General features: G+C 38.0%; 1 protein-coding gene and 1 non-coding gene across 7 annotated transcripts; both read left to right on the top strand.

Annotated features, from left to right (window-relative positions):
- Positions 1-47,896: 47,896 nt before the first annotated feature.
- LOC145984144 (solute carrier family 41 member 1-like) lies at positions 47,897-262,991 on the top strand. Of its 6 annotated transcripts, none has more exons than XM_083117599.1 (10): positions 47,897-48,003; positions 98,874-98,960; positions 212,713-213,007; positions 214,116-214,295; positions 214,946-215,090; positions 224,288-224,434; positions 227,339-227,695; positions 231,790-231,950; positions 246,518-246,709; positions 250,884-262,991. In XM_083117599.1, exons 2-9 carry the CDS (start codon positions 98,941-98,943, stop codon positions 246,701-246,703), a joined length of 1,491 nt encoding a protein of 496 aa, XP_082973725.1. In that variant the 5' UTR covers positions 47,897-48,003; positions 98,874-98,940; the 3' UTR covers positions 246,704-246,709; positions 250,884-262,991. The 6 variants fall into 6 exon arrangements, with proteins under 6 accessions (XP_082973725.1, XP_082973726.1, XP_082973729.1 ...); XM_083117600.1 differs by lacking the exon at positions 47,897-48,003 and adding an exon at positions 93,387-93,463; XM_083117598.1 differs by lacking the exons at positions 47,897-48,003; positions 98,874-98,960 and adding exons at positions 189,031-189,154; positions 190,370-190,420.
- On the top strand, positions 134,613-134,687 carry TRNAT-UGU (transfer RNA threonine (anticodon UGU)). The gene has a single exon. It is a non-coding gene; the product is annotated as a tRNA-Thr (tRNA).
- Positions 262,992-267,489: the final 4,498 nt, after the last annotated feature.

Here is a 267,489-nt window from a genome sequence, read left to right as displayed (position 1 = left end):
ACTATTTACTTATCATTTAACAGTCAGATTTTTGTACTCTCCAAATTAACGGTGAGATAACAGCAATTGAAATTATATGAACCAGAAATAAATGTATTTCATGTAACTGTAAAATATAGATGTATGCAATGGGAAGTTCTAGTTACCTGAGGTTAAGTTCAAGCTCATTTTCCTGAATCTGTGGATTAATATCGAAGTGGGCTATTATAATTGTTCATATTTTGAAATAATACAAGGCCTGTTCGAAAAGAAACCAAACTATTTTTGTAAAGTAAGATAAAGGTAAGGAAAGTTCCCTGTGCATGCCATGAAATCACATTTAGTGGATGTTGGGGTAGGGCCCCACACATTCTCAATCTCTGCCATTTTAGAGGTGATGTGATCAGCACCATCCTCCAGCTGCACCCCCAGGGTTGCCCCAGGTACCCATTGATTTGAGGCTGGGGTGAGCCCCAGAGCTGATTTATGAGGAGACAAGGCCAGGAATCGAACTTGGGTCTCTCATGTGGCAGTCAGATGCCATACCGACTAGACCACCACAGCTCTATTTGTAAAATTTGTACATAAATTTGTTGAAGAGAACCGACAGTGGTGGTGCCTAGTGGTGCCCTTAGTTATTAACTTGACCCCATTTCAAAAGCTGTTGCTAAGTGCAGTAATGCTGTAGATCGCATCGAGTGCAGGTGTGTTGAGTGCCCACGGTGATTTTCAGTTGCCCTATCATGAACTGGAAGAGCAGTGAGTATGTGTGAAATTAAAGAAAATTTTTACACACACACATGACATGTTACTTGAAGCCTATGGCAAGGAATGTTTCAGTCTAACACAGAGTTTCAAATGAGGTCGAACCTCCATCAGGAATGGATGATGAATGAGTAGATCCCATGTTAAAGTGATGTTGATCATGTTCGACATGTTTGTGCCGCATGGTTCCACTGTGAAGGTAGCATTCTACATTAACGTCATGCTATTATTATGAGTAAAGGTGCAGCACAATTGGCCACAGATTTGGCAGAACAAGTCATGCATGGTTCATCACGATAATGCATGTGCTCATCCCTCACTCGTTGTTTTGGAGTTTTGGGTAAAGCACCAGACACCTATTGTCCCACAACTAGCCTACTCCCCTGATTTGGCACCAGCAGACTTCTTGCTCTTCCCCACGTTGAAATCAACCCTCAAAGGGTTGCCTGACAATAGAAGAGATCAATGAGAATCCGCTACGGGACCTACAGGCTATTCCAAAACTGGAGTTCCAGCAGGCATTCCAGGACTGTAAGAAATGCTGGGAGTGGTGTGTGTGCACAGTGGAAGAGAGTACTTTGAAGGAGACAGGTCCAAATAGCTTGTGAATATTACAATTTTCTCAATTTTTTAAAAGTTTGGTTTCTTTTTGAACAGCCCTTGTATATTAATTTTAAAACTGTAGGGAAGATACTGTAATGAGTTTTACTCAAGCACTTCTTTATTTGTGCAGTAATTCTCTATTGGATATGCACTTTGTCATGACATGTCGTATTGTAACTGCTTGATTGGATTGATTTGTTGTTTTAAGTCCCACTTTATGCACAGTAAGGCTAATTGGGACTGGACCTACAGTTTAAAGTGGGATCCGAACCACTATGTGCCTCTACCGGGAATCGAACCCGGGACCCCTTGATTACAAGGTGGTGATGCTACCACTCCGCCATCGGGGAGGCCTGTAACTGCTTGACGTTGCATAATGTATGTAAAGGAATAATTTATACATACGAATATATAACCATATATTAGACAGGGTTACCATATTTTGTGAAGTGAAAAACAGAACATCTTATTTTTAAAAAGAAAATCACAAAAAAATAATGAATAACTTTGAAATATGTTATCTTCACCTTATCCCTTATCATCTGATAGTTTAATAAATCTTCCCATAAAGAAATCATAAAATATGATTCTGACAGTGTCCAATTTCTCAGTTTTTTGCCCAGTCATATTTAACAAAATATTTAAAAAACAACTGTATTCATTTTCAAGTGTAACTGTAAACTTAAATTTTTGTTTTATTTCTTCTATTGTAACTATAAAAGCACAACAACAAATCATGACAAATAAATGGGGTGCTACACAATCCATGTTCATATAAATGTAGATATGAGTTTGAGTCTGCAATAAGTAGAAAAGGTTTGTGTAGATTTTTCATGTCCACCTATTGGTCACCATCAACGGTGTTTTAGTGCTGATATTAGGGATGATGCCATGACATCTAATGAGCATTTTGTATCTACCTATGCCTATTTTTAACATTTAAATTTTTTTGTGAAGGATTTGCTGAAAACCGATACATTTTTACTGTAAATAGAAAGTCAACCTGGACACCCTTTTAATTATCTAAAAAGAGGACATGTGGTAACCCTAACATTAGAAAAACTGCATTGAAAATTTGAATCCTCTAGTATTTTATTGTTTCTTTGTGTTTTGCACAGTATATAAGTATATATTTGAAAATTTTGTTCTCGGCATTGAAGTGAAAATTTTATCGGTTTGTTGATGTTCAAAGCTATATCTTGTACTTATTATTTGCTCTTTCCATACTATCACAGGATATACATTTGCAACATGTTTATGGAAAAATTTGTAATATGCATAAGTATGTGTGTGTAATTATGTTTAAGGTACAAACATTAGGCCTGGAAAGTTCAACCAGAGTAAAAGTACAGTATTAAATAAAAATATACTTAAGAATTTACTTAAAAATAAAACTTGATTGTGAATTAGAATTCATTTAAATGTTAAACTACTTAAAACTTATAGTATTGTGCATCTGACAGTGTTGTCATACAAAATTTAAGCCCACTATGTACCTGACATTTTGTAGTAGTATAAATTTAGTAATTCACTGTCAATAAGTGGGATTATGCCATTAAACTGTACTTTTGTAATTCAATTGATGGTATGGGAAACTAATATGTCTCATAATTATTTCAAGTTCATCTTCATGTTTTAAGATGGCTCTTGATAAAATTTGCATAACTAGTCAAATATAATAATAGATCTTCTCATAAATGGTGTTACTCATTTAATAACATGTGTTATCACAGAAAATAATTACAGAGCATATATATTATGTAGTGATGCATAATATCTTCATTATTTAAGATAAGGCATGGGTGAAAGTTAAATTTTAAAATGTGTGTTCAAAGTAAGTTAGCAGGTACTTGTATTGTTTACTGTATTATTTAAGAGAGGGGAACCATGGGAGAACGTAAGCATTCAAGCAATACAAATAAATTAACATTTGAAATTTACTATTGTTTATGATGAAACGAATTATATTTTGCCATAATATTAATGTTAAACTGTATACGTGAGTACTCACAAGAAATAATATGTGCAATTACTGCTTTAACAAAATTCAAAAGTTATAATTACCGGAGTAAATAAAAGTATACTTAATAAATTTTGATGAAACAGATTTGTAAGTTATCTTTTCAACTCTCACATATCCACATTGGGCTGTCATGGAATATGCAACTTTATAGCACACTATATTTTGTACCAAAACCAGAGTATTTTTTTTATTTCTTGTACATATGGTTAGAATGAACTTAGAATTGACCAAAATGTCACTTACCATGTTTTACACCAGAACCCTTCAATTAACTTCAACATGAAAAAAAAAAAAAAAAAATAAGAACCCTGTCATTCTTTCTTTTTTAATTTTCCTGTATAACAATGCATGCAGTGGATGTTTGCTTTAGTTGTGCAATTTTTGTAATAGTAATGTTCGTTAAGTAATACAGTAATGATGAAACCATAATTTTGCATGAGATATAATCCACACTGGAATCAAAGCCAAGAGTTCTTTTTAAGTAACCATCCGTAACCGGCGCTAAGTGCCACCTTTTTAAAAATACTGAATTATTTTCCTTACCAGCGCAATAATTGTCGGGAAAGCACTAGGTAACTTATCTACACTACTCCCACAAAAACATAAGAGGCGTTGGTGCCTTTTTTCTGTCAAATCTTTCAGTTGCTTACACACCTCTGAAGTGACCGGCCCCCCTTTGGCGGCACTCAGTACCGCACGCGGGAATGTTTCATATCTTAAATCACAGCATGCCAGCCATGAATTTGGTGGAAATAAGAAGAATAAAACCAGGGTACGTTTTTTTGGAATGCAAATTATTTGTATGAAGAAAACATTGCAGTACTCATACGAAATGTCTGAGTTGTCAAAGTAACGATATTGAAAAGTGACAACATGTGACAACATTCGGTTCCATATATTTGAGTCAATATGTCTTTTCTTACATATACCTCATAAGAGTACGAGAAATAAATTGAGATTTGAATATTTGAAAAAATATTTGCAAGTTTGTTCGAGGTGTGTTTTCTACATTTGATTGCTTTTTCTGCGAGTCAGTAAGATTTTGACAGAGTTGTTTTGGAACAAATAGTTCCTTTCTATGCCCATATAAGTTGTACGATTTCAATTTGATTTGAAAAATACGTTGAAAATTTTTGAAAAAATACATTGAACATTTTTGGAAAATATTTTGATAATTTTGTGAATGGTGAGTTCATTTTGTAGTGCCTTCATTATATGGCGAAGTTTTAATTACTTTTAGAATAATATTTTGGTGCATTTGCTTCAAGAGCCTAAGCTTGTAATTCTATGAGACACTTTCCTTTTCACTTTACTTTTAATAGCTGATAAAAATGTCCGAAATGGACATGTTTGTGTTCATGTATATTTCACCTGATTTCCAGTAAGTGCTAGTGTAATTCAACCTCGATTTGCATCAATAATTCGCATAAAAAACGTTGGTTTTCGTGAGGCGGCACTGAGTGAAGGACGCGGATGACTGAGGGTTAAGGGAACTCCTGTAATCACTAGATTTTCTGAGAATGGAGTGCCAAAACATTGGCAGAATTACTCATACAAGGGCCTTGCAACACCACGAGGTTGTTTCCTTTCTAGTACATGCCAAAGGAAAAATAGAATGGGACATTAAGGAAGGGGTACACATGATTAAAAACCCTAATAACCTCAATGATAATTTATGTGGGAATCTTATTCATCGTGGTACAGTGTCTCTCAAAAGTTTTAGGACAACGACATTTTAAAGTAGGCAACCCAATTTACACAAGGCGTTGGTGGGTTGCGTGTAGAGTTAGGCTCAATTTCAGGGTTGCCACATGCACAATAGATATTTATAAAATACGCGAAATGAATAAAACCAAGTAATATTGTATAAAATTATTAAAAATATCACTATTATATCGCAAGTGACAAAATCCTTTCTGAAAGGAAAAAAAAAAGAGGTTTTCTAGTATTTCATCGCTGATGAGTCTACAGAAAGGAAAAAAGGTGAGAGAAAACGAAAGGTGACAAAGGAGAAGAGAAAGCGAAAGGAGAAGAGGAAAAGTAGAGGAGAGAACAAAGAGAGGATAGACGAGTAGAAGAGATGTAGTGAAGAGAATGAAAAAAAAATTATAGGAGAGATGAGGAAAATGGAGCAAAGAAGAGAGAAGAGGAGACGAGAAGAGGAGTGGAGAGTAAAGTAAAGGAGAGAAAAAGAGAAGAATGAAAAGAAGAGGAGAAGAGTTCAATGGAGTCGGAAATCTAAGACAGGGGCGGAGATACGAGGAGTGGAGATGAGTGGGATGGATATAAGATGTGAGAAAAGTAGGGAAGGCAATATGAGATAAAAGTAGAGCAAGCAGAAGGAGAGGAGAAGAGAAGAACAGAAGGGACTGAAGAGAAGAGGTAGTTGCAGAAAATATCGTCTCAGCGTCAAGAATTGATGCATTGGTCAAATTATCGACATGAAACATTCATTAACATTTTGAAATGTATTGGGGAATGTATTAGATCGGCTCGAAATGCCTTTTGGCTTAGTTCAGAGCAAGGTAAAATCTTCCATGTAAGATCTTTGATTTTACCTGCGATTATACCACTAAAAACATGAATGTAATTTGAATATTTATAAGAATTATCCAATTTTTGTCCACTTCTCAGTTCGTTGAAATGGAGATTTTGTAATTTAATATTTCCCCTCCCCCCATCGTTGATTCCAAACTGAATCATTCCATTTCACAGGGCATGGACAATGAACACAATGGGATAGGTCTAAAATTTTCTGCCACCGGAAGGGTTTGAACCTACGACCATCAGATTGGCACTCCTGAATGGTAAACACTACCCTACAAGCTTTCGCTCCTGAAAGTAAGTAGAAGGAGCTGACCAATGTGAAATGTAGATGCAACTCTCCTCCTACATGTAATGTGCAAACAATACTTGTTTGTAACAAAGAAAACAAAGGTAGTACGACTCGGCGAAAACATTTAATGGAGAATTGCACATGATGAAAACTTTTCATTCGATATTTGCAGAGGTATCCTTGCATTGAACTCGAGTGTGAAAAGGAGTAAAATTGAATTGCCACAAATATAAATAGTTATTTCATTAATATTTGTCAATGTCTTTGAAGCAGTACACAATTATCGTATCATAATTCACGATCTTATACATGAAAATATCCCTTTGAACGTGTGTCAATTCATTTATTTGTTGTTTTTTTTTTATAAATTTTATATGCAGAACAATGTAGCCACTATACACTGCTATTACAAATAATGTGACCATGCTCTTGTTTATAATAAATGGAGAATTAAAAAAAGAACACCTAGTATGGAGGATCGAACCTGGGACCGCTAGCAGCCCAATCAAGAACTCTAACCACTTCACCACGTCCTTACCTTCGATTGAGACAACAATTTTTAAGTATTCTGTCCCTCCAATATTGTAAATGTCGTTGGGTACATGTAGTTGAACTTTTACTTTAATTTTGAATTGCTTTCTTGTAGTATAACAGATATATTCGAGAAATAATTTTCGAAGTAATGAAGAAAAACGAGAATATTGGTAGGTGTGAAAATGCGAGTTATTTCTTCTAACTTATTATTGTGATTATACATTATTAATGGAAAATATCTAGAGGCTTGAACATTGCAGGACAATATTCTTTTCCTGTGATACTGCAACAGACGAAATGCTTGTTTACTGACGCAAGTGTCGTGCTCAGTACAGTCTGATGAAATATAGTTGCTGTTGCGTAAGGTAACACAAAATAATTACACCGTTTGCGAACTACCAAATCTGCGCAACGTTAGATGTAAACAGGCGGAAAAATTTATTCAAAAAATCGCTTCACATTTGACAGTATTAGTCAAAAGAGACTCGTGGGACACTGTGTTAAGGTGCTGGAGTAAATACTTCTTATTTTTCTTCCTCGAAGAACAACAATTTTTAAAGTAGAATAACAGTCGTTCTTCTCTTTCTTTTTTCTTTTAAATTCTTCCACATTCCTTTAATTGGGTTAAAAATAAATAAAAATATTGCTTGCACTTTTGTCATTGACGTAGACCAGGCCCATACGCAGGATTTGTTTGAGGGAGGGGCCAGACCCAAATATATATATATTTATATATATATATATATATATATATATATATATATATATATATATATATATATATATATATATATATATATGAGAAAGAGGGGCTGTTGTGCAAAGGATTATTATTATTATATAAAAGAGAGAGAGAGAAAGACAGATATTACAAAATAGTTCAAATAGTGCGAGCGCCATTGAAAAGTCATGATAATTCTATGTTTAGAAAATAATATATTTATAAATTAAATGTTGCGTACTAGGAATTATTATTACAATAAAGAACATGTCTAATTGTGAGTTAAGAAAAAGCAATAATAAAGAGACATTCTCGCATCACGATTGCAGTTCGAAAAAGTCAGGACAGGGATTGAAAGTAACGCACTGTCTTGACTAAATCGCTGAATCGGACGTCTGGTAGCCTTGCATCAATGATTATAAAACTAAAACTACCCAATATTGCAGCCTGAAAACTTTTGCGCAAGAAACAGATTCATTTACGTAAGAACAAAATTGAAATTTTTACACATTTCTAAAATCGACGATGTTATTTTCGTAGTTACTGATAGGTTCATATTTAAATATTTTTGCAGGGTTCAAGGGAGGCATGGCCCCCATACCCCCCTGGGTACTGGCCTGACGTAGACAGTGGGAGAGAAATTTTGGAGAATCTTTCTATTAAATTTATTATTTACATCCACCTTATGCTCAGATAGGTTTATTGACAATCGTGAACTTTTCATTTAATAGATAATATTTGGTTTTAAACGATGGGAGAATATTTTTCAATTTTCCTTTCGTGCTATTTTGAGAGAGTATATACTTCTACAATAGCAATCACGTTCAGAAATGGTGAGAAAAAAATGACTTGGTTTTCAAAGGCAGACAAGCTTGGTAGCGTAGCTTGTTCGCGTTCAAAGTGACTCACTCACGCTATTCAAGGCCACTTCTTATCGCAAAACACTGTGCGTCGATGCACAGTGTCTGCACCCAGCAAGTTACAAGTGACCAGAGTTGAATTTGATTGAGAATCTGAAGAATGATAGATTTCATCAGAGATGGCTAGGTGGGCACTAGCTCAAAATGCAATAGTTTAAGTCATAATTTCTGACCAACAAAAAATCTTATTGAATAAGTATTGGGATAGTAATACGTGTATCCACTCCTTTTTAACAATGTAAGCTCGAAGACAATCTGTATTTCATTTGTTTATATTGGCAAATTGGTCAACCAGAGTTTATTATAAGGAACTATTTCGTAGATGTTCATGTCACCGTTATAAAATTACAAATAAAGTATATTCAAAAGCTTAGATATACTAACAACGAAGAAATAAATTAAAAAGTTAAATTTGAAATGCATGTGTATAGAGTAATTCTAGAAGTACAGAGCTATATCAGAGTATTGAACTTCTTTTTGCAGGATAATGTTTACAATATTTATGCGACAGAATACTTAAAAATTGTTGTCTCAATCGAAAGTAAGGGCGTGGTTAGAGGTTCGAGGTTCGATCCTCCATACTATGTGTTCTTTTTTTTAATTCTTCTTTTATTATAAACAAGAGCATGGTCACATTATTTGTAATAGCAGTGTATGGTGGCTACATTGTTCTGCATATAGAATTTTTTTTAAAAAAAAAAAGTAAATGAATTGACACACGTTCAAAGGGATATTTTCATGTATAAGATCATGAATTATGATACGATAATTGTGTACTGCTTCAAAGACATTGACAAATATTAATGAAATAACTATTTATATTTGTGGCAATTCAATTTTACCCCTTTTCACACTCGAGTTCAATGCAAGGATACCTCTGCAAATATCGAATGAAAAGTTTTCATCATGTGCAATTCTCCATTAAATGTTTTCGCCGAGTCGTACTACCTTTGTTTTCTTTGTTACAAACAAGTATTGTTTGCACATTACATGTAGGAGGAGAGTTGCATCTACATTTCACATTGGTCAGCTCCTTCTACTTACTTTCAGGAGCGAAAGCTTGTAGGGTAGTGTTTACCATTCAGGAGTGCCAATCTGATGGTCGTAGGTTCAAACCCTTCCGGTGGCAGAAAATTTTAGACCTATCCCATTGTGTTCATTGTCCACGCCCTGTGAAACGGAATGATTCAGTTTGGAATCAACGATGGGGGGAGGGGAAATATTAAATTACAAAATCTCCATTTCAACGAACTGAGAAGTGGACAAAAATTGGATAATTCTTATAAATATTCAAATTACATTCATGTTTTTAGTGGTATAATCGCAGGTAAAATCAAAGATCTTACATGGAAGATTTTACCTTGCTCTGAACTAAGCCAAAAGGCATTTCGAGCCGATCTAATACATTCCCCAATACATTTCAAAATGTTAATGAATGTTTCATGTCGATAATTTGACCAATGCATCAATTCTTGACGCTGAGACGATATTTTCTGCAACTACCTCTTCTCTTCAGTCCCTTCTGTTCTTCTCTTCTCCTCTCCTTCTGCTTGCTCTACTTTTATCTCATATTGCCTTCCCTACTTTTCTCACATCTTATATCCATCCCACTCATCTCCACTCCTCGTATCTCCGCCCCTGTCTTAGATTTCCGACTCCATTGAACTCTTCTCCTCTTCTTTTCATTCTTCTCTTTTTCTCTCCTTTACTTTACTCTCCACTCCCCTCTTCTCGTCTCCTCTTCTCTCTTCTTTGCTCCATTTTCCTCATCTCTCCTATAATTTTTTTTTCATTCTCTTCACTACATCTCTTCTACTCGTCTATCCTCTCTTTGTTCTCTCCTCTACTTTTCCTCTTCTCCTTTCGCTTTCTCTTCTCCTTTGTCACCTTTCGTTTTCTCTCACCTTTTTTCCTTTCTGTAGACTCATCAGCGATGAAATACTAGAAAACCTCTTTTTTTTTTTCCTTTCAGAAAGGATTTTGTCACTTGCGATATAATAGTGATATTTTTAATAATTTTATACAATATTACGTGGTTTTATTCATTTCGCGTATTTTATAAATATCTATTGTGCATGTGGCAACCCTGAAATTGAGCCTAACTCTACACGCAACCCACCAACGCCTTGTGTAAATTGGGTTGCCTACTTTAAAATGTCGTTGTCCTAAAACTTTTGAGAGACACTATACAACACAATCAGATTGAAAAATCTCGCCTCTTTTGATGCCAATTGGAGCAAGCTGGTACTTGCCAACACTGTATGACTGCAATGACATCTTTCTGCAGACACAGTGGCATCGGAACATCTGCTGCTTCTTCCTCTCAGTCTCTGTACCAGCCCTGATCATGATTCTGGGATGGGAGTTGAAAGCTTGGACAGACTTTCAAAATGTCATTTATCATGTTGTTTATTTATTTTGTGTGGTGTTTATCAAAAATGTTGCTGGCATGTGACATAAGAAAATTTTTATTGCCGGAGCCCAGCAGGATCTGCGAGAGGTCATTATTTTTGTAGCACTTAGGTTTCATGAGTTGCTTGTCTGCTAGGCATGTATCACATTATTTTCTATTGATCTAGTTGCTCCTAAATATGATTGAACAACCTAGCCCTTCTCAGACATGTTATCTTGACTGTCTCTCTCTTTTATGGATGTTTCATCAATATCTTCAATAGGAACCCATTTCGTTAAATCACTATAAGCCATAAGTAGGATGCACTGTCTGAAAATGTAGGCCTTTATCTCAAAATGTAAGACAGGCTGTCACCAGTGGCATAGGGTTATAGTACGCTCATACGCCCGGCGTTCCCTGATTTAAAATTTCAAAAATACGTAAATGCTTTAAATATAAAGTAAATCTTGACTAATTTCATATATGTTTGACCTTCATGGCATTATAATAGCTATTTTTCGCGATCTGCTTGCAACACTCCACTAACAATATTCGGTCCAGCATTTTTTTCAATTACTTTCCTGCCTGGACGCCGGGCAGGTTCGGTGTAAATAACTCTATATTCCTTGCTGTCTTTCTGGAGGGAATGCTTGGACAGGCTTGGATCTCTACAGCACATGCGCAAATGCTCTCTCTTATGCCAGCGTATGGAGCAGAGGGCTACGTGATTGGTTCAAGTGACCCTTCCTGCCTTCTGAAGCACACGACAGTGGTAGAATTCCTACCTGGTTCTTCGCGCTCGTGCCACTCGTGCTGTGTGATGCTACAATACGCAATATTGATTGACGTAACTTTACCAATCTCAAATATACCATTTCTTAAGGACCATTTCATTGTATAATTTATTGCACGAACAGCGATGTGCATTAAAAACTAAAAGATCAACACAGTTTTTGTCAAATATCTTGAAGTCCTCGTGGTAGAAGTTCAGCCTGTGCCTGCTCTACCACTTAACCCGCAAAACTATTCTTTTTTTATTATTATTATTTTTTCATTAGTATCTAACTGCTTAAAATTGTGTCAATGGAAATGTTTAGCATTCATTTGAAAAAACTTAACATCGAATGGTCTGTGGACAAAATTATTTTAAAATGTTTATCACCATTCCAAGAGGCAATAAACAGTGGTCTGAATTACTAATTGGCACTGTTACGTCAGTAGAGTGTACAATAGTTGGATCATCCACCCACCTCCGTGTCAGAGTGTTTTGCACAGAGCGCCAAGGCGACAGAGGTCCCTGGTTCGAATCCCGGCGCGAGCACGGGTGTTCTTTTTGAGTGTCCCGTCATCAACTTCATAAATATCATCACTCATATTTGTGATTAACCAAAAGTGGTAGAAAAGCGAAGTAAAATAAACCAAATCAATCAGTAGTTGGATCATCCACAACAATGACGTCTACTGTTGTTCAGAGGCACTTGTGATTCAGGTAGTTTTTCTAATGACTTGCGTCATACTGAAAAGTATAAAACACCAGAGTTCAAAACATTTGTGACATAGTGAGGCATCTAATTTTCTAGCTAAAACATGCATAGATGATGTTTTATTGAAAACCCAACTGACTTCAGGCAAATAATATACCTGTGGCGACTAATTCCATAAGTGAATTATTAAGCAAAAAAGAGCCGACCCTTCCTTCTGACTTGGCGTTCCCACCCGAAATGCCCATGCTATGCCACTGGCTTTCACAGGTAATAATGTATATACACTCCTCACAAAAAGTTAGGAATATTGTTATATTAGGCACAAAAGTTTGGAATATTTTTATATTAGGCTCAAAATGTTTAGAATATTGTCATATTAGGCAATAGGTGATAGGCATGATGGCATATGTTGGTGAAAACACGAGAATATCTTATCAGACAGACAGATGCCATGTGTTGTTGAATTCCAAGGCCTTGCTATCACCTATTGCCTAATTTAACAATATTCCAAGCTTTTTGTGAGGAGTGTTTTACTGGGAAATGTTAGCAAATAACATGAAACTAACACATTTTCAGTTACTTTACAATTACAAGTACATAATTCATCACAGCCAGGGTCCGACTGCGACTGTCAAGAGGGCAGTGGCAATTTTCATCAGTAAGATGCAAGTGTATTTTTAATTGTAATAGAAATTCATAGCAAAATGATTTCAATTTGTCTCGACACTTTTGTGTCTTACTTGAATTGAGAAAAAAAATTCTCAATATTTGGAGTTACTTCTGTATCCTATTAGGCAATTTATTATTATGTTGTTTATTGAGTACAATTACCAATTATTACAGCATATAACGAAAAATGCTAATAACACATGTTAATGCAAAAACATTGTAATAATCGTGCATTGCAATAAATATGACATAATGCTACAGAAAATTATTGTTTTTATAATTGAGACAAGTAATTAACACTTAATATTTTATCAAAGCACTTAACATTATAAGAAGTGTCCTGAGAAAGCATCCAAAAGTTAACGACACTTCCACATAGAACCACCCTCGTTAACTGCAGTCTTGCAGGCTATCAAAGCTCTGGTCCTTAGAGACATGGCCATTATAATCCTCTGTAGGGTCATGTTGTCTTGTGTTTGTCCATACATGTGCTTTGTGCCCCTTTCCAGCCTCAGCTTTAAACCTAGGAATAGATCCACTACCATTTTTGAAACCCTGGTATGGAAGCAGTGGTGTTAGGTTGCTAGTTATGGGGATGCCTGAAGTTCGCATATTTTCTGAGCTTTCAGAAGTCTTGGCGCTAGTATGTGCAGATTTTATCCTTGTAGACAGCACAGTTTTAGTTGCTGGTGAGGAGTCTTACATTTTAGAAATTGAGTGGGAAAGTTTATGAACAGCCATTTTATTTTACTGTTTACGAGTCCTGTCCTTAGTCTTGTTCTAGTTAAGGGGCTATGTGCTGATGTGTCTATAATTTGAAAATCGCACATGAGTAGGCTTACCATATTTTTTTGGGTACAACCCAGGACATGTTCACGATCAACTTGTTACTGCTGAATTTTAGTTTTTTTTTTTTTAACAAAAATGAATTGAAACGTAAAAGCCTTAACATTTTATTGGAACATTAAACTATAAATTGTACCACAAAAAATATTAACATTATTTTCTAAAATCAATCAATTAATTTTCAGATGTTTAATTGAATAATACATTTTCTGATGTTTAGGAAACCTCTCTGTTCTAGTAGACTGTTTAGTAGACTCAGTTGTACTTTTCACTAGACATGACTATCTTCAGAAATGGCTTTTTGTTTTAATTAATAACATCATAAAATTCACATGAAAGTTCTGAATTAATTTTAACATTCAGCAGATGTTTAAAAGTGGATACTGGATATCTACCTCTTTCTGCAGACCAAATATTCCCCATAATTGAAAACACTACTGGAGCCAATGTTTCAGGCAAAGACATAACAAATAACCAAACTCAACCATTTTAGAAATGTTGGCACATGAAATATCAGTCTTTTGAAACACCTTAAAAATTGGTTGCCTTGACCACCAAGACGCTCACGGAAGTACGGAAACGGAACCGCTCGGAAGTCGATATCTCGAAGAAAGAAAAGGTACAATCGATCCTTATAATCGATCGATCCTTGCCAGTCATAAATTCTGGTCGTGAATATTCAATATCGGTAACTATATTCATGTTCAGATTCTGAAAACCCCTGGCAGCACTAAAAAACCAGGACTGTCCGGGCTAATCCCAGATGTATGGTAAGCCTACACATGAGCCTGCAACATTTACCATTTGTAACTTTTCCTCTTTTTGCTCACTTGGTGCAGTATCTAGAGCGACCTCCTCCTGGGCCTCCCCTAGCTATGGTTCTGCATGGGGCAAAATCGAAAGAGGTTTATTCATCACTATATTTGTGATTGGTTGTGAATGATAGGAATAAAAAAGCACTGAGAGCACTTCACATCATCAATGGGAATATCCTTAAAATGCTCAAAATATGAGACATTTGTGATATTTTTCAAATTCCTCTCAACTGTTGGAAATTAATCTGAAATATGAGACATGTCAGGGTAATAAAGAGTTTTGAGTTTAGATTTTAAGACCACTTTATGCACAGATAGGTTAATCGGGACTGGACCTACAGTTTAAGGTGGAATCTGAACTGTTATGTGCCTCCACTGGGTATCAAACATGGAACCTCTTAATTGCAAGGCGACAATGTTACCACTATACCATTGGGGATGCCTCAGGGTAAAAGAGAACATCTGTTAACACAGAAACCACAAGCAGTAGAAATCCTTTAAGTAGTAAAGGTTTTGTGTAATATCATTTTTCATTGTTATTTATATAACTATAACACTTTAATGACCCTTAATCCACTTATATCTGTGTGGTATTATAAATAAAAGGTATGTTTGAGAATAGATTGCTCAGTGTCAACCAAGTAAACCCAGCCTTAGTCTCATATGCTCAACTGCTGTCTTATCATTTACATGCTCAGACATTGTTTGCTCTCATTCCATTTTTATTCTTTCATCTGCAGGAATGAAAACACACCAAACAAATAGACAATATGTCAATATTTGTCTTCTGGGTAATGTACCCAAGGTAAATATAATACTAGTTTAATTTGACAATGTTTCACAATAGCACTGAACTATGAGCAGATGCGCTATGTTCCTTAGATTGCAATGTAAAATTAAGAAGAAAAGTTGTCAGTGAAATAAGAAGTTCTTTATGTGTTCCGTGATTGATCTTGTTTGTCAATTAGTTTTAAAAATATTTGATATTAAAAATTGTTGAAAATATAACTTAATCTAATTCAAGTGGTATCATAATCATCATAGTTCCACATTTTCCATTACATTTTATTTCTCTTTCATCACTTTTCCCGACTCATTACTACAGTCCTTGAGCTAATAATTTTAATTGTATCTTGTCACTCTTCAGGGAAAGGGAACATGTAATATTGTATGTGTGTGTGTGAAAGATATGATTATAAATTTATACTGAATTTTATGGTATTCTTCTTCCAATAATATTACCTCTTACCCAGTCTTACTGCAGCAATTTGGAATGCCCGTTTTTTTCCTCAATTAATTTTGGCTGGCGTGGTGGCTGAACATGGTAAGTGGGTGACACTTGAGCTCTCCACCCAAGTTCTCAGGTTGAAGTTCTATCCTGTGCATTCTTTGCAATTGCCCCTTCATCAGTTCTATCTAATTGTCATTCATACTCATCATCACAATTAGCTAAAAGTAGCAGAAAAGCGATATTAAATGAAGGGCTCTGGTGTAAAACATGGTAAGTGACATTTCTGAGTTCATTAAGAAAAAGGGTTAGAAGCTATACTGTAGATAAATTGTTTTCATGTTGTGTTTACCAATTTCACAAGGCTTCACTGAGTCCTATGCATATTGTATGACATGGCAATTTCACTCGAAAATTGAAGGATGACACATTTTACTTTGTAACTCAAGAATGAGCAAAATGTCAGTTACCATGTTTTACACCCAAACCCTTCAAATAACAAAAATACAATACAAACAATTAATTTTAGCTTCTAGGTGTCAATTTTATTGCTTTTATTGATGGTACAGTAAGGATTAAGATATGCATTAAAAATTCGCTCATAACAATATTTGTCCTCTTATCATTCTGCAGTATACAGTTGAAGATATTGAAATTTTGTTTATGTACTGGTTGAACAGTACTGTCAGTGTGTTCATGTAGGTTGCATGACATGGACAAAGCGTGATGTTAGAAGACACTGACAGGAATGTCTGTCTCAATGCATTCACATGGTTCATTCCATGTCTGAACAGTACATAATTTTACCTTAAAGAACTGCAAAAACCGTGAACTTTCAATAAAAAATATTACCCCTTAATGCTACCACTCATTACCGTCATATCCTTCACCAACAATTTTTTTTCTAAATCCACACCCACCCAACCCAGAGAGAGTAGAAGTACTAAAAGCTGAAGCTAACCCAGATGCAGTTGCAATCTCCAATAGGGACAAATCAGAAAGCAAGTTTCCCATTCTGATCTAGACTTTCGGAAATGATTTATCGACAGAGGCGAAGCGTCTGGTCATCGGGAGATGCGGCGATGACCAAGCAAAATAATAAAAATATTGCATTTTATAAGTCAGAATACTCGCATATTTGTGGGAAATACGCCAAGCGACAGCATGAAACAGCTCGAAATATGCAAGAGATTCGCTAATCTTGGCACATCGAAATGAGGTCCCAGTACTACCCCTCCCACCAAGTTTCCTATTGAAGGCAATGGTGTTCGTCGGCCCAGCTCATTGCAGAATGGTGCGAATCTCTCTGGTCTCTGCCGGTGCCGAGAACAGGCAGACAGGTCCAACGACCTGTACTTTCCCCCACTCTTGAAGGTCTGGGTCATAACAGGCCCTTTTTTTCAGCCCCCGTCCTCATGTTTACAGCCACAGCAGGGTTTGTCTGGAGTCATCAAGATTCTTTCGAGTGTCCAGTGGCGTGCTCAAGGAGGGGTGGTGAGGATCATAATTCTGTTTAGGCTCAATATTCTTTGAAAAGGAAGAAAAGGTAGGAAAACATGGCAAAATGAGGACTTCAGGAATGACTACTAAAAAGTACACGTACCCCCCCCCCCCCCTTCGAAAATCCTGGGCGCACCACTCGAATGTCTGCTATTTCCACTTGTTAAGAGGAAAAGCACACATTGAACGATATGAATCTGCTTCTCATTATCAAAACAACAATTGGCGGCGAACCATAAAGGTTATTGGTACCTTTAAACGCGACAATTTAGGTGTTTGCATTTCAGTTTCCAACATATTTAATAATTCTCGTCGTATGGGAAAGAATTATGTGTCTTTTGTAGTCATAAGGTCTGTGGTATGAGCTTTTACATTGAATTGGCAGTGACTTTGGCGTTTATCGCAGATACATATTGTGCCCCCTCCCCCCCCCCTCTCTCTCTCTCTGTTGAAAGATCGACCCTGACGTTTGGCAAATCTTACGATGACAATGTCACGTTTCGCCACTGTTTATCGACCCTTCGGGATTATCAAACAGTTGAGAAATTTCAAATTATCAAAAAAATTGAACCTGAGGAATACTTAATTCTTGAATAGTAGCACACCATATCGGGAACTGATAATTAAATTAAATGTTAATATTTGCGCTATAAGTTCACATATAGCTGCTTCGGGCAGAAAGAAAAACATGTAGCATTATAGAATTTGCGAAATGTCGGACGTTTTCTGAGTATTTTCCAGAGAAATTCCGAAACTATCAGAAATTGCAGACATTTGGTCTGTAATCCCATCTGGTTTGTGGGATTAATATTTCCTATCCATATGCCCTAGTATACACGTCTAATTTAGAACAAAATAAGTCTGAAGACATTTTTACGAGCAAGTCGCTGCGGATAGAACAGTTAATCTGGTAATTTTACTGAACCAAAGGGGGGAGTAGGGTTGGACCCATTGAACCCCCCCCCCCTTTAAATACGCCCATGGCTGTACCTAATGACGCTCCTCGAGCACTGAAAGTACTATCATTACAAATACAAAACCGAAATCCTTCAGATCTCAGAGCAAGCCAGAAAAAAACATACGCACGAAAGTTTTTTTTTTTCTTTTCAATCTTCGGTGGACAATATGAAGAACCGGCCAAGGTTTATTTTCGTATGCAGTGGTATTAAATGCAGATACATGCGTGTGTTTGTGTGTTTTAGGGTGACATGTCAATTTCTCGTTTATGTGAAAAAGTGAACTTCAAGATTTTCGCATCTACAAAGAAAATCCGAAACACATTTCCATTTCGCCAGCCTCCGTGGCGGAGTAGTTAGTATATCCCAGAGGGCCCGGGTTCGAATCCCCGCCTGGGCACGGGTGTTATTGGTGAGTTTTCCTTCGTCAATTTCATCATCATCTTCGCGATTAGCCAAACGTGGCAGAAATGCAAACCAAATAATCCAACTCAATCAATCCCTTCTCACTCAAATACCTTGTAAATCCAATCCAAACTTTACCAGTATTTACAGCTGAATGTGAAAGCGGGTTCAATACCATGAACCTCACCTTTACTGATTAGAAAAATCCTTTAGAAGTTTTAAACCTACTTTTCCTTTCCTTAGACGCCCAGTGCATTTCTTTCATGCTGAAAAATTTGCAAGAAATTGGATCAAGTCGATGTATCACAGTGCCCTTGACAAGCCAACTGGCAAACCATAGAACCTGCTGTGAGTCTCATTTATCTCGTGCAATCATCTGGCTCATGTAATTTTCTTACAGTTTGACTTTAGAGTTTAACTTAAAATGGCGTTTGTGTTACATTCGATATCAAAATTAGATTTTAAGTAATTAATGTCCAATTCTAGGTATACCTAATACAAGTTAAAAATATGTCCTCCCCCTGTCATAAAATCACAAATTGCACCTTATTTAAATGTCTAAGAATCATTTCATTTCACCTAGGAATGATATCGCGATGAGACAAGTCGAGAATTCTCAAAACCTCATCTCGTCTCCTGTGTGGTGAGGTCCTTCTCGTTCTTGTGTGTGCTTATTGTTGTTTCGGTTTCCACTCAGAAGTTATTAAAACTTATTCTAGATTCACTTCATGCTCAGATAGGCTAATCGGGACTGGTTATACAGTTTCTAGAGGAATCCAAAGGACAGTGCATGTGGGACCCCTTAATTATAAAGCGAGATATCTCATCCTGAACAACGAAATGTTAGTATAAGCAACACGTGCATTGTGTCTCACCACTCAAAGTTTCACAACGTACAATATGTCACGAAAACCAAAACTTTTCTTAATAACGTTTTTCTGATTTACATTTTGTTTCGACGCTGCGAACCGTTGAAATTCAGAATTTTATCGAATAGATGAAACCGTGCATCACATGCCTGCAATTGTCACTAATCTATTAACTTTGCAATTAAAGTAAACAAAATAGACGACTTATTTGAAAAAAATCAATAAGGTATACGCTTGGTATGTTTGGATAAGACACATAGTAATTTAAGTTTATTTTAAGCAATTTCTTCAAATATGATATCAGAGTTTCGAACGAGATCGTCTCGCTTTGATTTTGCAGAGATTTATTTCAGTCTCGTCTCGAAATTTGAGAGGAAAGAGATTTTTTCTTTTCTCAGTACCATCTCTATTTTCAAAAATTTCTTAATATATAGGTTTAAATATAGTTTTCCGAACGCCCTCTTACAAAGTTATGAAAATTATGGGTGAGATACAGGAGTGCATTGTAAGTCTCGTCTCGTTTGTGTAAGTAGTTCGTTTCGAAAAAATTCATTTGAAAAATTCGATAACTCTTCTGATCTTATCTTCCAATCGACGCGACCACTGCTGGTTCTAACGAGTGGGTAATCTCCGACCCTTGATCCTCAAACTCCAAAAGTTTCCGTGTGTGGGAATGTTTGTCTTTTTGTTGCGACCACAATCAATTAATTCTCGTTATTACAGTTTAATATACGTGTAGAATTTCAAATAATAAAACAAGACAGTATTATAAAGCTATATAAAAAAAAACTTTTCATTTTGAAAGACATGCACTAGTGAAATAGAAACCCTCATTATTAATTTAAGTGCAAAATTCAACTTACCCCAGGACCCGATTACTTGTAGTTGAACTCCAGTCTTCTTATTTGCGAGGTGAACTTCCCAATAACAGCTTCATGAAATGGAAAAGTGGGGTTCTTCCGAAGATTACGTAGCAACTCTTTTATAATTGATAGCAGAGCAAGTCCACTTAACCTGTCCTGTCCTTGGGTTGATCTGCATTATGATTTTATTATTTTGAGTGCCGAAAAAGAATGTTCAACAGAAGCTGCAGTGGATGGTATAGTGAGAATGAGTGTTGCCAACTTATATACTTCTGTCAAGGCAACAGTTAGTTTGTTCTTTATCATATTAGGAACTATCTCGTAAATTGGCTTCCCAGTAAAATTGAGATCTTGAGATGCATAGAGAACGGTGAGTTCATTTTTCAGCCTCACAGAATCAGTGTGTGCACCATATTTTTTTTCCAATAGAAACATGAAAGCTCTTAACACTTGTACTTCCTGTTAACCACGGTGTTTTGTCATAATTTGCTTGCGAGAAATGTGTCACATATTCCCGATTTTTGTCTTTGTATATAGAAATAAGTTCAAGCGATGGCACTGGCCTACCTGTATTAACAATTTGCAACTTCTCCTGAAAAGATCTTGTTCCAAAAGGTTTCACCAGCAAATCTTCTATCACATCCATTATCCTTTAACACAGCACTATCACGACAAACACTAACACCTAAATAAATAATAAACACCAAGTACAGCACGAAGCCAACGACAACACGCATTCAGTTTCACGCGCCAAACTTCTGATGTGTTCCTGGCTTAGAATGAAATTCCCTATGAATGATAAAAAAAAATCCCTTTCCGAGCTCCAAATTCCCTGCTATGACAGGTTTTCAAAGTTCGAATCATTACAGGCCCGAGCCAGAAATTTATTTCGGGGTGGGGGTGGAGATGGTACTCATCCCTTATTAGCAGCCACCACATAAAGTTGAAAAAGTGGGGGTAGAAGTTCTAAAGATAAATCTCATAATTACAACGTATTATGCAAGGTGTTTAATCCTGCTAATGATGTAAAATTAATTACCACTATACACTTTTTTAAATTAGATATATGTAGGATTTCGGGGAGGGGGATTTCAGCTCCCCGAGTCCTCCACCTGGCTACGTGCCTGGTGTGTTTGTTCCTTATATGTTTAACCCTAGAACGCGTATGTGGGGTCTCTCAGACCCCACATAGTATATTAAAGTACCTACTGACACAATAAATGCGCATCAGTTCTTAAGTGTTCGTGAGATCTTACATCTGAATGTGTTCTTATAACGTACGAAATTATAGCCCCGTACCAATAACAATTTTTGTGAATTTTGTATCATTACCCCATGTTTCCATACGTGGGGTCGTTCAGACCCCAACAAGAAATAATACATTTTTTTGTAAAATGTTAGGCACTAGTTCTGTCATAGCAATGAATTTTGCTCTCGTTCAACTCTAGCAACGTGCTTTTACAGGTGCTTCATAGATGCGCTAATGCATCAGCTTCACATCTAGTTCATAATATTCGTCTATAAAGCGATATACTCCTATTTGGCTGCATTACTGTAAGAAGAAGAAATGCATATTATTTGTCATGTTTCTTCCGGTATCCCTTTTGCTATACATCACCAATATTATTTACAACTTGTCACCTTTTTTGCTGAAAAATAAGTTATTTTATGTGATATCAATGATACATAGGAAACTTGAATCATGCAGATTAGTGTTAGTGTTGAATGTTGCATCCTATGAGTGTGATTTGGAGCTCTTTTCAAGGTATTTGTTTCAGCCTGTGACAATGAGTTCTAGAAAAAGGAAGAATGAGCGTTCTGTGAATCCAGAAGATGGTAATTTTAGTAAATTTGTCTCTTGAGTGGCTTGCTGAAGAGGGAGTTTTATCCTCTGAAGAAAGTATTCAGGACAGTGATGCAGAAGGATGCTTCGAAAACGCCCAGGACATGTGCTCCGAAATATCGAGTTCAGCTGAAAGTGAATAGACAGTGGTGAGAATGAAACATTTTCTTCGGATTCAGAAGCTGCTACTTCAACTATTTTGACAGGAAGATGGTACAATGTGGTCTTCTGTTCCTAAAACTATTGCACAAACTCGTCAACACAATGTGCTTCACAATGCCCCTGGACCTGCACCAGGAACTATAACTACCACGCCAAAGGACACATCGGAGTATTTTATTACGGAAGAAATGTATGTGATGAAGTATTCCATTGCACAAATCTTGAAGGGAGACGCATCGCTTCACAAAAAGAGAAAACCTGGCAAAATGTTACTACTACTGAGCTAAATGTATTTTTTGGCATTTTATTACTAGAAGGTGTTGAGAAAAACTAGGACGTGGAGACAAGGAAAATATTCCTTGATAAACTTTTAAATCCTATGTACAGTGTCTCTCAAAAGTTTTAGGACAACGACATTTTAAACTAGGCAACCCAATTTACACAAGGCGTTGGTTAGTTGCGTGTAGAGTTAGGCTCTATTTCAGGGTTGCTACATGCACAATAGATATTTATAAAATACGCGAAAGAAATAAAAAACAGTATTATTGTATAAAATTATTAAAAATATCACTATTATATCGCATGTGACAAAATTCTTTCTCAAAGAAAGAAAATAGATTTTCTAGTATTTCATCGCTGATGAGTCTACAGAAATGAAAAGAGGTGAGAGAAAACGAGAGGTGACAAAGGAGAGGAAAAAGAGAAAGCGAAAGGAGAAGAGGAAAAGTAGAGGAGAGAAGAAAGAGAGGATAGACGAGGAGAGGAGATGTAGTGAGGAGAATGGAAAAAGATTCTAGGAGAGATGAGGAAAATGGAGTAAAGAGAAAAGAGAAGGAAAACGAGATGAGAGAAGAGGAGACGAGAAGAGGGAGTGAAGAGTAGAGTAAAGGAGAGAAAAAGAGAAGAACGAAAAGAAGAGGAGAAAAATGCATTGGAGTCGGAAATCTAAGACAGGAGAGGAGATACGAGGAGTGGAGATGAGTGCGATGGAGACAAGAGGGGAGAAATAGAGGGAGGGCGATATGAGATATAGCAGAGGAGAAGGAGGGGAGAGAAGACGGAGAAGGAGAAGAAAAGAACAGAAAGGACTGGAGACGAGAGGAGGGAAGATGTAGTTGCAGAAAATATTTTCTCGGCGTCAAGAATTGATGCATTGATCAACTTTTCGACATGAAACATTCAATAACATTTTAAAATGTATTGGAGAATGTATTAGATCGGTGCGAAATGCCTTTTGGCTTAGTTCAGAGCAAAAATCTTCCATGTAAGATCTTTGATTTTACCTGCGATTATACCACTAAAAGCATGAATGTAATATTTATAAGAATTATCCAATGTTTGTCCACTTCTCGGTTCGTTGAAATGGAGATTTTGTAATTTAATATTTCCCCTCCCCCATCGTTAATTCCAAACAAATTTCCGTTTCACACGGCGTGGACAATGAACACAATGGGATAGGTCTAAAACTTACGAAAATTTTCTGCCACCGGAAGGGTTTGAACCTACGACCATCAGATTGACAGTCCTGAATGGTAAACACTACCCTACAAGCTTTCGCTCCTGAAAGTAAGTAGAAGATGCTGACCAATGTGAAATGTAGATGCAACTCTCCTCCTACATGTAATGTGCAAACAATACTTGTTTGTAACAAAGAAAACGAAGGTAGTACGACTCGGCGAAAACATTTAATGGAGAATTGCACATGATGAGAACTTTCCATTCGATATTTGCGGATGTATCCTTGCATTGAACTCGAGTGGGAAAAGGGGTAAAATTCATATGTCCTGAATTGCACAAATATAAATAATTATTTCATGACTATTTTTCAATGTCTTTGAAGCAGTACACAATTATCGTATCATAATTCACGATCTTATACATGAAAATATCCCTTTGAATGTGTGTCAATTCATTTATTTGTTTATTTTTTATAAATTCCATATGTAGAACAATGTAGCCACCATGCACTGCTATTACAAATAATGTTACCATGCTCTTGTTTATAATAAAAAGAAAATTTAAAAAAAGCCCTCTTAAGGAGGATGATCGAACGTGGGACCACTAGCAACACAATCGAGAACTCTAACCGCTACACCACGCCCTTACCTTCGATTGAAACAACAACTTTTAAGTATTCTGTCCCTCCAATATTGTAAATATCGTTGGGTATCGATGTAGTTGATCTTTTACTTTAATTTTTAATTGCTTTCTTGTAGTATAGCAGATATCTTCGAGAAATAATTTTCGAAGTGATGAAGAAAAACGAGAATATAGGTAGTTGTGAAAATGCGAGTTATTTCTTCTAACTTATTATTGTGATTAGACATTATTATTATTATTATCTAGAGGCTTGAACATTGCAGGTAGTGGTGCCCACGAGACGAGACTTTGGCCTGTCTCGTCTCGTGGAAATGCTGTGAAATGCTGTCTCGTCTCGAAAATATTCGTTTGTCAAAGGGACACATGATCAATCTTGTCTCGTCTCGAATGTTTTAAAGCCTGTCCCGTCTCGTCCCGTGGGCAACACGCAGGACGATATTTTTTTTTCTGCGATACTGCAACAGACGATATGCTTGTTTACTGACGCAAGTCTCGTCTTCAGAACAGTCTTATGAAATTTATTTGCTGTTCCGTAAGGTAACACGAAATAATTACACCGTTTGCGAACTACCAAATCTGCGCAACGTTAGACGTAAACAGGCGGAAAGTTTTATTCATAAAATCACTTCACATTTGACAGTATTAGTCAAGAGAGACTCGTGGGACACTGTGTTAAGGTGCTGGAGTAAATACTTCTTATTTTTCTTCCTCGAAGAACAACAATTAGAGCAACAGTCGTTCCGCTCTTTCTTATTTCTTTTAAATTCTTCCACATTCCTTTAATTGGGTTAAAAATAAATAAAAATATTGCTTGCATTTCTGTCATTGACGTAGACCAGGCTCATATGCAGGATTTCTTTGAAGGAGGGGCCAGACCCAAATATATATATATAAATTAAATGTTGCGTACTAGGAATTATTATTACAATAAATAACATGTCTAATTGTGAGTTAAGAAAAAAACAATAATAAGGAGACATTCTCGCATTACGAACGCAGTTCGAAAAAGTCGGGACAGGGATTGAACTGTCCCTCCAATATTGAACACTCTCCTGACTAAATCGGTGAATCGGACGTCTGCTAGCCTTTCATTATAAAACTAAAACCATCCAATATTGCAGCCTGAATACTTTTGCGCAAGAAACAGATTCATTTATGTAAAAACAAAATTGAAATTTTTACACATTTCTAAAATCAACATTTAAATATTTCAGGGTTCGAGTGGGGCATGGCCCCCATGCCCCTCCTGGGTACTGGCCTGACGTAGACAGTGGGAGAGAAATTTTGGAGAATCTTGCTATTAAATTATTATTTACGTCCACCTTACGCTCAGATAGGTTTATTGACAATCGGGAACTTTTCGTTTAATAGATAATATTTGGTTTTAAACGACTGGAGAACATTGGTCAAATTTCCTTTCGTGCTCTTTTGAGAGAATATATACTTCTACAATAGCAATCGCGTTCGGAAACGGTGAAAAAAATGACTTGGTTTTCAAAGGCAAACCAGCTTGGTAGCGTAGCTTGCTCACGTTCAAAGTGACTCACTCACGCTATTCAAGGTCGCTTCTTATTACAAAACACTGTGCGTCGATGCACAGTGTCTCCACCCAGCAAGTTACAAGTGACCAGAGTCGAATTTTAAAGAGAATCTGAAGAATGATAGATTTCATCAGAGGCAGCTAGGTGGGAACTAGCTCAACATGCAATAGTTTAAGTCATAATTTCTGACCAACAAAAAATCTTATTGAATAAGTATTGGGATAGTAATACGTGTATCCACTCCTTTTTAACAATGTAAGCTCGAAGACAATCTGTATTTCATTTGTTTATATTGGCAAATTGGTCAACCAGAGTTTATTATAAGGAACTATTTATTAGATGTTCATGTCACCGTTATAAAATTACAAATAAAATATATTCACAAGCTTAGATATACTAACAACGAAGAAATAAATTCAGAGTTAAATTTCAAATGCATGTGTATAGAGTAATTCTAGAAGTACACACGTTCAAAGGGATATTTTCATGTATAAGATCGTGAATTATGATACGATAATTGTGTACTGCTTCAAAGACATTGAAAAATAGTCATGAAATAATTATTTATATTTGTGCAATTCAGGACATACGAATTTTACCCCTTTTCCCACTCGAGTTCAATGCAAGGATACATCCGCAAATATCGAATGGAAAGTTCTCATCATGTGCAATTCTCCATTAAATGTTTTCGCCGAGTCGTACTACCTTCGTTTTCTTTGTTACAAACAAGTATTGTTTGCACATTACATGTAGGAGGAGAGTTGCATCTACATTTCACATTGGTCAGCATCTTCTATTTACTTTCAGGAGCGAAAGCTTGTAGGGTAGTGTTTACCATTCAGGACTGTCAATCTGATGGTCGTAGGTTCAAACCCTTCCGGTGGCAGAAAATTTTCGTAAGTTTTAGACCTATCCCATTGTGTTCATTGTCCACGCCGTGTGAAACGGAAATTTGTTTGGAATTAACGATGGGGGAGGGGAAATATTAAATTACAAAATCTCCATTTCAACGAACCGAGAAGTGGACAAACATTGGATAATTCTTATAAATATTACATTCATGCTTTTAGTGGTATAATCGCAGGTAAAATCAAAGATCTTACATGGAAGATTTTTGCTCTGAACTAAGCCAAAAGGCATTTCGCACCGATCTAATACATTCTCCAATACATTTTAAAATGTTATTGAATGTTTCATGTCGAAAAGTTGATCAATGCATCAATTCTTGACGCCGAGAAAATATTTTCTGCAACTACATCTTCCCTCCTCTCGTCTCCAGTCCTTTCTGTTCTTTTCTTCTCCTTCTCCGTCTTCTCTCCCCTCCTTCTCCTCTGCTATATCTCATATCGCCCTCCCTCTATTTCTCCCCTCTTGTCTCCATCGCACTCATCTCCACTCCTCGTATCTCCTCTCCTGTCTTAGATTTCCGACTCCAATGCATTTTTCTCCTCTTCTTTTCGTTCTTCTCTTTTTCTCTCCTTTACTCTACTCTTCACTCCCTCTTCTCGTCTCCTCTTCTCTCATCTCGTTTTCCTTCTCTTTTCTCTTTACTCCATTTTCCTCATCTCTCCTAGAATCTTTTTCCATTCTCCTCACTACATCTCCTCTCCTCGTCTATCCTCTCTTTCTTCTCTCCTCTACTTTTCCTCTTCTCCTTTCGCTTTCTCTTTTTCCTCTCCTTTGTCACCTCTCGTTTTCTCTCACCTCTTTTCATTTCTGTAGACTCATCAGCGATGAAATACTAGAAAATCTATTTTCTTTCTTTGAGAAAGAATTTTGTCACATGCGATATAATAGTGATATTTTTAATAATTTTATACAATAATACTGTTTTTTATTTCTTTCGCGTATTTTATAAATATCTATTGTGCATGTGCCAACCCTGAAATAGAGCCTAACTCTACACGCAACCCATCCACGCCTTGTGGAAATTGGGTTGCCTAGTTTAAAATGTCGTTGTGCTAAAACTTTTGAGAGACACTGTACAAAGCCAGCATATCTGTCAACAGATTTGAATATATACGTAGAATGATTCGCTTTGATGATAGAAGGACAAGAGAAGCTCGCCTATAGTCTGATAAATTGGGTGCTTTTCGCCATGTACCGGATGTACTGATGTACTGAAAACAAGTCATGCCGAACGAGAGTGCAGTGACTGTAGATGAACAACTTCTTCCTTTTCGTGGACGATGTTCGTTCAAACAGTATATGCCAAGTTTATCCTGCCAAGTACAACATAAAAATTTTCTGGCTTTGCGATTCATTGAAGAGCTATGCTGTTGATGGCAGTGTATACATAGGGCGGAAGGAGGCAGAACCTGTATAAATCAATCTGGAACAATCAATTGTGATGGACTTAGTGGAGTCATTGCACAACTCATCGAGAAATGTCACCTTCGATAATTTTTCACCACCATTCCTTTAGCTGAGGAACTCCTTCAGAAAGGGCTAACTTCAGTTGGAACGATGTGTCTCAACAAACCTCAAAAAACAACAGCAATGAAGCCCAATCGTGAACGAGAAGTTTACTCATCATCGTTTGTGTTCAAGGATGACCACACATTAGTAAGTTATGTTCCAAAGATGAATAGGGCTGTTATCTTATTGATAACAGGGAAATTCTCAAAAGAAAAATCCGGAAATAATATGTTATTACAATAAAATAAAAGGCGATGTTGATAAAATAGATCAGATGGTTAGAAATTATTCATGTACGCGGCAAACTCGTCGTTGGTCTTTTGCGCTGTGGATGAACGGAATAGATATAGCCCCACTGAATGCATTCACTCTCTTTGTGGAGCAAAATCCTTATTACTGCAAGGACGTGAAGAAGAGTAGAAGAAAATTTTTTAAGGATTTAGCAATGCAGCTGACATTACCAAACATGGAGAAACTAGCATAAAACCCAAGTCTCCTCAAGTCAACTGTGGAAGCTCTCTTACATTGTGATGTGATTGCTGCACGTTCCGATGACCGCACAGCAACAAAAGGAAAGCGAAAGGGATGTTTTCTTTGTTTCCGTAATAATGACAGAAAGAGTGCAATTGTTTGCAAGAAGTGTAAAAAATGTATGTGTTGAGCATTCTAATGTATTCTGCACTGAATGCAAGTAGAAATTTAAAACTTGCAGCCGTGTGCTAGAGAAAGAAGTGTAGTTTATGCTGATACATTAGAAGAAAACAGCATTTTTTTAGACCTGTGTGTTTCCTGTTGTTGTTGCTATAATGTCCATTGTACGACTGAACATAAGTAAAATATTTTAGAGATAATTACAAATAATTTTTTGTGAATATAGATAGAAATCTAACTTCCAAATGCAGTAATTACGTACTAATGTTGAAAAAAATAACTTAATAGTGCTACTGTAAAGAATGTTGTGAATTCTGCTGCATCTGAAAATAACAAAGGTTAAATATGTTTTTTTTATTATTTTTTGTTTGTTTTTAAGGGAGGTAAATGATAGAATAGATCTGTTACAACTTGGTGTGGATAGTAATAACTGGATTGGGAGTGCGCAAGACAGAAAGAGTTGGAGGTTTTTTGTTGCTTCGGCGATGAACCTTCGGGTTTTGTGATGCCAGAGAGTTAGTTACTTTGTAAAAGTTGTGATAAAATACGTGTGGATATCTCAAAACGACATTAATATGTGATTTCCTTATCTCGTTGTAGACAATACATGTATTTGTAATTACTTTTACTGATATAATTTAATGGGGTCTACGAGACCCCACATATGTAAAGTAGTAAATATTTTTGGGTATGCGTCCTAGGGTTAATTCGTTCATCTTCATCACTATTAATCTAAAGAGGTAGAATAGCAACTTAAATTGACTAAAATATCTATAATTTATTTATATCTTTCCCTTTCAAAAATATTCAGTCCCATGAAAGAAATACTCTCGCTGCTTTTGAAGATTAGAGAGAAGAAACAATCACTATTTTTGTAAATACAAGAATGGGGGGAGTCAGCTTATAGGTGCATTAATTGCTTAAGCTTTGAATTTTAATTTAGTTTGCTTCATCTTCAATATTTAAGCTTTTTCCTTTTGATAAATTTCTGTTCAAGTAACAGACATCAACAAGACAGAAGCAAAATTTACATTTAATGTAAAGTGAAAATTAGCGTAGAATTGGTTTGCCCATGTTATTCATATTTTCCTGTTCTTCGCACCCTACCGGGTATGTTTTCCCTATTTCCCTTACAGAAGGCAATTTGTGAACCCAAAATTCCCGTTACTGAGAAATGTCCCTGCCATAAAAAACATAGCGACGACAAAAGCCTTCGGGAGAGAATTGTGGAGGAGGGTTGTAGGAGGTCAATGGTCGCCAGCGGAGGTAAAGGCAAAGGTTCTGGGGCAAAGCTCTGGGGGTTGAGACCGGGGACTCTCACCAGAAGGAGGTTACCCTGGCCACGGAATCACCGCTCCTGAGAAGCAGTGTGACCTCCCCCTCTTTCCTCCCTCCTCGTCAAGGGTTGTAATGGAAGAGGGTGGGATGACGTCAGGGTGAGATTCCCTAACTTCATTCCACCGGCTGGAGAAAGGTTCCCAGACATTCAGCGGCAACGGTTGGAAGCATTCGCGCGCTGGAAGCAAAGAAATGTATGTATCGAAATTAGTTTGGAAGAATATTGTGAAGAAATGTATATTTAGGAAAAAATAAATATAGCCGGGTCATCTGCGATTACGTAGATGACCCAGAGTATATGCCACTGGTGCACCCCCCTTACGGAAAAGAGAATTTGTCTGGAGCGTGATTTTATGAGAGCAAATTGTATCTGATTCCATCGTTCCATACACATTTTAAACCATTTTCATCTCCTTAAAGATGTTTCCAACAACGCAGGTCAATGAATTAACTAGTAGCAAGCACAATGGTTTGAATTTCTGTGGTAAGATAGATAATGCTTTAAGTTATAAACATATAAATATTTTAATTGAGCGAATTGAAAATAGGTTCTTTTAACAGTAGTACCTTGCGTCGGTCAAACTATCTAAGGGGGATACAGGGGGTACAATTGGATTTGCGGATTACCCCCTTCAAAAATTTTGGGAGCATAATGTACTCCCCCCCCCCCCCGTTCCTGCGCAACTGGCATAAAATATTAATCAGGAACTTTACTTTTCTTTAACTGTAATAGGCAATTAAAAGTGATCACCGTACAATTATTTTTACCAATCACAATTGGATCGAACTCCTTTTTTGTTATTCAATAAATATTCAATTTCGTATCTATTTAACAATAATTTCCGTGCCAGTGCAGTTGTTTTTACACAAATTTTGGAGATCTTAACTGCACGTAAGTTAGATAATGAATACATGCTGTATATATATATATATATATATATATATATATATATATATATAATTTTACCATCTTTTTACCTATTCATAATAATAACAATACAATATTAATTAATTTACATGTATAATTAATATTTTTAAATTTATTATTATTATTATATTTATTATTATTGAGAGACTTGGTCGGACCCTCCCCGAAATGTATTTCTAGATACATGCCTGTAAGCGATAGCAACTGTGAAGTAATATAAATCAATCAAATAAACATTTCTGGTCAATCCATGTCTATTCGCTACCGGTGATTGATCCCACCCAGGGTCGGTCGCCTTAATTGGATACGGGGCCTAGGGAACATAACATAACGAAAATTGCTCATATGAATTTTAAAAATTCGAGATCATCTTTTCAATCTCGGTCATTCAATGTAATCTATGGACATTTTGGTGCAAAATTTACCAATTACCCTCCCTCCCCAAATCGAATTAGACACCTGTCATAATTAAAAATTCTGGATAAATTCTTGCAGAATTGTAAGTCGGTTCCCTAAATGGACGGGTTAAAGTTACAGTGGTGTAAGTCACTTTGTTAAATAGAAAAAAAACTGTCTGACTCGCAGCAGTTTGCTGCGATCTGGTTTCTATGTCTAAGTGTTTTTTTTTTTTAAAGTGACTTACACCACTGTAACTTTAACCCGTCCAAATAATGAACATCTATATTTTGTGTAATGTGAAACTAGTGTAATTTATGACTTCTATTTTCACTTTAAACTCTCTTTATCGGCATTATTTTCTTTATTGTATGCAAAAATTCAACTTTCTTCCCTTCTTTGATGAAAAGTTTACAAGGAGTTCCCCTTAAACTGGAGACGAGGAAATTCTCTTCTCAATGGAAAGAATTAACAATGCACTGACTCTCTCCGGCAACATAGTTGATCTCGGATCAGTTTTGATGAGTCTAAACTTCGAAAAACTTCTCTCAGCACATGCTACAGTAACAGGAATTGTCAACAAAATTCTGAATGCAATGTACGTGTTTGGAAAGGAGTTTGAAAGATGCCGATTCGGCAGTTATTGCTTCTACTGTTTTGTGAGAACGTCTGAAATGGTAACTCATAAGGGGGTGACTTTTAATTCAGAAAAGTGCATGGACAGGGTAGTACAGTCAAAGTTGGGCCAGAGAGGGAATTTGCTGACACTTAAACACAATTAAGTCAGAAAATAATGCTCTTCATGCAGTCACATCTTGCCCTTCAGTCATAGAAACATATATTTTACCATCTATTATTATTATTATTTTACAAATCATAAAATTGAAATTTAGTTGAAAATACTTGGGCATTAATGACAAGGTCAGACTTGAGTCCACTATTTAAATAGAAACTGGATTCGCCTTGCTTACTTTCTATAAACATTTAAAATTGTTTACGAATAGGTCTTTTTCGAATAGTACTTTTTCACGAAGGGGGTTCACAGATATCAGAGACCACTTAATCTGCGCGCCGAAGGTTTCCGTAAAAGAAAGTAATTAAAAATGACGGCGCGTAATAAGTTGTCATAGTTACATCCCGACTTCGGGAAATTATTTCCGAACTTATCTGGATCCCGAACAGTCGAGAACTTCCAAAGGATCGTATTTAATAGTGGCCTCTGAAATTTCTTGAAATAACTTGAGGAGGAAATAGTGTGCAGAATTCGAGATTTTCGCCACTTCGGGAAGTCGGGAAATGGCGATTTTTTTCAGTATCAATTTTTTTCAATGCCCCTATTTATGGCAGTCAACGTTCTCTTATTTTGTTGAACATGGCCGTTAATTGCTGTAACTTACAGCCTGTAAATCACAGAAAACAATGCTATTTGTAATAAAATATCGCTACAATTTCACCATTCGAATTACATGAAGATTTTCCAGATCCCAGGGGGGATGGGAGCAAGTGCCCCTCTCTGGCCCCCCTTGCGTGCGCCTTGGGTGGATGTGATATATGGGAAGGAAACGTGAAGGTTCAATGAGGAGGTAGGGTGTGTGTGTGACGCCGGCCGGACTCTCCGACGGTGCTGGGCTGGCTGCTTCCTTGGACGGGCTGCTTCCCTTTCCTGGGTTCGGCCACGGGACTCAGAATATCTATGGTGGTAGAGCAAATTGGTTGGAACTCTTATCTCAGGGTCGTTTAAGATTTTTAATACCTTTTACACTAATTGCAATACTGAAGTTCTCTTGTAGGTTTACCATTCAGTTTAACCTTTGGAATGAAAGACGAGCTTTTCAAATAACACTTTATTTGTCACTTCGTGGCACATCACAATAATAATAAATAATCAGTCAATTGACAATGTCATTTGATGCTCATTAAAGTTGGTTCATCCCGGAGGCGCCAGACTAAGGTACCTCGCAACTGCACATTCGTCACGGGGATGACGTTCGTGTGAGTGTGAGCAAGAGTTTGCTATACGCATCAATTTGCTCATAAAACCTTTTCGAGCAGGCCTCATCTCCAGGAAGGTATCAACTAAAGCAAGACCGGCACCTACCTACCTGTTGGGTGAGATGGGTCAAGACAAGAACTTATAAAACCTTTTCCTGATTCCCCCAAAATAGGCAGGGGCGGCGCCAGGGGAGCGCGAAGGGGTGCTTGCCAAACCCCTTAATTTTCTTCTGCACCGCCTTCAGCACCCCCTATGCAAAATCTATATTCTACCGAAAACATTACCTCTTGCAGTATGTCATGTCGTTGTCATATTGAGGGCCGAATGTTAGGTACTGAAGTGAGACTGCTGTTATTACGTATTTACAACAGGCAAGCATTGATCCTAGTTTCAAAGAGATTTCGCATTTATTTTCCTGTACTATCGACACTCTATAACGATCAGCGGCCCCTGTCTTTATTTCTTAAGAATTATTTCTTCTTTTGTTTCAAGTAGTCTGTTGGTGTTTCTCGATAAATATATGTAGTTCAATGTCAGTTGTATGTTTTCTTTTGCACTGTTGATACACGGTTTTGTTCTCCGCCTACTTGTTCTTCCTCTTTTCTTCAAGTCGCATTGGAACAAAAATCTCAGTTGCTTTGAAGTATCATCAGGTCGCTCTCGGGGAAATTATTTAACGCGAGTTGTATCTTGACGGTAGTTTCCTTGTTAATTCGTTCTATTTGTTCTAGTAAACGTACGATTTCAGACTTTCTCAAAGACTGTTACGAAGAGGCCAAAGATTCCCGAAGAAATGTTGTAGTTCGTTTTTGGGATAGTGCAGACCAAGGGATTTTAACTAAGAAGTTGTTGTGCACTTAGAGTTTTGTCCTGACACCACAGCATCTGGGCAGACGGAAAATATTGTGTAAAACGAACGCACATGAAAAGAGCTGTAACAAAGCAACGGAACATTTTCAGAAAAGTGAAGCAGTCCAAAAGGAGTGAATTGATAATTACATGAAATTATAACACCATTAAGCCTTGTTTCCATGATATGAAAAACTCAATATGCTGACAAAGGCAGAAATTTATTTTATTATAAAACATAAACTAAACGTAACGTTTGAACCTTCTAGCAAGGTCTTCTTCAGACTCTCCACCAAGTACAAATGTAACAAGGTACAAAACAGGACGATATATATATATATATATATATATATATATATATATATACATACACAAATATTACTCCCCTCCAGACTATTAGAAAGTTGTTCTGGAACATTCTAGCAGAAAAAGGAGGTGACAAAATAATTCTGTTTTGCAGATATGTGGACGATTGTTTTGGCATATGGAAGGGAACGAAGAGGTAGCTCGACATATTTGCCAAAGAAATACAAGATGAAGAAAGAGGGATATTATTGGAACTCGAAATAGAAGAAGAAGACAAGATAAGCTACCTAGATATATTGATGAAAAGGAAGAGGACAAGAAATTGAAACCGCTTGGCAGCAGAAGAAGTGTGCAGCAGGGGTATTCTGCCACAAAAGAAGTGATGTAAGTGAGGTGACAAAAATAAATTTTATAAAGAATATGGAGGACAGAATCAAGAAAATATGCACGAAAGAATGTGAAAAACAAGGCAAAATAAATAGCCTATGAAAACAGCTGGAAAAGAATGGCTATGAGAAGGAGGATAGACTGGACATAAACAGAAGAAGGAAGAAAAGTGGCAGGGGAGAATTGGAAGAGAAAGAAAAAGAGGAAGAGAAAGAAAAAGAGGAAGAGAAAGAAAAAGAGAGGAGGTTTGGAATAAGGAGTATGGGGAAGACCACAGAAAAGATATGCAAAGTGCTTAGGAAAGCGGGCATTAAAACTTACAGGAAGGGAGGGAGAAGCATATTAAGAATAGCGAAGAATGCAAACAAGAAAAAGGAAAACAGAGATGAGGAAGAGGAAGGGATTATCTACGAAGTGAAATGTAAGGAATGTCAAAGTGTGTACATAGAAGAAACGAAAAAGAGACTGAAAGACAGGTTGAAACAACATAGGGATGATGTACGACTTAAGAGAGAAAGAAATGCGATATTTAAACACATGAGAGAAACAGGACATGACATAGAGTGGTATGAGGCTAAGCAGATAGGAAGGGAGAAGAGAATACTAGTGAGAAAATGGAAGAAGGCCAAGGAAATAGAGAAGAAAGGTGAAGAAGACACAATGAACTGGAATAGGGGACTGAAGATAAACAAAGAATGGAAGACGGTGTTAGAAATAGTGGAAAGGACAAGATAGAAAGAGAAGAGAAGAGAAGAAGGAAGAAGAATGAAGGAAATAGAGCGTGAGATAAAGAGTCCAACCACATTCTAGATGGAAGAAAATATGTTTAGCCTTTTAGGTTAAAGTACAGTTGACAAAGGAAAACCAGCTGCTAGAATGTTCCAGAACAACTTTCTAATAGTCTGGAGGGGAGTAATGTTTATCGTCCTGTTTTGTACCTTGTTACATTTGTACTTGGTGCAGAGTCTGAAGAAGACCTTGCTAGAAGGTTCAAACCTTACGTTTAGTTTATGTTTTATAATAAAATAAATTTCTGCCTTGGTCAGCATATTGAGTTTTTCATTACATGAAAGTGACTACATGATTTCGTATTCATTGTGTTACTTTCTTTTTCAAATTGCAGAACTTCAGGTTGCATAATAACGATTTCTTTATTTTACCCAACGCACACAAACGGAACACTCAGAAGTTATTGTCACCTACACAACGTATTTGATTTGATTAATAACTGAATTTTGTACCTCAATTGATTGTGCCTTGGAATCAAGGAATCCCGGTTTCGATATCCGGTGAAGGCACATAGTGGTTTGGATCCTACCTTAAACTGTAGGTCCAGTCCGGATAAGCCTACATGTGAATAAATTGGTTTTAAAACAATGGATGTCAATTTAAAATTGTACATTTCAGTCACGGTCATTTATGATAATTGTTATAAGAGCGTTGCAGGAACATGGTAACTTCAAACTGAAGGATATTTTTAGAGAGACTGAGCAGCAACGCTATTAGGGGGGAAAATATGCTTCGACCCCTCTCCGTGGAAAAATGCCTTGCCTTGCTTGCCTCTGCATGGAAAAAATCATCCAGTCGTCCAAACATACCATTGGTCTCCCTTGAACAAGCTGTTCTTTTCAAATTTCCAAACGTCGTCGTGCTCAAATCAGGCCAAAATGAAGCAAGTCGCTAGGATTCTTAAGTCTCATTACCATATTATCAAGATGCCTTCTAAAAGTTGATTGATCATATCATCTAGGGACTAAAACATGAATGCATATTTCATGTTTTCTATATTTTCAACGTCGCACCCCTAGATGATTAATCCTGGCGCTGCCGCTGAAAATAGGCAATAGTTACGCTGGAGAGTTCAATGAACTAACCGATCTCTAACTACGCACTGGTACTTCTTCTTCTCCGATTTGTCCCTATCACCAGTAAATAAGGCGATTTTGGACACGTGTATTGAAGGAATGCATCAGACAAAATTTGATAACATCCCACGTTAAAATAAACTCTTCCTCCTATTTACAGTTATAAATAGGTCCTTCGCAAGTGTGAACACAAAACTCTTCCTCTTATTCACGGGTGTAAATAGGTCCTTCGCAATATAATTTGAACAAACACAACACAAACGTTCGCCTCACACCAAGGCACAAGGCGAATTTCTACGCACTGATAATGGTTAGGCTGGAGAGTTCCATTTAAACTAACCGATCACTAACCTAACCGTGACCGTAATCCAGATCCCACTTCGCATTAATTCGTTCAGGAGGCCCCAGACTGATATCTTGTGGTGTGTCCCTCCTCGAGCGTCCGCTTGCAGGGGTTCCGCTTTTCATCTTCCTTCTGTCTCTCCATTCTCCTTTGACCGCTTTCCAGTCATATCTTCTTGTGATCCGCAATTTCAGCAATTTCCTTACGTTCTTCCCTTATTCCATGTCATCGGATCCTCCAGTTTGCCTGCAGAACTCTGTTTCAACTCAACATTCTGCGCCCTGCCACCTAGCGGTGGTCTCAGGAACCGTCTGGGGTCGCATACGCTGAATACATCTGCTGCTGCTTTGCGTGATTCGTTTCTCACATTCTTGGCATACATAAAACGATACTACACAAACGTTACACACAATAGCATATTTTAGTATATGTATAGGGTATGGATAGGGGTATAAATGGATTTGTGAGCGGCTGTTTACTTCTTTTATCCGTGTTACTCTTAGGTAGGTAACAGTCAGTGACGGTCCCTCCATGGAACAGAGGGAACAGGCTGTTCCCTCCTACTTACTGCGCTTTTGGGCTATTTAAATTATTTATATTAACATAATAAGAACACTTTTCTCTCGAAATCAACGTTTCCAAAAGTAACACCGAAGAAAATCTTTCACCGTGGCTGGACGTTTGTTGACGTCATCTACCCCCAACGCATCATGGTTCTCACCCCATGCTCTACCATGGTCTCTTAGTATCATGCCCTCTACTGTCTGAAGCCGAGTATTTTCGACCACGCGCGAAGGTAAACGATCCCCACGGCACCACGGAAGCTGAACACTCTAGCTGTTCCCTCAGAGAGATATTGCGGATTCGCTTTTCTTCCCGTTTTTGCTATGTGCTGAAGTTTAATCGCGTCACAAGTGATACATTTGAGTGTAGAAAGTCTATAACTTCCTAATCTCGTTGAGAACTTGCGTCTGACATTCATAACGAACTGGAAAAATCTTCTACAGCCTAAGCGTCTGTTAAATGCCTTGGCTAAACGCTGGGAAATAGCTTCCGAGGGAACAGCTCACATTCACCTGTTCCACCAACCCCAAGACCAAAGTTTCAAGGCATGCAGTGGCAGGACAAGAAGCGAATGTTGCGAGTGTTGTATGATCGACCGGCTGAGGACGAAAGCCTTTAGTTCATTCAACTTTGCAGAACATACAACAAACCAACACATATTCTAACTGAATTAAAAACTAAAACGAAATCATACACAGAGCATTTTCAAACGAGTTACTACAACTCTGTAAATTATTAACTGAATATTCTTCCAGTGGCAAATTATATTGTTGTCCTTGTTTAATCCTGAGAAGGGAGTCTGGAACAGGTCGGGTTTTGTCACATTAACAACTTCTACTAACAGGTGGCTACTCACCGGGAATTTCTTGAATTCCGGGAATTATGCGTGAATTATTGGCTCCGGGAATTGTGCGTGAATTCTGCTTGAAATTTTCTCTGTAGACATGAAAAATTGCAACTTTTTAAAATCCCAATTCCATTGAATTTATACATATTTATTAATGACCTGAAACAAGTTTTTCACAGTTTAGGTTTTATTTTTATTGAGGAAGGTAAATAAAGCTGCGTGGAAAATAAAACAGAATTCTCTCAATCCATTTGCTTTGTTAGTGTTCTTTGAAGAACAATCCATCTGATAGACTGAAGATTATTGCAAGATAAAATATCTTGAAGTTGATTAGGTAAATTTAAAATTCTTATTGAATTAACAATTTTTCGTAGATTACTATTTCCCGTAACATATGTGACTTGTGTTTGTAGATGTATTTATAGTCCCGAGTAGCAGTGGCGTGCCCAGGATTTTTGTAAGGGAGGGGTTACCTATACTTTTTCTCGGTAGTCCGCCCTCATTTTGTCATATTTTCCTACCATTGACGTTCTTTTTTTAGGAATATTGGGCCAAAGGGGGGTATAACCCCTACCAACCCCCCCCCCCCTTGGGTACGCCACTGCCGAGTAGCTATGTCAAATGACAAATGTAAACTCCGCGCCTTAAATTATGTATATGTACCGTCCAAGTGAATTAGAATTATTGGATTCATTGGAATCGCACAAACCATATATTGTTAATATAAGTATTTGTTTGTGTGTATGTGTGTGGGTGGTGAGAGACTGTAAAACCTTAGTTTGAAATAGAGAAAACATCTGCTTGAATTTTTGTAAAGTTCGCTTTGAAAACCGGGAATTATACTTGAATTTTACTATGGTCCTACAGTAGCCACCCTGACTAATCTAGCGAACGTCATGAAAAACTCAACCATCTGTGTGCCATTATTGGGAGAAAGTTTGAATTACAAGAATACTCAACTCTATGAAAAAACGTCAACTTAATCTACGAATAAAGAGATGAAACAGGTCACGACAAAATATTATTTTCTTTCTCTGATGACTCATAAATTTATATTATCAAATTTTTCTTTGTTGCGCATCAACAATTTTATTTTTAATGTTTTCTTTATATTATATCACATTTGCTTTAAAATTATTATTGTCATATAATTTTAACGTGCCTCATGTTTGTCACTTCTGACATTTCAATAAGGGTTGAATTTTACTTGATCTATTGTATTATATTAAGACACCCATGCGATGGGGAGCAAGTGCAGGTGACCTGTTCCCCTGCCTGATTTATCACCGCACGCCACTGGTAACAGTATTTAATACATTTTGCCGTGCTTTTAAGTATAGGCACATTTGAAGATGCAGCTCTGGAATTTCGACTTTACTGTCAAATAACCAGTGTGCGAATTAACGGGGGCGGGGGTCCTCGGGATTTCACGCCCACAAAAAATAACCCCAGCAAAAGAAAAATTGTTTTTATTTCTGCCAAGGGATATTTTGACCCCCCCTAAAAAAATCCCATTTCTTAACTATATAACAAACAAAATTGAATAATCATTCGTGTCCATTAATGGTCCAGTCATCAAAGATTTCCTTTCCGAAAAAATATGCAACCTTGTGGATTAAAGAAGGACACCATTCTTCAATTGACCAAAATCACCACTGTCGTACGCAGAGGGGGCCGATGGGGCTACAGCCGCCTCCGAAATTTTGAGAAAATCAACATTTCAAAATATAGCGAAGAACTCGGGGAAAACCAGAGTGATAAATGCAAACTGGCCTTAAAATGACCGTCGTTTGCAATTTTTGAGACTGGAGTACTTTACTGAGTATGCCCCCCACCCTAGAAAGCAACTATGTGCTATCCACCTTTACAATTCCAGCTCCCCCGAAAAAAAATCCTGCGTGCACCAGTAAACATCACCGAGCCGAGACAACACTGAGAAAACAGTCGAGACAGGCTGTTTTCGACCTTCTTGTCACAGGGCAATGTTACGTTAACAAATGAAATTTGCATTGAAGATAAAATCCAGGTAATTATTGCTATGGATTACCAAAATAATTATATTTACCTCAAGCAGAGGGAGCGAGTTCTTTGAAGGAGGAACCGTATTATATTCTCGCCCTGAGCTTAGAAATTTCTATCTAAGCCTTGCGACAGGTTAAGTTTGCAGCAAGTTTTATGTATTAATCCACGCGAGAACGGGGCTCAGCATCTCCCGTGCCAATCTTGCCTCAACCGTCAAGCTGTTCATGTTACAGGCACCGAGAAAATCGGCAGTAATGCAGCGGAACTATATCCTGCGCGCACGTTTGGGTCTACATGTGTGAAATGTTGGTGCAAACTTAACCTGTCGCGGGGCTGCAGCAAGTTATTTGTTTGGCCAGGTTAAATTTTCTATCTTAAGTTAATTTGTGTTAAATGTGTGGATTTTATAAATCTTATTCTCCAATTCACAAACACTGTTTAAATGCATATTAATATAATTTAATTTATTGCATTTAAGCAATCAATGTGCTAGCTTTCCGTTATTTCGAAAAGTGAACAATCAATGAAAAATAGACAGTTCAACATGTTATTGCATTCAAATAAACATAAACTATTATGTATTTATGATGAATGAATTAAGGTGGGGGTAATGCATTCATGATCTTGAGGTGATGGATATCCTTGTTTAGAGAGGAGGGACAGATAAATTATAGTGTTCAGTAAAGCTAAAAAAATAGTTACTGTTAGTAGACACCCTGTCGTAATTAAATACTTTATAGAGATTATAACATGGTTTGAGGGGACGAATGACATGATTCGGGGCGCGGGGGGACGCATTATGTGATTTAAGGGGTGCACATGACATGATTTGGAGGGGATTGTGCTATTGGCCTTGGGGGGGGGGGGATGGTCACCCCTACCTTGTTCAAGCTAAGACTTGCTTCACGAGACTAAGTGGAAACAGCTTATTAGGTGTGAAGTGTAATGTGATGCAAGGTAACATTTGGAGTATTTTCGTGAAGCCGTGGTGCGAATTACTGCCTCTTCATTTCCTACCCCCGAGAAATACCGTAAAAATTATTTCATCAAAGCAAAGCGTGCTTAATTTGGCATTAAACTGTTCAATGCTGTTGTACGAGGTGGAATATATTCGTTAGATATGCGTAGGCGAATCATTGTCCTGAATAGAGCAAAACATATTTTTTTCCTATCATGGTGTGGGTTCGTGTTCACCTATTTCATTGATTTGGCTTATTTTACTTCGCTTTTCTGCCACTTTTGGCTAAACGCGAGATGAGGATGAGTGCTGATATGATGAAATTGATGAAAGGACACTCAAAGAACATCCATGCCCAGGCCGGGATTCGAACCCTGGACCACTGGTGTCATAGCGCGCTGTGCTAACCTGTTGGATCTTGAAGTTGGCACTGAAGAAAATTAACTTGTGATGTCGACTAGAAAACACAACGTTAGGACCGTGAAACTAGTGCCGTAAAAACCTGCAGTGCAAGCAGGGCGTCCCACAGGGCTCTCTCCAAGTCCTGCAGGGGGGCCCCACACAGCGTTTTTATCTTTTTTGCTCAGAAAGACTGATTTTTTTATTTAAGTCAATTTTATGCACAGGGAGACCAATCAGGACTGCATCTATAGTTTAAAGTTAGATCCGGACCACTATGTGCCCCCACTGGATATCGAACCGGGACCCCTTGATTACCACGACGCCATCGAGGAAAGAACACTTGTTTTTGTACTACAGTTAAATATAGATGAAATTGGAGGAAACGATAATTTACTTCATGTATATTACTTATCACTTATTAAAGTGAAACGGACAGATAGCTCCAAAATAGAATTTCTGTTGTAAAATCTCCCGCATCTTGACTTGTTCTCGTGAAAAGAGAGACGTGAGAAATGCAGGGAAAGGAATCGTGTTTCTTGTGACTGTCTACAACAGTTAAACTGCCGGTTTCAAGGGAAGAATGAAGTTGCCGAGAGTTTTTCGTTCCTTTGTCCTTCGGCGTTTCTTGATTTAGAAAATGAACTTTAGAAGTGTGCTAGCGACTTCGCAGTGAGATACTAAAGGGGCGTTAGTTATGATTTTGTACGCCAAACGTTTGCATTCAGACACTATAAAAAGGAAGATAGCACAAAACTGGAGACAGTGCTGTATTCCCAAAATTTTCAGTTTTCAAGAGAAGCCCATGTTTACATAGCCCGTGTTTACATGAATGTTGGATTATGTTTCCATTATGTGGTTAGCACGCTACTACCCCAGGGGGCCCAGGTTCAAATCCCGGTCTAGACATGGGTGTTCCTGGTGAGTGTCCCGCCATAGGTTTCATCATCATCAAGACTAAGAAATGTAACAAAAAGCGACGCTAAATAACAATTATACAAATGTTTCTATTAAACATACGAAATCCTGTAAGCTCTGCAAAATTTAATGCCATTGCTGATAGAATACTGGTGATGATGATAATTGATTTGGTGTTATAAGTCCACTTTATGCACAGTAAGGCTAATCGGGACTGGACCTACAGTTTAAAGTGGGATCCGAACCACTTGTGCCTCCACCGGGTATCGAACGTGATGATGATAATGATATGTCCATAATTGACATAAAGCTCCTGGACATTACGATCCCGATCACTTCAAATCGGAAGTATTTGACAGTAATATTCTCACCGGGATAATGGCGGATTTACATAAATAAGTACCGCCGTATACCTTCGACTACAGACAGCCAGACTGGACACCATTCACTTCACGACTTCGCTACTTTCATTCTGTAAAACGGCTCTTGTACTCCTTTTCCGTATATATTTAGGGCTTCTTTGATATTCCTCACTTTACCCGCATCTATGGCATCTGCAGAACGCGCATTTTCGAAACTTAAGCCAATAAAAAATTCCTGCGGAATAGTACTTCTCAGCAAAACATATCCTTTTTGAACACTGAGCACAAGCAAACGGAACGGCTAAACGTTGAACTCATTATGAAGCAGTTTTCTGATTCCAAAGCAAGCAAGCGAAAGCTCTAGATTTTTCGAATAATTATTTTGTACTTATTTCATTATTGAATTTTGAGTGTTAGATATGTGTTAAATGTGCATTCATTTCATTAGTTGTTTGATGTAAACTGCATACTTACTCTCTTCAATAAATATCATTCACAACATGTGGACAGATTTTAGTCTACGTTTGAACCTAAACAGGGAGTTAAACCTTATAATCACCGTTCTATATTGAATGTATAATTGTAATATCGTCCTCATAGCGAAAAAAAATACTGTGCTAGTGGCGGGGGGAAAGGGGCGGAAAAAATCGTGACACGCACCTGGGCACCCAACGTTTTATCGATTGATTGCTTTAATTGGTTTATTTTACTTTACTTTTCTGTTATTTTTGGCTAATCGTGAAGATGAGGGTGAGTAGTGATACAGTGAAATTGATGAAGGGACAAAGAACTCCCATGCCCAGGCCTGGATTCGAACCTAAGGCCCTTGGAGTCGTACCTGTGCTGACCAATCCGCCCCGGAGATCGGCCTATAACTGTGACAGTCAGATTTACCGTCATTATTATTATTATCATTATTATTCATGTATGTAGCGGTAAAAAGACGTGTTGATTCAAAGTGTTGAGTGTTTTAATTTGTAAGATTACATATTTGATTTTTGCCAAGCCGACGGGAGGAACGAGACGTTCGCGTGTGTTAAGGGTGAGCACCTGAAGGGTGCGTCCTTTTTCAAAATCCAAATAAAACGAAGGACATGGTTTTTCGATACACAGTCTTACCGCGATCCTTGTAGCGAGAGCAGCTCCGTGCTACCTCTCCATATACAGTTTTGCCGCGATTCTTGGAACGAGAGCACCTTCGTGCTACCTTTCGTGTACAGTGGACTTTGTTGTGTTGTGCGAACACCAGTATGTGTGATAGGCAGTAAGTCTACACGAGTGCGCCTACCTCAACCGCTGGGGGAAGTTGAAGCGAAACCGTGTTTCCGTGATTACCTTACGCCATTTATAATTTTTGAGAAACGAGGAACACCGGAAACTATGGCGGGCTAGAGGAAGAAGAGAGATGAGGGCGTTACGTCGATTCGCCCGATGTCAGACGAGACTACGCCGATGATGCCTACCCGCCACGGAGAGAGAGAGAGAAAGATGAGCCACGCCGACGATGCCTACCCGTCACGGAGAGAGAGAGGGACGACGAGCCACGCCGATGACGCCTACCAGCCGCGACAGAGAGACGTAGAGAGAGATGTTGACGCCCCGACGACGCCGACGACGCCTACCAGCCGCGACAGAGAGATGTAGAGAGAGATGTTGACGCCCCGACGACGCCGACGACGCCTACAACGACCGCTCAGATGCGACGTCCGAACCGCGCCATACCACGGAGATCCACCGATCCCGAGAGGAAGAGGAGCCGGGGAACTAGGTGTTTGAACCCTTTTCGCATCTTCATCGTCGCGACCAAGGAAACCTTTCGCGTGGATACTATGTGTTTTCAATCGCCCATAAAGACGCCAGGATGCACCCCGGAAGCTGAGAGATGGTAAAGTATTCATCTGTGTGAACCTTAACACGTGACGGCCCGATTGATTTAGAGAACGCCCTTGAAATTCGTCGACATTTTGAAAACGCCCACTCAACTCGAACTTCATACCAAACTCCCGTCGCGCTTGTCATTTGTAATCTATTCGTCTCAGGTCAATTTTTCTTATTCCTTGTGATATTTTTTTATGATCTTAAATTCATTGTTGTTTGTGCTCCTTTGTATTTGTTTAAAGTGCGTACTATTAGAGTAAAGCGCCGCCCGCTTAATTGCATATTCTACTTGAGGTTTGTTCATTTTTATGTGTCAGCGCTGTGTCGCTGCTAGCTATGTCAGGTCGCATATGTGATTATTTGTTAAAGTATTTGCCTGGTAATATGAATTGCTCGTCGCGGCGAAGTGTTTAAGTCCCGCCTGCTAGAGAGTATATGTTTGCGCCACTCAACGGAGGTTACTTGTTATGTTTGGAACCACGTGAGATCCTGTAAAAGGAAAACGTCCGCCCACGTGAATGTAATTGCCGTTGAGACGCCTTTGTTTATACTGGTCAAGTAATGTATTGTCACCGCGCCGACTAGTTTCTTTTTTAAAAACAAAAGGTGAACTTAAGTATGGGCTGGCTAGGATTTAAGTAGCACTGGAGCAAAATCACAAATGACCTGATTAGACAAAAAGTAAGATAAAATTAATTGAGAATGCAATAATTAGGGCTTGTCGTCATAAAACCTGTACATGTCATGTATAATTTCTTGTGTCGATGACCCCATGAGGATTGAATCTGAGAGAGAATGTGAGAGTGCAAGTGTGGGGACCTGTAATAATTCCATTTTTGTTGGTTATGAATAGAATATACTTTTTATTTTCATGTTAATTTTGGGCTATATCATTTTCGTATGCATGTCGCTACCCGTGATTTTCAGGTATGCAGCTAGCCGCTTCCCGGCTACAGGTAAAGAGGTGGTAATTTGAAAGTACATATGTCTTTGTTTTTATTCGATATGGCTTATTACTATGCACTGTTGGTCACCGGTTCCTACACACGAACTTAACCTGGACCGTAACGCTATTTCGCTTGTCCGAGGGAGATTTTGCCGCCTCTATCTAGGTAGTGGTAGCATTTGTTTTCCCGGGCAAGGGAGGGCGTAACATACATAACATTTTAGTTACGTGCGTGAATCCGGGACTAACTTTCCTACAGATTCTGCAGGAGCGTTTGTGCTCATGTATCGAGTTCTTCATTTCGAGTGGTTCATGACTGGCAAGCTGTTATCTCTCGCTCTTCCTCTTGGGTTTGTACTTTTGGTATTTTACATCGCTTCTCTGCCACTTATCGCGACCACGAGGATGAACAATGATTAGATGAAGTTGATGAAGGAACACTTACAAAGAACACCCATGCTCAGACCGAAACTCGCACCCAGGAGATCTAATGTCGATGTCGACCAATTAACGCGCTCTGTCACCGGGCAGTCACCTTACTTAGATGTAGGTTTTCTATACTCTTACACATTTTTACTTTCTTGCCACCCACCACAACATCACATTATTTAGACACAACTTCGTGAAAAGTAGATTATATATACACCTCCCCAAGAACTTGAAATGGGAATAAAACTTTTAATTCACACTATTTGATCTTAAAATTGTTCATATTTGAATTTGTGCTCTCAAGCCACGATGGAACTGAACATTTACAGTACGGGCACGTAGTAGACTTCCCAGTTTTACGTTTCGGCGTGCAAGTAACATAGTTTATCGCCGACATGGAATAAGAATATGAGGCGGTTCTATTATATTTTTCTCGTTATGCAGGTGACCTCCGTGGCGGAGTGGTTAGCACACCGCGCTACGACGCCAGAGGTCCCGGTTTCGAATCCCGGCCTGGCCATGGGTGTTTTGTGTGTCCCTTCATCAATTTCATCATATCATCACCCCTCCTCATTTTCGCGATTAGCCAAAAGTGGCAGAAATGCGAAGTAAAATGAACCAGATCAATCAATCGTACCTAATTATGCAAATGACAATTTCGTTCTGGCGTAAATTCGATTTTTTCATTTGTTTTGACAGTTTAATTTTTATGTGTCGAAAGATGATGACAAATTTTGTTGCAGTATCTTGGAAGAACTCTGGTCTAATCTTACAACGATGTACTCAAAACACTTATTTGTATCACGTTGATAACATTTATTGTGAAGCTGTGTCTTTGAGAGTTGTCGCAAAAAGCGCGTTTCTGTTTTGCATGATTATGAAATAAGCATCTGATTTACTAATGCAGCCGAATAACCGTATAATATTCCGCACGCATGCATAGATCGAACAAGTGACAGATTTAGACTCTGAGCGCATGGCCAGTCCTTGCGGAGTTCTTACGTAAGCTTTTAATAGTTGAAGTCGATTTGTCGTGGAGTTCGTGTGCGTGTGTTTGTATGTGAAGAGAGTGGACAGTGCGTGACCTTGCTTACGGATGTGGAAAAGATTTACGAAAAGTGGAGAATTTGCACGAGGAGTTCACGTGTGCAGGTTAGTTGCAAGATTTATTTTGAAACATTTAAATCAAATTATAACTTAGTTTTGCTATGAACTTTTAGAGGACAGTGGAAAGAGACTGAAGTTTCCGTTTGTCCAGCGATCAAATCTGTTTCTCAGACCGATAAATTGCTGTGAATACCATTATCATATCTGGTAAAGTCCCGAGAAGTAGCCCATAAAAAGACACATGCATGTTAGAGGCTGTTTACATGCAACAGCGTTCTAGTCTGTAATGTATTATCATTAGTTATGAGCAGAAGTGTGGTAGACCAGCCACAGGCTGAACTTTGCCAATGTATAAAGAATTTCTAATTCTAATTCTAAACGCCAACCTTTCTTCCGTGTAGTGCATCCCGGAAACTGCATGCTTGAAAGACAATGAGGTTCTTGCGCTTGGACCCACAACCAGTATGAGGGCCGGGGATAACATCACTAGGAGGGATATTAGTACTTTTCATTTATATAACGAGATTTACACCAAACAAAATATTTAAACTAGGAGGTACACTTTTATGCAATATCAGTTTTTAATTTTAAATATTTTTACCAAGTATCTCATTTTTCAATTTTGTGATCCTTTCAAAGCATTTTCCTCAGTGGAGGCACCTTTGCAGAAGAAGGCTAGCTGAGCCCTTTTCCCTAAATCCGGACCTGGCCAGCATAATCCTTTCTGAAAGGTTTGTGTTCTGTATCCTCTCTATTCCTGTGCATGTGATTGCCCCATCATCCATTTCACCTAATCACCATTCATCCTCATCGTCGCGATTAGACAAAAGTGATGGAGTGTGGGGTACCGAGTGGAACTTTCTCCAGTCTCGCCTCTAATTATAGAGGAAGCATGTCTCGTTCTTAGTTTCGTCTCAACAATTCTCGAGGGATCTTGCTTCATTCTCGATTTTTAAAACGGTGGTTTCGGTCTTGGTGTCGTCTCGGTATCATTCCTATTATGGTGGTTAGTATAGCCAGATATTTCGAAACCATCGATGTTGGGAAGGCAACAGCGTATTCATAATTAATTAATTTACCATTCTTGCTTATCGTTACAATGAACCTAGAGAGGTAGGAAAAAAAAACTACCTATTTAAATTAATCGCCTTAGTAGCGTTGCGCGTTGAGTTCTGAACCCACGATCTCGCCATCAACGATCCCAGGTTCGAGTCCTGCTACGAGAATAGATGTTACTTTCTGAGCATCATTTAAATTGATTATCGTCATATTCACGATTAGTCCAAATATCAACCTCTCTTACAAGTAGTGCACCCCGGTAAACTGCATTTCTGCGGGCTAACAAGGCTCTGGCGTCTGGACCTACATATAATCTTCTGTAGGACCGTGTGTTTTCCTGTGTTTTGCCCTGATATGTGCTGAGTGCCCTTTAACCTGATAAGGAGATTTTAGTCCCTAGAGAGAAGTGTCAACTTTTGCTATGGTAACGATTAACCTAAAAACAGAAAAGTGACGTAAAATCGGCATTCTAATTGTTAGTATCAATGTGGACAAGTTTTAGTCTGCTTTATAATCTAAACAGGGAGTTTTAAAACATTATATCACCGTTCTGTATTGAATGCATAATTATAATACCGTCTTCATAGATCAAAAACTAGTGGCTGGGCTAATGGAAAGGCAGAGGGCGATCGTGTTCGTGACACGCACCTGGGCACCCATCGCTTTATTGATTGATTGAATTGGTTAATTTTACTTCGCATTTCTGCCAGTTTTGGCTAATCGAGAAGATGAGAATGAGTGATGATATGGTGAAATTGATGAAGCAACACTCACAAAAACACCCATGCCGATACTGGGATTCGAACTCAAGACTCGTAGCTGGGCTGACCACTCCGACACTGAGGTCGTCTGCCCACAACATGAGTGTTTAATGAAAAAAAGTAACATAACTAACAATCCAAAATGCAGCCGCCCTCACCATGGGCGTGCCCAGGAAAGAAATTCACCCCCCCCACACACATTTGATTTTAATTTTTGTAATTTATCGTCGGCTTCCTTCCAATTTTGGTTAATTGCGACGATGAGAATGAGCAATGTTTGGGGTTTGACTATTTTATTAATTCGAACAACAATTATATACACTGTATATATGTATATATAACATAGTGACTTTATCAAACTGGCAAGATTCAACATATGCTATTTTCTCAGATATCTAAGGTGTTTGTATAGAAGAACGGATCATCTAAGTTCCCTTCCTCCATTATAGACAGGAGTGGGTGGTGACAGCTTAACGTGTACTGTTGCTTTCATCAATTTCTGACTCAAAAATTTACTTTTAAAAAATGTTAATTCGTTTGTTGGTTAATTCTACTTTTCATTTGTCTGTATGGAGATCTTGAAAGAAAGAGGAATGCAGGTGCGACTTCCGATCGGGCAATGTCATTGCTGAGTCATGAAAAAGGGAGAGACATTGGTCGGGAGGAATCGTGGTTGATCAGGAAGTTGCGTTTGGGAAGTGAGGAGAGAAGGTGGTGAGAGGGGTCTCCTTTTTGTCCACGTTGTGGGTCCGCATGGTCACGTTAAACTAAATGAAATATTGGTCAAAAGGAAAGCGAGGGTCTTTGCAGAGTTATATCCCTGGACTACCAATAAGGTAGTTCAACATGGTGGTATACTCTGTCTCAGTCATCTCTGGAGCAAACGAACGAAAACAAGTCTGCTCAAGTAGTGACGCGAGAAGGCTCCACCATTGAACGCGTGAGAGGGAACGGAAGGGTCTTTAGCGCCTTTTCTTTCTTTTAACGCCTAATGCAGAACGATTCCATTCTATACCTCGAGCAAGAGTTAATATATATAAGGTAGTTCAACAATGTGTATATATATATTGTTGACTTGTAAGTAAGAGGAAACAATATATAGGAATGAGACCAAGAACGAGACAGACGTTTAGTGCCTCCTCGATTGTGTAATCAATAGGTCTCGGGTTCGATCACCGTTGGAGGCAAATTGCACGGTGCTGGTTCGAATTCCACTAAACTGTAGCTCCAGCTCTGGTTTTTCTATCCATGCATAAAATTGACTCAAAACCAATGAGTCAGATAATTCTAAGATGTTTGGATTAAGCCCACTTCAAACCACTGCGTCGGGGAGGCCCGACAGGCATTTGCGTCTCGAGAAGAGACCGAGTACGAGGTAGGCATCCTCGTTCAAGAAAAGAGACGAGACGTCTCGTCTCGATGCTATCTCTATTAATAACTTGCGGTTTCCTCCGCTCTCCAGATATTAACTCCCAGGCTAACGCTAGGCTGTTACAACTTATCAGAAATGACGTTTGTTCATATGGACTTTAATACAAAAATGATTGCAATGTTTTCAAGGTTGATTGCAAGCAGTTGTTTATTTATAGTTACATATCTCGGCCATATGTTGTTTTTTTAGTCAGGAAGTGGGGTTTCGTAATTAGTATAAAGTTATGATGAACTTACAAAAAGAAAATAATAAATATGTTTAACACATCCGGTCGTCGGATTGTGTGAACTGTGATATTGCAATATCAAAAATGTTCAGTTTTGCTAGTAAAGTTAAGACTAAATTATGTTCCTAAATAGGTAAAAACTGGCACGTACTGAAGTTTAGAGTGGTGGGAGTTGATGGAAATTCTGGGAGACTGAAATTATGATACTCGTTGCACACATGAAAGCAGTGATTTATCCACATACCCCAAACACACCCTAACACCCCTAAATTTACACTTACACCCCTAAGTATGAACTTACACCCCTAGATACAAGTTTCTGGATAAAATACCTCATTCTCCAAGGTACTTAAATGTCAATATCTCTTCCAAGACTGTATTATTGCAGGCAATAGAGTATGGACCTACAGCCTGTATTATCCACTGTGTGGTTTGTGTCTACGTTAATCCTTTTATCCATTTCTTATAATCACGCTTCATCCTCATCGTTTAGCTAAATGCGGAAGAAAAGTGACTTCAATTAAAATCAAACAATCAATCTAACCTTTGACTGTGGTTTATAGATATGAATGAGTGCACCTTTGCAGGAATTTTTTAGATCAACACAGCCCTGCATTTTGGGAAAAAAAATCGGATGATTTAACCAATAGGTGATTCTGAAAGTATTTTGAATGCTGATCATGAAAATGACATCCATTTTTTTCCATCACACCAGGATATTTCACAATTTCACAATCAAAATTATCATATTCGCCACTCCATTACACCTATGTCAGGATTTTCCACTAGATCACGATATTTCTACACGTCACAGTTCAATCAACCCACCATATTATAACATTGAGTTTTGGACATTTTGTGAAGGAAATTTTCATGAGGGATTTCGAAAATGGAACTTACGTAATCAAAGTTTACAACTTTTAGACCAATGTGTCTTGTGAAGATAGAAGGTGGATTAAATGCTTTCTATTTTATGTGCAATTATAGTTCAAATTTGGAGCATTTGTATTATAGAAAACCAATATTTTACCACCATCTAAACAGAGCCATCTATTGAGGAAATGATGGAACTACACATATTATTGTGAAATTAAGACAGTTAATACATTGCTTTTTTTTCTTTTTTATCAGCATGCTAAAATTATTCAGACACAACAGACATCTGCGAGTCATCCAAACCCATGCTGACTGGTGATATGATGCCAGTGGCTTTCCGGGGTGATTCGTAGGATTATAACCATTCTGTATCCTAGCTTTCCCTTTAAAATTCAAATACATACAAATGAAATTCGGATATGTGAAAATATGGTAATATGTAGGAGCAGCCATTAAAGAAAGAAGTCATAACTCTCTACCATATCACTCAAATCTATGTACCTTGAGCAAGACATGCAACTCATTCATGATGGTTTACTCTCAATTTATCTTAATTGCCTTAACAAAAATCTATGAAGGGGACATATAAGAATGAAAGTACATTCAGTCGAGAAAGGAATCCTGATTATAATTTTGGATTTTCTCACTTGCGCAGAAAGTACTGTACTCTACCAATTACCAGGCCAAGACATGATGAATGCTTACGTGTGTTCCTTCATAAACTTCAAAGTTAACATTATATCCATGGCCATTACTGCCACTAAACTCTAATTTTGTTTCGTTTTCGAGGGGAAGGATCTCGATATCTGGTTTAATCTCGAAATAATAAATAAAAAATAAAGTTATTAAAGCAAACTGAAAACATAAGGTTTAATTCATTAATTAGGTTAAGTTTACTTTGATTTTCTGCCTCTTTTGGCTAATTGCGAAATGAGTGATGATATGATGCAAATTGATGAAGGGGAACTTGCAACATCCATACCCAGACCTGGATTCGAATCCGGCACCCTTGGCGTCGGAGCACGCTGACATAACCACTCCGGCATAGAAGTCGGCTGAAAACATAGAGGTACGGTTTTGCACATTAAGCAACATAGAAACTATCTGTAAATAATCAGATTTGCCCTTGGTATGTCTGAATTAAGAAACATAGTAAAATAATTTTGACAGAGGTAAAATATTTATATATTTCTTAGATTCTTATTTACTAATGCCTCGATTAAGACGAGACTATCAAAAAATAAATGTGCACCTTATCTCGATTTTACAGACGTAGGCCTATGTCTCGTTCTCGGTCTCGTCTCGATAAGTCTCGAAGCGTTTTTATTGTCGCCGCATCGACTTTTCAACGATAAATTCGACGCAATTCCTGTTGTTCATTATCATTTCATTCAGTGCCAAATCAATAATGTGTTCAACTGTATCTTTACAAGTAATGAAGTGTCCACTTTTCAAGACACTAATTAACATGAGCATTAACTTTTATAGAATTTTAGAAATGAAATCAATTAAATAATTTGTGAAATACGAACATCCTTAATGTATTGAGGCGAAAATAGGTATTATTATGAGTGCACACACGCGCGCGCACACACACACACACACACACACACACACCAATACACGCGGACACACACAAGTTTCAATTTTCAAATATGTTTATTCTCCAACAAAGTATTCCTTAGAATTTGATATACTGGAGATCATACAATAAATATGTAATGCTTTTCAGTTTATTTCTAATATATGATGCACTCACTCCTTGGATCGAGAAGTAAAAACAGTCTAATAAAATCTTAGGGGGGATTTGAGGCCAGCGAGGTCAAATGTATTCACAAAGTATGAGATAAATACTTACAAAATTATGCATTCTAATAAAATTTAATTTTTGAATGATCATAAATATCTCCCCTGCTCAATTGATTGGTTGATTTGGATTATTTTACTTCGCTTTTCTGCCACTTTCGAGGATGAGGATGAGTGATGATATAATGAGATTGACGAAGGGACATTCACAAAGAACATCATGCCCAGGCCGGGATTCGAATCTGGGACCCCCGGCGTTGTAATGCACCGTGCTAACCACTTATTATTATTATTTTTTAAAAAAAACCTAAGCTGTAGTTTTCGCCATTATCTATTATGTCTCAGTTTTCACATATGTCAGTTTTTCTCACTTCTCTACTTTTCTAATTTTTTTCGGACTTACTCAAACATCCATGTCTCACCCGGGATTCGAACCTGGGACCCCTGGCGTCGTAGCGTGCTGTGATAACCACTCCGGCATGGAGATCGGCTTGGTATTCGTTCATTTGCTTCTCAGAGTAAATGTAAGATTTCATTACGGAAACGTTAATAACACCTAAATAACGTAATACTATTATCTCAATTCGGGCCTCCCCGATGGCGCAGTGTTAGCGTCGTCGCCTTGTAATCAAGGGGTCCCGGGTTCGATACCCGGTGGATGCACATATTGGTTCGGATCCCACTTTAAACTGTAGGTCAAGTCCCGATTAGCCTTACTCTGCATAAAGTGGACTTAAAACACCAAATCAACCAATCAATCAATCAATTCAAACACCATAGAAAATAATCGCCCAGTGCGACAATGAGAAAACCAGGGGTAGCCAGTTGAAAAGCAAGTGAGGTTCCGCGAGATGAACCGAATGTAGTGGTCGTTATGATGTCACTTTCTCTTCTGGGCCTTGATTAGCCTAGAATTTTGAGTTTTGCAATGGCGTGTGCAATTATGAATTTTTGTTGCATGGGAGCTAGTTGGAATAATAACTCAACAGGATGCAAGGACGCGTGCTGGATAAATATCACCCACAAGGAAAAATATTTCTTCAGTCCCAATTACCATTGTTATAATATTTATTAAACTAATTTTATTAAGTTTGAACATTTTTATTGTATTATGGAATTGAAAAAACGAGATAAGAAGAACATGTTGAAATTCCAAAGTAAAACGTATGAGCGTGCGTATACGGGTGAAATATACCCAAGCAGTGTTCCTATGGCCCTGTGAGCGGAATTAACGAAGTCTCACAACTGATTTAAGGCTCCGACATTCGGAAGTGTACAGTGGAAAGGTAATGAAAAGTGTGGCCTCAGGAAATAATATATTTCCAAATGGCCTGAGTAATGTCTACCCATATGTGCGCCCGTAAGAGTTAAAGTAATTCAATAAACTTCACTTAAAATTTATAAATTCTACATTATTATTACTAATTATCATTATCATTGTGGCCTCGGATGGTTGTAATAATCAGTACTTTCCTCTCCCATTTGCTGTGAAAGTTCTTGAATTTGTTTCGTCACTGAGTCTCGGATTTTCCCTGTTGATCCATCAACATGAAGGCAATCCAGAGTTCGTTTGATAAGTAGCAAACTTTGATTTAGGCAGTGAGGGGTAAAAAACACAATGGAAGTTGACGCGTTCATCCAAAAATGATGCTTGACATTTTTGGCCCTTAAAGTATGCTAAATGAAGATTAGTTTAGTTTTTATGATTATTATTACAAGTTGTGCAGTTAATTGAATTACTTTGTACTAGTACAACTTAACCTTAATCCATTTATTCAAGAGGATGAGGATTTTTTTTGACGTGATCTTCATAGGGGGAAAAAATCTCAGGTTCATGGTTACAAAGATATTTTTTTTATTGACGGAAAATTCTTGGTCTGTACACGGACAGGTCATTGAACCAGAAAAAATCATATCAGGAGGTCAGAGATAAGATTACAATATATGCAGAACTAAAATTGAGGAGGAACTTGAAACTGTACCCTCAAGCGAAATCAATGATCACCAGCAAAAAGCGAGTGGAGAGGCGGTGACCCTCTACATAGGATACATCAAACTAAATAGAAACCATCAGAATCACATTTGTGAACGCAATATTACCCAAGCTCATTCATATTGCTACTATCTGCCTCCCACTCTATAATTTACGTCCTTTCTCACCTAACTAAGGTAATGCGAATAATGTGTACAACTCGAGATTTGCACTGCATCGGAAAATGGAGAATTTTTTCAATCCCGAACGTCAGAATTATTAATATTTCCTTCCCATTCCCTTCCCGACCAAATTTTTTACGTCCCACACACCCCTTGTTAGGGAAGTCAACATGATTCTAATATCTCTTGTGAAAACGTTCTCTTGTTATTTTGTTGGACGGCAGTTAATTACTGTAACTGACAGCCTGTAAATAGCAGAAAACAATATTCTTTGTAACAAAATATCGCTACAATTTCTCCATTCGAACTACATGAATATTTCCCAGACATCTCAAGGGGGGGGGGGGGGAGGGAAAAGTGGCCCTGCGGGCACATTGTACAAGTGTTAATAGCATTAGTAGATTTTTTTGCGAAATAGGAGTAGTTTCTACGTTATTTGTGTTAACAATTATTACAGAAAGGGATAAGCTTGAAAATTCATTTCCTTATGCGAAACCCACACAGACATTGGAAATATTTGACCTAGAATGCTCTCGCTTTGTGTCTGTAAGTTAACATTATTGTCATGTAACTAACATGCTCCGGGTTCGATTTTCGGTGTAGACTTATTTAAATGTCTGATAAATCTAGACCCTATTAATGTATTTGTGCCAATTTTTTTTATTATTTTACTGAAAAAGTTTGCTCGAACAATTTTTGGTTATTGAAGTATGAGGTGTTCAAAGCACAAGTGGCGTAACTCCACTTTTCATGAAAATTGAGTTAGATAGAACTGTGAAGTATCAACAGTTCAGTGCTAGAAGCAAGTATCTCCTAAGTTTCAAATTCTTGCTCATAGAGGAACCATTATGTTTGTGCTCCAATAGCTGAACATAGTATTCTGTATTAAGCTATTTAAAAATGCCCTTTTCTCAAAACTGTCTTCAATGGACTTACGCCACTTGAACCCCTGAACCCCTCATCAATACTTTTTATGATACTTAATAAGTCATTTTGCCCGCTAAATCCGCCAATGTATAAACGATATATATTACTATAAACAGGAACCAAGCTGACTATTAGAGATTAGAATATTATTTTGCAAAAAAAAAAAAAAAAAGTGCAGGTCCTGGAGTAGATGGTCATTATTGTATGTCGTTATCGTAATTGCTCCTATTGCCATGATAAACTGAACGATCAAATATGCGGAGAAAAGTGAATAATAATAATGGTTATTATAATAAAACGATTATCTCAAAGGGCCTCGGGCTGGCGTACGTGGTTAGCACAGCGCGTTACAAAGTCATGGGTCCAGGGTTCGAATCCTGACCTGGGCATTAGTATTCTTTGCTAGTGTCCCTTCATACATTTCATATCATCGCTCTTCCTCATCGTCGCGATTAGCGAAAAGTGGCAGAAAATCGGCGTAAAATAACCATATGAATCAATCAATGGGTCTCGGGTTCGATCACCTTTTGACGCACATTGCACAGTGGTGCGGATTCAAATCTAAACTGTAGGTCCCGTTCCAATTGGCCTTTCATGAGCATAAAGTAGGCTCAAACTTTAAACAATATTCTCAAGCTTGTAAAACTTGGTGATCATGCACAGCATTTGAGTCTTCAAAGACGTGAGTCGACAGCTGAGCGAGGTCAGCAATAGCGACATTTCTGCGAAACAACACTTAGTTATTTAGTTAAAACTAAATTAAGCTTTGTCCTCTGCTGTTTCTTTGTCTGTCTTTGCATTCTGAAGAAGGATCTAAGCTAACCTCCCTGATGAATCAATAGGAGGCGGAAGGGGGAAAGGGGGTTAATTTTTTAAAGTTACGTCACACATACTGCTTTCAGTGTTTCTGTAGATCAGTCCCTTACCCAGGATTCTTTAGTGGAGGGGAAGATCCTTTTAGTACCAATCGTGCGGGGAATAAGCGCCAAAAACACTTCACTTCTGATACTAGCACCAAACTTTCGTGGTGGGCTAAATACATATCAAAGAGTATAAATCAGCCGGGAGACAACCTTAGAAATAATTACGTCACACAGTGACGTCATCAAAATGGTCGCTCAGCAGATACTTCAAAGTTGAATATCGTAGAAACTACTGAATGGATTTTAATGAAAGAGGGCCCATTTTAAAGCACAATGTTTTATCTGAAAGAAAGTTTGTTACGCATTTTGATTAAAGTTTGAATTATGAGATTTTTTCTCATATTTCTTGTAATTTCCTGTCCCATCCACTTCCCAAATGTCATATCCATACAATAAGGTTACTACATATAAGGTTGCTTAAGTAGTTTCTGAAATTAAACTATAAGTTTTGCTGTATGCTTGCATGTTGTTCTTTGTGAGTGTCCTTTCATCAACTTCATCATCATCACTCATCTTCGCGATTAGCCAAAAGTGGCAGAAAAGCTAAGTAATAATAAAATAAACCAAATTAATCAATCAATATCAGATATAGAAAGGAAGACTTCAGTATGAATGCTATAATTTGTTTCTGAGAGTTTGGAAAATGAACGTCTCCCTGGAACCACGTAATGACATAGCTTGCCACTTCGAAGGAGACATACGCTACTTGGGTTACGAAATGAGGAGGTGTGAAGCAAGGAAGAGCAGCTTCGGTTGCTTCCAATTGAGCAATCCCTTCGAACCGAACCCTTCTCCCTTCATTGATTGCTTCCGACGACCTTGATATCGCTTCTCCTTTGACTGAATAACTGATGAAGTCGTTCACCTAGCTCTTCACTTACGTCATCTCGAGAAACCCCGCGGTTGCATAACCACTCACTCTTTGCTGAAGCTATTTAAATAAATTAGTCAAAAGTTTGTTCAAGTCAGCCTCATGCTCAGATAGGCTAATCGAGAATGGACCTCTGCAGTTTAAAGTGTTATCCGAACCATTGCCTCCATGGGGAATCGAACCACCGGAATCCCAAGGTGACGAGCCGGCTTCCGTGGTGGAGTGGTTAGCATAGCGCGCTAGGACGCCAGGGGTCCTGGGTGCGAATCCCGGCCTGGGCATGGGCGTTCTTTCTGAGTGTCCCTTTACCAATTTCATCATATCATCACTCATCCTCATCTTTGTGATTAGACAAAAGTGGCAGAAAAGCGAAGTAAAATAAACCAAATCAATAAACAATGAAGGATACAAGCCGACGGAACGACTACTATGGCAATGGGATAACCCTCACTCTAAATTAGCATGCTCATTTTATTGCTACAAAGAAGTTCTGTTCGAGTTTGTTTTAGCTCCACTTTTTGATGAGATGGGCTAATCGGGACTGCACCTGCAGTTTTTGGATCCCAACTCAGGACACGTTGATTACAAGACGACGGCAATACAATTACGTCTTGTTGCTACAAGGAAAGGAATAAGCAAACATATACGTTAAATTCAGTGGCGTATTAGTGGCTTCTCGCGGTAAGCAGATGACGCTTTTCAGCTCTCACCTGCTAGGACCATTGAAGGTTTATTTGTTTTGGGAGTGATCATTTAACTTAAGACGTCAAAGGGGAGTTTTCCTTTACTCTTAGGTTTGTCGACGATCAATTAGTTTTAGTCATCTCGGGGACGGGTGATGCCTTAATTTTAGATGCCAATGGAGAATGTTCCCCCTTTTTGATGACTCTAGAGGACTCCCTCCACTCATTGGCGTAGCCAGGCATGAGCTCACTGGCTCAGGCCCCTGGCAAAGTTTTGACAAATTATCCAGAAATAATTATCAATGCATTGAGAATGTTTGCAATAGATTTGTGGCCCATACAGTGGTCATGAAACACATGCATTCATTATTTAGGTTCAAATTTGAATTCGGGAATAGGGAAAGAATAACGGGAGTAGCTAACTAATTTGACGAATGAGTCCGTAAGAAAGCTAAATGCATACCATAGTAAGGGGCTTAATTTTGAGCGATCAAAAATTATAATTCAAAATATATCGAATTGTATTAATGGTTAGAAGCAGTATTATACAAATATAGTAGCCAAATGTATTGATATGCATAGCGACAGGTACATTACCAGTACTTATTTCAATCAACCACACTAACTTTTTTTTATCGAAGATTGGGTTCCTCTCGAAAAAAAATACCTGGTTAAGTCATTATCTCCGCCCTCCCTCTTGATCTGACCACATGCGACATGCCTTTTCCTACTTGCACAAGTAGACAAGGTAAGAATTGAAATTCTTCAGTGGAAAAAGAGACTGTTGCCATCGAATCCATTGTGACGGATATGCTGGAGCATGTGTGGCGTGAGTGGGAATATTGCTTGGTAAAATCTGTGTGACATGAAGAATGTCTGTGAAATAAACACGAAAGTATTTCAATCACTCATTCTGGAGACAGAAATTTTACGTGAATACGACCACCGACAGTGACACCTTTCTCATTTTATAATAGCGGTGGATGTTTGTGGACATCCTGTATATTTGCTGTAAATTTAAAATTCATTAGTTTGGCCTCTGTTTCTTTATTTAAACATGTGTTGTAATTTTGACGTTTCATATGTTATCAGTATTTGTAATTTTTGGCCTTTAAGTGGGTGTATGTTTATATATATATATTGATGAGACTGTCCGTTTCCCCAAGGACTGAGTCTTTTATTCATAATTACAAACGACACTTATGTATCATTCTTGCAGTTTTGTCTCCTTCGTTACTACCGGGTTGCACACCTCTATCAGGAAGACGAACCCGGTAGTTTCGAAGGAATTTCCTTGTTTAGATGTTGTTTGTTTGAATGGGTCAGCGTACTGTACAGAGAGATTGATGTATTTTATGATTTGTGAGGTTCACCCATTTTCCTTCGTCAATATATATATATATATATATATATATATATATATATATATATATATATATATAATATGCACATGTGTGTTATACATACAACATACATACATATACAGGGTGATTCAGTAAAAGCGTGCAAAAACTAAACAGGAAATAGGTGATGCACCACTGGACAGCTGAAGATAGGGAACCTAGGTTCGGAGAAGGCAAATATAGATGAATTTTTGTTTGTGTATGCATTTTAAGCAGCGCTTGAAGTGGAAATTGCCAGCGGGGGGATGTTTGGTCGAGTCTTGGGGCTGGCTTGGTGAGGGGAAGGGGATGCTCCTATGGTTTTACATGGTAACATTGCGACAGCTGGAGGATGCTTTGCGAAAAATTTACTACCTGGGGGATACCATTCTCCCCCACATACCCCCTCACTTCTACCACTGATTTTATGAAAACATACTTTCTGAGAAACTTAAGCCCAAAATATTTTTGAGCCAATAAGATCACACTCTTGAACACTGCACTCAGATGATTCAGAATGGCAAACTTTTCTTTCAAGCCAAGACTGTCGGTATTTGTAGCATTTGTTTCAACAGTTTCTTTGACACCAAACAACGGGACAGCAAACAATCACAAGACAAATCATTTGTTTTCAAATTTTGTTTATCAATTTGATATCCTATACTAAAAATTGGGCTGTAATACTTCTAAAACTTATTGAGTTCTTTACTGGATGTTAAGTGTAGACATTTCAGGTCCACGGCTTAGCGAGTTAGTCTCGATGAGTGGATTGTTATTCTCGTCTCGATTTCATATCTGCTCGAGATCAAACTAATTTCGACACAAGTACTTTGCAACCCCCCGGGGGCTTACTATTAGTAAGCACAGTCCCTACCAAAAGTTTAAGACCACCAACATTTTTCATATAAATGAATCCTGACCTAAACTTTTTGGTACAAATATGGAGTGAAATTGTATGGAAGTAATAAAGTGTGTGAGGCATATATTGCCGAAAAAATATTGGTATACGTCTTCTAGTTATTGCGATACGAATGTTGAATATCAAATTTCTTAACTGAAAAATCCAGCATTTTGAAGTGCAGATGAATGTGTATACATGTAACCGACGTCGTTATGACAGTACTGAATTTTTTCCAGTATTGTGGAACATGAACGAAGGTTTTGGCGCAAAAAAAAAAATCCAAAAAATTTCTCGTGTTTTATATTTTTTTCTAAAATTCGCAAAATTAAAAAAAATCAGCGAAAACTGAGAGGTCTTCAGATAACAATATCTTCCTCAGCGACTGCGCTGGAGTGAACAAATTTTATCAATCATTAGTTGAAATGTTTATCAATAGATGGCGCATAAAGACATATCTCGAGTAGCAGCATTGTACAAGTCGAAACCTGTTTTCCTTACGCTTGAAACAGGCTGTTTGAATCGCAAGCTAATAATAATGGGGAAAAAATCTGTGCCCGTGGCCGTGAAATGGCAAATAATTGGTATGCACAGATGCAATAGGTCTCATAGAAAAACTGCAGTCGCATTGAATGTGAGTAAAACCTGCGTGGCGAACACAATAAACAAATTCAAGCAGCAAGGTACAGTGCTTGATAAACCACGCTGCGGCCGCCCCAGGGTAGTCTGTACGCGAGGACCGGATTATCGCGAGAGTGGCAAAGAATAACCGTAACGTAAAACCCCTCTTCCAGCGATAATGAGGGAGTTTGAAGATTCCACTAGTAAAAGGGTCTCAAAGATGACCATTTCGCGTCGTCTGGGGTAATGTGGACTTGCGTAGTAGAGGAGCGTTTCCTCTCAAAAAGCCATTGTTCAACAATGTACAGAAGAGAAATCGTGTGCAGTGGTGCAAAAATAAAAGAAACTGGTCCATGGAACATTGGAGTAAGGTCCTTTTCAGTGATGAATCGAGATTCGTGCTGTACAGCTCCCGAAAAGTGAGAGTTTGGAGAACAGCAACCGAGAAACTTCTCCCCGAATGTTTCGTCCAAGCTATTCAGGGTGGGGGTCAATCATTCATGATCTGGGGATGCATGTCTGCTGCAGGGACTGGGATTTTGAGATTCATTCCTGGCTCCATATATTCACGAGAATACATCGAAACAATGAAAGATAACATGCTCCCGTCCGCCCAGAAGCTCCACAACGGGCACTTCGTCTTTCAGCAGGACAACGCGACTTGCCACACGTCAGCAGCAACAATGGCTTGGATTCAAGCGAGGAAAATCCCATTGTTGCCTTGGCCAGCACGAAATCCGGACCTGAATCCTATAGAAAACTATGGAATACCATTGGTCTTCGAGTAGCCAGACGCCAGCCAAGGAATGTCCAGGAACTTCGTGAACAGATCTCCGAAGTATGGAATGAGATTACGCCCCAAGAATACCAGAAATTGGTCCGCAGCATGAGAAAACGTGTGCAAATGTGCTTGAAACTTAAAGGTGGACCTATTGACTATTACAATTTCACACTTCATTCATCTAATTTCAGGAGAAATGTTTGTTTCCAAGTATGTTTTCAAAGTTCAGATTTAATGATTTTACAAATGGACATTTCCACTCAATTTTTTTTACAACAATTTTAAAAACTACACCCTGGAAAAATGACCCCTGCAAGTTCTCGCGTTTCTCTGCTGCGTCCAGTTTAAGGGAGAAACGAGACTTCCAAAGTTGCGAGGCTAGCGTTGCGCTGAAAACACGCCGCCGCCATGTTAATACGTCACGCCTTAGAGAGAGCTCGTTTGTCGTCTGCTTCGAGCGTCCAGTTCCGGATGGGTAGCCCACGGTGAACGAACACGTGCAGCAGTTTTACAAATCTGTACCGATTTAAATAATGGAAGAAGGAGCGATAGGAGAAAGGAAAGCTATGCCTTGTAATGATCATTCTTCTATGAAATATCAGTGCTGCTCACGTGCAAAATAAATGAAAGAGTTCAGCTGCGTGTGTGTTCTCAGGCTATGCGAAAAATATTGCTTATAAAATTGGTTGCTGACCAGACACTCAAAAATATTTTTTAAACTTATATTTATCGAAATTTACCGTAACCTATGTAGTGCAAAATAAGAATTTTCACATTCTTCACTTTATTTATAAAGCCTATTTTACTTTCTTTTCCATAAAGCAATTACAGTTTGTGTTCCATTTCTGTTGCGCAAATTATGATCAAATATTTTTGGTGCAGATAAGAGAAAATACACCGAGAAGATTTCATTAGATGCACAGTACATATCTATACTTAGTTTATGTATAATTATTACAAGGAAATAATATTTATAACCAAGGGCGTATTTAAGGGGGATTCAACGGGTCCAACCCCCCCCCCCTCTTTTTTTTGGTTCAATAAAATTGCCCGAGTTACCTCTTCTATCCGCTTGTTCATAAAAATTACTTCGGGCTTATTTCATTCTCTTAAATTAGAGACGAATAGGACGGGATACGGATGGGAAGGAAATTTCGTAATTCCACACACCAGATGGGACTGCAGACCAATGTCTGCAATTTCCTGATAGTTTCGTAATTTCTACGATAAGAAACTTCATTGAGACTGTCAAATCAGTAATTTTTCCCCCCTTGAGTCATCTTAAAGATATTTGGTTTTTAAAAACGCAGTGACACAAGATGAACAGAAAAGTATCAATACTAGCGTGACTTCGTGACTACATACTAAAGGTCTGCACGGGCCTAAATTGTAAGGCCCGAGTCCGGCCCGGCCCGAGGAAAAGAAACCCGAACCCGACCCGAGTCCGATAATAGGTAAACATGAGCCCGGCCCGAGCCCGAAAACATAATTAAAATTACTTTCCAATTCAGCATTTGAAAAAAAAATGCGCACTGTTGTACTTCGTTAACTAGCTGTTATAAAAAAATGTATTCTCATTCTTGAAATAAACCATAATTTCAATAATTAAAAATTATTTTTCGATGACAATATTCGCTAACAAAATAGCCACGAGGCCCGGGCCCGACCCGAGCCCGAGAAGTTCTGGTTATTTATGGCCCGAGTCCGGCCCGCGGGCCGGGCCGGGCCTAGGCCCGAGGGCCTGGCCCGAGCCCGTGCAGACCTCTACTACATACACACAACTTTGTCGGGTCCAGTACCCCCTGCTCCCCAACAAGCTTCCAGCCAGCTGTGTCCTAGATTTTCACTTACGAAATAAAGCAACCCTAATCATACCAAAAGTTGATCCATCCCCCCTACCCCGTGAACTATATATAGGCCCATGTGTATAACAATATCCCATACTGAAATGGTACGATATATTTTGAATTTTGTACTGCGAAAAAAGCCACCTCATCTCGTTACCCCGAAACGCATTAATTGGTTGGTTCACAACTTCACCACTAAGGATCCTATAGAGACGAGACATGGCAGCCTTGGTCTCGTTCTCGTTGAGAGTTGTAAATGTCTGTCTTGTGTTTATTTGTAAATGTCTCAGTGACAGTCTCGTCTCAATTTATAAACATCCGTCTCGGTTTAGAAGGGCAATTCTCGTTCTCGTCTCAAGTCTCGAAAAATATAGAATTAACAACGTATGCAAAGACATATCATTATAAATACAAAAAAAAACTTTCTTAATATATATATATATATATATATATATATATATATTTTTACTTCTCGTTTCGACGGTACGAGCCCTCGAAAACTGAATATTATCCTGCTTTTATATGCAAACCAAACTGCAGATTCAGAATTACCAGGAATGAACTGCCGTTGTAATTATTATACCCAAAATTCATGATTTATCTGAGGAATTCGCATGTTCCAGGTTTGACTCTCGACCTGGACATGATTGTTTCCTTGTGAGTGACATTTCATTGAACTGGAAATTGTTACATGGGAGGATGTTTGCTCGAGACTTTGGGAACAGCTAAGGGGATGCTTTTATTGTTAATGTTAGTTTTGCTCACGAGACGAGACATTTTCCGTCTCGTCTCATAAAAGGAGATGGGACAAGTGAATGTTTTCGAAATGAGATGGGACAGAAGAAAAAGTTCGTCTCGTATCGTGGCAGGATGGGTGATACTTGGCCACCTGTGCTATATCTGAAATTTTCTCAATAAATAAATAAATAAATAGATTGTACTGGTAGTATGTGTGTGTGGTGGGGGTGTACTCCTGCACCCCGACTTCGAATACTCTTCTAGTCATTCATCTTCATTGGAGCGATTAGCCAAAAGTGGGAAGAAATGTGATGTTAGAGAAGATACATACTAAATTAACCATGCGTTCTCATCGTTGCGGTTAAACAAAGTGAACGGAAAAGCGACGTAAAAGTAGGCTAAATACAAAAAATTGCAATAAATATATATTAACTGAAGAAAACTGTCATTTACTGCAGGAAATTAAAAAACACCGTACTTTTTTATACCGTATGACCTCTTATATTGCATAAATTGGCGTATAAACCAGTGTTCTAAAAGTATTATCTTAAAATTTGTGAAGTAAATATTATGACGAAAATAATTGTAATTCCAGAAAAGGCATTCCTATAACATTAAGTTCTTGCTAGTCAGAACCAAACTACGTATTTGCAATGAGCAAGGCTGTTCACGTGTTCAGCCATACAAGGTTTGCTTTGTCACCCTAATGGGAAAACCCTCTACCGAGTGGCTGAATTATAGTAAATACTGCTATACTGCTAGGGCATAATTCATCTCCAAGAAATGGAGCACAGATTTTTGCACTGGAAGTTGCAAGATACTTGTTTTACACAATAACAAGTGAGTTTGCCGTCGCTTCCGCGGCTCATGCTACGTTGACGGGACGAGCAGAAGCTCTGCCTGCACGCATTTCTATGTGATGACGTCAGAGGACCTCTTGTCTGTGGAGAGGACGTTTTCAAATCCGTGACGTAGGAGGTGAATTTCAGCGGTGTTTGAAGGCGTGTTTCTCGAGAACCGAAACAAATATCGCCGAGATATTTTGCACATCTCATGTTTGTGTCATTATCTGTAAAATGAATGGATTTAAAACGTTTTTCATGTCAAAGTGGAAATGTCCATTGTACCTTTACTTGGATCTATTAGTTATAAGTGCATTAATATGCCCTTACACTTTCTTGATCTTGATGTACCTTTCAATAACATTACATAATAATTCCAATTTTGTATTAAAGTGTTACTTCATGAAAAGTAGTCGCATAAGTACTTTTTCTGTTTGTCTGAAAAACACATGACAAGGTGGTCTTAAACTTTTGGTAGGGACTGTACGTGGAGTGTCGCCCACGGGGCCCCGAACTGGTTAACGGCTCCAAAGGCGGAAGAAGATGGATAGTCATCTCAACGGCGGCGGAGGCGGAAAACCCAGAGGAGTAACACCTCTCTAAGAAAAACCTTGGTCTATCTGGCTCCGGATGGTAGCAACTCGTAAGGGCCCCTAGCTAGAGTAACGGCGAAGACCCCCAACGGCAGATGCGGCGGAGAAGGAGTCCTTCGGTATGGCGCACATGGCGGAAGGGGCACTACATTCCCAAGTAGTTAAAATTGGGAAAACCTCTGTCTAGTGGCAAGGAGGGATCCTCAGAAGACTAAGGGAGAAAACCCCCGACAGAAAACCAGCCATGGCCTTGATGCTGAAAGGACTAAACAACCAAAAGGCCCTCTGTCGCTGGGCTAATCACCCGCATAGGGGTAGATGATAATTCAGAAAAGAAATGACAGATCTCACAAAGACGACAATGCAAGAATAAGGAAACGAGAATCGGAACCTGGAATATCAATGGAATGGAAAGATACAAAATAAAAATACTTGGAATAAGCGAAGTAAAGAAGAAAGTAAGTGGGGAAAAAATGTTTGAAGGAAGAAATGTATTGAGATACTCAGGAGTACCAGTTGGAAACAGAGCAAAAGAGGAAGTTGAAATCATAGTAACAGAATAAATAGACAAGAGTAATCAGCTGGGATCGAGTAAATTCAAGAATAATAACTCTGGACATAGACTTAAAAGAAAATATTACACTGATTCAAGTACAATATACGCACCAACCGAAGATGCTTATGTGAGAGACAAGGAAGAATTCTGCACAGAATTACAATGAAAAGTGGAAAAAGCAGAAAGAGGAGAAAGAAAAGTTATAATTATGGGTGACTTAAATGGAAGAGTGGGAAATGATGACTTGAGTGGATTCGGAACAATAGGAAAGTATGGAGGAGAAATTATTAAAAACTGAAATGGACAGAGAATCATATATTTTTGCATTGAGAACTCAATGCTGATAGGAAACTCCTTCTACAAGCATAAAACAATACATCAAGGAACGTTTGAAGGCGAGGGAAGAAATTCCTAAAGCATCATAGATTATATAATATACCCACAACAAATAAGACAACATATCCGAGACATAAGAGGAGCAGAACTTGGAACCGACCACAGGCTGCCGGTATCAGAAACACGGTTTTACACGGGGATGAAGAAGGAAAATAAAAAGACATATTACAAAATAAAAACAGAAGAGTTGAAGAAAAAAATAGAAAAAACAAGAATATCAGAATAAAGTATGAGAACGACTAAACCAAGAAACATTTGAAGATGAATATATAGAGGAAATGAGGCAAAAAATCAAAGATATAATACTCAAGTCAGCGGAAGAGATATGTGGGAAGAAAAGAGTAAATACAAGAAGAAAAAGAACCAGATGGTGGAATGAAGAGGTGAAAAAGGCAGTACAGGAGAAGAAAAGAGCATGGAAGAAATATAGTAATACAAGTAGAGATGAAGACCAGTTAGATTATCTAGAAAAAAGAAACACAGCTAAAAGAATAGTGAGAGAAGCAAAGAGGAAAACATGGGAAGAATTTGGAGAAGAAATGGAATCACAATACGAAGAGAATAAGAAAGTATTTTGGTGTATAATAAAAGGAATAAGAGAAAAAGGTGGAAGAAGAGTAAGAAGTGTAAGAAACAAAGCAAATATTCTGGAAACGCGGTTCCTTCGAGAAAACCAAACTCCCGTGAGGAAACGAGGCTGATGTGACCGCACAGTGGAGCATGCTATAGATAGTCCTATGCGTCTCGAGAATGTTCATTGAAAAATACAGATGTTACAATTAAAACCAGCATGTTTCGAAGAAACCAGATGAAGTTATATATTAACATGAGTTTTATTGCAAGTATTGAAACCAAATTGAAAAATATAATAAGGTTAACAAAATCTTTTGGAACCATTCTATCGTTCCATTAATTCATCGAAGTTAAATTAAAGACACATACCAAATACCAATTAGACTTAACGAACTCTACCTTACATGAATAACGCTAGTGTACGTGCAGTGTATCAGATCGGCGTGCTACCCAGAACTCGAGTGCTTCAGCCTTCCTGTTAGCTCTTGAACACTCGAGCTCGTCTTGTGCAGCACCAATCAGATCACGCCTGACGTCATCTCTACTTCTTATATTTAACCCTAGAGTTCGTTAGTGTACACATCATCTTGAAAGACCCGTTTACATAACAAAGTGGTCTTAACCTCCCCCACTCGGGGGTAATTTACAAAAATTACACCTTAGTTATGATACCATTCTAATTTAAGTATGTTCTGGGTAGCCAGCGCCGTTATTCCAATAAATCTGGTGTTGTGTGTCGCGACATAAAGCTAGGCGTACAGACCCCATCTGAAATATACAAAATCGAGAACAGTATCTTCGTAACTTGCATGAACACCCTGTATAACATTTATAAATCAAACATATGTATATTATTTTGATTACTTTTCACATATAAAAATAATTAGTATACAAATTATTTACAAATGTATGTGTCGACACATCATTAATGGATTTGCAACATTGTTTTTAGATTTTTAGATTACGTAATCTTTAACCTTCGTTCAGTAACACATTTCCGGAAAGGATTTCAAAAGTCTGACCTTGAGTCAGTTAGGCAGGTACAACTTGAAATAAAGACATGCCTAGACAGCAGACTTCTACAAGTAACAAATGGTTACACAGATAAGACGCAACACAAGGAGTTCTGACACGTGTTTTGGGTAGCACGTCGATAAGAAAAAATCTGGGGAGTTCTAATCGTGAAGTCGAGACAGATACCTTTTCAATTGACTAACATGAGCTCGACGAACTTTCCTGGAGTCCTTTACATTTTCTACTAAAGCACTATTACCCCCTAGAAATTTTATTATCTGATAAGGTCCAGCATATTTCATACTCAATGATTTCGTTATATTTGTGCTAGACTAGAGATTTTATGCGTCTCTACTAAAACTACGTCACCTACGGAAAATCTTATGTCTGCAAATTTTTTTTATACATTTTGTCTCGCTTATGCCACATTTTAACCATATTTTCAATGGCAAGTTCCCATTTATTTATTAAATCTTGTTTTTCAAGATGTTCATCCGACAAGATAAATTGCCACTTAACTTCTAGAGGAGAGTACAACTTCCTACCCAAAAATAATTCTGCCGGAGACATCTTTAAGGTTTCATGATATACTGAATTGATACTAAAGACAATTTCTTGTAAAACACTTGGCCATTTGTCTTGTCTGTTGTGTATATAAGTTCGCATGGAACTTTTAATAGTAGATATGTATCTTTCACTCAAGTTTGCCGCCGCATGGTATGGCGAAATTGTAATATGACGAATTCCCATGGAGTATAAATATGAGGTGAAATATTGACTTTTAAAATAAGCTGCATTATCAGTTACACATTCATAAGGTACTCCTAGTAACATAAATGTTTTATGTAGTAATTTGACACACATTTTAGAACTAATCTTAGCCATTGCGTGACATACACAAAACCTAGTAGCGGCGTCTACCATTATTAATATAAACTTATTTCCACCAGACATTGGTAACGGACTTATTACGTCCATAAAAATACGTTGCAAGGGTAGTTTTATGATTTCTGACATCAAAGCATTAGACGCAGGTACATTTCTTTTCTTTGCCTTTTGGCAAACATCACAACTACTTACAAATCGTTGAATGTGATTTTTCATACCTTCCCACGTAAATCTAGACTGTATTTTCTTGAGTGTTTTTACCCAATAACAATGGGATCCACCAATTACATTCGAGTGAAAATAATCGATTATCGAATTTTGTAAATGTTCTGGCACACATATTTTAAACGTTTGATTTATTGCACGAGTTTTCTTGTACAAAATATTATTAACTAACTTATAATCTGGAACCAATTCTTTATTATTTATTTTATCTATGATTCGGGACAATACTTTATCTTTTTTCTGTTCCAAATCAAATGATAAAGAGAATAATGGATGAAAATACATTCCCAAATTAACATGTTGCAATTCTTCAAGTTCCAAATTTTCGGTATCAAATTCTTGACTGTTGTAAATGCGTGAGAGAAAATCGGCAATAACATTAGCTGTGGAGGAAATGTGTGAGATTTCAAACTGATATTCGGAAAGCTTTTCTAAATATCTAGAATACAATGGATATTTCTTAGCTCTTCTTATCATCCATGTAACACTGAGAGAATCCATCTGAACCGTAAATGGTCTTAATTTTAAATAGAAACCAAATTTCTCGATAGCTAACATTAAACCAATTAATTCTATTTCATATATAGTTCTTGATTTATGTTTCTCTTTCAACCGTTTGGAATGAAAATAAACAGGTTTTAGTTGACCCTGTTCATTTTCCTGCAACAATGTGCATCCGAACCCCTTTAAGCTTCCATCCACTTGTACTGTGAAGGGTTTATTTAGGTCAGGTAGTTTCAGAACTACAAAATCTTCAAAACGTTGCTTTAGTTTGTCGAAGGCAGACTGTTGAGCCTGTCCCCACTGAAATTTAACTCCTTTAACCTTTAAATCATACAAAGGTGCCATTATTTCATGAAAATTTGGAATATATCGGCTGAAGTATGAGAGAAACCCACAAAGTCTATTTAAACCTCTCATATTTTCAGGAGGTGGAAGTTTATGTATGGCGGTTATTCTATCTGGGTCCATGCATAATTTTCCTGATTTAACAATGAATCCCAAATATTGAATTTCTAATTTCATGAACTGACTTTTAGTAGGGGAGATGGTGACCCCCCATTGCTTAAATCTGTCGAATACAATTCGAAGGTGTCTCAAATGTGTCTCTTTATCTGGGCTAAACACAATTACATCATCTGCATAGAATTCCAAAATTTTACCTTTTAAGTCACCCAAAATTTTATACATAATTCGGGCTAAGCTACTAGGGCCAATTTTAAGACCAAATGGGATCCTAGTGTACTGGTAAAATCCCGAGGAGGTCCCGAAGGCAGTCAGTGCTTTCGAATCCTCAGTTAATTTAATGTGATGAAAAGCCCTTTTTATGTCTAGCACACTATAAGCATTTCCTTGGCTAATTGACATCAAACTTTCCTCTAATACCGTGTTAGGAAAGGCATCAAATAGTATATGTTTATTAACTTCAGAGTAGTTACAAACAAGCCTACTTTTATTGTTTTTACCTTTCACTATGAAGCAAGGTGAACAATAGTTACTTTGGCACTCTTCTATAATTCCCTTTTCTAATAAATCTTGAACAATTGATTCAATTTCTAATCTTTTCTCACGAGTTACTGGATATGGAGTTATTCTAACGGGAGTTGTATCTTTTAACTTTATATGATATTCATAATCCCTTATACATCCTATATCATTATCAGTAAGTACGTCAGAAAATTCCTTTTTCAGCTTACCTAGTTCTTGCTCATAATAACCTATATTTGCAGTCTGCATTCCCAGATGTGTCCCTTGATGTCTTCTAGGCCTGCCAAAGTGTTCTCGGGTTCCTGGTCTGCTTCTTTTCCGGACTCCAACTTGTTCCCGGCGGTCGTCGTATCCACTTGCTTGACGAATCGTTTGCCCATTTGAATATTGAGGAGTAGAAACACTTTCCTGAAATATTGTACATCCTTTAAGTAAACTATCACCATTCCACTTAATTGGCACAATCTTATTGCTGCTTTTTAACTGCACTACACCATCACTTAACTTTATATTCATTCCAGTTCGAATTTGAAATTTTAGGCCAAGTACTAAGTCTACAGGTAAGTTTTTAGCAATGTACATATCAACTGGCCACGACATTTCATTAATTTGAACTCCAACTGTCACTCTCTTATTAAGATGTAAACTGGAAGAATTACCCACGGTAACTTTGATATCTACCTCATGCTCGTGAAAATTTCTTTTATCTTTAATTAATTGCCAAATACTGTCTTTAATAATGTTCTCAGAGCAACCTGTATCAATACAAGCCAACACTGGTACCTTTTCCACAGAACAGTCAATAAAAACAGCTTGCATCTCCTGTTTATTTATAGTTTTCGAAAGATCTCTCTTCATTATATACCTAAGCCTGTCTTTTAAGGGGACAATTTGATTCTTTATGATTAAAGTTTGTACAAAATCGGCATTGCATAGGAACTTTGTCTTTAGGCAAGGAGAAGGAAACAAGTTTTTCCTGTCTTTTTTCCGCATAAAATTCACTTGCAATAACATGATGTTTTTGCATTTTTTTAGACTCGATTTGAATGTTTCAAGAGAGTCAGGAACTTCACTCATTATAAGAAATTTCTCGGAATATCTAGGCAACAGTCTTTCGACCAACAAGGCACAAAATTCCGCATCTGTCCACGCAACTTGCAAAACTCGGGCTCTTCTTAATCTAGTTTCTAAAAATTCTACTGGGTCTTCCCAATTATCCTGCCTGCGTAATACATAGTTCGTAATGAGCTTCTCACGTCCCAACGACGTCACATGAGTATCTAGTACTTTCCTTACAAGTTCTCGCCACATGCTGTTCTTCGATATACAAGTCAACCATAAACTATACAATCTTTGTCCCACTTTATTTAACACTGACAACATGATTTCTCTCAAAGGAAACAAACCCCTTTCTACAATTTTCTCAATTGCTAGCAAAAATTGAAATATATTATCCGAAGATTCGGATACCACGGGCGGAACATCAGCAATAGCTTGAACTAACGTATTCTGTGCAATATGACTAGTTAACTTGCTTACACACCATCAGGAAAAATAACACTATTGTTACTTCTTTCATTAATATTAAGCCTAGCTTCTTCGTCTGAATCAGAGAACTGTATTAAATTGTGACGAGGACGTCTATTTACCCAGGAAGTCCTTATAGGAACCCTATTACTAGGTTGCACCTCTACATTTCTTTGGTCGAGTACATTAATAGGATTATTCTCATTACCTTCAGATCGCTGGTCTCTGTTACGAGTTGAAGAAAAAGGCTCACGATATTGCGTGAGATCCGAGTCTCCCACCTGATCTAAGGTTAATAAAGAATTCACACCATCCATTTTCTTTATATTGCAAATAGTGTATCTGTAATTAGAAACATACGTTAATACTAAATTCTAATTTTCATATCTCCCCCCTTCTGTTCCATAACCAATTAAATTTTCCTTTTCTTTTACGATGAACAGATTGAATACTGGCATTTTTCAATGTAACGAGCAGAGCAAACCGACAGCTGGTATGTAAGGTCAAATGAACATGCCTCTGAAAACACACGATCAACCATGCTCTCTCTCTCTGTGTTGAAAACATGGAAAGAATACTTTGAAAGTAAATTTGAAAACGATGGCATAGGAACAGCGGACGGGAGGATTGGAAAACACAATAGACAAAGAACAGGAAGTAGTAGAAGAAGAATACAAGAGCAGGATAAGGAAGTGGATGAGAATGAGATAGGAGAGCTAGTAAAGGAAATTGAAATAGGAAAAGTATATGAAGCAGTGAAAAGAGTAAGAAATGGAAAGGCAGCAGGAATAGATGGAATAGCTCTAGAATATATTAAATATGGAGGAAATACACGCTTGGAGACAATGACTAAACTGTATCAGAAGATCTAGAGAGAAGAGAAATTACCAGTAGAATGGGAAGAGAACATTATTATACCACTATATAAGAGAGGAAACTCAACCAACTGTGAGAACTATCGTGCAATATGTCTATCCACCGTGTCACTTAAGGTGAACTCAAGAATATTGGAAGTAAGGCTAAGAAAACAGATAGAAAAGAATATGGAAGAAGAACAGGCTGCTTTTCGTTCTGTAAGACAAACACAAGATCACGTATATTCCATCCGAACAATATGTCATAAATACTTAGAAAAAGGAAAAAAGATGAACGTAGCATTTTTAGATCTAAAGACTGCTTTTGACTATGTAGACAGAGAAGAAATATGGGCAATATTAGAGAAAAGAAAAATTCCAGGAAAACTCATTGGAGTAATAAAATCAACATATGAAAGTGTAGAAGGAATAAATAGTAAGATTGGATGGAAAGATGTCAGACACATTTAAGTTGGAGAAAGGAGCGAAACAGGGAGATAGCTTGAGCCCGCTACTCTTTATAGAATTTATGGATGAAGTTCTAAAGATATGCAAAAGAAGCACAGCAAGAACAAAAGTTGGTAATTGGAATATGAGACCGATACATTGCCAAGCATTGGTATATGCACATGACATAATACTAATAGCAGATACAGACAATTACAGAATGGGCAGAAGTGCTAAAGGCTAGAATAATGACTGTAAACGCAAATAAGAGCAAAGTGATGCAAATAGGAAGAACTAAAGAGGTAATAGAAAGATTACACATAATATGCGATGGAATAGAACTGGAGCAGACAGAAATATATGAGTACCTGGGAACAATCGTAAACCAGGCAGGAAGAATAGAAGAGGAAGTGATGAATAGGGTAAGAAAATCTAACAATGCATCCTACCAACAAAACCAGACCATTTTTACAAAAAGGGAAATAAACACTAAAACTAAACTACAAGTGTATAAGTCAGTAGTGGAACCAATTCTACTATACGGAAGTGAAAGCTGGCCAGTAAGAGGAAAAGAAGTAAGACAAATAACGACAGTTGAGATGAAATGCTTCCAGGAATTGTTGGTAAGACGATAGAGTACGTAATGAAAGAATCAGAGAAGAATTAAATCAGAAGCCAATAGAAGATAAACTGACACAAAGACAATTAAAATGGTTCGGACATGGACGAAGATAGAAAAGCAAAACAATTTATGGAAGCTAGAACAGAGGAAAGGAAAACAAGAGGTAAACCCCGGAAGGCATTGGAAAAACAAATAGAAGAAATAGGACAAAAGAAAGGAAAAGGAATAAGAGAATTGAAGAGGATAGCAAAGGAACGGGAGAGATGGAAGGAGTGGATAGAGGCAACCCCGACGCTATGAGGCAAAAGGGGAAAGAGGAAGAAAAAGAAGTACTTTGCAATTACAAAGTGGATGGCGTGGGAGGTTGTTGTGTGTTTATTTTAAATCAAATGTATTTACCTAACAGCGACCAAATATTATTTTATCGCTGACATGACACTGTTGACATATATCATGTTTATCTTTATCTTTTTTGACACATCAGCATACGTGATTAAATTTGATTGCAATTATGACTGAAATGATATTACAGAGATTCTTTTAACACCTGTGTCGTATATATTTATATCGCCCAATCACGTAGTGTGCTGTAAACATTATAGAGGAAGGCTTACTCATTTCAGAGATGCTGTTTTTAGGCACAATCTTACATGGGATTCTGACTATTGGCGGGTGCTCAGAAAAATTTAACAAAGATCGACTTAGAATGGTTAATTACTATATATTTATATTTTACATAGCCTTTCGTTCCTCATTCATTCATCTAAACATAAATAGAATGTAATTTTCTAAATTAAAGAGACATTACACATATGCTCACTTATAAATTGTTAGATGATATTAGAAACAATATAACACAATAACCTGCAAGGGGGGGGGGGGGGGTTGAGACTTTTGGGGGAGATTAATTCCCTTCAAATAATATAAAATTCAACATTTATATATTTTTCCAAAATATATGTAAAAATTTACCTTAAATGCACCATATTTAACCCATTAGATGAAGAAAAGAAAGTGTTTAAGGGTATTATCGAAGGGTGTGTGTGGGGTGGGGGGAGAAATATACAACTCTTACATATTTGGCCTATTTGACACGTGGGTTCTAGGGAGGGGGAATTCTGAATTAAACGTTGGGGGGGACGGTATCCAATTCTAGGTCTTTGATTATGGCGGGTATTTTAGTTACAGGGGGATCGAGCATTAAATTGAGGGGGTTATCCAATTCTTGTGTATTGCTATTGTCTTAGACTGTTGCGGAAATTCTGGTGTGAAGACTGAGATTTAATTTCTTGGAGGAGGCAATATCCACTCTTCAATATCAACAGTAAGTCTAAAATTGGCATGGAATTTCTTTTGGTAAGATTTGACGATTTAGTATTAAATTTAAAGGGGGAGATAGGAAGCTCTTGATAAAGTGTTAAATCTTAGATTGTCAAGGGATTTCTGTAGTGGAGAGAGAGTTCGAACATTAAAATTTGGAGACTGTATTTAGCGATAGGGTATCCACATGTTTTAAACCCCGAACGTGCCAAAAGAGAAGCTGGAAAATCTAAATATCTCAGGATCCTAAGAAAGTATTGACACCCCATTAAATTAATATTCTTGAAAGCCTGCAAAGAAATGGATGTAAAAATTTTCTTGCTCGCTTCGTTCGCAATCACTTATTGCCAGAAAGCGTGTTACTGAGGTGAGTGTGAATTTTTATACTTTAGCTGCATTACAAGACAAGCAATATTTTCGACATTCATTAATAACATCACTTCTTAAAATGTAATGCTTAGTGTTGGTATACTGCTTAATTTAAAGCAGGTGCATCATTTGGAACAAAATATATCGAAACCGCATTTCTAACTTCTTGTCACAGTAAAATTTTACTTGAACAAGTTAAATTTGCACTGTAATTTTTGTTATGGGTTACTAAAATAATTACATTTACCCCAAGAAAACGGGGAGAGGGGAGCTCTTTGAAAGAGGAAAAGTATTATATTGTCGCCCTGAGCTTAAGAATTTCTAGCTATGGTTCTGTACTGTTTCGTGAAGCAATAATTGAATCGGTCATACGGCTGGAGCATGTTCTTTGGTTTGGTTCCTTCCAAGGTTGAATTTTCTAACTTTGTCTTGAGTTGTGTAACAATTTGTGTTAAATACTCAAATTGTGAGTTTTATAAACCCAGTCACAAACACTATTTATATGCATATTTACATAATTTAATTTACTACACTTAACCAATTAATGTGCTAGCTTTAAGTTTTCCGAAAATCGAACAATTAAAATTTGGACAATTTAACGTGGTATTTAATTCAAGTAGACATCAATTATTACGTATTCACCCAAACTATTTTGTGGAGATTATGATGAACGATTTTGGGGGTGGTCTTGAGTGATGAGCACCCCTGTTTAGGGAGGAGGTGTAGATCTAGTTTAGTGTTCAGTAAAGCTAAGAAAAAGTTACTTTCGGTTGAGGGCGCGAATGATATGATTTGAGGGGGACGCATGACATGATTTTGGGGGGATGCGCCATTGGCCTTGGGAGGGATGGGCACCCCTGATAACCTGAGCTATTAAATATTGTGAACAGAGAAGGTTATCTTGTAAGAGGAATGCAGATGCGACTTCCGATCGGGCAATGTCATTGCTGAGTCATGAAAAAGGGAGAGACATTGGCCGGGAGGAATCGTGACTGATCAGGAAGTTGCATTTGGGAAGTGAGGAGAGAAGGTGGTGCCAGGAGAGAAGTGAAATAAGGTAAGTGAGAGGGGTCTCCTTCTTGCCCACGTTTGGGGTCCGCATGGTCACGGTGTTACAATAAAAGAAATACTGGCCAAAAGGAAAGCGAGTGTCTCTACAGAGTTATATTCCCGGACTGCCAATAAGGCAGTTCAATAATATATATTCTTGTTAACTAAGGCAGCAACCTAGGCATGTTCCGATAGAATGTAACTGATAGCACTGCGAGAGTCTTCGACAAAAATGTTCATCTTCAGCTGTCAACTTATTTGGCTCCCGGACAACTCGATGAACATTGCACCCCGCCCCCTTCCTCATGTACTATATCCAACAAACCGTGAAGATAGCAGCCGGAGGCGAGAATGGTATTTACCTCCTCTACGGCAAATCCCATTTTGAGATGATCAGCCATATTAATCACAACAATGATTTCCTCGTATGTTCATTGAGATAAATAATAATTAGATAACACTTTCCCAACACAACATCAATTCCTCACAATGAATCTAAACAAGATAAGAAATTGCAATCATGTTTCCAAGAACTGGATTTGGGATTATCACTGAGATCACTCACGATACCCGTTAGGCGTGACTCATTTGCTCGATTTATAATATTAGTATGTTTTCACATACAAAAAGTATTTATTTTATTCTAGCAATTGCATTTACTTGCACTGGCCCACAGTGCACGAACTGAATATCGATGAGTCGTGTCCCTTAAATCTTGCTACAGGATACGTAAATCGCCCTTTGTCGATTTGTGAACAAGTATAAGAAGAAACAATATCCCACTCAATCAGTTGTCTTACAACGTTGGTAAAAAAAATAATTCGAAGCAAGGGCCTTAAATTTTGCATATTTGCGATAACAACAAAGAAAGAAGCAAACTCGATTTGCATACATTATTTGGTCTCCAATATCCAAATCATAAGAAAACAGTGTAGAAAGAATGCAGAAAAGGTTTCTAAGGTACCTGTTTTACAAAAATTATATGTATCCAAGACAAAATAACGTTAATTATAGTAGTCTGCTTAAAATATTTTAGTTTAAGAGTCCTAGTAATGGGAGGAAAGTATTAACATCTTTATTCAGTGGGCGAGGTTCAGCATATGCTGTTCTTCCACCTAATCTTCTATCAAACACGACTTAATGTAAGAAAAAATAATCTGCACAATATAAATATTCTGACTTCTAAGATTTAAAAAAAATCAGAAATATATAAACTCACGATTAAATAGAATTTGTTATAGTTACAATACATTTGCCATTAACCAACAAGTAATCGTTAGATTTTTCATTTCATAAATATTAAAGAATAAAGACTCATACTCTGAATAAGAAGAAGAAAATGCGAAATGCTGGTAGAATATGGATTGATAATTTCTACGTTAGTACATGTATTTATTTCCTACGCTACATTTATAGTGCGTAAATGACTTACAAACATCTTGCCTACTCTCCGTGACAAAAATATTGAGCCCTCTGTTTGAGTGCTTGTAAAATTGTACTCCGTGGGTGGAAAAAAGTCAAATATACCTCCTTGGAAAGCTTCAAGTATCTATTTTTTAATAAGTGTCATATAAAAATTATTCTTCGTTGCATTTTCGTATTATAATGAAAAATTCACTAAAAAGTGTAGTTTCTTCTTCCAGTTTGAAAGAACGGGGAACTTAACATCATACAGTTCATAATCCACAATTTATATAATATTGAGATTCTTTGTACGTGAGGATGGATTGTTTTTGCATCTCTGAGGAAGAAGTCAAATGCAGATCTTCACTAGATGCTTCAAAAATTGAAATTTTAGGCAAACGTGCAATCTTGAAATGCGTAATTGCAAATTTAATTAAATTGTAAAAAGCCGTTTATATGACACATTTGATCCAAATCCAGAAGTTAAACATGTCTATCTCAAGTATGACCACAGATATAAATTTTTATTGACCGCTCCTAATATGGTAAACGCGAAGATGACGTATGGCGACATGCAGCCAATCTCAGACTCCGCGGGCTGCAGGTAACTTGCACAGTGTTGCCGCTTCGCTGCAGCTACACGGTTTACGCTCCGGGAATACTGGAAGTGCGTTCCGTTGGTCCGATCCAAAACATTGTGGCAGTGTAAAATAATGAATAAACAATTTATCATATTATAAATGAAATACATTTTTTTTGTATACTTTAGTTCTTGTTATATTTTCTAGTTTTTATCCAATCTTTATACGAACGTCATTTTATGTCGCTCATTTAAAAAGAGTAAGTGCAACGATAAGCTTGATTTGATGAAGGCAATGAAATAGCTTACCAAATATTCGAACCCCTGACTGCTGGCTTCGCAGTCTCCTCTGTATTAAAAAAATAAAGTGCCTGCGATGTACAAAGGAAAACAGCAAGAAAAAGTGCATGTAAGGGATCTTATGTATGTGTGCGAGTTCAGGCTATATGGTAGGAACACAAGAGTGATAAAAGAAAATCTGCATTCGTCAATTACAGCATCTGAACAATGCTTCTCTGTGCACAACAATTCGCTTTGTAACCAAAACTTTCGGCTTACTTTCCTTCTCAAAGCTGCTGGCTGAACGCAAAGTTTAAAGGGCTGTCTGCGGCGTGTGGCAACGAAGCGCACTTCGTCGTAGCAACGAGACGAAAAACGCGCGAACCGGTTGCCAAGACAAACAATTCTGTCTGTCGTTTTCAATTCGCAGAATATGAAAAGATAAGCCATAAAAATTTGAATTTTATTCCGTGCTCATTATTTAGATATGCTTTGCATCGCCATTGGGCTGACCATTACCAAGATTGCAACACTGTTATTTAAACATTAATATTGGCTGTTCCACAAATGATAGCAACATTATATATGGCCGAGATATTTACACATAAACAAGCTTCAATCACAAGAAATTTCATATTTACGACTGGTTTTCAAGAAGCTACGCACGGTTGAATTGACTTACATAAAACACACACGAAAAAACTACACTTTTATGAACATTTTTGTTTGAATAGTGAACAGACAGAGCTAAAATCAATTTGTGTTGCTTTTTTTCTAAAAGTAGACACTTGTAGCTTTCCAATGAGGTATATTTGACTCTTTTCCTCCCACGGAGTACAATTTTACAAGCATGTAAACAGAGGGCTCAATATTTTTGTCACGGATAGTAAATGTGTGTACAGTCTTAGAAAAAAATACCTGGGCCACGGGACGTAGAATTTCGTAACGTCTTAAAGCCTGTTGTTTATGCAACCCAAATAACAAAATATTCGCTTAAGTTTGCCTGGTGATTCTGAGTTCTCGGGAAGGATTGAGCTTTGATAGCATGAGTCACATGACTCGTGCTCCAGCCACAACAAACAGCTGGGTGCTACGAGGCCTCCAGAAGAAAATTTCAGGAACTGATTTCTTGACAAGAGCTACTCGTAAGGAAATACTATTCTTTCGAGTGATATTAGAGTCATTGTCAAGAAGGTTCGCTGAAATAAAGGTTCTCATCACAGACCACATGCCACACGTTAATTGTTTGAGTCCAGTTCATGCACTGGACCTACAGATTAAAATGGGATCCGAACCAAATGCCCCTCTATTTGGTATTGAATTCGGAAGCCTTTCATTGCATGGCGAAGACGTTACCACTACGACATCAGAGAGACAATGGAACCCCTTGAGAAAGAGATAAGCAAAAATTGCTACGTGACAAACCATATTTGCCCGTAAATTTTAAAAATAAGACAATATTTTGTACTGACAGTTTCGAACCGTGGGAGAGGCATATATTTTTTTGTACCATCGTCCATTTCACGAGTTTATAATTCTTCCTCACCGACACGATTAACGCGAGTGAAGTAAAATAACTGAAACAGAAATAAAAGGAAAAAGCGAAATAAATTTTATTCATAATATTCTGCAGTCACTTGAGTTGTATTCACGGGATGCTATCTTTAAAGAAAGCCGTGGTCTCTTCCTTGTCTTTTTTGCTTTCTTTGTGCTCTTGCTTCCCCCGTCACGATTGGTCTAAAACTAATTAATGCGACGTTAATTAAACAATCCAAACAACGAAACAATGCACAATCAACTGCACAAAACAACATTCCAAATGTTTTCGAATCGGAAAACAATTGAGATGCTGTAAAATGACTTAAGATGCAGTAATAAAGTGGGAATTCGGTACCGTATAGAATTAAATCGGTAGAGATGTTCGATTTGATTTGATGTTTGTTATTTAGATTTGCTATTCTTTCACTTTTGGCAAATAGCGACGATGAAGATGAGTGATGCTATGATGAAATTGATGAAGGGACACTTACCAAGGACACCCACGCCCAAGTCGAGATTCTAACCAGGGACCCATGGCATCGTAGCGCGCTGTGCTAACCACTCCTCCATGGAGTGGACATTATAGCATATTTTGTGTGCTCAATTGGGATCAATCAATGGAATGAATAGGCATATTATATGATTAATAAATTCATATCATAATACCACGTCATATTATTCGGCACGAAGTAACATCAGAGACATTCAATCTTGCATTTTTGCCTTTCAACTAATTCTTTGAATTCAGGTTAATCACAACAATAAGATAAATTATGAAGCAAATGATAGTGAATGTGGGATATTATTACGAATTACCTGACAGAAACAACATTAAGCAGGCTCGGTGGTCAAGCTCATTAAGTGATTGACATTCGATATCGTCTCCAAAGTTCCCGGGTTTGAGTACCGTCCTTGTCGGGGGTGTTTGACTATTTCGTCATCAATTTCATGTAATGGTCACTCGTCCTTATCGTCGCGATCATCGAACAGGGAATAAAAATTATAAAAATAAATACGATGGAAGAGTACTTATTTCATCTCTCACGAAATCTCCTACAAAACCGGAATATATAAAATACATGTATATTCATTCACATACATTTTCGATTTCTATATTTAACTAATCGAGACCGAGAACGGGAGAGCAATTTTCAATTCGACAAACCGAGAGACGGAGAAACTGTCAAGTCTCGTTTCTTCTTGGCACCTCCGTAATCGAGTTGTTCTGTTTGTCATTGGCTTTGTATTGGCAATTATTGCCAGTATTCTTCCCCTGCAGGTAAACCATAACGATGAATTATGATGAAATGAAGCAGATAAAAGGGCAAGAACAAGAAAGTCATGCCTGTTCGGGACTCCAACCCAGAACCTTGTGTAACGAGATTTGAAATTCTGGAGAAGGCGTCCGTGTTTCGCTTGGTTTTCTCTTTCCTCTACTTCTCTTATATTATCATACATGTATAATAAAAATGGATCTGATACGATATGTTGCGATTCATAATTGTGCTGGTTAGATGCTACAGATGTGAACTCCAAACTGCAATATATTATTCCCTTGTGTTTCGTATGTGGTTGAACATGAAATTTTCTTACACTGTGACAATTTCTTTCTTAGTTTTGGTTTGGTGCACAGATATGCTAATCTGGACTCGACCTTCAGTTTAAAGTGGGATACTAACCACTATGTGCATCCACCGTGTATCAAACCCGGGATCCACTGATTACAAGGCGACGACGTTATCACTACGCCATCGAGGAGGCCCCATGACAAAATGTTATTCACTCGATCTCTACCATAATTTATTTCAGCATTTACATTTTCGATTTCTTCTTCTTTTTTCCTTTTGTTAACTACTCTTATACAACTCTTTTTGCGTCTTCGAATTTCTTCTTGTTTCAAGAAAAAATAATACATGCAGGCTGTATAAAAATCCCCCGTTCAAATAGATAAAACGTTCACTCTCGAGAACTAATTTACATGTTTATCACTAAAGTAACCATTAGGAAGGAAACTATTGAAATGGTAACTGATATAACTGCAGATGAAACAATACTTACAGCCACTAACGAAATATCTATTCTTGTGTAGCCTCACAGACAAGTATATGGTGAGTCATTCACTCTTGCTGACTACGGGCGAAGGTCACTGAACTAAAGGGTGGTGGCAAGCAAGCAGGCTTCTGCTCTACCAAAGACGAGGTCACGTGTTCCAGTTATCAATGGCGTACGAAATAAAGAGGAACACAGCTATCTGCCGTATGTTTTGGTCCCGTCATTGCACTTTATCGTCGTGGCCTTGAAGTTCCCTCAGGGCACTCCTACGTAAAGGCTTCTCAGCTAGAAGGATATCTTCCCCATTGAGTGGAGGAAAAGTGGGTGCGTATAGAGGTCCTTCAACTTTCGTATTATTTTTCATTTCAGAACCCGTGCTGTATCGTCGACTTAATTCAATCTATCCGATGTAGGTTTTAGGTTCTGTTTCTGTTCGGTTATTTCACGTTGTCTTCCTCCTTATGTTATTCGCGACGAAGGTTCTGGATTCGATAATCTGGACAATAACGGGATTGTGTTAGTTGCTTGATTTGGTGTCTTAAGTCCACTTTATGTCCTGTTAGGCTAATCGTGAATGGACCTATAATTTAAAGGGGGATCCGAACCACTATGTTCCTCCACCGAGTATCGAACCCGGGATCCCTTAATTACAAGGCGCCCACGATCCCACTGCGCCATCGGGGATTGTGTTCGAAACGAATGAATCAAATTTGAGTGATATGATGTGCAACCATTGGAAGACTATTGAAAGAAAAGCTATGGGAACCTGCCAGTTTTTCTACTGCAGACAGGAAACCATAAACATGGAAGAGAAGCTTATATTCTATGAAACCTGACGCTATGTGCTCGAATACTGGCTAAATATAATCCATAGAGGCATAGCAACGTTAAACAACCTCTTATATGATACATATAGGTTTAAAAAGGTCAAAATACAAAGATTGTGTGCTGATGGCGTAGTGGTAAGGCCTTGTAATCAAGGGGTCTGGGGTACGATACCAGGTGATCGCACATAGTGGTTCGGATCCCACTTTAAACTGTATGCACTTCAGATTAGTCTATCTGTGCCGGTGACTCAGTCGGTAACGCGTCTGACTACCATGCTATAGGTCCCGGGTTCGATTCCCGGCCGGTTCAAGCCCGGGAACTTTTCTAACGTTGGAAGCGGCCCCAGCGCCCACCCAGCGTCGAATGACATGGGTACCTGGGGGAAACCCTGGTGGTAAAGGCGGTCAGGGGCGTGATGCTGATCACATCACCCCCACTCACGAACGAATCAAGAAAGTGTGGGGCGGCGTGATGCTGATCACATCACCCCCACTCACGAACGAATCAAGAAAGTGTGGGGCGGCGTGATGCTGATCACATCACCCCCACTCACGAACGAATCAAGAAAGTGTGGGGCGTTACCCCCACACCCCCTATACGCCTTCATGGCGTAGCGCCAAGCACAGGTGAGAACTTTACCTTTTTTTTTTTTGCATACAGTGGACTTACAACAAAATTTCAACTTGCGATAAAGATTATGATAAGGTATTAAAGAATTGGGTCTAACACATTTTTTTATTGTTTACCAATGACATTATTAACTAATATTCTTAATTTCAGTTTCAAGATGAAATCGGCTACGAAATAAAAGGAGTGGGTTCATATTTCTGTTACGAAATTCCACTTTTGTAGTAGACCTGTGCCACACTAAGTTGTGACAATAAACAAATCTGAGACACTTTCAAAGTATTAAATTGCTATCTACGTATTTGGGAAAAATCTTTCAATATAATACTTTTTTTGGACGCGTCAAATCATAGTATTTAATTCCTGTTTTAGCAGCTTTAAGAAACCTGATTTTTGGGGGGAAGGGGTTACAAATGCCCTTTCTGCTCCCGTCAAGTTACGCCTATGACAAACAGGAATTCAAAGTAAAAGACTGTCCCGACTAAATCGGGAGACACGTCTGATAGATTTACAATTGGGAAAATCATAATTAAGCGTGTAGTTGAAAACAACCTATTTTCATATATTGCATGCAGCTCTACTTTTTCTGCAATGTGGATCAAGAACTGGGGACGTGGAGAAGCACAACACTCCACTTAACCAATAGTCACGTGACCCTCTTTGCTTTCCTGTCATGTTGACCTTCGCGTGGAACACATTTCTCGGTGTTAAGACAGGCAAAATCACCCGATCATCGAAGGGTGCAATATGTGTTGCCTACCCTCCTGCATTACTTGCTCCTATTAAAGCCTTATGGGGAAGAACTTTTTTCCATGACTGTACGTGTATATACATAAAATATGCTCTCATATTTTATTTTTTATGTTGTGTGTATGTATGTATGTATGCATGTATGTATATAGTATATATGGAGTGGGGGTGGGTGTGGGTGTGTGTGTGTCCGCAAATAACGTGTATAAACAAAACACAGCCTGCACCAGTGTAATTGGAGGTTTTAATCCTCTGTAGAAATGCAACACAAAAAAAAAACAAAAAAAAAAAAATAATTGTTGCCAAAAATGAAGTGGATATAATGTTACGCTAAACATTTCCTTTTATGGACAGAAAGTCGCCAATGTGGTTAACGTGATATTTAGCGTTTCTACAGAACTCAACACTTCTTACGTGTATGTAGCAAAACATACCATGAAAATCAGAAATTTGCAGCCTAAGATTTTTTTAAAGTCTTGTCTCATTTTTTATGTTAGGTTATCCGTTCCCATGGCCGTTAATATCGACATCAAGGGACAAAATGTCACACGCGTTTCTCATTGCAGGTTATGTAATATAAATTATGCAAAAATCGAACAATATTTTGACAATATATATATATATATATATATATATATATATATATATATATATTGCAATTAATGGGTATGTTAGTCCGAGACAGTTATGTGTTGATTAATTTGGGAACTCTCTCACTCAAATTGTGTAGGGGGTATGGGGGTATAAGACGCTAATAGGAATAAGTATGAATTGAGAACATTTTTGTCATTTCAATTCTGAGCACAGCTCGTCTTTGATACCAAAAAATTCAAATCCTTGTAGGTTAGTCGGGGGCCTTTATGCAAGACAGTCATGGAGCGTCAAGGAAAGTGAAGAAATTGCTGCAGGTCCCAGCAGAATTGTTATCGTAGTGGGGCATCATTCAAATGGGCCAAGCGAGTCTCAGTACGCAGGACGTGGCTTCGTGCCAACTGGAATTGGAAGGGGGAAGGAGTGTGTTGATGAGAACGAGGTGCCCGCTTAGTCACAATGCAAATCACATCTTCAGAAGTTGACCCACACGTGATTCACAGAAGAAAAACATATTGGCGTGTGGAGGAAGCACAGCAAAGCGAGAAGTACATATCTGCATGTTGCTAATGTGTTTTCAAGGTTGGTCTTTCCTTACGCGGAAATGGAAAAATTGACTCAAGTAGATCCCAAGAAAATTATGTGCACTTGGCAATTCATTTGGCCACTGTAAGTGTGGCAGTCGAGTGAAACGCTTCGTTTAACTAACCAGTTGTGGGAGCCGTGAAGTGTCATTGGATGGTATTAGCACTAAGGTGTTAGAAATATGGTGCAAATTACGGACTTGACTGGAAAGCTACTGTTATGTAATTCTACACTGCCGTTGAATGGATGAATGCAGTTAAATTCCGCCGTCTCCGTGGCGGAGTAGTAATCACATCGCGCTACGATGCCAGGGGTACCGGGTTCGAATCCCAGCCTTGGCATGGATGTTTGTGAGTGTCCATTCATCAATTTCATCATATCGTCACTCACCTCCATCTTCGCAATTAGCCAAAAGTGGGAGAAAAGCGAAGTAAAATAAAGAAAATCCATCAATCAATCAAGAATTCAAATTGCGGTTATACAGGGTCTTCCCAATGGCGCAGTGGTTACGTCGTCGCCTTGCAATCAAGGGGTCCCGGGTTCGACACCCGGTGGAGGCACATAGTGATTCGGATCCCACTTTAAACTGTAGGCCCAGTCCCGATTAGCCTTACTGTGCATAAAGTGGACTTAAAACACCAAATCAATCAATCAAATTCCGGTTATACTTGTATGAAGCACTTTCAAAGATTGGTTTTTCTATGTTGTGTATAACTATCGTTAAGTAGTAATACATGAAGATCAATTAAATCGAATGGTAGGGTTATGCCCAGAAAGGGCGAGGTTTGTATCTGTCCTCCATTGCCTTATGAAAGATAAAATAATTTACTTTGGAACGTGAAGATCTTACGTCTTTTTAGTTCATTTTATGCACTAACAGGCTAATTGGATTTGTATCTACAGTTTACTTTTGGATTCGAACAGCTGAAAGCCCGTCAGTGGCAAATTGTATTGATTGCTCGATTTGGTCCCATTAGGTTCCGTGGTTGAGTCCTGTTCAGTGTTTCTCTTGTGATTATTCTTCCACTATTTCAACTAATCATCATTCATCCTCATTTTCGCGACGAACTTACAAAGGTAGAAAGTCGATATTAAGTAACCAAAGTACATAAATACAAAAATTCAGTACCGAATCATCGAAATGTCCCTATGTATAATATAAACACACCCGCGCACCTCCCTCCCCCTCACATATATATAAAAAAACATGTAGGGCATCCTCGATGGCGCAGTGGTAGCGTCGTCGCCTTGTAATCAAGAAGTCCCGGGTTCGATACCCGGTGGAGGCACAAGTGGTTCGGATCCCACTTTAAACTGTAGGTCCAGTCCCGATTAGCCTTACTGTGCATAAAGTGGACTTAAAAACAACAGTGGTAGCGTCGTCGCCTTGTAATCAAGAAGTCCCGGGTTCGATACCCGTTGAAGGCACATAGTTGTTCGGATCCCACTTTAAACTGTAGGGCCACTCCCGATTAACCTTAATGTGTATAAAGTGGACTTAAAACCTCAACCAACTAAATATAAGACATAAATAGAAATTTTAAAGTATGTACCATCCGTACAATGTTTTGACTTTGATCTTACTTACATTACCCTCACTAAGGATTAAAACAAAGCTTGATTATTTAAATAATTACCAAATGTTCTCCGGCATTGCTTCGATGAACTTGAAAAATTATTGTTGGACAATGAAATATGTGACAAGAATACTTTAAATGTCCTACAATATTCATGAATTAAAATGAAATTGCACAATTTTTGTCAATATTTTTCTCGTAGAATACCTGAAAGAATTATGTCCTTTCTTTCTTTGAAGGTAAAAGTTTCCTTCCAAGGATAACCTTGAAGTTAAGCACACATTTTTATTTGTGTTAATTAGAATGTTCCAATTAATCGGCGTAAAACGGCATGACATGCAACAGCTCAACCTGGTAGCAACGATAACATTCATTTCAGACTAATAAGACTGGCGACTGGGACCAAACCAATGCAGTTTGCATTATATTAACTTTCAAAAGAACGGAGAAGCCGGTTTGGTGGCAGAGAGGTCGACCTCCCTCCGTGGTTAGCACAGTGTGCTAGGGGTTCGAATCCTGTGTAAGACATGGATGTTTGTGTTTGTCTTGAATGAGAAAATAGAATTAAGTAAAAGTTGAAGAAAAAAAGAGAATGATGGGGGAAACTACCGCTATGGGTGTTTTCCTTAAAAACAAACAAAATAAAAAAAAACGTATTAAGTGGCAGACATTCGATCTCGCCAAGTTTTGAGGTTCGAGTCCTGCCCGAGGATGGTTCTTTGTGATTCTCCCTTCATCAATTTCATCTAACCATTATCATTCATCAAAGGTAGCCAAATATGATTACAAAAATACAAACAAGCTGGTGGGTGAAAAGAGATTCTTAAGTAGATATAAGAACAATCCGGAAATTTTCATAATTTGCAGGGCTTTATTGTTTAATAATTATTGTCCGGATAAATTTGTACGTACCATCTTCTAGGAGAAATTTGAGGAAATTTTCACATTTTGTAGATAGATGTGTGACAGTTCCGAAGTATCAATACATTGGAAACCTGAAATATCGCAATGGAAGTTTTCAATATATCGATATTTTGAAATTGGCAATATCGATACTGGTTCTGCCATTTTGATATAACTTGCATCTGCAATGCCGACTTCTTCGTTTCTTTATCTTCAACAAAATTTTTCGACTGTACATCATTTAATTTTTCCTTGTAACTTCTTCAGGATCTTTTAAGGAGGAACTAACGGCAATTTTGCAGTAACGTTTCGATAATAGATGGCTGCACCGTTTGCCATGTTGCCAAATCTACGCGTGAATCAATGGTAGGTACTATTTGTCTATAAAGTTTATGCTTGGTTGATGGTGGCGTTGCAAGAAAAACTTCAAATATTAAACATTTGAAGGTCATCTGTATGACTGAACACATCAATACCACCTCAAGTTTTTTGAAACTAAGATATTCTCTTTCTCGGGGTTTCGTCCCAATAATGTATAGCAGAAAGATTTACATGGGTGGCAGGAAGTTAAAATTATACACGTCGCACGTGATGAAACAATCGAAACAACTTACATTATAAGTAAATACTCACATAGCTACCAGTAGGAGCTTTAGGTGAGTGGCGTCGACCTTCTTGGCGGAGTGGTTAGCACAGCGCGCTGCAACGCCAAAGGTTCCGGGTTCGAGTCCCGGGTAAAACATGCGTATTTGTGTTTGTCCAAAAGTGATAGACTGAGAATACTGTAAAAATTGAAAAGTGTAAAAGTTGAAAAAGTGTGAAAAAAAATAAAAAAGAAGTGGTCAGTGTTACGGCTTCACGTTCTGAAGGATGCGTGTTCAAGCCCGGTCGAAGATTTTTTTTTTTAATTTCTAGTTACCAATGATGCTCCAACATGTGTATGTTCGAATCCGAATTTTGACAGTGTAACTTTTTTAAAAAAAATCTTGTGTAACTATGCATATTCTCGAATACATGGAATGTGGGAAGTGCATACGACATGCATTTTCAATCCATGATTTGACCCGCTAATTTCTAAAAACGTCTTACATTTCTTCTTCTTCACAAAATCATTTTACACTTGGTGACCAAACATGGAGCTGTTAGACCATACCTATTCAGCGTTACTGTAAATTACATACCTCTACATTTTAAACTAATGTGGCTGGTTGTAGCTATGTAATTTTTCACAGAATATGTGTGTTCCTGGAAACCCTGGCACGCATCGCTTCACGACAGGATATAACGTCTCAAATGCAATCAAATGTTGTGTTGGGTTGCCAATATTCAGGCGGCAAAACGGACTTTTTTGAACGACTGTAGCGCCGAAATGACGCATCAACGAGAAAAATTTTACTGGGAAAAGTTGTTTGTTTCGATGTCCGCTATACGTTTCTGTGGTCCGTGGGTGCCATTAAGATGTCACCCTGTATATATTAAGTTGAACATATACACGGAGAAACATATATATCAGATTGTTAATTGTTAAACTTCATTTAGCAAACGAATTCAGTTTTCTTCGAAAACCTTATGGAAAACACTTACATATTTTATTTCTGATTCTTTCCTCTTCCCAGTAATTTTATTGTTTTGCCATTTTACGCCTCTTTTTCCAAGCCTACCTTATTTCGACGATAACTATGAATGATGAAGTGATGAAATAGATGATTCAACATTCCAGAAGAATAGTCCACGTCTTACTACCAAAGTGAGGGCCGCCAATAGTATCGCTGCACATCGTGTTAATCACAAAATTACGTAATATGCATAAGTTCAATCAACAGTGTAGATGAAGGACGGTCAGAAAAATTAAAGGCACATTACATTTATAAGCAAAGGTTTTTTTAAATATATATTAGAGAGAGTGTCATATTGTTTTCTGAAAACGTTCTCTTGCACAGTGGTGATTTTTTGTTTTCAAAAATAATTTTGGTTTATTGCTCTCAAAATATAAGCAATGTAAATTGACCTCCCTGATTTGCTGAGCCCTTACCCCCGTTTGCTAGTCCTTATACCTGCCATTAATTCTTAAGGTTATTGAGTTCCTATTGTTTTGTTTATTCCCTATTAAAAGTCTGTCACGATTTCGCCGTTAGTTGTGGTAAATAATGTATTTGTAGGTTCTGTGAGATATTTAAATTGTTTTGGACTGTTCTTCAACTTCTTCCAACCAACATGCACCGGCTAGAGAAGAAGAGTGAGCGGCAATAACAGATAACAGAGTTTATCAACTCATTTATATAAAAGAAGGGGAAAAAAACTGCCAATTATTTACACATTGCCGTAAAGTCACATAGGGTATATGGAGGTAGGTTGAACACATTCTTCCTATCGGCTGTAGTGGAGATATGATGTGATCAATACCATACTCCTGTTGCCTTTGCCCCTACAACAGCATTTTATGTGTTGTAGATGTAGATCAATAAAGATTAAAATTTATGCCTCAGCAAGGCATTAAACCGATAAAACCACCATAACTTTAAATTTGCTTAGAATTAACCAAATTATTTGCAGATAAGCACAGTATGCAAATGTCCAACGTTGGACTAAAAATTTTGTGGTCACCCTATTAATTCTGCCGTTGATTTGTTGTTTTAAGTTCACTTTATGCACAGTAAGGCTATTCGGGACTGGACCTACAGTTTAAAGTGGGATCCGAACCACTTGTGCCTTCACCGGGTATCGAACCCGGGACCCCTTGATTGCAAGGCGACAACACTACCACTGCGCCATCGGGGAGGCCCTAATATTATTAATTCTGCCAGATGAGAAGATAGCGAAAAACAGTCGTTTTATAAACTGCAGAAATAATCAAGTTTCTTGCTCGTGCTGCATGCTTGCAATGGAATGATATTGAAGGTTGCATCGTAAAATTCTCAAGGTTAGGAGAGAAAAGCTCATTCCGAAGCCGGAAGACAAAACAGGCTAACGCAGACCTTTTAACACCGCGCTAACTTCAAGTTCTTCACGGCAATTCAGGGAAATCCTGTTGGAGCATTGAGGTAAGGTGGATTAAATATGTAATTTTTAATTTGGAACTAGATTGACCGAGATTTTCTGTGAATAGTAGAGCGGTGCTACGATGGTGGCTGTATGGTCAGTCTCCGAATGTGCACAACTCTTTAATTGGAAAATATAAACGTCGCTCTGTGAAAGTATTGGTGACTTATTACAATTAATTGGTTAATTGGTTAATTTGGTGTTTTAAGTCCACTTTATGCACTGTAAGGCTAATCGGGACTGGACCTACAGTTTAAAGTGGAATCCGAACCACTATGTGCCTCCACCGGGTATCGAACCCGGGACCCCTTGATTACAAGGCGACGACGCTACCACTGCGCCATCGGGGAGGCCCTCTTTAACTTATTACAATTAGTATTAGGTAAGAATTTACAATACAGGAAGGATCTCCAATTTCTTTCCTACTTCTTATACTCACTAAATATCGAGTCTTGATGACGTATCTGCAGTTAAGATTTGGGGGTGACGTGTAGAAATTGTACATTCACGTATACAAGTTGTAAAATAATATTCTTAATTACCGCGATCATTCTCCATACACAAACATGGGAACCATGTTTGATGATATGAACAAGTGACGTTCTCGAGCGTTCATTTGAGGAAAATGGCGTCTTGCGTGAGGGAGAAAACATTGCTTGCCGCTATAGTGCTACAAAACTAACACATCTTTAATGTATGTGCTCGCAATTGGCCCGCAAACCATTCTCGCATATCCCCAAGAACCATTTTCGGTAAGGTTAGGTTAGGTTAGGTTAGGCAAGCATAGTAAAAATTTCGTTCGTAAAACAATGCACATATAGCTCCAAAAAAAAAAATAAGCGAAAACCACTTCATTCGGCTCATTTTCCAATTTCCAGACGTGACCCCCACAATTTAACTTCAGATTCATGATTACGAGGCCAACATTACTTAGTTTAACGAATATAAAAAAAGATTGGAGATCCTTCCGGTATTGTAAATTCGCTCCTAATATTATTGTAAGTTTACAAAGAAATAGACTATTTTTTTTCCTTCTCGCTTCGCTCACAATTCAACCATTTCTGTAAAAGTCATTAAGTTATACTTGTTGCTTAAAAACATATATTGCAGTTTGTTCGTAATGATATGAGATGCAAGGTACTAGTGATGGCTAAAAGAATGTGCAGGGCGTTTGGATGAATTGTTATGAAGGTATGTACTGCACCTGCATTAAGAGACACAATAATAGTCTCAGTGTTAATTAATAATTACCGTATTTGCTGGCGTATAAGAAGCACTTTTTCTCTTTAAAAATAAGTCTGAAAAACAGGGCGCGTATTATACGACAATACTCAGGAGAAAGTTTGTGAATGGGTCAAAGCTTCATGGGATGCTTTGAAAACTAAGACAGTGGTTAAATTATTTTAAGTGTGACATTGGTAATACACTGGATGGTACAGAGCAATTTGTTGTTTGAGGACACAGATTCTGATTTAGAAGAGGTTTCAATTGACCCGTGGCTGAGTGGTTAGCACATCGCGCTAAGACGCCAGGAGTCCCGGGTTCAAATCCTGGCCTGGGCATGGATGTTCCTGAGTATCCATTCATCAATTTCATCATGTCACACTGATCCCCATCTTCGCAAATTAGCTAAAAGTGGCACAAAGGCGGAGTAATATAAAGCAAATCAATCAATCTTCATAGCTCTGGAGATTAATGTCCGGGTAGATTTTGACGAAGAAAATTAAAATGTGTTCACTGCTGGTTGGATTAGGTAAGTTATTTATTGATTGATTGATTGATTTAGTTTATTTTACTTCGCGTTTTGTGCTTCTTGGCTAATTTGCGAAGATGGGGATGAGTGATGAAATGATGAAATTGATGAATGGACATTCACAAACAACCAAGCCCGACCGGGATTCGAACCCGGGACCCTAGGCGTCGCAGCGCGATGTGCTAACCACTTTTTTTTTTTTGTAAAGGAAAGCCCCAATGCGGAAGCTTCCCCCATCACACTTCATTCACTCATATCATTTCATTCATATTTCAATTTCAGGACTTTTCAGGACAGACAATCACAAACATCCATGTCCGAGCCAGGATTCGAATCCGGGACCCCCGGCGTCGTAGCGCGATGTGCTAACCACTCCGCCACGGGGGCCGACAACCACTCGGCCACAGGGTCGGGCATAAGTTATTTATTGAAAGTTGACCTACATGTTACTTTATATTTCATATAGTGTAAATTAATTATAATATTCAGCGATAAAGCTTTTTCCTTTAAAAAATATACAAAAAAAGTTACATGCGCCGGCAAATACGGTATTTACAAATATAATACGTCATTGAGGTGTACTATGATACTTAAAGCAGATCTGCTTGATTTTTCCAATGTTGTTGTATTAGAAATATAAATATATTACGAGTATTATATTAACTATCCCTTGTATGCGGTAATAATTGTAGCCCTACTCAATATACTGCATAGTAACGCACTGTTATTACCAAATGGAACAGAGAAAAAATAATGCCAAATGCACTTAAGAAACTCTTGTACTTTTGTTGTAGAACTACACTTGAGACAAAATTAATATCATTTTTTCTTTCTCCTTGGTATGGGTGCGTCGGAAGTTGTTTTGTTCTCGAATATTATACACAACTGTAAGTTAGGAGAATATAATTTGCCCCTAGCGGGTAGGAGGAGGGGATGAATTCGGTGGAGGGGCACGAAAATATATTCTCGCATCGGGCGCAGAATTCTTCAGATACGGCTCCAGTGAATAGCCAGAGTTCCTTGGCTAAAATCCAAGGTAAAACATTGAGGTTTCTCCGTTATTGCATCTTCGCTTGTTCAATCGTTACAGTCTACTCTCATTGCCCCATTAATCTAGACAGGTGGGAAAAAAGAAGAAAGAAAAAGCTAATAACACACACTTACTTGGGTTGTGTTCAATTCACAACTCAAAAAGATGTACAGTAATATAATGATGTTTGACGTAGTTACTTGTGGAGATCCCATGACTTCGTTAAATAATGTAAACCGATTAAATTACACAGTATTAGATATCGCGTTTCATGAAGTATGGGAAATAGCTCCATTCTCTTGCAAATAGGCTTAGTAGTGTTGAAAATTTGACTTCTGTGTTTACATTCTTTTGGTGACTAATGCATAATATTTCGGCACTAAATCTGAAAACACAGAGTTAGATGCAAAAACTAGTGTATACAAGAAGCCAACATTTCGATTTTTTAGGATACCACACAACACGAAATAAATTTGGCAAATTTGCACTTATTTAAAATATTCTTTTATTTTTGTAATTAAACGATTTTGTAAGGAAAATCTTTAAATAACCCTTAGAAACCTGTTGATGTAACTCGCTCCATTGTTTGATAGTGGGGGACTGAAATTGTGATTGGTGTTGCGTAACAATAAGGCTTGGATGCTTATCCAAGTTGTTGTCTTTTATTCAATTTCATCTGGCATTTATATACATACACTCGTAGTCGTTATTGGGCTAGTGATAAAACTTATTACCCAAATAAATGTAAAAGAAAGAACCCATTGTCCAATTAATTGTAAACTTAAAAATTCATTGTTTTCACATCAAAAAGAGTCATGTAACGCAATATACAAATTTATCAAAATAAGGATCTGAATTGCATTGATCCTAATATGACGACATAGTACATTCAGTTATGTCCAAACTAAAAATTACAGTTGCATTTTGCTTCTTGCAACAGCTAATTTCGAACACTGGCAGTGAGTATAAGATAAGAGGTATCTCTTAGGGAGCTTCTACTTCAGTGTGAATCCTTTCATATGTTTCTGCCTGTTTTAAAAATGAAGAGTATGTCATAGTTCCTGGAAGCGAGCTACTTTTGTGTCTAAGCTCCAAGCTCCGTAATGGAGCTGCCGTTCTTATTTAAAACACGAATAAACAAATGTAAGCATCCACACTGAGGTCGCGCAGTTCTACGCAAAATCATTTTTTAAAGATTTCTTTCTGCGTGTTTTGAAAATGTGTATTGTGTTTCCACGCGCTAATTAAGTATTAAGCGCTATAAACTTTCCCCACGTCTTCTTCTAACGGAAGCAGGATAACAGTCATGAATGTTATCCACCTTCACATAACCTTGTGTGCTTAGAATTATCATCGATACTACCACTTCCTGATATGTATATATGACTGATTATACACACATATATACAGGGTGATCCGTTTGAGATGTCAGAGAAAGAAACCGTTATGTACAAGAGGTTAATATACGTATCTCTGAGCAGTTTGCTGTAATGTAAGCAGAAAGGATGTAAGTTTCGAATGAGTGGAGGTTTACAGACTTCAGCCACGTGACGCCGCTAGGGTGCATGTAACACTCGAAAAATTCGCATACCATACGACACACTGTGCGTGCTGTTGTGGCGAGGACACCATCTTTGTCTAGCACCACACGGCAAAGTATGTAAACTTCTTCTCATTCGAAACTTACATCCTTTCTGCTTATATTGCAACAAAGTGCTCAGAGATACTTCCATTAACCTCCTATATATAACGGTTTACTTTTCTGACATCTCAAATGGATCACCCTGTATAATCATTAATCAGTTACCAACATGGGTAACTCACGATGATGGAAACCCTGGGCCTCCAGAAACATACATCCTGACCTGATAATATAGGGTGTACACAAAATAATATCGGAGTTTCAATTGTATGTAATTTCTCTTATCTACATTATAGCTACAATAATAAACCATACACGAGATGAAAGAGTAAGTCTTCAAGTTTATGTAACACCTACTACACGTACTCAATGTGGACACCTGACTCGTCTGATACCTTTGGTAGTCCCGCACTCTTCCCTTTACACAGGAAACCCATCTTCTGGAAATGTGTATACCACCTCCTAATGTTGTCGCCCGATGGGGAATCACTTTCAAGTTCACGTATGAACGCCAGCTGAACTGTAACAACTGAATTGCCTGTCGTAATCTCAGAAAGATTTCTGCTAAGGAGACGCCATCTTGAACACTGGCGCTTGACGCACTGGGGTGAGGGAACAATTTTTAGTGTTAACAAACAACATTTCCACAGTTGCTCTTTCATTACAGTTAAGCAACAATTATTTTGTGCACACCCTGTACTGTAATTGCAATCCTGAGTAGCATGAAATGAACTTTAAATGAAATTTTCCTGAAATGTAAATACATACTTGCATACAAAATATAACGTTGTAACAGCTCAAGGAAAGAAACACTGGAAGAACTTTACTGCCATTATCACTGTTCAATGATGATTGATGGCTCTTCCACTTCTTAGATTGTGTTTTCATGTGGAAAGTGTTATCAACATAGTATGTAGCTATATCATTACTAATGCATATTCTGTTGGAAGTGAAAGTACAGCAGTTCTCCATTACTTTTTGTTTCAGGGGATTATTCAGTCGGTAAATCGACTCACAAGTTTCTGAAACCAGTTATATCACCAAAACCTTTTGAATGTCGGCGCTTTGTCCCAGGTTAGTGCCAAAAGTTTCATGTACATTTGTAATGCTAAGTAAAAGTTGCATTTCTGCATTGAAGATAGTTTAATCAATAACCATTGAAGGTCGAGAGCTTGCATATAAAAATAGGAAGGAAACCGGAATTTTGTCAATGGAAATTCATAACATTCGTCCTAATTGGCAATTAGTAGCATTTAACTAGTGCTTTAGCGTGCATCAAATATAAAGGTCTATTATGTGATGCATACAAGTTTGTGTTTTTCTTTTCGTCTAATTCATTGTCGTTGTTAATAAAATATATTATCATATGCATGTTCTTGGTACTACAGTGCTGTACACAGGGGTTAACTTTATCTTTGGTTCTCTAAATTCTGTTATTGATGCTCTTCCGTTTTGTGATAGACAAAACCCGCATATCTCGTATTATAACTCTTTCTTTTTGCCGTGTAACGCATCGTGGGTTTCGGCTTATTTCCTTTAGACTGGATCCTTTAAAATGCTTTGTTACGCCAGGGGGTACCGTCATCTCTTCCTTGGTCCGTCACGCCACAATACGATCACTGGTCGAAAGGATGCGACATCTTGCATCCGTCTGCAGTGCGAAACTCTGTTTTATGTACTGAAGGTTACGTAACGTGAGCAACCACGATTACTCAACTGCGATATCCCAGGTGATTTAACGCGCAACTGACTAACGAGAAACTAGAATTTCCGCTTTGTTAATGAGTACCTCTTCCCAGATAAAGTTTCACCGGAATCAATAGCAGAAAATAGTGAACTACAGACACCTTTTTTATGTCAATAGTGAACTGAAAGAATAACATTGAAACGAAATATATAAGAATACATATTTATAAAGGACTAAAGGGTAAAGACTAGGTAGTCACATATTTTTTATATTGAGATAAGATGAGTATTGGACTCTAATCATAGAAAACATACACTTCAGTATACAGATGAAAAAATAAAAATAAATTTAAAATCACAGTTCAAATGAGCGACTATAATGAGAATTTTGAGGAAAGTGGTGACGGAATATAAAATTTACACCCTTTTATATTAAAGCAGCTTCCTTGTGATAGAGTTTACGGACATTTTCAGCATTCTTTTTCTTCTGAACCTCTAAAATGAAAAATATATGGTGATAAGAAGAAAGCTGCGAAAAGTAATTATACAATTTTATACAATCACAATTCAGCGCACTAAAGATGTGGTTTAATTGACATAACTATTTCCTCAGTCAAATAGGGGTTCTATTTGACCTATTTAATCTAATCATCACCACTATTAACCTAGATATCCAGAAAAGCGACGTAAAGTAACAAAAACTATATTAAAAATTGACCTGTGAAATCAGATACATACATTTATAATTATCAACATTGGAAACTTAATGAAGCCATTTCAACTGCTCTTATTTTTGACTGCATTCACGTACGGTATTATTACATATAAATGTGTAAACTCAATATGGAGCTTTGTTGTGTTGTTGCACGAGGGGTTATTTTTTGAGAAAAACATAGACTTTATAATTTGGTTCTAATTATTTATTATTGCCAGTTGTGTTCAGGGCTAACGGGGGCTTTTCAAGTTTGCGTAGCCTATATCTAAATTGTGTTTGAGTCGTTAACCAATAATGTTCTCATCTTGTGCACCACGTGTAAAAGAAATAAACAAATATACACATGTAAATTGTGTTTTACGGTGGAATTGGAAAAAAACCTGATTTTACTTCCAACATTTAAGATAATTTTCCTTCAGCCTTGAAATCAGTTAGTGTAAAGTATGTTTCTTTCATAGAAATAGCAAAGAAATTTTGCAATGCAATTTTAAGAAAACAGCTTTTATTTGGGCAAGTATTAAAGTGCCTTTGAGGCGCTTGTATAATAGGATCATTGGCTATTACCCAAGTAAATTCCATTTTGGAATGATGTTTGAGGTTCCATGATACATTGTGCAAAACGAGAAGATTGGTGCTTCTGCTTTTGAAGACAACCATTTGAGAAAATTGCCAATGTAAGCAGCTGGTAAGTGTATTGTTCTGCATTTTTGACGCAATTGGACTTTCAAGAATATGTTCGAACGAGGTAAAAGCAACGTGCAAGCTGACATTAGTCTCCATGGCCATATCTAGACCAGCGATTGTCCAAGTGCCAACGTTATGTTTTATCAATAAACCAAAAAAGACAAACAAATTCATGTTGAGATAAACTTGGTTGCAATTGTTTGAAGAGAGGATCGGTCGCATTGTAAGGAGCAAAGCTAGAGTTCCTTTTACTTGTCTCCACAATACAAATTCAAACATGAACTCCTTTTCAATGGGAGGGAACTGTATGCGGCTCAAGTGCAGAAGCGATGAGAGGGAGTCTCCTAAAACAGTAGGATCCGAGAATTGTATACCTACAGCTTGATTGTTGACAGAAGGTATTTATGAGTGTATTTAGACTTTTTATCTCGAACAAGAAAGCAGATATAGCTATGGGTTTGTGTTGCGCATGACACAGAAAGCGGTGCACTTTCCTTCAGTGTACTGGTGTTTCAACAAGGCAAGAGGACTTTAAACAACCAGGAGTTGTTTACGGTGAGTACTCTGATGCGAGTGTCCTAGATACTACTCATAACTTCATGTTCATGGTCAGACTTTTGACAAATGTTTAAAATCTTATCCAGAAAACAACATTTAAATATCCTGTTCCATCACCTTCGTGTTACATGTTCCTCAAATACTGAAACCAATCGACCCTTGCTGACAATCAAGTTGATCAGATGTTAGATTTTAATGTGCAAAAAGCTTACGTGATTCAGTGACATACGTTTCTTTACGGCTTCTAAATTATGTACCTTGTCTAATACAATTTTTATCCATTTATTCACTAGCGCGGCGAAGAATTTCTTAGGTTAGAAAGGATATAACCTAAGGGAAGTTGTGTTATTTTCTTGCTAATCAACGCCATTTTATTACAGTTCTTTGCCTATTTGTAAAACTGGACCAATGGAGCAGACACAGCTCTACAATAACTGAAGAACCACCAAATTATTTATGAAAACAGTTCGCATGAAAATTGACTTACCTTGCATAGCACAGAAATGTAACTTACATATAAACAAATATCCGTAGCACGAATCAGGCTGCCCAGTGTTGTAACTATCGCGATCTGCGAACCACTTGACTTTAGCACTTTAGGCTACTCACTTCGTCCATTAAGTTCTACGAAAGCTGCATCCCCTTGCAGTTCCGAACAGCGTTGCTAACGATTGGAAAGGAAATATTCACTTTTAATTTGTTAAGTGTGCTCTGTGTTCATTCAGTAATTTGAAGTTATACTGAAACCTTATTTACCGTGCTGTGTTACATGCTGTGCACATATTTATTTAACAATTTTTGCACTTCCATCGCTACGTTGATTGGAAACTCGCCTTCTTCAACGAAATTATGTTTTAAGAGACCAAGATGAAGATGGTGGGAGAGCTCAAGAGTCATGCTAATTAGGTAAGTATGACAAACGTCGGACTGTGCGTGCCAATGCCAATCAGGCACTACTGACTGGAAAAAAAGAGTTAGTTCTATGAAAGTTCAGACCTGCCGTGCTTCATTCACGAAAGTTATCCCTCCTTCCCGCTTGCATAAGCCAGTAAACGAGCAATAAGCAGAGTTATTTTGTTTACTGGTAAATTTCTACTCTATGCCGTCCTTCCTTGTTGTGCTACACAGGTGAATTTTATAAATAGTGTGCATTTTGATCTCTGATTGATTTAAGTGTCGCAAGAGAGTCTATGGTAAAATGAATATTGTAAGACAGTTAATCTGTGATATACATGAGCCTCAAAGTTTTGACACTGTTATTACTCTACTGCTTTTATACATTAACGTTCTTGGTGAGGATAGGCGTTGGTGGATATTATAACGGCCCTCCTTCGACCAAGCTTTCCTAAAAAGAAATTAATGAACTGTGGATAATAAATTGCAAATTTACTAGTAAAACAGAAATCAAGGCTCCCTCTTAAAATTCATTTGCACTCCATTATATTTATATCAATAAATTGTTAGTGTTTGCAGAACCAAATATCATCCCAAATATGTCTGCTATCTGGTATATATATATTTTAGATACAACATTGAAAATTTCCCTGTTCCTTATTGCAAATAGTTTCACAAAGTAGAATGATAATCAATTAGTTTCACAAATGCCTGCAGAAGAGTTACACGTTATCTGGTTTTGGGCTTCCTTTTGTTTTCCGTTAATCGATTTATTATGCGTATAAAGTTATTACTCGGATGAATTGAATTAGCCGTTCATCATAAATTAAATATCGAATAACATTTTAGTTGTTATATAGTAAAGAATTTTAATTGCTTCATTGCTGCTCAATCTGCGATACATTTTTTTTGGTTTCTTACATATTTACAGGTAGCCGGTAACGGCCAGGGACAAGAGTATCTAGCAAGTATGGGTGTATAGATATTCTGTTCAACAGATTGGTCTAAATGGCGAATTAGTTTATAGATGAAGAGGTAGATAACATAGACGAAAAATTGACATGCTTGAATTTGCAAGAAAATTGTTTACTTTTCTATTTACTGACTGGAAAACTCACAGGGCATTGCATTATTGTCAATAAACTTACATTTTACAAGCATTGAACATAGCCTAATTCCACCATGTACACAAACATATAATTTGTCAGTAAACTGATAACTGATTGATAATGTTACTCCAACATTTTTTTTATTATATCTCCATTCAAGGTTATGTATAAGTGTTCTGGGACATAACCTCAATAGCTCTGGTCTCCAGGTTAAATTTTTTTGAATATGGTTCCTGCTGTGGCCAAGCACGCATTAATATTTTACTGAAAACTTTCTTGATATAACTCATGCTTGGCATGTATACATACACGCTAACAGAGCAGCATTTTTCGATGCTGTTTAAGTTATCCATAATTCCACTAGATGATGTGCTTTAGTTGCTATGTAAGACTTTGCTCTGAGTTAAAAGCAATATTTAAAGAATTGGCATGTACGAAGCAGATAGTTTCTAATGATATGTCAAAAATAATCTAGTTATAGTGGATGTTTGAATGGAATTTGCTGGTTGATCGTCATCGTTGCTGCCATTTGCAATGTGTTGAAGAGGAAGTACACTACTTATAAGTACCGAAATCACTCCGTCCCAGAAATCAATAGAATGCAAATGCAATTTACTCACTATCGGTGTGTTTGCACATCTGAATGATTGAGGGAAAAAATTAAATAATGTATCTTCTCCAGAAGATGAAGCCCTTGATCTCGGGTGTCAAAGTACAGAATATTAACCACTGGATAAACAGATTACTAATGCATTATAGAAATCCATTATTGATCAAATTACAGATTTAGAGAATTCAAATACAATTAATACTTGTTTGCACATCGAAATATATGTGGGGCGTACAGTATTTATTTACACTTTATTCCTCTGCAGATTCAGGACACTTACTGGTCTGTAGACAGGACTATCGTTTTCACATAAGCCAAGGGTGTATTTAGGGTTGGTTGAAGTTGCAAACTGGGCAAATAACTAACCGCAGCACACGCGAATGTTGAGATGAGAAGCATTTGCACACATAACAACACCATCATAATTTAAGAATATAGCTTGCTAGATGTAGAAAAAAAGCACACTCTTAAGCAGTGATATGAGTTTTTGTAATTTTTCTCAAATAATTAAATGCCTAGTAATGCCTTTCATGACATTCATTCAACGAGACCTAAAATGCAAATGACACTCAATTTACATCATGTAAATTGAGTGTCACTTGCATTTTAGGTCTCGTTGAACTGCTGTCACATGAATCAACTTGTAATATGGCTTTATTAAAATTAGTGAGCACTCCAGAGATCAAAGGCCTCGTCTCGGTATCATTATATCTGCTGTGATTTGTTAATGGTGATGCGAAAAAAAATAAGAACAATTAAACGAACTGGTTTTTTTTTTTTTTTTTTTTTCTTTCTTTCATCATTCAGGATCTACAGATATCGGGCGAATACTTTAACGCCACACCCTTGAAACTTTCCTGGATTCGTCACCGACAAGCCCTCTGGCGCTGAATGTCCTGAATGCGTATCATCACCGTAAAGGGACTTGTGAGTGAACAGTCTAAGGATACATGTTTAGAAAAATATTTTCAAGCCTGTGAGGCGTGCACAAAGGCAAGACGGGGTTTGCATTGTTTGGGATGATTTTTCCAAGGTTCTCATAGATAATTCCATGTGTTTAATTTCTCCTACAATCTCTGTGAAAGGGTCAAGTGTTCAGATGCCTACATGCACAGTTTCTCATTCTCCTCCACGTTTTCATGTTTCTCATTAATGGGTTGCATACTGTTGCTCCTATGATTCCAGTTTTCCCCTCTCATTAAATTTGAATATTTGTATTGAGTTCACTTTATGAACAGATAGGCTAATCGGGACTGGACAAACAGTTTAAAGTGGGAACCGAATCACTATGTGCCTCCACCGGGTATCGAACCTGGGACCCGTTGATTACAGGGCGACAACATTACCACCACGCCATCGGGAAGGCCCAATTACCTTATTATAGTTGTTCATTTGCATTATATTATATGCAACGGCGTTTCATGGCTCGAACGGTTATCGTTCCTTCCCCCTACTTATTTCTATTTCATCCGCGTTCTTCTACATTTCAATCGATCAGGAAAATCAACGCCTTCTGTTGAAATTAGTATTCATTTACAATATCATTGACCAAAAGTGATCCTCAAATTACTTTCGTATAGCCCGACAGAGTTATCAACTCTACAAAAGTTCTGATATTTGTGCCATTTATCTTACTCGTGGATGAATGACGAAAGTATTTTAACAGCGGTTAAATAAGTATATTTGCATTACAGACTGCGTTATTGAAGTGTTTTGTTACTCCCTTCTGGTAAGAAATGAAGTTAAGTATTGATAAACACATTGTTTGCGTGCTTACGAACAATGCCAGGGGATATATATGCTATGTGCTACGTTGTAATACAGGGTAATTCAAATTGAATGGTGCAACTTTACAGAGTTATTATGACGTTACTATTTATGATAGAAAATCAGACATGGCATCAATATAAAGAAAAAATCTGGAAGTGTTATTCCCACTTAGCGGGCTTATTCTGCTTAGCCGACGCTCCACCAGGATCGCCAGTGTCGCAAAATGGCTAATGACCCGTAGAAGGCGTATTGTGTGTTGGAGCTATCGAGAACTGATTCAATCACAATGGTGCAAAAACATTTCGGCATGAGTTTCGGTAGTAATGCATATGTTTCACCCTTCCGAAAGATTTGCCAAAGTTACAACTGCGAATTGTTAGTGCCTTCGAAACCGTTGACAACGACTTGCTGTCTCCTGCATAGCAAGTACTTGATTATCGTTTGGACCTTTTCCGCGTTACACGTGGTTCCCATGGCGAATCTTTATAATGTGAGTCATGTGAGTAAAACTTCCGGAGTTCTTCTTTATATTGATGATTTGTCTGATTTTCTATCATAAACAGTAACGTCATAATAACTGTGTACAGTTGCACCATTTATTTTTTAATTACCCTGTACATTAGGGAAGGTCGGGTACATATAAGGGTCCCTTCTGCTAATTTACTTTACGTTATTTTCAAGTATTACGCTATTTTGCAACTACTGACACAAGTGAAATTGACGGGCATTAACAATTCTTAGAGTAATATTAGTCAGTTGTATTCTGTAAGAAATGTTTTACTGAAACTCGTTGGGCTGTGAAAATTAGCAGAATTAAACATGTTCTACAAGTTCGGCATATACATTTGCACCTGAAATATGTGTTTCAAATATGTTTAGGAAGTGGGAACCAATAACGTGATAAGATTTACATATTTTAGTAGTTGTGAGTTTTCATAGTGTTTAATAAAAGTGTAGATTGAAGTTGGCCGCTGCCTTTGGTTGAAGAGGAAGGCACACACACTCCAGACAAAATTTGTATTTTTATTTATATATTTTTTTTACTTGGATTATTTATATCTGTTCCGCAAGTTGTTGTTTGCACGTGGATATTCAAAAGAGGGTTATACTAGAAAATAATGCAACATTTGCTCAAAGCAACGCGATGACTTTCTCTGACTCGTGGAAAATCACTACTACAGTGCGTTCGTTTTGGCTCTGGATCGAGATAGCGCGTGAAGAACTTTTAGCAACTCTTATAACACAGAACACAGGTCAGTAGTCGTTATACAATATGAATATAATTATCTACATGCTAAAGATAGGTTCGTAAATAAGCGAGACGTCACGAGACGAAAATGCCGGCATCTGAGCCATGTTACACCATGTCACGCGCTATCTCAGCCCAGAGCCTGTATAATGAAGCCATATATCTCCCAGAACTGCTTTGTTTCCCTTGCTCTTTTTGGTGTCGTAGCCAATTTCGCTAACCGCTCTGCCACAGAAGCTAGTTAACGATCTCTTTAATGAAATGAGATACAATGCAATTTACATACACCTTATGCCTTTAAAATACCTATAAACAGATTTAAAAATTGTCCTCTACGGGTAGAAACGCCCCAAAATAGTTTCTGTTCCTACTTTTTAAAAATATAAATATAAAAATTTTAGTACTGCAATGAATCTTCTAAATTGAAATACAAGAGCATAATCCCACCTCGGTGGCCGAGTGCTTTGAGTGGTCGACTCATGATCTCACTGCAGGTTTCAGGTTTGAATTCTTGTAGACTTCCTTGGCGAGTGTCTCTTCACCAACTTCATCTAATCATACTTTATCTGCATCGTCTCAATTTACCCAGAGACATGAAATACTCAGTAAAGTAGTGTATCCTGTGCTATGCAGTCAGATAGTAGTGTTCCTACGAATTTCGTAGGAAGTATATAGCTTTCTTTTTGCCAGTGAGTGCCACATTAAATCTTCTTTACACGCACACGATTGTTTTTCTGTAAACATTTGCCAAATAATTACTCTAACCCCATTAATCTCCTCTCGGCATTGTCACTCGCCATCAATAATCAGGTATTACTTACCCTCCGTATGTTTGAATATGCAAAATTTCTCCTAAACAAGTAGTGTAATTGGGCCGGTTCTACGCCGTACTTGGTACGAGCCCTTCTTTTTTTTGGATTTAACCTCAGTGTTAGCATATTTTGACGATTTTTTTGTTGATTTTATAGCGTTTGACGACTTTTCAGTGCAATTTTCACCACATCTCATTTTTTTTCCCACTCGTACTTGGTACGAATGCCACGATCTTACGTGATATAACTTAACCTATCTTTTTTTTTCTTACGATTTTTTATTTTTTTTTACGATCTTACGTGATATAACTTAACCTATTTTTTTTTTCTTACGATTTTTTAATTTTTTTTACGATCCTAAGTGATATAACTTAACCTATCTTTTTTTTCTTACGATTTTTTAATTTTTTTTACGATCCTAAGTGATATAACTTAACCTATCATTTTTTTTTTTATTTACGCACCGAACTAACCTACATTGGATTCTGTTTGTTTTAATATTTCAGTATTTTAAGGTTCTTTAACCTAAAATGTGTTGGATGTTGATTGGTACGAGCCCTTTTTTTTTTATGGATTTAACCTCAGTGGTAGCATATTTTGACGATTTTTTTGTTGATTTTATAGCGTTTGACGATTTTTCAGTGCAATTTTCACCGCATCTAATTTTTTTCCCACTCGTACTTGGTACGAATGCCACGATCTTACGTGATATAACTTAACCTATTTTTTTTTTCTTACGATTTTTTAATTTTTTTACGATCCTAAGTGATATAACTTAACCTATCATTTTTTTTTTTTTAATTACGCACCGAACTAACCTACATTGGATTCTGTTTGTTTTAATATTTCAGTATTTTAAGGTTCTTTAACCTAAAATGTGTTGGATGTTGATTTTTTTTAGTATGTGGCAATTTTTTTTTTACGAATTTTTTAAAACTGTTCCGTCACCCTCTCGTTCTTCACGTCGTGGACGAAGGACTTCTCGGCGACCAGGATGACGCTGCACACGGTGTCCTCGGGCAAGGCTTCGTGGAACTCGCAGACGATCTTGATGTTGGTGCGATCGTTGACCACCACCTGCTTCCTCTTCGTCGTGTTGATGACGAACATCGGCCTGCGGATTTTGAATTCGCTGGGAGTGTAGTACACGTCCACGCTTCCCTCGGTCACGCGCTTGTAAGCCGTGTAAGCTTCGTAAAGTTTGAGGTAATCGTCTTTGGTCATGTCGAGGTTGTAATTCTCGCGCGGGAACACTTCGTTCCTACCGTTCTTGAGATAAACGTTCTTGATCTTGCAGTCGTCGAACTTGCTGGAATCTTTTTCCTGGTTGTTATCGCGCCCGGTTTGAAAGAGCACTACGACGAAATCTGGCATGTCGAACTGTATGTTGTTGAACTGAGTCGTCACGTCGAATTCCATGTGACTTCCCGACGCCAACTTCTGCACGCACTGGTAACCGTGAAAGTGAATCGGCACCTGCGGACTCTTCAAGATCTCCGCTTTGTACTTGAGGGCGTAGTTTGTTTCGTATTCCACGATCGGCATTCTCAATTCCATGCTCCGGATGACGCACTTGGCTGCTTCGGGTAATGTGTTGACTATCGGCGTGCCGTCGGCGTTCAAGTTGGTGTATCGCATCAGTGCGTCGTTGTCGTTGGCCGCTCTTCGAAACGTGACGCGCAATCCTCCCTTCCACATGATCTCTTTGTAGTCGGAGAAGAATCCCGGTAGCAGACGCATGGGAAAGAGCACCGTGTGACTTCTCGTCGATATTTTCGTTCCCGCTTCGAATCCTCCCGCCTGGTAGTATGCTGCGTCCGTTTTGGATAATTTCAATGTTCCCACTGCCGTCGACGTGATGCCTGGATAATCGATTCTGTCGATGACGGTGTTGTGTTTCCTCACCTCCACCTGCGAGAACAGGTGAGGCACGAAGTTGTCCACGAGTTTCAAATTTGCATTGGGCGGAAATGCTTCTCCGCTTTCCTTTTTCACCACGTCGAATTGAAGGTAGAGGTCCGCTCTGTGAGGATGAACAAATCCGTCCCCTACGTCCACGTCGTATTCGATCTCCCTGTTCGCTTCGTTGAGATTAGCGAACGTGCGACGGTTGGGAGGGAAAGATTGCAATTCGTAACTTTCGATTTGCTCCATTTTTACTATGTATGGTTATTTATTATACGTTGATCTCCACGATGGCCGTCGTAGTGGCACCTGCGAAATCCACCACGTCTCCTTTCTCGTTCGTCACCACCAACTCTATGTCGTCTATGCGGTTGCGGCATACTGGAAAATAGATCGGCGAAGAGGGTGTGTAGATGATCGGTTCCATGAATTCGGAACTGGGTTTGAATGTGGCGATGATTCCCGTCTGCTTGTGACTTCCCAGCAACTCCCCGTCCGAGGATTTCGTGATCATGCCTTCCGCCACGTTGCAGTGAACGTTCAGAGTCTCTATGGCCAGAAATTTAGGAATGTTTGCTGCCGTGTGCTTGATGCCAGCTTCGAGTTTGGTGTCGTTCTCGAAACCTAAAAGTTCTCCCATGGTGCCCAGGTTTATGGTCTCCGTCGCCGATACGATTTCCACTCTGTGCGTGACCGAATTTTGAGAAAAGTACGTGCCTTTGGGTAACTGAGCTTGCAAAGTGGAAAGATTGTATTGGCCTGGCGTGACGACGATGTGTTCGCTTCCGACGCTAATTTTGTTGTTGTGCTGCGTGACGTTAGGTATGAGGTACATGCTGTAGAATGCACGCAGAGCTACGGATTTAGGATAGACGATGTCGTCGTGCAGCGTGAGTTTCAGGATCGAAGATTCGCTCGTGAGATGGAACACGCCCATCGTGTTTAAGATTCCACAATGCTTTCTGAAAATGTTCCACCGACGGGTTATTTATTTTAGACATGTATGCGAGAACAGAAAGGCAAAGGTGGCCACAGTTAACATCGGTGAAACCCTGGATGCGTTTGTCATTGTAGTAGAGGTTGGCAACACTGAGATACTTCACCAACCTGGCAGGTGGTGTGCCACCGAACGAATCGAAAACAAATGCATTGTTATCGTTAATTTTGAGGTAGCATATCCAATGTGTACCAGGATTTTTGTAACTGTCCAGGTTGACCACGCCATACTCCTTTTTCTTCACAGCAGAGGGTAGAGAATCGGACATGAAAACACCCCTGAAGTTTTTTATTCCCAACAGTTCGATTAGAGATTCAATATCGAAGTTGGACAGGGCTTCTTCTTTTTTTTATATTTTTTCAAAGCATCGAGGTTGCTTTTTTGCTTTTTGGTTATACCTTTCCCCTTCTTCTCCATAGCCAGATTGTGACGTTTTTGTTCTTCCAGTTCCGCCTTGTTCTTCTTCGAGTCGATGACGGTTTTCGCGATGGCGGCGCTTCCGCCGGCCAAACTTCCAACGGCCCCCAATGCTGCCAGGATGGCCGGGATGCTGAATATGAAACCTCCGATTTTTTGCTGTTTCCGCGAACGCTGCAAGCGTCTCAATTGAGGTGTGCTGAGAAGTAATTTCATTCCGTGTCCTTTCGTCAAGCAAGAACGTTTCTTCTCGCGTTGTTTCTTGGTGAGTAACCCATCGAGGGCACCTAGATTTTTCAGATTGGAGTATGGTATCTGGTACACGACACCCTTAGGCTTCATGTTGATGCCCTATATGTTATCTTCACGATATGTTATTTATATATATGTTCTGAGATTTTTTTTGTTTTGTGTAATTTTTTTCGGTATGTTATTTATATATAAATGTTCTGAGATTTTTTTTGTTGCGTGTAATTTTTTTTTCAAGGATATACTCCGCGCAGAGTCCTTACACAAATTCTATTACGTGCTTTGTTTTCTTACCAAGAAGTTCCTTTGTACCCTTGTACACGATTTGAGTTTTGTTCTCGATTAAAATAGCTAGCTTCTCGTCGGATAACATGTTAGCGTATCGATCTGGTAAAAATAGACTGTATTGTGCGTTGAGCAACAAACGCGCCTTGGGACCATACTGGGTAGAAACAATTGAACCGGAAGTTATCGTGTAAGGTTTGTCCACTTCCAATTCCTGAATTTTTACATACTCTACTGACAAATTTAGCATTTGTTTTAATGCTTGGAGGTCACTCATTTTTTCAGTCGTCATATTGAAGAGAAATTTTCAGTGTGTGTGTTAGAGAAATTTAATTTTTTTTTCACAATGTGTGTTATTTATATATACACTGAAGATTATTTTTTTTTCACGATGTGTGTTATTTTATATATATTTTTTTTCACGAGATTTTTGTATCGAAGATTTTTTTTGTCTGTGTTAGAGGAAGAAAGTTTGTGCTTCGGAAAATGCGATGATGTGCGTGATGATATCTTCCGTCTCTTGTTTCGACTTATGCCAATCATCTGTGAATCGTCTTCTCCCCTGCCTCGCCTCATGCAGTTCATCTAACCTATTGTTTAATTTTTCCCCTGCGGCCGAAAAAAGAGTGTCGAGATCGTCGCACCTCATGCCGCTAATTTCCCGAAGATAATCCTTGACAGCTATTTCACAAGGGATGCGAAATTCCGGCGTTGATCTCGCTATGATCAAAAATTTTCTTATATCCTCACAATCTCCGTTTACTACATGTTTGAATATTTTACACAGTAGTTCGTGTGGCAAGTCGGTTATACCAGACATGATGTTTTTTTTTTACTGTATGTTATTTATATACCCCACCCAAGTTTTTGTTTCGTGTTCATGGCGATGGTGGTGCCCAGTGCTGCAACTCTTTCTCCCAGCGAAGCGTCTCTGCTAACGAATCTTTCGAAAGCTGCGTGCTCTAACTTTCTGTCTGCTTCGTGACGTGCATCCAGATCGGTGCGAGTGGTGTTGTAGGCGATGTCGTGATCTTTGCATGCGGCGTCCAACGGATTCACACCCTTGTCTCCTCTCTCCAATCTTTTCTCGAGTTTGGTACCCGGTCCGCAGTACTGGTAGCCGGGTAAATGCATCTCGAAAGGTAACTTGTTGATGATGTCGTTCACGAGTCCCTTTCCTTCGACCATGTTCCAGAATCTCGGAGGCAGCGTGTTGATAATTTTAATGAGGTAACCTATGCCCTTGTCGTCGTTCACGATGAAGTTGGAAAGTTTGGCGCTGATCATGTCCACAATTCCTACCTTCTCGTTGTAGAAATTACGATTGCCTGCATTCTCCTCTCCTGCAATAACCAACAATCGGTCTATGAGCTTGCGCACGTCGTCCACCCAAACGAACTCTTTGGGTAGGGTGTTGTAGAGTTTGACGCCGCTGCCTGTTTTGACCTGGTTCCATATCGGCTTGATGAGATTTCTGTACTTCTCGCCGCTGCTCGATTTCACCCTATTCTGCGAGGCGTCGTTGTTCTGGTACAAGGCATCCGTCATGATCAAAATTTCCTTGTAACTCTGGTAATCTTCGTCGGTGTAATCTTTCGGCTGCTTTTTGGCAACGAGTTCCCACAGTCCCACCGTACCCGGATACCTGTTCCAACTATCCTTCTCGCCTAAATTAACTTTAATGTCGTTGCCTTCGAAGGTCACCTTCGATTTTCCAATCTTCCAAATCACACCGCCGCCCTCGTTGCTCTCCATGCTCGGATACAATCCGAACACTTCATCCTTGTCGAATTTCCCCGTGCTTAGGTAGTCTCGTGCCAAAGGTCCCAACTCGATCTTATCCGAAGACGTGCTACCTATGGCTCGACGTCGTGCCGGTACGTCCCTTAGTTCGAACGGCGTCGAAGGAATGCTCGATATAGGCGTGGGTACGGTGTAACTTTTAGCTGCAAGTGGTACGAGTTCGTTGATCAAATTTTTATTTTGTTCCGTGACGCCTTTAATTTCTTTACCTAGATCGCTGATGGCGTCGATCACAGGTTGATCTTGACGTTTCTTCTCTTCGTAGAATCCGCGATTCTCGGATTTCCAACCTTTGAAGCGTTTCGCGAGGTAATCGCGAAGCTTGAGATTTTCGTCTTCGATTTTTCGTTTCGACATAACGTTATTTATACACGTCGTTTCTCACAACGTTGCAACGTTTAGAAAGTCGTTGATTTTGTTTCTGTATTTTCCGTCGTTGGGTTTTCTCGTCATGTCGATCGTCGCGAATCCGAAATCGTCACTGTTCCAACAGTGGGAGCAGCAGCATTCCGAAAATTGATTGTAGTTCATGTCTCCGCTTACGTAGTCATCGTACGCGTGCTTGAGGTTGGTGTGATCTTGACGAAACAAACATATGAAATTAGCGTTGTCGCGTACTAACTGTTTTGGAATTTTGGAAAACGTTTGAGCTAGGAAGAAGCAATCTATTCCTTTGTGACGACCTTGCGTGAAAAAGTTGCGAATTTCATTTTGATTTTCCAGGATGACATCGTCGAACACAACGACTGAATTTTCACGACAATCGTCGAGTGGCTTTATTTCCGAAGCGAACGTTGCAATGTCCAGACCATCGTACAGTTTCATCAGTTGCTGGTATTTGGATTGCTCCAAACTTTTCGAGAACACGTACAGGTGCCTATTCTTCCAATCTAACCAATTCGGTGCGAGGAGAAAATTGTCCACGAGCAGTGTCGTTTTCCCACACCCCGAAGGACCTACGATTAGACAGCGGATGCTGTCGGGAAGCAACTCGCCGTTCCTTTTTTTTCGATTTTCCGAATCAGGTAGACGTTTCACGACATTCCACGCACTCATAGAATCACTTCGTTTGAATCGATCCAACTCGTGTCCGGAAGTCCCAGCCATTTCACCAAAAGTTTGTCGCCTCTCTTACGCAAAACTTTTTCGATAAGGTACGTGTCGGGGTATTTAGTTTTAGAGAGTTCCTCCTCGTAGAAGCGCCCCAATAAAATTTCACCGCCACTGTCCTTTATTATATACGTGTGACGGTTTCCGGGTAGAACTTGAACCACGGTAAAAAGTTCCGTGCTCCAGTTTCTTGTGAAACCCCTGTCGAACGTTCGCTTCAATTTACTGACCCTCACCTGATCTCCAATTTTATATTTAGGTTTTTTTGTCGTGGGCGTGTACTTTGGACAGTAAATGCTGGAAATTAATCGCTGCTCGTCGGACTTGGTAACGTCAGCTGGCTTCATGCCTATCGTTCTGTGTACCGTGTGATTATAGGTATCGACGAGTTCCGGCAGAATATCAACCCACTTGTAGCTTCCCTGAAGCGTGAAGCGTGACCACATGCGCGATTTCAGAGTGCGATTAAATCTTTCCACGATGCTGGCTTTGATGTGACTGAAAGTCGAATAATGTCGAATGTCATGTTTTTGAATAAACTTTTGGAATACGGCATTGTAAAATTCTTTACCGTTGTCTGTTTGCAAAAACCGTGGTCGTCTGCCGCCGCTTTCGCGAAAAATTGTCTTGAATGCTTCCGTGACGCACGTCCCCGTTTTCGCCTTCAAAGGTAGAGCCCATGCGAATTTCGAAAATGTGTCTATGACTGTGAGGAGGTACTTGTTGCCCTTGTTCAATTTATGTACGTTTTTTAGATTGCCGCTGCTCATCTCCACGAGGTCACTTTGCCAGAGGTCATCGATGCCCTTGGTTACCACCGCCAAACGTTCGTAGTTGCGGCGTGCAGGTTTATGCAATTCTTGGACGATGGCTTGCCTAGACATTTTTTTAGAGATTACGTTTGAAGAGAAGCACCAGCGTGATGGGATTCAAAGAGGGTGGCACCTCGCCTGTGTTTTGAACGATCAGCTTATCGCCGGCACTTACGTCGAAAACGGTAAGATCTTCGTCTTCGTGTATTTCATATACGTTGCGCGTTTCGTTCCAACGTGCCAGAGGAATGTTTCCTGCTTTCTGAACACCACGATTCGATATTAAGGTCATGGTGGGAACGCTAGCTTTTCTGCCGTGAGACCAGTACGAAAATTCGTTTATCTGAATCGTGCCATCGAGGAGAAACTTGTAGTACGGATGATAAGGATGCAACATGTACAGTTTGTTACCTTCGACGAACGTGGAGATTCTCTGTTGATTGGGTACGCTGTTGATTTCGATGGCTTGCAGAGAATGCAGTTTAGCGAATTTAGTATCGACGCTAACGAGGTTGCTGTGAAGCTGTCCCAGTGTATTTTGTACGGGCAACAAATGCTCGACTATGGTATCCGTTACGGTAGAAAATGACGGTTTGATTTTCACTTCCACGTTCAACTGCTTGTAGTTTTCGTTAAGTTCTTGTAACTTGGCACCGAAAGAGGCCAGCGTCGATTCCTGCGTGGATTCCAGCACTCCAACTTGATCCCTGATGTTGACGACAATACTCTGAAGGTTCTCGACTTGATTCAATTTCGAGCTCTTCTCGGTAAGATCGCTCACGATGCTTCGCATCTCGGTAAACTGCGTGTGAAGGTCTGCGACGCTCTGCGAAGTGGGCAGCGTTGACACCAGCGAAGCAAGTTCGTCTCGAATCTGTTCCACGTTCGCCGTTTCCGTTTCCAATCGTTTCAGCATACGTGATATGCTCCATTTTAAAGCGTGTAATTCTTTGGAGGTGGGGAGATTGGCCACCCTACTCTCGAGATCGCTCAACGAACTTTTGATGTTGCTCGATTCGGATAGTGCCGTCACCGCCGTTTTCAATTTTTCCAAATCTTCGCTCGAAGGCACGCTCGTCCGTAACGATTCCAAGTCACCCTGTATGTTGTCCAGCACGTGATGAAAATGAGCAAGATTGGATTCGACGTTCAAATTTTCTAAATATTCGATCTTCTGCTGAACCGTGCTCAACGTGTCTTGAAAGCTCGTTAACGCGTTCGCTTCAGCGTGAATATTTTTAATTTCTTCGTTGATCAACTCCAGAGACGCCTGAAGCGTAGCGATGGTGGTTTGAATGTGTTCGAAATCTTGATAAGCCTCCAATTGAATTTTTATGTTCGCGACGCTTTTGCCGATGACCTGCAGTTCGTCTGACGATGGTAGGTTCGTCATGGTATCTTCCAAAGTTTGTAACTTGGATTTAATTTCTTCCAACGTGCTGGTGAATTCTTCTTGTAATTTGGAAACGACGACGTGCAAGCGTTCTACATCGATATCCTTCACGACGGTTTGAAGTTCAGAGAAATTCTTTTCGATTGCGGAAGTTCGTTCTTCGATTTCGAGTTTCAATTTTTCCAAATCTTCATTTTTCGATTGAAATTGCTGTAATTTGGCCAAATCATTTTGAAGCGAATCCACGCTCAATTGTATATTTTGAACGCTGTCGTAAGAAGGTACGTCGACATAATTTTTTATGAGCGTTTTCAGTTCGGAATCGATTTTCAGAATGGGGTCGAGACATTGCGTTTGGAGCGTAGCGATCTCGGACTCTAAACTTTTGTTTAAGGTCTCCTGCAAAGCGATCAAATCGCTCCTCAACTTTTTAATTCGGACGTCCAACATAAGAATCTCTTCTGCGTGGTCTACACGCTTGGTGTGGCCGAAAATATCGTTAGGCATTTTGGTTAACGGTTATTTATAATAGGATAGACGATTCGTAATTCTACGAAGAGAGGAACGAGTTTGTCGTAATCTCCTAGGAGTTCCACGTATAAACAATCTCCTGCAGAAACATCGTACGTAATGCTAGAAAGCATCTTGTCGTGCTTGATTCGAAAAATGTTCTTGCCGGCAGATATTTTGATTTCGCCTGCGTTCTCCGGATTCACGGTGATCCGAAGTTTCCCGTCGATCGGAATTTCGTAAAAATGTAAATTGTTATTGAAGACGTAAAAGGTTTTACCCACGTCCTCATCCAATTTTGTCCAAATGCTGTTGAGGTGAATGATCAACAGACCGTTGAGTTTAGTTAACACGGAAGGTAGAAATTCATGATCTGTCGTGCGGTGTACAGTTTCCATTATTTGCTTTCGGAAACCAAAGAGATTCATTGTCCTTGCTAGTTATTTATTGTGTATGTGAGACAGTTAAAGTTGTTTTTTTTTATTTAAGTTATAGTTATTTAAGTTTATTTTTTTTCATTTGCATTGCCTACAATTTTTACTAATTTCTAAACAATAGTGTCCCCAAGGCAACGTGTGGATTCCACAAGACAAAATACATCTTTTATCGTCATTCGGATCTAATGCTACTTTCCTAACTTTGTTTGTGGTAAGCACGTGGTCTACGCTTTGTATCCTTGTCTCCAAACGTAGAATCCTCGACTGTGAATAGAGGCAATTGATGTAATCCTCGAACACAAGCTTGTTTTTCACGGTATTTTTACCAACACCTTTGGCTTTTTTGGTGATGCTGGTTTCTGTTTTCACCACATACATTTTGGAACGTAAGCCGGCGAACTCCAGAATGATTTCTCCGTTGCATTCATCCTTCATTTTACCAAGCACTTTTTTATTGCGAGAAGGGAGATCAAATCTGTTTGGTTGAGGGAAGGAAGATGTGTCGAAATGATCAATCATTTTCGGTTGTTTCAAATTGTTGTAGAGGTCAGATGTCTGTACGGAATAAATAAAACTGTCCGTGTCCGTGTACAAAAGTGTTATATTTTCATTATAGAAGGGTTTCATGACATTATAATGAAATTCAAACATATGCAGTTTAGATAAATCCAAAACCGTCGCCCCCACGTAGATTGGTTTCTTGAACTTGATTATTTTTTTATCCATCACAAACAGGGTCAGGTTTTCATCATATATATTTCGTGATTTGAATGTCGGCGATGCTATCAATTTTCTACATTTATTTGAATCGAGAACTAATCGCACGTCCACGTGCTTCCTGACGTTCTCCATTGTTTTTCCGTAAACAGCATTATTCATGAGTTTAAAAAAATCTTTATCTAAATCTGACGTGGCGCGTGTTCTATGATACGTATTTTTTTCAATGTAAGGTTTTAACCACTCGGAATGTTTGAATTTCATTATTCTTCTCACATTTACTACTTGAACTCCCTTCTCAATTAAGAATTGAAGATTTTTGTAATGGAGAACGTATCTCTCTTTCCTATCCAATGTTAACAGAAGCTTACATTGATTTGAATCAGGAGAACATTTTAGTTCGGGTGCAGGAGGTAGATCTTTGAAGTAATCGTGTAGATGGTCGGGGAATTCGAGGTCCACCTCTATAAACAAGCCAAATTCACAGTCGTTGAAATTATTAATGTTAATGGAAGTGGTATCCACCCATTCGAACCCGCCGTAAGGAAGTTTTTGTATCATAGCATGTCCGTATAAATTATTTGCATCCACATAAAATATGTATTTCGATTGTTCGTTAGGATCGTATTCTTCTGTCATGTGAACGTTATTTGCTTTTGCATGTCTCTGTACGCATTGCACCATTCCACCTCGTATCCCTCTCTCGATAAAATATAACATGTCCACGTCCGGTATCAATTCGAGTTTTATTTTTGTCTGTAATAACATGGCAGACCACGCTAAGCCCGAGAGACCGTAAAAATATGCAGGATCTAATTTGTAAATATTCGCCGACGTTTTCCTGAATGCTTGAAAAACATCCGCGAGTATTGTCACGTCCAGTTTTAAGTAGGCATCGTGATAATCGCCGAGTGTCCTACATCCTAATTTGTCCCACATCCGTTGCGCGTGTTCGTATTCATCGTCCGTGATTCCTTTCTCTCTCAGTCGACTGTAAAATTCTTTTTGAGGTGGGAGGGTGTCGTCGTTAAATTTAGAATTATCACTGACATATTCGTAAGGATAAATACCTTTACGTCTAATCATTTCTATGTCTACGGTGGGAAAATTAGCTCTCGTTATTCTAAATTGTTCAGCCGAAAGTTTGCTTGCAAGAGCGTCCAAGCTCGCAGATAAAAATCTGTAAGAATCTAAAAATCTCATCTCCACAGTTTCGTTTGTTCCCGGAATCAATACTCGCTTGCTGACACTGATGTACCTTTCTTCATTCTCTGCTAGAATATTTACTTTTTGTCTATCATATCCAAGATTCCGTATTAAGAGATGGAAGTCGTAACCGCTGCCATTATGAAGGTATATGGGGACAAACGTAGGTTTTTGGATCTTTAGATTACACGTGTTACAGATTCCACCGATGTAGTTTCCGGTGAAGTGATTATGGTGAAATACTTTCCGGTTCTCGTCGGTGAAACGTTGATCGCACACCAGACACGTTTCAATGTTATTGTGAGATTGAAGTTCATCGCTGGATAATGGAAGCATTGGTTTCGATTCGCGTAAGAGGCTGCCAATGGTCTCAACCTCTTCAACCATCTTTTCAAAAAAATGTTTGATTACGTCTGGTCCTCGGTAAACATACGGTTCATCTATCCTATCCTGTCGCACGACAACATATCCGAAACTCGAGGCTTCGTGCAACTGATACGGTGTTGTGGAAGAAAGTTCGGGATCTGGTTCGCAGTACGACAACGGTTTGAGAAAAGACTCAAAATCAGCAATGATGATTGCGGGATGTTCTAACAATGCCTTGTGCATTTTGAATTCTTCGACCTCTTTTGATTTCGGCATCAACATGCGAGTCGGTCTGTTGTCACCGCAATAAATTTTATGTTCGGCCAGTTTCTCGATAGCAATTTGACGACTATGAAGATTTTGATGATCACGTCGGTCACGATCGTCGAACGTGGTTAGGCATCTCGGGCAAACTTCGATGCAATGTTCATGCTTGGTTGTTTGGCTTCCTAGTAATCGAGACATTGAACGAATTAGCGTGTAGTGATGAACACTGTCGTTTGAAATTAGAAGAAGATTTATTACACAAGCATCGTCATCGTCGATATCGCTTATCCTGACGGGATGCACGAGATATTTATCTGACGTGAAGGAATATACATTAATAGCGATGCGTTTTCCTGCACGATTTTCGAACTTTGTTATATCCGACAATGTCACCGGGTATTCAATGTCAGACATTACACTTTGAAAGTCGGTCTCGTATTGTTTGTAATTAGAAACCCGTTCTGGATGATTTGACCAATGAACAGGATGCAGTGCAGCCAATATACACCAAAGGAAACACTTGTTATCGCTGTTCTGTATATTTAACACAGCCCTCTTGTGTTGAATGTTCGGTGGAAGAGGAACGTAGCTGGAAGCGCGAAGAGGCGAGAATTGGTTCACGTAAACGGTTAACGTGTGAGGACTTCCACACAGAGACCATCCCGACCCTTTAGCCTCGAAATCGTCGTGTTTCTTAACCAGCTCGTTGGAAACTTTATAATAGAAGTTGTCCAAATTTTCGACGTCAGCAAAATAAAGTGTCTGGTTTTTTGTACGATGATAAAAAATACTCGTTGTGCCATCAACTTTCTCGTATTCAGAAAACAGAACAACGTATACTTTTATAGAGTTGTTTTCAAGTTTATATTTCAAAATATTTAGTACAGATGTTTTCGTTTCGTTCAAGAAACTTAGAATGTCACGGCCTGGTTCTGACTTAATTGAAAAATTCTGGAGTTGGTCGTTAAATGCAGATCTAATTGGTTTGCATTCATTAGATAATTTAATTTGCTTGGAAGTGGAAGCTTCCGTTTCTGAATTATCGATTTTCCTTTTCGATGCTTGTCCGGTCGATGGTTTGCAAATTTTGAGGTGTTTACTTAAATTTGTGATGCTAATCATCTTTCCGCATCGAGCACAAGGCTTAGAAGGTAACGAACGATTAATTCTCGAACCTGTTTCGCTACATCTTGCCCTGTGCTTGCTAATATTAGTTTTAGATATTAATTTTTCGCAAGTAACACATTCGATCAAACTGGTGGATTCCATTATGCTTTCTCCAAAATCACAGAAATCAAAAAGTCTAGTATATAGCGATACAATTTTCAGGTATGTTATTTATATAGAATTTCTTGGGTGCGAATACAAAACTGAAAAATTCAATGTACTGTGAATACAATTTTCAAGTATGTTATTTATATAGAATTTCTTGGGGTGAATACAAAAACTCAAAAATTCGATGTACTGTGAATACAATTTTCAAGTGTGTTATTTATATAGAATTTCTTGGGGTGAATACAAAACTCAAAAAATTCAATCTACTGTAAATACAATTTTCAAGTATGTTATTTATATAGAATTTCTCGGGGTGATTACAAAAATCAAAATTCAACTTAACGTAAATATAATTTCCAGGTATGTTATTTTATATAGAATTTCTCGGGGTGATTGCAAAAAATCAAAATTCAACTTAACGTAAATACAATTTTCAAGTATGTTATTTATATAGAATTTCTCGGGGTGAATACAAAACTCAAAATCCGAGACAGTTCAGTTTTAATGTGTTCATATTTGAAAAAAAAAATTTTAAAAAAATGCAAAATACCCCGACAACGTTTCAGCTACTAGGACCTCATTACCATGAGCCTAATCCTAGTAAGCCACATACACACCTGTTCTTCGTATCGCATATGCTAGTAAGTCAGATGACATCATGGGAGAATCACATTTCCCCCAATGATCCCACCACAACAAACGTCGCACATGCTAGAAGAAACAGGATCAGGATATTTTATGCTAAATTTACGGCTGCCTGTATGCAGTTATAGGCAAATCATTAAAAGAGCGCTCTAATATATAATGATTTCTCCTACCATGTACCCTAACATACAATTTAACATAAGAAGTAAAATTTCGATTCGTCTATATATACCCAACAAAACTCAGAAACTGTCATACGCGAGAGCTATATATTTTGCAACAACTATAATTACCCAACACTAGCAACAAGAACAAAAAAAATATATCAATTACTTGTATAATATTAATTAGTAACTTTAGATAATATTAATTATTAGTTTTCAGTTGTAATTAATTTTAAAAAACAATTAATAACATGTTAGGTGATGATAACCAAGTGCAAAAAGCTTTCCTTTTTTTTTTACACACAAACAAAGCACCACTTAGTTCACAAAACCTCTAACAGATGGCAGATAGTTACATGGTTCTAGTTAGGATGATGATTTTTGGGTTGTTGGATTGGGGTTGAAGAAGGCTATTTGTTGTAATGACCACAGTTTTGTTTTTTTTTGTTTTTTTTTCTGTTCTCTTACGAGAATTAATATAGGTTTTCATAGACCCTCCAATTCATGACTTAGGAAAAATCTGTTTGCGGATTCATCACGTACACCTATACGTGAGAAAAAGTATGAATAGAACCTATGCTCGGAAATCCAAAATGGCGACCGGAAGTGGGGTTATCTTGGAAACGGTAAGTCTTAGGAAAAATCTGTTTGCGGATTCATCACGTACGCCTATACGTAAGTAAAATGTGAATAGAACCTATGCTCGGAAATCCAAAATGGCGACCGGAAGTGGGGTTATCTTGGAAACGGTAAGACTTAGGAAAAATCTGTTTGGTGATTCATCATGTACACCTATACGTGAGAAAAACTAAGAATATAACCTATGATCGGAAATCCAAAATGGCGACCGGAAGTGGGGTTATCTTGGAAACGGTAAGACTTAGGAAAAATCTGTTTGAGGATTCATCACGTACGCCTATAAGTAAGTAAAATATGAATAGAACCTATGTTCGGAAATCCAAAATGGCGACCGGAAGTGAGATTATCTTGGAAACGGTAAGACTTAGGAAAAATCTGTTTGGTGATTCATCATGTACACCTATACGTGAGAAAAAGTATGAATAGAACCTATGTTCGGAAATCAAAAATGGCGACCGGAAGTGAGGTTATCTTGGAAACGGTAAGACTTAGGAAAAATCTGTTTGCGGATTCATCACGTACACCTATACGTGAGAAAAAGAATGAATAGAACCTATGTTCGGAAATCCAAAATGGCGACCGGAAGTGAGGTTATCTTGGAAACGGTAAGACTTAGGAAAAATCTGTTTGCGGATTCATCATGTACGCCTATATGTGAGTAAAATATGAATAGAACCTGTGGTCGGAAATCCAAAATGGCGACCGGAAGTGAGGTTATCTTGGAAACGGTAAGACTTAGCAAGAATCTGTTTGGTGATTCATCATGTACACCTATACGTGAGAAAAAGTATGAATAGAACCTATGCTCGGAAATCCAAAATGGCGACCGGAAGTGGGATTATCTTGGAAACGGTAAGACTTAGCAAGAATCTGTTTGCGGATTCATCATGTACGCCTATATGTGAGTAAAATATGAATAGAACCTGTGCTCGGAAATTCAAAATGGCGACCGGAAGTGGGGTTATCTTGGAAACGGTAAGACTTAGGAAAAATCTGTTTGCGAATTCGACGACTGCAAGATCAAGAATGTTTATCTCAAGAATGGACGCAACGAAGTGTTCCCGCGCGAGAATTACAACCTCGACATGACAAAAGATGATTATCTCAAACTTTACGAAGCTTACACGGCTTACAAGCGAATTCAAAATCCGCAGGCCGATGTTCGTCATCAACACGACGAAGAGGAAGCAGGTGGTGGTCAACGATCGCACCAACATCAAGATCGTCTGCGAGTTCCACGAAGCCTTGCCCGAGGACACCGTGTGCAGCGTCATCCTGGTCGCCGAGAAGTCCTTCGTCCACGACGTGAAGAACGAGAGGGTGACGGAACAGTTTTAAAAAATTCGTAAAAAAAAAATTGCCACATACTAAAAAAAATCAACATCCAACACATTTTAGGTTAAAGAACCTTAAAATACTGAAATATTAAAACAAACAGAATCCAATGTAGGTTAGTTCGGTGCGTAAATAAAAAAAAAAAATGATAGGTTAAGTTATATCACTTAGGATCGTAAAAAAATTAAAAAATCGTAAGAAAAAAAAAAATAGGTTAAGTTATATCACGTAAGATCGTGGCATTCGTACCAAGTACGAGTGGGAAAAAAATTAGATGCGGTGAAAATTGCACTGAAAAATCGTCAAACGCTATAAAATCAACAAAAAAATCGTCAAAATATGCTACCACTGAGGTTAAATCCATAAAAAAAAAAGGGCTCGTACCAATCAACATCCAACACATTTTAGGTTAAAGAACCTTAAAATACTGAAATATTAAAACAAACAGAATCCAATGTAGGTTAGTTCGGTGCGTAAATAAAAAAAAAATGATAGGTTAAGTTATATCACTTAGGATCGTAAAAAAAATTAAAAAATCGTAAGAAAAAAAAGATAGGTTAAGTTATATCACTTAGGATCGTAAAAAAATTAAAAAATCGTAAGAAAAAAAAAATAGGTTAAGTTATATCACGTAAGATCGTAAAAAAAATTAAAAAATCGTAAGAAAAAAAAAGATAGGTTAAGTTATATCACGTAAGATCGTGGCATTCGTACCAAGTACGAGTGGGAAAAAAAATGAGATGTGGTGAAAATTGCACTGAAAAGTCGTCAAACGCTATAAAATCAACAAAAAAATCGTCAAAATATGCTAACACTGAGGTTAAATCCAAAAAAAAGAAGGGCTCGTACCAAGTACGGCGTAGAACCGGCCCAATTACACTACTTAAACAGAATTTGGTTTTGGGCTAAATTTTCCAACACTTAACACATTGGTTGCACCAAACCTCGAACCAGATAATAGTCTGGGATAGAAAATATTATTGGTATCGCCTTATTTTAGAAGAATTTTCCTCGTTTTTATGATAAAAAGGTTTGTTTTCATTGCTACAGTGCCATTCGATACTCAATGAAGTTGAAGGTCTACTCATCCTTCACTTTTCCACTAATAGTATGTTATCAGGAAGTAAAGCAGTGAACTTCAAGAATATTTTGGAAGAACTGAATTTATTAATTAAGAAATTAAACAATACGTCCTTGAATACCTCCACTAATACTCTTTAACATCAGATTTCACATATTCCCTTTCAAACCCTGAAACACAGATAAAGGAAATATTTTGATGTCTGCCTATCACACTGAAAGAAAGATCATGATCGACCTGATTAGCAATAGCAGAACATATAAAAATACGAAAATTCAAAGATCATGAAAAGGTATATGGTTTAATTGGGTATTTATTGATTCTCGCGTTTTCCATTGCAGCAATTGTTCTGCGATATATTAAAAAGTTGCCGTTCTGTATCATTTAGCGTAACTGACTATAAAACAGATATTGTGAGTTGAAATGTAAGATATGCCATAGATGTTTTGTTTTTGTTTTATGAACTATTTCATTAATTCATAATGCATTTTCACTGTAACGAATGACTTTCAAAGGAAGGAAAGCAGCATAGAATAACTAAAATACAAAATTGCTCACGAAAATAAGGAGGGCAGGCATTATTATACATGCCAGACTTCAAATCATTTTGGGCCTCTCCGATGGCGCAGTGGTAGCGTCGCCTTGTAATCAAGGGGTCCCGGGTTCGATACTCGGTGGAGGCACATGGGGATGGATGGATGCAGACTGTGTACGTGTTAGAGCCGCGGTGGTTCATTCGGCAGAACGCATTGCTGCCACGCGTGCAGGAGACCCGAGTTCCTGATTTCCGATGAAAATTTTTCACCAATATGGAGCAACCCTGGTGGAGTAAAGCGGCTGGAGATTGGTGCTTATCACGTCCACAAAGGACAAGATTTTTAATATGTGGCGTCCTACCTCCATACCTCAACAATCCTTCACTGCATGTTACAATATGTGCAGGTGTTAGCTTTATCTTTTCCCATATGCATGTATGAAGGTCGCCCAATTGCAAGTGCCTTCCCGATGGCGTAGTGGTAGCATCGTCGCCTTGTAATCAAGGGGTCCCAGGTTTGATACCCGGTGGAGGTACATAGTGGTTCGGATCCCACTTTAAACTGTAGGTCCAGTCCCGATTAGCCTTACTGTGCATAAAGTGGACTTAAAACACCAACTCAACAGCAAGTGAGATTTTAGTTCTTTTTCCAGGCATGGTTCATAGGTTCGAAAATGTGAACATGCAGGAGTAATAGTTAGGGACATTGAATTTTCGCGATGCGCGAAATCGCGAAATGTGAAAAAAAGATTCAATTTTGAACATTCTGCACGTAACTACACCCCCAATGATGAAATATGCATGAGTTTTACTCGCGAAGTAATGCGAAATGTGTACTTTTCCACGAAATGAACGCTTTTTCGCGAAATAACCGTGAAATATCATCAAATTAAGTAGAAAACACGCAAAAACCGGCAATCGAGGTTGCGCGCGCAAACTGTCGATTTGTAACGAAACGTTTGCCTAAAGTTTCCTACCACTAGCAGCTGAAGAACGTTTTATCTTCGATCACATCAGGAAGACTCTGCAAATTGGGATTTCCCATGCACATAATCTCAGTTCGAAAACTTCGTTCCCTGTCAAGCTGCATTCCTTTCTTCCCCCGAATGTCTACTCAACTTCCAGTTTCATTGAACTTGCTAGCTGTAGCAGCGATAAGATTAGTCGGTTCCCGCACATCAAGGGAAACAATGGTGTCATTGGTGTTCAGTCATGAATGAATTTTGTTTGTCATCATGTGATTTTTAACATGTGTTTGTGTATGTGCAGTAGTGATTATTTTATTTGTTGGACAGCAAGGATATCCTTTAAATACATACAATGAATAAATCACTTGAGATATGCAATTTAGAAATGAAGTGATTTTGTGTTGATGTTTTCTTTTTCGTTGGACAGCTAAGTACTTGTGCATGTGTACAGTGTATAAAAATGAAGTAGTTTATCAATTTATAGCTCTTTTGTATGTTGTTTCCTCTCATAATGAAAAAGTGTGTGCAATTTTTTTTTCACCGCTGGTATATACCGCTGATCTAACATTTTATTTACCGCTCTCCTCAGTTTTTATTTACCATAAATTTGTGTCCCTAGTAATAGTTCATGGGTTACATATCCGCTTTGTCGGTTCAAGTAAGTGTCCCAGTGCGTCACTAGATTGTGGGTACCCTGAGCGAGGAACGTCCATGGTTGGCTGCGGAACCAGCTTTCAACGGCGTCCCGGACCTCAGGATTGTTGGCGAATCGGCCGCTTTTTAGAGCTTTTTCAGTAGTCCAAAATGTGGTAGTCGCAGGGCGACAGGTCGGGGAAATAAGGAGAGTGTCCGAGGATCTCCCGGCGGAAGCGCTCTGCAAATCTTGACACACTCTTGCCACTGCACCATCTAAACTCTGTGCATCGTGACATACACTCATTTGAATACGACCTTCATACGACGATAAATTTCGGCTCCATCAACATCTTCGGCCGTCAAAAATTGAATAACTGCTTGCCGGGCCTGCTTGGACGAATCCATGTAACGACCGTACATAAGCCCGGCGACAGTTTAAGTTTGCAGCAAATTTTATGCATTAATCCCCGCGAGAACGGCACTCAGAATCTTCCGTGCCAGTCTCGCCTCAACCACCGAGCTGTTTATGTCGCAGACAATGAGAAAATAGGCAGTATTGCAGCGAAACTATATTCTGCGCGCACGTTTGGTTCTATATATGCGAGAAGTTGCTGCAAACTTAACCTGTCGCGGGCTTAGTCAACTTGCTCCAGAACTTGTACGTACACAGCACTAGCACTTGCAGACGATAACAACTTTCGTCCTGGAATTCCTCGTTAATGACTCACGTCATGACGTCACAGCTATACATCCAGGGACTCTATTCCGTCCGGACATTCTACGCCATCTACGACGCAAACTCAAAGTTCGTGTACTTCAACAACGACGCTAGTGCGCAGTTAGAGAATCGGTTAGTTCATTGAACATCCAGCCTAACTATTGGCTATTTTGGAAGGAGCAGGAATGGGTTTAAGTCCTTGCCTTGAGTCATTCTGAGCCAACGGGTGGATAGGTACCACGGCTTCCCCTGAGCTGATACACTTCCGGAGATGAGGCCTGCTCGACAAAAGGTTTATAAAAGAATCTTACTTTCACTTGGGCGACCCTTATATGTACAGTATGCATATAGCAATGGACTGTGGCTTGAAATGAAGGTCATTTGCACAAAGGCATTGTAGCATAACACTGCCATTCTTAATTAGCGACCAACAGGAACTAGGCCGTGACCTACTTCACTGCAAATGAAATTTAACGTAAGCACTTTAATGTAAAATTCTTGATTAAGTAAATACAATTAATTGTTCCAAACACTGCAACAGCATACGAGTTATGAAAGAAGGTTTTTGTATCAGTTGGGAGATCAATATTCAGACATAACATTAGCTACTTAATCGAACATGTTAGACGGTTAGACCTTGTTCATCTCCGATCTGTAATTTATGAACACGTTTGTGGGTTGCCTAAACTCTGTGCCAGAGCGACGCTTTTCAGGATAATAAATCGATGCCTCCGAAGTTGCAGCTCTCCAAATCCTATTTTCATGAGTCGGTGACCGAGCGCGTTGAACGCTGGAGTCACGCTTCCGTCACCGACGGTCCCGGGTTCGAGTCTTGTCGTGTGCATGAGTATTCATCCTCTGTGAGCCTACCTTCATAAATTCCATCTAATTATCATTCATTTACTTCATTAGCCTAAAGAGGCAGACAATCGACGTAAAATATGAAATATATCAAAGTATGTACTATTTTTTTGACTGGAACGCGCGAACATTAATTTGAAATTACCATACGCACAGAAAAGACAGCATCGACCTCTCTGTTCATCTTCCAACTGTGTAAACAGGCCTTAGGTGACCGACTCGTATATTAGATTGATTGATTGAGTTGGTGTTTTAAGTCCACTTTATGCACAGTAAGGCTAATCGGGACTTGGCCTACAGTTTTAAAGTGGGATCCGAACCACTATGTGCCTCCACCTAGTATCGAACCCGAGCCCCCGCTGCAGGGTGTAAGGAGTGGGGTGACCTTCTGGTAAGACACCCAGAAGTCAACCTCACTTCCCCGTTGTACATCCGGTAGCTGCTTCTTGCAACGAGGCTCTGGCGACTGGATCCACGGCCAGGATAATTTATCTGTGGAATTCTGTTGTTATGTGTTTGTCCTTGTGTGTGCTGATGACTGCTTCTTTACGGCCTCAGCTTTTAATAGGTAAGGATAATTTAATCATCGAGACAGTATAGTTTTAGTTCTGTTTAAAAATAGAGTTAGGAAGTTTTTAAGAGACCTATTTTATTTCCTATTAGAGGCCTGTCCTCAATTCTGTTTTAGTTCAGGGGCTTATCCCGCTTTGTTTCAAGGGCAAGAATACCCTCCGTTCTGATATGCCAATAATGCATTCGACAACGTTGCAGTTGGTCGTCATGAAAATCCGTGGCTTTCCAAATGCGCTTCCATTGTGTGGTTGTCCATTTCCTTCTATAGTCCTATCATCGTTCCTATTCGTCATTAACCAAATGTTCGACCAACCAAAGAAATAACGAACGAAACATTATTTCATATTCCAATCAAGTAACAGGGGTCCCGGATTCGAATCCCGGCCATGACATGGATATTTGTGAGTGTCCATTCATCAATTTCATCATATTATCACTCGTCTCCATCTTCGCAAATTAGCCGAAAGTGGCACAAAACGAAGTAAAATAAAGCAAATCAATCAATCAGTCAATCCAATCAAGTAAAAATAAAAATTGAATTTCAAATAAATGGTCAGAATAACGACAAGCTAGTATCAGCATCACTACAATTCAGTCATATACAAAACGCTCACTAGACAAAGGTGACGTTGAAACTTGCATGTGTGGTTGTGTACATAGCCTATATGTTTAATTAGGTCATTTATGCCTCCTAAATCAGTGGCGATGAGAATAAACGGCGAATTCATGAATAAAATTATGACACGTACAAACGCAATGGCACTTGCCTTCCTTATCCCAGGATTTGAACCTGGGACCCTTGTAGGGATGGTACCAAGGTCAAGACGGGCTTCTAAGAAAGGCGACGACGAGACGAGACCCTTCGAAACGAGATGAGCCGGAGAACAAGAGAAACCTCTGTAAAATGAAGACGAGACCGACACTTAGAATTCGAGACTCTCGGTCTTGTTCGAAACTTTGTACCTGATTATTGATAGCTAAGTCACATATTTTGTTTATAGTATTGCAAAGGTAAGCCATTGGTGGCAATGCTGCGTGATTGCCTTTATATTCAGCATCAATCCACGTTTTTCTAGTGGTAGTAGCGTCGAAATGAGGCCTTAAACAAAATACACGTTAATAAGAAAAGTTGTTTGCTTCTTGAACTCCATACTATGAACATTTGTGTAGTAACACGCTGTATATGTCATCCTATATATTTCTAGTATGTAGACAAGACCGAGATACTCTATGTGGTCAGAAGTATCCGGACACCCACCTGAAAATAAAGTACAAGTTTGGGCAACCCTCCATCGGGAACACTGGCAATCAATACGGTGTTGCCCCACCCTTAGCCTTGATGACAGTGTTCACTCTCACAGGCATACCTTCAATCAGATGCCGGAAGGTTTCCTGAGGAATGACAGTCCATTTCTCACAGTGCGCCAAAATGAGAAGAGGTATTGATGTGGATCGGTGTGGGCTAGCAGGAAGTCGGCATTCCAAAACATCCCAGAGATGTTCTATGGGGTTCAAATCAGGACTCTGCGCAGGCCAGTCCATTAGTGGGACGTTGTTGTCGTCAAACCACTCACCAACAAGCCATGCAGTATGGACGGGTGCTCGGTCGTGTTGAAAGACATAATGGTCACCCCCGAACTGGTCTTCGACGGCAGGCAGCTGAAAGCTGTTAAAATGTCAACGTAAGCTTGTGCCGTGACATTGCCATGTAAAGCAACAAGGGGGCCAAGCCCCCTCCAGGAGAAACATGACTACATTGTAACCCTACCACCTCCGAATTTCACTGTCGGCACTATAAAGGCTGGTAGATGTCGTTCACCAGGCATTTGCCACACCCATACCCTACCATCGGATCGCCACATTGTGTACTGTAATTCATCACTCCAAACAACGGTTTTCCACTGTTCTATGGTCCAGTTTAGACGCTCCTTGCACCACACGAGGCAGCGTTTGGCATTTGTCTGTGTGATGTTTGACGTATGGGCAGCTTTTCGGCCATGGAAACCAAGTTGCCGCACCTTGTGCCAAACAGTAATGGTGCTTGGAGTAGATCCTGATGCAGTTCGGAATTCCTGTGGCGATGGATGATTGACGATAATGTTGTACGACCCTCTTCAACACTCGATGGTCTCTGGAGGTGAACATGGGAGGTTGGCCTGCACGCTTTTGGGTTGTACATATCCCTTCACTATAACATTGGAAACATTGGACAAAGGGATGTTTAGGAGGGTGGAAATCTCACACACAGACTTCCTACACAAGTGGCACCCAACCAACTGACCACGTTGAAAGTCTGTGAGTTCCTCAGACTATCCCATACTTCTGTCTCACACTGCCTGCAGACTACTGAGTTCGCTGACTATGTGTTCCACGCGGTAGATAGCAGTACTGTGTCGCCCTCTATGATAAACACACGTTTCGCGGTGTGTCCGGATACTTTTGATCACATAGAGTATGTCCGATACGAGATCGAGGTTTGCCCTCCGAGATCGAGACGTGAACGAGACATTTTTTTCAATTCGAGGCAAGATCGAGAACATTCTTCCAACTTTAAACAAAACCGAGACATTGCCAAGTCTCGTCTCGTCTCCTCTCTATATCATCCCTAGATACCTGGCTTCGTAGCGTGAATGGCTAACCACTCTGCCATAGAAGCTGGCAGAAAAAGAGAGCAGTGGATCATTCGCATACACATGTTAATCTTTTTAAAAGTAAGTAATTTTCCAAACACTTCGAATTCTTCCCGAGTACGCCACTGCTTATTCGTAAAATGTCTATTTAATTGTACGGCAGGAAATTTGCATTCGGTATGCCTCCTTACTTATAACACAAAAACATTCTTGACTAATTGACCTTTATGATACTGTGCCAGTACTACCCAAGTTTCTATTTATTTACATGTTGCCAAAGCCACGCATCAAGTTTACGATAAATTCAACTAAACGCCAAACTAACGTAGATAATAGTTCAGTGATTTGTTAGTTACAGTATATTGTACTGTCACGGACACTTCTGGGTTATAACAATTCCGTTAACTTTCAATGGAATCGTTAAAACACAGAAATGTCCATGACTGTACACAGGCACGTATCCAGAGGGGGGGCTTAGGGGGCTCGAGCCCCCCCGAAAGTTTTAGGTTTACACTAGATAAAATGAGGTTTTTGGTTTCTTGTGGTGTGAAATAAAATAATGTGACAATAATTTAAGAAGATAAATAATTATCGAGGCAAGACGGAGAATGTTCCGTAACTCTGTTATTGATAATAGCACGTATCCAAGATGGGGCACAAGGGGCTCCACCCTCTCCCCAGGAAATTTTTCAGTTTATGTTAGATAAAATTAGCTTTCTGGCTTCTTGAATAATGTGAAAATAATGTAAGGAGAGAAATAATTATCGAGGCAAGACGGAGCATTTTTTATACCACTGTTATTGTTAATAGCACATATCCAAGGTGGGGATGAGATGGCTCGAGGCCCCCCCCCCCACCTAAGGAAATTTTTAAATTTACACTAGATAAAATTAGATTTTTGGCGTCTTGAACAATGTGAAGATAATAAATTTATAAACCTGAGAGAAATAATTATCGAGACAAGAAGGAGAGTGTTCTATAACCTTATTATTGTCAATAGCACATATCCAAGGTGGAAATCAGGAGGCACGAGCCCCCCTTCAGGATTTTTTTCTGTTTACACTAGATAAAATTAGGATTTTGGCTTCTTGAATAATGTGATGATAATTTGGGAGAAATAATTATCGAGACAAGACGGAGAATGTTTTATAACCCTGTTATTGTTAATAGCACGTAAATGTCTACATAGTACATGTCCTGTGTATATCAAATCGTAAGGTGTTGCCTGTATAGTGAACAAGCACAGAAAATATAGGAGAGAGAAGAAAACTGAAGAGCATTCCCACCGGTTGAGGAATTTTTTTTTCTGTGGTCAACAAGAGCTACTACTTCGAGGTGACAATGACAGTGGCCCAATAAGGGAGATTTCACACCGTGTTGCCTGAAGATTAGGTTTGTGCGGCCTTTTGTGTCGCTATGGTGTGAAACGTTGCTGCTGATTGGCCCATTCCAATCGACATGTATCGCGTGTCCCTTCGGTCTGAAACCTTCCTAAGACTTGAAAATCCAAGTCACAAGGATGGAAAATTAGGGCCTTGTTAAGGTTAGTTGTGAAGGCAGGCAGACGACAGTACCATAAAGGATCATGTCCAAACCTGCAGGAAGAACGCATCTTACTTCAATCTCCAATACTGAATGATAAAAACTTGTGGTGAGTTGATTTTAAAAAATGTGTCAGAGATAAAGAGAGGCGTGCCCAGGATTTTCGGAAGGTAGAGGGGTTACGCATACTATTTTTGGTGGTCAGTCCTGATTTTGCCATTTAAAAAATAAAAGGAATACTGGGTAAATTGGGGTTATGACCTCACCAACCCTCCCTTGGGCAGGTCACTGGAGATAAATGAGTAAGCATTTGATCATACTGGGAGACAAAACATTAGATGTGTTGGGAACGGAAGCGTTTTCATTGTGTATTAATTGTTTCGTGATCCAGCCGTATTCGAGAAGACTTCCTTTGTTTCGTGCCAATATATGACAACACAGCGGAAGCTGTGACAGGCATTTTTGATCACTTGTGAGTGCTAAGGCCTGAATTTGAACAATTTGGTGGGTTTCGGCTTTTATAAGAGCTGCAAACATGGAAGGACAAGACACGTTAGTGTGGGGCCTCCCCCATGGCGCAGTGGTAGCGTCATTGCCTTGTAAGCAAGGGGTCCCGGGTTCGATACCCGGTGGAGGCACAAGTGGTTCGGATCCCACTTTAAACTGTAGGTCCAGTCCCGATTAGCCTTACTGTGCATAAAGTGGACTTAAAACACCAACTCAAACCAAGACACGTTAGTGGTGTTCAGGCTCGTCCAGTTCGCAGCCCACAATTTGAATCTCGCGTTGTCGAGTGGATTGTTCATCCCGTGCATGTGTAAAAGCTTCGTAAAAACACTCAAAGGCACCATAGATGTTTTTTATGCCTGATGAGAAGAAATGGACAAACACTCATACTGAGATGGTTCCGGCACACAATGTTAATGCATGGAAACAGAGGAGTCAAGTGGTAATAAAATGTTCCGATTTCACGTTCTGATTAAAATGACAGCCTTACAGTGGCGACGATTTAAGGGATAGTTGCTCCCCATTTTTTATTTTCTTGCCTCAACATTATAGCCTCTTAATGTTAAGCCTTGTCTACCAAGAGAAAGTAAACTTTCCTTGCAACGCCCTCCGCAACTCCCCCCCCCCCCCCCGCCGTTTTGGAACCCAATTGCCACCACTGGTCTTGAACATACAATTGTGAGGTTCTTACTATACCCCTTAAAAATGGTGTTGAGCCCCTCCCGAAAGGAATTCCTGGATACGTGCCTGACTGTACACGTAGTCTACACATATAAACCCACGAAAAGTTTCGGTTCTAATTTCCTGAAGGCACACCCCCCCCCTTTTTGCCACTTCTTGCCCCCTCACTATGACCTCTTAAATGTGAAAATTTAAGCAATTCTGATGACGAAATTAGTTCATGGGGCTGTCAAAACGTTTGATACATCTATACAGCAGAGAAATTGTATCTAATACCGATACACAGTAGCAGCAATTGGGTGCCAAATCTGGGGCGGGGAGGGGGGAGGACAGTTTCATTTTACTTGGTAGACTAGGTTTAGCATTAATTGGAATCTTCCGCTTTTGAACTTTCCAAACGTATTTTCTTCTTATGTTCATTTTCCAAGTCTTTAGTAAATTGCTTAAAAATATGAACGAAATAAACTACTCAGTTTATATAAGTTGGTTTTCTTCGTGCATTTTCACAAACCACATAGTTACACTACAGTGGAACCACAAGCAAAAGGACCTGCGCAGAACCGCGTGGCGTGTGCATCGTACACGCACGTGTAGGGGAGGGGAGGGGGCAGAGTGGAGCAGGCTTCCTTATGGCGCGAGTTAAATGGATGTAGGGGAAGATGCGCGAAGGCTTCTGGCCGAAGGTTCTTTGTTTGTCGTCGCTCTATACCATATTTACATTTCATTCTGCCGCAATTTTCTTCTCTTGTGAACATTTCTCGAAGTAGTCAAACCTTGGAGAAATGTGTGGAAATGTCTGTATGACAGTGAAGCAGGTTTGGGGATGCTTCCAGTAATTATCCATTATTGGTGGATGGGATTCCATTTTCGCCCTACTTGGAGCACTGATAACTAGATTTTATTTGTTTGACTTTTTTTTATCCAGTGTACAGTCAGCGGCAATAAAAATGGGACACCTAGATCCTGAAATACTCGCTTCTCTACAATGCGTTGTGTGTGTTGCCTACTTTACGGCGGTGGTAGAAGTTGCCATTGAAAATTTGCTATTAAAATCCACTTATCGCCGTAGAGTTAGACAACTCACATAACTCCTTGCAGGGAAGCGAGCATTTCAGGATCTAGGTGTCCTATTTTTATTGTCGGTGACTGTACAAAGAAAGTGTTATTTGTGGTATGTTTCAGAAATACCTTAATTTTTATTTCAACTGCTGCATACTATGTCAATTCAGGAATTTCATGAGGATGGATTTAACTGAAGGGGATTATGGCTTCTTTTTAGTAGAATGTACTGTACAGTGTGGCCATAAAATCTGGAACTAATGGGAGAACTGATGAACAGCACATTTCCTTGATGTGAAACGTGCTCTAGTCTGAACACACCTTCTCAGACGAATCAACACGTTTACTTGAATTCTCAAAATGTGTCGATCCATAAGAGCCGTTGCAGTAGCAATCCTTTCCAGGAAATGGTCCAGATCCCGGATTTTCACAGCATACACCTTAGATTACAAAACCCCCTATATGGCGAAGTCGATGGGGTTGAAGTCAGGTGACCTTGCTGCCCATTCCAATCCAACGTTCGGGAAACACGTCATCCAGCCAGTCGTCAGTGTCATAGCTCACATGTAATCAGAATAAAATAACGTCATTGGTTTCAGACTTTATGAAAACCCAGTATATTGCCAAGTTTTCGTGTATCTGATTGATGGATTGATTTGGTGTTTTAAGTCCACTTTATGCACTTGTGCCTCCACCAGGTATCGAACCCGGAACCCCTTGATTACAAGGTGACGACGCTACAACTGCGCCATCGGGGAGGCCCGTGTATCTGATGAAAGCTTCTCTTTTTAAATGGAGTTGGGTCGCAACTACCACTACCCCTCCTACACCACTCATGCCACTTACATTTACAAACTTTATTGGAAGCAAAATCGGATGAAACACAGCGTTGACACTCTTTGAAGCAGAAGAGAGCGTTATTTGGAGACGGATCACTGGTTAATAGTAAAGCTGAATCGAATTTTAAAAGCTTGAAAAGTTGAGGTCAGGCTCGAAGTTCTCAAACACTCATTAAAACCCTCGAATGTTCTTGGGAAACTTTAAGCTTAGTTGTCCCCAATCTTCACTCCATATATTAAGGGTCTGGATTTTCCTGTCAAATATTTTATCCCTGATTACAGTAAAAGCCATGGTTTGATAATGAATGTCATAATCTAATAAAAATAAGAAATCAGGCTAGACTTAGGTGGTTAAATAACTCTGATGATACAAATCTAAACAATTATAATAGAATAAAGCGAGAAGTTAACCGCACGTTTAGAACTAAAAAAAGAGATTACTTGAAAAGCAAAATTAACGAAATTGAATCAAACAGCAAAAATAAAAATATCAGAGATTTATATAAAGGTGTAAATGAGTTTAGAAAGGGGTGGAAACCTAAGTAAACTTGATAAAAGATAAAGACTGTGATTTTCTAGCTGACCCAAGCGATATTCTAAATAGATGGAAGAACTACTTCAATGACCTTTTAAATGTCCATGTAGGAGATAAATCATAAGTAAATGAAGTACACACAGCAGAACCTTTAGTTCCAGAACCTAACTTGACTGAAGTTAAAGATGCTATTAAAAGGCTAAAGAATAACAAAGCACCTGGCATTGATTTAATACCAGCTGAGTTAATTAAATATGGTGGAAATTCATTAATATGTCAAATTCATAAATTAATTTGTTTAATATGGAATAAAGAAGAAATCCCTCAACAGTGGAAACAATCCATAATTGTTCCTGTGTTTTAAAAAGGTGATAAAATGAACTGCAATAATTAAATTACCGTGGAATTTCTCTACTCTCAACAACATATAAAATATTATCTAACATTCTTTTAACAAGACTAACCCCATATGCTAATGAAATTATAGGTGTTTAGATAATTATCAATGTGGATTTAAACGTAACAGATCAACTACAGATCAAATTTTTCACATCAGACAGACACTTGAAAAAAAGTGGGAATATAATCAAAATGTCCATCAGCTATTCATTGATTTCAAAAAAGCATATGATTCGGTCAAAAGAGATAAATTATATAATATATTAGTAGAGTTTGGAATACCTAAGAAGCTTGTTAGTATGATAAAAATATGCACCAGTGAAACACAGTAAAATTCGTGTGGGTATTAATATGTCTGACAAATTTACAATTCATGATAGGTTAAAACAAGGAGATGCATTATCTCCATTGCTCTTTAATTTTGCCTTAGAATATGCTGTTAGGAAGGTAAAAGAAACTAAAGAAGGACTAAAATTAAATGGTGTGACTCAGTTGTTAGCATATGCAGATGATGTAGACTTACTGGGGGATGATGAGAATACAATTAAGAATAATGCTAAAATATTTTTCAAAACTGCTAAAGAGTTAGGTTTGGAAGTTAACAAAGAGAAAACTAAATACATGCTTACAGGCCGAAACCAAGTGTTAGGTAATATTCCAAATCTAATTATTGATAACAACTCGTTTGAACCAGTTACCAAGTTCAAACACTTAGGAGTAATATTAACAAATGAAAATTATATTAAAGAGGAAATAAAAAGTAGGCTTAATTCAGGAAATGCGTGTTACTTCTCTCTTCATAAACTTTTGTCTTCTCGTTTAATATCTAAGAAACTAAAAGTTAAAATATACAAAACAGTAATTTTGCCTGTAGTATTATATGGATGAAAGAGGAACATAAATTGAGAGTATTTGAAAATAAGATCCTTAGGAAAATATTTGGACCTAAAAGGGATGAGGAGACAGGTGAGTGGAGAAGGTTACATAATTTAGAACTACATAATTTGTATTCATGTCCAGATATTATTAGAATGATTAAATCAAGAAGACTTAGGTGGACAGGCCATGTGGCACGAATGGGAGAGGAAAGAGGAGTTCACAGGATTCTTGTTGGGAAACCTGATGATAAGAGACCTGTAGGAAGGCCAAGACGAAGATGGAGGGACAACGTTGAGATGGACCTAAGGGAAATCGGTAGGGATGGAAAAGAGTATATAGATCTTGTTCAAGATAGGGAAAGATGGAAGGCCTGTGTTGCTGCAGCCATGAACCTTCGGGTTTAAGAAGGCTAGAGAGTTAGTTAGTTAGTTGATTACAGTAAAGATAGAAGTAATCATCATAGGATTTAGTCTTATACTTTTGATTTGTTAGAATATTTAATACCTACAACCGGTTGCCTACTAGAATTCAATACTATCTCTGTGCTTATTTTTTTCTCTCTCATCTATAAATTAATCATAAATGCATAGCCGTGACGACCTCCGTGGAGGAGTGGATATATAGCGCGGTACGCGGTCACCCTTCAATCAAAATTGGCAGAAAAGCGAAGTAAAATAAACCAAATCAATAGACCAACAATAAAGCATTGTCATAAGGATTTGTATTGCCGGTCTGCCTACCCTTAAAAAGTGCTCCTGTAGTGGGAAATCCACACGAATATATATAGACACACACACATACAAACACATATGCGTGTGTGTTGGGGTGGAGTGTTTGTCTTCTGTTAATTGGCATCATCGAGGTCCTCTTAGGCTATAGTACAAAATTAGGTAGGCTATACCAAAAATTGTATTTGTATTTTGAATTCTACTTTGAATCCATATTTTCTTCACATGTGTACTAGGTAAATTAAAAAATACTATTTCCTTTGGAAAGTGCATTAACAGTCAGCCAAACGCATTCAATGGACTGAAGTGTTATCTTAACGTTCTTTTGAAGTTTTGAGAAATGCTTGAATACGGTAGCTTACCATAACAACATTGAAAATGCAATCCCATTAAAAGAAACATAAAGATTGTGCAAGGAATGTTAACTGAACCAGAAAGAACTGGTTGCATCACGAGGATTGTGAGAAAATGCCATTTTCCAAGATTTCGAGAACAATTCCTGATTACCAACAATTTTTTCGCCTTGTTAGATCTTGTTGCTACAAGTAGTAAGAGAATTACTATTGTGAATAATACATCTTAAACATTTGCATTCCATTGTAAACAAAACTTATCAAACCGTGCTCTATCACATTATACAAGAATTTTGTTCATACATAGTCGACATAAGAGTGTATTTTTCAAAATAGTATATTATTGAAAGAATAGAGACTATGAAAATGAGATTTTGTAGTTTTAGAAGCTTTGAAAATTTAAAGTTTTCCAACTTAATTTACCATGACTTTCGATCTTGGAACTCTGTTAGATAGTTTTACATACTAATAATATGCCACTGTACACCTCAACAGTGGCGTCAACTTTTGAAAAACATTGAGTGAGCTGAACTCGGAGTAGCTTCTTTTGTTCCTTATCCAGAAAATGCAGGCTTTTACGTTTAAAAACTTTTTCAGGCAATTTCAGAGAGGAATACATGAATATTGCCTTTTTTTAGTCAGAAATGATGAAAAATCTGTCGATGTTCATCAATTTTAGTGCTTATTTAGTATTTTTCGGTACTTTCCGGTAATGTTTTGCCTGCCTATTTTGAAAGGTTTTGGTACCTATCGAACCTCATCCTGGATATAAGCTCTTGTCCTCTCTTACTTTCTTAATAACGATGTGACCACAGACAGCGTAGAACACTGAAAAGTATCATATTGGAGATGTAACAAGTTTATTTAAATATTTTGATAACACTCAGCCACTGAGAACTCTTTAAGTGTATTATGATGAAACATTTTGTTTTCTTAAGCGCGGGAACTTTATTTCTAAATAAATATAATAACACTCAAATTATTGGGTGGGCTTAGCCCCAAGAGCACATGTAAGTTGGCGCCTTTGCATCTCACAATTAACTGTTAGTGTATTTCCTATAGGAAAATACATAATTCAGAATCCCCTCATGGTTGAACCTGAGGTCCGGACCACATTTTATGAATCGATCTCGAAAAAGATCAATACGAATATGTGTGCCAAGTGCCATTGAAGCGTCTCTCTCTCTCTCTCTCTCTCTCTCTCTCTGTGTGTGTGTGTGGTGTGTTTGTATTCACATTTTGGCCATTTTTGACATTTGTGTGGACTGCATATTTTGAGCTTATGATAAGCAACTCATAAAGTTCTTATGTCATCAGTTGCATTATAATTCTTAAAAAAAAACAAAAAAACTTTGAAGTATCTATATTGCGTTGTTTAAGAAGAGCAAGTCATCAATGTTGTGAAACCAGTACCAGCCGTAAATTTCGTACGATATTAGCTGAAATTCGGAGAGGAGTTAATTTTCGCATATGACTAGAGAAGGGTACTCCTGCATTTGAGTACAATCAGGGTGAAAGTTTCAAAATGGCGTATGAACTGATTTATCCTATCTTAATGTAGGAAACTTCGAGTTTTTGCTTTAAGTCCACTTTTTTTAATAGATAGGCTAATCGGGACTATGTGCCTCCACCAGAAATCAAGCCCGGGACCCCTTGATTACAAGGCAACGTCATTACCACTACGCCATCGGGGAGACCCAAATATAGGGAAATAAACTTGCAGTTATGTGGCCGTTTTCTCAGTAGTAAGCATCGTGTCGCCTCGATCTGGTGACGCATGTGAAGTGAATTATTTTTTAGAGACTGGAGGTGCCCTTGTCGCTTTGGCCTAAAAACTGCCTAAAAAAACAAGACTACTGTTAATAAACTTTTAAAATATAATGCCTAGTTAAGGAGGAGAAGGGGACAAAGTCGATAATATTTTGCCTTCTATTACTGCCGTAGATATTGGGTTTTTACGCTGAAATTCTTATAGCAGCTTACCTCCTTGGTCAGTTGATCTTGTGTTCCATTTGACACAAATCGATTCACACTTCTCAAGATGGCGTACGAAAAAAAAAACACTTTTCTTCACCATGCAACGACCATAGTCTACATTTTCGTAGAAAAGGAAACGAAAATCCAAGCTGTTTTAAGGCACCACTCGAGTTACAAGTTTCTAATAAGAAATTTGTATGCTTGGTTTAGGACGGGCATAGGGTTTAAATTAGGCAAAGTTCCCAATTTGTGGCTACGATAACTGTAGCAACATTAGAAGTTTTGAGCTGTCATACAACGACTAGATAACTCGGACAGCTGATCTGGTATTGTATTTGAGCTTTTGCGGACGAAAATATTTTTTTTCCTACGTTACAGGCATTTCAAATTCTGTTGAAATTTTCAAACCTCTGTTTGGTCTACATTATTAAGTAAAACAAATACGTGTTTCGAAGCAATTAAGCGTTAATTTTGTAATGGAAGTTTAAAAGGAAAAAAAACTATAGCAAGTTAATGGGGAGGAACAGATGGCAAAAGTGGAGCGGTAAGTCAACCACGTTCTGACCACATCAACTGTCCCATAATTATATCTATTGATCTTAAAAGTTTACAGTAGCCATGTTCTTCGAAGGGCTGTTCTGGAAATCAGAAAGGCAATTCAGGTGTTCTGATACTACCGTACTTTATATCCTTTTCATTTTCATCGACAGGTTCCTTTCCAAATACTTGCATTCTATTTTTGTGATTTGACAGCAGAAGATTTAGAAATAAATCTTGGGTAGGCTCTTAATTTGTTGTTGTTATTGTTGTTGAGTTTGTTTGCAAGTCCAATTTATGTACAAAAAGGCTCATAGCGACTGAACCTACAGTTTAAAATGTGAACCGAACCCCTACGTGCCTCCACTGGGTATCGAATCCGGAACCCCTTGATTGAATGATTTGGTCTGTTTTACTTCGCTTTTCAGCCACTTTTAGCTAATTGCGAAGATGAAGATGAGTAATGATATGATGAAATTGATGAAGGGACACTTAAAAAAACACCAATGCCCAGGCCGGGATTCGAATTCGGGACCACTGGCGTCGTAGCACGGTGTGCTAACCACTCCGTCACGTAGGTGGGCGGTATTTCTTGATTACAAGAGGAAAACATTATCACTACGCCTTCAGAGAGATCTTGTTTCTAATTTGTATTATTTAATAATCTACTATTTGATAACGATTGTTTCATAAAATGTTAATATTTCTTTCAAAATATGAATTCTACAATGAAAATCTAGGAATATTTCAAGAACGATGATTTTTCAAACAGACCTGTGTAATGATGATGATAACGACGATGATAATGATGAAGAGCCGCGGCAGTTCAGTCGGTAGAATGGGAATTTTCTGTTATGGTCCCAGCATAAACGGCTCTGGGACTGACCTGGTCTCTCAGCAATCTCATTAATGGACATCTGGGACCTCCATTAGCTGTAAACGCGATCGGAGCTCGGTGATGACCACATCACCTTAACTATAACTCCCACATACATTCGCGGCATGGAGAAATTCACAGGGGAGAACTTTATCATTTAGCAAATATAATAGTAGTGGTAATTGTTTTTTTAAAAAATCTAATTTATAAATATGACAAGAACTTGGCCCAACCTATTTTCAACCAGCAAATTAGAATGATAAAATAGGTTCGTATACCTAACATGTAATCTGCAGGTGTCTGTAAACTATGAGAGCATGGCTTGATATATATGTTAATAATTTATACCATAAGTCTCCATTCTGAATATCTGTTTGCACTTCTGAGTTCACAATCTACTGTACATTACATTAACTACAGTTATTTTATTTCACACATTGGATGGCCGCAAATGCAGCCCAAACTTATTTGAAGATCCACCTCCCAAGATCTATGAATAAAAGGAAACACCTGTCACGCATCATGAGTCAGTAGCCCGTGCACATAGCGAAGTTCCGCTCACTGAGTCACGCCGGCTCTGAGCCACAAAGATGAAAATGAATAGTGTTTGTGGATTTCGCTGGTAAAGCTTTGAGCTCATAGATCTTTCCTGACGCATGATATTTAGTTTTTTCGTGGGTTATGATTCGTCATCTATGGAAACCATCCGGACTGCTGTGGCTGAGAAAGCATTCAACGTACACTTTAGACCAGACCCTGCGCATTGCACCGTTCCACGTTCTCCATTCCGGCCAGAGCAGAGATGATGTGATCAGCACCACGCTTCGGCCGCCAGGGTCGCCCTCCTCCCCTCCCAGATACCGATTGAGAGACCTTGGATCCGACAGAGATCTTCGAATGTGAGGTGAATGGGAAGAAAACCTACCTGAGGTCTACTACCACGGGAATCGAACCTGAGACTCCCTTGTTATAGTCATATGAGCTACAATCTTCCTACCGAGTGGACTAGCGTAGCTCTATCCTAGACTAGTGGAGATAGATCAATTAAAACGTAGAATTCGATTAGTCAACTCTATCCTAGGCATGCAAATTGATATACAGACATATCGAAATACGTGTAAATCGATTACAATGCTGAAATATCGATATAAAGAAAAAGAAAATGCTTCATAAAAATAAAATATTTTGACAATATGAGGGAAGGTTAAATTTAAGTCAACTTTTGCGCAGACAGGCTAATCGAATCTGTATTTACAGTTTGAATCACGACCATAGGAAATCAAAATCAGGAGTCTTCCGTGTAGTAATTTTAGTTTTTCTAAAATTGAACTGTGATCAAAATCCTTGGTTTACAAGATTTTAGAACCTGTTATTTTATTACACACAGAAACTGATTTCAGCTCTTTTATCTATGCAAATAGCCGGCCCCCGTGGCGGAGTGGTTAGCACATCGCGCTATGACGACAGGGGTTCCAGGTTCGAATCGCTGCCTGGGCATGGATGTTTCTGAGTGTCCATTCATCAATTTCATCATGTCATCACTCATCCCCATCTTCGCAAATTAGCCAAACGTGGCACAAAAGGCAAAGTAAAATAAAGCAAATCAATCTTTCTATGCAAATAGTCAATAGTATACCGACGCGATACAATATGTAAACAAGGCTCTTTGTCAAGATATACGTATGATTGGATATAGATAATGCTGTTTCCTCTCTTGTGTGAAGAGTATGAAAACCATTTTTCAATTATGTATGTACTGAATGTATGTGTGTGTGTACTTCAAGGTTTGGGAATTATAAGTTTCATAAACGCTCCCTGAAATAGTAGCAACCTTACACAGACTACTATATATCTACGGTAGTCTGGTCATTTTGTGGGGAGGTACTACATTGGAAGTGTCCCTTCGTCAGTTATCTTCATGTTCCATTTAGTCTTTCACTTCGGTGGATTTCAGTCGCGAGGCCATGACCATGCACTCTAACCAGTGGCTGGCTGGCTCCATCAGTCTTGGCTTAGCCTCGCTGGAGATTTGCCAACTCGAACAGCATCTTGCTCTCTTGTCTCACATGTAAAAATATAGCACCAACATTTTCTTGTTAGTACGGGGGAACAGGGAACAATCTTCCACGAGGACAAATAAAAAGATTTCAAAAATGTCACTTTAAGAAGTCACATTTAAGCTCTTTAAGTACTGGCTCAGTTTGCGATTATCTTGCAATGCTCATAGTGCACCAGACAAACGTGTACATTGTGCAGTGCAATTTTACGTGTACTTCTGCGTTTCTCTTGATAGTCCTACGATGAACGAGTGCGTTCAGTAGTCAACTCACGATATCGCCAGCGCAGGCGGTCTAGGCAGGTCTAGGTCTTTGTGTCTTCCCTTTCAACTATACCACATAGCTATTCATCATTCAACCTCATCGTTTAGATAGAGATCTCTGCGTCTTTGCTTATAGTCATTTGAACTTGTCCATAACTGTGTGCCTGGAAAATTAAATATTTGACTTCGTATCATTCTTCGTATTTCCAAACTAAGTAGCAGGTGCAGAGAATGACAGAAGAAAGTCAGACACAAAATGCTCCAGGCACAACCCTGAAAGTTGAGAGGCAGCTGGAGTTCGGTGCTGATCAGAACACATCCACTAATGGCAGATATTGTACTTCTACATCCTCCCATGTGCTTTCAAGACTGTTGCAATGTGCAGTAGGTAGATTTGCAAGGATTCGATGGATGTCAGCATGTCTTAGATATTCGATTGATTGATTGATTTGGAGTTTTAAGTCCACTTTATACCCTGTAAGGCTAATCGGGACTGGACCTACAGTTTAAAGTTGGATCCTAACCACTATGTGCATCCACCGTGTATCGAACCCGGAACCCCTTAGATATTCGAGTTGACACAAGGTATGCCAACCATCTCGTTCCATGCCAACGTGATAGACTTGCCAAGCCATACCAATCATTTTAACAATTTGTGATATAACGTTTCGAAACGAATACATGCGTGGAAACTTCTTTAATGATTTAAGATTAGAGTTACCAGATGTCCCCCTTTCCCGGATATGTCCTACATTTTAGCCTTATGTCCGGCGTCCGGGAGGAATTTGAAAAAAAAATCATAAATGTCCTACATTTTGAGCACCACATAATTTGAATTAAGAAAACAAGTGTTTCAATCGAACAAAGAGAAATGATGCAAGTTACAAATCTATTGACTGCACTCCCAAACTCATTAGTGACATTTTTGATTTAGTCATTTCTCTAAAAGAAAAAGAAAGGGGGACCTGCTAGATCGAAGACGGATGCAATTAATGAACAAAGTTTGGCGCCCCATTCTGTTGATGTCACTGTTGGATGCCTGAGCTCAATTTCTTGCTTTGGGGTTTATACTAATAACAATTATGGAACCTACAAGGTGTTTCCCATTCTTAGTCAATATATTCATTGTAAAGCAAGGGGTGTGCAGAACAAAGTTATTGAACAAAAAACACCCCAAATAAAACTTCTGGAGCCATTTCAAGTTATGCTAATTGCTGGATATTTGTTTGCCATTCCAGGTCATAACTCAAATGTTGAGATAGTACTTTCACTAATATCAGCTCAACGGACTCATGAGAGAAATACATTTTTAAGAGTTTAAAGGTTTGGAACCAGTTCAGTATAATTTCAAAGAGTTTGATTGTTCAGAGTTTCATAAGTATATTTTGACTAAACATGAAATGTTGAGAAAAAAATATTCCTCTGAGAAGTACGATTTAAAACATGTGTAGTAAGAAGTGTATTGCTTGTTTGAAAATTTTGCACTTAAGAAATCATATTTTTTAAAACTGAAAATGTTTCAATTTAACATTACTTTCTAACGTGTTCTAGAAATGTGTATTACTTACTGAGAATTTTTGTGTCCTAAACTTAAGATAGTTCAGAGCATGTTGTTCTAATAAAGTGATGTAGAGTTATACGAGTAGTCGGTTATTCTGAAAAATATTTTAACAAATTTGAAATACGTAGGCTTTTTATTGATTTGATTTATTTTACTTCGCTTTTATTCCACTTTGGGCTAATCGTGAAGAAATACGCAGGATATAGCATACAGTATTAAATTAATATTTGAATCAGATTTCATTATAAAAATTATATTGTAGTTTTCGTAATTTTATAAGTAACCAAAAACTAATGTTTTATTAAATTATTACTTTTGTGGGCATCTCACACCATAGAAGGTCATATTTATTTCTTAGCGCTAAGTTACTAAAATGTTGTATTTTTACTATTAATTTTTTGACTCAAATTAGCGGACAGACAGGTTAATGAAGATGTTCAATAGTTCATTACACAACAACTTCGTGCTTCTTTCGGTCCACGAAATTTCACTTTGTATCTGATTAAATTTCCGAATAATACATTAAGTGTACGATCCTTGACACGAACTAGTCAACGGGTCCCCAATCGAAAATATTTTGCCGACATTGAAAATGCAGTAATAATAATCGTAATAATAGTAATTGTAACAAAACGATATCAAGAGCAAAGGTAAGATATCATTAAGATACCTAAGATATCATATCTTTAAACAAGTACTTGCCATCACCCTTCTGAAGTCGGTAGACATAGGTGCCTATGGCAATGTGCCCCCATGTGTAACCATTATCATCGCTGTGAGGCATATTGTGACAGTGCACGTTATTTACGACGTCAAATTTTGTTCTTCTTGGTCAATTACTTAGAATAGATGCCCTTCTCAATATTATATATTATCTATCTTTCGAGTTAATCGTCCTCATCGCTATGATGGACATGAGATGCAGGACTGTGAAAAGCAGTGACATAAATTCAATTACAAACACAAGTAAGGAGTCAACCATCAATAATGTGCATTTTTCTTATTTAGTGTTGCTTTTTTGCCACTTTTTTTTGTTTAATTGCGACGATAAGATGAATGGTGAATGGACATTCACAAAGAACACCCATACCCAGGCAGGATTCGAACTCTGGGACCCCGATGGCGAGACTGAAAGTCGACTAACGAGCTTGGCTACCGAGCCGATACCTACAATGGTGTCGAGTTCACAGATTATCATGGGAATGCCGGTCAAGGTATGCATATTTGTGTGAATAACCTTCCGTCTTGCTCCCTTTAACTGCCCTTGACACTTTTCAACTACCGGTAGAAGTACCCTCATGATGTGAGATAATTGACAAACTAACAAACACAAGCGATTGTTGTTTCCAGACCTATCCCAAGTGATCATGCATTAATGGTTGTCGAGTCAACAAGGTCCACATCCTAAACACATGTTTCAAATTAGTGTTTTGAATTAGCAATACTTTGTAATTAAGGTGTCTCGGATTCGAGACCTCTCCCAGTCGTCCTTCCTGTGTAGAATTATACAACCATTTAGATCAAATATTTCGTATCAAGTAGAACTGAAATACCTTCTTAGAGCCTCGATAGTTCCTTCGGTATCACATCTGACTGCAAGGCGGGAGACCCGCGTTCGGTTCCCGGATTGAGTGATTTCAGGCGGTGATTTTCCCAGCATCGTCCCTGCATAAAGCGAATCTAGTGCTCACCCAGAAATGGTGAACCAGAGTATGATTCCGATCACATCACCTCCACAAATGACAGAGACTGTGAATGTGTGGGGTCCTCCTACCTTCACATCCATCTATGCCTTCATGGAATGTTATAGTGCGCTGGTGTAACAAGAAAATGTGACTGCTTTTGCACGGTAATTGATTACAAAACTCTTTTCCAAATTATCTCTTTTGTCACTGGTTAAAACTGATCCATCATTCAATGGTCGTGATATAATTAATTATGCGGTTTCAACAAGTGCTCTAAGAGAACCTTTGTTCTTAAAACTTATATATGTATGTATGTACACACACACACACACACACACACACACACACACATATACATATATATATATATATATATATATATATATATATATATATATATATATATATATATATATATATATATATATATATATATATATATATGCACATATACATCCCTCACAAACGATTTCTCCATTTTAGAAAGACAGGAAAGATGAAATGAGCAAAAAGAATATAAAAAAACACCAGTGCCGGTAATAAAGTCCATGGACTGTAATTTATGTACAGGAAACCGAGTGACGTGTTTTCCGAGTTAATGACTTACAGAGTAGAGAAGCTACTGCAATAGCGTTACGAAGCAAGGACAAGAATATGGCCATCGAGATTAACTCAAGACATCCACGAGACACATCCTGATCGTGACTTCTAACTTTAGATACCCATTCACTTCCTATACACGTATAGTCACATATTTATGAGTACTACAATCAGCAAATTGTCCGGAGCCATTTTCAGTATTATATGTACACACACACAGACTCTACCGACTGGCGTGCATGTTTCATTTCTCGAACCTCACACTGTGGAAATCCTAATCGTGGCGATGAGGATAAATGATGATTAGACGAAATTAATGGACACCCGCAAAGGAACACTCGTGTCCATAGAACGGAGGCGGCGACATTTGGCGATCGTAGCTGGTACCCCTCCCCCCCCCCCCCCGGAAGAAGAAAAAACTGTTTAATTCTTCTCCCCATCTCCCTTACTTTCATAATTTTCTTCCAACTTTTTTCTAGGTTTCGATCTTCTTTTATCAGTTTTAGCTTTTCTGTTCGTTCATGTTTACTTCCGCTTTCTATTTTTATCCTTCCATTTCTGTCTTCTGTTGTTTATCTTCTTTCTGTGTGTGTTATTGTGTGTTCTTCTCACTTCCGTGTGTCTCTTTCTTTCTGTTCCTGCTTCTAATTCTCTTACTTTCCTCATTCTCTATCGCTTAGGCCCTTTTTTCTGTCTCCCGTAAAACGTTTTCTTCCTTTGAAGACACAACTTTTCGATCTTCACCCTCCTCCGTGGTAAATTTTCCCCGTGCGTCCATTGTGGTGATACATACAGTTTGCTTAATAAGGTACGTGTACCAAATAAGACCCGGCTCATAATAAGCCGCCGTCTCTTTCCTTCGTCCTGAAGTTATCATTGGAATTGTCCGGACAGTTTCTGGTAATTCTGTGAGCCTATGGCACCTGGAGATCCGGGCAGTAGCAAAATCCAATGTCAGTCGCATATAAGCTAGTGTGCAGCCAATTACCGGCTGCACGAGGAAGAAAAATTTATCCAGTTCTTATTTGCAAAGTTTTCTGATTTAAAAAAAAGTCTGAGAATGAATGAATTAAAATTTTGTGGTGCTTTCCACACATGGCCATTTTGCACCCTTCAATGAATGAAGCTGGGAAACCAAACGATCTGATAAAAAATATTCAACAAGGGTTAAAGAGAGCCATGTCAGGCAATCCTAACCAAACAGAGAGTAATTCTACTGTAGTTTAACTAGTAGTGAAATGAGAATACTAAAAGAGAGCTGCTGACATGAGACTTTGCAACAATTGCAAAAAAAATATGTTCGTGAAAAATGTTTGGGTTTAACAAGAAAATACAAACTTCCGAAACTTCATGTCCCTCATGTGAAATGGGGGCCTCCCCGATGGCGCAGTGGTAGCGTCGACGCCTTGTAATCAAGGGGTCCCGGGTTCGATACTTGGTGGAGGCACATAGTGGTTCGGATCCCACTTTAAACTGTAGGTCCAGTCCCGATTAACCTTACTGTGCATAAAGTGGACTTAAAACACCAACTCATTCAATCAATCAACTCATGTGAAATGGGAACAGTACCTTACATTGCATTCACGTAAAGGAGTAAGCAATTCTTTTTCGATAAAAGACAAACTTTAAAATTTCCTGAGTTGTTTCACACCAATCTACGTTTCTGTTAGTTAAAATAGAATGTGCTTTTTGTTTTCAAGTCTGGGTATATTGTATTATTTGCAAGTTCTTCTTTTTCATTAAATTGGAAACCGTAGACCTTATTGGGCATCAGATATGGGTCTTATTTGGAACAGGTGTTCCTAAAAATGTCCATGTGAAGGTGTTCGCAAAATAATTTAATTCAGCTAAGCTATTTACGTTATACAAATTTAAGTGTTTGCACTTTATTTCCAAAACATTGGGGTATATTTTACCTCATTTCCCAATTTCTATCTCGCTCAGAAAAATTACAAGAAATTACCAAAAATTAGGCGGGCCGTATTTGGTACATGAACCGTATTTTCTCTTCTTGCAGCGAGCTTGGTTTGTGTGTGTGTGGGAAAGGGGGGGGGTTGTTATTTGATTCGGTACTGAGGATTGCAATCTGGTATTCGTCTCGAATAAATCTCGATGAGTAGTGTCTTGTTAATGTATTTTGTTGGGTTTTTTTGCCAATAACTACAAACGAGACAGATACGAGATCGAGCTTAGACTCGGTATTGTAGGCTACCTATCAATCATCGATGAAGCTTCAGGACTGTTTATATGTTGTTCTATAAAGAATAAGAATATAAAAATATCTTTAAATGTATTCTACCATATCTAATACATGATATGTTGTGATGAATCATGTTCTCGTTCACTTTCCTATTTATTATTTGTAAATCGAACCTCTTAAAAACGGATATCAGAAGTTCTTAAAGTTAGTACAAATTATTGTTCCACAGAGTTCAAAACCTTTAATTCAAATATTAATTTGAATTTATTTGCTACTGCTGCTGGAAGGAAGTAATATACTATAAAGAATATAAGGAAATCCTGTACGCATTTACTATTGTTGAGCAAACAAACATAGCATGTATATGTTAAGGTTAACAATATTCTGTGTGCATATACTTAAATGCAGTTGAATTATCAACTGAGTTTCGGTTCATTTCGTTTTTCCAAAACTTTTTACGAACCTCTTTTCTAATATTCAAATATTAATAACCTAGTCTATTGGATTAATTCATTTTGTTTATTCACTTCGCTTTTCTGCCTCTTTTGACTAGTCGAGAAGATGAGGACGAGTGATGATGTGATAAAATTGATGAAGGGACACTCACAAAGAACGCCCATACCCAGGCCGGGATTCGAACCCGGGACCCCTGGTGCTGTAGCCTCCGCCAAGAAGGCCGGCCCCTGTCTCTTGGAATAAAATGGAATATTTATCAATAGTATTTGTAGCGAGGTGACTATTATTGCAAAATTCATTGGAGGTCTTAATCCAATAATAATAATAATAATACTTTCTGTTTGATTTTAATATCTCGTCTTGGTGTAGAAGAACTGAGTTTAATTCGTCAGTTTGAGTTATGAACTTTAGAAGCGTTACGTGTAAGTACGCTGAGGATTTCTTGACATTAATGTTGCTGTCAAAGCCTGTTAACCAATCTACCAGCTACCCATGATTTCAAACTGTATTCTCGTCGTCGTCTTGCAATCAAGGGGTCCCGAGTTCGATACTCGGTTAAGGCACATCGTACAGTGGTTCAGATCGCACTTTAAACTGTAAGGCCAGTCCCGATTAACCTTTCTGTGCATAAAGTGGACTTGAAACAACAATTCATTCAAAAACTGTATTCTGCAGTCATAAATTAATTATTATTTTGACACTAATTGCATTATAATTTTGCACACTATCTTAAATGGATTTCAATAGGTAAATTACACATTGAACAAAGGATGATGAAGATCAATTCTTATTATTATTGAAAAAAATATTATACTGTTGGGATAAATTTCAAAATTCCGCCTTAAACCATCATCAAATGATTCAACAACAGACACAGCAAAGCATGATTTCTATTAAAATATGCATTAACGCGAATTGTGAATCATTAATTCATTACAATGAACTACTGCGACTCATTGGCTCTTTTAGATCGATAAGTACCGCCTCTGGTGGCAGAAAGCTGTACTTCTTAGACAGCGAAGCGAGGCAGATACGAGAAACCTTATCAGTACCGTAAAAAAGAAAGGGAAAAAAAAAAAGGAAGTATCAATAGGAAACGAAGGCGGGTGGATTTATCTCATAATGAAGGTCATTCATGAGTGCATATGTGTGTTTACGTTGTGAGTAAGCGAATGTAGTTTTCCTTAAAATAGCGCCTTTCCGTTGGTCTAAAAGGAAACTGTAATGCTCAGAAGTGCCTGCAGATATAAGAACAACACTTGTGCGGCCTAGCCAACAAGATAAACCAGGTGAACTGTTCGAGGAAAAAAATGCTGACTTGGTTATTTTACGTCGGATGTGACCAGTGCCCATGGGAACCAATTATAATGACAATGAAACTAGTGGCATGCAAAAATGGAAGAAAAGCGATGTAAAATAAGACAAATATAAAATACAACTTCTCTCGCTTCTTATTATTAGCAGTATTTGAAGGTTTAAAACAAAAATGTTTAGAACAACTTAATACAAAGTTTAGATACACGCTTCTGCTTCATAAAATATGCTAAGCGTTTCAAGCACAATATTTTAATATATTTTTGTTTGCTTCAATTTTTCAAGCCACCGAAGGTTCTATTCTTTGGGCATGGATTTTCCTCTGCGGATATCCCTTTTATCTAATCATCATTTATTCTAATCGTTGCGATTAACGTCAAGAGGCAGAAAAGCGACAATAAGAAAAAAATAACACATTTCAATTCAATATATTGTACGTACCTATTGCCAATGTAATTTTTTTCATTTACGACAAATATGGTTTCCGAGACATGATTTGTAATGGTTCTGTGTTACGTCTTGTTTTCTTAAAAATAAATTTATGAAAATTTTACCCATGTAAGTGTAATATAAAAATTAACATTCTTGTTGGTTTGTTAATTGAGATATTCATTATACATATAACCACGGTTCATTTTCTAGATATTTGTTTTTACACTCTTTTATTTAAAATAGCTTCTTGATTTAAACTGTTTTATACATAAAAACTTTTTTTTACATAGTTTTAAAATAAATTGCGATATTTGTTACTATTGTTTTAGGGTGTTGATGGATTAAAGTGACCCACCGTGAGATTGTGTGTGCTGACAATCTTGGTTTAACAAAATGTGAACAGTTGGGTAACTACCTTCTACTCGGGATCCACATTGAATTTTTCTTATTTTACATCGCTTTTCTGTTCCTTTCGGCGAATCGTGACGATGATAATGAATGAATAGTCGATTAAATCAAGGGCGTAGCCAGGATTTTTTCGGGTGAGGCCCATTTGTCGTGGGAAATTGTTAGTGGAATAGTGGAAAATAGTACTGAAATAGCAACTTGTAATGTATCTGTCACTATGTATATCAGTTGCGACTACTGTATTGATAAAATATTTATTTGGCCAACATATAAAATAATATTTACGATTACAAAATATATGTAAAACATGGTAAAATTCGCAAGAAGCACTAAAAATCAAGTAGGTTCTATGCTAAGTTTGCATTATTTCCGAGCTTAGTACGAATTGAAATGCATCTAGAATATCGCTTTATCCACTTATAAGCAATTTCGTACAACGGTTATCCTTATCAGAGTTATCGTGATTTCGAAAAGCAAGGTCTACACCTGTAGTGTACACTATACAACATTTAAGGCTGATTTGTTATATTCGCTTTGATTACATGAAAATAAGCAAGACCCAATCAACAACAGTTAATGAATTTTTCGAATTTATCTTCCCAACATCTATAGAAAACGACCATTTTCCCCGGTAACAATCGCATTGTAATTTGGCAAAATTTAGGGAGTGTCCCGGCAATCGCATGCCTAGATACGCCAATGGATGGAATTGATGAAGGGACGCTCACAAAGAAATACTCATGACCACACAAGAAGTCGAACCCTGTAACTTTGTTGCTGAGACTAAGTCGACCACTAACTCGCTTTCTACAAAATTGATGTGAGTAATATGCTGAACTGTTTTTTTTTGTTTGTTTGTTTTCTTTCATATACTTCAATTGTATTTTGACTTAGCACCATGAAAGGGTGTAAGGGATGGCCCTTCTGGAAAGCAGCCAAATATCAACCTGTCTTCCAGGTAGTACACCCTAGATTGCATTTTGTAGACTAACGAGGATCTGGCGCTTTGGCCTTCAGCCAGGATAATCCTCGGTAATTCTGTTGTAACGTCCATGTGTTTGTGATTGTCCCTTCATCATATTTCATTTTATCACTATTCATTCTCGACTTCGGAATTAGCCAAAAGTGGCAGAAAGGCGAAGTAAAAGAATCAATCAATTAATCAATCTAATTCCTTACCTTTATATTCACTTTTACATAATGAACAACACAAACATATTACATGTCTTACCCAGGATTCGAACCCGGCACCCGTGGCGTCGTAGCGTGCAGTTCTGACGACATGTAGACAACCAAGCTATCGGATCCAACCCCATGGATACTGCATCTCTGAATGGAAACGGAATAATCTCCAGACAAAACGTCTTGATATTGTTCTTCTCGTTTAAAGTAAAAAGGGGGATGAGAAGAATAGGAAAAAATCGTAGGTTAATGTCGACGAGATCCTCGTGACGTTGAAATTACGTAAGCTGAACAGCTGAAGATTAACTCTTGCGTTGTTCACGTGCAAGGCAGGAGGAGCCAGCGAGTGTCGTGACGTCGAATTGGAAGCTGCTGAACACATGTTGTGGCTCCTAGCATATTTGACGTTAAAACTGCTACCAAACTGTGAGTTTGAAAGAGTTTATGAGCTCTGAGCACAACTTCAGTTTGGATTTTAACCAATGCGGTGTACTTTAGAATACTATAATCGGGGAAGGAGAGTGTTAGGTTTTGCTAGTAATCAAAACCCATGTGGTAGACGAGAGAGTGTTAACTGGTCGACTTTCGATCTCGCCAACGAAGTTGCCGGGTTTGATTCTAGGCATGGGCATTAAATGAAACTGATTCAGGGTTGTTGCATTTAAGCCAGCGCTCGAAGTGGTGGCGAACAAGTGGGGATGCTATCCCCACAATTACGAAAATTTGTGTAAAGCTGCCCCAGCTAGAATAATTTGAGCGGGCATCTCCCCACCTTCTTCATAGTCTCCATGTTGAACCATACAAGCATGCTTTACCTATCCCCAAAGTTGTCCAATCATCCCCACCTATGAATTTGCACTACGAACATTGTTTTAAGCGAATCTTAAAGAGCGAAAATTTCTACAAATAAATACATTTATTATTGAAATATAAATCATTTATGTATTTTTATTCTTTGTTCTCAGTTTTGCATATCGGATGTACAAAATATATATAAATATTAAATCATGGATCAGGCAAGTCGGAACCTAAAATTTTACACATTTTGAATGCAACACTTGAATTAATAACAAAATTGACTCCAATATTTAAACTTGCTGTTATATTAGGAACTTCCTTGTTTGGATCACGTAATGACAATGTGAATATCAAAATACATTTTTCTTTGAGGATATGGCGCACCAAATATATTCGTAGCTTTTAATTGGTCCACCAACACCAGAAAATCTGGTTCCTACATGGTTTCGTAGCGCTTTACGATAACCACTCGTCGTGGCGGAGCGTTAGCACAGCAAGCTACGACTCCAGGCTCTCGGGCTTGAATCCCGGTTTGACCATGAGTGTTCTTTGTGACTGTCCCTTCATCATATCATTACTCATTCTCATCGTCTTGATTAACCAAAAGTGGCAAAAAAGCGACGCTTAATAAGAAGAATCTAAACAACTCAACCGTAAATCTGGATTTCTGAATACCTGTTTGTTCAGACCAACGTTCTACATTGTGGATTGTTTGGTTTATTTGATTTGGTTTATTTTACTTCGCTTTTTTGCCACTTTTGGCTAATCGCGATGTGGATTGTTTTATTACATTTTACCCTTATTAGCCCTCCATAACGGTGTTGTATTACTTAACAATGAAATGAGTACATGCTCTCAGTTCCATCATAGAAGTATTGTAGATATTTGCACTGGTGATGAGAATGACAGGAAAATGTAGTTCCTTGCTTTGAAATCTTAAAATAAATAATCCTCGACAGGGATACAATCACTCTAGTTTATTTCCTAGCAAGTACGATTATTAGATATTTAGAAACCAACAAGTAACTATGTGAATTATAACTATTAACAACCATATATGCATTGAGAATGAAACACCCGACATTATCACACCCTGCGTGCTTGATGCTAGATGCTCGATTGTTTGACTGTTTCTATTCTTAGAACTGAATTTGTTACATCACTTACAACATTTGTGACTGAGCACGTAATATCTTGGACTTTGAGACTCTCCCATGGAAAGTCAAATTTGGAGGTATCTTTTGTAAACGATATACTGGATAACAAAATAGATAGTGAGTTATCAGTTCTTGAGTAAAATGTAAGTATTTAAGTACTTCATAAGAACGCATCAATAATGAATCATTCAAGAAAATGAGATAATATTAATCAATGAACTGACACAGCATAGTAATCTAGAAATTTAATTACAAACAGTATCCACTTTCCGTAATAATTTGAAGATATAGCCTTATATCTTAGTGATAGTTTCCATTTGCGCAGATCTTTCGCAAACACAATAACACATTCTTATGCCTTTGAAATCACGAAATAACGCGAATTTGACCTATTACGCGATTTCTGTAGTTTTCCCCCGAATTTAAATACATTTAACACTTTAAAAAAAGGAAAATAGCCTGAAAATCAAACATTCATAATTAGGCTACACGAGTTTTAAGTCATTTTTGCTAACAATACAATCAAAACACATTCAAAGATTTAAAAAGGGGTGCTTCGTTCACCTGCGCGATTCCTAAGGTAAATTTACAAGGGTAAAGGGAAAAGGTCAGTATGGACCTCTTTTCCTTGTGTGCATTTTTTTATCAGTGTGGTGAGAAGATGCCTTGAAATGCAGTGAGAGTGGATAGTAATTTTTGAGTTCAAGAAAGATGGCCTTTATTCTAGTCATCCTAATATCCTTATGTGTAAATATTGCACTTGTCGAGTTACGTGGCAACCTAATGATTCTGCATATATATTTTCTTTCAGTGATATGTAACGCCATACCTAGAAAAAGGAAACGAATTTTTTGTACAGACATATTTGAACAGCTTGTTTATCGCAAATGAAACGTCGAAAGATGGAAGTAAGTTGCTTGACATTCAAAGCTTTGTGAAGGAAGACATCTCACTTAAGAAGCTAAAGAATCCGAATGTTTCTAACGTATTTAATTTTGCATATTAACATAATGCATTTTTATGAATTAGCTACGAAGAAAGCAGAATTTGCAAGTAGACATGCAGCACAAAAGTTGAAAATAGCATAAAGCATTATATCATTTTGGAAGTCATGATATTTTCTTCAGCAGCCATTTGCGTGCTACATTACGTGCTACATCAGAAATGAGTTGAAAATAACAAAGCATCGGTTATTACCGTCCCGCTATTTCTTAAAAGCTACCTACCAAATAGGTAAGAGAATAAATTATTCGGTGTTTTTCCTTGGTGAACTTTCCAGTCAAGTAAATATTCCTCGATCATTTTATTTTTTTAAAAAAATGAAAAGAGGTTTAGAATTGTCGACATACCTGATAGTAAAGTTCAATGTTGCCATTACAGTTATATCTGCCATAGGCGTAACTTGGCGGGGGCAAGAACAAGTTAATAATACTTTTGTTAACTTCCTGAGACCTGAGGAGCTAAGTAATAAATAATAATATTTGTGATTTCGCAAATGTAATAGTTATTCAGCAAGTAATCTTGGACACTATTTTTATGCGATGAAAATTTTTTGACTCTGCCCTCCCCAAAATTTAAACCTCAAGTTCGTACCTGCCCCCCTCCCCAAAAGTTAAGTCCCAAGTTACGCCCACGATATCTGCAACCTTGATTTGTCTAAATCTATCGTGTTACTAAAATTATGCACTCGTCAGGAGAGTTAAAAAACACATTGAACACATAATTTTAGTGTATTTGAGGAGAGAAGTGTGGTAAAAGAAAGGCGTGTGTTTTGACAAAAAGAAAAAAACACCGAAAAGTGAAAGGATCGCCGATTTTGGGCAATAATAACACCCAAAACTCGAGATACTTGGCAACAAAAGAAGCATAACACGTTGGATTTGCTCGTGCATTCCTCCCTTACACCGAAAGTTCGTATTTTCAACATCATTTCCATGAACATTAGAAGATGCATCAAAGATATTGGGTCTCTGAATTATGTTGAAGATGAAGACTAGCAAGGCTCTGTTGTTTGGACTCATAGCCAATATAATCCTCATGTTATGTTTTTCCTATATGTTTCTGATTGTCCCTTCATCCGTCTTATATTATCACCACTCATCCTCATCTTCGCAATTAGCCAAAAGTGGAAGAAACGTGAAGTTAGATAAAACAAATCAATCAATCAATCAAAATATACCTTCATTGTTAATGCCTAATGGTAATCATAGCGTTTCAAGTACATGCAATAGTAGTGTAAGCAGGGTGGTATTTGTAGGGTAGGGGGATTTCCCCCTCTGGGTAAGCTACTTGTGTCCCCTCTGCTTGAAAAATTTTATCCATGAGGGAAATGTTATATGGCATAAAGTCATTATCTCATACTGTCCCTAGACAGTCAGTAGAATTCCTCCCTCCCTTGGACATTTCTTCAATACCACACTGAGTGTAAGTTATCACGCGGAAAGCTTTTGAAGAATCACTTAATGAAAAAGTGATGTAAGTACGTCCAGGGAATTATTACGTGCAGGCACTATTTTAGTTTACCGTCTGTAGCCGCCTGTATGATAACGATAACGGTTAGCAAAAATCTTATCAGTTACAAATTTGTTAAATTTATTCTGTCTGATGAAGTTATTTGAAGTGAAAGATAAGGACTACTCGATGATTTTTTTCCCATTATTACCACAGTTCTGTCAGTTTTGCATAGTGCGCGCACACGCAGAAACAAAAGAAAGACAAACAAAATGGAAGCACTTTAGCGTCTTATTTTGCACTGAATACTTTTAAGAACATAGAAGAACTAAACCTAACTAACTAACTAACTCTCTAGCTTTCTTAAACCCGAAGGTTCATGGCTGCAGCAACACAGGCCTTCCATCTGTCCCTATCCTGAGCAAGATCTATACACTCATTTCCATCCCTACCAATTTCCTTTAGGTCCATCTCAACATTATCCCTCCATCTTCGTCTTGGTCTTCCTACTGGTCTCTTATCATCAGGTTTCCCAACAAGAATCCTGTGAACTCTTCTTTCCTCTCCCATTCGTGCCACATGGCCTGCCCACCTAAGTCTTCTTGATTTAATCATTCTAATAATATCTGGACATGAATACAAATGATGTAATACTAAATTATGTAACCTTCCCCCCTCACCTGTCTCCTCATCCCTTTTATGCCCAAATATTTTCCTAAGGATCTTATTATCAAATACTCTCAATTTATGTTCCTCTTTCAATGTAAGGGACTAGTTTCACATCCATATAATATTACAGGCAAAATTACTGTCTTATATATTTTAACTTAGTTTCTTAGATATTAAACGAAACGACAAAAGTTTATGAAGAGAAAAGTAACATGCATTTCCTAAATTAAGCCTGCTATTTATTTCCTCTTTAATATCATTTTCATTTGTTAGTATTACTCCTAAGTACTTGAATTTGGAAACTGGTTCAAACGAGTTGTTATCAATAATTAGAGAGTTAAATCTAACTGGAATGAAAAAAAGTACTGAACTTATTCACTTTTCAGTTATTCATAGAACGCTCTGCACCGACACATATCAAGCAGATGTCTTTCCTTGACAGATATGGGTTTGTTTTATGCGTTGGTTAAGTTCACAATGTTTACTGGCGGTATATATATCCAGATCTTCGCTGCTTCTTTTCCATACTGTGAAATGTCCAAGGTACAGAATAACGAGGCTAAGAGTGTTGAATATACAATTAATTATGTTCTACTCGCTACTTTTGAGGATAATTTCCCAGGAACTAGTTATCCTTCCATTCACATACATTTTATTAAACGCTTCCTGCCCTTATTAAGCTATTTTTCCGCAGAAGACATCAAGGATACTGCACTACAGTCAGCAGTATTGCATTCTGTTACAACGTTGTTCTTCCAAACAGTTGAGTAGCACAAAATGTGTTGTCATGTGTATAGCAAAGTTGAAACTAATATCACTGTCGCACTCATCATGCTTAACACAGCGTTGTTCCGTTTTTACATTATTTTTGATAAAAACGTTGGTTACAGCTTTGTGCGTGTGACTGGTTGAATTGTTCAATAGAGTCATGAAGTCCATTGCCAATGTCCTTTTCAGGATATCACACAATCGAAAATCCATGAAAAATGTCCGAAGTAGCTTCACGGAAATGTCATTGAAAATTACAAAGTGTATTCACGCTTCACCTTTAGTGTTTCTAGAAATCTTAGGTGGAATGCACCCAAATCTTGTTGGTTGTTATGCATTTCAGAAATGAGATCTTGTTGCTAAAAATTAACTAGCTAATAGCACAGATAAACGTATTGTAATACGTATACCTGTGCTAATAATTAACAGCTTGTTGTAGCCAGGAGTGCAAACGGACGGGTTTATTTTTTTGGAGAAGGGGAGTGCATATCCAACATTGAATATAACGAACGTCTTAGACTTTTACGGGAATTCTGGTGAGGGGATTGAGAATTAATTTGGGGGGTTATCCGCTCTTCAATATCAACAGTAAGTCTAAAATTGGCATGAAAATTTTGGTGGGGAGGATTGAGTATTGTATTTGGGGAGGGAAGATATGTAACTCTTAATTGGTAAATCTTAGCTAGGATTTCTGTAATGGGGGGGGGGGGGTCGAACATTAAGTTTGGGTAGACCGATATAAAATTCCTGTTTAGCATTGGGAAGTCGTGTAATCAAGGGTATTTTAATCTGAGTTGGGCAGGGGACTGGCATTTCGTGTTATAACCATCCTTTGTTCCTTCACTTCTAGAAGAGATGTCGGATACATAAAAAGGGAATAAAGTACTACTAAATAAGAAGTACATGGAAATCCACCAGGAAGTGGGGAGAGGTTATTTCAAGTTCCATGGAAAAAGTTTAAAAAAAATGTTTACTTCATCACTCTCGATTGAATTGATTTGTTGTTTTAAGTCCACTTTATGCACAGAAAGGCTAATCGGGACTGGACTTACAGTTTAATGTGGGATCCGAACCACATGTGCCTCCACAGGGTATCGAACCCGGGATCCCTTGATTACAAGGCGACGACGCCACCACTGCGCCATCGGCGGGCCTCATCGTCACTCTCGAGTATATAATTTTGCTGTAGATATTCGTCAGGGGCAACCTGCATCCTGTAGTCTATGCATGCACAGTAGATCTCAGTGGTGACAATTTTACCTTCATGTGATTGAAATATATGAAATATACTTTGACGTCTCTCCAAGAAAACGCATTAACTAAAATGACGCATTCATTGTACAGCTTCACGTTCGGACAGGTAACAACACTTTCCTCTAGCATCGTGGTAACCAGTCTCACACTAGAATACGATCAACACAAAATACACTTGTTTGCATTTTTGCACCCTTGAAACTTGTAAAAAAGGCTGGAGATAGCAGATGAACGAACCCCTTCTTTTTAAGAAATTGCAAGACGCTGACTATCGTATCGTACATCATTTAGTTCTTGAAACGTTTCAGGGATACAACAATCTGAAAACGTGGAATTTCGTTGTTTTTAGTGGATAATTGATTTATTGAATTTGTGTCTAAAGTCCACTTTATGCACAGTAAGGCTAATCGGGACTGGACCTATAGTTTAAAGTGGGATCCGAACCACTATGTGCCTACACAGGATATCGAACCCAGAACCCCTTGATTGCAAGGCGCTACCACTTCGCCATCGTGGAGGTCCTTTTTTGTGTATGACTTGTTCGATGACATCCAAATCTCACGTAACTTGATAATTTCTTCTAATGTGCCAAACAATGATGTGCTTTGCAGAGGCAGTCCAATTCATTTTTTTTACTTTTATTGTTCTTTCATTTTTACACGTTAGCAAGTTATTGGTCTTGTGTAATTGTAAAATGTAATTTACACGAGGCAGGTAAAAAGGTGGGTGTTGGAATGATTACACACTTAATGTTCAAGACTGACCTTTAATATTTATTTCAAGTAGATTTTATGAATGCTCTAGACACATATTTTTAAGAAATGATAACCCAAAGGAATCGGAGACGCATATGTTCTTTAGCCTGCTCAACTCAGGATGATTGCCTATGCCGACTGACATCCTTATCATTTACCTGATATTTTATCACCTTTCTACGCGATTTCGGGGTGATGTATACGATTTCTCGTTTTCAGCGCTGAACGTCCAAAAGGAGAAACAGTTGGGGGATTTCTTTAAACGAATTTAGGGGGGAATTCGTCCACGATCTTGAGGGTGGTGGGGCCGGGCCCCGTGGCAGGTGTGGTTTTCACATCGCGCTACGACGCCAGGGGTCCCGGGTTCGAATCCCGGCCTGGGCATGGATGTTTGTGAGTGTCCATTCATCAATTTCAAAAGTGGCACAAGAAGCAAAGTAAAATAAAGCAAATTAATCAATCAATAATCAATAAACCTGGACATGTGTCCCTGCCACAGTGTACCCTCTTGCCACCTTTTCTCAGTTTAGCCAAGAGTGCATCCTCAAATTTGATGTATCTCTGCCCCCACACAAAGAATCATGATGTAGAGGAAAGTCATCAAAACTGACATAGGGCTCCTAAACCGACACACCACTATTTCACAGCCGAGAACAGAGTAAATCTATTCTTTAGGCTTTCAAGGTAATGTGCGACCAGTGAAACGAGCGCTGCTGGCGGTTTTCTTTTTGCAGGAAGAGATTTTTATTTTTGGGTGATTTCAATACTTTTGGTTGTCTCTGCATAACACTATATTATTCATACTGGAAGGATGAGTAAATTTTTACAGTTTTATCAGGTCATTCTAGATACGTAGAATAACGATTCTGAACATGTATTTCTTTCAGTTGTGAAGATGTGGTGTTTGTAAATTTTTGAGGTTATTGTGTCGTTCCCTAAACCGACATACGTCAATAATTGGGTTCCCTAAACCGTTGCGCGAGATGAAGATATCCTAGATGCTGAATGTATTTTGGCGAAGGACTTTATTCTAAAGATGCCAGTGGTGAAGAATGAATAATGTGTATCAAGTGCAATCTTTGGGCTCATGTTCAATGTGCAGGTGCAGAACATGACCTATACGTCTGTGTCTTCTGTAAATGACATGCCATTGAGGGCTCAATAGTCCAAAGAAATTGCATTTGTTTTATGATGATTAAAGGAATTGCTTTATTCTCTAATAGAAACCATTTACATATATTTGTTTGTGTTGCTTTGTAATTTAATCTCTTATTGAAACAGGTATGTAGGATTAGGAACCCATTTCCTCAGATGATATAATTGTACCTTTTGTGATAAAACTATTTTGTGAAACAAAATGTTGTTGTAATAGATCTTGTTACACAGCTTATGTTTGGGCATGGAATTGATGTACACATTGATGTATTCCACATCGGAAAGTTCCTTTCCTACTCCGAGTTAAGAGTAAAAAACAAGATGGTATGTCGGTTTTGCTGACTTTCCTCTACCATCTCGAACAATAATGTTTATGACAGGAAATCGGTAGAACGTTGGGGGCACATACAAGGAATTCAAGTGTGCTACGGACGGCGGAAATTTTTCTTTCCCCGTATGAAACTTCGGTTTCCATTCTCTATAGTACGTAAGCTAATTAGAAATCGAGTTTCTACACTAATGTACGTGTCTTTTCTTTCTTTTTTTAATGTGATCGCTTTTGCACAAGAAATGAATGTGAATAAAAGATGCAATAATATTAATATTACATAGCCTAAATATGCCGAAAGCGGAAGGCTCTGTGCGGTAGCACTCGTCTCACACCCCTAACGGGCCTCCTTGGTGGCGTAGAAGCAACGTAGTCACCATTGTAATTAAGGGGTCCCGGGTTCGATACCCATTGGAGGCACATAGTGGTTCGGTCTAGTCCTAATTAGCCTATATGCGCATAGCTGTGCAGTGCAGTACCTTGCACTGAGAAGTGGCAAGTCTAGCAATGATAGATCAGTCAATCTTACAACTTTCATAAGTTTTAACCGCAATAGGCACTATCTTATCGAAGTCGTAGTTTGTATCATATGCGACGTTCGATTTCACTCTTCACTTTGCTTTTTTCATCTTTCGATGCAGCTGTGCATACTGGAAGGAGCTTCCCCAGCTGCCTTCACTGATCGACCGGATGAGTACGTAAGGACGGTGAAAGGCGGGCAGAAGATTTTCTTTCTGTTTCAATTCCCCCTCTACGGTTAAAATGGTTCAAAGGCCGTGGTTTAGAGGATTATTTTCCTACATTCCATTCAACTTTGCGTTTTTGTGGTAAGGGGTGCCCAACCCCCCAAGGCCAATGACGCATCCCCCCCAAATCATGTCATGCGTGCCCCCAAATCATATCATTGGCGCCCTCAAACCATATCGCAATCCCCACAAAGTATTTAATTACGACAGCGTGTCTACCGAAAGTAACTTTTTTCTTAGCTTTACTGAACAGAGGTGCCCATCACTCAAGACCGCCCCTAAAATCGTTCATCATAATCCCCCCCCCCCCCAAAATATAGTTTGGATGAATACATAATAATTGAAATCTATTTGAATAAAATACATTCCATATTGTATAATTGTTCGATTTTCGAAAAAAACTTAAAGCTAGCACATTATAATAATAAAATAAGCCGTGACTCTACAGCCCGTAAGGGTCTTGGCTATCTCCCGACTGCCAGTCTCCCTCCCACCTAGAGGTGTGGAGTTCTTCAACCGGTAATGGGGTGACGTGGGGTCAACACGTCGGAACCCCAGCCGTTCGTTATGGGAGATTTTTATGGCCGGGTTATGATATCCTCACCCGTAGCTCTCCAATTTCCTCACGAAGGTGGGTTGCCACCGGTCCTATACACAGGCTGAGAACCCAGAGACTGAACCCAGGAGGAATCGAACCCATGCCGTTCCCCAGTTCGAGTCCAAATCACAGCACCTTAGACCGCACGGTCACGGAGGAGGACAAAGCTAGGACATTGATTGGTTAAATGTAGTAAATTCAATTATGTAAATATGCCTATAAATAGTGCTTGTGAGTGGGTTTATAAAACTTACAAAACTGAATATTTAACACAAATTGTTACACAACTTAAGATAAAGATAGAGAAATCAACCTTGGCAAACCAAATAACATGCTCCAGCCGTATGACCGATTCAATATTGTTTCACAAGACATTACAGAACCCTTGCTAGAAATTCTTAACCTCAGGGCGAAAATATAAGACCGGTAGCGTGCCCAAAGGGGGTTAGTGAGGGGTTATAACGCCCCCCTTCGGCTCAGTATTCCTAAAAAGAAGAACGTCAAAGGTAGGAAAGAATGGCGAAATAATGGTTGACTACCAGAAAAAGCGTACATAACCCCTCCCTTTCGAAAATCCTGAGCACGCCACTGTATAATACGGTTCCTCTTGCAAAGAACTCACCCCTCCCCCCCTCGGTTTCTTAGGGTAAATATAATTATTTTACTAACCCATAGCAATAATTACGTGGATTTTATATTCAGTGCAAATTTAACTTGTTAAAGTAAAACTTTGACAAGAAGTTAGAAATGCGGATTCGATATACAGGGTGCTCGGAAATTCCCCTTACAAACTCCTAGGGCAAGTAGAGGGGACTGAGTAGACAATATTTGGAATAGGAACCCATGTCCGGAAACGTACCGTTTCCATGCTACAACCATGACAATGTGTTGGATGTGCCTGTGTTGGTATGCAACCGGGTAGGCAGTACTTGATGTCAGAAGATCACCTGATGGCACGTGACGTCTACAAATTGTTGTGTTTCACTGTCGACACAGGTGTGGTGTTGATCAATGAATAGTACGTATATTTTTTGTTCCCTTGGAATTGTCACCAAATAATTTTGTTTGTATTATGGACTGAGTCACACGTCATTCACTTCTGTACCTTACGTAACACCTCATTTGACATGGTTGTAATAAATGATTACACTTTAGGTCATCAGGTGATCTTCTGACGTCATGTACTGCCTACCCGGTTGCATACCAACACAGGCACATCCCACACATTGTCATGGTTGTAGCAAGAAAACGGTACGTTTCCGGACATGGGTTCCTATTCCAAATATTGTCTACTCAGTCCCCTCTACTTGCCCTAGAAGTTTGTAAGGGGAATTTCCGAGCACCCTGTAGTTTTGTTCTAAATGATGCACCTGCTTTAAATTAAGCAGTATACCAACATTAAGCGTTATATTTGAAGAAGTTATGTTATTAATTATTATCGAGAATATTGCTTATGTCTTGTAATGCAGCTATAGTATAAAACTTCACATTCACTTCAGTATAGCGCCACACACGCATTCTCGCACCACACCATTGCGAGCGAAGCGAACAAGAAAAATGTTTACATCCATTTCTTTGCAGGCTTTCAAGAATATTAATTTAATGGGGTGTCAATACTTTCTTGATTCCGAGATATTTGGTCTTTTCCAGCTTCTCTTTTAGCACGTTCGGGTTCGAAAACGTGTGGAAACCATATCGCTAAATATAGTCCCCAAAATTTAATGTTCTAACTCCCTCTCCAGGTTGCTCACGAGACTTTGGTCTGTCTCGTCTCGTCTCGTGTCTCGTTTCGAAAATATTCGTTTGTCCCGTCTCGTGTCTCGTCTCGTCTCGTTTTGTCTCGTTCCGTCTCGTTTTGTCTCGTCTCGTCTCGTAAAAGTAATGCAGGATATTATGCCAACAAAGTTATAACTGGGAGACATCACAAAATATTATTCTCGAAAATGGGTTAAACCTGTAATCACTTTGCTCACTGTAGCTATAGTGAGAATAAATATGATTCCTTAATCATAAGAACATGAGTATATCAAATAAAGTTTGTTGATTATCAATAGCTAGATAATGTATAGAATCTGCTTGCTTTTCTAGCTCCCATCCGCTCTTTATCCATCGTACACGCAGGGAGCTTTCAGACAGAAGGAACACGCGACAGGCTACAAGCCACACGGGGGTTTACACTGAAGTGACATGCGACAGGATCCCCTTCCGTTCCGTCTATGATAAAAGTATTCACCGCACGGGGAGTACCAACAGATCGAGGCGATTCTACGCTCGATTTTAAGAAAACGACCCAATTTGATCGACACGGAAGCGACAAGAGACACGTGGTGCTTCGGTTCGGAAGGTTACGTTTACTGAGGGTTCGTATCCAAGCGAAACATCTTGCTTGTCGCTTCTCTCCTGTGGCTTGTTTAATGTGACAAGCGACGCGGAAGTATCACACTGAAGCAACGAACGACAGGGACACTTTAGTTTATAAGCAAACATTCATCGCGCATGCGCGGATAACAACCCTCGCGACTATACACGGTATTCAGAAAACGGCCTAAGCAGAACAACAAGCAAGCGACAAGCGAGACTTGCAGCTTCGGTTCGAAGAGTTTCCTGTGAGGAGGATTTCTTCGCACCAAAGTTACAGGTGACAAGCGACACGAGTCGCTTGGAAGCGAATTTTCAGTAGTCAATGCAACCTTGCGAACAGAAGGCACACGAAAAGCTGCACGTCTCTCTTGTCGCCTCGGTCCGTTGTTCACGGATGCGGGGTGAATGTTTTCCTTTCAGACTGAAGAGGATTGTGTCGCTTATCGCTTGCGTGTGAATTATACGTGTCGCTTGTCGCTTCGGTGTGAAATTTCCACAAGATAGCTTTCACGTTGAAGCGACAGGCTACAAGCGACACAGGGTTTTCGCACCAAAGCAACAAGCAACACGCTCCATTAGGGAGATTTCAGACCGGAGCGACAAGCAACACGCAACACATGTTGCTTTGGAACGAGCCAATCGACAGCAACGTTTCACAGCGTAGGAGCATGGCAGGCCGGACAAACCTGCGTTCGATTGGTGAAATCCTGAAGCGACACGTGTGATGTCTTCGATGTGAAATCTCCCTTAGTCTATAAGCAAGCTTTCACTGTGAATTCACTACCAACAGACAGAGGCGACACAATGCACGCTATTAAAAAACGGCCCAGTCCGAACTACACGCAAGCGACAAGGCAACACGTGCCGCTTGCCGGTCTAGTCGCTTCCGTTCGAAGGTTGCATTTATTACTGTGGGTTCATTTCCAAGCGACACTTGTTGCTGTTGCATGTCGCTTATTACCCCTATGACTTCAGGAAATTTTATGTTCGTTACGTCAAAGCAGAGTATCTATAAGTGCACTCTGCTAGGCGGGAGACCTGGGTTCGATTCCCGGAGTGGGTGAATAAAAGTCGGAATTATTCCGCATTGTCCCCGCTTAAAGCAGCTCCGGGGCTGAACAGCCTCATATCAGTGGGTGCATGGAGGCAATCCTGGAGGGCAAAACCGGTGATGCTGATCACTTTGCCTCCAAAATGACCTTTCCCCCACATCACGTAAATGTGCCTTCATGCCACAGTGTTATATGCACTTGGAACTTCACCTTTACCTAGGTTTGTGCGAAATCTTTGGAGTTTGTAACCAGCACTCGAGGCTGCTGTGGATTTTGAGAAGAGGGTCGCAATTGAAAGAAGGGTCTGTTTGGGCGAGAAATTTTATGACTATTGTCGCCAGTATAGCTGGAACAGGGCCGTAGTAAACAATGGCAGTGACTTCCTCCGGATCGTTTTGCGCAAGGATGAATGGAAGAGAGCTCTTGGGGTAGCAGATAGTTGCCATATTTAAGGTATTCTGAGGAAATTTCAATAGGAAGATACAGGGATTTTGTAAGTTCACGAGGCTAAAGTCTGGGCAAATTCGTTACGGACAACGTGTGACGAATTAGGATTTTTCGAGGGGGAGTCTTACAGATCTTTATTCATGTAATACTAGAAGGTGTTTTGGGTTTCCAAAGAAAATGCTTTATTCCGAATAAATAAATATTTGCAATTGATTAGTTGTTTTGTTTATATTTTTTTCGAGACTTTCGAGACGAGACGAGACTTTTCAGGAGCCGTTTCGTCCCGTCTCGAATTTTAAAAAGCCTGTCCCGTCTCGTGGGCAACACTACTCCACTACAGAAATCCCTTGAAAATCTAAGATTTTACACTTTATCAATAGCTTCCTATCTCCCCCATTAAATTTAATACTCAATCGTCAATCTTACCACCAACATCTCCATGCCAATTTTAGACTTACTGTTGATATTGAAGAGTGGATATTGCCTCCTCGAAAAAATTAATTCTCAGTCTCCACACCAGATTTTCCGCAACAGTCCAAGACAATAGTGATACACAAGAATTCGATAACCCCCCTAATTTAATGTTCAATCCCCCTCTAACTAAAATATCTTTCATAATTTAAGACCTAGAGTTAGATACTGTCTCCCCACGTATAATTCAGAATCCTCCCTAGAACCCACGTGTCAATTAAGGCCTAGTATGTAAGAGTTGGATATCCCCTCCCCCTTTCGATAATACCCTACACTTTCTTTTCTTCATCTAATGGATTTAATATGGTGCATTTAAGGTGTAACATTTTTACATATATTTTAAAAAGTATGTAAATGTTGAATTTTATAATATTTGAGGGGAAAAATCCCCCAAAAAATCTCGATGGCGCAGCCTGCGCCATTATCCCCCCTTGTGGGCACACCAGATTTGTGATAAAGCATTATATGTACGGACACAAAATACTTGAAATGTTACGACTTTCTGAATTTTTCCCAGTACAGAAGGTATACTCGAAAGGATAGCAATTAAAATGTAAAATATTAAATAACCTACCAAATTATATGTAGAAAATATGACAAGGTTAAAAAACATATTGAAAAAACTATTATTAAATAAGGAATATTATAGCGTTAGTGAATACTTAAATTGTAAATTATAGAAAATTTGTAATTATATTTTTTGTTTAAACTATACTGAACCCTCCAAATACAAATGCATATGGTTTATATGGAGTAATACATTCAAATTCAAATAATAAGTAAATAACGAACAATGTATATATATATCTCGTTTTAGTAGTATTTGTTTTGATACTCTAATTTCTTGTCTGCGATTCCGGGTGCCAGTGCAGTTGGATGAACATAACAAAAAAATAATATTATTGTAGAAATTATACAAAACTTTTGTTATCAGTTTTCGCCCTTCCAATGAACGGAAAGGGGGGGGGGGAGAATGTGATGTGCAATATACCAATATCTGGCACATGCATTAGAATAAATGAAATGCAGGTTTCACCAAATTATCATTTCAAATGAAATCGCTAAAACCTTTTCCGTCGGTCTTTGGTTCGATTGGTGGTGGGAGCTCCAAAATTTCTGTGTCGATCCTGCATCACGAGAACAATTGAGGAGCTGACTCAGAAATCCAGAAAACAGCGACAATGGGACTTGATGCGCTGACCATTCGTTCGTCCAATGAAAAGTTACGCCTTGGCGGGGCTGGCCTTTCAGGAGCTGTTGATCCGCGGAGTTTACTTTTAATTGTATTTTTAGTTATCGTCGCTGCAGCCTGTGTTTGCCCGTAGGAGGGGATGCACACTGCTTTAAACCACTAATCATGAAGGTTATAATTTTAATTATAACATAACATATTTGTAACATTAAAACATATTTGTAAATACATCGTCTTGACTTGATTTAACTTTCGTTATTTAGCGTCGATTTTATGCCATTTTTAGCTAAACGCGACGATGAGGATGAGTGAGGATATGATGAATTTGAATTTGAATTTTTGGGTGCGTCAGCACTTAAAGGCTATTTTACACCCGTCATGTTATACGGGATCCAGCTCCTTATCTTACCTAATTAAATGTAATGTTGTTACTAAAATATGAAAACGTTCCGACTTTGGTTAAAAGCTGAGGCTGTAAAGGTACACTCAACACACATATGGACAAAACACAGACGCCAGAGCGTCGTTAGTCTGCAAAATGCAGTCCAGGGTGCACTACGTAGAAGTGAGGTTTACAATTGGAAGGATCACCCCTTACACCCCTGATGATATGATGAAATTAATGAAGGAACCCTCATAAACAACACCCGTGCCCAGGCCAGGATTCGAACCCGAGACCCCGGACATCGTAGGACTTTGTGCTAACCACTCCACCACGAAGGTTGGCTATAAATAAATCGTCCATCCTGCACCAAGTGCCGAGTTCACTACACGTGCCTGTAGATGTGTTCCGTGAATCCCTTGAAAACATTCTCTTGCATTTCATATAAATATATATATATACACGACAGAACATAAGCACATTTTGCAATGAGTTTAATTGATATACTGACTTTCAGATTAGTGAGTCATAAACTATTCTCCTGAATTAGACCTATTCTTATAAGCTGGTATCAATGGCAAATCAAATTCCTAAATAAACCTGGCTCGATTCATGCGACTATGGAAATGCAATATGTCTCTATTCTTTCATTTCCTCTTTTCCTTTTAACATGTTTATATGTGCATGTTTAATGAGAGAGAAGAGATGGAGAGAGAAAGAGAACAATCTTCTTTAAAAAACTCAATATGCGCTGATCACATGTTCGGCATTCGATGTCCCACTGAAACTGAAAATTTCCATTTCACACGTTCAATTAACTATGTTCTTTTATCACATTGAGTTGCTTGCATTGCACATATCGGTTCCTGGTATCGGCTAGCAACAGAGATAAAGCTGAAGCATTTGTTTTGCAATGGACTGTGCGTGCGTGTGTGCTGGTAACAGTTCTCGAAATGAGTAAATACTCTCTACGTTGATACGAGTGTTCGAGTTGAAGTGAGATAAACCACATAATTTCTCACTTCAATGTTCTTATTCCCAAACATGAGCGTCGCCAGTAATTTTTGTTGGAGAAAGGATCATGTCATTGATACAAAGATGGTGAGTTTGGTTTATTTTACTTCGCCTTATTGCCACTTTTGGCTGATCGCGAAGATGAGGATGTGTGATGATATGATGAAACTGATGAAGGGACGCTCACAAACAACACCCATTCCCTATCCGGGATTCGAACCCGGGACTCCCGGCGTTGTATGCGCGGTGCTATCCACTCCGCCACCGAGACCGGTTCGGGCCTCCCACATGGCGCAGTGGTAGCGTCATTGCCTTGTAATCGAGGGGTCCCGGGTTCGATACCCGGTGGAGGCACAAGTGGTTCGGATCCCACTTTAAACTGTAGGTCCAGTCCCGATTAGCCAAACTGTGCATAAAGTGAACTTAAAACACCAACTCAAACCAAACCGAGACCGGTTCATTGATACAAAATTGATTGACGTTATAATGATATAATAAACAATAGCCGACCTCCGTGGCGAAGTGGTTAGCACAGCGCGCTATGACGCTAGGGGTCCCGGATTCGAATCCTGGCGTGGGAATGGGAGTTCTTCGTGAGTGTCCCTTCGCCAATTTCATAATATCATCACTCGTCCTCATCTTCTCGATTAGCCAAAGGTGGTAGAAAAGCGAAGTAAATAAACCAAATCAACTATAATAGACAATAACAATTATTGTAAATAATTTACAGAAAGAGTCAACTGACCACTCTGACTGACGCTGTTCCTCCGCGACACGTTTTTATGTTTTTACTTAAAAGTTGATTCCCAACACATGAGAAAAGATTTAGCCCTTTCGATAGTATACCGTAATACCAATCTATGTTTTTGTTTGTTTCTTTTGATTTTTTTTTAAGAAGTTCATTTCATGCACAGATAGGCTAATCGGGACTGGACGTACAGTTTAAAGTGGGATCCGAACCGCTTTAATGTGGGTGCAATGTGGCTCCACCGGGTATCGAACCTGGGACAACCATGTTTTTATAATTTGTACTACCAGATAATAAATTATGTAAGGAATCTGGATTCAGACTACACTGAAAACTATCCGAACTCTGTGAAGCAAGGCCGAACTTAGCGGCAGAGAATCGAGTGGGCGAAGCGAAGCAGTACACGCTGCTGCAATGGCTGGTAACTGCAGTCGCTTTCCCCCTTCCACGCAATCCCCTTCCCTCCTTAGTGGAGCCGTCTCGCGTCACTACTTGCGCAGACACTTGTTTTCGTTCGCTTGCTCCAGAGATACCCGGGACAGAGTATAGCTATATACTCTCATATATTTACTCAAAACTTTATGAACCTTAAACTACAGAAGTAACTACTTTCAAAAGTGGATTGTCAGAGTGCTTGGACAAAGAGCGGTTGGAAGTCAAGGATCATAGGTTCGAATCCTGAGTAAGGCATGCATATTTTATCATGTCTTGTTACATAAATTTATCCATCATGTTACTAATATTCTTCTTCATTTTCGATATTAACCTAGTGCCATGCTCGAAGTGAGGAGGGAGGGGGGGATGTCATCCGCCCAGCTGGATAATTTGAGTAAGCATTCCCCGCCAGCTTCACTGTCAGTTACTAATCAGTTTTTTTAAGATCTTGAAATCTCGAAATAAACTGTCTTAGATATTGTTACTATCAACATAAATACAACACTGTGTCGGTACCGGCCCCCGTGGCGGAATGGTTAGCACATCGCTCTACGACGCCGGGTTCAAATCCCGGCCTGGGCATGGATGTTTGTGAGTGTCCATTCATAAATTTCATCATATCATCACTCATCCCATCTTCGCAAATTAGCCAAAAGTAGTACAAAAAGCGAAGTAAAATAAATAAAATCAACCAACACTATGTCGGTGCGTGGTTATTTTGTTTGCTTGTTCTGCTACAAGGAGAATATTCAATTTTACACATTGAAAGTGATAGAAAGTGTGGTAAAATCAATGTTCGAGTTGAGGGAGAATGCGGGGGTGATTTCCCCCCAGCTAGGGAAATTTACAAAAGGCTGACTCATTATCACCATGTTTAACATAGGAGCATCCCACCCACTTAGCTTCAAGGTTCCAGCACACATTGCAGTTACAAGCAGTTACAAGTAACAGTTACTTTTTTAGCAACGCTAACTGAAATTGGTGCGTTATTTTTTAAATTAGTAACTGTGACCACAACTCAGTTACTTTGATAGGCAAGCCTAACGGAATTAACAGATACTTTAGCTTTTCAAAAATGTAAGCATTTTTTTTCCTCTCAGCATTTGCCATGGTATCAAACCAAATGCTCTCCGGAAAGAATAGTTACACAGGGGGGGGGGGGGGAACAAAAAAAAACAACAGATAGTGCCAGGTCGGGAGGGAGCGTCAAAGAGGTCGGTCGACCCTGCCTCTACCCCCTTGGAAATTGGTATTATTAGTTTTAAATTTTAAAAAAAATGAATAAACTTATTATGTCGATAGACACTGACAGAAATAAATATAATAATCCCTTGCGCAACAGCCCTGAAGGGCCTTGGCTTACCTACCGACTGCCGGTCTCCCTCCCACGCTTTCCTTCGTCACCTCTAAGCGTGGAGATCTTCAACCAGTATTGGAATAGTCGGGGGGGGGGGGGGGTCAGCCCGACGTATCCCCAGCCGTTATAGTAGGTTTCCGGGACCGGATTACGCTTACTCATTCGAAGCTCCCCAATTTCCTCACGATGGTGGGTTACCACAGGCCCTATACGTAGGCCGAATAAATTCCGACCAGAGCCGGATTTAAACCTAGGCCGTCCCGCAGCGAACGATCTCAAGACGAGTGAACGCCTTAACCCGCTCGGCTACGGAAAAGGAAATAAAGTTCAGTTAATTAACATTCTAGCAGAATTTCAAAAATTTTGCCTTGAATATATGGAACTAGGTTCACGACAATCACGATAAACAGAATATACGACTTAGGCCTATTTGAAAAATCAACAAGATATCCGCTTGGTATGTCTGGTACATAGAAACGTAAATTTATTTCAAGCAAATTCTATGATTCCTAAGTTTCGAACGCAATAGCTTGTAGTTTGATTTCTTAAACTAAATTTTATTTTATTCCATTGTTTCACACACATTTTAAACAATATGCACCTCCTTAAAATGTTTCCAAGAGCACAAATCAAGTTAATTAACCAGTACCACAATATAGTTTACAGTGGTTTGTATTTTGAGAAGAAAGAAGGTTTGTAAAGAACGTAGATGTTTTTTGTGAGCTATTGCAGCAGCAACTTGCATCTATCTAATTATTAGAGGGTGTACAAGGGATTGATTCTACGGATTTAGGGGGTACAGTACCTCTCGAAAAACTTTTGTGGTACAATGTGCCCCTGTACATGGACGTCCGCAGGTTTTTCTTCCAGGAAGGAGCAAGCAAAGGTTCTTTTTTTCAGGAGGGGCAAAGGAGGCTTATTTATCACCATAATAGTGATACCTCCTCAAAAACACTGCTTCAGTCTAAAGTTATCATGTTCCTTCAACGCCCTTATAATAATTAACATAAATTACTGTGACTGAAATGAAATTGTGTGTGAAATATATACTTTTTAGGTGGACATTCATTTTCCAGGGGTGGGGGGGGGGGGGCTTCCCGATATCGCAGTGGTAGCGTCGTCGCCTTGTAATCAAGGGGTCCCGGGTGTCATACCCGTTGGAGGCACATAGTGGTTCGGTTTCCACTTTAAACTGTAAGTCCAGTCCCAATTAGCCTTACTGTGCACTTGAAACACCAACGCAATCAATCAATCAATCACATTCCAGGGAGCTCGTGGCTTCCCCTTGTCCCTCTTCCGGACGTCCCTCGATCCTGGACCCTGTCATGTTTATTTCAGTCATTTTACTGCTCTGAATCAATGTGCAGCAGTCAAACTGTGGCATTCAGTTTCAGGCCCACTTGACAAGATCTTTGAGCCATTCTTCGGTGTTTGAGCCTCACCTGTCCTGACAGACATCCCGCTTGTCATGGGAGAGTTCACCCCTTCAAACAAATCCTTTTCGGAATTTCAGGATTTTGGAGAAAATCTAGGCTCGGCGATAGAATTGTCGTCAGCAGATAGTCATCCAGAAAAGAAATGTCTTTTAGCATCGTGATTCGCCCACATAAACCCGTTCAACAGGTAAAGAATTGTTCTGTTCTGCAAATGTGTGGTGGCTGATTTTGATTGATTGATTGAGCTGATGTTTTAAGTCCACTTTATGCACAGTAAGGCTAATCGAGACTGAACTTACAGTTTAAAGTGGAATCCGAACCACTATATGCCTCCACCGGGGTATCGAACACGGGACCCTTGATTACAAGGTGACGACGCTACTACTGCGCCATCGGGGAGGCATATGTGGCTGATTTTTTTACCTCTCTATGCAAAGTTAAACATTTTCCAACTTCATGTATTTCGATATCTGCATATAGGCCTATCTAAGATGTTCGGAATAAAGTACTTAAGTCAAAACTGCAATTTTACTGCCGACAGTTATTTAATGTTTATTCTTTTAATAGCAAACATTCCAGACATGTGTTAGACCATCACTGCTTAGAATATTTACACACGTCCAACATACGAGTAATACACGTCCACGGTTGTCCGGTCACTGCACTAGTCGACCTAGTCAAGGTAGTTAGCACAGCGCCACAGGTTCCGGGTTCGAATCCCGGTTAAGACATGGATGTTTATGTTTGTCTGTCCTGAATGAAAAAGTAGAGAATTGAGTTTAATTGATAAGATGTTGAAGTGGGGAAAACTGCCGCTTAGGTGTTTCCCTTCTATTTGAAAATAAAATAAATAATAATAAAAAAAAGTCAATAGGGCGTCTGACTGCTCCGCAGGAGACCCGGGTTCAATTTCCGAGGTAGGTGATCTCTCAGTAGGAATTTTCCAATCATGTGCTCACATAAACCGTCTCTGAAGTTCACCTAGTCTCTAATACAATTGGTACCTGCGGGAAACCTGGAAGTTAAAGGAAGCTGGAGCATGGTGCCAATCACAACCCCTCCACATTGACCGGGTTCCTTACGCACTTTTATTTATATGATTTACCTGACTTGCTGTCAGAAATTCGTATATATTATAGGCATTTTAAGGTATTTTAATGTTTTCATAACAACGGCAAATTTTCCCTAAATGTACTAAAGAGCGAACAAGTTGAGTGTTGGAGTATCCAGTCGTGTTTACAATGTTAAGTCCGGTCAGGCTATTTATCCTGCTGATTTGCGTTTCTTTGACTTTCCAGCCTTTCTATTCCTTTTACCTTACTTACATGCGGGATGGTTGGCCAGAAAAAGAATTATTGTAGGTTTCACTATTCACCAGAATTTATTATATTTTATTTGCAGCTATCTAGATTGACGACGAGAATATTTTGAAAACATATTAATTAAAGAATACCAAAGCGATCCACAGCAGTTCAAGTTCATTCTTGATAATTTTTATTATTACATGAAATACAGAGTATTATACATTATTATTGTAATAATTATTAATGAGAAGCATTTTTAAGGATAGAGGAGAATGTATAACTAAATTATGAAAAGAGCATTACTTGTTGATTGATTGATTTTGTTGTTTTAAGTCAAGTTTATGTACAGAAAGGCTAATCGGGACTGGACCTACATTTTAAAGTGGGACGAATCACTGTGCCATGTGCCTCCAAGCATTACTTGTGAAACAGGTAAAGTTATAACCTATGCTCAACTATACAACTAAACGTCGTTAACTATGGCACAGTAATTCTATCCAGTGGCGGCTCGTGGTTAAGAATGTTGGTGGTTGCAGCAAATATATATATATATATAATATATTTCTATAAATTTCATTTGTATATATTTATAATGTAATTATATGTATTTATAATTTTATATGTGAGTGACACGTGGCACTTTCGAGGAGTACAATTAATAATCATCATACAAAATTTGAAGTTTCCATTTATTCGGCAGCAATATTGTGCAAAATTGTGTGTTTTGTGATTACATAAGAAGTACTTTAATGTTCGGATCCCACTTTAAACTGCTTGTCCAGTCTCGATTAGTCTTTCTGTGCATAAAGTGGATTTAAAAAACAACAAATCAAATCAAATTGTTACAAGTTTCAAGCATAATTTAAATTAGTTTAAGATTCTCCCCAAAATAAAATATTTCTCTTTGCTTAACGTGGACATTTTGTCTGTTGCTCTACTACACAGGACAGTGAGAACTTGGCTGCTGCTCTCTCACGGTGTCTGAATGAATTAGCAATCAAGGGTTTGTTGTTGGTCCGTCCCCTTCTTCTCTCGCCCGTCGAGGGATCCGAAACGGGTCGCCTGACTTTGCTGTGTTGTAAACCCATTGCAACGACCAAGCCGACTGAAGCAGGGGATAGAAAGAACAGCGTTGAACCTCGCTCCAATAGAGATCAGGCAGTTGCTCCGGCTTTGCAACGTGTACCTTGATTGATTGATGTAGTTTATTTTACTTCGCGTTTTGTGCCTCTTGGCTAATTTGCGAAGATGGGGATGAGTGATGAAATGATGAAATTGATGAATAGACATTCACAAACAACCAAGCCCGACCGGGATTCGAAGCCGGGACCCTTGGCGTAGCAGCGCGATGTGCTAACCACTCGGTCACAGGGTCGGGCACAACGCGTACCTGAAGGTCTACTCATACACTGTGAAATCTCGCTTGTTGCCTCCTTTTTTAACAGATCATAATGGAATTTGCTTTATGAAGCAATGAAGGGAAAAATTGTTTGTTTATGTTCAATATATTTAATAGGTAAACAAATGAAAAAATATTTACAAACAAAAAGTATGACATTTTTGTTGTAAATAATCCGGTCGTTGTGAACACTGCAACAATATCAGAAACCGCCCCTGATTCTATCCATTGTAAATTCAGTTTTGAACGGAGTGTGAATTATCAAGTTTTACTCGAGAACAGCTCATTTAGCTATACACTTCATATGAAGCGTGGGCGTCGACAAGGGAGAGTCAAACCGGTCCATCGACCACCCCTGGAAATTGGCATCGTTTGTTTCAAGTTTCAACGAAAGCAGAGAGCTTTTTATTTTTATAATTAATAACAGAAATAAAGTTCAGTAAGTTTAGATCGTAAAAATTCACTGTAAAGTACAGAATATGTTTTCAAATTTTACAATTTAATCAAAAAAATGAATAAGTTAAGCGTTGCTCACGAGACGAGGCAAGGGAATATTTTCGAGACGAAACACGATACGAGACGGCATTTTCACGAGACGAAACAAAACAGACCGAAGTCTGTCAAACGTCACAGCTTTTTCTTGAACGAGGTGTATAAATGGTAATAAGAAAATAGAATAACAAAGCATTTCAATTCATTAACTATGAAATGTAAAGACAAAAAAAATAGTTGCATTGGATCTGATGGATCAAGTAGAAAATTCTTCTCAAGACTATAATGATGATGATGATGATGATGATGATAATAATAATAATAATAATAATGTACCAGTAATTATAATTAATTTGGAATAATTTGGATTCACTTTTAGTAGTTTAAATGGTTATCATTGTATAATAATCAAAATAACAATTATTATAATAATTATTTCTACTGTTCAAGTTTAATCTACGTCCTGACTCCTGCCTACAAAATTTCTGGCGACGCCCAAACAAAAAGGCAGGGTATATATTTGTCGGTTCTCCTCTGTGGCCGTGCGGTCTAATCGGGTTCGAATGGGTTCAGTCTCTGGGTTTTCGGCTTGTGTATGGGACCGGTGGCTGGCAACCCACCATCCTGAGGAAATTGGGGAGCTACGAGTGAGTAGCGTAACCCGGTCTCGGCAATCTCCTACAACGGCTGGGGGTTCGACGTGCTGACTACACGTCACCCCATTATTGGTTGAAGATCTCCACAGCTCTAGGTACGATTGTAGGAGGGAGACTGGCAGTCGGGAGATCGGCCTTGGCCCTTCAAGGGCTGTTGAGCCACGGATTATTATTATATATATTTGGCGTGTTCAGCACAAAATTGTGCCGAATTGAAAACGCGAATTTTGACCAAAAAAAAAAAAAATGCTGAATATTGATCATGCTTTGAAATTTTCGAGTCGGATATTACAACATTACAGAAATGTTTATTTGAAAGAAAAAAAAAGGTCTCGTTTCTTTCAGGTTTGGATAATCGCGATGCACAGAAATATGCTTGAGACGTGTTCAACTCATCAGCAAGAGAGTGGTGCGCAGTTTTTCAAGGATAAATGCTCACTACAAAATCTGTAGAAATGCGATACATTGTATTACACGATTGACGTCATCTTCTCGGATGCGTAACTTTAACGAGTTTGGAGAGTAAAAATGCTGACGTATTTCTCGAAAACTCTTTTATTCGAAGAACGCTTCTTTGCGAGAATCATCTGCTGACGCACTCCCTATTGGAGCTCCTTCAAGTCCTGGGCCAGCCCACGCACATGGACTGGGAGATTTCGATTGGTCTTGACATAGTGAGACGTCTGCTGGAGATTGCGTAGCTTTGCGTCATTGTGCGAAGTCGATTCATCGTCAGTTCGACTTACTCGCATTTGTCGGGTATGAGAAATTTACATGTCGCTGCGCGTCCATAAGTTTTCTTGGTTTGGAAATGATCCCAGTCCGTTTCCATGGGTTGCATCATAAGAGTAAGGATAGGCAGCGCCTTTTTCAACCTCCTCAACCCCCTTACGAGCCCGATTTTTGGTATAAAGACTAATAACAATAAAACAAACACAGAACAAGAGGCCTCCGATGGTGCAATGGTAGCGTCGTCGCCTTGTAAACAAGGGGTCCCGGGTTTGATTCCCGGTGGAGGCACATAGTGGTTCGGATCCCACTTTAAACTGTAGGTCCAGTCGCGATTAGCCATACTGTGCATAAAGCGGACCTAATCGATTAAGATGGTTGATTGGTTTTACTTCGCTTTACTGCCACTTTTCAGTAATCGCGAAGATGAAGATGAGTGATGACATCATGAAATAGGTTAAGGGACACTCACGAAGAACACCCATGCCATGCCGAGATTCGAGCCCGGAACCTCTGAGCGCGCTGTGCTAACCACTCCAACGCGGAGGCCGGCTCGATGAAGATGTATATCTATTTAGAAAAAACTGTTGGTCGGTCCACTCTCAATTAGACTGTGTACAAAAACCTGCTAATTTTCCGTCTGGGAATGTGACGTCATTTGAAGGGGTGTAAAGGGTAAATTTCAATGTTAGGTTCTTGGAAGTATACAGAAATAAAACGTGTCATTGTTTTAAAAACCACTCAAAAACAGAAGTCTTTTTACAACCATAGAGGTAGCTACTTATACTGGTAAATTGGCGATGTCTTTAAATTAATGAATAGACATGTCTTACGAATCTATTTTAACATCTGTAGCTACCTCTCACAACAAAATATTTACTTCTGTATTTGTTTTTTTATGTAAACAACTAGATTGAGAGTGAAAAGTTATCCTTCTTATAAAATAAAAAATTGCTCATGATGACATTATTACTTGCCGTTGCAATGTTATTATATTATATTCTGTCCTCTTCCCGACGCCCATGGGTATTTTGAAAGCAAAGTGCCATTTTTAACAATATCGGCATACACCATAAGCTGCTTAGATGAAAACTATCACATTTTAGTTAAAATTATCAAGCTTGATCGATTTATTTGGTTTATTTTGCTTCGCTTTTCTGTCACTTTTGGCTAATCGCGAAGATGAGGATGAGTGATGGTGATACTGAGGAAGGGACACTCACAAAGACCATCCATGCCGAGGACGTGATTCGAACCTGGGACCCCTGCCATCATAGCGTGGTGTGATAACCACTTCGCCTTGGAGGTTGGCTGTTGGATGGTAAAACGAGGAAAGTCGTGTATTAAAGGTGCCAATTTTTTGTAAAAGAAAAATAATAGTGTATATTTTGCGTTTCCTAACTAGTAGACATACATGCGCGCGCGCGCGCGCACACACACACACACACACACACACACACACCCACACACACACACACACACAGAGGATTTATCAAGGAATTATCTACGCAAGATACTTCCCACACTCCTCTTCAGTAATTTGAGACGTAGGTAATTTTTAAGGCCGAATCACATGAAACTGGATTTTCAGAAGGACTGCCCTAGTTGCCGCTGAACTGGCTACATGGCTGAAAATGATGGCTGCCAGGCTGGCTGCCAGGCTGCCTCCTAGACAGGTTTTGACGACTAGACCGTGTTCTAATTGCAACTTGCTTTCTCTGTTAGATTGTGTAGAACAGCCAATCAGAGCGAAAGTTTGGGCACGTTAAGATAATCTGTGAATTTGGAATGGGAAAGTTTTTTTCTGTGGTTTCCGATATTGGTCGTTTTTGTTCGCTTCTCGATGATAGAAATAGTAGCACAGATGATGTGCTTTCGTGTTCATTAATATTTAGGAATTTATACAAAACAATGAGATTTGTACATTACAGATGCAAGTAGCCTATAATGAAAATCCTTATTATGTCTGTACAGAAACACACACGCACACATACGCACAAGTACACAACTACAAAACCTGTAATTGTGGCTATGGCTAATGTTTTCTGAAATAGAGGTTGTTCATTAGGGCATAGTGATATGAACAAAGGGAAAAATTCCGAAACGAATGGGGTCTTAATTTTTTACATCTAATCAGGGCAGATCACCACAAAAATATATTTGCGCTCAGACAACATCTTCTGTTGGTGCAAACCGTAAATGCCAACAATAACAACGATTAAGAGGGTAACGGTTCACGCAGACTTCACCTTCGGCGCCCTAGGTTCGCCACATCGAGTAAGTTGTGTGTCTCAGTGAATAAGGAAAGACATCTGGTACCGTTCATCAAAAGGAAGGAAGCAGTGGTCCAAAACCAGCAGGAAAAAATATAAAAATATCAGTGGCGTAGCGTTATAGTACGCCCGTACGCCCGGCGTTCCCAGATTTAAAATTTCAAAAATGCTTAAATGCTGTGATTATAAAATAAAACGTGACTAATTTCATATATGTTTGACCTTCATGGCATTATAATGGCTATTTTTCGCGATCCGCTTGCAACGCTCCACTCTCAACACTCGTTCTAGCATTTCTTTTCAATGCCTTTCCCGGCCGGACGCCGAGCAGGTTCGGCGTACGGGACTCCTATATTCCTTGCTGCCTTTATGGAGGGAAAGCTTCCATTTCTACAGCACGCGCGTAAATGGGCTCTCTTACGCTGGCGTACGAGAGGTCTACCGTGATTGGTTCATGTGACCCTTCCTGCCTTCTGAAGCAGACGACAGCGGTAGCATTCCTACCCGATTCTTCGCTCTCATGCAACTCGTGTTGTGTGATGCTACAATACGCAATATTGACTGACGTACCTTTACCAATCTCAAATATACTGCTTCTTAATGGCCACTGCATTGTATAATTTATCGCACGAACAGCGATGTGCATTAGAAACTAAAAGATCAACACAGTTTTTGTCAAATAAGTTGGTGAAGTCATCGTGATAGATATTCAGCCTGTTGCTGCTCTACCACTTAACCCGCAAAAATATTATTTTTTAATTGATTTTTTTTTGTTATTATCTAACTACTTAATATTGTGTGAATGGAAATGTTTAGCATTCATTTGAAAACTCTTAACATCGAATGGTCTCTGGACAAAATTATTTTAAAATGTTTATCAGCATTCTCAAGATGTAATAAACAGTGGTCTGAATTACTAATCGGCACTGTTACGTCAGTAGAGTGTACGATATTTGGATCATCCACTCTGCTTTTCACAGTGCGCCGAGACGACAGAGGTCCCTGGTTCGAATCCCGGCGTGAGCACGGGTGTTCTTTGTCAGTGTCCCTTCATCAATATCATCACTCATATTCATATTCGCAATTAACCAAAAGTGGTAGAAAAGCGAAGTAAAATAAACCAAATCAATCAGTAGTTGGATCGCCCACAACAATGACATCTACTGTTGTGCAGAGGCGCTTGTGATTCAGGTAGTTTTTTAATGACTTGCGTCATGCAGAAAGATATAAAAAAGCTATAGAACACCAGAGTTCAAAACATCTGTGGCATAGTGAGGCATCTAATTTTCTAGCTAAAACATGCAATGATGATGTTTTATTGAAAGCCCAGCTTACTTCAGGCAAATAATACCTGTGGCGACTAATACCATAAGTAAATTATTAAGCAAGAAAGGGCCGACTCTTCCTTCGGACTTGGCGTTCCTCTCTGTAGCCTTTTAAAATGACTCCCCTTTCTACTGAAACGGTTTTATCCTCTAGAGTCCCAATTCTCGTAGCTTAACTTCCCCAAAATTCTCTCAGTTTCTCATGGATTTTCTTCAGAAGCTGTCGAATTCTTCTGTTGCTGACTCTGGAAATGGATTCTCTCGCCCACAATTTCTTGTTATCTTCTATCACAAGCTCTGTCACGTCACTAAACGAAACGGCGGCTCTCGACCTCAGACGACTATGTCTATGTTGAAGGTAACGCCTCATCACCTCTGCTTCCCTCGGAAGATGAGAGTTTCTTAATGGTGATGAATCGCCCAAGAATGGACATTGAATTTTGATTTTATTTTTAAGTCCGGTTTATGCAATGATAGGACCTGTAATTTAACTTGAATGCGAACCACTATGTGCCTCCACAGCGCACCCAAGACTGGGATTTCGTAATTACAATTACCCTTTTATTTGGGGGGGGGGGGGGCAAAACCTTGATGAAAGTTCAGTCAGGAAAGGAAAACCTCAGTTTGACTCACTGTTATAGTTTCATTTCATTGCACTGATGGATATATGTATATACATTACGTATATACATACATACATGTGTGTGTGTATACGGGGTGTTTCAGAGCGACCCAGGCACTACCTTTTTCTCGGAACGGGTGATCCTATCAAGTTGAAACAAAAAATTGCACCACTAAGTTGAGCCCAAAGAATCCATAGAAAGTATTTGCAACAGCCTGAAAGCCACCCTTTGTGGTTTTAGTGGGGCGCACATGCCCCGTTCGTGCGATTTTCAAATGGGAAGTAGTGTTGCCCACGGGACGAGACGGGACAGGCTTCTAAAAATTCGAGACGAGACGAGATTGACCATGTGTCATAAGACAAACGAATATTTTCGAGACGAGACAGCATTTTCACTAGACTCCACGAGACGAGACAGGCCAAAGTCTCGTCTCGTGGGCAACACTAATGGGAAGGGTATGTTTGGAATGCAGATTCGGAAAGGCGGGGAAAAAATACGATTGTCATATGAAACATTTGTCTGTACCACCTACCGTTTTCCGTGTAGAAAATGGTTTTGCGAAAAAAAGGAAGGTGAGCCAAATCGAGTATACCAAGCTTAACAATTAAGATAAGTGCAGCACCATAGCAGTTTCGGAAAGTGCAGGACACAAGCTTTCCAATGATGTGCCACATGATGACTGCGGGACTAAAAAAGGATGAAACCGCGAGACCCAAAAATGGGGGTTTTAAGTTAGGGAAGATCTCCAAAATTTCAAATGGCAAGGGGGGTCGAGTAATACCTCGTTTTAAAGGTCACAGAAAACGTGAAAAAGGATGCGATCATGATTTTGTAATCCACTGACCGGTTTCAAAATGGCGACCAAAACAATTCCGACCCCTGAAGTTGGGGTCTGTGGCGTTTTAGGTTCGGGAATTAATGTAGCATCCCCAAAGAGCACATTCTCCGCCGGAAGTGAAATATTCTTCCACTTTTTCTTGCTTTCCAACCGTTCTATAAGGAAGCCTGTTCCACTCTGCCACTACCCTCCACAAGGGAGTACGTTGCACAGGAGTCGAAGGTCTGCGCAGGCTCTTTTGCCTTTGGTTCAACTATGGCTATGTTGATACATTAGAGTGTGCAGGTATAAATGTAAGTAAAGCACTACACGAGTTCTCCCCCTCCCCCCTCCTTTCACTTCCGATTTTCCTCTTACTACTTTCGTCTTTCCTGTCTTCTTTTCCTCTTTGCCTTCTCGTGACTTCTTATTTATCTCTATGTTTCTTTCTCAGCTTGTCTTACCCTCCCCCCATCTATCTCTTTACATTCTTCAAATATATCTCTGAACTGATTTTCTTGTCCACATATTTATCTCTGTTTCTCTATCATGTCTTCTTTCGTCCCTAACATATCTCTGTGAAATATATGTGAATTGCGTTTAAGTTTGTCTTACATCACATTTTGTTCTTCAAGAGTAAACAATGCAAGGCTCATGCTGTATTGTTATATGATAATGCTGATAGTGTGGTTGATGGACAATGCTGAAGGCGAAGAATTAAATGATTTTGTTCATAATTCAAATGTATGTACCTGAATATGTAGTTTTATCATGTTATGAGCTTGTAACGAAAACTGGTCGAGGGTTAATCATCACTTTTCCTAGCTTACAAGGTCATTATTTTTACTGGCAAATGTATGGGAATGTTTTGATTAAAATTAATGTCTTATTAGCAAAATTACAGGGGTCCCCTATACATAGTTTATGCCATAAATTTTAGTCCAAGTTGTCAGATAGCAAGTTAAACTACTTTTTATACCTTTGCCAAATTCAAAATATCGCATTTTCCCTATTCTGTCACCGTTTTCAAAGGATTTTCCCCAAAGGAGGTTCCTCTGCAGATGAAAACACACCAGGACTACAGTCCCGTCCTTATCGTACCCACATAATTTTGCGCCTCTCATAAAACATATACCTCGGCTTCAGTCTACTAAGACTGTGGTTTCAATCACAAAATTGCTCATTAGATCTTAACTTAATTTTTTTTAATTTTAAGAGCCTGGCCATTCCTGTTCGCTTGCGAATAACACAGATAAGAAATTTGAAAGAAATATTAATATCTTTCATTATATAGCGTGCGTGTTCGGACCCACCGAAAATCACTCTATTGTAAGAATTCCAGCTTCCGTGGCACAAACGTTCTCTGTTTCCCTCCCCCCTTTATTTTCCTTCTCTGTGGTTCAGACTAATTTACATGTAAACATGATTTCGTACAGCAGGTTCGAAACAACTACACGTAATTTATTCATTTCCAATGTGTGATCAATTTATTCTGGACATCATAGTTGTAACAAAACTAGGCTAACGAATAAAATGCCTGAGTCTTAATAGAAAGTAATTTGCTGGAGAACGAAGCGAGATAGTCCAATTACATAGGAAATATACCCGCCGTAGTTGCTTGAAACTTTCGTAGGCTGAAAATACTTTTTTTAAAGAGAATAATATTGTTTAATATCGGTAATAAAATTTCTAAGTGGGAGTATTAGGAGGGGTAATTGCCCCCTGTGCGCACGCCTATGAAATAGCCATAAAGAATTTGCCAAGCAATACTTGTGCGTCCGACTGGCGGGAACGTAACACTATGTTGTCCAGGGCTATTCACTTGGATTCGTGATAATAAAAAAAGCGTCAGTGGAGCAGAAGATAACGGCTACTCCAAAGTACATGTAAATTAAATTAGGCCTACATATATAAAATATGAAAACTCGCCTGATAGTCAACTTCCGACGAGGGATTTGGTTCCCCCTTGCCCCTTCTATTCTATGCCCGTATCTAGTTAGAATGAATGCAGTTAGTTAGAATGCAGGACATTGCATTGAGTTTTTTCTTGCAGTATGTTAATTGGCCAGTGTACCATATGGTAGTACATTGCTCTTTGTTATCGCATGATCTCTTTTCACTAGATATCTGAAATTTGTTCGGAGAATAATTGAAAGTTAAACGTATCTATGAATGTCTCATACTAGCATACTGGTCGACCGGAAGTGCGTATCGATAGTCTTCTGCAGTCGGTTCTTAGCGCAGAAGCGAACGGCGCACCGATTTTCTGTCCAGCATGCCACATGCAGCCAGAGGCATAGCTCGCGTTTCTTTGTAGCTCCGATATATAAAATGTTATTTAATCATATTTTAACTTATGATTTAAATTATTCCTGCTTATAAAGGTAAGTGTATTTATAGTCGTTTTACATGTAGTGCAAAATTATAAGTGGTGTTTAGTTCAAAATGTCAAATTATTTTTAGTTCTATTATGCACCTTGGAAGTATTCCAGCCAAGGTTCTAGAAGACGAAATTGTATGCAAGGTTACAAAAGGAACTCATTCTTTATTTAAGACTTGATACTTACGGTTGATGTCCGTTCAAAGGTTGTACTGTCCTTATAACGTTGACGTGAATAACTTATTCAGTTTCTTTCGCGAAATATAAAAGTGAGTGCATTCGTTCATAACCTAGCTTTCCATACCGAGAGATTCTGTTAGTGCTTCAAAACTGGAGAGGCTTAAAAGGTAAGACATGGTGATATATCACTGCATGCATATTTACTGCTCTATATTTCCAATCTCTGGTTCATATGATTTTGACGTAACAGCCAATTTCCCTTGTAAAAGAAAATCGATCGAAGCCGCCGTGATGCCGACCAGCGCTTGTCGCTCGCACGTAGTTGGGTAACACGAAGGCGGGGAGAATAAACGTCTGTATAGTTGTTTAGAAATCATGAGGCAGGCATGCGTGTTTATCTGGATTACAGTGGATTTCTCAAGTTAACATGTATAAATGTGTATTTGAAAGTTCTATGTTAACAGAATTTATTTTTTCCGGTAGTTATCTTTCCCTCCCCCAGTTTTATTGACCTATGAAACGTAATTTTTGTTTATTTACTACGCTAAAATGTGTGATCGTTGCTTCATTACATTAAATGTGTTCGTAAGCATTTAAATTATTTTAGATCTTCTGCAATGCAATCTTATTTAAATATTTAAAGTCAGAAATTGCATTTTTTTGGTTAAATACTTGCACCGAATTTGTAGTGGCAATATACTAGTTCTGTGTTTGACTATAATTTGGATTCGATCGTGTGTTCATGTGATTACTGATTGGCCAGGCGGGAACATGAAAGAACGCTCAATGAAGTGGCGTTCATTCAAATAAATGACGGACTTAAAAGAACACATTATGCGTACGGAATGTAATAAAATTTCCGTGCTTGTAACACATGGAACGGCATTGTCAATTGCAATGATTGTTTTACAAGAAAATCGGGAGTCAAGTTCGATTGTTGTCTTGAACTACTCTATCTTCAGAGCTAAAGAGGATTTTTTTTTATTTGTATTCCTTTAAGCATGTGGATTTATGTTATGTTTTTTTTCTATTTTTGAAGCTCCATGTTCATGGTGACTTCCATGTTGAAAGACTTTCCAGGAAATATGGAGTAAGTTTAAAGTATTTTTTTTAGATAGTTATGCTAGTCTACAGCTTCACTTCTTATTAATGTAACTAATTGATTTTGCCTTAAATTTCATATATTCAAAGGCTTCATTACTGGTATACTAAAATATTTAGTGTAAGTAGCAGCACTAACATCAGAAGGATATCAGTTGTTCAGCATTACTTGAGCTTTTTGACATGCAAACCTAACCATATAAATATATACCGATGACATCCGTAAGCATGTCAGCATTATTTTGTATTATTACAAAATATTTTGTTGTGCGCTTAAACAGAATAATTACCGGCCCAAGTTCCTTTTGTTTTATTGCGATTTCATCATGCTACGCATGCAATTTTTACATGGTTCGATTTCGATGGACGTCTGTTAACACATACTGTGGAGTTAAACGATTACTTAAGGTTTTGTTCAATATATGCTTTCGTGGGTAGGTTCCTTTAGCATTAAAATAAAGTCCCTAAATGCATTCAGTAAATTTCTCGTATCGGACAAACGGATTTCTTCAAATTTACAGGAGAAATTACTTACCGAATGCAGTTTCTTTAGACTTGTGGAAGTGTTTTCTCGCATTGTTCATTGAATTTTGCCGGTAAATCATCTATTTTTCGATATAAGTGTGTGACCAATGCATGAAAGCTCTTGCATCCATTTACTTCCAGGTGGATGTACCCTGTGTGTGATGACGTAATCCCGGTCAGTGTTTCCAAACACGTGTTTTTGTAACTGAAGAAGGTACGTTTCAGCAAATGGTTTGTGGGGCTATGTGTCAATGGTTCATGGGGCTATGCAAGAATGGTGTGTGGGGCTACGCATATTTTTTTCGAAACCAATTTTTAACTATTGTAACCTATAGTGACCCTACCTAACCTAACCTTACCGGAAATGGTTCGTGGGGCTATGTATGAATGGTTCATGGGGCTACATAGGTATTTTTGTGTACAGAGGGGTGGAAACACTGCATGCCGAGTACGGTAGTGAAACTGTGACCGCCATTTTGCGTGTTACTGAAGGCCAAAATAAACTAAGAAAACTTACTCGATATGTCACAAACAGAGCTTATTTCTGTGAAATAAGTGCAATGCCACCTTCAGCAATGTTTCTCAATGCAGAATGCGTAAGTACGAATATTCAAATTAAATGAACTAGCAAATTTCAGCCATTTGTCCGATACGAGAAATTTACTATGCATTCTACTAGGGTTCCGATTTACTTCTACATTCATTCCCATGCTTCTACGAAATTTACTGTCACTTGTCGACTGAGAATATCTTGTCCATGAGAAGTGCGTAAGGTAATTTTCAAGTTGTTTTTTTCAATATAAGAAACTTTAAAAAGTCCAAACGGTGCTCATTACTTTAAGGAAGGTTCAAATTTCGTGTGACAATGATTTCCAAAATGTCTACGATAAATAGTCTTTGTGCTAGGAGAAATCATAAAACAATCAGAGCAATTACCGAATGAGAACTAATAGTTTGTGTTTAAAAAATATATACAACTGTACATGATTTAGAGGTAATGGTTCTAAATGTTCAATGATTTTTGCAAGTTTTATGAGAGTATTAGGAACTACTTTAAAATATTGGAAATGATTGTGGGATTAGCTTGGAGGAACTAATTAGCTCAGTTAAAAGCTTCACGTAGTATTAATTACTGGAGAAATTATGGCTTGATATGTACCTTGCACAAGCAGGTGTTCTTGGATTCCAGTCTACTCTGGCACTAGGTTTTTGAGATTTTCACGTGAGACTCGAAATGGGTTTCATGTTAGAGATCAGATATTACATGATCCGGTATTTAAAAGATTTATTTAGGTAAGAGTTCAGATTGTTTTATCATTTTTTGAAAACTTCATACTAGAAAGACTGATCATTGCAGAATTGCAGGTATGATTGTTGCAGTCAATTTGAGCCTTAGTGAAAGTAATTACTGCTGTTTGGAGTTCCAAAAAGTGCAATTTATCGATGAAAGAAAAACAACTTAATTGCCTTATACAAGCATCCACGCTTCCCATTGACGAGGCATTTTTCATTTGTAGAATGAAGAAAAAGCATCGTAGGATATTGGAAATATTTGTGCAAGTAAATTTGAAGCTTTCTGATAGTAATTAGCACTGTTTTGCAATTCTGAAAAGTCCTATTTATTGCTGAAAAGATGTAAAAGGTACATTAGGCAAATATCCCCACTTCCCATCAACAAGGCATTCCACGAACTACTGCTGACAGTCAAATGGGTGTTGAGCTTCAGATCATCACCAACATGAAGAGATGTTGAAAGCATTTAGGGACATTATTGGGATACTAAAAGCCCTAAACATGAACCACCTAACCTAAGTACAAATTCCTTCATATGATACATGTGACCTAGGTGGCAGCAGCATTCTGTAACCGAGACGATAGTAAACGAATGGCTGGTTTCGAGAGAATAATCATATGTGTGTATACGGAAGTGAAAAACCATTCTCAAGCAAACCTGCATTAAGTAATTGCTAAAACTCCAAGTATGTGTTAACAGACACAAATAGAAATCGAACTATGAAAAAAATGTCTGTGTACCATGAAAAACTTGGAATTAAACAATCAGAACTTGGGTCTTTTTTAATGCTGCCTAACAATTAAAGCTTTATCGACAAAATATCCCTTCAATCCCCCCCATGTGTGAAGTAGATGGCAGAAGCATGTATCTGACAGTAAATGAATGGCTGTTTGCAAACAAAGAATCATATAGAAGTATACGGAAGGATAAAATTGTTCTCCACAAAACATGCAGTAAGTAATCACTAAGTTTCTGGAGTATGTTAAGACATACTTAGAAATTTAACCATGTAAAGATTGCCAATGCACCATGATAAATTGATAAATTAAACAATTGGAACTTGGGAATATACCATAATATTTTTTTAATTTTTATTAGCTCTTATGATTAAATTTCCATAAGTATCACTTGTCACCATCCAAACCAACTTAATGCGGAGTACTGGAACATTTTCCACCTAGAATAAATACACTGTGTACAATCACGATAGTCAGATAATTTACAGGCAGTAAGATATTTTGTGTTTTGTCACTCTTAACACTATTATGGACTATAGATATAACTTCTGCAGTTTGAGGTGTCTCAGCAAATCTAGACTTAACCTCCTCCCTTTCTCCCTCCAATTTTTCACTTCATAGCAGAATATGGGTAATTAAAACTGGAAATGAAGTTCAGTGCCAGACCATTTGATGGAAACTACTTTCTATACTACTTATAAAGTATTTGATATTAACATATACATGTGATATTTCAAATCTATAAGGTCTGGGAAGTGAGACTAGCTGTAACTAAACTTGAGTATCAGATATTAAATTCTTTCATTGTTAGATGGTTCAGGTTTAGGATCCTTATCATTGCAATAACATTCCAAACTTCCACCAACACCTGATCACGAAATTTCTGGTCTCTAGCGTGATTCCCCTTTGAGCCTCATATTCAAATCTGCTGGAACTCGTGTGTTGGAGATGACAAAACAAGTGTGGATTCTCACATAATCTAATTTTCAAATCATAATTTCTCAAGTAAAGAATACTTCGTGGCAGTGGTGGCCAGCAGTAATTATGATGGGTAGTTCCAACGTGACCAAGAAATCGAAGAAAAAATATTGCAATGCCCACCCTGCCCCCTCCTTGAGGTTGTGCCACTGGCCAAGATGTTTATTCTCATTTAATAACATGGAAAACATCGTGTGTTTAAATAATAATGCACTAATCCGATTCATCTTCACTCACTAACCTATCTTTATACACTACAGGACACTTCCCTAAAAACACAACAATTACAAGAGGAAGGGAAAAGCAAATCCTCTCACCTTCTCCTCCCCCATGCACACGTATTCCAACTGGATGTCTAATATATCCTAGACATTTGTTGTAAAAAGGAAATTGTCGAAATTCCAAAGGAAACTCTCATCACCATTTAACTTTGGGAAAATACTTCGCTTCTCCAAAAGTAGGCAGAAAAATATAGTACCTTTCTCACGAATTACTTCCCCAATGGGTCTTTCAAATCTGTGTTATTTAGCGACTTATCTCTGAAGGTGGCAACTGTGTCAAACACTGCGAAAGTTCCATCACCGTGCCAGGCGAAAATGGGCACAGCTGGTGTCTTATGGGCTAACCCCACCCCCTGCCACTTTGTTCCCGTCTCATGGTGGAAATGTTCCTCGCTGAGACTTCTTCAACCCTCTGCACAACTGTCAACTTGGTTAGGCCAGCAGTTGGGCAGCGTGGACCGCTGCCTCGCGAGGGTACGAAACCGCTGGCAATGCAGTGAGGAGGTTGGGGCGGTCGTCACATCAGCTTGACTGATTGCAAGATTTGAAACTCCTTGTTTGTAAACTATCAACGTATTCATTTAACAATACTTGGGCAAAGTATGCGTTTCTACTGAGGGTAGTGCCATGGCACGGCAGCTCTACCCCTTGAGCTGCCACTTCTTTGTGGAGTTTTTAACTGTGATAATTGGTTGCTCCAAACTTTGACATTTACTTCTTACTTCCACAATCATATTGAGCATTTACCAATATTCACATAGAACTTGCAAACATTTATTAAACTTTTGGAATCATTACCTTTGTGTTGATAGATTCATTGTTCAGGACCAAACTTCTAATTTCTGGATGCTCTTCATTATACATGCACTTGTTCTTCAAATCCGGTATGGATAAATGCACATATTAAAGACATGAATACTTAGTGCATTTTTCTTTCCTGTATATTTCCACATGGTCATACTTCTCTTTTTGGACAATTTTGCACAAGGATTTTGAGGTTAAGGAAAATTTATGAAAATGATAAGGCAACCAAACCTTTTAATATGCTCAACTAAGATTCTTCAGATTAAAAACAAAAAGTTTAAGCACATGAGGTGGAAGTAAGTGCAGAAATAATAAGTCATTGCAAAGGCTGGACCCTCCGATATTGTTTTAAGTATTCAGCATATTCTCGTTGAATGTGCCAATTTTGCTTTTCTCAGGCAGACTTTTAGGGAGAATTCACACCAAAGAAACACGCGACACGAGTGTTTCACACTGAAGAGACAAGATGCACACGGCAAGGGACACTGGTTTCTTTGCTCAGTTTGTATGATGATACCGATATAATTGCATTAATCAGTTTAATAGTCACCCGAAAATAACGTAACAAGAGACATTGTGACATGTAAATTGCATTGTAAAATTTGTGCAAGTTATTGAAACTTGGGAGAGGCATGTTGTGCATGAGAAAACTGAGAAATAATATGCACTGACCTCAAAGTGTATATGCTAGACTTTTCAAGCCTGAATAAAGCGAATACAAGTCAATGCCCTTAGCCGAATTTAAGATTTTATGCATGAATTAACATGCACCTATGAAATTAAATATTGATAAATAAATTCTAGCATAATCATAAGAGTAATAATAGTTTGATTACGTGTGTAGGATTGTTGACAAATATAAAAATATGGAAGACAAAGTGGTAACGTCGTCTCCTTGTAATTAAGTGATCCTGGGTTCGATAACCCGGGAGGCACCGGGCAGATCCAGTTCTGATTAGTCTATTTATGCATAAAATGGACTTAAAAAATGAAAACTCACAACTCAAATATGATATTAGGATTATGATAGTTGTCAACCAGTTTCAGCAGAACATTTCGGTGCTCAGTATAGTTGATACGAGGGCACGACATCGAGTCGCGGCCCGGTGGTTGAAAAACAATGCACTAGAGTACTTTACCATGTTGACTAATATATTTTGGACTAAAGTGCCTCATAAGCTGACTTTTTCACAAATAAAAGCAGTCAGGTAAATGGCCAAAACACTGCCTCTTTTCACGATGTTGAAGGCAAATTACAGCCGATGGATAACTTCATCAAAAAACTTGATAAAGCGAAATGAACGTTGTGTTTAAATCTTAAAACATTGTACATATCGATACTTTATTATATCAACAAATTAGAGGTTCAAACATAATGCCAGTTGGGCTCTCAACAAACTGAAGCAACGTGATGCACGGTATTGAGAAAACTGCACAGTCCAAGAGGCACGTGACACGTGCATCTTGCAGTGTCTCTTCGATTCGAAAGGTTGCATTGATTGCTGAGTGTTGGCTTCCAAGTGACACGTGTTGCATGTTGTGTGTCGTGTGTTTCTTCGGTGTGAATTCTCCCTTATTCTTACAAACTGTTTGTCATCCCTGTTGGAAGACAGTGCTTTTATTGAAGAGCTGGTCTCTTCAACTGTCTGTGAGGAAGTTTTTGGAAAATTCTTACTTTTTAATGTGTTTGCCCCTTTAAAACCTTGCACTTTTAGCTTTTACCAAGGGCCTTTTTACACCTCTTTGTTTTAACATTTTCAGTAAGAATTTTAGATAAGGGGATATTTATACATGTACATTGAAGGGTTCAAAATGGCCTGATGTGCCGATGCAGACAACAATTTTAATTCATTCATTTATCCGACAGACCAAGGCAGCAAGATGAATGCTATTGTGAGAACAGGCCAGTGTGAGTGACATGCAAGTGGTGCATGCAGCTTATTGTGTTACTCCAGTAAGAAAGGTTGCATTTATTTCTGAAGGTTCATTTTCAAGTGACGAGTATAACTTTTTTTTTCTGTCTTTCTTTCTTCAACAAGCACCTTTCTAATACTGGGCACTGTCAACTAATATTGTACATTTTGTTCATGAAATATTTTTTTAATTTGTGTGATACTATCCAGCAGGAAATAAATGCTAATTCATTGAAAGTGGCATTTGGTACTGATGTACAGCCTTATGTATATACAACCAAAGTGCCCTGAAGGTATGATGGATTGCATACCTCACAGGGTTAATTCTTACAGAGCAGAAATGGGAAATGTGGTTTCACTTCCTGTTACTGATCTGTAAACAACTGCTTGCACTTGCAGTACAGACACTCAAAAGTTATCTTGAGCAGTATATTTTAGAATTTGTAACCATCTGTCTTTATAGTGTTGTCAAACTCGCTTTTATTTGTCCCATCTAGTTTGCTGTATTTTTTGACACTTTGCACCCGCATGTCTAGTTGGTTGCAAAGTGCAACACTGAGTCATCTGCTTGGTTGATTTGGTGTCTGCATCATTTGCACTATGTTCTGGAGTGGTGTAGGCAGGCACATCACCTGATAATGTTCGCACGAGCAAGCAAACACCCATACGTTACATATACATTAAAGGCGCACACACGTATTTATTCGCAAAAACCTTTTGTTTTATGTTCGAGTATATGGACACAATTGACTTTAACATTCGATAATTTTTCTAGGTAGTTGGTAACACTGACTCCCACAGTGTTCAACGGAGCATGTTGAACACAATTGCTGTGCCAGCTAAGGGGCTGGTGGCCACTATACCCCGAAGATGTTCACTTCGCTGTGCGAACAGTGTGCACCCTGATGCAAGCGGCAATACTTCTTACATTCAGCACCAGAGTGATATCTTACCATGCTTTTATGATTTATGCAAGTGTGTGTAAAGGGCCATTCAGCATTTTTTAAATGCACTTTGCACTTGGACATCGGCATCATAATAAGACTTTTTCATACCATGAAAGTAACTCGCAAACTTAAATTGCAAAGGAACATGTCTCTTTTATTTCTGTATTAATTGTTAAAGAGGTAAGCAACATTCTGAATTTACCTTGTTTTAATTGATGTTGTAAGTCACTTTATGCAGAAAGGCTAATCGGGACTGGACCTACAGTTTAAAGTGGGGTCCAAACCACTATGTTCCTCCACCAGGTATCGAATCCGGGACCCCTTGATTGCACTATGTCTTCCAGGAAGCACTGCTCTGAATTTACCGATGGTAGGGAACGACTGACGTGCTTTCAATTCTGAGTTCAGTATGTATTAACATGGGGTCCCTGCAATAAAAAGCATATTGTGGGGTATGGTAGCCTTACGCTGTACATTATTCAGATTGCATGCTGCACGGATTATTATGCTTATTTATTTTGGAATAGCCATTGCTAATTATAAATAACTTAATTGAATTTAAAATCTTGTATTATTTCGATTTAGCGTGAATGTTTTGGGAAAATCGTTGAAAATTAATTGAACTATTATTCTCACTTTTCAACTGAATATTTACATTTTGTAGCAAGGAGGAAAGGACTAATTTAAATATTGTTTTTTAAAGTGAAGCTGGGATTATCTTTTTCAAAAGCATTTACTGTTCACTTTATGTAGAGAACTTAGAAGTTCGTAGATAGACTTAATTTAATAAATTTGTCATGTGGTGGCAGATTGGATTTTGATAAAAACTGGTAACTGGAAGGCCTTGCAAGACGAAGCTCGCTTATCTTCGGCGAATGCTTTGCACTGTCTCCAGATACATGTTACGCTGTCACTGTTGCCAACTTTTAGATTCTAAACTGGTCAAGGAGGGCTTAAAATGTACATCACTGACTGAGTTGATGTTTTAAGGTGAAGAGATACATTTACGCACCAGTTGTGCATTTATTTCAGTATCGCCCGAATGGGCACTGCTACTAAAAAAAACCCTGAGCGTATCCAAGATTATGAATTTCTCTCCATGTTGCAAGTGCAAACATTTTGTTATGTTTATTATTAAGCTGGGCACTATGTTTGAAAAATATGATGAATAATAATTTTTGGAATCCCATGTATTCCTTAATGGGGAATCAACTTCAACATCAAGTTACAGCTAATCAAATGGAAGTTTCGATTTTTCCACTGGTGAAATTCATCTTGAAACTGCCCTCTTCCCATTGACATCTCTTTCTATTCCATCGGAAGTTTTATATTCACAATAACAATATCACGGCACGTGCAAAATGTATAATTATGACGGAAGGTGGTCTATGTGGGTTGGAACCTGAGATGGCATCATAGTGGGGCATGGGGGGTGGGTGTCCCAGTTCACAGCCGAACGATTGATTGATTTAGTTTATTTTACTTCGCGTTTTGTGCCTCTTGGCTAATTTGTGAAGATGGGGATGAGTGATGAAATTGATGAATGGACATTCGCAAACAACAAAGCCCGAGCGGGATACGAACCCGGGACCCTTGGCATCGCAGCTCGATGTGCTAACCACTCGGCCACAAGGTCCGGCTAGAGTGCACGAAAGATCCAGATCTGGCTCCAAGAGAGCTAAGTTGGCACACTGCCATGGATTGAAGGGCTTGGGAAGACTCCCATGGAAATTGTATCACATTACCTTAAGTCCACTTTATGTACAGCAAGGCAAATCAGGATTGGACCTACCGTTTAACCTTTTGCCGCCCAAGGCCCTTTTCACATGTAAGCCTCTCTGTCCCGAGCAGATTTTGAGCAAAATGCAGAGTTTCAATTAAATGAGTGTAGATCGGAGGCTAATTGCTCTAGAGAGATGAGTGATATACCGTTGTACGCGGAATGAACCAGAGATTTAGACTATATGAAATATTTTGCAAATTCGGCGTATATGTGGCGAGGGGGAGGGGCTAACTCTCAAAATTCCAAAATTTGGGGGGAAAAAATTTGTTCCCCCACCCTCCCCTCAAGCAAAAAGTACATGACAGTGTCGGCATGCATATGGAAATGATCGCTAACATGTAAGGAACACAAAAATATTTGCATTATTATCATATGACCAATGTAACTTGAGTTATACCCCCAAAAGGAATTCTTGTCACGCCACTGATTCAAGCTTCAAAATGCAGTTACATTGAAATGACTATAGCTCAGAAACTAAATGCCCTGGAGATATGAAAGATATACCGTTGTACGCAGAATGAATCACAGATTCAGACGATATATAATTTATGCACATTCGGCGTACATATGGAGGGGGAAAGGGGGAAATCCCCTCAAAAATACTTTTCTTTAAAAAAATGGTGTTTCCCCCCCGAAAAAAATGTCAAAATGCAAAATTGCTTTAGAACAACAAAGCTGGTCTTCCTTTGTCGGCAAAAATTTGACATTGAAAAGAGCCGCAAAAGAGAAGTGCCTTTTCCCCTCCATTTTCATGAAGACAAAAAAAATGCAAAAAACCACATGTGTTAGGAACAATATAAAAAAATAAAATCGAAATTCTAGCCAAAAATAGAAAAAGTTATAACGTAAAAACTACGACCTTGACACAGCGTCTCGATCGAGATGCTTGGGACAGTGAGGGTTACATTTGGGTATCTCGTTCGAGACGCTTGGGTGGCAAAAGGTTAAAGTGTGATCCGAACCATTATGTGCCTCCACTGGAAAATGTTAACCATGTTTATCAATTCGATTGATTGATTTGCTGCTTTAAGTCCACATTATGCACAGTAAGGCTAATCTGGACTGGACCTACAGTTTAAAGTGGAATCTGAACCACTATGTGCCTCCGCCAGGTATCAAACCCAGGACCCCTTGATTACAAGGCAAGGATGCTACCACTGTGCCATTGAGGAGGCCAGCATTTATCAATTTGAAATTGCAGCCATTTATTCCTTGTTGTTGCTAGTTATCTAGTTTGACAGACCGCATTGATAGTAATATGATGCAAAATATAATTGTTAGCTTGTATCTTGATACGGGTGCATTTCGACAATGTAAAAATGAATCAGAGAAGATTTAAGATTTCAAGACCAGAAAAGTGACATAAAGTGAACAAGACACACGAACCTATTTCAAGACCTTCAAAACAAATTTGGGAAATTTGTGGTAGTCTCTTTGATGTTATAATGAAACTACTTTGAGAAGTTACAAAATATTAGGCATACTACAGTGTAGTAGCAACATATCACGAGGCCTTGGGTGAGATTAGAATGCAAGGTCCCATCTGTTCATTAAGTTTGAAATATCAATGTGAATCAATGCACAGTTCTCAAGGAAACGTCAGCAAATTATCATATTTATATAATAATAATAAAATAATATTTATATAATATTATAATAAAATATAATAAATTATATTTAATAGTACGCGACAGAAATTACACTTGGCAGAGCTACAGTAACATGCTGCTGGGATTTTCATTAACTAAAGCAGTAGTAATAGTATGTTTTTTAAGATGTTCTTTAGGCAGTAAGACACAACTGAAATGTCCTTAAATATGCTAAACTTTTTTTATTTTTAAAAGATCAGAAATACAAACTAAGAATCTAAGCTAAGTTAGCCAAATATCAGCTGCCACATTTATTTACAGTTTATTGATAATGGCACTATTTACAATCTAACATGATTAGTATTTTGTATATTATTCTATTTAAAAAAAATGTGCAATTTTTGCTTATAAAAGTTATTGAATTTTAAACTAGGGAAATGTAAGTGGTTTTTTTTTTTCAGATAACATATTACATTTACTTTCGTATGAGCTTCACCCCATCAGTAAATATATTCTGTTTTCTTTATTTCCTTTCTTAGAGCCTAATAAACACCATTAAATGATTAAGAGTTATATGTATTTTCACAAAAAGTGATTCTGATATCTACAAATTTGTGTACATTATTCTGTAATTTTATTTAAAGTGATTTTAATTAGTGATTTTTTAAAATAGAACTCCGCAATTTAAATCTTTATTTAAATCAAACCACCTTGCTTAACAGAAAGCTGGCTTCTGGGCAGTGAATGGCACTTTTACTTAACAACATTAGATTGTGCCCTTTCACGTTCAAAAGTGAGATTACAGAGTCTGCTAAATTTGGGCTGAATCATACCATTCTATAATGCCTTCCTGGAGTTTTTCCTAAGTTTCAATTTTGAGAAATATAGTTCTTTTTTCCTGGTTGTTACTTGAAGAGTAAGAAACAAGCAGAAGGCTGTACAGGATACAGAGAACACTGGAAGCTAGTGTAGAGTTTTCTAGGAGATGAAACTTGGCCAAAGCACACTATTTCAGATTTAAGCAGTGGCATGGCGTGGATTTTTAAAAGTGTTACCGGTTATCAGTAGGACATTTAAGGGAGACTTGGGCGCCTCCCCACCTCATGCCCCCCCCCCCCCCAATGTCTTCCAAGTAGTTCATATAATATTAATCTGGTACGTATGCAATTCAATACTAGATTTTGGTAAAATTATTAATCAGAAAAAAAATGTTGACATAAGGACTAAAGTGAAATCGCAAACATTGGTTGTTGACACAATAATACATAATTTGATACTTACAGAAACATCGAAGGCTACTTATAGAGCAGATCAATCTGACTTTGAAAATAGTTATATGATGCTGGGATCCCGGGTTCGAAACCTAGCTTGGGAATGGGCGTTTGTGATGTCTATTCATCAATTTAATCATATCATTACTCATCCCCATCTTCGCAAATTAGCCAAAAGTGGCACAAGCGAAGCAAAATCAATCAAATCAAATCAAAAAACTTCTATGATGCTGTCATAAAGAGAAGTTTTTCATTTGAATTTGAATTTTTGGGTGCGTCATGGTCATGGTCCATGTTATCCACATCTGAATTCGAGACTTTTTTTCACCCGAAAATAGAGTACATGGCCAACAAAAGAGTTTCGACAACTGCACACATCCACATAACCACGGAGAGTCGTTATACCACGAAACTTTGAAATGTCGGTCATATCCAGCAGACGACTTGGTTTTTAAATTGTTCAAAATAGGCTTTGGCCTCCCTTTCGCCACAATTTCGATTTTTTCTGCAAAATAACGAACCGAAAGATTGCTTCAAAATATCTTCTATCACACGATTACACACACTGTCCAGATAGGATGAACCTGCCACCTCGGAACTTGGAGCAAGCTTCATTAATTAATTGACAATGCCCGAAAACAAAATAAAGACAAAAGACACCAGTCACAAAACTCCCACAAACCGTTGTTTACTTTTGTAATACGTGAAGCACCCTCCTTGCCCCCTCCCCTGTCAGCATCGGCCCTTCCCCAATATTTCCTTCGGAACCTGAAAGAAGTCCAGTTCTACTAATGTTGCCATCTTAGTTCTTTTGAAACCAGATTTGCCCAAATCGCGAAACTTTTAGTTTCAAATAAGACGTATGTAGAGTAGATGTAGTCTTCATCTGTTTCCTAACTACTCCCACTCCCATGTTTCGCTAAATCCACTGAAATCTCATTTCTGACACCACTACTATTTTGTATATTTTACGTCCTTTGCTACGTTTAAGGCTTTCGCTTTATAGGATAATAGTGACGATGAGGATGCATGGTAAATTATTGAAATAAAATTATTATTTCTTTGTGTATGTAATTATTAATTTTTATAATCATGTAAGTAAAATAATAACAACGAACATTGAAATAACCATTTCTTGCTGTGGATTCGAACCTGCGACACCTGACACTTCAGAGCGTGCTACGATAACAATCGGGAAATTATGCTTGTAAGTATTGTTTTCACCCAAAAACAGTTCTACCACCTCAAAAACATTGCTTCAATCCGAAATTATTGCATTCCTGCGAAAACGTATGTCAATCTCAATCAGTATTATCAACAATTATCACAAATTCCTGTAACCGAAATAATATTATATGTGTGAAATATAGAATTTTAGGTTGACATTTTTAGAAGGACAGCGGACCCCTTGACCATACCCATCCCTCTCCTCTCCTTCTCGCCCATGATGTCGAAGGAGGACAAAGAGGACTTTCATAATCGCTGATATTTAGTGTAAATACAAAATATCACTTGGAAGTTTGCTTTTGCCCCAGTGTGATTTGTTTTTTTTTAAATTTTGATTTGGCGATTTATGTCCACTTCATGAACAGTAATGCTAATCGAGACAGTTTAAAGTTGGATCCGAACCACTTGTGCCTCCACCTGGTATCGAACCTGGAATCCCTTGATTATAAAGCGGCGACGCTACCACTGCGCCATGGTTCCCTAGTGTGACTGGACACCTTCAGTGTAAGATAGACCCGATTAGGCGACTTAGCTCTTTTCTGTCCATTGAATATGGCAACACTGGTATGTTTCCGGTAAGGATCACCGGCAACGGTGCCGGCTAAACAGAAATGCCAAAAACCCGCCTCCTCCTCCCGCGGTCAGTCTTTGCCGCAACGCGAAGTCTTCCTTGCGTGGGCTCAGGGCCCTTTCCTCATGTTGCCTGTGGAGGGTACCGGATAAGTTCTCCTCTTGGCTTTTGCCGGTGTCAGAAAAAATGTCAGTCTGCAATGTTTACTTTACGACAATATTACCAGTTTATGTACGTAATAATATTTTAAGACGGGTTCTTCAATTCTTTATCTTTTGGTGTTACCTGCGGTAACAGCGGCTACATGCACGCCACGCCTCTGGATTTAAGCACATTCCTGAAACGTAGAACTTGATCAGGGAATTCGGAAGATATATCATCTTTGTGTCAGTTACAGAGGGCAATGCTGCATCTGAAGTTGTAGAAAGGCAGGGAGAACTGCTAATATTATCCATTCCCTTCTTCCGTTAAAAACAACTGAAGTGTTTAAATGCCCCATACCTTGCTCCATGGCAGTTGAGGTGCCTTATCATTAACATTTTAAAATCTGGTAGACTATGCAAGGTCACGAGTTAGAAGAAAAGCCAAGACAAAGCATTTTTATTCAAGAAAATGATAAATGTATAAAATTGTCCTAGCAAGAGAAGGAGAATTATTTTGACTTTTTCGGTGTCCCTTAGGCTTAGAGCTCCCACCCGCCTCTGATTTGACGTATTTGTTCAGATTATAATGCTAAACTAGAATATAAAGCCAGATAAAAACAAAAGCTTTTAATTTTATTGATCACAAAAATTAGCCTTTTCTATTTTTCTCTTCAATTTATTCCTTTTTTCGTATCAACCTCATGGGATGCGAGGCCAAGGGTGGTCGCCCACTTTGCCCACCCCTTGCTACGCCAATGGTTATACAACCTCAAGGCACCTGCGCCTAGCAAAAATTCAAATATTTCCATTTGTAATGGAATATAATGGCCGTTGGCAACACTGACAGTAGTGCTCACGTCTAACTGCAAGAACTACATAGTCTCACGGGCACCTGGGTAAAGAGAAAAACCTGGCAGGCATAGAGGCCTGTGCACAGCTGTGGCGTGAAGCTCGCTTGTGCGATGTCAAACACCTGGGCTTGACATGCGTGTTGCATATTATTGTAGGTGCACCTCCTTGCACCAGGTCTTGTGCAGGCCTCTGCTTGTAGCCCTGTGACAAAGAAATCTTCATGCTAAAGTTCTGGAAAATTTGACATTTGTCACTGAAGTTGTGCATGTTAATGGAGAGTTGACAGTATTTTGTTTTCTCAATATCTGATTTTAATGTTTTGTCACTCTCCTAAGGCTATGGAATGTACAAGTGTTACGGAAGTTAATTTATTACAATCCAAACCTTTGGAAGAGCCAATAAAATGCACTTTCGCATTTGGTTCATATGCTTTCTGTCTTAGCCATTGCATAACATTACAGGCATCTGAAGAAAGTAAAAGTTGCCCTTCCTATGCACAACATTTCTAAAAATGTTTGTCATAATTCCTGTACCAATATAACTACAGGTGCCAACTATCTTGCCAAATAATTCAACCCAGCTTGGAAAAATGTGTTTGGTCAAATTCTTCCGATTTGGAACCCATCTTGTTCATGCCAAAATGAATGAGACTGCATTCAGGTCCATCACCAATAAAGTTTCCGGTTGATGTAGATACTGGCAGCTTGATTCTATGAGGAATTGACCACATGGCTGGAGGCTGAGTGGGTATTTAATTCCTTTCTTTTTGGTTTTTAACCAGCATATTTACACTTACAAAAATAACACATGGCTGTCGTTCATCCAATTGGGGGGGGGGGGGAGGGGGCTGAGTAGGTCATTCTCCTCAGGATTACCATAGCTATTTAATATGTTGCATTAACTTTCAAACATTGAGAAATTTTGTGTATCCTCAAACCTACAATTCTGGCCTTGATTTAGAAATTTCCATCATCACTGCTGCTCCTTATCAGTAATGCAGTCCTACATGACCACTGTTTAAACAATTTAAGCCAATCATGAACTTTTACCTTGAGTGCAATGAGGAGGTTTTATCATGAACACTTAACACTCAATAAATGCAATGGAACTCTTTCTTTGTTCGGTCTCTCCTACCCAATCTTTTGACATTTTGCATTATATCAACTGTATCACATATGCTTCCTTTAAGTATTCAGCTATATGTGGATAGATTACTTAAGAATAAATATATGCTGTGTATACTGAAAAATCAAAATTGGTCCACACCTAGACGTAACCAAAAACCAATGTTATTTTCAGAATCAGGGCACTGATCTACATTAGAACAGATTATTTTATTTTTTGCTGCAGAACTATTGTTGACATCCTTTATTTCATCCAACACACAGTTTGGTACTTTACTCTATTTCAGAACATAACTTTTATTATGGCCATAACTTTGTTTGCCTACTCCTGCATCCACTTGTTGAATTTGCCAGGATACAGACTAGCACTGGCATCACACATTGTTTCAAGCATCTCTGCAGTGCTTGCATGGTTTACATATTCAGTCATTGTATTTCTTTGTAATATTCTTAGTTGTATTTCTTTGTAATATTCTTAGGTTAGATTTGGTGCTCTTAGTTTTCCATGCAGAAACTAATTTCACTCTCGTATATAGTTTAACAAACGGGTTAAGTTAGATAATTTAGGTTGCTTTATTTCCAGTTTCCTTCCCTTTAGGCATTTATGTTTTAAGTGTAGCATTGCAATTAACAAGCACAATAGCTTCCACAAACTATTTTTTTGGGAAATGCAGATATTTAACTTTTATTCAGAAAGCAATTGACACTTATAAGTGTATGTAACTGAAGGGAATAAAGTTAAATTGCTTAGTTTTGTTTAAATTATTATTATTTTCTTTTATATAGCAAAGTATCACACAGATCTGAAACTATTGTGTAGCCAGATCAGTGGCTTGTGGTCAGAATTATATTTTAAAAGCCTGACTGCATACTATTTTTTGTAGCATTTAAACATTACAATTTGAATTTTTCAATTGTTGGCAGGAAGGGGGGGGGGGGGGTCAATGCTTAGGAAAAGTTAAAAATCTTATGAACATAGTCTTCAAGGTTTTAAAGTAGATTAGGGCTTAAAACAGTATACACAGCCTTCTAAATATTAGCTACTGAAAAATGTTTCCTGTTTTAGGGAAGAGGAATCATGCCAGGGTAGATTGTTTGTAAATTGAATGTATATTTTCTCTATTGCTTGTAGATATTTTGTTAATTCAAGGGTGTGTTGAAGGCAATTTCCAATTATTGAAAAACACTGATGGCTTAAATCAATATTTCATTGAAAGTAGTTATCTCTCTCAATGTTGTTTCAAAACGACTTACAAATTCCTGTCCTTCCAGTAAATTAGTGGAAGTGAGCAAATGTAAACAGTAAATGAGCAACATATATTTTTTTTACTTTCAAATTGAAAAGTTCTGGCAAAATACTTGGTGTCTCAAGTTCAAATCACATTGAAAATTTAGATTTGTGGTGGTTGTCAAGCTTTGTGAATATGATGCTACAAGGGCAAATCGAAAAGTCTTGGCTCCAATTTTTTTCTGCCAGAATAATAAACATGCAGGGAAATCAAAATATAGGAAATGTTCTATGTACGTTGTACTATTTTTCCACATAGTCACCACAGCGGTTCAGGCATTTGTCCCATCGCACCACTAGTTTGGAGATGCCGCTGTTGTAGAATTTGGACAGTTGATCATGGAACCACTGCCAGATAGCAGTATTTGCTTTGTTGTAAATGAGCCTTCGTTCTACCAGGTTACGCCAAGAATTCATGAACGATATACAACGAAAACATAGCCTGCGTGGATGCAATGGTGAAAGGTGATCGGTGTGTGCATCTGAAGGACATTTTCTGAAGTGGATGAGGATGCCCAGACCGCTCATTGACATGAAGGTCTTCTGCCATTTTCGGACTTACAACACTACCACCGCACACTTCTCAAAGTGAGACACTTGTCCCCATACATCGGCTTCAGTTCCCTATGGATCTCGATGGGTGTTCATCCCTTGCTCCGTAGAAAATGAATAACACTTCGCTGCTCATACAACGTGAACGTGTTGAGTACCACAGCCATCTTTGCTAACTGACAGCATCACCGTGCTGTGGAGCAACTGGGAGTTAATGCTGGACTGTTCCAAGAAAAACATATTGCGTTGAATGTATATCTCGGTTTCTCAATCACACTGATATTTCAGCTGAAAAAAATAGAGGCAAGGACTTTTCAATTTGCCCTCATACTTTAAATGAAAGTAGCATGGTCTTCCAGTAGAGTGAAATGATTCAGTTTAGTTCTTGCAGATATGTAACGTACTCTATGTGATCAGAAGTATCCGGACACCCACCTGAAAATGAAGTACAAGTTTGGGCTGCCTTCCATCAGGAACACTGGCAGTCAATATGGTGTTAGCCTTGATGACAGCCTTCACTCTTGCAGGCATACTTTCAATCAGGTGTGGAAGGTTTCCTTGTTAATGGCAGCCCATTCCTCATGGAGTGCCGAAATGAGAAGAATAATTGATGTGGGTAGCATGAAGTCGGCGTTCCAAAACATCCCAGATATGTTCTATGGGATTCAAATCAAGCCTGTGTGCAGACCATTCCATTAGTGGGACATTGTTGTCAAACCACAAGCCCTGCAGTATGGATGACTGCTTGGTCATGTTGAAAGACACAATGGCCATCCCCGAACTGTCTTCAATGGTAGGCAGCATGAAAGCTGTTAACATGTCAATGTAAGCTTGTGCTGTGACATTGTCATGTTAAGCAAAGAGGACCAACCCCTCCAGCCACCCCTGAATTTCACTGTCTGCACTATACAGGCTGGTAGATGTCGTTCACCAGGCATTCACCACACCCACACCCTACCATCGGATCGCCACGTTGTGTACTGTGATTCATCACTCCACACAATGGTTTTCCACTGTTCTGTGGTCCAGTTTCGATGCTCCAAATGCAAGGCAGCATTTGCCTGTGTGATGTTTGGCTTATGGGCTGCTGCTCAGCCATGGAAACCTAGTTCTCGCACCGAACATTTGTGGTTCTTGGAGATCCTGATGCAGTTTGGAATTCCTGTGTGATGTTGGTGATGGATGATTGATGATTACACTGTATGACCCTCTTTAACACTCAATGGTTTCTGGAGGTCAACATGAGAGGTTGGCCTGCATGCTTTTGGGTTGTACACGTCCCTTCATGTGGACATGCACACAGTGGACCTAGGGATGTTTAGGAGGGTGGAAATCTCACGCACAGACTTCTTGTACAAATGTCACCCAACCACCTGACCACGTCCGGGAGTTCCTGAGACCATCCCATACTGCTGTCTTGTGTTGTCTGCAGACTACAGAGAGCGCTGACCATGTGTTCCATGCGGTAGATGGCAGTACTATGTCACCCTCGATGATAAACACACGTTTCGCTATGTGGCCGGATACTTTTGATCACATAGAGTATGTTTGAATTTCACTCTTAACTGATCTCCCTGTCTGGCAATATTAATTCTTCACTTGATTGTACTAACATAATCATTATCTTTGTAGCAGCTTGAAATGCATGAAAATATACAAGTTCCATTGAAGTGTAGACTGTGGCATCAGTGTTTTGGCTGTTGGCAAGCTGGCCATATGTCGGAATAGTAGACTGTCTGTGAATCAAGCATGCACATTTTCCATAACTAGCTTATAGAGTGATTTATTTAGCACATGGTACTTTTACACCCTGGAATCTTGTTTCAAATTGCCTTTGAACTTCATGTGCTGATTGAGTTAACACACCTGAATCATAAATGAATACACGCTGTGCAGTAGAAAACATTTGCTGAGCCATAACACGGTTTGAAAAATACACTAGAAAAATCTGGTAAGCAAATCACTTTTTAAAAACATTTATGGAAATTGTTTGTTTGCTTCGACACTCTTAAGAGGCCAAAAAATGGCAGAGAGTGTCTCACTTACCGATAGCGCAAACACTGATGCATCAGTTTACACTTCAATGGATTGCTCTGTATTTTCCCATTCATTTAACTGTGACACTTACAGTATATTTATAATATGGTTGAATTCAAAGCTTTCTATGATCAGTTTTGTTGAAAAAATTTAAATGTTTTGTATAGTATGGTATACACTACAGGTTGCATTGTTACCAATATATTACATGAGGATTTTAACTTCAGGCATTAATCTCATCCTCACACCTGTTGAACTCTTGATTATCTTGTGATCATGCACTGAGCCAAATCTGGATTTTGAACTATATATGCAACTACATATATTTTAAACTTACAAAGCTGGAGAGATACATTCAACTGAAATGAAATATGCACCAGAATCTAACTTGGTGTGAAATTATTTTGATGAAATATTTAGTTTACAAACCTCATTTCTGTGGTATTACCTGAAATCTCAACCATTTGAAATTTGCATTGTTTCAAATACAATTTTATATCTCAGAAACTAATGACAATAAATCTATAAATGATACCTCATTTCATCCAGCATAAGCACTACTGTAAGGACATGCTCATGTTAGTTACACATGGTATATTAAGTAGAAGTTTTTTTTTTTTAAAAAAAAGGACCCCCCCCCCAAATTGGACTTTGGTCCAATCTCCTCTGTTGCTCAAGAAAGCAATAACCATGTTGTCAGCTGTGAAGATAGTGGCCAGGGGACTCCCAAGGAGTACTGCACCTGGATTTTCTCACGAAACATGTAAAATCAACACAGAATATCATGAAAGGCTCCTTGAAAGCTCAGTGAAGACTGCCATCAGGACAAAGATGGAAAAGTCACAAGCAACGGTGTCATTTCTGCAGGATAACACCTGTCCACACATGGCTGCTCAAACCTTGGCAACAATCCAGAAACTTAAATAGAACCTTGTTCCACATCCTCCATACAGTCTGGACCTTTCACCATCTATCAGCTCTGTGGTCCCCTTAAAGAACATCTGAGCAGCCAAAAAGTTTTGGCACTGATATGTCATGTGTGCTGTTCAGTGCCAACCAAAGGACTTTTTCCTGAGTGGCATCTGCAAGCTTCCTTAGCACTGGCTCAAGTGTATTAGCAGGGAAAGAATTTTGAAAATTAGCTACTTTGATTTCAATAAAGAAATTACATGTATGGATCTATTTACTCATAACTAATATTTGGCCAAGCCTTGTACATAAACCAATATTTCTGGACCATTACCCAACAACAAAGTCCCAGTGTTATCAAGGATATAGAGTGATACTACTACATCAAAGCAAGTTTGTTCTCTGGCATGAAGTAGTGGACCCATGTCTCATCCGTTGTCATGATACACATGAAAGAAAGCATCACCTTCCTGTTTGAACCACAACAAAAATGTTTGTGCCACTTGTATGTATGTAATCTTGTGTTAATCCAGCAACAATTGTGGTACCCACTGGGTACACACTTTTGTATATCCAAGGTGCTTTCTGATGTTCTGTATGCCAGCCAACTCATGTACAGTTATTTGTCTCCTCTCCTGAATAAGTTTGTCGACACGTTCAATGTTCTCCTCCCTTCTGTTGACCTTGATTTGATAGCTGAATATAATATGCGTTTGCTGTGCCTACAAAAAGAAATTTCCCTTAAAATATTTTCCATCCTTGACGAGAAAGTGATAGTGTGCAATGTTAAAAATTGCACATTTAAAGGTCTAGGCCTCTCCCCACCCCTTTTCTATTGCATCATATTACCACAAGAACAATCAAATTACAAATGGCACATTTCAAAACTCATTGATGGTCAGAACCTTATCTAAGCCACAGTTTGTCTCCACAGAAACCTTTACAATATTAAAGGTCCCTGTGACAGATGGTATTGTTGCCATCCAAAATGATCTTTTCTTATTTCCTTATATGACTTTTGATATCTTCATGAGTTAGCAGAGATGTAAACTTTTGCTGGGCCACAAAGCCACAGTTGTGGACCTACCTTTGAAGCCACATATTAACAAATTAACCTGCTTATTATTTGTAATGGTACATCTGTGTCTATGTCAAGGTTTAGTTGAGGGCAAGACAGAGTGCTTGGACTGCCGCCTGTGCGTGAAGCGATTCAGTATTTGCATAAATCAAAAATGAATATTCAGATTTTCACCATTTATGTTGCATTTTTGCACAGGTTGATGTTAAGGTTCATGACTTGTTCTCACTATGTGCTTTATTATTACCAGGAAATTAACGCAGGTAATGTTTGACATTTTGATGGTACAAAATCACTTATTTTTTTATAAAAATACAATACATGTAAACGGAAGTGTCAAGCCTATCACTTAATAAAGGATTGAAATTTCTCTTCCAGGTTCTTCAAAAGCACAGGGAATGTGCGATCCCCAGCCTCCATAAAGTGTAAATATCTGAACATCAAAATGATCACACAGCCTGACAACACTACAGCTGAAGAGGCTGTAGAGCTTACATTGGTGGATGAACCAGAGAATGGCCGTTTGCCTGATGTCGTCGTCGAAAGCAAAATGTTGGAAGAACCACATGAAATTAAAGAAACCTATTTCACTATTGCTCTCCAGGTTTCAATCCCTTTCCTGATAGCAGGATTGGGAATGGTTGGAGCAGGACTTGTTTTGCATATTGTACATGTAAGTTTAAAAAGGCTGCACACTTGTTAGTATGTTGTTTTTGAGAAGTATCACTACAAACGGTAAAAAAAAGAAGCTTTGAGATTAAATATAGAATGGTTGAAAAGACCTTTTGTATCAGTCTTTTTCATGTAAAATTTAACCCCCTCCCTTTTACTTCATGACAGTTTGATAACTTACCAAATATTTATTTAAAGTTAGAGGATGTTTTCCCTAGTTAAGAGTACTTTAAAATAGTTTTTCTTTTTGAGTGCATGTATGTGCATGGTATGCATGCAAAATATGCAGAGCTGTGAACAAAATATATGTAAGAACTTTCTAGGAATCTTAAGAGGGTTTGGTTGCTTTTCTGGAAGTTTTTATCCAAAACTAAAATTACAGCAATTTCTGCTTAAAATATTAGCTTTGTTGATAGTTTTCAGATATCCTGTCATATGGAATTAACTGACACTTAAAAACTGACTTTATTTGTTGTTAAATTTCCTTTAATTCATAGGATAACAACAATAAATATCATTGTCTTTCTATTGTGGTTATTTTACCTCACTTTTTACCTTTTCAGTTAATCATGGTGAGGAGGATGAATAATGAACCAGTGATGGGAAAAACACTTGTGGCTTAATCAGGATTTGACCCAGGGACCTATGGCTTCAAAGCACATTACTGAGCATTCTGTATGGAGACTGGCTAATACAAATCATGAAAATATATATTTGCCACACTATTTTAGTCAAAGATATTTGTCATGATTAACATGAATTGCAGTAGGTATCTGCTTCTATAAGTATGTGTAAATTCTTTTAGTGGGAAACTATGAATGACAAATAATGTGAATAAATTGTATACTTAGTCCTGTTTTGTTGCAGTTTTCTTATATTTTGAGTAATCGAACTAAGTTCTGATTTTGCAATGAAGGGAGCAAAGATTTCATTTTCTGTAGAAGTTTATTTTTAATTCAGGCTTAGCTTGATATTTTTTAAATATTTTCTTTGACGATGTCCTTATCCAATATTTCATTGCTGCATGAGTTTTTTCCTCTTCCTGTTCATTGTTAGAATGAACTTTTTAGTAAATCCACTTTTTAGTGTTTTTTCATTATTTCTTTCAGGAATGGCCAGTTTTCAAAAAAGTTTCTGAAATGATGATTTTAGTTCCAGCATTATTAGGTCTTAAAGGCAATTTGGAAATGACATTGGCATCTCGACTTTCAACTCAGGCAAACTTAGGCCATATGGACACACCTAAAGATCAGTGGAGCATGATAGTTGGAAATCTTACATTAATCCAGGTATATATTTTTCAAAGTAACTTGAACATATGACTATCGATCATGTAAAGAAAAAATCAATATGCATTACACAATACGAAATTGTTTTTCATGATGTGAAGTAGAAATTTTAGCGTGCCTTGAGTGTCCTTAGCAATGTAAATTTTCTTCATTGATTGTTTGGCAGATTTGTAGTTTGAATACAGAATGTTAGTTGCCACCTGTTAATTTATTTTTGAATTGTCAAAACATGATTTGAAGCTTGAAACTCATTGGATATTTTTCCACATATATTAAAGTTGGATATTCAAAGTCCAAGTTAGAGAGCAATATTACAATATTACAGTTCCATCTTCATTTTTTAGCATAAAATATTAGTGGTGACAATTAAAATAATGGTGTCATGATTGACTTCCTTGTAATTATCATAAATGACATCAGCAGTAAAAGTGAGTGCTAAGTATATGTATAATTATTGTAAAGACATTTAGAAATTGTAGCTTTCCTGGTGACATGATTCAAACAAGTGTTCTCGGGTTACCAGCCAGGTTAAATAAATGTTAGCTTCCAATGTTTTGAGCACACACATTTCTCTCATCTTATGGGAATGATTCTCTGTTCAAGTAAAGACATTTGTAACCATATTGATATTCAATTTTCTTTTTTCTTAGTGTCAAGCCATTGTTGTTGGTTTCTTGGGATCTATCTTTGCCATTGTCATGGGCGTCATAATGGACCAAAATATGGTGCTAGACCATGCTTTTCTAGTCTGTGCAAGTAGTCTCGTTACAGCTTCTTTAGCTAGTTTTGTTCTTGGTAAGTGCTGTGTAAATATTGATGTTAATAGTGTAAATATTAAGTGGTATTAACAGCCCATTTCAAGATAAAATACTTTTCTTGTCTATATATAAGCCTATGTACAATAATATAAGCATTAAAATATACATTACACTTTTCTATGTACAGTAATTGGCACTTTTTTCAAACTATAAGGCCATGGAGGCCATAATGCTCCATGTTCTTAAATGCCTGAACATTTAAGCAAGATCAATAATCAAGAGACTAGGCAAGGAAACTGATGCAATAGTGACCACTCCTATAGACCTCAACACTAACCTTCCATAAAATATGGCTTCCACAAAGATGTTGCTCTTTCTCTCACTCTCTTCCACCCTTTCCCCTCCAGTGCAATTATCCTTCGTGCTCATTGTTACTAGAATTTGTTGAGGTTACACTCTGTATGTGCACAAGCATAGTCTGTAATGAGCAACATTGTGAACAGTGAAGGGATGAATTCCTAGTTGCCAGTTTGCCTGATGAAAGTTTGCCCGGAGAAGAAAAACCTCATTTTATGTCACGGTTTTAGTGTCATGCATTGATGAGTACATATATAGATACATACATACATACATATATACTATATAATATGCAGAGGCACCATAACGAATAAATAAATTGTCTGAAATTTGCCACTCTCCTTTTCCTCCAAACAATTGTGTTCATACGTTTAAGACCAAAATGTTGAGCAGCAAGAGTCTGAAGTGCTTAGTAGTCATAATTTCTCTGGTAATTATTTACAATTCATAACAAAAACAATAAAACTGCGAGTGAAGCGAGCAAGAACATTTTTAAATCCAAATATTTGCAAACTGAACAATATTGATTTAATGTGGCACCAAAAATTTGATGGGGTGTCATGGCATTCCCTTTTGGAGTTTTTTCATTTAGATTGTTTGGCACCCAGGGCCAACTTCCCCTAGCTATGACTCTTAACTTGACAAGACTGTAAGAAAAGCAGATATTGCGAATGAAGCGAGCAAGAAAACGTAACTTATTTTGATTTGTATAAAATTTGATATGAGAGGGGGAGGGGTAATTTCCCCTTTGTACTCCCCTGCAGCTGCTCTTGGCCGTCTGGAAGAAATAATGCAAGAAAGACGTGAGAACTAATTCCATCTTGAGTATCCTTTTGTCCTGCTACTCATAGATTCTACTAGTCTTGCTTTCTTTTACCTCAATGTTTGGCCCCCCCTGCCTCCTTGAATTGATTTCCGTCCAAGGTTGGGGAGGGGCATTGCCCATTGCACCCTGTGGTTGCGCCAATGCACCCCCTTCCCCTGCAGTTGCTTTGAACTTCAATTGGCTTGAAATACTTGATTTTCTTTAATATTTTTTAGAGTATAATATCGTTTAATAGCAGCAATAAATTCCTCTACACTAAATGTCTAGGTGAAAGTATAATGATGTAGGGACATGGACATCTGGAGGGGGAGGGCAAGAATGGCCACACCTCCCCCTTAGAAATTGAACGTCAACCTAAAAGTATATATTTCACATGTATAATTTGATTTTAGTCATAGTAATTTACATTAATGTGATAATTTCAAATTCAAATGGTGTTTTTTGAGTGGGCAACACTATTATTGGGGTAATATACCCCTTGCTTATCCCTCTGTGGAAAACGTCTGCGGACATCCATGATTTGTTGGGGGGGGCAATTGCCCCCCACCCCTTGCCCCCTCGTTCGCGCGCCTATGCTTGTGGTGTCAGTTCAATAATAATATTTTGACATTAGACTTTTTATAGCAACCATAACAATTTGTAACACAAGAATGAAAGCCTTTAATAATAATAATTTTATTCAATAAGCAATAACCTGACCTACTTGTTGTAACAAGTTTTTGCTTTCCTATGTCTGACTGAAATGAACACAATTAAAAAAATAGATTTCATCGTTTTATTAAGTTAGTATTTAAAAAAATAAGTTCTGAATGCTTGTGATTAAAAATAACTTCCTTATATCTATATGGAGATCAATATTCGTAAAAAAATGTTTATATATGAGTAGGGCCTGGGACTTTAGGTCCTATAAAGCTGTAAAATATGTATGTAATTATGTCATATAAATTGGAAAATATGTCAGAAAAATGCAGAAATATTCCCTGTAAAGCCAAAAATATGCACAACATTACTCTCGAATTTATCCCATACCCAATAGAGTAGAGTAGGGGCTGTAATGTACCTAATGTTATTTTTACTTTTGACTGATTTTTGTGAAAAGCAAAATAGGCAAGGAAATGAGAACGAAACTTCTTTACTTCCCATGCAGCAATGAGAGAGAACATTTTGCCTCAATAATGTTTGCATGGCTATCAATTGTGGGCAGGATAAAAATGTGTGGTATTATATTGTTCTGTACTAAGAAAAGACTGCATCTTTCTTCCTCCGTAATTTCCATATCCTGCCATCGACAATATGAACTATCCATTGGGCTAAAGCTATGAAGAAAAAAGATATGAAATAACCGATTATGTGTGAGAGAATTACAAAATTATACAGAAATGTCTTATTACAACAAAATTGAAGAAATATGTTGTAAAAATGCAAATTTGGTGAAATGTGTCAAAATATGCTTTGTCAAGTTTGTCTATTTCAGCTGATTTTTCGGGGTGTAAGGGGTACCTTCCACATAGGCACCCAAAAGTCAACCTCACTTCCACATAGTACACCCTGGACTGAAGACTAACGAGGCTCTGGCGACTGGCACTATGGCCAGTATAATTTTGTATGTGTTGTTCTGTTTCTTGTCCTTTTGTGTGCTGAGTGCCCGTTTACAGCCTCATCTTTTAAGTCAGAAGATTTTAAGATTTTTAGTTATGCAACGTTCGAGTTGTTATTTGTAATGATAAGGGGCTGGCCCCCGTATAATGTGACGGGTGCAAAATAGCCTTAAGTGCTGATGCACCCAAAATTTTAATTTCGGCTGATTTTCATCAGATATGTAAAGATCTCACCCCAATAATAGATTCAAAGCTAATTGAAAAATGTTATAACTAGAGTGGGGATCAATATGCACTAAAAAAGTGGAAAATATGCATGCATCTATGCACTAAAAACAAGTAAAATATGCATTCAAATATGCAAATTATGCACTAAAGGAAAAATATTGGCACAAAAAAAATCCTCGAAATACATTTATTTTTTAAAGTACTACACACACATAGTGACCATTGAAGGTAAAGACGAAGTAACAACAGATTCCATGTCAAGTAAGGTTGCAAAATCTTGTATTAAATTGAATTTACTATTTCCAGTTGTTAAACACAATATAACTAAAATAGTTAAGTGGTTTTGAATTTATGTAAATTGTAGTGCACTACAACATATCTCTCTAAATTGGTTAGTGAAATTTTTCCATTTATCAGTTAGTATATCCTTGTATGAAGAAAAGGTGCGCTCCACACTACAACTTGTCACTGGACAATATTTCAATGTAGCTACCATATTTACTCACGTATAATGTGCACTTTTTTCCAAAATTTTTGCCCCCAAAAACTGTAGTGCGTATTATGCACGGAATAATTCACAGCCAACATGAAACCGTACAGGGTAATTCCATAATTTTGGGACACTTGCATTGATTTTTCATGTTTACGGAACCCTATCATGTTAAATATTGTTGTAAAGCTTGAATCCTGCAGTTTCTGAATATGGAAACAGTATTCCATACAAGATAACAACACTAATGTGAAATGCAGTTGAAATAAGGTAATCAAAAAATGAAGAAACTTTCTGATTTTTATGGTACTTTGGATGAACGAAAACATAAGGAAAAAGATAATAAAAATAAAAATGTATTACTGGCCAAATAATATGACACACATGGAGTGTGTAAATTCCTTAATGGAAGAAATCTTGTGCTGCTAACTGCTATTTGGATGGTATAAATGTTAAATTAGTCACGGAAAGAAAAAGTATATATTTTGAAAAAGAAGGAATAAGCAATTGAATAGGTATGATGTCATTCACTCTTGATCAGCATAGCAAAAGCTTTACAACCTACAACAAAGAAAGCCATTTCTTGAAACTGGATTGTACTGCACATTATATATGAGATATAATTTTTTGTCACTTTTACCGATCCAAAACCAGAGTGCGCATTATACACGCACACACACTATACATGCATAAATACGGTATGTCCTCTTCACTTGTTTTTTGTTTATCAAGTACAGTTTCTATTGTTTACTGTTTGCAGATCTTGTTAGAATTTCTTAGGTGGATGGCAGTCTTCGTGTGCTGAACTACTTGATATTTTTTGTCACATGGTATCTGAAACAATAAAAAATATTTTAATAACTTCTGGATTCACACTGTTGCGGTTCACTAAAAACAAAGAGACCAAGTTGAGTATAAAAAAGAAAAAAAATATTATACTTACTTCCTTACAGCATACTCTGCAGAAAATCGCTCTCCCGTCCGTTTGTAAAGTAGGCTCTCCTATAATCCACTGTTTCAGTAAAACAATCTTCGATGATTTTTCCTTCGGCATCTTCACACAATGCAAACTACACTAATTCAACAGAGTATAGACTGTTTACAAGCATGGGATAATAATCCTTTTTCGAGCAAGGCCTCATCTCCAGGAAGCTATCAACTCGCGGCAAACCACGGCAGCTAGCGACCTGTTAAGTGAGATGAGTCAAGGCAAAATGGATAATAAACCTTTTCCTGCTCCCACAAAAATAGGCAATAATTAGGCTGGAGAGTTCAATGAACTAACTGATCTCTAACTACGCATTGGTAATGATCCAACTATACTGTTTAGGAACAGTTGACAGTTGAATTTTCTTGATGTTAGTGTGCAAAGTACCATTTCCTTGACTTCTATATCCGTTGTTCCCCATTTTCTTTGATGTTTATGCGATCTTACTTTGTTTCCCTGGCCGTGGCATGCGGTGAGTGTTGTGCAGTATGGCCGCAGTGCCTATTTCGTTCACTGCGGGGTTGTGGTGTCCTTTAAGTTCCTTTCAGAACTTTGTTGTTAGTCTCTTAATGACATCTTCTATCTTGTCAATTTCTAGATTTTCCTGGATTTGCTGATTGGTTGTGTATCTATCGTGGCCGCTGATAACTCTTGTAGCTTTGTTCTGAATTATCTGGAATTTTGCCATGAAGGTTTTTGCTGCATGATGCCAGGCTGGAATGGCATAGAGTAACGCAGGTCGTATCATCATTTTGTAAATCCCTATCCTTGTTTCCAGTGATAGCTGCAAGTTTCTGAATATGGCGTATAGTCCTCCTATTCGCTGATTTCCCTTATGATGCATTTCCTCTATGTGGATTTTGAACGTAAGTGCGCTGTCGAGCGTCAGTCCTAAATATTTTGCCTTCCTGGCATTTATTTCTTGTCCAAAGAGTTTCAATGTTTGTTGCTCTTGTCTTCTCCTAGCAAAGATGACTATGCTTTTTGTTGCGTTGGTTTTTATTCTCCACTTCGTTGTCCAGTGTTCGAATTCATCTAGCTGTCTTCTCAATGTTGCGTAACAGAACTTTAGTTGTCATCTGGATGCAAAGAACGTGAGTCGTTCGCGAAGAGCGCTGGGAAGCATCCTGGAACTATCGGAATATCTGCTGTATACAGGGCGTACAGTATATGAGCCAGGGTGGAGCTTTGGGGGACTCCTGCGTTGATGTTTCTGGCTAGGGCTGTAGCTCCTTGAAATGTCGAGATGAATGATCTTCCTCTGAGGTAACTTGCTAGGAGATGGATGTATGTGTCCTGGATTGGCATCTGGAATAACTTTCTAATTAGCCCTGTTATCCAGACTCTATCAAATGCACTTTCTACATCCAAGAAGACTCCGAGAGAGTAGTTCTTCCTGTTGAACTTTGTTGTTAGTTGGTCCACCACTCTTGCTAGTTGTCCTATGTGCAGCTCTGAACCCAAATTGGAAGTTGGGTAAGATGTTAGCTTCTTCCACTTGCTTCTGGATTCTCTTCAGTATTATTCTTTCCATGGCCTTGCTCAGATGTGATAATAGGCTTATCGGCCTATAGCTTTTTGGTGTCCTTGGATTCAAAATCTCAGTTGCCTTATATAGGCCAAAGAAGAAGGGTGGGGAAAGGGGGTGCATGTGTTCTGTGTCATTGCTAGGTATGCGCGAGGGAGGGGGGACCGTCCATCCTGCAGCGCATAAACAGAGGTTTTCGAACACCTGTGCTTGAAAATTTTACTCTCAGACACACTCCAGACAAAACATTAACCAAGTAAACAAATTAATTTAAAAAAAACTATCAATTTAATGATTTTTTTCACGTAATATGCATTTATATGCACTTATGCAGTAAATATGCACGAACACCTTAAATATGCATTTATATGCACTTTAAAACCCCCTTACTTCGGTTCGTAATGCTCTGAAATAACTTTAGAACCCAGTTGCATATTAATAAGAGGACCGGAATAAAATATGCAAAATCCGCACTCTAGTTATAACATAAAGTTCCGGGCCTTATATATGAGCAGTTTTTCAGCTTCACATACACACAGAGGCTCTATTTATTACAGCATTCCAAGCAGAATGCAATTCACAAAAAAAAGGTAAAGGTAAAGTGTTCCCCTGTGCTGAGCACCACGCCATGAAGGCGTATAGGGGGTGTGGGGGTAACGCCCCACACTTTCTTGATCCGGTCGTGAGTGGGGGTGATGTGATCAGCATCACGCCCCTGACCGTCTTTACCCCCCAGGGTTTCCCCCAGGTACCCATGTTATTCGACGCTGGGTAGGCGCCGGGGCTGCTTCCACCGTTAGAAAAGTTCCCGGATTTGAACCGGCCAGGGATCGAACCCGGGACCTTTAGCATGGTAGTCAGACGCATTACCGACTGAGCCACCGTGGCCACAAGCCTCTCTCAATACAAGGCTGTCTTACATAAACTATCGAAATTGCATACAATGGCAATATTAGATTTTTGGGATTCATTAAGCAATTTATACATAAAATAGGGATGGCCTCTTTTTTTCGAAAAATTGAAAATCTAAAAATAATTTTTTCGAAAATGAAAAGTGGAAGTAATATTTTTTTTCGAAACAAAAAACCAAAAAACTATTTTTTTTTGAAAAACTCTTCTTTTTGAAAAACAATTTTTTGGAAAAGGCCATCCATAGTTTAAATATTTATCTTCAAGATAACAATTACGGGCCTCCGTGGTGGAGTGGTTAGGAAATCACGCTACGACACCAGGGGTCCCAGGTACAAATCCTGGCCTGGACATGGGTGTTTTTGAGTACTTTTCCATCAATTTCATCATATCACTCATCTCCATCTTCACAAATAAGCCAAAAGTGACACAAGACACAAAGTAAAATAAAGCAAATTAATGAACACACAATTATGACCTTGTAACTTTGTTGTATTTTTCTTTAACTTGACATGTTTGTAAAGAATGATTTCAAATGTACACAGGGCTTACATTTTTTAGTTTTCAACTGATATCTAGCTCTTATGGATTCAAAATAGTTATAATTTCGAACCAGAAGAACACATATTTGCAATATCAACAATAAAATAATTTGCTTTCGTCGAAGTCACGCATATCATAAATACGAAAGTTAATTAAATTAAAAATACATTATTAGGTCCACCATAAAAAATATTATAACTTTTAAAATGCACATTACAGATTTATGAAAGAAATTTTTATAAAAACTAAACTGTTCCAAATAATTGATATGATTCAGATCAAATTACATATTCCCTAAGCGTAATACATTTTTGACGTTGCTTGTAAGGCATGGTAACTTAAAGCAGCCTTAAATGCGCATACCCAATTAAAAATCAAACTAATTTCTATGTGACTACAGTTATTTATATCTAGTAGATACAACTTGTAGATACCACAACTTTCAACATGTCTAGCTCTGTCATCTCTTGACGAAACTAAACACTTCGAGTATGATTGGACTTCATGATGCACATTGTAACTCCAAAATGACCAAAATGTCACTTACCATGCTTTACACCCGAGCCCTTCAATTATACTTTACATTTATGTACTAAACAATAACAAAATGACAGAAGTATTCTCAACTGTAGACAATTTGTCAGGTTGGTAAAATTGATAATTCAGTTAGTGATGCACACTGTCAACTAATAATGATATAGTACCAGTTCATGTACTCATCCATACCTAATATTAATTTAGTTCCAGCCATCAGCTATACACATGTCAGATTGGTATTTTTGGAGTACATTTAAATAATGCACTTGATTTCCCAAACTGGTAGCTTCATTTAACACTGCATGCACGTTTTATTATTGTTCAGCTCTCGTATCACATCAATGTTGAGAATTTCATGTAAGATATTATATTGGAAATATTTGTGGGATGCAATTGAATGACACATTTTGATCTCAATATTTTCACCACTTGGTTTCAATCTGTTGGATAACGAAATTAATTACTTTTAAACTTTTTTTTTTTTGCTCCACAAGAAACAAATTTAATTAATAAGAAGTCTGTATTAGAAGTCTTTGCAGAACATTTTTTTTTCCCACGTGTACTGAAAACTTTTCCAGACAAATATTACTATGCAGTTCACCATATACGATGGTCGATGGACCGGTATGTGTGGTAGAGTGAAGTCACTTAGCTGCGTCAGCCAGTTTGAATCACTTGTATGAAGCTGCTTCTACGAAAGACATCCACGAGGAATTCTGGCAATGTTGCTAGTCTCTCCCATAGTGTTTCTCTTTCTCAGCATGTGTTGCCATCGATCATCGTATGTGGCAACATTGATAGGCCAGGTAAAAATTATTTGTGTTGAAATACTCTGTACTGCTTGACTTCATGTACCATTTGCTATACTGTGCTCTGTGGACTGAATTGAATTAGAATTAACAATTTTTGAAGTGTCTCACATTCAATTTAACAGAAATTTGCTTAAATATAAACATTCCGTTGTGCAGTGGTGTATTCTTCCATGTTAACTGGTTTACCGGTGGTAATCCAACTTTTTTCACATGTATGGAAATTTCCAAAAAAAAATTAAGGTTGTCGGACTTGTTTTTGTTTTATTTTCTAATTATTATCTAATAAATATATACAATAAATAAGAATTGTTGTGTTAAACCAGGTCAAATGTTCAGAATGTACCACTGCCATTGTGCATGCTTTACAGTGCTTGTACAGTGAACATCTCTATTTACAGTTCTTTATTTTCCTTACAAGGCCTCATCACAGCTGCTGTTATTGTTTTTTCAAGACGTTTTAACATCAATCCAGATAATGTAGCAACTCCAATAGCTGCAAGTTTGGGTGATGTGACTTCTCTTGCATTACTTTCTTGGATTTCTACGATTCTCTATGATGCAATAGGTCAGTATGTAAGTCATAAATGATTTGGTTTTCATTGCACCTGACTAACTCTATTTTGATTGCTATCAATACAAACTTTGTAGTTCTCACTTTGTGAATTGATAGGCACGTAGGTTTATTATGTAGATCTTCACACTATTTGTAAACATATTGATAACAATTTTCAATATCAGTTTCTTTTTGGCTTCCTGTATTGGAGATGTCATGTTAAGGCCAGGATTTCTGTTCAGGAGAAGCCCAGCTTTTGGCAACAAAAAACAGTCTGTTGGAAAATCATTAGGGGGAAACTGTATTGAAATAATGATATTGAATGCCCTTAATCATTATGTATGGGTATATTGTGATTACTGCATAAATTATATATTACTTTTGTAGAAAATTTGATTTTCCTGGTGTTTTGACGGAATATGTGTAGTGTAAAATGTTTCAAAATTTGCAAGAAACACCAAAAATCACATACATTTACTAGGGCTGAGACGATGCTGATGCATGACTTTTCACCGATACCAGCTGATACTTTTTCTGCATTTTGATTGTTGGTGGGGTCTTCAAAAATGTCTCACGACATATTCGCAAAGTCTAATTTTCCTGCAAGTTGTGTAAAATTTGAAGTTTGCGGTGAGTTTACATCATTATTATGTGAAAATGTATTTTGCAATTAATATTCTGATGTAATTTATGAGTATTTTAAAAGCAAAACTGGCGAATTTGTGCTAATAATTGGAGTGGAATCCTCACCTACTAATATTAATCAGTATTTTGAATAACTTGTAATTGTTACAATATTCAAGCATTGGGAAATGGGTAAAAAAAATAGTAAAAGTATTGGTATGGTAAGTGGTATGAGCTCATTTCTAAAATTTACATTATTTCATGACTTACTACATGTGAAAAATAGGTTTAGCATGTTGTATTCACTTATAGGTAGAGGCACATATTTTTGTTAAATAAAAAAGCAAAATTTCATTACAAAAAGTCAATTTCGGGTTCAAAGGTGGTAAATAAAATGAAATTTCGCTGTTAAAGTGGAGAAAAAGCTGTATATAAAATGACATTTTGGTTTTAAACATGTGAATATAATCCTAAATTTGATTTAAAAACTGCACTATTACACAAAATAAACATATCCCTTGTAATAGCACATTAAATCATTACCAGAATATTAAGTTTTGTCCTGTATAAAGGAGTCCATTTTTGCTTCTCAAATGTTTGTAACAAAATTAATCAATTTTCCATGAATTGCATAACTCTCAGGATAATTCAGACTTCAGAAAGTGTCGCGTCTGTATATAAATGGCAAATTTCATGTTTAAGAGCCTATTTTGCATTTTGCAGTTCATTTTGCATCATTTCGTGACACCTCACACCTTTCAGAAACATGAAAAATTAACATTACAATGTGTTATTTCACATTTCGTGTTTTCGTCAAAAACTAAATATGCATGCCTCTACTTATAGGCAATTTATAAACAAATATTTATGCTACTTTTTAAATTCAGCACCTCAATCTATAAAATCTACTTTTGTTTCTACAGAGATTTTGTTGTAATTTGGTAAAATTTCGAGAGGGATGCCCAGTGTTCAGTGTTCACATGCCTGGCTATGCCACTAACATCAATCATGGTGATAAAAAGCATTAATAATTTAAGATATATCTGAATTCTGATTTCACCATGGTATTGTGCTTGTTTTAGTGTCCTTGGTCCCAGGTTTGATCATCTAGGGACCCCAAGTTTTCAGTGTGTACTCATGCTGAGGACAGATGGAAAGCTGCTTGAAAGAAATTGTAGCTCTTAAAGCTGTTTCGCCATGGAGTAGTTAAGTAATGTACACGTGTGTGGAAAAAAAAATGCATAAGCTGTTAATTGCTGGGAATTCCTGATAGTATTGCAATTTCACACTATTGTCTTTTAATTGGGGATAATTGATTCATATACTATATTAAACTGTAGATATCAGTCCATGCAGTGGACCTGGCAATTTTTTTTTCACTGTCATTCGTCATTTCTTTTCACAGGGAAGCTTTATTAGAAACAGAATACAATGTCATAACAAAATACAATCTTTTGGCTATTTTTCCACAGTCACCACCGACATTGATACATTTGTCATACCGTGAAATCAATTTCAAGAAGCCCTCCTGGTAAAAATCTGTGCCCAGTGATTTAAGGAAGTTCTTCACAGCCTGTTGCTTCAGAAGTGACATCCCGATAGTGCTGACTTCAACGCAGGAAAAAGGTGGAAGTCTGATGGGGCAAGGTCGGGGATGTAGGCTGGGTGATTCAATCTCCCATTCCATATGACGAATGTGTTCTGCAGTGATGCTTGCTGTGTGGGGTCTTTGCATTGTCGTCCTAGAACAAAACTCCTCGGATTCAAGAGCTCTGGTCTCTTGTGTCGAATGGCGGACTTCAGTTTGCTTAGTGTGTGGCAATAGCGTGCTGCATTGACGGTCCCTGTAGTGAGGTAATTAAAGAAAATGACAGTTTGCTCGTACAGCATCAAGTAGCCATACTGGTTTGCTCATACAGCATCAAGTAGCCATACTGGTTTGCACTGGAATGAGCTCGGGCTGCTTATCTATATTCTTTGACACACTGCACATGTGCCATTGCTCCTCTTCTCTCGCTTATCCCATCGTGAATTCAGGAAAGATTGTATTTTGTTATGGCAATGTGTTTTCTCACTTTGTAATACAGCTTCCCTCTGAAAAAATGACTAAACTTACTTTCGGAATGTGCCTCGTACATGAATTCTGCAGATTCATCTAAATAGGCACATAATGTAAAGTTGTATGCCTTATAAGATTGCAGTAAATAATTTTGCCAGAGGATTGTTTCTGTTGCTGTTTGTTTTTCTTTTTTCTCACCCCCTATACATATATTTTTTTAAAAATATTTTCAGATAAAAGGGATTGGTTGGCTCCATTGATTATATCAGGCTACGTTCTTGTCACTCCGCTTTGGGTATGGATTGCAAAAAAGAATAAACATACTAGGGATGTGCTATATAATGGATGGGTCCCAATAATAGCAGCAATGATCATCAGCAGCATTGGTGGTCTGATTTTGGATAAGATGGTTTTGAAATTTTCTAAGATAGCTGTATTTCAACCTGTTGTCAATGGTGTTGGTGGCAACCTGGTTGCAGTACAAGCAAGCAGGCTTGGGACAGCTCTCCACAGGGATGGTGAATTGGGTACCTTACCAAATGAAGAAACATTGATATGGATCAGCCCAATAGCTGCATTCTTTGGAAAAGGTAAGGCACAGCTTATTGGATATTTCACTTACTACAACAAAAATATGTCATGTTCACTCTTTCCCTGCCAGTGTAAACGTAAGGGATTTGGATTATTTTTAACCAGTCAACTGTTGTTGAGATAAAATAAAGTTTGAGACAATTTTTTTAAACCTTGTACAATTTGTTTGTAATTAATTAAATCTACAACACTTGGCATGAAATTACCTAGCCATGCTTATTTGTATTTATTCTTTGTTACTAGATATTTAAAAAAGGTAAAGTGCTCCCCTGTGCATAGCACCACGCCATGAAGGCATATAGGGGGTGTGGGGGTACCGTCCCACACTTTCTTGATCCGGTCGTGAGTGAGGGTGATGTGATCAGCATCACGCCCCTGACCGCCTTTACCCCTCAGGGTTTCCCCCAGGTACCCATGTTATTCGATGCTGGGTGGGCGCCGGGGCCGCTTCCATCGTTAGAAAAGTTCCCGGATTTGAACCGGCCGGGGATCGAACCCGGGACCTTTAGCATAGTCTCTATTATATATATATATATATATATATATAATATTTCTCCACACTAGGCTTTAGCAATCTTGACATGATCTGTGAACTCTGTTAACTCTAAGCGCACACTAAAGCACACTAGGTGGTAAGTCTTGATGAAGATGTAACTCCTGTTGAACTCCTTTAATTTCTGTTGATCCTCTGGGAAATAACACTGTTCATATTCCACAGATGTCCTTTTAATATTCTTTTAGAATTTATGCACTAATTATTAGACCTTATGCAACTTGCGAGATAAGTATTTTTCCTTCTGAACAGACATGTAGTAAGATAAGCTTCTTCCCCTCAGGCTTGATGCAAGGCAGTTAGCAACAAGTTACAATCCTCCTTCAAAAAATCATAAAATCTTCTTACTAATGACATTAAACTTTATTAGTGAAGATCTGGCACTACCATCCAATATGCTTGTACCAAATTGTTAACTTGCAATTGCAAGATCACGATCATGTGGATCTTACCGGTATGAACGCCTGGGCCAGTATGCCTAACAAACCTCAACCATTACTCTCAAAGCAACTGTTGGTACTCCCCCACCCCCCTTGCTTCCTGTAAACACATGGCAATACATTTTTAAGTTTACAGAAGGGTGAGTCAACTTTTGTAGGTGTGTTTCAGGGGTTCATATCCAGGACAGTGGTGGATGGTGGTCTGAGTCTATGGGTGTGCACCTAAAGTCTCCCATCCAGAAGAAGTGTTGTCACCCCCACCCAATTCTACTAATTGTATTGACAATCCAAGTTATGATGCACCTTTCACTGAATAATGAGACAGTAGCAGAGTTATATTTCATGAAAATTTATAAAAATAAGTTTTATTACAAATTCAAAATGCCCCAGTGATTTCGTTAATCGATCACGAGAAAAGATATGTTGTTTGGTTCCTTTCATGACTTGTAGAAAATTCAGCATTCGATGACCTGAGAGTCACTTGCAAAGCTATACTGATAAACTACTATGGTTTGTAAGGGATAATATTATCACCTTATTTTGTGTAATTACCCAAGTTGAATGCCACATAAACATTTCATCGTACACTTAAGTTACTTACCATCTTTTATGTACTTATTCACTGTAGTCATAGTTATGAGGATCCTCAAAACCCTAATCAAATGCAACTAGTTCTTGCCAGCACCTTTACAAAAATTATCTCAAATCAGTGACACACAGTATAAGTTACAGATTCTCATGTGCACTGAATAATGAATTGGATTGACTGTTCTATGACAAAAATACAAGATTAAACTGATTATTTAAAATTTTCATTGAACTTCCAAATACAAGTCAGTGTGTCTAAATGACACAAATTCCTATGACATTATGAATGTGTTTAATTCAAAATGCTGATATTTTTTAAGTAACTTTTACATACACGTATTTTTCTAGCACCTGTATCAATGTATTCCACCCATCGCATCTGGCCTTGCATTGTTGAATACACTTGTCACTTCATGCTACGAATGAGCCAAAGCTCTATGCTAGCTGCAACCTGTTGATCCCACTCTTCAAAAAACAGACTGAAGCAATAATCTCTGTTCTTTTTTCAGTGTTGACTGCAAAACATTAAACTACTACTTGTTTCTTGAGCAGAGTTTTTGTCCTTGTTTTAAAGCATTCTTCTTCCCTCGCAGATCCACCCAAAACTTGTTGTCAAATATATTATTTCTTTAAACTAAGCAAAGGTAGCAATGAAACATTTTATTTACAACTCTGGTTTTGCTGTCAACTGTTTCCCCCTCCCCTTTCTTTCCTGCCCTTTCCTCATTCAAAGCTAGGCACCAAATGCTTGCAGATTTCAAAAAAAATTGTCAGAATTCATTTGTAGCATGGTTCGAAGGTTGGAAGCATTTAGGAAGACTAGGGGGTGGCCACACGTGATACTAGTCTGTGTTTTTACATAGTGTATTTGCAAATTGACATGTCCTGATACATGCAAAACCCTTGATCAGTCTATATGCTTGCAAAATTGTTTTTATGAGTCTACGTTCCTCAATCATTGTTTACTTTATTTTTTTTATTAGTTCTGTATAGTGCTCCATATACAACCTTTGTCAGAAAAGTTCCAGGACTGAGCTCGTAAAAAATAATTGATTCAACTCTGGAACTAATGGTCCTAGGTTTTGTCAAAATAGTCCCCTCGGCTATCTATACAGAGCTGCCACAGTTTCTGGAGGTCATGGAAGCAAGCAGGGAAAGCTTCATCTAGGATGCTTCTCAGCACATGTCACAAAACCGTTTGGATTTCTACCAATATCTTCATGACGCTTTCCTTTCTGTGGTGTTTGCACACAGGGAGACAAAAAATAATCACAACGGTAACTGGTCGGGTAAATATGGGGGATGTGGTAGAGCAGAGATACGGTGCTTGGACTGATAAAGCAGTATGTGGCCTTGCATTGTCGTGCAATAAGAACCACTGCCCAGATGCCCACAAATCAGAATGGTGCCGCAGAACTGCTTGACGCAAATGTTTCAGGACCTCAATATAAAGGTTTTTGTTTATCGTTTGTCCTTCAGGCAGATATTTATGGTGCACCAAACCTTTAGCATGAAAAAATGAGATCAACATTGTCTTTGGATCATGTTGCACTGAATCTCTGCCCTTCCGAAACCTTTTGTGCCATTCAAAGATAAGACTTCTCGATAATGCCTTGTCACCAAATGTTTGCTGTATCATATTCCATGTTTCACTAGGGGTTTCCCAGCTTAACACAAAACTTAATGTTAACTCTCTGCTCGGAATGCACATCCATCACGACACTTGTGTAACTTCCAACTAAATGCGCCAACAAGCCAAACAGTGGGATGCTAAGCACAGCCCTGCCACCTAGTGTGTTTACATGGAAACACTTCAGGGCCATTTCTATTCAGAACACACATCAGGTGACTGAATAACACTCATTTCTTGTGTTTGAATATCACAGGTAAAGAATAAAAAATCAGTCCTGGAACTTTTCTGACAAAGGTTGTACTTAATCATGGCTTAAATAATAAATATACGTAGAAGAGATACAGTATTTTATTTAACAGTTAGGAAAATAAATCATCAAATTGAATGTAATCAATAAAACAATTTAAAATGCAAGAGCAAAGTTCCAAAAACTAAAAATAGTGATGCTATTTTTTTTTAACAAAGTGTATCTTGTATTATGTGTATATGTTGACCATCCATAAGTCAGAGGAAATTAAACTTTTGGGTAAATCAACCTGAGCGGAGAAGTCGTTAAAAAATCAGGGAATTTAATTTTATATTGAAAAAACTTTAAAAACTGGGGAAATATTTTTTATACTTGCCAAGAATAGTGAAAACTTTTTTCCTCCAATCAGCTCCTTGGTTAGGTATTTTGACTTTTTTTGTTGATTTGTTTTTGACATTGCTCATTTGATTCATATGTGTAACATGGAACAGTTTGTTGTGAGTAAATGAGTGAGAACCCTTGTGCAAGTAATTTAAGTGTACGATCAGATGTTCTTGTAGTAGGAAATAACATTGTTCTTTTTGTTTTTTTAGTTCTGTTTATTTTAATTCAAAATTCTCAATTTACTACAGCATCACATTCTCGGACTGCACGTGTTCTAATGCTGATGGTGATACCTGGACACATCACATTTATTTATACAATCAAAGGCACAATTGGCTATGTGACAGATGACCAAATTTCCTATTCGTTTCTGTTCGTTATAGTTTACCTGATAGCAGCAGTATTACAGGTAAGTTGCATGAGTGGGTACTGTTGCTAATTTATTTCAGATTGTGGTTAGTATGAATGCTTTTCTGATTGTTGTATCAATTTCATGTCTATCTTTCATTGTTATGATAAACCCTGGGAAGTAAATCAGTGATGTAAAATAATTAGGGCTGAGCCGATACACACCGGTATCAGTAAGTATCAGTTGATATTTGTTCACCGATACTGGCCAATACCATTGTTTTTGAGTTGCTAGAAGCACGGCCAAAACGAAAATAAGTTCCCTTTCAAAGGTTCATTCAGCTTTTCCAACTTACCTTTGGTTTTGAAAAAAAAATAGTTGTGCATTTGTTAATTAATCTTGTTCTCAAGTTTCCGTGAACAGCAAGTACGTGACACAAACATCCTTTTGCAGATAAGACTCACAGTCAAGTATCTTGCAAATCAAGGGTAACTTGAAATTATCCCCATAGGATTTCCTTCAACCAGATGCAGTCTTGTGTAACAATAATCCCAATGAGGTTCCGGTAGCTAACAAGGCACCTGGTGTATTGTGGACATCTCTCTGTCTTTAGAGACCTCCCGCAGTCAATACAGTCATTGCCCACGTGAGTGGTGGACGTGTCTGAGACATAGTACATAGCATATTCCTGGAAATTCAAATACCTGGGCTAAACCCACTTTTCTTTTCCAACTTTATGACTTTTGTTGGTCCAGACCTGGATAACTGGGGTTCAACAGGCATGTTTTGGTGGCACAGGGAATGTGACAAGGGATTAATTTTCTTTCAATGACAGTTGATGGCACTTACTTTCTGGAAAGTGTAGTGATGTGTTTGGATTTCCTTCCACGCCAAGCGATAGAACATTGCATTTTTTAGAAATAATTTTCCGAAAGTATATTATATCGAAAGCAGTCACGTTGGAATATCACTGTACTAAAGTTGATCGCCTGATATAGAAGCAAGAGACTGATAAGTTTTCTTTCTCTCCTTAAATTTAGTTTACTATTTATATATAAGGTGAAAAGAGAGAGATTGGTTTCACATTTCAGCTTTACTGTTAGTTTAGTTTTAGATGTTGTGTAAATCGCCAATTTTTATTCTTGTATTCACGGATGATTTAATGTTAGTTTGGGAAGAGTGATCCCTTACTTTTAGATGAGATTGAAGAGGCATGAACTCATTTTTCAACATTGCGGGAGAGGGGGGGGGGGGGGCGATGACTAAGATTGCCTCACTCTTAGCTGCACTTAATATTTCTCGCATATTTGAAACATCGAATCAATTGTCACTTATCTAAAAAAAATTGCTGTAAAGTTGAGATGCATCATTGTAAGAGAGCATCGTTTGGTGGGTTAATTTATTCATTGCCACTTGTCAGATGTGCATACATATAAAATGTAATAATAAAAATTACACACACACATACCGTATTTACTCATGTATAATGCGCACTTTTTTCCAAAATTTTTGCCCCCAAAAACTGTAGTGCGTATTATGCATGGAATAATTCACAGCCAACATGAAACCGTACAGGGTAATTCCATAATTTTGGGACACTTGCATTGATTTTTCATGTTTATGGAACCCTATCATGTTATATATCGTTGTAAAGCTTGAATCCTGCAGTTTCTGAATATGGAAACAGTATTCCATACGAGATAACAACACTAATGTGAAATGCAGTTGAAATAAGGTAATCAAAAAATGAAGAAACTTTCTGATTTTTATGGTACTTTGGATGAACGAAAACATAAGGAAAAAGATAATAAAAATAAAAATGTATTACTGGCCAAATAATATGACACACATGGAGTGTGTAAATTCCTTAATGGAAGAAATCTTGTGCTGCTAACTGCTATTTGGAAGGTCCTGAATGTGCCTCGTATAAATGTTAAATTAGTCACGGAAAGAAAAAGTATATATTTTGAAAAATAAGGAATAAGCAATTGAATACGTATGATGTCATTCACTCTTGATCAGCATAGCAAGAGCTTTACAACCTTCAACTAAGAAAGCCTTTCTTGAAACTGGATTGTACTGCGCATTATACCGCGTGAGGCACCTAAAAGTACCACCTGAAATTGCGAAGAAACCAGAAACAGTAGCGATGTGAGGTTTGCGGGAAACAATAATATCAAATGGGGCTCGTAAATCGGAGGTATGGGGTGGGTCCAAAAATATCGACAAATAGGGCATCTGGAGCAGTCATATTTTTTTAAATAGAACGATATACAATAACATGCATAATATAAAAGAGCACACGTAGAGAAACACAACGCCGTTGGTCTCATGCATCTACTGCACACAGGAACAAAGAGATGGCCATGTGAAAATATGTAAACAAACAAGTGGCCCACTTGACCGTCAGTACCACGGCATGTAAGACTTCTCAGGTGCCTGACAGAACTGCCTTTACGCAGAGCAAGTTTTGATAGCAGGTCCACGAGATCGTGTTAGTTCATAGCAAGCAGTCATAGTGGTAAGAGCGAAGATTATGGTGTTCACAAACAGAAAAAGCGGACATGAACCTGATTTATGGGGAATGCCGAAAGAATGCCTCAGAAGCCTACTGTGTGTACGCAGAGAGATATCCGGACAGACGACAGCCATCTCGACGTCTGTTTGGTAAGTTATTTATTAAATTAAGAGACACCGGAAGTGTAACACCACGAGCACGTGTGCGGAACAAGCCAACTACAGGTGAGGCAGGTGCAACAAATATTCTCGCCGCTGTTGCTTTGAATCCGCACGTTAGCTCCTGTGAAATTGCCAGGGATGCTGGGATGAGTCAGCGAAGTGTATTGCGCATTCTGCACACACACAAGTTTCACCCATATCATATCTCCCTCCATCATGAACTTCACGGGAATGATTTTGTGGACAGTGTTCGGTTTTGCACATGGTTGTTACGACACGACACACCCGATTTGTTACGTATCCTCTTCACTGACGAGGCAACTTTTACCAATCATGGAAATGTCAACCTAAGGAACATGCACTATTGGTCGGTGACAAATCCACATTGGCTTCGCCAAGTGGAACGCCAGCACCCATGGAGTGTGAACGTGTGGTGTGGTATAGTGGGTGAACATCTCATTGGCCCTTTTTTTTATACAAGGGACACTGAATGCTGACCGATACATACAGTTTTTACAACATGAACTGCCTGTACTATTGGAGGACATACCACTTCAGACAAGGAGGGACATGTGGTACCAACATGACGGGTGCCCAGCTCACAGTGCAAGACGTGCTACTTCTAATCTGTGTGCTACAGCATGTGTGGAAAATACATTTCCAAATCGTTGGATTGGACGTGGAGGGCCTGTCAAATGGCCGGCTCGTTCCCCAGATTTAACACAGACTTTTCCTGTGGGGAAAGCTGAAGGACATTGTCTACCGGGATGTGCCAACAACACCAGAGGATATGCAACACCGCATTACTGCGGCCTGTAGGGACATTCCCTACGAGATGATACATTCTGTGCAACGATCTTTGCGTGGGCGCCTCGTTGCCTGTATTGCAGCTGACGGCCACCACTTTGAACACACACTTTGACAGGTTTTCGCTTCTTACGCAGTGGTTCTTCGACATACTGTCATGGTCATTTTCATTATGCTGTAACACTGTCAAATACATGGTGCTGACGATGTCTACTGTATTTTTTCTTCTTCCTCTTCATCTTGTCCAATGGCTTCCGACATCTCATACTTGTACATGCCGTGGTACTGACGGTCAAGTGGGCCACTTGTTAGTTTGTTTACATATTTTCACATGGCCATATCTTCGTTCCTATGTGCAGTAGATGCCTGAGACCAACGGCGTTGTGTTTCTCTGCGAGTGCTCTTTTATATTATGCATGTTATTGTATATCGTTCCATTTAAAAAAATATGACTTTGCTCCAGATGCCCCATTTGTCGATATTTTTCGACCCACCCCATACCTCCGATTTACGAGCCCCATTTGATATTATTGTTTCCCGCAAACCTCACATTGCTACTGTTTCTGGTTTCTTCACTATTTCAGGTGGTACTTTTAGGTGCCTCACGCGGTATACGAGATATAATTTTTTGTCGCTTTTACCCATCCAAAACCAGAGTGCGCATTATAGGTGCACTATACATGCGTAAATACGGTATATAATTATTTTTTAATTTTATTTGAAATTAAAATTATACAATTATCAGTATCAGTGAGAGTATCGGCATCGGTTCAAAGTGGTATTGGCTCAGCCCTAAAAATAACTGAAATATAAGAGTACAGTGATAGTAATTTTTTACATGATACGTCAGCTACATTTTATTTGTCCTTTCAAAACCTAATTAAAATAAAAATCTCAATCTAAGCCTCAAGTCAGGTTAAGTTTGCACCAGGTTTTCGCATATGTAGATCCAAACGTGCGCACAGAATATAGTTCCGCTGAGACTGGTTTCATTCCGACACAACTACACACTTGCAACAAAACAGTTATTTAATATGTAATATACTGACAAAATGACTCATCCATTAGCAGGTATGGACTTGATCGGTTGCAGTCACTGTGCAGACAAACTTGAATCTGCAGATTTGCCAACTGGGCAGTTGGTAGTGCTGAAGGAACACAAAAGCTCAAGAGTGAGTCGAGTGAGACTGAATACGTTGCAAAGCACGTGGAATCAGTGATATCAGTGTTGCACATCCCACTATTATAACCCTATTTTTGTCGTGATTCATTGCTATTCGTGCTGTACAGCGGCGAGAATGGCTGAATCGAGATCTCCTGTTCAGTGCTCGGCTTTGCCAGTGTGTTATTTTGAGCATTATCCGAAGGAAAAAGCTCTTCAAAGTTAAACAAGTTGTTTTAAATACATATTCCTCCTTATGGCAACAAGACCAAAATAAAACAGGGCATGATGTGATTTGCTGTCAATGAGCGCATGAACTGTCTCTAATGTTGAATGATTTGCAGTTGAGCTTAGGAGTAGAAAACGATAGTTTGTTGTTTGACTGCGAAAGAATCTCCGAAATGGACAGACCAACATTTGGCTCCTGGTTTAGTGAAGTGATTCATAAATTGAATCCAAACAGAGAATTCACTACATTGTATATATCACCAATAACAAATCATGCTTTTTTGGTAGTATTAACTTGAAGGGCATGTATCTTATAGTAATGTATGTATTGCAAACCAACAACCAAGATTTTCATTTTTTTTTCTTTCTAAACGAGAAAAAATAACTCGTTCAATTCAAGAGGGACCTGTCATTTACTTTTACCTTTGTTTTTTTTTTTCTTTTGCGTGTGCTCGACACATACACATGCCCTCATGTTTCAAAGATATTTCGCGATTTATATTAAGTAGGGATCACATTTATTACATAATCTATGCACAGAAAGTACTTTAAAAATTGTATGGTTCAGGAGACAAAAAGAAGCAAAAATGCATTCTGTTTGATATGCATGTACAGGTTTTGATATGTTAAGGGGTTGCCAATACTGCCGATTCTCTAATTGTCTGCGATACGAAGAGCTAGGTGGTTCAGGCAAGACTGGCACGGATTATTCTGAGCTCCGTTCTCACGTGGATTAATACATAAAACTGCAAACTTAACCTGAAGTGGAGCTTAGAGTAAAATATAATTGTTACATTAATAAGTGAACATGGGAAAATTTTATTAACCTTTACAAACTTAGGCTCATTTTTTAGATAGATTTTCATTGTGTGAATCTGGTAAAGAATAATACATAATAATTTAGTGCGACTGTACTTTTATTTTTATAGTTATTGTTAGTGGACTCCTTTTTTCATGTGACATCCTACTTTTCCACTTTCCATATACTATGTCATCATCTGATATTTTGATGAAACTTGATCACATGGTTTTTCCAAGAAAATACAGTGAAAGTTTGATTTTGTTTTTGAGGGGACCAAGAGAAATAACTTAAAATGTGGGTAAATGTAAAATCCGGGAAATTTTCTAGCAGTTTGCTCTATTGGACTATGAAGACTTAATGTATAATGCCAGAAAATGTAAAAACAGGGAACGTCAAATCGGGGTTTCACTGTATGCGCAAATAAACCTTCTACAAGGGCAGTGTGTCAGAATTTATTCAAGCTTGAAGCACAAGAAGCAGTAGGCCAAAAAGGTTTTTCTTTAACTCAACTTTTATAATCAGGACTGCACTTAATTTAAAGTGGGATACAAGCTGCTGTTACCATTAAGGAATGGGAAGCTGTAGGCATGCAAGTTTTTACATGTGAAGTGATCACCCTTCCCTGCCCCAGGCAGGTAATCTTTTACATAGTTGTGTGATATTAGTTCTTTGTGAGTACACATAAAGTAACAAGGTGGATCTGCTGTGAGTACCCATGCCTGGAAAATTAGTATTTAAAGGCTAATTCACTATTGAATAATACAAACTGTTTACTTCCCCTTTCAATCAATAAGATAGCAATTTGAGCTGCCCTCTGTGACCGAGTGGTTATCTTAATGCAACATAAAGCCAGAAGCAATTCTACAGAGGTAAAAGAGTGAAACTGAAGCATCAGGTGAAACGAGGGCTGGCTCGGTTGCTCAGTTGATAGATCAATGACATGGTATGCCAGAGACACAGGTTTGCATTCTGGTCAAGCTTGCAGTGTTTACTTAATTTTCTGCAGTTTTGAACCCTGTTTAGAGCATGGACATGTCATTGTGTTTGGTCCAGTCATCACTTTTCATCATTCATCTCCATTGTCACAATTAATCCAAGAGGCAGAAAAGCAATGTAAAATAACCTAAACATGCATAGAAAGATTTATACTTCAATATGTGTAAATTGGTATGTGGAAAATTTTGAGTTACGTTAACCTTAAAGCTATTCATTTAACCACCATTATCATCATCCTTCGCAGTTTCCTGCCTCGGGCTGGGTCGGCATAGAAGTCAAGCCTCTCCATTTTTTTCCTGGTCTTCCACCACTCCTCTCTTTTCACGGTGTTCCAATCTTGTCCTCTTCTCCTGACACTCTCTGCTATAGACTCTTTCCACAGACATCTTGGCCTTATTCACACTCCTTGTGCATGGCAAGCTCTTACTGGTAGTCTTTCTGCATTCATCCTCTATCCTGTTCTGAAGCTTCACCACACCCACTGTCTGTCGGATCTCCTCATTCCTTATTCTATCCCTTCTAGTCTTCCCCAATATACTCCTTAAAAATTTCATCTCCACTGCCTGCATCTTTCTTTTGTCTCTCTGTCATTGTCTAAGTCTCTGCGCCATACGTAATTATTGGCACATAGTATGTGTTATATACCGTATTTACTCATGTATAATGCGCACTTTTTTCCAAAATTTTTGCCCCCAAAAACTGTGGTGCGTATTATGCACGGAATAATTCAGACAGCCAACATGAAACTGTACAGGGTCATTCCATGATTTTGGGACACTTGCACTGATTTTTCATGTTATATATCGTTGTAAAGCTTGAATCCTGCAGTTTCTGAATATGGAAACAGTATTCCATTCAAGATATCAAAACTAATGTGAAATGCAGTTGAAATAAGTTCATCACAAATAGAAGAAACGTTCTGATTTTTATGGTACTTTGGATGAAAGAAAACATAAGGAAAAATATAATAAAAATTAAAATGTATTACTGGCAAAATAATATGACACACATGGAGTGTGTAAATTCCTTAATGGAAGAAATCTTGTGCTGCTAACTGCTATTTGGAAGGTCCTGAATGTGCCTCGTATAAATGGTACATTAGTCACGGAAAGAAAAAGTACATATTTTGAAAAAGGAGGAATGAGCAATTGAATAGGTATGACGTCATTCACTCTTGATCAGCGTAGCAACAGATTTACAACCTACAACTAAGAAAGCCATTTCTTGAAACTGGATTGTACTGCGCATTATATGAGATAATTTTTTGTCACTTTTACCCATCCAAAACCAGAATGCACATTATACGCGCACTATGCACACGTAAATACGGTAAGTCATTTAGGTTGGATTTACTTCCATGATGGTATAACAATTTATATCATTAACTTACCCAAATCAGTACTACCAACAATGCCATTACATTGCTTGTCAGGCAGTTTGTAGATAAAACTTTTTGCATGTTTTAATGAATTAATACATGTACTTCCGTTAGAACCAGTGAAAACTTTATCGGTGGATTTTTGTAACAAAATATACTGCAAGAACAGTGCTACAAGTTCCATCTTACCTGTCAAGAGTGCCAAGGAAACAAAACATTACATGTGAAAAGCAATTTTTTTACATTCATCTATTGCTTGTTCCTTTTGGTAAGAACTTGTTTTGTCTAGCACATGGTGCAAGATATTTTAGTGAATTACCGTATTTACGTGTGTATAATGCGCACTTTTTTCTAAAATTTTTGCCCTTCAAAACTGTGGTGCGTATTATGCACGGAATAATTCGGACAGCCAAAATGAAATCACGCATTTTTTTTCACTATGTCACTTCGTATAACATGTATATATCTACAGATTGCCTTTCTTTAGCAATAATAATTTTAAAAAATAACTTTTTAATGCGAAATGGCAGTTTTCCATGAGTTGTCACTTAGTAATGGAAAGTTTTGCGACATCGAGAAAAGCAGCACCCGTTCTGGCTGCATTCAAGCACGCGCCTCCCGTCACACGGGAGACGTATCAAGCGGTATTTTTTGCGGGAGAAATAACTTCCACAAAAATTGTTTTCGCCTTAGACATGGTCATGAACAGAGATCGGGCGAAAAATACTTTTTTGCACTCATTCCCTTCAGAAGCACTCTACCGCTCGCAAGTGGGTCTGATCTAAAAATAAACACCAGACCACGCTTCAGTTATATCCAATAGCACTTGACCTCTGCCCTCCCCTCCCCCAAGCGTACCAATGTTACCCGCAGCCGACGGCTGCTACCCAACATGCCAGGCTTGTTTTGCCATTGTGATTTCGTTTTCTCTTGGATACATGAGAAGAGATCGAATATGCTTGGATGTTATTTTAAATCGACTTTGTAGCGTACAACTTCCGGTAATCGCTTTCATTCAAAACGTATTCTTTGTTCCCTGTAACACTTCATAAAGAAGTGAAACTGTTATAGATAATCAAAGCCACATAGGCCAACTAAAGATCGTCAACACTCTTAATGCATTTTCATCCAGGTTTCCGCAAAAGTTCACTTCGATCTTACTTGCATCATAACTCCCGTTTACCACTTTCTACATTTTCATGACTGTGCCGATGTCCTAATATTTGCCAAAAGTGTTCCGTTGGCAGAGTGACTTCTCCCTCTTTTCTTCTCAGCAAACGTTTAGGGGGGGGGGGGGCAATGCCGATTGTCTTCTTGCTCGTGTGTGCACACAGGCTGATTACAGGCAAGGGTGGAAGTGGACCGCTCTTCTTTGACTTCTAAAATGGTCAACCAGTTCTGGATGCATTCTTGAAAACGAACAAAAACCATAGGAAAAGTATAAAAAAAATGCCCCCCTACCCAGCTTTCTCCGCCACTGGTCTGCACGGCAATGTAATAATTGCAGAATTCAGGTCCTATTTTTTTTTCTTCTTTTAATGCTAGCTATTGTATTGAAATATTGCCCATATTATTGTCTGTTGCAAGGTAAAACGTAAAGAAAGGGTTTATTCTTTCTTCTTCACACAGCTGATAAAAGTTCAGCCTTCGACAGTTGCGTTATCTTTGAAATACCGAGGATTTTCCCTTCGACCACCTGTTGCTCGAACTTCCAGCCGGTCGCCTTGTTTTTACGCTGCAACTGGCGCCAGTGTTTTGTCTAGCGTCTGCGAAGTTGTCGCTTGTGGATAACAGCAATGACTCATCCAGCGCCAAGGCAAAGCTGTTTTGATTTGACGATAACGAAATTCGATCTTCAGAAAGAAAAAGAAGAGTTAAAACAACTTCATGTTCTGCACCTTTATCTTCAGAACCTCAATGTGTAAGCTGCGAACGATTTTTTAAAAAATGCTCAATGTATAAGCTGACACCGATTATCGTCGATTAACGTGATATCTGAAAATGCGCAGGTTTCATAAAGCTTGTTTTGAGTTCATTTTATGCTTTTGGGCTAATCGGGACTAAATATAAAGTTTCACTTTAGTGAAATCTAATTCCAAACCAAAATGATTATCGAGTGCGACACTGTTCAATGTGTCTTAGAATACGCATTGGGTGCAAATAGATCGCAAGTTGCCCGTTTCCTTTTTCAGGCTGGCTTACAATGCAAGTCGAGGAAGAGGAAGGACTGCTCCCTGGAATGGGGGAGGGGGTGAATTAGAAGTTGGTCGAAGGAAGGAAAATGACATTTTTACGACGTATTTTACACAGCCGAACCAAAACGAAATTTACAGCCCCTTTTTTTTGTGCCTAGAAAGGTGAGATCTTCCGAGAGATCTTATCTTACCAGTTCATCTTGTAACAGACAATGCTCTAGTAGACCCGTATTAAATCCAACATTCATTCTGCCCGATTATCTCCTAATAATCGTTTTTGGTGCAAATTCCAGTAACAACCCCCTTCGAAATAACTACCTTTTTCTGGGAACTATGAATGGTCGTTGTATCGAGAGTTGACTAACAAATATGAAGGTAAAATAATTACGTCAACACTTACCAAATATAAATAATTACTGTATATTTACTGAGCTATTGCAGCTTGACTCACGTAAATAAATAAATAACATTTACACTTAATTTCGTCATTCACTCCCAGTTACTAATACAAGCAGTCTGAAATGTCCTCACTTCCATCCATCTTGTTCGATATTCCCGTTACCTTAAAACTTTTGATCATCATTTCAAGGTAGATGGAGTTCCATGCCTCACGAACCCATTCACAAACAATCGGCAGCGACGCACGTTTCACCCTCCCGCTTGATGCGAGTTCATGCTGCCTTGATGTCATCCATCTATTGTAAGCATCACGCACTGCGACCTTGAACGGGTGGTTGATAACATTGCTCCCTCCTCTCCTATGAAAAGCCCAACATCTGGAAGTTCAAGGTCGCGTGGTGAATGCATCGGCTACGAAAGCAAGGAAAAGATCGTTTTTATGATCTACTGATTAATTTTAAATGAAATACGTAAATGTTAGTCCGACGCTAAGAAAGCCATTTCTGGAACCTGAATTGTACTGCGCATTATATAAGAGATATATTTTTTTGTTGCTTTTCCCCATCAAAAACGAGGGTGCGTATTATACACGCACGCGCATTATACACGCGTAAATACGGTATTACCTTCTTGCATTTCATAGGTACATCCCTGTTCCATATTAATCTTCAAACACTTTGATATAGTCCACCACCCATTTGTAGTCTTCTTGTTTACCTCATCTATTCTTCCACTTCTCTCAATTATGCTTCCTAGATATTCACTACCCTCAACTCTTCAGTGTCCGTATTTATTCTTCGTTCATTTCTGGCTCTGTTTCTTGTTATTAGCACCACACTCTTTTCTGCACTGAATTTCATTCATGCTCTTCTGATTTCCACATTCCAACAATCAAGCTGTCTTTGCACTTCTTCCCTGTTCCCCCATATTACTAAGTCATCAGCAAACAACAGGGCCTTCATCTCTTCCTCTCCTATCTTCTTCCCCACCTCTTCGTTAATTGCATAAATTGTAATTATGAAGAGCAGTGGGGAAAGAGGAACTGTTTTAGTCCATTACTTATACTGAACCACTCAGTTCTTCCCTCTGGTGTCTTCACACAGCTCTGGTTGGCCTTGTATGTTCTCTGGACTCTACACACTATCTCTTTCTCGAATCCTTTCTCTCTCAGCCTTCCAAATCTTTGTCCTGTCCATGCTACCGTATGCCTTTTCTATATCTAGGAATGCCATAATCAAATCATTTCCATACTCATAGTGCCTTTCCTGCATTTGCCTTATGGTGAATATCAGGTGTACTGTTGATCTGCCTCTTCTAAATCCATATTGTTCCTCTCATGTTCAGCTTTGTTACTTCCCTTATTCTTTTCTCTAATATTTTCTTATACACCTTTGCTGAGTGTCACATAAGTGTTATTCCTCTGTAGTTTTTACATTCCTTTCTGTCACCCTTCTTGAATATGGGAGATTCTTGGCACTTCTCTCTCTTGCCACACTATTTTCAACACTCTGTACAGCCACTGCACTCCAATCACTCCTGCTCCTAGTATAATTTCTACTGGCACTTCATACTCCAGGTGCTCTACCTCTCTTCAGAGCTTCCTCCACATATTTCCATGTGAGATTCATTTTCCTTCACTTCTTCATGTTCATTTACTTTTTTCATGTTCAGCAATTTTTCAAAATGATTTCTCCACATTCTCCTTATTTCTTCATCCTCTTCAACGTTTCCCCTTTCATCCCTTAGCTTACAGCTGTCTCCTCTTTCTCTTCTCCTTTCTCTCACTAATCCATACAATACTTTTTTGTTCCAATCTACATTATATTCTAGCACTTTGGCCCATTCTTCCATCCAATTTCTTCTTTCCTCCTTTACCACTGTTCTTGCCTCTTTCTTCTTTTCCACGTACTCTTTTCGTGCATTTTGTGATTTGACTTTAAACCATTTTCTAAATGCATCATTTTTGTTTTTCATTGCCTCTCTAGTTCTTTCATTCCACCATGGTATTTTTCTTTTCTTGCTTGTCCTTCCACATACCTTTTTGGCCTGCCTCTACTAATTCTGTTTTAAATCTTGTCCGTTCTGTTTTAACTCCTTTTGTTCGCAATATTTCTTGATATTTCTCTTTTATCATCATATCCTTCAATTTCCACACTCTTATCCTTCTCTCTTGTTCGTCCCTTCTATCTTTTATTTTCCATCTCCTACTAGTAGCCTGTGGTCACTGTCTGAGTTCACTGGATATTAACCAAATATACTTAATTTTAACTGACAGCCCTATATTTATATATATAATATACAGGGTGTCATTTTAATGGCGCCCACGGGCCACGGAAACGTATAGAGGACATCAAAACAAACAACTTTTCTCAGTAACATTTTTCTCGTTGGTGCATCGTTTCGACGCTACAGTCGTTCAAAAAAGCCCGTTTTGCCGCCTGAATGCTGGCAACCACACACAACATTTGATTGCATTTGTGACGTCATATCCCGTCGTGAAGCGATGCGTTACAGGGTTGCCAGGAACACACATATTCTGTGAAAAATGACATAGCTACAATCAGCCACATTATGTACCGTAAAACAAAACGAGAAAACACGTTCTGTAACCTAACAGGAAGTAAACAAACGATACGAAAAATGGTAGAAAGAAAATGGAATTCAAGTGGGAGTAGTCATATCGAATTTTGTCTTAGCTTGCATATCAAATATTTGCAAATCTAGTTACCAAGTTGGTATCTACAATTTAGTCTTATCCAGTTCGTTCTTCTGATACTAGTTGTCTGTGACACAATGAACAGATGACAAAATATACATGAAAGAACTCAAAATTCCAAAGGTAAGCAACACATAACATAATGTATATTCAGGGCATTTTGAGGCAAGTGGCAAAAATGGTTGAAAATACAGGGATATAAATAGTAGTAAAACAAACTCTCCGACGACTGTGTTTATCTATGCACCGGATACACATGTAATAGTTTGCAACTGTGAACAGGGCAGTATATTCGCTACTGATTCATCATTAGATTGTTACTGTGGTTGTACGTGTTTTAGTCGTAATGTAACAACGTGAACCTCGGATACTTCCGTTATCACCACAAAAGTACCACAAGGCACCTGGACACAAACCTGTAGATATCAACCTTGCAACGAGATAAGCAAATATAATTGACATGAAGCTGGGCTTAAACAGCCAAATGTAAGTTGTAAGTACAATAAAAGTTATTGTTGTTGATATTTGACATGTAGGCTGAGTTAAAATCCGATAATGACACTTCATTTTGAATACGTTTTTTTACCATTTCTTATATCGTTGGTTCACTTCCCCCTTCCCCTGAGATGATTGCTGATGTTCTGGCTTATAAGCTATGATGTTCGGTTTACTGGACGCGTTTCTCTCTTCGTTTTACAGGTAATAATGTGGTTGGTAGTTTGTAATTTTTCACAAAATTTGTGTGTTCCTTGCAACTCTACCGTGCGCTGTTTCGCCGCAGGAAATGACGTCACAGATACGATCAAATGTTGTGTTGGGTTGCCAGCATCCAGGCGGCAAAACGGTCTTTTTTGAACGGCTGTAGCGTCGAATTGACGCACCAACGAGAAAAATGTTACTGAGAAAAGTGGTTTGTTTTGATGTCCTCTACACGAATCTGTGGTCCGTGGGCGCCATTAAAATGACACCCTGTATAATGTAAGTAATTATTAGTAACTAGCCTTTGTTATTTTAAATTGGAAATATGCAAGTATCTGTATGGGTGGGAATCATTCAAAGTGGTATCAGCTCAGCCCTAATTATTTGTTAATTTAGTGTAATACCTTAGCTTATAACATTACCAGGAAATAAGAAATTGCAAAATCAGGGCTTACAAGCATATTTACTCAAAATGCCATTTCTTAGATTATTTTTATGATTTTTCATTAAGTATGGTTGTTGAATTGTATTTTTTGTGGTTTCCTTCAATCTTTGCAATTTTTCAGGTTGCTGCACTTCTGTATGTTGCATACATAATGGTCCATTGGATGTGGACAAGGAGTATTGACCCTGATAATTCTGCAATTCCATACCTTACAGCTTTAGGTGATCTTCTGGGAATAAGTCTTCTGTCTGTAGCCTTTGAGTTCCTGTTCTTCGTAAGTGCTGGCACAGCAGATGTTGGTGACTAATATGCTGTAAGTATATCTTGTGTATGTAAAATATAAAATTTGTTTCTACTGATAGATATGCGATTTTAAAATATAGCCTGTGAAAGCTGAAACGTTTAACAGCCAACCAAGGTTTTCTTGCTCTCAACACACAAGTTGATTGTGTGCATGTTTCACAGCAAAATTCACTTCCAGTTGTGGCATGATGATACAGGAAATTTGCTGATTCCAATATACATTCTTGAACAGTAAAATGATGTAAGAATTTCTGTTAGACTATTGTAAATATTTGTAGCCATGTTGTACTCTTGCAGAAAGTTTTCATATTTTTGAGAACGAATAGTTTGCCCTTGTCGTGAATGTTACGTCCATCACAACTGCTCACAGATGAGATTTCAGGTCATACTCAGTAGCCAGCAGTAGCAGCTTGCAGTGAACCAAAGTGGAGGGGCGATAGGTCACAAATTTGTTCTGCTAGTAATGAGAGTTTAAATTAAGAATTTTGTATAACAGTCAACGTAATAAGAAATCAATAGATTTATCGTGTGTACTGAATATAATGTTTAACACGTTTGCACCTACAAATTTAATAATTATTTAACAGTAATATGAAGATCACGAAAAATGGAAGAAGAAATCAAATTCTAACAGATAGTCACTATTTTTAACTTAATAGAGGGGAAAATTCAGAAGGGAAATTAGTTTATGTAAAGCTTGATAAACATAATAACTAATATTTATATGCATTGAACGTGACAATTGCTAGTAAAAATTAACACTGAAAAAGTTTCCTGTCCAACATGACCAATTCACATGTGAAATTGGCTACCAAAGTAAATAGTCAACTCTCGATTCAACGACCTTTCACAGTTCCCAGGAAAAGGGTCGTTATTTTGAAGGGGTCGTTATTGGAATTTGCACCAATTTTCAGCTTAAATGGAGCTCAAACGGACACAAAGATGCCTAGGAGATGGTAACATCATTTATCCTGGTAGTTATACAACCTGTTATGCACAGGATGCGTGTTGTGAGAAGGAAAATAGAACATGAAAACGTTTTCACAAAAAAAGAATTTAAAATAATGTTACTTTCTTTCTTTGTGCACAGTCGTTGCTTTTCCAGGAAATTCTTACAATTCTAGTTCATGAGAAACCCGTTTGCACTGAGACCAATGGAAAGGAAAACAATCTCGAGCTTATTGCAAGCAAAACTCGAAGAATCTTGACACCAGTCAGACTGGTGTCAGCAAAAGTCGGGAGATAATCGGGCAGAATGAATGTTGGATTTTATAGGGGTCTACTGGAGCATTGTCTGTTACAAGATTAACTGGTAAGATTAGATATCTCGGGAGAAACAACACAACCTCTTTAGGCACCAGACAAAAAAAAAAAAATAAAGGCCAGGGCTGTAATTTTCGTTCTGGTTCGGCTGTGTAAAATACATCGTAAAAAAAGTCACTTCTTTGCTTCAACCAACTTCATTCACTCTCCTCCCCCATTCAAGGGAGCAGTCCAAACTCCTTCCTTGACTTGCATTGTAATCCAGCGTGAAAAAGGAAATGCGCAATTTGCACGTTTCCCTGCGTATTCTAGGACATGTCATGAAACAGCGTCGCAGTCGATAATCATTTGGATTTGGAATTGAATTTCACTTTAAACTGTATATTAAGTCCCGATTAGCCCATCAGCATAAAATGTGCTGAAAACAAGCTTTATGAAACTGCGCATTTTCACATATCAAAATGGTAGATTGTTATTTACTCTCACGTTAATCCGCGATTTAATGTTGGATTTAGGAGTATTCTCGATGTCAAAAACCCACCCCTCCAATCATTTTCCCCTTGAATAATGTCTTTTTAATCGGTCTTGGCGACCATTCCTACATTGAATACTTTTTTTTTTCTTCTTTCTTCACATGAATGGTTCTGAAGAAAAGCAAATTAAATTTACAGATTTGCTTATCAGAAGGGGCAGAACATGAATGTATTTTAACTCTTGTTTTCCTTACTGGAGATTGAATTTCCTTATCGTCCAATCAAAACAGCTTTGCGAACTTTTTCCTTCGCGCTGGATGAGTCATCGCTGTTATCAGCAAGCAAGACCTTTGCAGACGCTAGACAAAACACTGGCGCCAGCTGCATCATAAAAACAAGGAGACTGGTTGGAAGTTCGAGCAACAGGTGGCGAAAGAGAAAAATCCCAGCATTTTAAAGATAATGCAACTGTCGAAGACTGAACTTTTAACAGCAGTGTAAAGAAGAAAGAAATGACCCTTGCTTTACGTTTTACCATGCAACAGACAATAATACAGGCAATATTTTCTATGCAGACAACAGCATATAAAAAAAGGACCTGAAGTCTGCAATTATCAACATTGCTGTGCACACCAGTGGCAGAGACTGACCTGGGGAAAGGGATGGGGAGGGTCACTTTTTTTTTTACTTGTTCTATGGTTTTGTTTGTTTTCAAGAATATATCCAAACTGGTTGCCCCATTTTAGATGTCAAAGGAAAGGAAGAGGGGCGGGTCCTATTCCACTTTCGCCTGTAATCAGCGCATGTGCATACACGAGCAAGAAAATCGTGGCTGAAACAATCGACATCCCCCCCACCCCGTTTGCTGACAGGAAAAGAGGGAGAAGTCAGTCAGCCAACGGACCACTTTTTTTGGCAGATATTACGACATCGACACAATTAGGAAAACGTATGAAGTGGGAAACTGGAGTTATGATGCACGTAAGATCGAAGTAAACTTTTGTGGAAACCTGGATGACAACGCATTAAGCGGGTTGACGATCTTTAGTTCGCCTATGTGGTTTTGATTATCTCTAACAGTTTTGCTTTTTTATGAAGTGTTGCAGGAAACAAAGAACACGTTTTGAATGAAAGTGTTTACCGAAAGTTGTCGGCTACAAGGCCGACAAGGCCGAGAGTTGGCATTCACGGGAACCTGCTCAACTCTAGGTCAGAGCTGGACAGATGGGCCAGACTTCCAGGTGCCACGCATCTGTATTTTGAAACATTCCTGCAATCTTATCCTCGAGGTGGTGTATTTATCAATGAAAGAGGTTGACCTGCCATACACATTGGCAAAGACTGCAAGTCCAGCAGTCATTTCGGGCTGCTTCCCCGCGAGTTTTCAGCAGCTCTTAGGACAAGGAAACAAGTCAAGTCGATTTAAAATAACATCCAAGCACATTCAATCTTCTCTTCTCGCGTATCCAAGAGCAAGCCTGGCGCGTTGGGTAGCGGCCCTCGGGTGCGAGGTAACATTGGTGCACTTGAGGTAGGGGAGGGCAGAGGTCAAGTGCTATTGGATATCACTCAAGCATGGTGTGGTGGTACATATTTTTAGTTCAGACCCAATTGTGAGCGGTAGAGCGCTCATAAAGGGAATGAGTGGAGAAAAAAAATGCATTTTTCGGCCGATTTCCTTCAATTTTTCAACTCTTTTTTCTAAATTTTTCACGGTTCCCGGGAAAAGGGTCGTTACTTCGAGAGGGTCGTTATACCCAGGGTCATAGAATCGAGAGTTGACTGTATCTCACGAGAAAGGTGATAATCTGCATTACCAGAACCACGACCAATATAAGTGTCCCCCTCCGATTTCCATGAGACTTGGCAGGTGTATAGAGGGGCCCAAAGGAAGAAATGAGTGTTTTCAGCTAAGAAACTGTTTTAGGGGGCCAAACCCCCCTCAAATGTCAAGATGAGGAGAAATTGAAGTGGGGATCTGACCCCAGTGTCCCCCTCCGATTTCCATGAAACTTAGCAGGTGTATAGTGGGCCCCAAAGGAAGAAATACGTGTTTTTTTTGTTTCAGCTAAAAAACTGTTAAGGGGGGCAAAACCCCCTCAAATGTCAAGATGACAAATTGAAGTGGGGATCTGCAATGGCTTTTGCTTTGAAATATTACTTTACAATGTAGAGCATATAAATAATAGCTTTAAATTCATACTAACACTAACAAAATGATAGAATTTTGCACTAAGTTACATGCTATTTATGAATATATTGGGGTAATTTTACTGAAACTTTATTAGTCAATACTGATAGTGTACCAAGTAATCTGTCCCATCCCGAATATTTTTTTTGCCTAGATAGTATAAGCAATTTTGATATTGTTAAATTGTGACAAGTAGGAAGAATGTGTGTAATGCATATACTTGATTGTAATTGTCTTTCTTAATGTTATTTTTTTAGAAATTGTCAGGAGGCTGCCATATTAGATTCATCTCCAATAATTTTTGAGACTGCTCAAGGATTGATGTATGAGCGTTTGCTGTGTGTTACTCTTCAAGAGTGTGATGCCCTGTGAAGTATGTGAAGCAGTTCAGTGAGCTGTCGGTTCCCAGTAATCATTGGTAGTAAGCTGGAGGTTATCATATTAATGTGATCCTCTTTTGTTTGTTAAATTGTGTTCATTGTGACTATATATTAAAATTATAGATCCTTATACAAGCAGTTCCCAACTGCTTTCTCTTCAGTATTAGTACAAAAGAAAAGTTCCAAAACTTGCTCCCAGTAATAACTGTACCAAATTGCATTATAATGAATATTTTTTTAATATTGCATTTTATATCAGAATTACAGAAATGTAACAGGTATGCTGTGAATGGATATTTGCTGTGTTCTTTTCCTTCAGATGCAAATGTGTGATCAGGTTGTGTGAGTTGAGTGATTGTTTTTCTCATATTTTTTTAAAAAAAGGTGCCGAGTATTGATAGATAAGAGGCGATTCTTCATAATATAATGTGTTGTCACTTTCTTAAAACAAAAGAAAAACATTCCCAATGTATATGTAATTAACATATATCACAGGGCAGATCTTTTTTTACACAAAAAAAATGCTGGTGTGATGGAAATTGTTCCGCTAATCAAATCTAGGCTGTGTAAAGGTGAATGTATGTCTGGATAGTTTACCCTTGTTAATTAGGGTAATTGTCAGGTGGGAGTAATATTTATTATTTTTAATCCCAATATAGTTTCAATATGGCACATTAGCCTTCTAAACTATGAAAGCATATGGTTCCAAATAAACAAAGCCACTTCAATACCCTTACAGGTTGACTTTAAAACATCGTTTGTTTAAATCGATAAACTAAGTGTAAGTGATTTGTTTGTAAATAGGTAGCTGTGTGTGAAAGTGAATGTGGTGTGTTGCAAGAGTTTACTTTTTAACTCTTAAATGTGTGATATTTTGAAAATGAGCTCTGTTAGTTTTGGAATTGAGTTGTGTAATATTCATAAATATTAATAGTATTATTGTTGACACACACAGTTTAGGGGAACTGTAGTCAATTAGTTCATTGGGATAGTTGCAACTTAGTGATAGATATCAACATGCATAATTAACTTTTCAGCAACAATTTTCTTTATTGTACAAGGCAAACATTGAGTTTTGGCAATGTGATGTGGCTAATGTGTAAATGTTTATTGTTGCTGCCAAAGATTCTGTGTTTTCTTTTGGCTTTTATGTATATAGTGTGTGTGTTACTTGTAAATGAACTGGTATGTGTGTTAATGTATTTACTGCAATATGATCTTGTAAATTTATTTATTTTGAATGAATTTATTATATTTGGATTGCACCAGGAAGTTTGTACAATCAATACAAGTGACTCGTGTAAGTTTACGATGAATTGTTGAAAAGTGGAGTATGAAATCTTATTCAACTGTTTTTAAGTATTGTTGTAAGTTCTTCATGCATAATAGAAATCCAGTGAGATCCTGCAGGACAGGATTTTCTTTCTCTTCCATGAATGCTTTTATGCTAGTAGAATTAACTTGTTTTTATAGTGTTTCTGATTTTCTCTTGCAATATAAGTTATAATTGTCATTTTTTTTTTACTTTTGGTGTGCAGGTGATCCAGTTTGTGTTACTATTTGGTGAAACTTTGAGATCTGATAATATGCAGTATTTGTGTTCATTACTGCATAGGTGATAAAAAAATGTATTCATTTAAAAGTATGCCACACTGAGAGGATTGAGAGTTCAGTTCAGATATTTAGAACTATGTTGAGGTACAGACATATTTATTACTTTTAGAATTATGCTTGCTTCCAAAGCAATGCATACAACCCAATCAAATTATTTTCTTAAGTATTTTTATGAATACCTTTGTTAATATTTCTTGCCTTTCTTTTTCATATACCAGGACATCTTGTTAATTGATGCCCAAGTTAAAGCTTTTCTCTGAAAATTTTTGTGTGAGCATACACTTCATTGCCATCTCAAATATGTATATTACTGTTCAGGCTGAGCTGATGCAGCTTTGAACTAATACATGTATCAGTAATTACATATGAATGTTTTAGCAGTTTTAATTTATTCATATATTACAACTTTCCATGCTAATCTACCAAAGTAATACAAGTTGTTTGCAGTAAAATGTTTGTCGATTTTTGTGTGATATAATCAAAATATTAAAAGTGCTATTATATTTTTAAAAATTATCTTTTTGCTACGCAATGTTGGCAAGAGTTAAAAGAAATTGCATATTCTGCACAATTTGAATACATGTACTTGGGAAATGTTGTCATTTTGCATGCCTTGCATAATAATCTGGCCTGCAGAAAGGTGTAATGATTAATTTGAACTGATAATTTTCATTACAAATATCTCTATTTTCTTAATCTGTAGTTATACAATGAAGGTCAGGAAATTCCAGTAAAAATGCATTGATCACAGAATTAGTTATATCAGTTAATATTTAGTTACTCATACTGGTCAATTCTTTTCAACTTCTGTAGAATGCAAATATCCTTAGAATTGTGCAAAATTGACATTTTTTCTTAAATCCTATGCCAATATTGAATTTTATAATTAAATCATAGCAATTTCAGTATGCAGACTATCTCATATATGAATCTGTTAATATGTTAACCCAAAATTTTGGTAGATTTAGACTTGGTTACAGTGAAATACATATTAATAATTGTAACTATTCTAAAAATATTTTTTTTTGTGCTTTAAGTTCAGTATTTGTTCAAATAGCTAAGCACTAAGTATAACTTTTTGCCAACTTGTTAGAGCTCCTAATTGAATTGTTAGTTGGTTATTCTTTTAATGTAGTGAGAACTGAAAGCAGCTGTATGTTGCAGAGATCATATTTTCCATGTGTTTAAATTGCACCACTGTGTAGTCAAAAAATACTGTGAAAAATGTTCTCTTGTGCTAAAATTCAAACCTAGAAGCTTCCTAATCCCATGTAGGTAATTGCACTAATATGTTGTATTGCTTTACTCTTCCAATCAATACTGCTAAGACAGTGTTGGTTCTGAGTGTGTACTACGATAAATAGGGCTGGAGCCCTCCACTCAAAAAACTCCTGAGATATATCATCTAAATTGAATCCTAAATAGATTTTGCAAAAATTTTCTGTTGTGCTTCTTCTCTTCTAGGGTTATTTCCATATTTGTCTTCTTCAGTATAGTTCATCGATTCAACTCTAACACAAACTGGATTACCATGTTCCTTGGTACAGGGTAATTGTGGAAAAAAGTTATGTGTAATGTTTGCTGTATGTTTCAATGAACCGATGGTGCTGTCATCAAGGCATTGACCATTTTTGCATAGTTCTAGGATGTCGAAGAACTATGTTGTGCAGCATTTATTTTGTGTACATCAATGCATAGTATGTAGTTGACCCATTTGTTAAGAACTTTGTAGTCTGACATAGTAGCATAATCAAGTGTAACTGTCGTAGTTGCCTTTAAATTGTTGGGCAGTTGAGAATTTTTTCTGCATGTACAGCTTCCTTAGTGTGATTTAGAGATAATGATGTAGTTAAATTATTTTTAAAGCTTTATTGTAAGAATGTCTTGAATTTTTTATTATCTTATTCTGAGGTAACTGCATGTGGATCGAGTGAAGAATCCCGGTAATATTTCTTAATTTTTCTAAAACCTGCATAATTCAAGTTAGTGGTGTAGGATATTTGTTTGTAGTGTTTCTATTACCTTTATGGTGCTCAACTGTGTCAATCTCTTATTGTAATTTGGATCATAGAAATATCATTAATCTCTTATATATTGCCTCCCAATGATGTCATCACCTTGTAATCAAGGAGTTCCAGATTTGATATCTGGTGAAGGCACATAGTAGTTCGGATCCCACTTTAAACTGAAAGTCCAGTCCCAATTAGCCTTTCTGTGCATAAAGTGCACTTAAGACTAGACTCAACAACCAAACACAAAATCTCAAGTCATGCCAAATATGCAAAACTAGTTTATGCAATATTAATAAATTCACAAATGTACTGAAAATGCATAATAACAGGAATTATTGCAAATGGTTTCAATATTTCTAACCATGCTTAACTTCCACAAACAAAATTACTTTCCCATCCTGAAGGATTCCTTACACACTTTTCCATTATGTTCCATAATGATAGAAAACAAACATACTGGATTATCCCACTTGAAAAAGTAGACTATTCATTCATGTGTCCATCCCCAATTTATCTTTATTTTTTGTATTCTTTTTAATTTATATGCTGTTCTGCACACTAGAAAACAGCATCACAGTTTTAAATCTCATATGTTTTTATACTTCGGTGAGCAGTTTTTTTAAATTAGTCTCTGGGATTATCTGTTTCAGAATTGTGCATAAAGAACCTACTTTTATAGGTAGGTGCATTAAAGTTATTTTAAAAATTAAGTGTGCAATATTAACTGCTGTAGACTAAAGCTGCTTACATAGGGGAAAAAGTTGTTGTAGTCGATGGGTATGCTAGTAATTTAACTTTTTGTTAGCACTCTGGACATAATAAAAATATATGATGCAAAATATTTTTCTTCAGATATTACCAATGAAAACTTACTTTGTCAGATGATTGACATTGCTTTTTGTTTCACATTTCTTAAAGATCACCAAATATGTAGCCTTTAAGTTTTCTTGTGTACAACTAAGTGCTTTATAACAAAGACACGTGTTGTTCACAGTTTTTTGAAAGTTGTGCAACTCGAATTTTTTTTTTTTTTTTTTGTAACTTACCGACAAACCTGAATGGAAATTCACTTCAGATTTTTCTTTGCCATGCAACTTCATATAATGGTAGAAATTAATGAATTGGGTAATTGGTTTAACAATGACAAAAAAAGTACATTCATAGTTCAATTACTGGTGCCATGTGTTACTGCAGATTGTGTAATACTTTTGTTGTATACTGGAATAGTAATTATATAAGCAAATGCACTATGCTGTGAATGTTGTAACTTATTGAAATTTTTGTGTTGTAATGTCATGGGTTAAATATAGAGGACAAGACATCTGAATGCAACAAACAGAACAATTAAATGCAAAAATAACAGGACAAGAGGTCATACTATTCTGGACTGATGAAGTTCTCAACACCAGCCCCTGTGGTTGGTGAGTTTGCTTTACTAGAGTGCCTTGAGGATTTGCGAATATTACAGCATCAATTTGATCACTTATCCCCATTGTTGTAAGCCAGATGTATAAAATTTTCAGCAATATTTCAAAGCAGTCAAGCTTTTTGTGTAGTTAAGTTTACACTGGAACTGTTTTTATTGTGTATATATTTCTGTAATGTTTAACTTGCTGTCCGAAATGTTTCAACATATATGCACGACTTGCATTACATGATGTGCATAAGTTAGAGCTGGCTTCCAACTGTCTTCAGGGAATAAATCAATTTGGTTTTGCGGTGAATTTTATGAACTGAAATTCATTTATGTGTACTGTAACCCATTTTCATCTTAAACATTTTACTGCATCAGATGTTGCACTAGAGAGGGAATGAGTTTATCATATTGCAGAATGTTAAATTGTTGCGAGATACTCTGTGATGAGAACTATTGAATGTGATCCTTATCAAGATTTACTGTCATGAAACCCTTCTCAGATTTCAATTGCAAGTTGGACCCTTGATCACATGAAAGCATAATTTTTAATTGTAATATTGACTTTCTAATGGACCGTACCTGAAGGCAATTGTAAATGATGATTGTGCTCAAAATTTTTGTTATAATTTAGTTGCCAGTTTTTTTATTTCTAATTTTTTCTGTCTACTCTCTCTCTTGTTTGAGTGGTATAAATCCCTAGTGTATCTTGAAAACCTATTGACAATTGTGTTTCATTTATTGATGATGGTTAGAATTTAACTTGAATATTATGCTCCATGGCCCTGGGATATAGATTACAATGACTTCATCAGTAGACTTGCCATGTTGCTTATTTTGCCCATGGCATTACATTATTTTATTGCAATATTAAATTGATACTTGTCATGATCTTTTGTTGTCTATGAAAAATAAGACAATAATTGTGGCATTAAGGGAAAATGTAATTTTGCCTCCATTTATATAGTGAATGGTATCTTCAATGTTTTTTGTTTACATGGTGTATTGTCATGTAGAAGATTGACTTGCTTTGACTGTACGGATGCCACCAAACTTGTTGACATTTTTCAATAATTTTGTATGACAGCACCATCCTATGAGGTTTGTAAATTGTTAATGTGCTTTGTAGATGTAAAACTGTTACACAAACAGGCACTATAATGTTACGTAGAATACTAGTAACAAGGTGTTGATCAAGACACTATCTATAAGCATAATATGCAAGCAAGATTAAATCTTTATCAGTATTTCAAATGCAATGGGCCAATGAATGATGCTCTTTTCAAGTATTAGTCAAATTTTACATATCTCCTCATGATGGAAAACAGATTAAGATAGTATCTTGCTTCTGCTTACACCTTGTTGCTTATTTGTTGTGAAGACTATAGCAGAAGTGCACTTCGTTATGAGCATGTAATAAGTCAGTACTAATGGTAATTAATACCTTTTATTGTATAGTGCCAATTTGTCAAATTGAATCAGGGAGAGAATATTGTGATAGTGAACAGAATGTTGATATTGTGTGATGAAATGGCAATGTGAAAGAAGTGAATAACTTATTTTCTGCATTATGTATGTATTTGTTCATGTACAGTCACGGACACTTCTGGGTTGTAATGGCTTCATTTACATTCAATTGAACCGCTACAATGCAGAAGTGTCCATGTCTGTACAAATAAGTAGAATCGAATTACATGTGATAAGCATATATGGTGGAATTTGTAAATAAGATGTTGGTAAGGGCAATATAAACAAATGGAAGGCAAGAATACATCGTATGTACTAGACTTAAAAGGTGTCAAGAGAATTATTGGAGGGATTTTGCTTACCTTTTTCTAAATATATATATATGCATTTCCATTGAAGTGTGTCCTGTAAAATAGTAAGTTAAAATAACAACAGCAAACCTGTCTTCATTTGTTTTAACATCATTATAACAGGAAAAATCTTTTTACTTTGATTTTACTTAAAAATGAAAGTCTATAATATCCATGGAAAAACTGGAGATATTCCAGTTGAAGGAACTGGAAGTGCATATTTTATTCAACAGGTTGTATGTACCTGTTTTAAAATGCATATACTGACTTTAATGCCTTAATGTAAAAATGTACGTAGAACATGTTTTTTCTCTATTTTTATAGTAACATTGTTTAAAATTACCCTTCAGTATATTCTCAGGCACCTAAACTTTCCCCCCCCGATGTATTCATAGTTATCAAGGCACGTGTTTGGATTGACTTGCGACTAGCATTTGATGCATTTTTATTCCTGCATTAACAATTACATCCATGCAGTAAAATAATTTATCAAAGGTTTTTCATGGTTTGATAGCTGGGAAAGTGACAAATTTGGAATGCACTGCAAAGTTAAAGAATTTGTACTACCCAGCAGCAAGCAAACGTTTAGTAATATATATTTCTAAATGTACGTGGTTGAGTGAGAAAGTGGGAAAATGCAACAAATGCTATATTGAAGGAATGCTACACAAAGAGTACATATTTTTTTATTCAAACCTTAAGAGATCACTAAATAAGTCATTCCATTCACTTAAAAACCCTCCAACTTAATCTTTGTGTCACACGCATACAGAGAAGCAGAAGAGTATCTCTCACAGTAAGATGAATGTGGATTAAATCTTGCTAATAATATTGTCCAAAAAAGTTACATTTCCTGTTAACGTATCTTATATAATTAGTCTGCGTTTGTAGCACTATTGCATATTCAATCGAAATTTACACTTCAGTTAATCATATTTCATCTTAAATGATGAATGGAAATAAGGTAATTTTAGTGTCTATAACCTTGAGCTTGAGCCTGGACTATCAAATTGATGAGAGAGAGAGGCCTTAGTTTGTTATATACACACACAGAAAAAAATAATTTTGCTGTCCAATGAATATTATTTTTAGCTTATGCATAGTAGGCACTAATTTAAGTTCTTGACTACAATTAATTTCCTAAAGGATGTATTCCATTTTGCATTGTGGGCATATTTGCATAGAACATATGAGCTAATTCATGGGAATGTATCACCAAGATACCAAATGAGATAGCATAATACAGTATAGAATTTTTACATGTAATATGGTTTCGTCAAACAGTAGGCTCCCAGTGTGCTTACTCAAATATTGTATTTATTCTTTACCTGATGTCATTTGTGTACACTGAATTTATCAATTTATATTATGGCAGTAATTTATGTTCCATTTCATGATTAAGTGAGGAATTGACTATGTGGGCTTAAAAGGCTATTCCTGGCTCATGCTTAAGAAATGAAAATTCATTCTGATTATAATGTTATTGCTGCTTGTATGTGAATGTTAAAAGAAAATATTTATTTTTTAGTAATGTTCTGATCCATTCTTGTCTCCAAAAAAGGACTATAACATTTTATGGTGTGATGCTGTTTGTAATGTATATCTGAAACTGTTGTACATTAGAAATATGGTAAGCTATAAACTGTAAGTTAATATATGTTGGATGAAACACTTATTTAGTCTAACAGACATAATATTCGTGCTAAGTTATGGTGTGGGGATTATTCTATCATCATTTTATGACTTTATTTTCAGAACTTAATTTAACTGCATTGCTTGCTGTTGTAAAATATATTTTGTATGTGGGGATATTCTATTAGAATTTTTTTGAAAATAGTAATAACTGTATCAGTGGAATATTTATTCTCACAAACTTACAAACCAGTGAAACGTAACACTACTGCTTATAGTATAGGTGCCTTCGATACTTAAGCTTTTAAAGGTGTTACTTTTGTGGATCTTTAAGTTTAAACATCTTCAGTGTTTTCATTATAAACAATTAAGCAGACCTGCAGAGACAAAAAATTTAGTCAGTGTAAACAAATGCTTAAGTGTTAGCATATCATTTTGGGAAAACTACAATAGTGTAGGCTCACCTTCAAACTAATGTACTGTCTATTTTTTATACGTGGGCAGAGTTCAAAGGTGCAAATACCTGCTGTGATTGCAATAATATGGGCCAATGGGGGGGTATGTTAACTGTGTGCCCTACACTGGAAGGAAAATGTTTCATAACCTTTTACAGTTGTATTACAGTGTCATCGTGCAAGTATTACTCTCGACTAATCCTTCATTTATGGCCTGATGTGTTACCATAGTTAAACAAAGTAGTAAAAATAGGGTAATTTCAGAGTGAACATGTTTGTGAAAACAAACTTTTACAATTCTTCAAACTTGAACTAATTTTTCCTGCATTTTAGATGCCACCCCCTCACCTCCCTGATGGCATAGTGGTAACATGGTTGCCTTGTAATCAAGGGGTCCTGGATTCGATACCTGGTGGAGCCACATAGTTTCGGATCCCACTTTAAACTGTAGGTCTATTCCTGATTAGCCATCTGTGTATAAAGTGGACTTAAAAAAAGGTCAAATCAAACCAAAACCAGATGCATTCTCTATAGCACCACAGGGACTTTTCTTTTCAACTACAATTAACATTAAATAAAATACGGTATAGATTTTGTAATAGTAAATCTTAAATATATATTCCTGTGTGATGTGAAATTAATTTACCTTTTAATCATGTGAACATTTGAATGAAGATATAATTTACACGAGACTGAATTATTTGAGCAATGACATTAATTCCTCAATACTGATCAGCCAGAAATATTATTTTGGTTTACCAGTGAAACTTGGATCATTTTACAGATCCAGTATTTCTGTAAATATCCTGTAACTTGCTAGTACCTATAGAAGGTAGAGAATTGCTACTTTATGATTAAACAATGTTACTTTCCTTGCTTTTATGTAACATATCAGGTCTTTTCACTCCAGGATATGAATGCATACTGGATGCGAATCAAACAATTTTCAATTGTGACTTGAGAGCAAGATATTACAGTATGCAATTATGTTGCATACTGTAACAATTACAAAACCAGTACACTGTTCACCCAAGTTTAAACATGCATATGCTACTGAGTTATGTCTTTATGTTGCTCAATGCTCATGTGAAATGTATGGAAATTCAATGTTAAAGTGGAGCCTCCCAGATGGTGTAGTTGTAACGTCGTCGCCTTGTAATCTAGGGGTCCTAGGTTCGATACTCAGTGGAGGCACATGGCACAGTAGTTCGGATCCCACTTTAAACTGCAGGTCCAGTCCTGATTAGCATCTGTCTGCATGAAGTGGACTTAAAATAACAAATCTCACAAATCAATGTTAAAGTCGTCAGAATAACAGCAGCTCTGCTGTGCTATTTTGCGACACTGAGGACAGGTTCTAAACTAAAAATAAATTGCATATTATAATTCGTTGTTCTTGAAGATATTCTGTTCTCTGAAAGAGATCCATGGGATGACAAAATTCGTGGTGACTAATCCAAAAATTAGTGACATGTGACAGGGTCAGTAGCAAGCAGTTACTGCCACAAGTAGTAGCGAGTAAAATCACCTTGCTTGACACAAACTTCAATGTGTTGCTAAATTTGTATTTTTCTCGCACCAATGCCTTTTTCCATAATATTTTTTTCTGTGCCATTAATGTGCTTGAAGTTGTAGAAATCTATTAAGGGTTAACATATCCAAATTAGTTACATTGTTTGAAGGTGAGTGTTGTTAATTTATTACTAAGTCAATATAGATTTTACTTGGCATTTTACATTATTGTACATTTTTTCATTCATATATGTTCATAATATTTTCCACCTACAAAAGCATTAGAATCAACAGTGGTATATTTTCAAGAAGTATGAAACTTGATTCTTTTCAGTTCAAATGTTATATTTAAACAGTTGGAAGATTACAAATAAAGTTTGAATATTTGTTTAAATAAAGCTTCAAATAAAAATAAACATTGTTACAAATTGGAGATACACACACACAATGAGCCTTAAAGTTACACCATCAAGTTGTACCTCCCAAAAAAAAATTCAAAATTGATGAAAGTAATGGGAGGAATGAATTTTTGTTGACAATAACTACTATGTATGTAACAGGTGAGACATGAGGGCCTCCTCCATGGCATTGTCTCCTTGTAATCAAAGGGTCCTGGGTTCGATACCCAGTAGAGGCACAGTGGTTCAGATCCCACTTTAAACTGTAGGACCACTCCCGATTAACCTATCTGTGCATAAAGTGGACTTAAAAACAATAATTCAATTCAAGGTGAGATACATCTTCTGTAGAAAAGTTGAAATTGCATTGAAGAAAATTTGCCTCCCATCTTTTCTGTCCAGGAACAATCTGTTATGGCCTTTAACATGTACCATTTCTACAAGATAGCGTCAGTGCCTAAGTAGCTGTTGGTCTATATGTGTAAGACTAGGAAGAGAAAAATATAGTGTATGAAATTCTGGTACACAAGTAATAATTGAGGATTCAATTTCCCTCTTTTGTTTCTAAATGTCTCACTTCAAAAGTATTGTTTAATACAAACCTTTGTAAGTCGTATTGCTAATTGAAGTTAGTCCACTTTTACGTGTGCATTTATAATGCTAGCTTATGGGAGAGGATGGACAATTGAAGTGGCAAGAGAGACGCTTGCCTTTCTTGGTATTAAAACCTAAAAAGAAACTAGTTGCACTTCAGTTGATGCATTCATTTCTTTTTCTTTACCCATAAGAAATAAATAATATTTGAAGGGGAAAAGTTGAATTTGTTATTTGTCATGCTTTCTCATGAAAGGCTATGTAATTATTAAAGAAAGTGAAAAAAAATTACTGCTGAAAAGAATCAAGTTTATCCTCTACACCATTCAGTATTTTTCTGACTAAATTAGCAGTTTTTGTTTGAGGCACTGCAATGCATTGTGATATTAGTGTAAGTATATACAACTTCCAGTTTTGTGCATAGTTGTTTGGCGAAATGTTGTTCAACTTAACTGAAATCTATGACTTGGTTGATGTGCAACTTTCTGTGCTGTTGTATATTGTTTTGCAATAAATGTAAATTTCGTTAGACCTATATTTCAGTCTTTTTATTTGGTTGTGTAACCTACCATATAACTGAAATTCCGAGACATGCAATATAGAACAATCTAAGCAATATATTTATAATACTTTATTCAACAATTATTCTCCATAGGTGTGATTGAAAACACTAATGGTTCAGGTTGTGGGTGCTGGATACATGAACACCCTTACCCTAGTTCAAAATAGAAGACTGATGGTCAGTCTTTAAGTGTTGTGCTCAGTGGATTTTATTTAAAATATTTTAAGTGACAAGGAAATGTACATGCCATTGTGGTACCCAGGATGAATGTAACCAAATATAAGTAAACTGCATGTGTATTTATGAGAGTTAAGTGGAATTTACTTTCAATTTAAAGATTAAGCCACCGAGTTTATATTCAGTCTTTTTCAATGTTGGCACATGTAGTTCAGCACACATTGAAGAGATATCCAAGTATCAAGTATCTCCTGTCAAGTTCTTGTAGCTTTGAGTCCCCCCCCCCCCCCCCCCATTGAACCCATACTGATGAGGTTAACCTCAGAATAAAAAAAAAAATCCTGTTCTGTAGGTGCCTCGTAATTCACACTTCAGGAAAAAATGTTCAATCATGTTGCCATTTTGAGAATTTATTTGGATCCTGGGTGCTAGGTCACGGTTTTTTTGATATGGCAATTCATCGAGACACTGTATGAGCTTATATCTCAAGTTGTGGAATATTTGAGACCATATTTCACTGATGAAATTGTTCTGATAACGCATGTAGAGCGTGTAAAATGCTGCGCATGAAATTTCACAACTTCTGTGTGGAGCTGCAGGAGGTGCCCATTCAAAAATGTGCCAGACTGGAATGAAACTTCAGAATTTCTCATTGGGGTGTATGGGGTGAACTTAATCAGAAGACACCCAAATGTTAACCCCTTTTCCATGTAGTACACCCCAGTAATTGCATTGTCGTAGGCCAATGGTACACTGGTGCCTGGACCCACAGCCATTATAATCCTGTAGGGTTGTGCATTCAGTTTCTACAGCCTCAGATTTTATTAATTCTAGTTACAGCAAGGGTCTTGTCCAAGTCGATGCCATGTAAAACTTAAGTTTTTGTTAGCACCTAGAAATCCAATTGCACAACTATTGCAGTGCTCTGACCAGCCAAACAAATTAAGTATTTATGATATTCTCTATCTATTAATGACTGCATACCACGTAGCTTTATTGCTCAGTGTATAGTCAAATGGTAAAAGTGATGTACAGTCATTTATGTTCAATGAAACAATTACAACCCAAAAGTGTCAATGACTGTACGTGCGGTATTCAATGAAATTACAGAACAATGTTGCTTTGCAATAAAAACATTTCACTTGATCTTCATCCCCCAAGTTTGCAGATGTTGAATTCAAAGTTGCAAGCAAAGCTACTTAATCATGTTCTACGAAATTTGCAAATTTGTGTTCTGTTTCTTGTAAACATTAAAGATCTTGCCAGTAAATCTTGTTGGGCCCTTATTGCCAGCCTTACCAGACACACTTATTTCCATTATCTTGTTACTCTCTCTCACAACTGTGTTTATGCACAAGTCCAACTAAGGCATGTCCCAGGTTGAAAACAATCCTCTCATTGTAGTGGTTCAGTATTATTATGTAAGTAACTTGCAAGTAGATATAGATGTAATGCTACGTAGTGGTTAGCACAGCACACTATGATCATGAATGTGTGCAGATTTTTTTTCCAGGGAGGGCAAGCAAGGTTATTTTTTTCCAGGCAGGGGCAAACTAGGCACATTTCCACCATAATAGTCAACACTTCTTCAGATTCTGCAACACCCTTCAAATAATTAACGTGAATTACTGTGACTGAAATGAAATACATATTCGTAAATTATAAATTTATAGTAACATCCATTCTCCATGTGGGGGGGGGGGGGGGTGCTGCCCTTGTTGCACCCTGTCTGGACATCCATGACGGGTTCATAGGTTGAGGAAAAATCCCTTTTTTTTTCCTAGTGTCCGAAGACGAGGCCGAACATAATATATGTTCATTAGGGTCATTGTAGACCAGAAAAAGGTGGGTTTTATTTGTCCTTTTTTGTCTTCGGCATTTTTGGGCTTATTGGTCTTAACGGCTTTCTTTGGCAACTTCACCTTCTTTGGACTATGTTTTTACTGCCCATTCTCAATTCAAATAATCATCAGTTCACCTCCTCTTAAACATTCTTTCTGTAGTAAAGAAATAATAAAAAAAGAAGAAATAAATATATTTGAACCATCCCTGAGAGAAAAAACATTTTTGGACGACTGAAGCAGGTAAAGTACAAGGTCCTTTGACCATAACTTGTCTGGAAGGTCACGCTGTAAATGGCAACTTTATCTTGTTTTGAAGCTTTCAGCATGGTGTATACGACCAGACAGCATGTGCCTGCATAGATCTCTTCAGATAAGGTGGTGTCGCACTTTGCCATACTACCAGAATTTTTTATTTTTTTATTCATTAAATATGTAATTAAAATTGAAGTTATTATTTAAATTGGATCACATTTATACGTCCTTTTTTCAGTTTTTAGGTTCTTTTTTTGATATTTTTAGGTTTTTTTACAGGTCTTTTTTTTTGGCAATTTATAGGTCTTCAACTTCCGAGCCCTATCCATGACTATGATGCCAGGAGTCTCAGATTCGAATCACAGTCTGCGCATGGGTATTCCTTGTCCATCAATTTCATGACATTCTCATCTTTGCATTGAGGTAAAAGTGGCAGAAAAGAAAAGCAAAATAACCAAATCAAGCAATGAATCAATAAAATAATTCAATTTAATCAACAAATGTAAGCACATAACTGCCATGTTAAACAATTACTATAGTATCAAATGTTTCATCTCTATGCATGAATTTAAATATTAAAAGCATGAAAAAAATTGTCCATATTCCAAAAGTAAGTTTTCTTTTTGTTAGTAATAGCTTTAGATAGTTGGCATGGCATTATTTCTGCATAGCGTAAGTTAAAAAATAAATTTCAGACAATACCAAGTAATACATATCGGGTGGTTCAAAAGTCCCGGAACGGTCACATATCGTGAGAAATACACATCGAATCGGAAAACGAAAAAATACGTGTTTAATAAGTGAAAGAAAAGAAAGGTATTCAATGATATATCACTTGATTCCCCAGCCCTGCCCCCTGGGGGTGGGGTGGGGGGCAACTGTGAAATTTTAAATGGAAACCCCCATTTTGTATTGTAGAATCGGAAAGAGGACTTGATTCAGAGTCCAACAAGCTATCAACCATCCTCCTATGTTAATTAGGAACGGAGATATGGCGATTTAAAATATGGAAGGGGGTATACCTTATACTCTATTGAAAGGTCTTTACGTGCAGATTGAATACCTCCTTTAACAGGTACGAGTGTACAGTGATTGTAACGTAGAACATACTAAAGTAGTCCTGTATTCCTTGTTAAAGTAAGTAGAATGTTCAATAAAAGCAATGAGATCTCCTAATTTTCATACTGTATTATTGGTATTTTACCAACTAGGACAACGATTACAAACACTGAAGTCAGTGATGGCTTGTACCCACACATTCGCACACATTATTAGCATTTTACCAACTACAACGACGTTTACAAACAATGAAGCCAGTGGCGGCTTATAATCACACATTCGCGATTATCTCGAAAACGGCTCGTTTGGAGAGCCATGTTTACTGAGACTTTTTTGCTTCTATTATCGTGTACTTTCACCTGTGTCAGTTTGCGCTATTACTTTTGAGACACCCTTGATATATATTTAGTTCGTGAAATAACTGAACAAGTTACGTATTATAGCTCTTTTTCCAGTCTTACAGCGGGCGTTCTATATGCTGGCAAGGCTAGTGGGGAGCGGGGAAACGACCAATCCGGCACGATAACAAAAGCAGCAGCCTGCAGAACGAGGCGACGTCGTAACTCTCGGCGCCACCGCTGTTGTCTGGTTGGTCTGCTGCGTATTCCCCGCTCCCCACTTCCCTTGGCAGCATATAGAGCGTCCGCCGTAAGAGAAGAAAATACCTATAATATACCTTCCGAAACATTATAAGCGTTCTTAATGGCAATTTCGAAAATTATTTGTTTGGAAGAGGTTAAAGTTATTTTCAAAATAAATAAAAGCATGAATGAGTAATAATTTTATATTTTGTGTTCCTGTCTGTTTAATATAAAAAAAAACAACACATTACTATTTTAAATCTTCTCGTAAGGATGTCCAGTGAAGCCAAACCGGCGGAGAAAAGAAATAATGTAAAATTGGCAACACTGGCAATCACGATGACATAACGTCGTTTACCTCTTGGAATAAATGCCTTTTTTTACGTAAGAGTATGTCAAAACGTGACAACGACATTAGACAATGCGAATGACTAATGATGATGAATAAACGAAGACTAAAATTGGTAAACGATGTAAGTGCCAAAATAATTCAAACATCGTTTTCCACGTTAAACTGTGAAATGTGCCATGCTTTATAATGTGGTAAACGTGAAAAGTGG

The sequence above is a fragment of the Lepisma saccharinum genome, chromosome 2 (genome assembly GCF_977018435.1).
Source record: "Lepisma saccharinum chromosome 2, izLepSacc3.1, whole genome shotgun sequence".
NCBI lineage: Eukaryota > Metazoa > Arthropoda > Insecta > Zygentoma > Lepismatidae > Lepisma > Lepisma saccharinum.
This window is presented reverse-complemented; position numbering and strand designations above follow the sequence as displayed.

Bases quoted from the DNA above. Each gene is read 5' to 3' on its own strand.
- LOC145984144 (XM_083117598.1), top strand. From the start codon at position 190,374: ATGTTCATGGTGACTTCCATGTTGAAAGACTTTCCAGGAAATATGGA. The intron at 213,008-214,115 runs GTAAGTTTAAAA...TATTTCTTTCAG, and splicing joins TTGTTTTGCATATTGTACAT to GAATGGCCAGTTTTCAAAAA. The intron at 224,435-227,338 runs GTCAGTATGTAA...AAATATTTTCAG, and splicing joins GATTCTCTATGATGCAATAG to ATAAAAGGGATTGGTTGGCT.